The sequence below is a fragment of the Hyperolius riggenbachi genome, chromosome 3 (assembly GCF_040937935.1).
Source record: "Hyperolius riggenbachi isolate aHypRig1 chromosome 3, aHypRig1.pri, whole genome shotgun sequence".
Lineage (NCBI taxonomy): Eukaryota > Metazoa > Chordata > Amphibia > Anura > Hyperoliidae > Hyperolius > Hyperolius riggenbachi.
In genome coordinates, this window is record NC_090648.1 from 301,806,276 (window position 1) to 302,094,633 (window position 288,358).

Below are 288,358 nucleotides of genomic sequence, written 5' to 3' on the forward strand. Positions count from 1 at the left end.
TGATTGTCCCGTGATCTGCTTTGATTGTCCCGTGATTGTTTGATTGCCTCTGAGACCCCACTTCCCTCCAACCCCCACCCCCCATCACCTTCCGAGTGCATCAGATTTTATTGTGCTGTGATTGGATTTGATTGTGCTGTAATTGTATTTGATTGTCCCGTGATCTGCTTCGATTGTCCCGTGATTGTTTGATTGCCTCTGATACCCCACTTCCCGCCACCCCCAACCCCACCCTCCCCCCCACCACCTCCAACCACCACCTTCCGAGTGCATCAGATTTGCTTGTGCTGTGATTGGATTCGATTGTGCTTTAATTGTATTTGATTGTCCCGTGATTGTTTGAAGACCCCACTCGCCACCACCCCCAATACCTCTCAAATACTCCCTTTTACTAGGTAGGTGCTCTTTTTTTCTGGGTAGTCTCGGAGGAAAACCCCATAAATGTAGCAGTCCACAATGGCAAGAAGGGGGATTTCCGATGAGGAGGTATACATGGGCCAGTCGGATGAGAGCTTTTGGGAAGACTCAGCCGACGAATCATTCGGGTCCGAATTTGAACCTGTGGAAAGCAGTGGTTCTCTGACCGAAAGTGATGACGAGGTTTTGGTCCCGGCTAGAGCCAGGCGTACCAGACCCCATGTCGTTAGACCGCAGGTGGCGCAGGATCCGCCTCAAGGGCAGCAGGGTGGTGCTAGCGCTGATGAGAGTTTTCTTGGTGAGGCAGGCACCAGCAGCGCAGCATCTCCTGGACTTAGTACCAGTACTTCCGTAGACCCTGGTGAAGTGGTGAGCGCCAGCATGGAAGTTGAAACTTGTACGGTGGCACGTGCAGTAGTACCCCCGTCGCAGCCACCAAGAAGAAGACGGGCCCGTAGTACCCATAGACTCCCAGAGGTGCTGGCACATCCAGATTGGCAATCCCGATTCCGCCGCACCCGTAGTGCCCCCTTTCACCGCCCAGTCTGGAGTCCAGGTGGCGACAGCTGATCTAGGAACGGCCCTAGACTTTTTGCAGCTGTTCATCACCCAGGTTCTCTTGGACTTAATTGTGGTTGAGACCAACCGTAAAACCACACAATTCATCACCGAGGACCTGGAGAGCAGCTATGCCTAGCCTTTCCGGTGGAAACCAGTCCAAGTTTCCGACATTAAAATCTTTTTGGCCCTTATCCTTCACTTGGGACTAATGAAACAGAATGTATTGCGGTCGTATTGGTCTACAAACCCAGTACATCATGTTCCCTTGTGCCCTGCTGCCATGTCCAGGACACGATTTGAGTCCATCCTGTGCTTCCTGCACTTCAACGACGACAAAACCTGTCATGAAAAGGGCCACCCTGCTTATGACCGGCTCCACAAAATTCGGCCCCTCATAGACCACCTGTCATCAACATTTGCAGATGCTTATACCCCTGAACAGAACATCTGCGTAGACGAGTCCCTCTTACGCTTTACCGGGCGCCTTGGCATCAAACAGTACATCCCAAGCAAGCGCGCCCGGTATGGGGTGAAACTGTATAAGCTCTGTTTACTGCCCTGGCATTTTAGGGGCCCTAAACCGTGAGTAGTCTGGAAATCAAATGCCGCAAAATGACCTGTGAAATCCTAAAGGTACTCATTGGACTCTGTACCACCTTAGCACAGTTAGGGTGCAAAAAAGTGCCACACATGTGGTATTGCCGTACTCAGGAGAAGTAGTATAATGTGTTTTGGGGTGTATTTTTACACATACCCATGCTGGGTGGGAGAAATATCTCTGTAAATGGACAATTGTGTGTAAAAAAATCTAAATATTGTCATTTACAGAGGTATTTCTCCCACCCAGCATGGGTATGTGTAAAAATACACCCCAAAACACATTATACTACTTCTCCCGAGTACGGCGATACCACATGTGTGGCACTTTTTTGCACCCTAACTGCGCTAAGGGGCCCAGAGTCCAATGAGCACCTTTAGGCTTTACAGGGGTGCTTACAATTAGGCACCCCCAAAATGCCAGGACAGTAAACCCACCCCACAAATGACCCCATTTTGGAAAGTAGACACCTCAAGGTATTCAGAGAGGGGCATGGTGAGTCCGTGGCAGATTTCATTTTTTTTTGTTGTTGCAAGTTAGAAGAAATGGAAACTTTTTTTTTTTTGTCACAAAGTGTCATTTTCCGCTAACTTGTGACAAAAAATAATATCTTCTATGAACTCACTAAGCCTCTCAGTGAATACTTTGGGATGTCTTCTTTCCAAAATGGGGTCATTTGGGGGGTATTTATACTATCCTGGAATTCTAGCCCCTCATGAAACATGTCAGGTGCTCAGAAAAGTCAGAGATGCTTGAAAATGGGAAAATTCACTTTTTGCACCATAGTTTGTAAATGCTATAACTTTTACCCAAACCAATAAATATAGGCTGAATGGGGTTTTTTTTTATCAAAAACATGTTTGTCCACATTCTTCGTGCTGCATGTATACAGAAATTTTACTTTATTTGAAAAATGTCAGCACAGAAAGTTAAAAAAAATCATTTTTTTGACAAAATTCATGTCTTTTTTGATGAATATAATAAAAAGTAAAAATTGCAGCAGCAATCAAATAGCACCAAAAGAAAGCTTTATTAGTGACAAGAAAAGGAGCAAATATTCATTTAGGTGGTAGGTTGTATGACCGAGCAATAAACCGTGAAAGCTGCAGTGGTCTGAATGGAAAAAAAGGCTCTGGTCCTTAACCACTTGCCGACCGCACACTCATAACGTGCGTCGGCAAAGTGGCAGCTGCAGGACCAGCGACGCAGTACTGCGTCGCCAGCTGCAGCCTAATTAATCAGGAAGCAGCCGCTCGTACGAGCGGCTGCTTCCTGTCAATTCACGGCGGGGGGCTCCGTGAATAGCCTGCGGGCCGCCGATGGCGGCTCGCAGGCTAGATGTAAACACAAGCGGAAATAATCCGCTTTGTTTACATTTGTACGGCGCTGCTGCGCAGCAGCGCCGTAAGGCAGATCGGCGATCCCCGGCCAATCAGCGGCCGGGGATCGCCTCCATGTGACAGGGGACGTCCTGTCACTGGCTGCACAGGACGGATAGCGTCCTGTGCAGCCCAGATCTCCCGGGGGAGCAGGTAGGAGAGGGAGGGGGAGGATTTCGCCGCGGAGGGGGGCTTTGAGGTGCCCCCCCCGCAAAATGCCAGCCAGGAGGAGCGATCAGACCCCCCCTGCACATCATCCCCCTAGTGGGGAAAAAAGGGGGGCGATCTGATCGCTCTGAGTGCCCTTTGATCTGTGCTGGGGGCTGCACAGCCCACCCAGCACAGATCACCTAAAACAGCGCTGGTCCTTAAGGGGGGGTAAAGGGTGGGTCCTCAAGTGGTTAAGGGGGGTAAAGCCCACGGTCCTCAAGTGGTTAATGTTCCTGCACTAGCGGGAATGCGTAAAAATGTATGCAATGCGGCCCGCCGACCTTCGAGGTCGGCAAGCTGCCAGCGGGAGACTGGAGCAGCAGTGAGTGACTACGAGGGCACAGGATGGCTGCATGGGTAAGTGAAATTCATTTTTTTATTTTGCTTGGACTTTCCCTTTAATGAGTGGTGTGGTGTGTGTCTTTTATTTAATGATGCATAACTGGGTATCTCTAGCAAAAATTAATTTACTCTGTACATCTGTAGGAAAAAAAAGGATTTATTTGTACAGGATTTATACTTAGTCAATCAATTTGGTTGAGAATGTTTAAACGTAATAACTGTCTTTATACATGTATCTTAATGTAATACTCAAACATGATATTTCTTCTTCAGAGCATTAATAGCATCATTGGTCTTTCCTGACTCTTCTATATAAGTAAACAAGGCAAGTACATCTGTGAAAGACAAAAATAAAATGTACCAGTTTGGCAAGAATTAAAAAAAAACAACAAAAATAACAATATTAGAACAATATTAGATACTGTAGCCCATCTCTTAAAGGGGCACTATGGCAAAATGATAGCTTTTTTTAGTTGAATAAATAATTAATATGTACCAGAGATCTGATAATTACAAAAAATGTAAATCGGCTTATTTGCAGTGAACAAGAGAGATACATGACACTTGAATGGTTATGCATGGCGTCAGTAATCCACACATGCACTACAGCCGAGCGGATCGTTCAGAATCAGCCTTATCAGTCCGCCGACAGCGCGTACACACTCGCTACTGTCGGCTGAACTTCCGCCCAGCGGTAGTTCAGCTGTTGTGCGTGTGTACGCACCTTTACAGTTAAAACAAACAAAAGTCTCTAGCAGGGCACGGGTGCAGGAAGATTACACTATTCCTGCCAGCTGTGGAGGGGATAAAAAAAAAAACCATCCAGAGCTGCTATTTCAACTGCTCTCCCCACATATGAATGTCCTGCTCCATAGCTGCATCGGGAAAGTGGATTACTGATGCCATGCATAACCATTCATGTGTAATGTATCTCTCTTGTTTACTGAAAATAGCCCATTTACGTTTTTTTTAATTATCAGACTTCTGGTACATATTAATTATTTAACTGAAAAGCTATCATTTCACCATTGTGCCCCTTTAAGGCATTATTGTGACTTGATTACCTTGAGCTTTGTTTATTAACCTCTGTCGCGAAAATCTTAACATTTAAAATATATGTAAACATATACAATTACGAATTATGTTTCTTCCAGAATAAAATGAGCCATAAATTACTTTTCTCCTATGTTGCTGTCACTTACAGTAGCTTGTAGAAATTTCTTGCTGTCACTTACAGTAGCTTGTAGAAATCTGACAGAACCGACAGGTTTTGGACTAGCCCATCTCCTCATGGGGGGTTTATAGGGATTTCTTTATTTTTAAAAGGCACTTAGTGAATGGCAGTTGCTCCGTGCAACTGCCAAAAAAGTGTACGGTGAGCAGGAAGGCTGGCCAGCATCTTTATATAAATCTTTTTCAGGGACGGTCTTTATAAAGAATAAAGGCCATGCTGAGAATCCCCCATGAAGAGATGGACTAGCTCAAAACCTGTCAGCAATGTCAGATTTCTACTACATACTGTAAATGCAAGCAACATAGGAGAGAAGTAATTTATGACTCATTTTACTCAGGAATAAACGTACTCATTTGTATGCGTTTGCAATTTTAAGATTTTCGCAACAGTTCCTTCTTTAACCATCTTAGCGGTATGGACGAGCTCAGCTCGTCCATCACCGCCGATGGCTGCCGCTCAGGCCCTGCTGGGCCGATTTCCATCAAATAAAGTGCAGCACACGCAGCCGGCACTTTGCCAGCCGCGTGTGCTGCCCGATCGCCGCCGCTCTGCGGCGACCCGCCGTGAGCAGCGGCGAAAGAGGGTCCCCCCAGCCGCCTGAGCCCTGCGCAGCCGGAACAAATAGTTCCGGCCAGCGCTAAGGGCTGGATCGGAGGCGGCTGACGTCAGGACGTCGGATGACGTCCATGACGTCACTCCGCTCGTCGCCATGGCGACAGGAGAAGCCAAACACGGAAGGCTGCTCATTGCGGCCTTCCGTGTTACTTCTGGCTGCCGGAGGCGATCGGAAGAACGCCTCCGGAGCGCCATCTAGTGGGCTTTCATGCAGCCAACTTTCAGTTGGCTGCATGAAATAGTTTTTTTTTTATTTAAAAAAAACCCTACCGCAGCCGCCCTGGCGATCTTAATAGAACGCCAGGGTGGTTAAGACAATTTCTATTAATACCTGTGGATAATTCATATCTAATCCACCACTGATATTCTGTTGTTTTTACCTGTATTTATCATGGATAAGTCATGCTGGTCGGATGGGTGAGCGATGGCTTATGGCACTTGGCTGTGGTAATACTCTGCAGGGCCCCAGGGAAGCAATATTGAAGATGGTAATTTGGGTGCCGGTGGTACTTTAGTAAAATGGCCCCGCATAGACCACAATGCTACTTGTGGCTATAGTAACACTCAGAGGGTAATTTGGGCGCCCGATAAATATAGTACTTAGGTGCAGATATTGGTGAGTGAATTTAGCGGTTCTGATATTGGCAGAGATTACAGTGATGGGGGTGGGGGGAGCGTTTGTTCAGTTAAGGTTAGGCATCGATAGAGGGAGGGTTTAAGTGGGAATAGAGGGAGGGTTTAAGTGGGAATAGAGTGAGGTTTAGCGATAATATAATATCAGTAATTTTACAGATATTCTACTAACAGCTTTCCTCCTGGATGTCCAAATTATGGCAGCGCCCTTTTTAGATGTACACAGCTTTATAGCTGTGGGGTAGAGCTGGGGGCCTAGATACCTGGCATAGAGACCCTACACCCTGCCTCCTTTCCACCACCAAATTTACCATCTTGTCTAATTCATAATGTCAATCGATTCTGGATGGAAATCAATTGAAATTATGATAGGGTGGCATGTCACAGTGATCGAATCTGCCAGGGAAATTCGCATAGTGTATGGGCACCTTAAAAAAGTATTTCTGTTAGCTAATCTTGATTAGAGACTAAAAAATACTATAAAAGGTGGTCAGCAATGATGGCTACCATATCTCTCTCGCAAATAGGTTATATTAAATCTACTTGCATTTCAGAATTAAACAAACATACATAGATATATGCAATGTACCTCTTTTCTCAGATTCTGATAAAAACATCACTGCCATGTCAAATCTCTTAAGCTCTGACAATCGCTGTAAAACTTCCAGGACAAGAGCTGCATCTTCATTCCTAAGGGGGAAAAATGATTTCATTTGAGTATTTAATGCTTATTACTAATCAGGAGTCGTGGAAGTAACAGATTACATTGCTGTAACCCAATAACAAATAATTGATCCTGATGCAGTTAGGTCCATAAATATTTGGACAGAGACAACTTTTTCTAATTTTGGTTCTGTACATTACCACAATGAATTTTAAATGAAACAACGCTGATGCAATTGAAATACAGACTTTCGGCTTTAAAGCCTCATTTACACGCGTAAATGAGGCTGCGATCCGGCGGCTTGATTAGCCGCCGGATCGCCTCTTCCGCGTACCCGTGCGTGCCCGCCGCGTCCCCGCTCGCGTGCCACATTCGATTCCCCGCTCGTCCCCGCCGGCGCCGCTTATCTTCCGCTCGATTCCCTGCCATTGTCCCCTCCGGGGAGCGAGCAGGAAATCGGCGGAAGCAAGATCCGTCCTGTTGGATCTTATCAATCGAGCCGCATCAGCTTAATTCAGTGGAGTGAACAAAACGATTGCAAAAACATTTTAGGCAACTAAAGCATTTTTTTAACACAATCCCTGCATTTCAGGGGTTCAAAAGCAATTGGACAATTGACTCAAATGCTATTTCATGGCCAGATGAGGGCAAGTCCATTGTTATGTTACTCTCAATTAAGCAGATAAAAGGCATGGAGATAATTTGAGGTGTGGTGCTTGCATGTAGAAGATTTTGGTGTGAACATGCGGTCAAAGGAGCGCTCCATGCAGGTTAAAGAAGCCATCTTTAAATGATACCTTTGCTTAAAATTAAATTAAAAACGGGGATCGCCTGCAGTACCGGAGGGGGATGGAGGAGAACGGGGAAATCGGTGGGCATGAGGAGAGCCCACTAAACATGCTTGCTCCGGTTTTTAATTTAATTTTAACCACTCCCCCCTCCCCCGGGTTGAGTAACTATGTCCCTGCAATTTCCCTCTTCCCCTTGCAGGAACGTAACTACTATGTCCCTTCCCGCCGCGCACTACCGCTCGCCGCCCCCCCCCCCCCCCCCCCCCCGTTATCATCACTAGATCGTTAGACGGGAGATGAATGCATTTCCTATTCATTAATCTCTGTACCCGTATGAATGGTCGCAGGCAACAAAAATCACTGTAGGCGTTTTCCTCTACATACAGCGATTTCTACATAACGTGTACCTACCTGCTTCAACTACAGCACATGCTGCTTACATACTGCTCAGGTGAGGTTATCAGCTGGGTCAGAGAGAATGTTGGGGTCTGATAAAGTTTAACTGCAGTAAGCAGCCGGGCGTTTTTTCTCCGAGGAGAAAGGAGAGGCAGGGCCAGGTGCCAGAAGTGGAGTGATGTGGGGTCTTTGGGACGGCTTCACGGGACATCACACCGCAGGTAAATATAACTTTTTCTTGCAGCAAGGCTGCGGGTTTTTGTATATCAGCCTGGAGGTCCTCTTTAAGATTGTGTCCAAAGTGTGTACAACTTTTTACACACATTAGATTTGTGTAGTCTACAGCAACTGCTCCTGATCATTTCAGGGGATAATCTATCACATTTACATGTTTCCCTCAGCATTGGCATCTTCCCCTTTAACAATCTGTCAAGATAGATCATGTCTGGCCAAACACTCTTGAGGTCCTTGTTTGCTACAATGGGATGACCTCTTTAAACATAATAGAATGGGCTGTTTCGCAGAGAAATAAACAGCATGTCTGTACATTGATCCTGTGTAAACAGTCAACAGATAGCATCACAAAGATTGTTTGTGGTGATATGTATCCAATATGTTGTTTTATGCTTAAATAAGACAGGTTATATAAGGCAGCTTGGAAGGAATGGTTGATGCTTAAAGCAGATCCAAGATTAAAAACTAACTATAACAAGTAAATTGTCTATGTATCTTATCTAAAGTTTAGATAGTTTACACAGCAAATCTAGCTGCAAACAGCTTCAACAGTATATGATTATTTCTTCCTGTGATACAATGAGAGCGGCCATGTTCTGCTTTCATTACACACAGGCAACCTGATCTGTATTTCCAGCCCTCAGCCTGTGAAAACTTCACTCCGCTCTGCCTCTGAAATCAATGGCTAGTAACCTCCTTCTCCTCCTCCTGCCCAGACTGAGCTCCTATAAGCCCTTGCTACAGTGCCAAGGCACAAAAGGAGCTGTGGGCGAGGCCGGTTTAGATTATAGGGAATTAGAGTATAAAAACAAAACAAAAAAAGTAATTGGCTTAAGGAATGCCCTATAAACTATATGAAAGGAACACACAATTATGCAATGAGTAAAAGTTTATCTCGGACCCACTTTAAGTTATCACTGGATAGCAGTTAGCCTAGGGGTTCAATGGAACCTTTGCCCAAACATTTAGGGGTTGATTCACTAAGTTAAATAGCGCGAGTAACCTCCTATTACTCACGCTATTTAATCAGCACATCTGTCATTGCATGCGCACTAGTGGCAGCATAGCGTGCGTAATCAGGCTTAGTCAGAGGATCAGGAACTCGACGCACGATATGCTGTGGGAAGTGTAGCATAGTGAACGCTATTAACTTATTGGCCCAATAGGCTGTCTGACAAGTGAAAGACAGCCTATTGGGCCAAATCAAAGTGCGATTTAAGCCTGAGTCTTCATAAATGGTTAGACACAGGTTCACTTTAATACATGAATTAAACATTTTACAAGCCAATGACAAAGAGAAAATAGGCCAATCCTATTTAATACTGTAGTCCTTGTCTCTAACACACAACACCAAACCCAAAAGGGCACTAAAGCCAACAATACTATTGTTGGTCCTCTTATCCACATAGTAAATTCTGATAACTAATAGACTGCTTTTGTCCAAATGATTTGTTATAGTTTAACACCAGTGATAAAAACTGGCATGTTAGAAACTCTTCTATCAGTACATTCCACAAACAGATTAATTTATACAGTAGGTGTGAATACCTTTTATCTGTTTTCAGAGTTTCTGCTGGGGTATTTCTACTTACTCAATGTATTTGACACGAAGAATCGTTATAATCTGGTTAAACACATCTGGATCCAAAGCTTTTTGGAAGATTTTAGTATATAGCGGTGGTTCAATTTGCTACAAAGAAACAAAAATTGTAAAACATCTTTCTTAAGTGCTGCATTTAGGTATTATAATTACTGTGAATAATAAACAGGAGTTGATGTCCTGATTTATGTTAGTGCATTTCCAAAGCAAGAAATGTCTTAAAAAAAAACAAAAAAAACTTGGATATCTAAAGACTGTCACTAGATAAATTGATGAACGTAAAATGAACCAAGGTTTCTTAACATCATAGTATACTGTATATACATATGGAAAACCCCACAAAAAAAGGTTCGAAAGATAGTGGAGGATTATTCAGTGTCTGGGGAACCATCGTCCTGGCTTCTGCATGTGGGGAAAGTGTCATTTCTGAAGGATCTGGTAGTGTAGAGTGTCTAATCAAAATGTGTCTTATAACAACTGTACCCAGTTAGGGCTTGGCCTGATGTCACATGACCAAGCCAGTATCTTTGTGAGCTAGATAGAGGAGAAGATTATGTTCTTCACATTGATGATGGTCCTCACAGAGTAAGCTGGGACTCTCTACGCGCATTCAGCATGGTGGGTGGGGTAATGGAAGCGCCAATGCGCACACACACACACACACACACACACACACACACACACACACACACACACACACACACACACACACACACACACAAGAATTAGGGGCAAGCACATGCCAGTGTGCATTCTGAACAACAGTGGATTGTCGAAAATATAGGAGCAGAGTGGCTCACAACTCCTGAGCACTGACTTCTAGTCAATGATCATGCTCATTAGAAGAGAGAGGGAGCAAGACTGCAAGTGAAGAAATCCAGGCATTTTCTGGTGATGTGACTGAAAAAGCTGTCAGAAAATGTAGCTAAGCTGTCTACATTAATGCACTATACTACAGTATCTTTTTTTAGGAAATGTTAAGTTATATAGTGCTTTTCTGAATGGGGCACCATCTTCGTTCAGTGTTTTTTAACAAACAAATTAAAGGGAACCTAAACTGAGAGGGATATGGATGTTTCCTTTTAATCAATACCAGTTGCCTGGCAGTCCTGCTGATCTCTGTAGCTGCTGTGGTAGCTGAATCACAACCTGAACCAAGCATGCAGCTAATCCAGTCTGACTTCAGTCAGAGCACCTGATCTGCATGCTTGTTCAGGGGCTATGGTTAAAAGTATTAGGCTAATAAGAATTAGGATCAGCAGAAGAGTCGGGAAACTGGTATTATTTTAAAAGGAAAAATCCATATCCTTCTCAGTTTAGGTTCCCTTTAATAAATCAACATAAAAAAAACAAACCAAAAAGAAACAAAAAAAACACTTGTTTGCCTTTAATTGCAGTCAGAATATTATTTCAATAAGTAAACTTTTTATGTTTTCTGCTTAGAATTATGATTTGATAACATATTCAAAAGACTTTTTTGCTCAGTATGAAATCTTTCCGCATTAATAATGCACATTTTTTCTCAAGTATTTTTTTTCTTATTATGGCTTTGTACTGATGCAGTTGTACAGCAGTGAATTCAATTATGGACTTTTTTTTAACTAAAGTAATTATGGACTCGTTTTATTAAAGGTTTACCATAATGGAGATGGTGGCATGATATCTGTGTTGGCCAAGTCAATAAGGCTAAGAAGGAGAGATAGTGCTCTTACTTTAAAGTACTTGTACAATAGATCCTGGTTGCCCTTCAGTCTTCTGAAATCTGATTCCAGCTGAAACGAATTTGTAGGAACACCTGGAATATCAGTGTCCAGCAATACTGGAGGCATGTCTGTTGTCACACTTGTTGGCAGTACTTGAGGTACAACATGGTGCTCTGTATTACTCCTGAAAAATAGGAGATAAAAGAAATTACTTTGTGAATACACAGTATAACATACATATACCAATTTAGAACTAACAGTGTAGGGGGTTACCTTATACTTGAGTCAGTCCTACATTTTTCAGTTTATAGCCTGGGTAAGGGGGCAGGCACCTCTCTCTCCTGTTCTCAGTCTGTCCGCATAGCACCAAAGAGCCAGCTACTTCGAGTCCACCTCCCACCCATTACTTCGCAAAGGAGTGCCACCTCTGCCTATTTACCCCTTGTGCAGGAAAAATGCAGAGTGCTACAGCGGAAGCTAGTCACTCACTAATACCTGGAAGTAATTAGGGCAGAGCCTTACCTGTCCAAACTCACTTATGGGAAAGCACACCCCCATCCAGACTTCTGAGAAATGGGAGACAGTGGCGTAAAGTAGCTGGCCACGTTGGTGCTGCAGGGAGGGAGAGAGGAACAAAAACATGGCCACTGCAGCTGTGAGGAGAATGGGGAGACACGCACTGGCCCCATTCAAAAGGGCAGCAGGGAAGCACATACTGGCCCTAATAAATGGGGGAGCAGGGGATACAAAATAGCCATGCTAAAAGGGGGAGCACGGGGACACAGAGAGCAAGAGGACAAGGCAGTGGGGGTAATGGCTACATGTGCGGACCTGGAAGAGGCTGAACTTTGGGATTGGAGGGGTTAATGGCTAAAATACTTTATGCAGTGCAGCCGTCAACACCTCCCGTTTCCCAAGTGCAGCCATTAACATTGTTAGAGAGACTTACATGGGAGTCATTAAAAAAAATTCCAGCTTAAGAGGGTCAAATATTGAGGTAAACTTATTATTATTATTATTATTTATTTATAAAGCGCCAACATATTCCGTGGCGCTGTACAATGTAAGAAAACAAACAAGGGATACATAATGATACAGACAATGATATACATCAAATATGAACACTGATACAAGATACAGCACTGCTGATTACAACTTGATTTAACATGATGACTAAAATGTGTAAATGTCTAACAGTGTGCAAGCAATTGAATTAATAACATTCCATGACACAAAAGGGTGAGAGTCCTGCCCTTGCGAGCTTACAATCTAAAGGAATGGGGTGGAAACAAGAGGTGGGGAAGTATACAGTATATGTACAGGCAGTGCGTAATTAGGTTATTTAGTGGGTGCATGGCCTAAAGCTAGAGAATATGCTTAGTCGGAAAAGGTGGGTTTTGAGGGAGCATTTAAAGATTTCAAAGGTGGGAGAGTGGCGGATGTGTTGTGGAAGGGCATTCCAGAGGAGGGGTGAGGCACGTGAGAAGTCTTGTATACGTGAATGTGAGGAGGTAATTGTAGAAGAGGATAGAAGAAGCTTGTGTGCAGATCTGAGATTGCGGTTGGGTTGGTATCTGGAGACTAGTGAGGAGATGTACAGGGGAGAGAGATTGTGGAGAGCTTTGTAGGTGATGGTTAAGAGTTTGAACTGAATCCTCTCATTAATTGGTAGCCAGTGAAGAGCTTGACAGAGAGGGTCAGCAGAGGAAGAGCGAGAGGAGAAATGAATGAGTCGAGCAGCAGAGTTCAGTACAGAATTGAGCGGTGTTAGTCGGTTAGTTGGAAGTCCACCAAGCAATATATTGCAATAGTCCAATCGAGATATAATAAGAGCATGTACTAACATTTTGGTTGTGTCATGGGAGAGAAAAGGTCGGATACGTGCTATGTTTTTTAGTTGGAAATAGCAGGAGCTGGTTAGGGAGTTAATGTGAGGAGTAAATGAGAGAGAAGAATCAAATATTACCCCCAAGCACCGTGCTTTGGGAACTGATGTTATAGACGTGTTGTTAACATTTATTGTAATATCAGGCAAAGGGGTGGACAGGGATGGTGGAAAGACTATTAGTTCAGTTTTGTTCATATTAAGTTTTAAGAAGCGAGAGGACATGAAAGAGGGAATAGCGGACAGGCAGTCGGGAACCCGTGTGAGGAGGGAGTTAAGGTCTGGGGCCGAGAGGTACAGAGGTACTTATGCTTGAGTATATATACGGTACAGTATTAACTTTCCATGTACAAACAGATAAGTCTTTGCTGCAGACTGTTGATATGCTAATGAACTATTCACTTTTTGAAAAATGTACTGGTATTTCCTACCTGAGTGAATCAGTACACTGAAAAAGTCAAAAAATAAAAAGAGGAAAAACATACTGATCCCATACGATTTGCTATGCCAGATCATTAAATGGCCAACATTTAATACAGCATGATGGCATACAGGATAGGACTCTTTGCCTTGCAGTGCTGGGTCCCTGGTTCAAATCCCAGTCAGGGCATGTTTCCCCCATATATGCTTGGGTTTCCTCCATGTACTCTGATTGCCTTCCACTAGGCCTGCACGATTTGAGGAAAAAAATTGAATTGCGATTTTTTTCTGTCAAACATTGCGATTTCAATTTTTTCCATGATTTTCTTCAAGTCAAGCTTTAGCATTACATTCACAATGCATTGACAGAAAATGACATCATACTATCAAATTGATAGTATGTCATTTTCTGTCAGGTTTATAAATGTTACTGCATTCTGAATTTATCAAAACAAATATCAGCCATTAATGAATGCAAAGCTGAGTACCACAGCAGGTCCTGGGCAGTGGTAGTGATCCAAGTTGTTTGCTCGACAGTATAACAGATACTGGGCAATAAGCAAATGTACAGTACACTGTGTGATGACGGGAGATAGTGTATAAGTGCAGAACAGGAGTGCCTCATGTGCGGTTCCTTCTCCTCCACAAGCAATGTGCTGACCACATTACACTACTTACTACCGCTCTGACTCCTTCCGGCCAGAAGGAGGAAGTGTGCCACGCGGCCAACACAAACAATTTTACGCATGGAACGTTTAAAATAGTACACGTAAAAAGCCTGCATGCTTAAAACTGTAGACATGAAAAAATTGCCACTTTGACGATTAGGAAATAGTCTTGCCGCAAATCGCAATATCGATTGTAAAACAATATATCGTTCAGCCCTACCTCCCACATCCCAAAACATACAAATAAGTTATTGACTTCCCCTGAAAAATTGCCTTTAGACTATGATGGACCTATGGCAATGGTGGGGATTAGATTGTGAGCCCCTCTAAGGGACAGTTAAGTTACCAGACCATATAATCTGTACAGAGCTGCGGAAGAACTCAGCTCTATATAAATAATAAATAATAATATCAAACAATTGCTACTGTTTGGCACCTCACAGTTTCCACCCTCACGCTACAGAACATAACAAAGATCTCAGCTGTAGCCTAGCAAAGCATCTGTATAGTGGTTGCTCCTAAAACCGTCTCCTAAAATGATAATTTCAAGTGACAATTATTGTCTGTGCAGGCTTTCAGAAAGAAGAAGAATAGGACATTACATAAATGCAATAAATTACATAAATACATATAATTACATAAACAAGCACACACATGCAACTTTGTAAATGTAAAAAAAAAAAATTTGAAACACTATGCCTAGGACCTCTCCATGGCTGGCTAGCGCACATGGTTAGCTTGACTTCTCTTAAGATACTCAGTTTGTCTTTCACTTGACTTGAACAGTTTAACTCTCAGTTTGACCTCAATATCCAGTTTACTAACACAGTCAACACATGAATTGATATCAAACTGAATAGAACACCAAAAACCTGTTTTACACTAGCCCTAAAAAGGGTGTATAGGAAAAAAAAAGTAAATTGATGAATAAAATAAAAATGAATAAGGGAGGAGGAGCGGACGTCATGACGTAGGTTCCTGTGGTCTGCTTTCCCGCTGCTGGACGGACCTCCGTAAGCAAGCGAGCCGACCCTGCTGAGGAAAAGACTCTCAATGTAGTGCACTCCAGGCGGCTACTGGTCTGCTGAGCACGGGCAGTGCGGAGGAGACAGAGCGGGCACCCGAAATGTTAAAGGCGGGACACGGACAGCTGAAGAGCGGGGAGAGGACGCTGAGACGCGGGGCGGAAGTGCTGGTGGCGTGGCAGCAGTAAAAGACCTCCCTGTGTGAGCCGCGTGTGGAGCTTCGGCTGATGGGAGAGTGGAATACTGGACGGCCAGACACGAAAAGCAGCTGCTGGTCACTTGTATTGGGGATTCCGGAGCACTACAGATGGCTATAATCCAATAGATTGTGCAGGTGAGGAACTGCATGCCCGTACCCCTCCGCAAGCTGAAACAGGTCAGATTAAAAACTGAATAGACCAGGAAGCTGAGGAACTGAGTGCCCCTATCCCCTGGCAAAATAAGAAGGTGCCTGTCTGCAATTAGATAAAGAAGTCTGCAGTAAAAACTTAATATAGAGATGGCAGGAGGCACAAAGAAAAAGGGATCTGAAGCAGGGAATGCGGGGTCAACAGGTGCCGTGTCTAAAACACCACAGAGGGGAGCAGCGGATTTCTTTGCCCCTGCAAATGTGGTTAGTCCAGGTGATCGAGTGCCAGCAAAAATGGGTAAAGCAGTACGGGAAAGCCCACCTCAATCCCCAGCTAATAAAAAATCTACTAGTTTGGAAGAAATGTGGGCATATTTGCAAACACTACCCACAAAACAGGACTTAAGTGACCAGACCGAAAAAATTGTATCTATCACTAATACTGAAGTGACTGCATTGAGGGAAGAGGTGGATGTACTTACTGCACGGACGGAGGTATTAGAACAGGAATTAATGAAGGTGAAAACAACGCTGATGGAGTCCCCCGCCGCCCCGGCCCTGGCTCTCGGGCCTCCCCCCTTGCCCTGGGAGGGTGGGGGTGGGGAGGGAGATGATGGAAGGTGCTGGTAATGAAGATGTTAGAAAATGAGTTGTGTTATATGCATATGCCACTAAGATAGGGAACATGATGTGTTGTATGGAGGGTGGTGTTGAGAATATAGGCGTTTAATTTCAGGAGTCTATGAGTTTGCACTGACACTAAGGAAAAGATGGAACTTAAATACATGTAATATTGAAATGCAGTGAGCGATTAAAGGAGGGGGGAGGGGAGTGAAGGGGTGGGGAGGGGCGAGGAAGAACAAATTGTAGGGGAAATGTAGGACAATGGGGTGTTGTGTGAGGGGGAGGGGAGCCAGTAGGGGTGGACGGGGGGCGCGCTAAAAGCGCCCCCCCCTCGCCCACCCTGAGAGCTGAGGGTGGGGGGAGACGTGAGGGCATGCTGGTATTGAATATAATGGAAAGGGAGAAGTATTATAAATATATGTTATTGAGATATGGGGCACCAAGTGTTTGGGGCGGTAGTGTCGGACACACAGGGGCTAATTTCAGGAAAATAATGTGTCTTCACTGGTGGTAATGAAAGGTGGTAATGAAAGGGTGGAATATAACGATATGTAAAGGGGTGAGGTATGATGCAAATTGTAGGGGGAATCTATGATGTGGGGGTATTGTGGGTGGGGGAGGGGAGCCAGTAGGGGTGGACGGGGGGCGCGCTAACGGCGCCCCCCTCGCCCACCCTGAGAGCTGAAGGTGGGGGAAGACGTGAGGGCATGCTGGTTTTGAAATGGAGTTGTACTATTTGGATATGTTATTAAGATAGAGGGCACGATGTGTTTGGGGAGGTAATGTTGGGTACACAGGGTTTAATCCCAGGAAAATAATGTGTCTTCACTGGTAGTAAGGAAAGGGAAGAATATAACGAAATGTAATGTTGAAATGCAGTGAGCGAGGTAGCAGGAGGTCACAAAGGGTGAATTATGGGAGGTATAGTTTGAAGTAATGAAGTAGACAATGGGGGGGTGCGAGAGAGGGGAGGAGGGAGTGATTTGAAAGAAGTTTGACCCATCTCCCTGGGACCGCGTGTGGCAGCCTTGCCCTGGGGGGGGGGGGGGGGACAAGAAGAGGGTAAGAGGAGGGGAGAATGGGAGGAGGGGGAGGGGAGAGATGAAGGGAGGGGGAGTAGGAAGGGAAAGAAGCGGAGAAGGAGTAGAGGGAAACAGCATGGGAATAAAAGGGGGGATGGTCTGTCTGGCAGGGGGGATGCCCCTGGACCCGTTATGATGATCTGTCTCTGGCCTCTTAAAGGGCCAAGAGCCCAAAAATATGAGAGGGAGCTGAACCCTCAAGATAGAAGGATTTTCAGTTACCCCTATGAAAGGGAGAGTGGACGACGTCCACTAAATGTTAGGAGGCAGGGAATACTGCCTATTTTTAACTTTGTCACTCTTTGTTTCGGGTTTCTTTTTTCTTTTTCTCTCTTTTTTTCTGGGTGTTATATTGGAACCTTCCCACTTGTCTGTAAAATACAGGTAAAAGAACAAAGAAATGACGCAGATTAATATGTTCTCCCAGAATGTCCATGGGTTAAACATCCCTGAAAAAAGATCAATTTTACTCCAGAGCCTTTATAAACAGCAAATCCAGGTGGCTTTTCTACAGGAAACTCACCTGAAGGGGGAACAACACCCTGGGATTACGAATAGAAGGTACCCGACGGCATATTACAGTAACAATATGGAAGCTAAGAGTAAAGGGGTGGCGATACTTCTAGCAAATAGTATACGCCAAGAAAAAATAGAGGTAATTAAAGATACACAGGGTAGGTATTTGCTAGTAAAGGGGGTCTTTAATGATAGAAAGATGACATTAGGGGTGGTATATGCTCCGAATATAGGCCAGGTGGGGTTTGTTGAGCAATTTTTGGGTAGGCTAGATGAGTTTGCGGAGGGGGTAATAGTTGTGGCGGGAGATTTTAATCTCGTAATGGACCCCCAAATAGATACCTCCACAGGGAAATCATCCCTTACTAGTAGAGCCCATCAAAGGGTTAGGAGGGACTTTAACAAACGCCAATTAGTGGATATCTGGCGAATTCAGCATCCCACATTAAAGGACTATACGTATTATTCGTCACCACATAAGTCATACTCTAGGTTAGATTATTTTTTTATCTCACACAGTCTCCTATCAGAAGAAATAGAGACGAAAATTGAATCCTCTGTGTTATCAGACCATTCCCCGGTTTCCCTTAGGGTGGGATTTAGACTGAGGGAGAGGGGCCCATGGAATTGGAAATTAAATGAATCTCTGTTGAGAAAAGAGGAAATTGTTCAGACGCTAGGAGAAGAACTAAAACAGTATTTTGAGGAGAACGCTAAAGGTGAGACATCGCCAATAGTGGTATGGGAGGCCCATAAGGTGGTAATGAGGGAATCCTAATAAGGGAAGGGAGTAGAATAAAGAAGGCAAGAGAGGGGGAAATAGCGGGATGCCTGGCAGAGATAGCAAGACTGGAGACACAACATAAAAGTACGTTAGCTGAAAATACATGGTCGGACCTGACAAGAGAAAGGGAAAAACTTAAGAACTTTTTATTTACTAAAGCGAAATTTGCAGCAACTAGATGTAAAAGAAATTTCTATGAATTTGGAAATAAGGGGAGTAAAATATTGGCCAGACAATTAAAGCATCAACAGACCGCGAATTATGTTCCCTTCCTTTGTGATAACAGGAGCCAGAAGCATTATAGCAATGAGTCATTGTGTGAGATGTTTCGTAAATACTATGCCAAATTATATGGGATTGAGGAGGGTGAATTGGGGAATGGGGAGGGCATGCAGGACTATGTGACGGCCTCAGGCGTGGGAAAATTGCATCCTATGGATGCAGAAAGTATAGAAAGAGAAATTTCAGTGGCAGAACTGGACAGGGCACTGGGGCAAATGCCGGGGGGAAAGGCACCAGGTCCTGACGGGTACACCCTTGATTATTATAAAAAATTTGGAGAGACCCTGAAACCTTACTGGGTGAGGGCGTTAAATGCCATTAAGGCAAAGGACAATCATGAGGGGAAATTGGGACAGGACTCACTGGTTTCACACATAACTGTAATACCGAAAGAAGGGAAGGATCTGGCATCCTGTGCGGGATATAGGCCCATATCCTTATTAAATATTGATTTAAAAGTCCTAGCAAAAATTTTAGCAAATAGGCTGGCCCCACTAATAAAAGAGTTGGTGCATTATGACCAAGTTGGGTTTATACAGGGAAGGGAGGCAAGGGACAATACCCTTAGGTCGGTGGATGTGATTCAGTGGGTGGGGTCCTCACCTGGCCCTGTCGTCCTGCTATCCACGGACGCGGAAAAAGCGTTCGACAGGGTCGGGTGGGGATACATTAAAGTGGTCCTGGAACATATAGGGTTGGGAGAAAATATGAGAGCCTGGATCACATCCATGTATAGAGATTTGACAGCTAGAGTTAAAGTTAATGGAATGCTGTCTAGCCCCCTGGAAATAACAAACAGAACCCGGCAGGGTTGCCCGCTTTCCCCCCTGGTGTTTGCCCTAACCTTGGAGCCCTTTTTGAGAACAATTAGAGGAAATATAGATATTACTGGAGTAAAAATAGGATCAACGGAACATAAAATCGCGGCATATGCGGATGACCTTTTATTCTATGTGACAAATCCAAGTATAGCAATGCCAAACCTGATGAAGGCATTTAAGGAATATGGGAAGATTTCAAATTTTAAGATTAATTGGGATAAATGTGAGGCGATGAGTATGGTGATGAAGGAGGAGGAGGTTGAATTATTAAAAGCAAATTTCCCATTTAGGTGGACGAAAGATTCATTAAGCTATCTGGGTATAAAATTGGCTAGAAATATACAGGGAATTATAGGGTTAAACTATTACCCACTTCTTAATATAATAAAAAAGGACCTAGAGGGTTGGGCAAAACTCAGACTTTCATGGTTCGGAAGGATCAACGTACTTAAAATGAATATCATGCCGAGGTTGCTGTATGTCTTCCAGGCCCTCCCTGTTCCCCTACCCAGAAGTTATTTTGATGAATTAAAGAGGGTGTTTACAAAGTTTGTGTGGCAAAATAGAAGGGCAAGGTTAAAATTTGCATTTCTGGCGCAATCAAAAGATAAAGGGGGACTGGCAGTACCTGACCCCATGAGGTATTATCAGGCAGCGGTATGTACGAGGGTGGTGGACTGGAATATAAATGAATCATCAAAACAATGGGTTTCGTTGGAAAGGGAATTATTTGAGGGGGACTTGAGAGAAGCACCATGGCTTACATACATTCCAGATACATACAGAATCCCGGGATCATTGGTGGAACATACTCTGAGAACCTTTAAGAAAATAAATAGTAAGAAAGATATGTCCAGGGGTCCCTCTCCTTTAATGCCGTTACTGGAGAATATTAGATTCCCACCAGGATGCCAAAAAGGGAGCTACAGAGAGTGGAGGACGGGAAGGAGGCCACAAATCCGTTCCCTGATTTCAAATAATAAGTGGCTGGATGAAAAGGAAATTGCGGAACAACTACAGGTGAGTAGGATAGATACATGGAGTATGATCCAGTTCAGACATTTTTTACTTACACTGGACTCGAGAGAGACCCTATCAAGGGAGTTGACTCCATTTGAGAAGTTATGTATATCAGAAGAAAGAACTAAGGGGACCCTGGCAAAGATATATAAAATACTAGAAGAAGAGGAAGATCATACCTCAAAATATAAAATGAAATGGGAGAGGGATATGGGGAGGGAATGGACGACTTCCCAATGGAAAAGAATAGTTAAAATGACATATGGGGCCTCGATGTCCACCCGGATACAGGAATCGGGTTATAAAATAGTGATGAGGTGGTATTATACACCAGATAGGTTAAATAAGATGAGTGGGGTGGTAAGCCCAACATGTTGGAGGTGTGGCAAGGAAAGAGGGGATTTTATGCATATCTGGTGGACATGTGAGGGCCTCACTATATACTGGGAGAGTGTAAAAAAATGGATCTGGGAGTTGGCGGGGATACCAACCTCGGCAGGACCCGAGGTATATTTATTACATTTAGTGGAGAAAGGGATTAGAGAGTATAAGGGGTCACTGGGGATGCATTTAATTAACGCGGCCCGGATCTTAATCGCAAGGAATTGGAAAAGCCAACAGGCCCCAACTATAAAGGAATGGTTTGTGGAGGTAGACCAAGTATATAGGATGGAAGAACTTTCGAGCATAATTAAAGGAAAAAAAAAATTGGGGATGGGACAAATGGTTGGAATTTAGAGAAACTGATGAATATCGTAATAGGGTAGCATGAGATTAGTGATAAGAAAGGCAGTTTGCCCTGTGGACAGGGAGAGTTAGGGGGGAAGTTGGGGGGAGATTGGAGGAACAGACAAGTGGGACCGTTTCTTTATTGGTGGTGGTGTTATTTTGTTTTATTTTTCTTTATGGTAGGAGGCCTTCTTTGTCACTCTAATTTTTCCTTCTCTTTAGGAGAAGATATTTAACTTGAAGACGTGACCCAAGCGTTGGCCCATATATAAAAGGATGGATAGGAAGGAGATGGGATTAGTAACGGAAGGATGGGGGGGAGGTGAGATAAGAAGAAGATTAGCACCGGGAACAGTGGAAATGGGTCAAGCTTGGGATAAGCTATGTTGGGGAGGAAAAGAGATTTCTTTTGGAACACACTTGGTAAAGATTGTATATTGGATTTTTTGCAAGAGTTTGGAAAATATATGTCTTTGTATAAATAAAGAATAAAAAAAAAAAAATAAAATAAAAAAAATAATAAAAAAAAATGAATACATTTTCAAGGCAGTCTAATATTATTCAGAATAAACAAAACTAGTCAGGATTTATATTTTCCATAAATAATATAACAATATAAACAATTTTGATGAAATTCCTTGTTTGCAGTTTTACAGAGAATCCTACAGCCAGATAATGTATTTCCCTGTCATGGCTTGTGCAGCTTTACACTGCCAGCTGGCTTAAAATAGACTCCAAATATAGAAAAGCACCACCAAGCCTGCAAAAAATATCAGTCTCTAAAATTAGCTGAAAACAGATGGGAAACTGCAACACCTCCTCAAGGCCACCTTTGTTACTGGCATGCTATTCACTATAAAAACACCCCATAATGGAGATAAATATACTGCAATAAACAATGGGAGAAAAGCTACTTGGAGCCAAACCTTCATTTCCCTGAGATTAGTGTGTGGTACTCTACACTGCCCCCAGAGGAAGGTGAAGGTTAGCCTCCATCAACTCAGCTCTCAATCATCATCTGCTGCAATGCGATCTGCTGCAATAAGTATGTGTTCAATCCTGAATGTAACTGTACATATATTTTGCAGAATGTGATCACCTAACCTAAACATCTGAAATGAATGAATACACGTGAGGAGTGCAGACTTTGTGGGTATGTAAGGAGGGATGGTCAGTAAGATGCCAGTATAACTGTAGTTGTCAAGGGAAAAAGGCCTTTATATAAAAAGCAAGGGAGGGGGGAGGCCTTAGGACCCTTCCACACTGGACCAGTGCAGTATTTTTATCGCAGCCCACCGCCATGCAATGAAAGTCTATGAAGACTTTCATATTGTGGCAATACGGCGCAACGGAAGTGACGTTTTCTCTGCATCCCCGACGCAGGTCAAGAACTAAGTTACAGCATAGCTTCTGCGTTGACTTGCGGCAATCTGCATCAGCCCGGAAGTCGTGTTAGTCTATGGCGACGCATGGATTAAAAAAAAATACCGTTGCTATGTTGCGGCTCGCATGTACGGAAGCGTATTTTAACAATATGCTTCCGCATACCCAAAGCAGGAAGTGATGGCACGCATGTGTCACTTCCTGCTGGGCCGCGGTGTTCCCTGAAGGCCTGGTTTTGGCGGTGCAATGCGCTGGGCGCGACCCACCGCTAACGCTGGATTGCAGTCTGAAACCGTCTTCAGGGACCTTGGTGACCTTTAATATCCAAGTGAACAATTAAACCCTACTTCAGTCCAGGGGTGTAACAATAGCCCCTGCAACAGTAGGGGGAACCAGTGGCAATGGAGGCTCCTTCCACCCACCTTGCACACTGTTAGTGCAGTGGAGATATGTAACTATAGTTACCTAATTATTCTGCATCATGTCTCCTCTTCCTCCTGGCATCCAAGGTTCCCAATCATGTGACATGCATCCGGAGCCGTGTATGCAGCACAGAGCAAGTGGCTTCCGGAAGGAAGAGGAGACATGAGGCAGCAGGATCAGCTAAATATAGTAACATAGCACCACTAGGCTAATACTCTGCCAGAGGAGAGCGTTCTGGCTACCACTTCAGTCCCTAGAGACCACAGGTGGACAGGAGGGGGTGTCCACAGTTATGCCCCTGCTTCACTCCATTCAAAACATGTTTTGAATTATGTTGATTTACTTGACACCCACAGTAAGTGATTCAGCTCTTACAGGATTCCTGAAAGTAAAAATGTTGTTATTAAGGGCTAGAATATTCTTTCAAAGCTTCAGTTGACATAAATGTAAATTATATAGAACTATTAAACATCACATGTACAAACAATAACAGTGACAGCTAAAGCACTGCTAACCACAACACGTGAAGATTGTCTGAATAATGCATTCTGTGTTAAAGTGGAGATTCAAAGACAAGTTAATAATATATGATATTTCTTTCAAAAATACTTTGGGCAGTAAACAAGCTGAAGTCTTTCATGGGCTACATCTGGAGACCCACATAAAGGAATAACAAAATATTTATTATGAGGTCTACGTAAAACAATATTCTTCTTAGATCTAACAACAGCACGCAGCCCAGTGAGTTGTATAGCTATTGTATCTAATAAAAGCACACTCATTTTCATTAGAAAGGGGGCATTCCTGAACTTCAAAGGAAAATCAGACTGCAGAGCAGCAGAAATGGATTTAATTAAAAGGATGATCAATGTGAATGACTTTCAAGTTCGGTTACTGTGGAAATCACACAATGTACTACAGGTTTCTGGATTCCAAAAATAGCATTCTAAAAAACATTTATATTTAGCACAAAATTGGAGTAATATTCCTTATGACTAATCCACAAAAAATGAGCTGCAATAATATATAATTGCTTAATAATATCTATTATCTGTAAGAGTGCAAATAATGCACTCACTGCTTTGAAGAGCTTTACATATACAGTACATACAAAAAAGTAACAAAATGAATATACAGCATAACATACACTTTGTTATCCTTATAGTCAAGGATGTACTCAGGAAACATCAATTTCCTTTAAATTAGGCGATAAGATTGCATCAGGGAAATTTTACATGTACTGCCATATACATATACAGGGTACATATTAGAAAGGCGTTTGTTCATCTAGGAGCCGGGTATTATTGATAGTAAAAACAAAGGTAATGGTATATTACTGATATTCTACTATTGGCCTTACTGATGCCTAACCCTACTCTCTAATCAGACCCCTATCTATATGCCTAAAGGTAGCCATACACTGGTCGATTTGCCATCAGATTCGACCAACAGATAGATCCCTCTGATCGAATCTGATCAGAGAAGGATCATATGGCTGCCTTTACTGCAAACAGATTGTGAATCGATTTCAGCATGAAACCGTTCACAATCTGTGGTGGTGGTGCTGCCGCCGCTCCCCCCCCCCCCACACACACATTACCTGCTCTGGCGGCGCAAGTCCCCCTCTGTCCTCGCGGCTTCTTCTCCGCGCTGGGTTCTGGACCAGCTGCAGCTTCATTGAACTGCCTGTCCGGGGAAGCTTAAAGAGTAACTGTCAGGCTGCAAAAGCTAATTTAAACCTCTATTCTCCTGTGTTAAACAGTTTAGAAGGAAGCCAAAAGGGCAATACTGAAGTTAAAAATCTCTCTTAGTTTTGATGTGTGCTTATCAGCAAAGCTGTTAGACCCAAGCTCTTAAGAAGCCGAGAGCCGCATACCATACAGCAAAGCATTCTGGGGCCCTCCCCTCGGCTGCTATTGATAAGTTACAGGGCTCGTGTTACAAAAGCAGCATCTCACAACATTGAAAAAACTCCCGGCAGAGTACACTGCAGAAGTCCGCTGTTGTTCCTAGCCACATGGCTAATTAATATTCACTGCACAGTAGTGTTTTACATTACCGATCTTTTGTGTGAGTGAATCATCAGGAAGCAGGCAGGACATGACGACACATTTGGCTTCATAGGAGACAGACAAACATGGAACCTGCCATAAGCTGTCAGGAGCATCATTCTCTGCAAATACTATATACAACTTCTGTGAAATCCAAACGTGGACAGTGAAATGCATATGTAATGTAAGTACAGCCAATGTTTAGCTACTGATATATGTGTTTATTTTCTCTGAGACCCTATACCTAACAGCTCCTCTTTAAACAGTAGAGGGCGCTCTACTGTTTAAACTTCCTGCCGAAACAGGAAGTTTAATGAAGCTGCAGCTGGTCCGGAACCCAGCGTGGAGAAGAAGCCGCGGGGACAGAGGGGGACTCGCGCTGGCCGGAGCAGGTAATGTATTGCCGCTAGCGTCGGTCGTCGGGCATTCGAATGCCGCTATCGACGCACTCCCAACCCGCCGGCGATTGACCAAAATCTTCCGCACGGACGGATCGATGGGAACGATTGATTTCGGACGGACACAGTGATCGAATCTGCTGTATATCGGCGGGAAAATCGGCTCAGTCCAACTGCCAAAAAAGTGTGCAAATGAGTAGGCAGGCTAGCTGACATCTTTGTATAAGACTGCTTACTGTGACAGCAACATATCAGTATAATAATTTATAGTGCATTTAGTCTTATAAGTATGTGTACACATTAATTTTCAATTGTATAATTTTTTTGTGATGGCATTTTAAACTGATCATATATATATATACAGTATATATATATATATATACTTATTTAATGTAGTCTCCTCTGCCATGAATTCAGCCGTTCCACTCACCACCACCCGCCCCCGCCAAACTAACCGGCAGCCCTGGCTCACTGAACAAATCAAACAGCTGAAAAGGCACTCCAGGGTGGCAGAAAGATGCTGGAGAAAAAGCACTGCTGTAGAAGACTTCAATCACTATAAACAAACTATGCAGGAGCTCAGGGATGCCCTCACTTCTGCTAAGCAGTCTTATTTCTCCTCGCTCATTTCCTCACAGTCCCACAACCCAAAACAATTGTTCAACACCTTTAACTCCCTACTTCGTCCCCCACCTCCTCCCCCTACCACATGTCTGTCAGCCGACAACTTTGCATCATACTTTACAAGCAAGATTGATGCAATACGTAATAGCTTTAACGCACAACCATTTTTACCAGCACAGCCGTCACCTATAAATTCCTTCTGTCCGCCTGCACCCTCACCCACCACTAACTGCCTTCCACCCGCTCCACAAGACCAGTCTCCCACTCTAACATCTTTCACCACACTAACTGAACAGTGTCTTTCCTCACTAATCTCCAAAGCGCATCTCACTACCTGTGCCCTGGACCCCATTCCCTCTCATCTAATCCCCCAGCTTTCCTCCTCCTTTAATCCCGCTCTAACAACTCTATTCAACCTTTCTATCTCCACTGGCACTTTTCCTTCCTTATTCAAACAAGCTATCATCACACCACTTATCAAAAAACCCTCTCTTGATCCAACTTCTCTATCCAACTACCGTCCTGTCTCGCTCCTCCCCTTTGCTTCTAAACTGCTGGAACGTCACATCCATTCAGAATTGTCTGCCTTTCTCTCTACCAACTCCTTACTTGACCCCTTTCAATCTGGATTCCGCACACACCATTCCACTGAAACTGCCCTCACGAAAGTTGCTAATGACCTACTGGTAGCTAAATCCAAAGGCCAGTTCTCTATTCTAATACTCCTTGACCTTTCCTCTGCCTTTGACACAGTTGATCATGCTCTGCTTCTGCACACACTGTCATCTTTAGGAATCAAGGGACAAGCACATTCCTGGATCTCCTCTTATCTCTCTGGACGCTCTTACACTGTCTCCTTCTCTAACACCAAGTCCTCTCCACACCCCCTGTCTGTTGGTGTACCTCAAGGCTCTGTTCTTGGGCCACTTCTTTTCTCAATCTACACCCGTGGCCTGGGACAACTAATTAACTCTTTTGGCTTCCAGTATCACCTCTATGCGGATGACACCCAAATCTATCTCTCAGCTCCTGACCTGTCCTCATTACTATCCAGAGTCCCCGACTGTCTACGTGCCATTTCTGCATTCATGTCCTCCCGCTTCCTCAAACTCAACATGACTAAAACGGAAATTGTGATTTTTCCACCATTGCTATCTACACCCCCACCAATTGCAACCATAACGGTAGACAACACCCCAATAACCTCAACCACTAAGGCCCGCTGCTTGGGGGTTATACTTGACTCAGAGCTCTCCTTTAAACCTCACATTGCCTCATTAACCACCACCTGCTATTTCCAGCTCAAAAATATATTCCGTATCCGTCCCTTCCTCACACAAGAGGCCACCAAAATGCTTGTTCATGCCTTAATCATCTCCCGCCTAGACTACTGCAACACCCTGCTCTGTGGCCTACCAAAAAACAGGCTAGCTCCTCTCCAATCCCTTCTAAATGCAGCGGCCCGCCTCATTCACCTTTCCACACGCTCTTCCGATGCAGCCCCACTGTGCCATTCTCTCCACTGGTTACCCATTACTCAGAGGATCCAGTTCAAACTCCTGACTCTAACATACAAAGCCCTCCATGAGTTGTCTCCTCCATACATCTCCTCACTAATCTCAAGATATTGTCCCTCCCGCAACCTTCGCTCCTCCCAAGAAATTCTCCTGGCCTCTAAGCTGATCACCTCCTCTCATGCTCGCATCCAGGACTTTACACGAGCATCAGCCCTTATCTGGAACTCTCTTCCACAGCCTATACGTCATGCTCCAAACCTGGACATCTTCAAATGCACTCTTAAAACACACCTTTTCAGACAAGCTTATAACATTCTATAGCCCTTTATTTACTTATTTGTCACAATGTAATCAGAGGCAAAGAATCACTGCCTCATCCATCCTCCACCCCCTTACCTAGTGTGTCCCCAACTACCCATTAGATTGTAAGCTCGCAAGGGCAGGGTCATCCTCCTAATGTTTACTGTTTTTGTAACAATATTTGTGCTGCTTGGAACTCTGCTGTATATTTGTTAGTTGTATCTATGTTCCCCTTGTCGTCTTATTGTGCTTTGTAAAGCGCTGCGGAATATGTTGGCGCTATATAAATAAAAAATAATAATAATAATAATAATAATAATAATAAATATATATATATATATATATATATATATATATATATATATATATATATATATATATATATATATATATATATATATATATACACACACACACACACACATTTTCATGTCATCAAACAGAACTATTATTATTATTTTTTTTTTTAAATATTTTATTAAATTTTCAATTACATGTCATAAAACCGTTGAGTATTACAGACATGGAGCAAGGTGGCTTTTTTGCCTTCACATTTTTGCTCCAAAAGAATAATTGTATACACATGTAACATTTTCTCCCCGCCCTTCCGTACCTCCCTACCCACCCTTTTCCCTCCCACTATTCTTCTCTACCGTCTGCATAAACAGAACTATTATTATTTTTTATTTATATAGTGCCAACATCTTCCATAGTGTTGTACAATGTACAAAAACTTACAATAATGGGGAGCATAGATACATTAGCAGTTCAACATACTATACAATCAGGACAACCAGTGATGCAAGAACAGATGCATACAATTGATATGTAGTTTGAAAAACATCACCAATAGTAATGGATGTTCATTTGATAAAATGCACAGAAACAGGAAACACAAGGGAGAGATGTGAGTGTCATCAGCGTAGAGGTGATACTGGAAACCCAAAGAGCGGATGAATTGCCCCAGACCATGAGTATAGATGGAAAAGAGAAGAGGTCATAGGACAGAACCCAACAGATAGCTGGCATAAAGAGGGGTTAGGGTTGGAATATGAGACAGTGAAAAGCATTCAGACAGGTAGGAGCTAATCCAAGAATGTGCTAGGACCTTGACACCCAGTGAGGAGAGTGCCTGGAGAAACAGAGTGATTTACAGAGTTAAAGGCAGAGGAAAGGTTGAGGAGTATTACTACAGAAAATTGGCATTTGGATTTTGCAATGAGCAGGTCATTTGCGAGTTTGGTGAGGACTGTTTCAGTGGAATGGATAGATATGAAGCCAGATTGGAGGGAGTCTAACAAGGAGTTAGTAGACAGGAAGTCAGACAGTTCTGAATATACAGTAAATCACCCATCTGCCGTGGGGATACAGCGATTCAAGTGGGGCATTCATGCTGAAGAGGATTATATGAGAAAATCTGTTAAAAAACAAGATTTCAGAGTCTCTTTAAAGAGGAACTCCAGGGAAAATAATGTAATAAAAAAGTGCTTAATATTTACAATAATTATGTATAAATGATTTAGTCAGTGTTTGCCGATTGTAAAATATTTTGAATCCCTGATTTATATTCTGACATTTATCGCGTGGTGACATTTTTACTGCTGGCAAGTGATGTAGCTGCAGCTAGCTGTTTTGGCAGTTGGAAACAGCTGTAAACAGCCATTTCCCACAATGCAACAGGGTTCACAGACAGGAAACTGCCAAGAGTACGTACTCAGAATTTCTTTGTGGGAGGGGTTTCACCACAATATCAGCCATAAAGCGCCCCCTGATGGTCTGTTTGTGAAAAGGAATAGATTTTTCATGTAAAAGGGGGTATCAGCTACTGATTGGGATAAAGTTCAATTCTTGGTCGGAGTTTCTCTTTAAGTACACCTGTCACTTTCACTCATAACAGTGACACACAACTGCAGTGATGGTCAAGTCTAGAAGAACTCGTGGAGAAGCCAATGATTTGTTTGATCAGTTGATAGATTTGCAAAGCTCTGTTTTGTTGTGATCTCACCCTGCTTTAGCACATAATCAGGACTAGCAAAGTGGAGATTTCCATATTTATCACCTGACCAAACTGATCACATGCTTATTCATGACTTCTCTTGGTCATGACCATCACTAGACAACAGTGACATCACAGATTACTGTTATGCAGAGCTTCCGTTCTCAAAAGCTGTTAGGCACTGCAGAGATTTAAATTGCAAACGGTTCTACAGGAAATAAAATGGTATGCTATATTTGGTGTTACCTTATTAATTGGGTGGAAATGAATAACAAACATCTGTATGATAAAATACTGTATTACAGTGTAAAAGCTCCAGGGCTTGCAGGGCTTTACTGCCTAGAAGAGGCAGAGCTTTGAGCTGTAGCTCTGCCTCCTCCGCAGTCAATCTCTGCTGATCGCCACCTCTCCCCACCCCTCTCAGTCTTCTATCACTGAGAGGGGCGGGGAGGAGGCGGAGATCCACAGAGATTGATTGCGGAGAGGCAGAGCTACAGCTCAAAGCTCTGCCTCTCCAGGGAAGCACAATCTGTGACCTGCAAAGTCGTAGAACTTTGCAGGTCTATTACACTGTAATAGATAAATAAATCACCCATCTGCCGCGGGGATGCAGCGATTCAAGTGGGGCATTCATGCTGAAGAGGATTATATGAGAATAGCAGTTAAAAAACAAAACTTCAAAGTCTCTTTAAACATGTAAAAGCAACTGGACAGCCTTTTAAGAAGAAACTTACCTAGGAGCTGGTATATCACAGATTTCTTCAATTTTTATCATTTTTACACTGGGAGTATCAAGAGATGCAGAGACTGGTTCTTGATCCATTAAATCTTGTTTACTGGGCTGCTGTGTTGGGCTAACAACATCTAATTTACAAGGAATACTTTCACTTGGTATTGTCTCTGGAGTTAAAGTTTCACCTCCAACCTCTTCAATCACCATCCTCCTCAAAGGTTTCTAAAAACAGACCACATAAGACATGTATTGGATAGCACAAAATCTTGCGCAAGGGTATATTGTACACATTTGGAAGCTACTATAAACCACACTGTGCCCCATCTAGAGTCAGTACCATTTAGCATATTTAAGAAGAGATCACATGATCCCTTACGTAAAAGCACAGGTCATCCAAATATGGTCATAGTAATGCTGCCAGATTCAATGGAATAACAAAAGATTCAGTGGTTTGCACTAAATATTAAAGTGTTATAGAAATAACTGTACTGGCTTGCGATCTATTAGGCATGGGATCCACTGGGAGCACTTTTGGAGCATTTGCTGATTGGCGACAATTGGCAAATTGATACACCAGTGGATCCCTATGGGGGTAATGCTATAAGCAGCGTTGCAACCTTGAAGCAATCACAAATCTTTGCTGCTTGCAGCATTTTGGGAGCGACCCCGAAGCAATCGCATCAGTGGCTGCAGTAGCCCAATTGCAATCGCTCTGAGAATCACTATGAAATTGCAAATTACGGGCACTTTGCGATTTGCCGTAAAACACCCGTAGTGGGTTCCAGGCCTTACTCCATTCAAGTGAATGAAATTGCAGATTACCAATTTAGGTAAATTAAAGTGCCGACAATCAAGCACCGATCACCAAAGCCAAAAATGTGGTCGCTGTAATTAAATATGGCTTTAAAAACAGGAGTACAAAAAGGAGTTAAAAAGGAGTTAAAAAAGAGAAAAATAAAATAAAAATAAAAAATGATCTGATATATATGCTCCTAATGTTGCCAATTAAGTTACGCAAACACAGCACAAAAATAGGCTTGTGCAACAGGCAAGAGACATGATCTGTGTGTGGAGGAAAAAAGGTTTTGCCATCTATTTAGAAATTAGTTCTTTATAGTGGTTAAAATCTGGATTATTATAATCTTGGCTTTGATTATGTATTAACTATACTCAGACCAGATCATAAAGACATTTTTCATCATTGTGTACAGTATGACCTGCACTTTATATTATTTTTGTAGATAATATTTTTGTATTGTTTTCTTTTTATCATTATGAGCAAAAAACGTTCCTTTTTTAGCATTATGAGCAATAAACTTTGATTTTCAAAAAAAGAAAAAAAAATCTGGAGTATAAAACATCAGAGGCAGTTACGACAAATTCTATAGTTATTCTGTATATCTGCATTTAAAGTGCACATGTAAGGAAAAAAGTGCCCCATTTAGAATACTCACTTCAGTAGAGGGAAGTCTCTGGAAAATCCAGGGGCTTTTCCCACCCCACAAATCCAGTCCTGGGCTCAACCCCCCACTTCACTGAAAAAGGGGGCGGCCGCACCATGCAGGCCACCTCATGCCTGCGCAGTAGCACAGAGCCCAAAAACAGGCGCAAGGCGTCCTGCACAGTGCAGCCTTGCTTCTTCACAGGCGGTTGCGCGGCAGCGAACTTGCAGAGATTCCCGGCGTTCAGGAAGAGGACATGGGAAGCCTCTGGAGGATCTATTGTGGTAGTATCTGAACAGTACAGGGCCATGAAACTTTTTGTTCACCCTAGATTTGCAGCATTTTATCTACAAACAACCTGGTTACTTGACAACAAAGACAAATGTAACTAATCAATAATGCAATATACCTGCAGTACTGATTTTTGACCTGCTATAAAATCCAAATGCCTCTGCCATTGACAAAATTAGCCATCAGTAGTCCATACTGCTATGCTCTGTGTTTGATGAGGTTATCATTTCACTAAAAAGGATGTGGAATACATTCATATAGAATATTTACATGCAATGAACATTAGCAGTTAGTGTCACACCACACAAACACTCATTTATTACAAATTCCTCAGTTAACCTCAGAGGACATGCACATCAATTGCTTTTATAAAGCAAAGATGAATACTCAAGTTCTTATTGATTTTAGTCCTCCACACTTTAAAAGCATAAATCAATTGGCTTTTGACTTGCATCTTTTAAGACCAAAAGGCCACACAGGGAGATGAGAGACTCCTGGTGACATTTAGTGTTCCAGAACTGAATCAAAAAATACGGTAGAGCATATTATAGGCATTATAATATTTTATTTGTGTCATATTTTAGTTTTTTTTTAACTAAATATTGTAAGTTTACCTGAAAATCATTTTACCATACCTAGTTGAACATAAGCTGATTTTTTTGTTTTTGTAAAAAAAAAAAAAAAAAAAAACCCAGATAACAAATCTCTGTACATTTTTGGTTCAATGCAGAATGCACAGTTCTCTTTAACCCCCTTCCCCTTGGAGACTGAGCACCAGTTGAGGTCTGGTACAGACGAACAGCTTATTAACCAGAGGTGGGTTGCATTACTTGTTATATTAGACAGATTACTCCTAGTAGAACCAAACTTAGCAATATTCTCTACTCACTAGACAATCAAACTCATTTTATGTGCCACCATAGTATCAAAGAACCTCATTAGTTACTCTCTATATGGTAAACCTAACCTTGGGCTCTGTCTTGCTAGCTCTGTTGATGGAAACACCATGGCATTATAGCTCAGAATAGGCTCTAAAGTCAGTGTCAGACATGGTCACAGAACTTGCTGGACTGCAAATATTAATGAAAAATATCCACATCATGTCTTCCAACATATTCCATGATATAATTCAGAACCAGCATGAGAATAATCTCATGATCTTTATTGCAACTGACCTGGAGAATCATTCATAGACACCAGATTTGATTGTATCCCTTAACGTATTAAATTATAAGAGATAGTCTCTTCTCCATTACAGCAAATGTAGAAAAGTTTCCTCCCATACTCCTCTAATGCTCTGCCTCCTCTAGTAGCTGGAAGAGTCCGAAGAGATTTGAATGGAGAAAGTAGGCCATAGTGCCAAAGAAAGAAGAGCCAATGATCTGTTCAGGTAGGGCGAGTTAGGATACTTTGGCATCAATTCACTAAAGCCAGTACTGTAAAATACTTTAGGTCAGTAAAATACCACATTCGATAATTTTCAATTTTTTTTCAAAATTCACTAAGCTTTCTTACATGTGGTAGAAGTACGCTAAAATATTGAAAAAACATGCTTCAATTCACTAAGCCCTGATTGGCATTCCTTTAGATGTGCATTTATACTAACTATAGAAAACACTTCTGTGTATTAGTATACAAATATGCACATCTAAAGGGATACAGAAAAGCCTTTTTAAATGTCACCCTTCTCCTGCTCTGCCGTTCTGAAGTCCCGCCCTCCAGAGTATCAGTTCAAATGAGGTGAGAAGCAGGGCTATGTGGCTCTCCCTATTGGCTGTCTGGTTCTCTTTATTGGCTGTCTGCTACGTCTGTCAACTTTTCTCGCATGGATATTGTGAGTTACCAGCTGGTCAGAGCTGGAGATAAATACCGAACACTTTTACTTCATTTAGTGAATGCTTTAACCACTTAAGGACCACGGGATTTTCTTCTGATCGGTGCTGCGTGGACTCTCCAGCCCGCAGCACCGATCAGGAAATAGCCAGGGCGATCAGACTTCCCCCCCTTTTTTCCCCACTAGGGGGATGTCCTGCTGGGGGGGTCTGATCGCCGCCGGCTGCCCGCACTTTCCGGGGGGGGGGCTCTTCAAAGCCCCCCTCTGCAGCGCTTTCCGCCCTCCCCGGCTTTCCCTCCCTCTCCCTTACCCTGTGAGCGGCGCAGGACGGATATCCGTCCTGCGCCTGATAGGATAGGCTTCTGCCTATCAGATGCCGGCGATCCCCGGCCAATCAGAGGCCCGGGGATCGCCGATCTACGTCACGGCGCTGCTGCGCAGCAGCGCCGTGTGATGTAAACAGCGGGGATTTCTTCCCCGGATGTTTACATTATGCGTGCGAGCCGCGATCGGCGGCTCGCACACTGTTCACGGAGACAGTCTCCGTGAACTAGCATGGAAAGGCCGTTTCCATGCTATACCACTAACGACCCGCCGACGCCTATGGGCGATCGTTAAGTGGTTAATCTATGTGAACTGCAATTTCTTGACATTTGAGGTATTTAGCACACAAGTCAATAATTTACCTCACTAGTCAATAATTTTACTTTTGAGTGCGGTAATAGGTTTAGTGAATTGGAATTTGTTGAGATCAGTTAAGGGAGATACATTCATTTACACTTATAAATCCCAACAATCTTGGCAAAGCAGTGTGGCTTGGTTTGACATTCAGCATTAATCAGTACAGTATGATAATGATGTCTACAGCAAACTCTTCACAGAACGTAAGTCATGCTTAAAACACATGCATTTACAATACATGAACTGAGCGTGATGCTAAACACTAAAAATCCATGGAATTACCTTAGATCTTAAATGTGGAGATTTCTCCACTGGCTTTACAAAGTGCCTCTTTTCATTTGCTTTACTTTGACTGGCAGGCTCATTGTGGCTGGCTATTACTGGCTTCCCTTCAAGTTCCTAGAATAAATTATAAATACATAATCGTACAACTTTCTTTCAAAGAGATTGACTTATGAAGGCTAAACAGATCGGCTTTCAAAGTGGTCATTTAATGAAGCAGTACTTTAGTTATGTAAGCTAAGTAACCATGCCAAATACAAATACAAGATGAGTAACCAGGCCTCTAAAGGCCGTAAAGTACACCTAGTATCCTATGTAAATTATCAGACAACAAAGTTGCAGCTAAAGAGCCATACAGTCCTCTTCAGATGCTGGCCACCCCTTTTCCCCCACATATGAAACTCAGTGTCCCTATTTCCACAACAACCTATGTTCTGCACCAAATCAGAAGGCAGGCAAATGGTTGTAAGGGGTGGGAGGCAAGCAAGGTGTGTTTTCCCATGGGAAGTGTATGGGACTAAGCAACAATTCGAGATCAGCCACTTCAGTAGCAGTGAAGCTGCAGAATCAGGGAACCTGAAGCAAGAGGTATATGGAGGCTACTATGTTTATTTCCTTTTAAGCAATGCCAGTTGCCTGGCTATCGTGCTGATCCTCTTCCTCTAGTACTTTTAGCCATAGACCCTGAACAAGCTTGCAGCAGATCAGTTATTTCTGACATTTTTGTCAAATCTGACAAGGTTAGCTGCATGCTTGTTTCTGGTGTGATTCAGACACTACTGCAGTCAAACAGATCAGTAGGGCTGCCAGGCAACTGGCAGTATTTAAAATAAAATGGCAGTCTCCATATCATTCTCACTTCAGGTGTTCATTAAACCTACAAGAAAAGATTTATCAGATGCAAGCATGTACTTTTTAATGTAAACATTACCTTTCCCTAGTACCTGTACCCTAGTCATGGATATATACTTGCTCTGGTAGCCACCCTGGCGTTCTATTTCCCCAGGATTTCCGTGCAAAAAGTGGTTCAATTAATTTCCAACAGTTTTCAACCAATTTTTTTTTTGCAATCATTTTTTTTTATATTGAATTCAATACAGGTTATTGTATTGAATTCAATTAAAAAAAAAAGTGTTTCTGACAGGGGGGAGACACGGGATCGGGGGGGGGGGGGGGGACACAGGATCAGGGGTGAGGGGGGGGGGCACGGAGGAAAGAGAGGGAGGGATAGGGGAAGAGGAGGGAGAGGCCACCCACAGCCCGCATAGATGGGGACACCCACCTCCCCCCCCACCACAGAAGGGGGTGTCCCCGACCGACCACGACTAGCCCCCATAGAAAGATTATACCCCCCCCCCCACACACAGAAGGGCCACCCAGCCACCCGCACGCACAGTATGGGGATTCCTCCCCTGCCACCAACAGCCAGCACAGAAGGGGACCCCCCCCCACAGAGGGGATCCCCGCACCAGCCACCCGCCGGCACAGAAGGGGAATCCCTGAACAGCCCCGCACATTCTCTGCCCAGGGATTCCCCAGGGTGGCTGGATGCTAGTTCTGTATGCTGTGGGTAGCACAGATCGCAGCATGCTGACAGGCATCCAGCCATCCTGGGGAATCCCTCTGATGAGGGAAAAGTGCAGCCGGCGGGGCAGAGAAACAAGAAATCTCCCTGGCGGTATTGATGAGCTCAGCTCGTCAATACCGCTTTCAGCAAGTTTTTCCTGGACGAGCTGAGCTCGTCAATACCGCCAGGGTGGTTAAAGGATCACTATCACGAAAAATTGTTTGAAATACATGTTACACATACAAATAAGAAGTATGTTTTTTCCAGAGTAAAATGAGCCATAAATTATTTTTCTCCTATGTTGCTGACACTTACAGTAGCTAGTAGAAAACTTATAGAAGCGACAGGTTTTGGGCTAGTCCATCTCTTCATAGGGAATTGTCAGTATTTAATTTATTAAAGCACTCCCTGAAAAGGATCTAGTAAAAGGATTCAGGCTACCACCCCTACCTATTTGCACACTATTGTGGCAGGTGGATTGAGTAACAACCCTTTACTAAGTGCTTTTAAAAATAAAGAAAAAGCTGAGAATGCCCCATGAAATGATGGGCTAGTCCAGGCATGGGCAAACTTGGCCCTCCAGCTGTTAAGGAACTACAAGTCCCACAATGCATTGCAGGAGTCTTACAACTACAGTCATGACTCATAAAGGCAAATGCATTGTGGGACTTGTAGTTCCTTAACAGCTGGAGGGCCAAGTTTGCCCATGCCTGGGCTAGTCCAAAACCTGTCAGTTCTGTCAGCTCTCCACTACCTACTATAAAAGTGACAGCAACATAGGAGAAAAATAATTTATAGCACATTTTACTCTGGGGAGAATGAACTTTTAATTAATGTGTTTTCATGTATTTTAAATTTTTTTGCGATAGTGGCCCTTTAACAATGTACATATAGGTTTCCGGGGCAGTAAATACATTTTAAGTCTTTTTGAATGAATGAGGGTTTTTGCACATTCATTCATGCTGAATTGCTTCAAAAAAATACTGCCTGCATGCAGTGTGTTTGCGATTAAAAAAAAAAAAATCACAACGCTTCTATGGGAACACCCTCATAGGGTTACAGTAGCTCTTGTGGTGTGCGGTGATATTGTGCAAAAGTGCGGTGATATTGCTGTGTGCAGAAAGCGCACGGCAATATTACAGTTACTACCGCCAGCACTGTACCGCAAGTTATGCCATTAGTGCTGTGTCATATGTTGGCGCTTTATAAATACAATAAATAAATAATAAATAAAAATACTGTGATCCATGGTATTTGAGAAGCGCGATCGTTACTATGGCATCACACGGTACTAACTGTAATAACTCGCATTAACCGTAGCAATGCACGTGCTACTTAAATTTCACGTGTCGCACTAATAGCATAACTCGTCTTACAGTGCTGCAGGTAGTGACAATAATATTGCTGTGCACTGCACACAGAAATATTACTGCACTTTAGTGCAACAGCCCCCTTATCTTTCACCTTATATATAAAATATACACTTTTATGTTAACTTAAAAATAACTTTCCTTGACTTTATTTTATTGCTTTTTTGCTTGTGGGATGTTTAAAAGATTTTCAGTAGACACACACAAACACACACGAGAAATCTACCAAGAATAAGGCCCAGCTCACACGCGTTGAACTGGCAAACCGATAAGTGAAAACGGATCTGATCACCGGCGATCGGATCCATTTTCACTGTTGCCACTCCGTCTCCGTTCCGCTGCTTCCATTTCCCCACATCCCCCCAGTCTCCCACAGTGTATTTTTCTATTTAGAATGGTCCGTTTCTTCACTAGTGTGAAGAAACTTTCTGTTTTCTCATTTCCCCCAATGCAGCGCTTCAGCTTCGGTTTTTGTTCCGCTGGGCTCAGGTGCAGCAGGAAACTTGCGGTCCGTTCAGCGCATCGCGTGGAACGGATCCGTGTGAACGGATGGATGTGAACAGATCCATAGGTTAACAATGTATCCGTTCCCATCCGATCTGGGAACGGACCGTTTTTTAACTCTAATGTGAACTGGGCCTAAAGGGAATCAGCTCCATTATATTTTAATTGTAAAAAGCTTTCCTCAGGTGAATCTGCTCGGCAATAAATCTCGAGGTATGCCTCCCAAGAGCATTGTGGGAGAATAAGGTTATTTGAAATATGCTTATGCATGCAGAGTCATGAAGCATAGGCATATGCACAATGTATATCACCAGTTGGAAGACACTAGTTAATACCACAGCAGAAAAAAAAAAACAATATGGAGGACCCCATATTTTAAGGAACCAAAAAGAATTGCAGTTTATTATTATTATTATGTAAGCAGGCTCCATCAGTGTGTTTTTGAAGCAGAGTTAGGTTTCACCATCTGGGACTCCTGTGATTTTTCATAAAAAAAATTGCTGATGAATAAATTAAATAAAATAATTCACCAAGATATATAGTTTATTCAGTTCGTTTTATGCACCATTCTTACTATAATCACTTAAAAAAAATGTTTCTATCCGTGAATAAATGTGTGATTTGGACAGAATTTAGACGCACTGCCAGAACGTGTTTGTATAGCTCTCTCTGTATTAAAGCCATACAATGTCACCATAAAAATCTAATTTCAACAGCAACTGGTCTGTGTGTATTAAGTGATAAAGATGCTGATCCTGCATTCAAAACTTGCAAAACTTTTTCTGCTGTTATGGTTTGGAGTTATCACATACCTTAGGAGCACTGGCCCTTTAGTAGTCAGTGCCAAACAGTTAAATGTTGGGAGTTATTTTTATCAAAAATATATTCCTCCTCTTCCATTTATTTCCCTGCCTAGCCTACCTGAAACATGATCCTTTGCTCACCTGTGTTTACAAGCAAAGCTGAGGAGCCTTAAAAAAAAACAAAAAAAAAAACCGTGCAGTTCTTACTATACACCTCAGTGGGGTGTCTGAAAACTCTTGGAGGAGGGCAGCTAATGAATACACAATGAGCAAGAGAAGGGAGGGGTGAGCAAGAGAAGGGAGGAGGGGGGGGGGAGGAGGTAGGGAGGAGGGGGGAAGGAGGTAGGGAGGAGGGGGGGGGGAGCAAGAGAAGGGAGGAGGGGGGGGGAGCAAGAGAAGGGAGGAGGGGGGGGGGAACAAGAGTCAGGGAGGATATTATGCAGTGTTAGTTTAGCAAGATGGCCACTGCCTAGAATAGGATTTTCTGCTTTCCCTTTCTAAAATTCATAGGAATCATTACATGGATAGCACAGAACTAGTATGTATCTACTTATATATGTGTTTTTTATTTCTAGGTTAGCATGGGTGTCGCTTGTTCTTTAACAAAGACATGCAAGCTCTCCCAGGCAGAACTCAACTGTTTTACTGCTCCCAACGTGACTAAGATCTTTTAATGCGTTAAGCCCCATGCACACACTCAACAGCGGTCTTTTACGCCTCATCTACACGGGTAGATGAGGCTGCGATCCAGCGGCTCGATTAGCCGCCGGATCGCCTCTTCCGCGTCCCCGCGCGTGCCCGCCGCGTCCCTGCCGGATTCGATTCCCCGCTCATCCCCGTTTATCTTCCGCTCGATTCCCTGCCATTGTCCCCTCACGGGAATCGGCGGTGGGGAGATCCGTCCTGTCCGATCTGCATCAGCGGCTCGATTGATAAGCCACATCGCCTCCGCATCTACGCGTGTAGATGCGGCTTTAGGCTCTCACAACTTTTCTTGTGAAACACCTAAAAAAAAAAAAATCTCTTGCTAGTGTTCAAGCAGCTGATAAGACCTTTAAGAAGTCAATCCACATGTTGAATGGACTTCTTATCAGTCTTATCAGCTGCTTGAACAATAGCAAGAGATTTTTTTTTTAGGTGTTTCACAAGAAAAGTTGTGAGAGCCTAAAATATCACTGTTGAGTGTGTGTATGGGGCTTTAGTCATGTCTTTATTTACCTCTAAGTTTTTCAAAAGCATTAGCCACTAAGCTCACTATGTGTCCGTACACACTCCAAGCGTGCACAGAAGTCCCATAATGCCTGCCAACTACTCTTTAGTGATCAGGCATCCTGGGAAACTCACTCCTGCAGTAAGACATTGGTTCTCTTGGGGAGAAAATAGGTGCAAACTGATGAAACTAGTTGGGACATTTCAAATTTTCCAGTGAAGTGACAAGCATGTGGTAAAGATCAAGCTGCAACCGTTGGAGTGATTGAGCAACAACAACTATATAAAACGTTCACATCATGCAGTTTACTAATCAAAAGTAGTTAATCAGGATACTCACCTGAGATATTTTTGATAGCTCTGATATTGCTTGCTTGTTACCAGGCTCCAGTTTCAAAACCATTTCAAAATCTACAAGACCAAGTATGTATTGAAACACTTTTAATCTTTTTGTATTTGAGATGAATTTGTATGTGAAAATAAAGTTCAATGATGTGAATAAAATTACACCCACCTTTTGCATGTTGTCATGTGGTGCACACTGTGTGACAACACACTCAAACCACTGCTGGTTGAAATTTATTTGGGGGTTAATATGTCCCTTCAAACCAATGATTTGCAGTGCAGTGTGCTAAACAAAATGTACAGTCAGCAGCACTTTGACAAGTGATATAGAAATAAAGCCACACTCCATAATGTTGCAGTACATTTGACAAGTTTGAGCCCTTAACCTTGCCACACACTGGGGGATTAGTTTGCTTTATTGCATATTTGCATCAGTAAATCACTTGTGCTGTTGGTAAAGTCTTCATTCTGACAGAAATGTCTAAGATCAAATCTGCCAGTGTGTTGTCAGCATAACAGCTCAGTTTTGTTGTCAGCATAACAGCAACAGATTTGTTTTTACTGACTGCCGGCAATCAGCAAAGCGCTGCTGCACAAGTAATCCTATGGCAGTGATGGCAAACCTTTTAGAAGCCAAGTGCCCAAACTGCAACCCAAAATTCCCTAACTTATCACAGAGTGCCAACATGCCAATTTATACTAAATACTCCAGCTTTAGTAAATAAAAAAAAAAAAAAAAAAAAAAACACATTTACATTAAAGGTCACTAAAAATAAAATGCAGAAATTGTCGGTGCCTTACAAAAAGTCGTAATCACAGGGACAGACAGCGACATCAGCGCGCGCGCGCGAGAGAGAGAGACAGCTACACCAGGGAGGAGAGAGAGACAGCTACACCAGGGAGGAGAGAGAGACAGCCACACCAGGGAGAGAGACAGCCACACCAGGGAGGAGAGAGAGAGAGACAGCCACACCAGGGAGGAGAGAGAGAGAGACAGCCACACCAGGGAGGAGAGGGAGAGAGACAGCCACACCAGGGAGGAGAGGGAGAGAAAGAAAGCTACACCAAGAGGGAGAGAGAGACAGATAGCAACACCAGGGGGAGGGGGGGGGAGAGACAGATAGCAACACTAGGGGGGAGAGAGAGACAGATAGCAACACCAGGGGGGAGAGAGAGACAGATAGCAACACCAGGGGAGAGAGAGAGACAGATAGCAACACCAGGGGGGAGAGAGAGAGACAGATAGAAACACCAGGGGGCAGAGAGAGACAGATAGCCACACCAGGGGGGGGGGGGGCAGAGACAGATAGCCACACCAGGGGGGAGGGCAGAGACAGATAGCCACACCAGGGGGGGGACAGAGATTGATAGCCACACCAGGGGGGGACAGAGACAGATAGCCACACTGGGGGGGGGGGGGGGTAGACAGAGACAGATAGCCACACCCGGGGGGGGGCGGCAGTGACAGATAGCCACACCAGGGGGGGGGGGGGGGGGGGGGGGGCAGTGACAGCCACACCAGGGGAGAGAGATAGCCACACCAGGGGGGACAGATACAGATAGCCACACCAGGGGGGACAGAGACAGATAGCCACACCCGGGGGGGGGGGGGGGCAGTGACAGATAGCCACACCAGGGGGGGGGGGGCGACAGAGACATCCACACCAGGTGGGACAACGACAGCCACACCAGGGGGGGGGGGCAGAGACAGATAGCCACACCAGGGGGGACAAAGACAGATAGCCATACCAGGGGGGTACAGAGACAGCCACACCTGGGGGGGAGAGACAGCAACACAGAGAGTAGGGAAACAGGGGGACAATGGAAACAGCCTGAACTTACCAAGCCTATTCAGGCATGCATGAATCACAGCCCATTAATCACACTGCAGCTCAGGAATCTGCAGTATCCTGGGACAGCACATGAGGGTTACACACACAGAGAGTCCTGAAAGACCCCGCTGTGCTCTGCAGGCTGACTTACAAGCGCCTGTTTCCCAGTGTTGAAGAAAAAACTATATATTTCAGTCAGGCACTTATGAGTCAGCCTACAGAGCACAGCGGGGTTCTCTGTTTGTGGTCAGGCTGCTTCTGTCGCCGTTCGGACTGTGAGGGGAAATGCAAAATATTTTTGCAGGATATATATATATAATATATATATATATATATATATATATATATATATATATATATTAGATAGAGCGGTGGCGACGGGGCAGCATGCGTGTCCACAGAAATAGCCCTGCGTGCCACCTCGGGCACGCGTGCCATATTTTCGCCACCGCTGTCCTATGGGATTACTTACACTACAGTGATCCTGACGTATTTTCAATTTCGGACGATCGCAAACATGCTGCATGTAGCAATTTCCAGGGATTACATCGCAATTCTCACACACTAAAATGAGAATCGCAAAACGCTATCGGCAAAAAAAAATAAATCACAGAACACAGTAATACAAAGTCGTGATAGCAATTGGTAGGCAATTGCAATCGCTATTTGCAGTTCCAAATGTGAATGGGGGCCAATGAAAATAAAACAAGGCCAAGCAGCAAGACAAAGGACTCTTGTACAGCAATTTGTGCATTGGAGTTTCTGGATAAAATGACAATTATTTCCAATTACAATGATAAGCCACTAAATTTCACGAAGCAGTTCGGAAGCAGTGCTGAAGCGGGGCGCTGTCATAGCAGCAATACTATGCTGCGCGCCCCACGTAACGGTATTTCGGGGCTCTGGCGGTTGCCAGACCCTGAATTATATCTCCCTCCAAGTAGCTACAACTTGGAGGGGGAATAGTATTTAACGCCACTGGGGAGTTTAGCGGCAGCAGGGAGAGCAGTCATTGGACTCTCCATGCGCCAAACTGCCCGGCACCGGAATAACGTGCCCCTAAATTTCACCCTAGCCAGAAGGTACTATTTATGTTATTATTATTTATATAGCACCGACATATTACGCAGCGCTGTGCAGAGTATATATTGTCTTGCCACTTAACTGTCCCTCAGAGGGGCTTACAATCAGTCATATGTCTATGTATGTATCGTAGTCTAGGGCCAATTTACGGGGAAGCCAATTAACTTGTCTGTATGGTTTTTTTTTGTGGATGTAGGAAGAACCCGGAGTGCCTAGAAGAAACCCACACAGACACGGGGATATACAAACTCCCTGCAGATAGTGTCCTGGTTGGAATTCGAACTGTGGACCCAGAGCTGCAAGTGCTAACCACTATGCCACTGTGCTGTGACAGGAAATGCATTTAGAGGGTGAACTTTATACCTGCAGGAAGTAGGTGTTAATTGACCCTGCACAGCCAATCAAAACTTTTATCATGTAATAAAATCATTGCTCAGCTATAATTTTTTTTTTTTGAGTGGGGTACCTTGCAATGCAAATCTGCCCCCCTTCTGCAAAAGCAGTGAGTCCAATGCAGATGGAAATAGGAACTCTTCTAAAATACTCCTGATCTGATGGGCACACCTAGGGAGAGGAGGCTATAAGGGCTATCTGATTGCTTGAATAACAAAGCAATCCAATAATTAACACCTCTCTCTCTTCTTTACATCCAAGATTAAAATCCCATTCATACTAAATGTTCAGTAGGGTGCCCTACCCTGTGCCTCCTAACGGACGCGTTATTGTAGCTTATGGAGTTTTATTAAATCTACCACAATTTATTCATTTTAACTGATATTTTTAGCATATTAATTAGTGTTTACAGGATTCTGTTAAGAAGGTGTATTTAAATGCAAGATGTCTTAATGTCTGTTACCTTCTTTTGCTTCCCTCAGCTTTCCAAGCATGATTCTTGCAGTTCCCCTCCTGGCATAAGCTTTCCCATATGTTGTATCGAGATTGATGGCGCATGTGCAATCTTCCTCTGCTTCTTTGTATCTGAAAAACAAACAAGCCACTATTCTAAAAAAAAATCCTTTATCAAAAGGGTATTTCAAAAGCTTCATCACTAGAAAACTTCTTAGAGCAATGACTGCTATGTCATAGTTATTTGTACACTGACTGACCTTTTACCTTTTGACCTCTAATGCTTTGGAAGACATTTTCACTTCAATATGAAAATAAAGTAGATTCAGTTAGCGTTCCTATGATGTTTGTATTAACACATACAAAGAAATCAATAAAAGAGTTACCATACTTGGAAAGTTCTCAGTAGTTGCTGAAATCTTGTTGGACTCTAGGAACGTAATTAGCAATTATAGGTAGGCAATGGAATTTTCCAAGGACCTTTGAAAGGTTCCTGTGGATTCTCCTCAAAGTAAACATAAGGGGGAAACAAAGCATAAAATAAATGCTTACCAACATGATGTATAGGCTCTCCTGACACCTCCTTACTTTGTTTGGTGTTGTCTCTGTAGCCACCATTTGGAACTCTGGTGAGCACATTCACAGTCCATCCGTGCATCCTCTCTGTATGGGCTTCCACATGACTGTGTGGAGTGGCCATCACATGTGCAATTCTGATTCTTGCCAAACGGTGTATGCCCATGATAAATGGGGGAATATAGAGTAACGGTGCTCAGAATGTAGACTACAGTGGCAAGACCAAGGGGAGGGTAAACACAGTAAGTATATCTGTTATAATTTGTTCTCCCTCGGGTTCACGCTAATGTGACCCTGAAGAAAACGTGGACAATATAAACAAAGCAATAATTACCTACATAATAAGAGCAAGCATACAGTGAAAACAGCATCACACGATGAGTTATTATTGCTCTGGTTTACTGCAGGGTCAATTTAAAATAAGTAGAATGTTGTGGGTAGACTGCTGTTTCCCCCCAGTAAACCACCAGTGATCTATTTAAGAGACTGTATACATGAAACAGTGCAGTTGCAGTGCAAACCCTACATGCAAATAAATTACATGCAAGCCATGTCAGGCACTGTAAACACAAAAATCCAAACTCAGAAGAACAGAATATGTTGCAAATGGGAAACCCATAAGTAGTGCAAACATGGCTGAATCGTGGCTATTGAGTACACAAGTTCTTATGGTACTTGTACTGTACTGAAGCATGGTAAAGTAAAAAAGCTAATTTGGTGACCGATTTCCTTTAATTTCTCACAGGATAAAGAGGCTCCAGTACAGCTTTAAAAAATAGGAAGCGGTGTTAAAAATGTAAAAAGCTTAATTTGGGACTGGTTTATCTGTGCTCTGTCCACAACCTTCTCCTGATCCAGTGTGCTATGTCCTTGTAACACAGCCGTGCCCAACCTACGGCCCGCGGGCCATTTGTGGCCCGCGAAGCCAGTTTCTGTGGCCCGCGCGGTGTCTGTCTGCGGAGGGGGAGAAGATCGGGTGGTATTGCGTAGTATCGGCACTAGGCGGGATGCGCATACACCAGCGTGTGCTCGTATTCAGCCCTGGGTAGCGCTGCGATAGTCAGAAAGCCTCGCTCATTGGTTACTGCAGGAACCTTCCTCCAATAGGAATCAGCCTAATTCCTATTGGAGGAAGGTTCCTGCAGTAACCAATGAGCGAGGCTTTCTAACTATCCCAGCACTACCCGGGGCTGAATACAAGCACACGCTGGTGTATGCGCGTCCCGCCGAGTGCCATACTATGCAATACCACCCGATCCTCTCCTTCTCCGCAGGACACCGCGGGCAGACACTGGGGCACACGCTGTGACAGCCCCCTCAGCCCCACACAGAGCTGACAGCCTCCTCAGCCCCACAGAGCTGACAGCCTCCTCAGCCCCACACAGAGCTGACAGCCTCCTCAGCCCCACACAGAGCTGACAGCCTCCTCAGCCCCACACAGAGCTGACAGCCTCCTCAGCCCCACAAAGAGCTGACAGCCTCCTCAGCCCCACAAAGAGCTGACAGCCTCCTCAGCCCCACAAAGAGCTGACAGCCTCCTCAGCCCCACAAAGAGCTGACAGCCTCCTCAGCCCCACAAAGAGCTGACAGCCTCCTCAGCCCCACACAGAGCTGACAGCCTCCTCAGCCCCACACAGAGCTGACAGCCTCCTCAGCCCCACACAGAGCTGACAGCCTCCTCAGCCCCACACAGAGCTGACAGCCTCCTCAGCCCCACACAGAGCTGACAGCCTCCTCAGCCCCACACAGAGCTGACAGCCTCCTCAGCCCCACACAGAGCTGACAGCCTCCTCAGCCCCACACAGAGCTGACAGCCTCCTCAGCCCCACACAGAGCTGACAGCCTCCTCAGCCCCACACAGAGATTACAGCCTCCTCAGCCCCACACAGAGATTACAGCCTCCTCAGCCAGCACACTACAGACCACGTGTGGGTAATTAGGCCTCTGTTCCTCCTCAGCAGAGCTGACAGCCTCCTCAGCCAGCACACTACAGGCCACGTGTGGGTAATTAGGCCTCTGTTCCTCCTCAGCAGAGCTGACAGCCTCCTCAGCCAGCACACTACAGGCCACTCTGATACAACTGCTGCATTAATCTGCCCTGTGCATACACCCAGGTACCGTACTGGACTCCGATACCATTGCTGCATTAATCTGCCCTGCGCATACACCCAAACAGCCACAACTGGTGAGTACAACAATTCTTATATTGTCGTTTTCTTTCCTTTTCCAACACCATGTTAACTGTTACTAGAAAAACGTTAAACGTTTTACATCGAAATTTTGTATGCATGTGTTCCGGCCCTCGAGATTTTTCATGATTTGAAGTTCGGCCCTCGGGCCAAAAAAGGTTGAGCACCACTGTTGTAACACATCACACTGCCACCTGGAGGTCATATGTGGCTAAGCTCCCACTCACCCTCCCTTCCATTGTGGTCAATGGAAGGCAACATAACACAGGTTTGGGGGAGCATGTTACTGATTGTAAAGTTTCCAAGGAGTACAAAAGGAAGCCGGTCTGTCATGTAATTGCAGTTATGGCCACACAAGTGATGTGACTACTGCAATAAAGGACTAAATAACGCTAGTGCAAATTTCTTCTAAAGAGTACAAAAGGAAGCCGGTCTGTCATGTAATTGCAATGATGGCCACACAAGTGATGTGACTACAACAATAAAGAACTAAATAATGCTAGTGCAAATGTATTCTTTGTAAAAACCATCACATAGTTCACTGACAATTAGGGGATTGAATGATGCTGTACACCACCAAGCAGGAGCATGGACATACAGGAAACATGGAGTACATAGAGCATGAGTTGCTATTTCATCTTCTGTTCAAAGCAGTGCATGGCATGTAAAGGTTTATAAGTATTGGGTCTAATCAGGGATCTCCCAGAGATCACTACTCTGCCATCATATAACTACACAAATATAATCCCTTATGATGTATTAAAGATGTTGCTTTTATAGTTACCATAGATCTGCCACATACAGTCAGGCATGGCCGGTTTAAGCAACAATGGGGCCCCAGGGCAAAATAAACCTGGGGGGCCCCCAACAGATACCCCGGAACAAAAATCGGCATTAAGGGACCTTTTTTGCAGCTGGTATAGTCAGGGTGTGAAGCCCCAATCGGTCGGAGCTCCACATTCTGGCTATCCCAGCCTGCATGGGGGACAAGGGGTTAAAACATTTCAGGAGGGGGGACCTCACATAATTAAAAAAAAAAAAAATGTTCCCACACTAAAAAATTGGGAAAATAGGAAAAAATGCCAGGGATCTTCATACAACCATAATGCGGTTGCGCCAAAGCGCTGCGGCTGCATATGGACCCCCTGGAAACCCCGTCAGGAAATGTATTGCTCTTTCTTTTGATACATGTAAAATTACACTACCGGTTTGCTACTAAAAGTGACATTTACCGCATTTAAAATTATACTTTTTTCCTTCAAAACTTTAACATTGATTTTCTCAAAAACTATAAGGTCTTTTTGAAAAATAGTTTTTTCCTCTAATTCCTTAACATATCCTGCAAATTTAGGGTTTCTAGCATTTAAGGTGGATTTGCTATTAACCGCTAAATTCGGCGGGTTTTTAAATGTTTATTTTTTTTCCTTTGAAACTTTAAAGTTTATTTTCTCAAAAACTATAAGGTCTTTTTGAACATTTTTTCCCTCTTGTAGCCCCTGGGGGACCCTACAGGCTCTGGGGCAATTGCCTCCTTTGCCTCTATGGTAGCGCCGGCCCTGCATACAGTGATGGGAGATTGACAGCCACCAAGCTGTGCAATGCATTGAACAGGATATTGATAGCAGAAGCAATAGTCTAAAGCCCCATACGCACTGAGGGATTGCTGTCACCCGGCAGGTATTGGTACTGATCCCTCAGCACACAGCCCATGCTGTACAGATGTGCCCCTAGCTAGTGACGCTTCTATTCCCATTGAGGGTTGGCAGAAGAACAAGTGGCGTACAATGGAGCAGTTTACCACGGGTGGGGTGAGACAGGCAAACAATGCGTTTTTTGCTTGTCGGGGATCGCCAAAGATCTGGCATGCTGAATCTTTACTAGTAGTTGGTCTGCCGCTTTATACATGCTGGATTTACTAAAGATTCTTTGGCCGAGGTGGTCTTTACTGTCCACCACAGAGGAGTTCAATCCAGCGTGTGTACGTAGTTTGATTCTCTTTCAGATTTCAGCAGAAACGTATATGTGAATCAGAATCAGTGGAGAAAGGTGGTAGACTAATTGCTGCTTCCCAGTTGATGCCTTGCTGATGGGCCACGACTGATCCATATATGCTTTAGTCACACAGACATAAGGGATGAGAGTGGTTATTTGGTCAGTCATGCCTCCTTTAGACTGATTGGAAGGAGTGAGCAGCTGCTAGAGAAGACATGAGGATCTATAAATTGGTGCAGTAGCCATTTTCCTTTTTTCTATCTTTAAAAAACAGCAACTTTTTGAAAACATGTACATACAACTAATATAAAGTGTGTATAAAATATGTGCCTGGACTTGGGCTTTTATGTACAACACTTACTTTTGAATCTTGAGATATGCCATGGCTCGGTTGGCTGGGAGCAGTGCATTAGTACTGTCTGCCGCAATGCCTTGTGTATAGCACTCAGTAGCAGCTTCATATTTTCCTTCTTTAAAGTAAGCATTTCCCTGGAACATTGCAAGAGAGAATGTTACGTATGTACACAAGTGCTTCAAGGAAAAAACACAAGGGGCCATATGCAATTCACCTTCTCTCCTGAGTTTTCTCCTAGGAGATAATTTTCATCTTCTCCTTATAATAACTTTTAAGCATTTTACTGAAAAAGTACTTAAAAGTTGATGAAATGTACTATCAAAATTATTTGTAGTATTTTCTTGCTTGCTGGTGGTTTTAAATACATTTTATGACAAGATGTGAAAATATCACCCAGGAAAAAAAGGTGAATTGCATATAGGCCATTAGGTGCAACAGAAGACAATAGATTTTTGCAAACGGTGTAATTTTTTTAAACACTAAGGCTAATTTCACACCAGGACGTTGTGTTAGAGGGGGCGTTAAGGTCGCATAACGTCCCCCTAACTCAACGCCTGGTGGTGCTGAATCTGGACGTCAGAGTGAGCCGCGTTGTGCAGCTCACTCTGGCGTCAGTGATGCCGTGATGCGCACTCTTGTGCGCATGCGGCATCACGTGGTCCCGCCGGCCAATCGCCGCACAGAGCGGCTGCTCCAGGAAGTAAACACTGCACGTCATAACGTGCAGTGCATATTAATTAGCCATGTGCCTGGCCGCTCTCCGCTCCTCCCAAACATTACTGAGCATGTGCAAGCAGTCTAACGCGGCTCAGCCGCGTCCAAAGTACTGCATGCAGTACGTTGTCTTGTGACGCAGCGTTACAATGTAACGCAACGTCCGCACTGTGAACAGCCCCATTGATTTTTCATTACTGTGAGGTGGGCTGCGTTACAGGCTGCTCTAACGTGCGCCTGTAACGTCCCACTGTGAAACCAGCCTAAAAGAATGACTAAATAAAATGTGTGGTAGTGAGCCAACAAAAGCCATAAGAATATCCAAAGTATCTTGCAGGGGCGAATAAAAAGGAGATACAGAGACACCGGGAGCCCAATGTCGTGTATTATCGTTGGGTCTGTTAAGTAATATATAGAACAAATTATATATACCGTACTCACAAGTCAGGGTTGCAGGCAAGGCAACCACTCGTGCTGGCATGTGAGGAAGTACCGTCCTCACTCTGCCTTTGTTGTAGGAAGGTCTATTGGTCGCAGCTCCAAAATAAAAAAAAATGGGTCTTTAAACCTTCAAGAAGTCTAGACCCTATACACTCCTTAATGGGAATGTATGTGCGTATAATCGGTAGGGGTAGGAGGCACCCAGGGTAATGATTTGCGTAATAGTAGTGTATAACTGTACACAAATATCTATATATAGGTAAGAATCTTACCTTAGTAGTGCCAAATTCAAAGATGCAAGATTTTCATTTAAAATATACCGGTATATGCTTTTTATTGTGCACATCAGACAACGCATTTTGCGGCTAACACCGCTTCATCAGGTCAAATTCAAGTGCTTTAAAAGAGGATTGACAGGGACTCAGAACTTTAATACATATACTATCTGACATAAAAATAGTCAAAAACTTTCAAAAAATATATATATATTAGAAGATGATATAAAAACATTGTTATAAAAACATTCTACAGCAACTTATAGATATCTATAAGTTGCTGTAGAATGTTTGTTTTTATAACAATGTTTTTATATTATCTTCTAATATATATATTTTTTAACAATTTCTTATGATTTTATGTTTTTATAACTATTTTTATGTCGGATAGTATATGTATTAAAGTTCTGAGTCCCTGTCAATCCTCTTTTAAGGCACTTGAATTTGACCTGATGAAGCGGTGTTAGCCGCGAAACGCATTGTCTGATGTGCACAATAAAAAGTATATATATTTTAAATGAAAATCTTGCATCTTTGAATTTGGCACTACTAAGGTAAGATTCTTACCTATATATAGATATTTGTATACAGTTATACACTACTATTACGCAAATCATTACCCTGGGCGCCTCCTACCCCTACCGATTATAAAAATATCCAAGGAGGTCAATATTCCTCTGAGTCTGTTTGGAGCTGTCCTACTGTGAAGCCTACATAAGACTAACCTCATATACGAAAACATATGGAAGACATGACTTCAGCTTCTTTTGCATTTACACAGGCCTCCCACTCACAACTGGACAATAAACACATTTTACATTAAAATAAATAAGCAAAAATTAGCGAAGCCTAAAACAAATCATAGACAAGGTTATCCATCTTACATAAAACTAATTGCACCAAATACCCTCTTCTGTGCAAAGCAGGCAGCTTTTCATATGCAGCTGACCAGTTACAGATACGATTTGTGAATAACAATTTGTTACATGAGGCCAGAATAACGGAACCAAAATATCTGTATCCTCCACCGACAAAAAATGGATCAGAATAGATGTTAAAAAGATAAAGCAGCAAATCAAGTGTACCAGGTCTTTCTGTACTACTGCCTGTTGTTTCAGCTTCTGGGCCTCTATGGCTCTCCTTTCCTCTTCAGACACAACAATTTCTTCTTTTACAACTTCCTTCTCCTGGGGAATAATTTCACAAGCTTCTAACTCCTAAAATGTAAGAACAAGAAATGTTAATATTGTACAATCCCTCCTAATGAATTCACCTATAGTTTCTGCGTGCACCCGTGCATCTCGTAATGCTCTGCTGCTCATTGTGAGACCAATACCCCATGCTTATGTCCTTGCATGTCATGCACTATGCACACTGATGTAATCTACATAGCAATGTGTAAGTGGCTCTCAACCCTCAGGCTATATGGGGTGGACACGGGTGAATTGGAGAGGGGAAAGGCCAGTAAACTGCGTATAACATTAAATTATGTGTTTTATATAAGCTGCGATGGATAGTTTACAGCTGACGTCAACCAAAGACTTTCCATCTCATCATGAAGGAAAGAAATTAGTACACAAACTAGTTTGTCACCTGAAGGATAAAAGTATGTAGCTGCTAACCTGCACTCACTACCTGATAATATGCAGACAGAGGAGAAAAGAGCAATGCAGGGCAAAACTAAACTAGTCTAATCTTGCGGGGTTTTTTTTTTACGGAATATGCATTCACAAAGAAAACACTTGTAAACTGTAGCAACAAAAGCTAACAAGTTAAACTTACTTTGTTTATTTTCTTTAGCTCGTTTGTGGCCTCAAAGTTCTCTGGATCAAGTTCTAGAACCTTTTCATAATCTATAAACGAATTCCAAATAAACAAGTAATATAAAAATAGTATTAGTAAAAATAAATAAATAAATAAATAAATAAAGGAAAATAAAAACAAAAACACAAACCACCTGAAACAGAAATAGCCAGAATCTTTCATATTTTTGTACAATAGGGAGAAAACAAGGCAATTTGTTAGAATACAGTTGTCATGACTTTTAAAGCGGTATTGTCACCAAAAAATCAAATTTCAACAGCAACTGGTCTGAGTGTATTAAGTGATAAAGAAGCTAATCCTGCATTCAAAACTTGCAAAAAATATGTTTCTGCTGTTATGGTTTGTAGTTATCACATACTTTAGGAGTACTGGCCCTAGTGCCAAACAGTGCCAAAGAGTTGAATGCTGGGAGTTCTTTTTATCTATAATATATTCCTCCTCTTCCATTTATTTCCCTGCCTAGTTGCTTATCAGAAACACCCTCTGATTACTTGTGTTTACAAGCAAGGCTGGGGTGACTCAGTGATTGGATGTGTAAATAAAAAAAGACAGTGCAGTTGTTAGTATACACCTCAGTGGGAGTGTCTGAAGACTCTGGGAGGAAAGCAGCTAATGAATACACAATGAACAAGAGAAGAGAGGGAGGAGGGAAACAAGAGTCAGGGAGGATATGATGTCAGCATTAGCTTGGCAAGATGGCCACTGCCTAGAATAGGATTTTCTGCTTTTCCTTTATAAAATTCACAGGAATCATTATGTGGATAGCACAATACATCTGTTATGTAAGTAGAAGTAGTATTTACCTACTTATATATGTTTTTTATTTCTAGGTTAGCATGGGTGTCGCTTGTTCTTTAAGGTGATCTCCAAGCAAATGTTTTTACCCACTATTCCACTCACTTTGATGCACAATGGAATAGTGACCAGAAACTTCAACACAATATGTGCACAAGAGAAGCTATGGTGTAGAATGGAAAAAAACAGGACCTGCAAACATGAAGCATAAAAGACTGCCAAGAAGGGGGTTATTTACTCCATCCACCACCCTCTCCACTGTACTCTGTACAGAGTCATGCATTAATAAAAAGACCAACCTTCCTTTGCGCCTCGTAAATTTTTTAATGCAAGTCGAGCCGCTCCCCTGCGAGCGTAGGCTTTTGGATAGTTTCGGTCTAGGGCAATAGCCAGATTGCAGTCTGATTCAGCAACAGCATACCTGCAGAATAGAGGGAAGGATTATTTTGCAGGTTAGCGAACTATGAAATATATAGACTATTAAAAAAAAGGAAAGACTTACTTCTTTAGCCTGAAGAAAGCCGAGGCTCGGTTTGTAGGTAAAACTGCATTATATGGATCTGCATTCATGCCTTTCGTGTAGCATTCCACAGCATCATCATATTTTCCTGCTCTAAAGTAATTATTTCCCTGCACAAAACAAAAGGGATTTCTGATATAAAACACACATTTACAAAAGTGATATAAAATACACATTATTAAGAAAAAAAAAGGGGGGGGGGCGGGGGGGAGGTCTACAGCTATGAGGCATTTTTCAGGTCTTTGGAACCACAACCAGGCAAGAAGTGAAAGAACATTTCCGTGTCACTGGCACTGGAAGGGAAATTGAAATGAAAGCACCTTAACCACTTAATGTCAACCGTGTATTTTTTGGAGAGTGCACCATCAGTTTGTTACTAAATGAGGCACATATGGTATCATTTTTAACCGAGACGAGTAGTAGAATACATTTTAGTGTGTCTTAAAGCTTGGACACACATCACCTAAAAATAGGTACGGACAAAATCCAACATAAAAAAGTCATTTTCTATTGATCAAATTTGGGAAAGTTTTAGCAAGACATATGTAGTAACATTTTAACAGTGATAAGTAGTAGAAAAGAGTTGAGAAAGTTTTAGGGTTGAGGCCCATGTCTTGTGTATTCTTTTTAGTCACAAACTGGGAATCAAAGGCAATTACATTTTTGCATATGCTGTACCAAAATAAAATACTTGTAAAATGAAAACAAAGTGACAGAATATGAAAGAAACAACATCTATCGTTACCTTAGAAACTTGGCTTTTTAAATATATATGCCACCAGGGTATATTACTATAATTTTTGCAAATAAGGTCTTATAATCATCAATAGTGTACAATGAGAAAACAAAAACTAAAAACGACACCTTTATTTTCAAATACAATATGGTCACCATACATTGTGCTAGGAACATACTCTAAATGTTGTTATAACCAGGATGAATAAGCAAATAAAATTAGTGGGTTTAACTTATAGTTAGCACTGTTTATTGTAAAGCTATAATGGATGAAAATGGAGAAATAGCGTGTTTTTCAGTTTTTTTTCTCTACTTTCCCTTTATAATGCATTGAAAATAAGGTAATTACTAAACAAAACTATCACACACTAAAAGCCTAATTTGCCCTGAAAAAAACAATATATATATATCATTTAGGTGTGATTAGTAGTAATAAAGTTATTGGCGAATGAATGAGAGTAGTGCTGATATGTGAAAATTCATTTGGTCCTGAAGTGGTTAATGGGTACATTAGTACAATAAAAATAGGTAGAAATTGTAATCTATTCTTTCTTCTATGGCTGAGACTAGGAAATAAAGTACCATATGCAATTCACTTTTTCACCTGAGTTTTCTCCTAGGTGAAATTTTCAAACTTGTCAATAAAATGCCTTTTAACCACTTCGCATCCAGACCTTGTTTTCCCCTTATTGACTAGAGCAGTTTTGACGCTTTAGCGGTGTCCCTTTTTAATTAGCAATAACTTCATCTGTACTCGTGCCACTTAAATGATCTATATATCGTTTTTTTTCAAGACAAACTAAGCTTTCATTGGGGGGTATTTGGTACGAAGTAAAATGTTCCTTTCTATGCATTTTAATGGGACAAAGTGAGAAAATTTAAAAAAAAATGCTTGCTTGTGCTTTTTTTTTACTATTTGTGCGCTGAGGGGCACAGATGAAGGATCGCTGCAGTTCACTACTGCAGCGATCGTTAATGGGAGGGGAGTGGACTAATTGGTCAAAAGGGAACATGTTCCCTTCCACTAATTAGTATTGCAGCTGACAGTGCCGGAGGGTGCGCTCTGAAGCGCACCCGATCGTGCACAGCAGGGCTGCAAGGAGGTCAGTATATCTATGTGGCTGTGGCTTGGAGGGTGCCACAGCTGACGTAGATATACTGTAGTGGTGGGGAAAGTGGTTAAACCACCAAATACTCAAAATTATTTTGATAGTACTTTTTCACATACTTTTTTGGTACTTTTTCCATTGCAAAATGCTAAAAAGTTGTTAAAATTATCTTCTAGGAGAAAACTCAGGAGAAAAAGTGAATTGCATAAGGCCCAAAGTGAGGAAAATAACTCCAAATATGGGCATACATTGCAATAAAAATGTGAATGGAGTTCTAATCCATCCCCACTGTACAGAACACAAAAAATGTGCCTGGAGAATATTATTAAAAGTAAGCTGTAAAAGAGAGAGGAAAAGAAACTTGTACCTCTAATGTGCATTTCACTGACCTCCTTCCAGTAATCCCCTTTGATGTGTTCAGTGGGCTCACAACCCACTTACCCATTCTATAATTAGGAAGCAGAGCCTGGGGCATAGTCACATGCAGGTAGGTCTCCCTCTTACCTGAGCCTTCTTTCAGCCCCTAGTAGTCTTTTAGGTTTCCTCTGTCCCCTCCGTTCTGCCACCTCTAAGTAAACTCTCCAGCCTGCCTGGGTCATACGTTATAGCGCATGCGCCTCTTCGAAATCGTGCATGAGAAGAATGCTCCACTACAGCATAATTAAGGAGGCACAAGGCTGGGATAGCACATTTGCCTTAGTGCACAACCCAGACGGGTTACAGACTTTATTAGGGGTGACAGGTGCACAATCGGAGGGGACTCAGCAGACACCAAGGGGCATCAAAGACTATGGGGTGGGGACAACTTTTTTCTCAGGTTCAGGTGTGCTTTAATACCAATGCCCATCACCACAATTTGTATCCCCTTTTTCTGTTTGTCTTCTTTTTACCCATTACTACTCATTTGCGGTATAGTTTGATAGTTGTATTACCATATGTATTGATGGGCAGGCCTTTAAATGCTACATTTTTATGTTTATAGGTTCCTGAGCTATAAATATGGTTCCATATGGCAGTACACATTAGTATCTTGCATCTGAATGCACAAACCTGTTCATTCTTTGTTTTACAAAAAAGCATAATTTTAAAGGGAACCTGAAGTGAGAGGATTATACAGGCTGTGATCTTCATTCCGTTATAAACAATGCCAGTTGCCTGGCTGTCGTGCTGAGCTTTTGGCATTAGTTGTTTTTGAGCCACACACCTACAAGAAGCATGCAGGCAGTGGAGTCAGACCAGAGCTAAACATCCGATTTGCATGTTCATACTGGACCACTGACTTATAGTATGGCAGTGCATCAGCACAGAAGCCAGGCAACTTGCAGTCTCTGTATTCCTCTCATTTCTGGTTCCCTTTGATGAAACAATATTTCAGCCTCTTCACACTTTGCTCTGTGCCATGCTTCCATTTGTCTGTAAAGAAAATGCTTTAGCTGGATGAAGAGTGATAGCATTTTAGATTAATTAGATGACAAAATACTGAATCTTATAAAACAGCAAAGCAAGTGTTACCTTTTCTTTCTCTGACAGAGCTTTCCCTGTGTCAATGGAAATTCCATCCTCATCTCCAGAATCCGACTCTGCAGACATGGATTCATTTGTGTTATCTTCTTTATCAATTTCCTGCAGTGCTTTTTCCTGTAGAATGAGAAATTCAGGTTTAGAAAGAATTGGTCATAAAGCATCTCCTAAACCGAGTACTGGGGCAGAAACTTTGCTGCTCCAAAACGACTGTAATATGCAGCCCAGGAGTCAGACAAATTAAATTGCGTGTCTGTGGCTTCTGGCACAAGTATTTTGGTTTGTGTCAGAAACTCCTTAAAGTGTACAAGGTGGGCTTACTAAAAGATTTGATACTTACCCGGGGCTTCCTTCAGCCCCACAAGCACCTATGCGTCCCTCACCGTCCTGCTGAATGCCTCCATTGGGCTACAATCAGCACTGGTAATCTGGCTCAGTTGGGCCAGTCGGCTCTTCTGCGCATCTGCAGTCCCTCTGTGCATGTGCAGAAGAGCCCGACTGGCACGGCTGAGCCAGTTACTGGGGCTCATTGCGGCCAAAGGAAGGAACTCGGGAGGACTGTGTGGGATGCATCGTTTAGTAAGCCAATCTCAGGTTTACTTTAACATAGAAAACATAAAATTATTTTTGTAGGCACCTGTAGATACCATAGGACAATAGTCAGGGATTATGTTAAAGTCTGTACAATATGCCTGTACAGAAATGCTTGGTCATGAAGGTTTCTTATGAAGAGAGGAAGTAAGACAGAGGAACTGCTTAAAGTGGACTTAAACTCTTGCACAGGATACAAGGGAAACAGAGAGAAATGCACTGTATGTTTTTAGAGAGAAGTGCCTGTCTAAATCCCCCTCATCTGTAAGTAATCATAAGTGTAATTTGATCTTTCAGCTGTGTCAGCACAGAAATTCAGCAGTCCTCAGCAGACACAGCTAATATGTAAACACAGGATGTTAACCCTTTGTCTGCTTTCATGAAAGCAGGAAGTAGACACATTACAGATTTATTGCAGAAGTTCCGTAAGCTGTAAACAAAGAAATGTTTGAATGCTCAGTCGGGGATTTTATCAGGGCTGATAAGAAACAAGCTGTGCAGTGGAGAATGAAACAGAAAGCATGGTAGGTGTTTTCTCTAATGTTCCCACTGATATATATGGTAAAATACATAAGGGTGCTTCGTCTCTGGTCCACTTTAAGGTGCATACACACGTATTTGATTTTTCCAAACGTCGTTTGGACGTCAAATCGGGTGTGTGTACAAACGGTCGTTTGGCTGATAAGGCTGATTTTGAGCCGAACAACCGTTTATACACACGCCCGATTTGACATCCGAACGACCAGTCATTTGGAAAAAATCAGACATGTGTATGTATTTTTAAAGTGAACAGTTCCCAATTTTAACCCATTCCAACTATGGCTAATTAAACACACATTTTGATGCATGAGGCTTCAGAAAGTCCAGACGGCAACAGAGATCCACCATATGAATGTTCATCCAATGAAATCATAAACTATGTACCCTCTGACCCACTGACCATGAGCCAGTCTCTTTACTGATACAGCTGTTGGCTTATAACCATGTGGCTGCATAGGCCTATACCTATGTAGGTATATATCCCTGCAGGATCTTTACGTTAGCAGGTGCAGAAAGAGAACGACCAAGACTGCCTCTGACCCTTCTCATCCTGCTCACACCATCTTCCAACTTATGCCATCAGGAGTGAGATACCAGCAAGGGTGTAGCAACAGCCAGAGTAGCTTCTATGGGACCGTTGAGCGGAGGGGGTCCTGGTGGTACTTGATGTATTCACCATTATCTTTCTTGTGTTCCTCCACCCTATGATTGTGTCTAAGTGCCCATGGACTATATGCAGTGTAGATCACATGAGAATTTACATTTCCCAATTTAGGGGCCTTTCACACTGGCGCGGTTGGTCATTTTATTGCCCCTCACAGCTTTGCTAATGAAAGCATATGGGTGCTTTTCATACAGCATGCGGTGCACCGGAAGTCACCGATCTACCGCAAGTGCATACCGACGTTACTTTATGGCGATGTGTAGAGGACCGGAAGTCTCTAGCTATGCCACTGGATAACGGTCAGCTTCAACAAAAACTTCCAGGTAGTAACCATGCTTAATGCAGAACCACGCTAGAGCTGCTAGACTGGAAAGCATAACAGCACAGTACTGTAAAGCTGAAAATGAAAACTTCTCACTTGTTTACTACCACTTTAACTTATATACTGTCCCCAACTTGTTATAGCTACACTGTGTATCCTTGTATTGCTTTGTCTGTATCGATTAAAGGACTTCCGTGGCAAGGAGCAACAATCAATGTTTACTCACCTGGGGCTTCTTCCAGCCCCTAGCAGCCACTTCAGTCCCTTGCCGCAGCCTTGTCCACGTCATCTGGCGCGTACTGAAACAAAGATTAGTTGTTTGCAGGCACAGTACTCACCAGATGACATGGAACCTGTGAGTAAACTTTGATTGTTGCCCCTCGCCTCGGAAGTCCTTTAAGGAACTGCCAAATCAAATTCCTTGTAAGTGTAAACTTATTTGGCCAATTGAAATTGATTCTGATACGCCATTACTAACACATACTTACCACATCTAGCTTGTCCCAGTACTCATAATCTTGTAGTTTACGTTTTGGCATTTTGCTCTCTCCTTCTTGTTTCTTCTCAGCTGAATCTTTACTTCTGCTTTTTTTCTTTTTCCGGTAATCTTTGTTTCTCACAGGTGGCAATATCTGTGAAAAAAAAAGCAGTAGATGTCTGTAGAATATGTAGTGCAAAAGAAGTTGCTTCAGCCGAACCTCCTCCCTGGATTTAGCCTGGATAGGTGCATAGCAAGGGCCATCCGCCACAACCATATGGACATCAAACAAGGGTACGCTCATTAAAAGATTTTATTGAAAATCCTGATGGACATATTTTTATACAAAATAGCAATAATTACAACATTTAAAAGACACACATTACAGACTTTTACACCTATATAATTACATGTACCACTGGGAAAGCACTGCAGTGCATGAGTTTATTATTTAGAATCTATATATCAGCAGTATAAAGCTTTTAGCAACACTAGAACGTATTTCATCCATACATGATTTTTTGTCGATTCATTGCCAGTACTGCAAGGAGGAACAATGGTGGTCATTAACGATACAATCCCATGGACAAGCAATCATTGTTACGATTGCTATAATTGATCAGAAACCATCAGTCGTGCTGACTAATGGCCGAAAACCTCCTAACCAATTTGATCAGATTAATGAAATCCATCCCTTTTTCAAATCAATCCAATCAATTTGATCAGATTGGTTAGTGAGCACAACCGATCATTTTCAAATCAGCAATGATCGATCGTCTGTGGGATTGTATCGTTAATGGACACTGTCACGGACGATTGCGGGGACGCAGGCGCGTCCTGGAACCGCCCGTGAAGAAAAGAACGATCGCACTCGATTCCTGCATCGATTGCGCCTCAGATCAATAAAACCAAGATCTGATGTGCAGTATCCCTCTGCTTAGGAACAGCTGGGAAATCTGTCTTAGCTGAAATGACAGCCTGGGGGGAAGGTGTTAATTAGCTTGGACATATTCCCTGTGGAAGGCACAATTTCCCTTTTGGCTCTGGGAACCAGGTGACACTTAGCTGATCTCATGGAGATGTTAATTAACCAAAGGCTGCCTAGGTGCAGCCAAGCAGGCTACGAATCCACGGGAGGTCTTGACACTCTGTTCTCTGCTAAAGATCAAAGGAAAGTCAGCTGTTAGCAGCTAAAACACCTCCTGAATTAACCTGAGGCTCATGGCATAATCCATAACTTCCCAGATCTGTAATATTTCTGGGGTTCCTGAGATGGCAGCTTCATCAAACGTGGGGGAAGTGTGGCATGAGCCCCGGTGCTGGTTCTGAGGAAGTTTCAGAACCTTCGGAGGTAAGGACTGCCAGCTAGGCAGTTTCAAAGTGCCCTGATGATACCACAGGGGTCCCACCCCTCATGTCTGGTATCAGGGCGCTGGGTAAATCGAGACAGACCTGAAAATGTTAATAAATCTGCCCTGACCTGTACGGTTCTGTGAGATGGAGCCCATATATGGGTAGATATGATTTCTGGTCCTCAGGATAAGGGGAGGGCTCATCTCATCCTCCAAGGGGGTGTGTGGCTCCCCGCCCTCACTCCCTCCTACTGACTCAGGGGCATAAGAATGGCAGAGGACCCAAACTCAGTGTCCTCCACACTGAACCATCTTGCACTCATCAGATGCCAGCTTGAGGATATGCTGGCATCCACCTGGTCTGAACTCTGAACTCTGGACTTTGAAACCAAGGACTTTATGATTCTTCCCACAATAAGGACATCTTTCCAGGAACTAAGTATTTTTCTCCCTTTTATTTTTCATACTGGCTATTACTGTTTTAATAATTGTTGATTTTCATAATTGTCTGTATATATTAATTATTTATATTGCGTGAATAAACGACTTTCCCCAAGTCATTCACTGTTTCGCTACCCTGCTTATCAGCACACACAGAAATGATCCCGGGTCTCTGAAGATACGCTACTGTTTGTTTGTTGTTGGCTAGACAGAATATCGTGTGTTTAACCGTTTTATTCGCAGGATTAGTCAGTCAGTTAGTGGGCCCCACGGTCCCATAGTAACCGCGGTGGTGGCAGTTTACTCTGAACCAGTAGGTGACGTTGTAATTACCCGTGTCTCACAGGCTCCCTTCTGAGTTGTCTGCGGCTAATTCTTAACGGTTCCTGCGCATTGACTGCGACCAGAGTTCGCACGATCTGTGCGCTGGCACCGTTTAGAAGGCTAAGTGCGGTCAGCCACTAGAGCTACTGTGACAGACACCTTAAAGTGAACCTAAAGTCACGTAAAAAAAAATGAGATTAACTCACCTGGGGCTTCCCTCAGCCCCCTGCAGCTGATCGGTGCCCTCGCAGCCCCGCTCCGATGGTCCAAGGCGCCCTGGACCATCGGAGCGGGGCTGCGAGGGCACCGATCGGCTGCAGGGGGCTAAGGGAAGCCCCAGGTGAGTAAATCTCATTTTTTTTACGTGATTTTAGGTTCACTTTAAGACCAACATTTTAATTTGTTAAAGAAGAATTTTTAGCAACAAAAATAAAAGTGTGTGCAAATTCTACATATTTACACAATACCTGGTTAAGCCATGGTAAACTGCTACCACTAGGTTTTTGTATAGAGCTAAAAGGAATCTAAAAGGACCATACTAAAGGTAGACATACATCTAGCGATTTTGGCGGCTGATTGACCAAGAAACAGATCTCTCTCTAATCGGAGAGAGATCTGTTGGTCGCCATAAACCACAAATGTCAAAATATATTAGGATAAAAAGCTCTAGTATCGTTCCACCCCAAAACAAACGCACTTAGAATATACAACACAGTCCCACAGGCAATAGCTCCCCCGCTAAGGTTTTATGTACACCACCCCCCCCCCATGCCCACACAGTTATACATTACCTGTTCGCCATCCTCATTGAACTTCTGAATTTGCACACCCACGAGATTGTTACTTTTAGTGTGGTACTGGGTTTAGTGAATTGGCATTTGGCAAAATGATCGGTAAAATCCACGGTTTTCTGTTTTATTAAATGCGGTAATGCATAGTGAATTGAGGACATTGTATGTCAAGTACCCACCTCTTCAGCTGTACCGAACTCTTTTCTTAGGGAGGCGTCTTTTTCTTTTATATCTTTTTCCCAGTTGTCTAATTCTCTCATGAAGTCTTGCAACTCTTCTGCATTATGTTTCATTTGTAACTGCAGTTCAAGGGCTTTACTGGGAGAACTCATAGTAATTGGTAAAGGAGAGTCAGTGGAAACAAACCTTGGTGACAAAACAAGGGAATTACATTTAGCATCTGGATAATTGAGTATAAGTGGTCATTAAAAAGTATGTAACATAATGATGCCTTATATAAAAAATATTATTTTGGTTAGTTAAATGCATATGAGAATGGCTGAAAATAATTTATACATAATCATAGGGGACTCCTAGCATGCACACACATATCCCACAATAAAAGTACTTGGAAAGCAATATCCTTCACAAGAGAGAACATGCTAGCAAAGCAAAGATGTTGAGAAACTGTGCATCAAAAAATCCTACTTGGGGCTCTATTCATAAAAAATTTGTGGCGAAAAAACTCCTGGAGGGAAATACCGCAGCGGTATTTTAGACTTCTGGGTGGTCATTCATAAAAATGTTGGCAGCTGCGATGCAAGTGTGGAGATCTCCCGCTGAAGGCTGGCGGTAAGCTGTCGGAAGGCATGCGGAAACACTTAAGCCGGCAGAGTCCCTCCGTGCACTGCTCTCTCTGGGAGGTCTGTCCCATTCACTTGTATGTAATCCGCAGGCTTCGAGGAAGCGGTATTTCCAGTCCACATACGGCTTCCTCTAATCTTTATGAATGGCCATTTTGTTACTTTTTTCTAGATAAATCTAGAAAAACACTGCAGAAGGCAGAAATTTCTCGCTCTGCTGGGGGATTGTAGATTTTCATGCGGGAACAGCTTTTTTGAATGCCCACTTTGCTAAATGGTCGGGAAAGTCTGCTGTTTTGAGCGGAAAACTTGCGGTAACGGTTTATGAATAGAGCCCTTGGGGCTCTATTCATAAAAAAATTGTGGCGAAAAAACTCCTGGAGTGAAAATACCGCAGCGGTATTTTAGACTTCTGGGTGGTCATTCATAAAAATCTTGCCAGCTGCGATGCAAGTGCGGAGATCTCCCGCTGAAGGCTGGCGGTAAGCTGTCGGAAGGCATGCGGAAACACTTAAGCCGGCAGAGTCCCTCTGTGCGCTGCTCGCTCTGGGAGGTCTGTCCCATTTATTTGTATGTAATCCGCAGGCTTCTCGTTAAATCAGAGGAAGCGGTATTTCCCGTCCACATACCGCTTCCTCTAATCTTTATAAATGGCCATTTTGTTACTTTTTTCTAGATAAATCTAGAAAAACACTGCAGAAGGCGGAAATTTTTCGCTCTGCTGGGGGATTGTAGATTTACATGCGGGAACAGCTTTTATGAATGCCCACTTTGCTAAATGGTCGGGAAAGTCCACTGTTTTGAGCGGAAAACTTGCGGTAACGTTTTATGAATAGAGCCCTTGGTGTCCGTTTCTGCTCTACAATGCCCTATTTGGTGTCTTGTGTTCAATTCTCACTAGGGTGCCCTACTTGGTCTTCAGATTTCATTCTGAAATCTATTAGAAATCTGTTCCTAGTGTGTGGCACACATCAGATATAGGCCTCGTTCACATCAGGGCCGTTTCTGTGCGCTTTTTACAGCGCACTGCCCTGTGCGATCAGCAAGGTATTTACTTTCCCTTGTAACTAAATGTAGCTGGTTCACATCTATGCGCTGCGCTGAGCAGCGTTACAGAAACGTAGGGTTGCATGCATTTCTGTGCGTTGAGCTGGAAAGCACACATCAATGCAAGTGAATGGGTGCGCTTTTTTAGCGCATAAAAGCGCATGCGGTTTTTACCCCTAATTGGAGAAAAAAAATACATTTACATCCAAAAACAAAGTTTTATTGACAACTGCTGCTGGTACAACAAGCAAAACATGCTTTAAAGAAGCGCAGCGCAACGCACAGAAACACGCACAGAAACACGCACTAAAGCGCGCACAAGCGCATGCGGTTTTTACCACGCGCTTTCACACGTTTTTCAGCGCAGCAGATGTGAACGAGGCCATATTCCTGTCAGATTCCACTTTACAGGCATCTGACAGAAATCTATCTGATGGCCGAATCTGCTGCAAATCTATAAGTGTATGGCCACCTTTACTTGGGACCCCTAGAAGTAATTTACATTTACTACCATTAACATCCTTATGTTATTTATCTTCCCTTGTCCTGGTAATCTCTATGGCTTTTGCAGGTATGCTCATATAAGCCTTTCTGTGACAGGAAATACTTCCTTTTGATCTAAATTTTAAAGGGCAACTGATCTGAGAGGGATATGGAGGCAGCCATTTTTATTTCCTTTTAAACAATAACAGTTGTCAAGCTTTCCATCTGATCTCTTTGGCTGCAGGGTTATTTCGATCAAACACCTGAAACAAGCATGCAGCTATTTCAGTCAGACTTGAATCAGAAACATCAGATCTGCATGCTTGTTCAGTAAATGGCTTCCAGTAGTAGAGGCAGATGATCAGCAAGACTGCCAGGCAACTGGTATTTTTAAAAAAAGAAATAAACATGGCAGCCCCCTCATCTCTCTCAGTTCAGGTGTGCTTGAATGCACTGCAGCAGCTGGCTGTTTCTGAATACTTGTGTGAACCTTGCCTCCCTACATCAGAGCTAGTTAGTGTGTCTGCTTGCTCTCGAGATAATAGGCATTCCCCGCACAACTGGCCGGGCAATACCCGAGGAAACGTACGTCACATACCCAGTCCGTGTTATCCTTCCTTGGAGCCACTATGCCGTTGTCATCGTTTACCACGGAACACGTTCTCTTCGCGGTAGCCCAGCATGCCCTGCGCCATGCCTATCACCATGGAGACAGAAGCCGCTGGGGCCTGTGCTGCTGGCACTCTTCAGAGCTCACTCCGAGTTACTACATGGTCCCAACTCATCCCAACACGTGTCCGCCTCTCTTCGGACACTCCTGTCATTGTATGGGATGCATAAGCACAACGTATGAAATAATAAAACATTACAAACCTTGTTTTCAGTTCCTTTTTGCCCACGTTAAAGATGGCTGCAGCGAATCAATCTAGTGACACACACAACCTTCGACAGGGCGCATCCTAGTGACGTTTCATCATGGCGCCCACCTGTCCAGTAGCAGATTAGATCATGGGATTGCAGTAAAGGTGACAGAGCAATCCATGGAGGGAGGCAGGTCTGCAGATGTGGACCATGGCTATCCTGTGGTTACAGAGCGACAGAGCTCGGAAAATAACAGGGAGTCGGCAGAGTTATCTAAAGATGGGCATGGCTTTACTTCGAGGTGTCAGAAGATGCTGAATATCACCATGGAAATAAGTAGGAGTGACACTCCCTTACCTCTCTTACCACTTGTGCTTGTACAGTGCAAAGGCCAACTCCACCCTGTTTTTGCTTTTGTTATTTATGTTAATTTAGAATGTAAAGGTGAATGATACAGCCACAAGTCAGACAACAAATGCGTGAAAAAGAAATGCTAAATACAATATCTCTTCAAAGAGCACTACCATTTTTATTATTGTTATATTACAGCTGGACTTACTGGATTATTTGTACTTATTGCCATCTGGGTATTTCCTCCTTGCCTTATTTGAACTAAAGAAATGTCCTGTTCTATCTGTAGAATGTTTTCTTTTTAACATAGAAAGGTGCCCAGGTGATACTTTATTGCAGAAGTTGTAATTGTCACTTTTAGATATGATTTCCACTCTTCTAAAATCACCACATTGCCATTGTTTAACAACAGTTCAGTGGCAATTGGCAAATTTATGAATAGCATGACAGCCACTCTATAAACTAGAGTGCATGGGTGGCTTCTGCTCCTGCTTTGGATTTATTGTAGGAATAATAATCTGTGGTTAAGCCAGTGGCCGGTGTCTATTCCCGGTATTTTAGACATGCTTTATTGATATTGCATCAGCTAATGAGCGTCTACACAGAAAAAGCAAGCCCTGCAACCCTGCCTACACAGGTCTAGAAAAATGTTTCTGCCTATCCACAATGAAAGTTAATGTGCCACTTACTGCTACTTTTTATTTTGTCAGTGAGAATTAACGGTTGTTGCTGGAGTTCCATTACTCTGTTCCAAAATATTTTTATCCTCTTTTAAATATAGCATTATAAAAGCAAAGAATCCTGGCAAGTTATGACCAATTCTTAGAGCTATAAAGAAGCTCTTTTTAATAGACTGATTGAAGAGGTTTTAATTCACTTTCTGTCCTTTTTCACACCCACAGGAGCATCAAAAAGTCATTGAATATTATCAACACAGACAATAATAATAATAATAATAATAATAATAATAATAATAATAATAAACATTTTACAAGGTTCTTACCCTTCCTTTATTGTTCCTCTGCTTTGAGTGGAGTAAAGCTTTATCTTATGTTGCTTACTATAGAATAAAACACGGTAGGTGACAGAAGATCTAATACTTAATATTAACCAAATTTATTTAGATTTTTGAAAAACATGCTTTTGCCGATGGTTTGTAACTTGAAACATTTGCTGGATAGTGTAGAAATGCCTGTCAATGATACAATCTTGATTGTACAATTTTACTGGATATTCAATCCTGAAAATTCAAATTATGGCCTGTACAAGTTTTAAGCACTCTCTCAAGCCAGCTGCCTTACTCACCAATTTACATAAATAGAAGGTAAGCAGATTGTTTGTTTCCATTACAGCTTCAAGGAAAACTGTATTCTTTAACATGAACCCAGGGGTGCTTATCATTGTTTAAGTAAAACTGAATCGAAATAAAAGGAAAAAGTCATATACTTACCAAAGCCCCCTGCCCCCGTTGCATCTATACAACCAACTGGTTGAATGCGCCTTCAGGGATCTTTGGAAGAATTAGGAAGCACTAATGTCTCTGAGTATTTTTAAAGATTGGCCACTCTGTACTGCACATGCGTGAGCGCGCATGTGTAATACAGAGTCGCCTGTCTTCAGAAGCTTGAGGATATGAGTGCTTCCGAGGACTACCAGAGGCAGGTAATCTGAACTGGGGACAGCGCTGGGATGTGGGGGTTGTGAGAGAAATGGCTAAGTGCATGTTTCTGACTCTAGATCCTAAAGAAGTTTCCCCCTTCGTCCTACATCAGCCCGTACCAGTGCTAGGACCCACTAAGTGTGGCCTCCCTGCGCATGCGCACTAGCAATGTCCCGCCAGGGCTGTGGTGGATACAGCCTAGCCTGATGGGGTCCGTGCTAGTACACAGACGAAGACAATTCGCGTCTGCAGAGTAGTGTGGACCTGATACGGCCCGTTTTCTCAGAAGAGACCCGAGTGGGTCAGTGCTAGTGCCCCCATGCAAGCTTTTTTTCAGGGGTCCCAGCGCTGAATGAGGCTGCGGAGGAGGATGAGTAAAGCCTCTATATGTTTGCAAATTTTTTCTACAGGTACACTTTTAATGCTGTTTCACTTACTATGTTTTACAAGCATATTATTAGAATGAAGGAGAACACATATTCAATGAATTGCATTGACTTATATAATTAGGGGAGTCATTTTGTTTATCATATTCTGAAGTTCTCAGTTAAAAGTCCTTCTGTGAGTTTTCTTCTGCAGGTTTGAAAACTATCGCAAAAAACTGGCAACATCTTCATTTTTCAATTCATCATTATTTCATAATATTTCCAGTGGAAGATGAAAACAGTTTTTTTTTTTAACTATTTGTATTTGCTAAATCAAGCAGATTTTGGCCTACATTTATATATTTTGTTGTTTTGTTAGGTCCATATGCCAAGTTACTATTGGATGCCATGAAGCAGTCTGGCTGGTGAGTCGCGTACATAGATATTCCTGTGCTTGAGTTTACAAACGTAGAGAACATCATGGCTGCTCCAGAATTGACACACATGAATTATTCTGGTCTTTTGGCTAGGTAGATGCAGTTTAGGTACTGATTATATGTAAGTAGCCATAGAACCTGCATAACTTAGATGTGTCAGTATTTAAAGGGATGATTAACCTTGCCCCAGGTACCTTTTAGCTAGGTTCATATGCATGCTTTAAAAAGCCATTAAGCTTTGGTAATTTAACAGCATATAACCCTTTAGCAGCAATATTAGGGAAAACGCTATTTGTGCTGCAGGCAGGGCTGCGGAGTCAAACAGCCGGAATGGGAGCAATCCTTACACCATCCTCTTGGTCCTGAGCACGTCATATAATTTTATCGGGACCCAGAAGTTGATGTCGGCGCTGCTGGTGGAGGAATAGAAAAGGGAAAGCCTATCCAGTGTCCAGAACAGGTACCGTATATACTCGCATACAAGCCGAATTTTTCAGCCCAAAAAATGGGCTGAAAAGTCCCCCCCTCGGCCTGTATGCGGGTCAGCTGCCTGTGCCCCCCGCTGTGTCTGTCCCCCCATGTCCCGCAGCAGAGTAAGTGCGGCTGTTAACAAGATTAATGTGCCCCAGAGCGTGCGGCATTGCAGAGAGCAGGAATTCCTTTCATGTAGCTTTTGCCGTCTCCACTTCCCTCTCTCCCGATAGGCTGCAGCCGGGAAATGTACACTCGCTTCTTGTATTCTGAATGCTGCACCCTCCGTGGCAAAGCTGTGCTGTTATGTGCTGATACATGTGTTTATGGGACAGGCGGCCACACGCTGTGATTATGCTCAGAGATGTATACGGACATGGCTGCAGCTCACTATGGGCCATATGCAATTCACTTTTTCACCTGAGTTTTCTCCAAGGTCATTTTCACAATTTGAAAATAAAATGCCTTTTAAACCCCTAGCAAGCAAACAAATACTCAAAATAATTTTGACAATACCTTTCCACCTACTTTTTGGTATTTTTTCCATTGCAAAGTGCTAAAAAGTGTTATTAAATTGAAGATGAAAATGTATCTCCTAGGTGAAAACTCAGGAGAAAAAAGTGAATTGCATATGGCCCTATGAGTCCATATACATCTCTGAGCATAATCACAGTGTGTGGCCGCCTGTCCCATAAACGCATGTATCAGCACATAACAGCGCAGCTTTACCAAGGAGGATGCAGCATTGAAAATACAAGAAGCGAGTGTACATTTCCCGGCTTCAGCCTGTCAGGAGGGAGGGAAGTAAACGGTGAAAGTTACAAGCACGAGTCTTCAAGAGACTACATGTGCGGAAGACAAGCAGAGAGAAGACAGCTCATATAGTGCACATGGAGATCTGCAGGGGAGATGGAAGTTATTCATGGCAGATGTGGGCTGTGTCTCAAGGATCAGTTACATTCTCTGCCTGCAGCTTTGCCGATCCTGTGAGAAGAACTTAGTGCCCTGGTGAGTCCAGCTTCACCTCACTGATGTGTCCTTTGTTTGGCTGGTGTGAATTATAATCTGCCATCATGGGGAAATTCTCTAACTCCAGTTAGCATTTGAGAGTCCAGACTCCAAGATTTGTCTTGTACCTGGTTGTCAGAAGGATTTGTGTCTAGAAGTGTCTGAGAGCTAAGCAGATGTGAGGGGCAATTAGCAGAGACATGGGTGCACATCTGGCTATGTGGAGAGGGCTGCTTTGGAGTCTATTTGGCTATAGGAAGGGGTGCTGTCTCATACTGGGAGCACATCTGACTTTTTTTTTTTTTTTACTGGATATTGGGATGCCTCTTATTGGGGGACCATCTGGTTGTTTATCCTGGGGAGAGGGCTATACTGGGGAGGGGGCTTATATGCGAGTCAATCACTTTTTCCTGGTTTATGGGGGAAAAGTGGGTACCTCGGCTTATATGCGAGTCGGCTTATATGCGCGTACATACAGTAAAATATAAAAGCACTCCCTGCGCCACTCTACGTGGCTGCATTAGGAAGCATGAGTTTAACTGGTGGAGGCGCTCACATGAGATAATGCAGGCAGGGCTGCTAAAAGGTTTATTTGCACCCTACTGCTGCCCTTAAAATGGCCATATGATACATTTTTTATAAAGCTGTAATGCTCTGTCCCTTTTTTTTTTTCTTTAATCCGCTGTTACTTTTTAGGTTTTCATATACTAAGAGACATTGAGCATAAATATCCAACACTGAAACTTAAATCAGTTTTCATTAAATGAAGCTGAAACTATTTTATCTTGTTTTATTTCTGGATAGCGATAAGAGAAAAGCTTACTTTTTGAGCTTGTACTGCAGTCTGGGCTCCTGCTGGGTATATTTTCTAACCAGTGAATATCATATTTTCCAGTATGGTTTCCAAGGACAGACATTTTGCCTGTGAAGACTGCCAAGGATCAGTGAGTGGAGGTTTTGATGCAGATACGTCAGAAGTAAGTAACATTTTCTGTATAAACCATCCAGTGATTTAATCGGATGTTGTGGGAAAAGCTCCCTTATACAGACAGACGCACCTGTAAAGGACTATGCCATCAATCATTTTAAAGTCTAACTGTACCCAAAATTGAATAATAAAAATTATAATAGCAATCATGTTCTTAACCATTTAAGCACCAGCAGTCTCTAGCCCCTTAAGGACCAGAGACTTTTTGGTATAAAAACAGTCTCACCAACGTCCTGCTGCAAGGGCCCACTTGTGCCACTCTCCTGTCACTGCAGGGCTCCGTGAGCCAGTCAGGAGAGTATTTCATTGGCTCCTGACCCTGTGATCATTGTGAGCCAGAGTGATCTGTATCTCGGTCAGGAGCAAATTTCATTGGCTCTTGACCCTATGTAAGCCAATCACAAGGCTCACTGCTTGTTTAAAGAAAAAAAAAAAAAGTCTCCAGCCAGAGACGATGGCTACAAAAGTGGTTAGAGTAGTGCACAAAATATTATTTTCATAGGCAACATGTGATTTTCAAATTCCAATTTAGCCCTAACCTTGGCCCATATGCAATCTGAGTTATCTCATAGGAGATAATTTATCATCTTCTCTTAAAAATAACTTTTTAGCACTTTTCAATAAAAATAAAAAATACCAACAAGTAGGTGAAAAGTTAGTACCCACATTCATTTCAGTATTTTCTTGTGTGTTGATGGTTTAAAAAGCATTTTATTAATAACGTGAATATATCACCTAGGAGAAAAATGTAATTGCATATGAACCCTTGTGTCTGAAAATCACCTAATGTCTGCTACCTGCTCTGACCTGTTATTTAGAGAAGGGAGAGAGGGCCTCAAGATTGTATGATTATAGAAGAGTGCCAAAGAGTATTTTCACTTTAATGTACCCATGTTTTGTTCAAATTGCAACTTATCTTTTATGGTTCTCGTACTGCATGTCCCTATTTGATGTGTCTCTTTTAGTGCCTCCATTAAAGTGTACTCCCAAATAAAGTGGCCTCTAGCTTATAGCACCTCCCATAATGTCCTTCCTACAGTTAGTGTGTGTGTGTGTGTCAGTCAGCCAAATACAGGGCAATATTGGAAGAAAACCTCTTGGAGTCCGCAAAAGACTTGAGACTGGGGCGGAGGTTCACCTTCCAGCAGGACAATGACCCTAAACATAAAGCCAGGGAAACAATGGAATGGTTTAAATCAAAACATATCCATGTGTTAGAATGGCCCAGTAAAAGTCCAGATCTAAATCCAATCGAGAATCTGTGGCAAGATCTGAAAACTGCTGTTCACAAACGCTGTCCATCTAATCTGACTGAGCTGGAGCTGTTTTGCAAAGAAGAATGGGCAAGGATTTGTCTCTAGATGTGCAAAGCTGGTAGAGACATACCCTAAAAGACTGGCAGCTGTAATTGCAGCAAAAGGTGGTTCTACAAAGTATTGACTCAGGGGGCTGAATAATTATGCACACCCCACTTTGCAGTTGATTTGTAAAAAAAAAATGTTTGGAATCATGTATGATTTTTCGCTCCACTTCTCACGTGTACACCACTTTGTATTGGTCTTTCACGTGGAATTCCAATAAAATTGATTCATGTTTGTGGCAGTAATATGACAAAATGTGGAATATATATATTAATCTATCCCCTCTAGAGGCCTTATGTTGTGCTCCCTTATAGTGGCCTCATGTTTTGCTCCAGCATCCTTAAAGGGGTTCTTTCGCGAAAAAAGTAGGCAGTTAAAAAATGTGACAGATGACAGGTTTTGGGCCAGTCCATCTTTTTAAGGGGGATTCTCAGGGCTTTCTTTGTTTTCAACAGCATTTCCTGAACAGCAGTTTAACTGCCAAAATAGCAAGATACCAGCCGGCCTCCCTAATCACTTGCACACTATTATGTCAGTTAGATTTTGCAACTGTTGTTCAGGAAATGCTGTTGAAAACAAAGAAAGCCCTGAGAATCCCCCTTAAAAAGATGGACTGGCCCAAAACCTGTCACCTGTCACATTTTTTAACTGCCTACTTTTTTGGCGAAAGAACCCCTTTAACTCTGGTACTCTTTAACTGATACTTAGATCGCAGCCTTCTTCCAGGATGTACATAGAGTATGGAGACCTGAGTGAAGATGAGGTATTTATCAGTTTGCTTAAGCAGTGGCTTTTTAAAGCAGACTTAAACCCAGGACTTCCTCTCTGCTTTAAAAGATATGCAACAGCATAATAACCTTTAAAGAAAAAAACATTTCTTTGTTGCAGCCCACAAAACTCCTACTGAGATGCTGCAGTGTAGTTATTTCCTAGTTTCATGGGAGCACAGAATGTGTTTACATATAGCCTGTCTGAACAGCACAACTATGGCACAGATCAGACTGAGATGACAGCTCAAACTACAGTGGCTCATTACTTACAGATAATGGAGAATTATGCTGGGAATACACGGCTCGATTCTGAGCCATTTAGATGGCTCGATAGATAATTTCCAACACGTCCGATCTCCCGCCCAATCGTTTCCGCACTCGATTCCGCATTGAGTACAATGGAAATTGATACGAAAACCGAGCGGAAAATAAGAAAACCACCTGGGGAATCGATCGGGCGGGAGAATCGAGCGGGAAATTCGAGCCTTGTATGCCCAGCATTAGACAGGCTGTTATCTCTAAATATAGACAGGGTGGTTGATTACAATCAGCAGAAATAGCTCAATGACAGAACGAATCCTCACGATCCTTAGCACTTCTTCCTAGTGATGACTCAAAACAAACACAGAAATGCACATAGCGTAATCCTGTTTCTTACTAATAACACTTTTTCCTTCACCGGTGTAAAAGTCACCGTGCTCACACTGTGCAGTAACTCTCCTTAGTGTACAAATTTGAAAGCTTACACGCTCACCAGATGCATTTGCTGACCCAGCGACAGACCAGCTTCAAACACTTTTTAGCTATGCAGTCTTCAGCCTTATCTCTCCTATGTGTGAAGGAAGCTGTATCGCATATATTTCTGCTGATCGTAACCAATCAGCAATAGGATCTGGTGAGCGGATTTTACACTACTTTGGTGTCTGGATTGGTGTCAGCGCAGTGGACTCTTTATGCTGGACTATATGATCTATAAGAAAAGTGGTAATATGCTGCTGTTTATTGCATATTATACTGTTTATCTATATACTGTATGAATCACTGATGGGCGTTGAGCGCTTTACTACATTACAACTGTTACAGATATAGTGCGGTAATACCTCTCCCACAGTATAGCGGACCATCTAGACCAGGGGTCTCAAACTCGCGGCCCGCGGGCCATTTGCGGCCCGCGATACAATATTTTGTGGCCCCAGGGCCCCAGAGCTTGTAGGGGCCCCCAGTGGCTACAAGAGGAAAAAAAAATTTTTCAAATCGGCCTTATAGTTTTTGAGAAAATCGATTTTAAAGTTGCAAAGGAAAAAAATACACATTTAAAAACCCGCCGACTTTAATGGTTAATAGCAAATCCACCTTAAATGCTAGAAACCCTAAATTTGCAGGATATGTTAAGGAGATCATTAGGAATAAGAGGAAAAAACAATTTTTCAAAAAGACCTTATAGTTCTTGAGAAAATCGATTTTAAAGTTTCGAAGGAAAATAGTATACTTTTAAATGCGGTAAATGTCACTTTTAGTAGCAAGCCTAACGGTAGTGTAATTTTACATGTATCAAAAGAAAGAGCAATACATTTCCTGACAGAGTTTCCAGGGGGTCCATACGCAGCCGCAGCGCTTTGGCCAGGGATCGCTATACAGCCGTAATATGGCTGTATGAAGATTCCGGGCATTTTTTCCTATTTTCCCAATTTTTTTTTTTTATGTTTAGAGTGGGCGGGCAGAGGCGGCGATCCGCCGCGATTGACGTCAGGAGGGGCAGAGCTGAAGCTGAAAGCTCTGCCCCTTCCAGGAAATGCCGGCGGATTGCCCCCGGGGCGATTTGGGGGCTCTGCAGCCCTCGTTTTGCGGCGGGGACACGTGAACTCCCTTATGCGGCCCAGCCTCATCCTGACTTTGCCTCCTGCGGCCCCCGGGTAAATTGAGTTTGAGACCCCTGATCTAGACAGTGTTACACTTGTCCCAGATAATACTAGGATCACATTCCAGGGGAGCGCACACACACACCATACAATTTCTTTCTTTGATAGACAGGGTGGGTTTCTCTGTTTTCCTTCTCTCCTGTGGAAGAGTTTAGGTTCTCTTTAATAGCTGACCTTTGCTTGTGAGTACCCCCACTATTCACTGTATTTATACAGCTTTATATTGTGCTATATACTCCACTATATTGGCTCCCAGTCTTTCCAAGGGGTTTTGCATTTGAAGACACTTTAAGGGACCTTGTGCAGTTAGTAAATTGTGGAAAACTAGCTTTAAAGGAGCATACATTATGCTGGGAATACGCAATGAGTTTTTTCGGCAGATTTACTGCCCGATCGATTTTTCCAATCATTTTTCTGATCAATTTCCATTCACTTCTATGATAAAATCGATCAGAAATACAATCTAAATCATATCGGACCTGTTGGAAATTATCTGTCGAGCCATCTATCTGCCAAAAAAACTCGTGTATTCCAATGACTACTCAAATGAAAATTGAATTACCAGTGGATACAATTCCCTCACAAAGGAGTTCTTGTCATTTTTATCTAGACCATTCTTTATGTAGCCAAACAAATGACTAATATTTATTTTTGTGTCCTTGCAGATTGTACTGTGTCAAAATAATATCCATAGCCAAGCACACATGAACAGAGTGGTCACACATGAGTTGATTCATGCTTTTGATCACTGTCGCGCACATGTTGACTGGTTTAACAATGTGCGACACTTAGCCTGCTCCGAGGTATGTTTGTATTTTATTTCATTGCGCTGTTCTGTTTTCAATCCCAAGTCCAAACTTGTGTTTTCTAACGCAAAATACGTCATAAATTGTAATGCATTAAGCCATTTTGCCTTTTTATTTTTTTTCCTATTACTAGGATGGCTGGGTTTGCAATGTTGACTTCCAGTGCTAATCTCAGATGCTGCTTGGCTAGGCTGAAATGCAAACTATGAGCTGTCCAAACTATTCTCCCTATCCCATAATCGCCCACAAGAGGTAGTCTGTGAAGAAATGGGAAAGGGGGCACCAGTCATTTTCTTCCAGTGAACACAGTTGACCCAACCCACTTTTCCCTTGTGTTGAGTTGTGTGATGTCAGCTTAGTGAATCTTACCATTTAAAGCCCATTCAGTGCTTGTGGTATTCTCCTTGCACTAAAAGGCAGTGGGGCAGGCATATGGTGGAGGGGAATTCCAAGAAAATATCTGATCTCTAGCTGCCATGTGGCACAGGATGCTATTTTCAAGTCACTCAGTGGTTCAGCTCAATTCACTAGTTTACATTTAGCAGCTGGTGGTACTCTGCGGACCTCTAATATTCCTATTTTTCTTCCGTGGGAGAGTTTCTCACTTCCTGTGCTGTCACAAGAGATTACAGAGGAGAGAAGAAGCTTCCGGGCACCAGTGTGCATAGCCAAGTCACCTTTTATTCAAAGCTCCCAACACCTTCAAGACATATATGCATAAACCTGCTAGGTTTATGCATATATGTCTTGAAGGTGTTGGGAGCTTTGAATAAAAGGTGACTTGGCTATGCACACTGGTGCCCAGAAGCTTCTTCTCTCCTCTGTAATTTGATATATTATCTACTGGAGGCACAGTGGCACTCTGCACCTGCCGCTCCCAACCTGCCAGAGCTTCATCTTGTGCCGATTTTTTTCTTGTCTTGTGGATTATATATGATTGCTGTCACAAGACAGGAAATCAAAACAATCTTTCCAGAAGCAACAGAGCGTACTGCAAACGTCAAAGAAGTTTTATTTATTCACTATTTTATGTAAAAGTAGTACAAAATGTTCGGAAAGGCATTTTGCTCTAAAATCAATTTTTGGTGATTAGTCTGATGACCATGGAACCTGGATGTTGCACCATAAGGCATCCAGGTCATGAAAAAACACTATGTGCTTTTTGAGACGTGACAGAAGTGGTGATGTGCAATTGCCTTCTGTTTTTATGGAGTCAATGATGTACTTTGCTGTGCTGTCAGTAGTGGGGTTTAACTGGGTACCCTCTATTGTTACTTCCTCAAGCCCTATACATCTATAGTCATACAATGTTGTATCTTGCACTTAATCCAGCACTGGTACGCCACACTGTTCAGCCAACACTTCAAGTTGTAGAGGGTGCTGTGATTGGTGGTGGTTCCCTGAGGTTTCCCGCTAGGTCACCTAAACCATACTAGCTCCCTTAAGCCTAAGTAGCCTAAAACAATTGTGTTCAATTTGGAATAATGAAAATTAAAGCTATAGGTACTTTATAAGCTAGTAGTTTTGGATGCCTGCCTGGCCTACAAGAGCATTAAAATTATTTGCCTGGCTTAACCCACAGTCCTGATATGATGCATTATGGCTTGTTTTCTCTTTATGTGCAGGAAGTGATAACTTGCACGTATGCTTTCAGAAGGCTGCACTGTAATTGGTAACATTTATTCTGGTCCACTGACTCAAATTTATTGAAAAAGACACGTTCAGCATTTATTAGAAATCAGTCTATATATTTCTTTTGGCAATAGAATGACATAAATAATTGCAAAGAGATATTTATTGCTTTAACTAATACAGGCAGTTCCTTACTTACAAATGACTTGTTACACATTTTCATACATACAAAGTGGTCTCCATGTACAAAATATATACTGTATTCATGCTTTTGTATTACACTACCACATTACAATATCGTAAACTTCAAGGGACCTGGCCAAGTAGTTTACTATATCAGAATTTGCCATACATTGTATATTTATACAATTGCATTTGCTGGGACCTGAGGACTGAGTTTAATATATCTAGAGGTTTACTATAACAAGATTCTACTGTACTTATTCTTGTTGGTCTAGTATTGTATAAGCTGTTGTAAGCAGTTTAAAACAAATTAAAAGCATGTTGAAAACAGACAAACTGTTTACACTACAGTATATGTCCAAATCCAGAGTTGCCAGAAAGTAAGTCCTTTATCCATGTTTTACCGTTTTTAACATAGGACTCAACTTACAAATAAACTCCCGGGAACTGTTTGTAAGTAGGGGACTGCCAGTTCTGTTTCAATTTTTTTTTTTCTTTTTAGTTACAATATACAGTATACTCAAAATCCACTTCAATATTTTATAGTCAATTTTTGTTATGATCGCTTCTGCAGCGTTTACTGCTGACTGCAGTGGTATTGCAAACCAAGCAGTTCTAATGTCATTACATGCATTTGCTTGCATAGTTTGGTTTGCACTTAAACTAGTTGCTGATTTCATCTGCAGTCGCTCTGAAGTGAATGACAGTTTAATATGCTTTTGTGTAAACAAACATTGTCTGCTGCAATGGAGGGGCAATCCCTTTCCTGCAGGCTGCATATCATTGTCTGCCTTTTCCTGCTATCAGCCTGTGATTAATTACCATTCACTTGTGTGGGAATCTGCAGGTCTGCTCCCATTGGATGACCTCAGTATAAAGAACTGCTTCCTGCAATGCCTCATGGGCTACCATAGTCTCAGATTCTGTCTGTTACTCTGCTCGTGCCCCACCTCGTTCCTGGTCCGTGTGGACTGCGCTGACTCCTGCGAAGGGGTCAGCGAGTCCTCCTAGTTCTGCTCTTGTTCTAGAAGTTGTTACTTGCTTGTCTTGTGTCATATATTGGTTCATCGCCAATATATACGCATACTTGCGCATTTTGTTATTTTTCTTGTATTCGTGTTACGTTGATACATCAGTGTCGCTGATATATACGTACACGAACTGTTTATTTCCTGTGTTCAGTTAGTCAGCCTTCCAGCACGTTTTGGTAGTTTGCGCGTATCGTGAGCACCCGTGCTGAGCTAGTATCCTGCTCCTGGTCCTGTTTGTGGATTGCGTTCATCTCTGCGAGGAGATAACGAATCCTTCTGAATCCTGTCCTGTTACCGTTTGTGGATTGCGTTCATCTCTGCGAAGAGATAGCGAATCCTTCTGAGCCCTGTTCCCTGTATTGCTCCAGTGCTAGTCAGTGTTCCTGCTTATGTCATATATCGGTTCATTGCCGATATATACATATGTTAGTCAGACGTTACAAATAGTTTCATTGATAGCTGTAATTGTAATACGCTAGGAAAACATACTTATTGTATATTTATCTGTGTTACGTTCATCTGTCTTGATCCTGCTATTTCCTGACTATCCTGTCCTGTCTTGGTGAGGCACGCCATCGCTGCAAACGCATTGGCTACCTCATTCCAGTCTGTTTTATTGTGGACGCTTGCTGTCACTAAGTAGTGGCTAGTTAAGCAAGCGTTCATTCTGTCTACCTGTCCTGGTCTCCTCAGTCCTGGTTTATGCGCTCAGCGCTACTTTGCGCTGAGACGTTATTACGAAAGTGTTGTTTGTGGCTGTTCGGATCTGCACCGGCTCTGTGCACCACAATCTCCTATTGGAGTCAGTCCTCTCCTCCACTAAACTGGGGATATCCTGATTCCTTGTGCTGGTGTGTGTACCTCCTTCACGTCAGCTTATGTGTTGCATGCTGACTGTGGAGATTACACCTCCAAGCTTAACAATTTTAATAAAGAAAATCGGGGCGTTGACTTGTTTACTGGCCAGCCCGTTTGCTTAAAGAGAAACTCCAACCTAGAATTGAACTTTATCCCAATCAGTAGCTGATACCCCCTTTTACATGAGAAATATAATGCTTTTCACAAACAGACCATCAGGGGGCGCTGTATGACTGATTTTGTGCTGAAACCCCTCCCACAAGAAGCTCTGAGTACCGCGGTACTTTTGGCAGTTTGTTACAATGTAACAAGGTTCACAGACAGGAATTAGCTGTTTACAGCTGTCTCTAACAACCAAAACACCTAGGGGCAGCTACATAACCTGCCCACAGTAAAAATGTCACCATGTAATAAATGTCAGAATGTAAATCGGGCAGAGGAAAGATTTTACAATGAGCAAACACTGACTAAATCATTTATACATAATTATGGTAAAAAATGAAGCACTTTTTTTACTATATTATTTTCACTGGAGTTCCTCTTTAAAGGATAAATAAATTGGGCAGTAGTGCTCCACTGTGAATGCCTGGCCCTGCGCGCATCTCATGGTCTGGAGCGTTCTGTGCTTGTGTAGTGGTACTATGCAGGCGCAGAAATGCTCCCGGTGATGTAGGCACGCACGCGGCCGGCCCGCGCATGCACAGTAATGCATGACTGGCCGAACTTGCCAATTTATCGGAGAGGCAAACAGGAGCAGCCAGGAGGGATGGCAAGGGAGCCCGCTTCCCACATGGAGCTAGAGGAAGCTTTCATCTCCAGGAAGCTGTCCTTTGATCATGCATGGCAGCCACCAGAGAAGGACATGGACTAGAGCAGAGACATTGAGTGGTGAGTTCAGATTGGAGGAAATGGTTTGGGCACACATACTGATGGATCTGCATGAGAATGACAAGGAACGATATTAAAGAGTGAATGCACGGGAGGCCTGTGGGGCTTGCTACTAATTGTTGATTGTTTTCAGCTGAGCAGTAAGAGACAGCTGGGACTATCAGGCGGACGAGCCTGAGGACTCTGCCAGGAGACAGCACCTGATTGGCTGGAGCGGCACTGTGAGGGAGCTGGGACGACGAGACTCACCTTCTACAAGCGGGCAGCAGCGTGGAAACCTTTTCTCCCCCTCCCTGTCGGAGCCATGTCGTCGCTTCTTCAGCACCTCATATTGCGTGCTGAGGCAGAAGGAGGAGAAGAGTGGCTGCTGCGGTGCTTGGAGGAGCCGGAGGCAGCCGCAGCGAGTCCTGAGCCGCCATTGCCGGTGGTTGTGGCGCAGCTGAATTCCCCTGCTCGCTCGGCAGCCCGCCCGCCGGAGGAGTTAAACCTGTCGGCGGGGGAAGGGCATGCTTATCATGAGGAGAGGCGTGAGGGGAGGCAAGAAGGAAGGAGTAGGTCGGGCTCCAGGCAGTCCGGAAGCCAGTCCCGCCCACGGAGGAGTGCCAGGAGCGGGACTCGGAGGCATGGGTCGCCGCGGCAGGAGCCGGTGGTTTCCCTGGAAGGACCTCGCACAGCCGGCACAGGAGAGGGTGAGAACACTTAACAGATGATAAACAGGCTGGGTCAAGTGGTTGGGTCTTTGGCAGAGGCTCTGTCTGGGTTATCTAAGCAAGTACGATAAGAAAGGGGATGACAAGACCGAGGAGGATAGACGCAGGGCCATCCCTAGGACCTGGCAGAACTGGCTGCAAGCGTTCTGTATTTTTGCTGCGGTGATGGGTGAAAAGCATCCGGAGAAATGTTCAAGTTTGTTCCAGCACGTGGATATTATCCATGAAGCTTATCGCAATTATGGCTGGCTAGCATGGTACGTGTACGACGAGGCGTTTCGTCAGAAGCTTTCGGTCCACCCGTCTTTGAAATGGGGCAACAAGGAGGTCGGCCTTTGGCTGAATGTCATGCTGCCTCAAAAGCCGCAGCCTTCGTCCAATAGGCCTGCTGGAGCAAACCCACAGCCTTTTCGTAAAGGAGTGTGTTTCGCGTATAATGAGTCGCAATGCAGGTTTCTCTCACAATGCAAATATAGGCATGAGTGCAGCGTGTGTGGGGGATCGCACTCGGCTAGTAGATGCTACAGGAAGCCAACCACAGGTCAACCTGCTCACGCAGGAGGTCAAAAAGGCTCGGACACCGGTGAGGCTGTCAGAAATGCGCCCGTGGTTAGAAATATATCCAAACCGGTCGATGGCAGCTCTGCTCCTGAAAGGCTTTGAGTCAGGTTTTGAAGTTCCGCAGTATTCGGGCCATGGTTGCCCATGGGTTGAAAATTTAGCTTCAGTTCGGTGGTTTCCTGAGGTAGTAAAATAGACAAGGAGATTAAAGAAGGCAGGGTTGCTGGCCCGTTTTGTGAGCCGCCGTTTATGCCGTTCAGGTTATCACCTCTGGGAGTGGTCCCGAAGAAGGAGCCTGGTTCTTTCAGGTTCATTCATAATTTATCATTCCCAGATGGTGGGTCGCTGAATGATCAGGCTGACAAGTGTGGCATCGGTCTCATATTCCTCCTTTGACGATGCACTGGCGTTGCTTCCGTAGGCTGGGAAAGGCTCACTTCTGTCTAAGGTGGATATAAAATCCGCTTTTCGCTTGTTGCCTGTACACCCGGACGGCTTTAGCTCATTGGGATTTCAGTTTAATGGTTTTTATTTTTATGACATGTGCCTTCCAATGGGGTTTTCTTTATCATGTTTTTATTTTGAGGTGTTTGCATCATTCCTGCAGTGGGTTGTCTCAGAGTTGTCACCAGCTGCCGAACTTATGCACTATCTGGATGATTTCCTGATTATTGGTAGGGAGGGCGGCTCGGAGTGTGAGGACACATTAACGGTTTTTTGTGCAGTGGCCGAACGCTTCGGCATTCCGCTTGCAGGGGAAAAGACGGTCTCCCCTTGCACCAATCTGGAGTTTCTCGGGATCTCCATTGACACACAGGAAATGTCTTTCTGCTTACCTGAGGTTAAGATTTTGCGCATGCGATTATTGATTTCCCATTTTTTGGTTTCTAAGAAGGCCAAGCTTCGAGAAATACAGTCTCTGCTAGGTCTGTTTGCATTCGCGTCTAGGATTATCCCTATGGGCCGGGTTTTTTGTCGCCGGCTGTCCTTTTTGACATGTGGCCTTAGGTCTCCGTTCGCTCACGTAAGATTGACTCGCCAGGTGAAGGAGGACTTAACAGTGTGGGATAGATTTTTGCAGAATTTTAATGGTAGATCCATTTGGCAATCCGAATTCATTGATTCAGAGTCGCTTGGTTTATACACGGATGCGTCCGGCTCCGTCGGTTTCGGTGCCTTCTGGCAGGGGCACTGGTGCGCCGAAGTTTGGCACCAGTCCTGGAGCTCACCTGAGATCCGGCGCAATTTAGTTCTTTTGGAACTTTTCCCGGTAGTGGTGGCCCTGGTCATCTGGGGCCCTTCTTTTTGCAACAAGCGCATTTTATTGCACACCGACAATAGAGGTGTGCTATTCGCGGTCAACTGTTTGTCCTCCTGCTCCGAGCTGGTGTTAAAGTTGTTAAGGTATCTAGTGCTGCTATGTATGGAACGTAACATATGGTTGAAGGCGGCTTATGTTCCTTCCAAGGATAACCGCATCGCAGATTCCCTTTCCCGCTTGCAGATGCCGCTGTTTCGGGAGCTGGTTCCAGATGCGGATATGATTGGAGTGACCTGCCCGGCTTTCCTGTGGGATCTATTGTGGGATTGAGCGGAGAATTTATGAAGAATGCAGTTGCAAAAAAATCTTGGGACGAGTACTGTTCCTATTGGATAAAGTGGTGTTCTTTTTGCAGAGGTTTGGATGTGGACTTTATAGACCCAGCTGAACCTGTGGTTGCAAGATTTGTGAATGAGATTACCACTCAGAGGGTTTCTTATGCTAGTATTTACAAGATGCTTTCAGGTATTACGTTTTTTCATACATTTTTTATGGTTCACCTTCATTGCTGTCATTATACTCCGTGAAGCTTTTTCTCCGAGGTTTTCGTCGGGCACGATCCTGCCCGGATTCTCGCAGGCCTATATCATCGGTTTTGTTAGGTAAGATAATTCAAATTCTCCCATCGGTTTGTTTTTCGGGTTTTGAAGCGTTCTCTTTCGCTGCGTGTTTCTCGCTCTGTTTTTTCGGGGCTTTCAGAATTGGAGAACTCACAGCCCCAAACAGATCTGGGGTGTTGGTGGTTTCCCGTTCTGATGTTACAGTTGGGGACCAATGGCTGTTCATTTTGTTGAAAAAGCCAAAAAATGACCAGTTGGGTTCCGGCAAGTCCGTGATATTAGCAGAGGCGGGTGATCTTGCTATTTGCCCGGTCACCTTGGTGTCCAGGTATTTGGATACCCGCCCTTCGGCCGGGGATTCTCTATTTGTTCATATAGATGGTTCACCGGTTACCCGATATCAGTTTAGTTCGGTGCTATCCAAGGCGTTGGACAGATTGGGTTTATCGGGGGATAACTTTACCCCCCATTCCTTTCGGATTGGGGCGGCCACTACAGCAAATTCCTTGGGTCTGTCTGGTGCACAGATACAGCAAATAGGTAGATGGCATAGCGATAGGTACAAAATTTATGTTCGCCCATCGCTGATGTTTTAACTCTGCTTATTTTCAGGTCCTCCAGGAGGGTCAACGTATGGATTATTGGACATTCATATGTTTTCTGGGCTCATGACAGAGCGGTTCGTAGAGTGTATGGGTCTAATTTATCTTTAAATGTTGATATGTTTTCTGTTTTTTGGAAGGGCAAGAGGGGCCTTAGATGGGGTTCTTTGTTGGATCAGGTGTCCTTGGCATGCGAAACCCTTCCACCCCCGGGAGTTCTGGTTATTCATGCAGGTGGGAATGACCTGGGGAGGATGCAGACTGGTAGATTGATTCGTGAAATGAAACGTACTTTTTATTTGCTAAAATCTTTGTTCCCATCTACGACCATAATTTTTTCCCGTCTCCAGCCTCTACCTGCACCTTCTTGGATAGAATTAGGCGCAGGGTTAATCGGGCTATGTCCATTTTCCTACACAACTTGGGCGGTTTTTCCTTTCGACATAGGGAGTTAGAAGGTTTTGTGGAAGGATTGTTTATTTTCGACAGTCCATTTGAACCCAATTGGCCTTGACATATTTAATAATAACATACAGGAAATGGTTGAGAGGGCCGTGGTTGGGCGGGTCGAGGCTGCAGTTTGACTCCTTTGCCTCGACGGTTGTGGCTGGTATTTCAGCTCCGCTGAAAGTACTTATTCTTGTAAGTTTAAAATAAATGTTGGAGTGGTATTGAGCAGAAAGCTCGGTGTGTAGTTATTTCTGGTAACCTTTAATAAAAGCCACGGCCTATTACCTGCACTTGGTGTCTGTGTCCAATTATTAATGTATATATGCTACGGTCCCCACATGGCATCCCATGGCGCTGGAGGGAGCATAGCAATACTTGTAATAGAGCGGGGAAGGAAATGGCCATACTAGTCATATGGAAAATACACTGTGTTGACCTATATGAGAGTCTTCACAATTTTCAACTTCAGACAGGGTCTACACGTTAGGATACAAACTTATAGCTTTAATTGACTTCCAACATCATTCAGGATGTTAACTTCAAAATGATTCCAAATAACCATGTTTTATAATACAGATATTTCCTGTACAGTTCTGTAATCTAGACTTTTGTTTTACTGTAGATCAGAGCTGCAAACCTTAGTGGGGACTGCTCAATTACTAATGAAATCAATCGATTCAATTTTGGATTTAAACAACATCATCAGGTATGTGAAGAGGTGTCATAGTTGTTTAGTACATACATGTACCCCTCATGTAAACTGATCTGACCTGCTCTCTGGCCTCCTAAACAAATCATGTGGTGGGTATTTTCTTTAACCACTTCAGGACCACAGTCTTTTCGCCCCTTAAGGACCAGAGCCTTTTTCTCCATTCAGACCACTGCAGCTTTCACGGTTTAATGCTCGGTCATACAACCTACCACCTAAATGAATTTTACCTCCTTTTCTTGTCACTAATACAGCTTTCTTTTGATGCTATTTGATTGCTGCTGCGAGTTTTACTTTTTATTATATTCATCAAAAAAGACATGAATTTTGTCAAAAAAATGACTTTTTTAACTTTCTGTGCTGACATTTTTCAAATAAAGTAAAATTTCCTATACATTTGAGCGCGAAAGTTATTCTGCTACATGTCTTTGATAAAAAAAAAACCATTCAGTGTATATTTATTGGATTGGGTAAAAGTTATAGCGTTTACAAACTATGGTGCCAAAAGTGAATTTTCCCATTTTCAAGCATCTCTGACTTTTCTGCGCACCTGTCAGGTTTCATGAGGGGCTAAAATTCCAGGATAGTCCAAATACCCCCCAAATGACCCCATTTTGGAAAGAAGACATCCCAAAGTATTCAGTGAGAGGCATGGTGAGTTCATAGAAGATTTTATTTTTTGTCACAAGTTAGCGGAAAATGACACTTTGTGACAACAACAACAAAAAAAAAAGTTTCCATTTCTTCTAACTTGCGACAAAAAAAAAATGAAATCTGCCACGGACTCACTATGCTCCTCTCTGAATACCTTGAAGTGTCTACTTTCCAAAATGGGGTCATTTGTGGGGTGTGTTCACTGTCCTGGCATTTTGGGGGGTGCCTAATTGTAAGCACCCCTGTAAAGCCTAAAGATGCTCATTGGACTTTGGGCCCCTTAGCGCAGTTAGGCTGCAAAAAAGTGCCACACATGTGGTATTGCCGTACTCAGGAAAAGTAGTATAATGTGTTTTGGGGTGTATTTTTACACATACCCATGCTGGGTGGGAGAAATATCTCCGTAAATGACAATTTTTTTTATTTTTTTTACACACAATTGTCTATTTATAGAGATATTTCTCCCACTCAGCATGGGTATGTGGAAAAATACACCCCAAAACACATTATACTACTTCTCCTGAGTACGGCAATACCACATGTGTGGCACTTTTTTGCACCCTAACTGCGCTAAGGGGCCCAAAGTCCAATGAGTACCTTTAGGATTTCACAGGTCATTTTGAGAAATTTCGTTTCAAGACTCCTCACGGTTTAGGGCCCCTAAAATGCCAGGACAGTATAGGAACCCCACAAATTACCCCATTTTAGAAAGAAGACACCCCAAGGTATTCCATTAGGAGTATGGTGAGTTCATAGAAGATTTTTTTTTTTTGTCACAAGTTAGCGGAAATTGATGTTAATTGTTTTTTTTCACAAAGTGTCATTTTCCGCTAACTTGTGACAAAAAATAAAATCTTCTATGAACTCACCATACTCCGTACGGAATACCTTGGGGTGTCTTCTTTCTAAAATGGGGTCATTTGTGGGGTTCCTATACTGCCCTGGCATTTTAGGGGCCCTAAACCGTGAGGAGTAGTCTTGAAACCAAATGTCGCAAAATGACCTGTGAAATCCTAAAGGTACTCATTGGACTTTGGGCCCCTTAGCGCACTTAGGGTGCAAAAAAGTGCCACACATGTGGTACCGCCGTACTCAGGAGAAGTAGTATAATGTGTTTTGGGGTGTATTTTTACACATACAGATGCTGGGTGGGAGAAATATCTCTGTAAATGACAATTATTTGATTTTTTTTACACACAATTGTCCATTTACAGAGAGATTTCTCCCACCCAGCATGGGTATGTATAAAAATACACCGCAAAACACATTATACTACTTCTTCTGAGTACGGCGATACCACATGTGTGACACTTTTTTGCAACCTAGGTGCGCTAAGGGGCCTAACGTCCTATTCACAGGTCATTTTGAGGCATTTGGATTCTAGACTACTCCTCACGGTTTAGGGCCCCTAAAATGCCAGGGCAGTATAGGAACCCCACAAGTGACCCCATTTTAGAAAGAAGACACCCCAAGGTATTCCGTTAGGGGTATGGTGAGTTCATAGAAGATTTTATTTTTTGTCACAAGTTAGTGAAAAATGACACTTTGTGAAAAAAACAATAAAAATCCAATTTCCTCTAACTTTTGACAAAAAATAAAATATTCTATGAACTCATCATACACCTAACAGAATACCTTGGGGTGTCTTCTTTCTAAAATGGGGTCACTTGTGGGGTTCCTATACTGCCCTGGCATTTTACGGGCCCAAAACTGTGAGTAGTCTGGAAACCAAATTTCTCAAAATGACTGTTCAGGGGTATAAGCATCTGCAAATTTTGATGACAGGTGGTCTATGAGGGGGCAAATTTTGTGGAAGCGGTCATAAGCAGGGTGGCCTCTTAGATGACAGGATGTATTGGGCCTGATCTGATGGATAGGAGTGCTAGGGGGGTGACAGGAGGTGATTGATGGGTGTCTCAGGGGGCGGTTAGAGGGGAAAATAGATGCAATAAATGCACTGGGGACGTGATCGGAAGGGGGTCTGAGGGGGATCTGAGGGTTTGGCCGAGTGATCAGGAGCCCACACGGGGCAAATTAGGGCCTGATCTGATGGGTAGGTGTGCTAGGGGGTGACAGGAGGTGATTGATGGGTGTCTCAAGGTGTGATTAGAGGGGGGAAATAGATGCAAGCAATGCACTGGCGAGGTGATCAGGGCTGGGGTCTGAGGGCGTTCTGAGGTGTGGGCGGGTGATTGGGTGCCCACAAGGGGCAGATTAGGGTCTAATCTGATGGGTAACAGTGACAGGTGGTGATAGGGGGTGATTGATGGGTAATTAGTGGGTGTTTAGAGGAGAGAAGATCTGCGGGCGATCTATTGGTGTGGGTGGGTGATCAGATTGCCCGCAAGGGGCAGGTTAGGGGCTGTTTGATGGGTGGCAGTGACAGGGGGTGATTGATGGGTGGCAGTGACAGGGGGTGATTGATGGGTGATTGACAGGTGATCAGTGGGTTATTACAGGGAATAACAGATGTAAATATTGCACGGGCGAATTGATAAGGGGGGGTCTGAGGGCAATCTGAGCGTGTGGGCGGGTGATTGGGTGCCCGCAAGGGGCAGATTAGGGTCTAATCTGATGGGTAACAGTGACAGGTGGTGATAGGGGGTGATTGATGGGTAATTAGTGGGTGTTTAGAGGAGATAAGAGATGTAAACAATGGATTTGGGAGGTGATCTGATGTCGGATCTGCGGGCGATCTATTGGTGTGGGTGGGTGATCAGATTGCCCGCAAGGGGCAGGTTAGGGGCTGATTGATGGGTGGCAGTGACAGGGGGTGATTGATGGGTGGCAGTGACAGGGGGTGATTGATGGGTGATTGACAGGTGATCAGTGGGTTATTACAGGGAATAACAGATGTAAATATTGCACGGGCGAATTGATAAGGGGGGGTCTGAGGGCAATCTGAGCGTGTGGGCGGGTGATTGGGTGCCCGCAAGGGGCAGATTAGGGTCTAATCTGATGGGTAACAGTGACAGGTGGTGATAGGGGGTGATTGATGGGTAATTAGTGGGTGTTTAGAGGAGATAAGAGATGTAAACAATGGATTTGGGAGGTGATCTGATGTCGGATCTGCGGGCGATCTATTGGTGTGGGTGGGTGATCAGATTGCCCGCAAGGGGCAGGTTAGGGGCTGATTGATGGGTGGCAGTGACAGGGGGTGATTGATGGGTGGCAGTGACAGGGGGTGATTGATGGGTGATTGACAGGTGATCAGTGGGTTATTACAGGGAATAACAGATGTAAATATTGCACGGGCGAATTGATAAGGGGGGGTCTGAGGGCAATCTGAGCGTGTGGGCGGGTGATTGGGTGCCCGCAAGGGGCAGATTAGGGTCTAATCTGATGGGTAACAGTGACAGGTGGTGATAGGGGGTGATTGATGGGTAATTAGTGGGTGTTTAGAGGAGATAAGAGATGTAAACAATGGATTTGGGAGGTGATCTGATGTCGGATCTGCGGGCGATCTATTGGTGTGGGTGGGTGATCAGATTGCCCGCAAGGGGCAGGTTAGGGGCTGATTGATGGGTGGCAGTGACAGGGGGTGATTGACGGGTGATTGACAGGTGATTGACAGGTGATCAGGGGGGATAGATGCATACAGTACACGGGGGGGGGGGGTCTGGGGGGGGGGGTCTGGGGAGAATCTGAGGGGTGGGGGGGTGATCAGGAGGGAGTAGGGGGCAGATTAGGGACTTAAAAATAAAATAGCGTTGACAGATAGTGACAGGGAGTGATTGATGGGTGATTAGGGGGGTGACTGGGTGCAAACAGTGGTCTGGGGGGTGGGCAGGGGGGGGTCTGAGGGGTGCTGTGGGCGATCAGGGGGCAGGGGAGGGGGAAATCAGTGTGCTTGGGTGCAGACTAGGGTGGCTGCAGCCTGCCCTGGTGGTCCCTCGGACACTGGGACCACCAGGGCAGGAGGCAGCCAGTATAATAGGCTTTGTATACATTACAAAGCCTATTATACTTGTTACATGCGGCGATCCGGGTGCTAGTAACCCGCCGGCGCTTCCGAACGGCCGGCGGGTTACAACGAACGGTGGGCGGAGCCAGTCCCCGGCGGCTGATCGCGTCACGAATGACGCGATCGCCGCACAGACACTCCCGCAGCCGCCCCCGCCGATGGGCGTATTGCGGTCGTTTGGGCCCGGTCTTTGCCGCCGCCCATCGGCTGGGGGCGGTCCTCAAGTGGTTAAAGGGTCCATATAAGCCTAAGGTTCCTTTTACACCACGTCAATTGCTTTCAGTCTCAACTGAAAGGGCAACTGATGTGCAGCCCATGTTTCCATATGGCCTCAGGAGTTTTGGAGTCGCCTCTGAAACAACAATGCCAGTTGAGTCGTGCCTGATTTAGAAGGCCTGGTCTGTTATATATAATATTATATATATATTAGTAAGCATTAGGGCTGGTTTACACTTGGCTCTTTTGCAGAGCCAGCGATCAGCAAAGAGCTGCTGCTAATGTATCCCTATGAATACATTCTCACTGCAGCGTTTGCGATCAATTGCAAATGCGCTGCATGCAGTGCTTTGGTGACGATTGTGCTGTGATTCTTGTTCTATTGAACGGGAATCACAAGTGCAAATTGTGGTAAAACGCAAAATTTCGGTTCTGTCATCAATGTGAACTAGCCCTCAGTAAGCAGCAGTAAGCATTCGAGCCAGAGGGATTACTACACCTGCCAGGCAAGTAGTATATTTAAAGGACACCCAAGGCAAAATAAACGGATGAAATAAACTATTGTATCTATCTTACTACTTCTAAAAATGACTTTTTAAGATATTCCAGTTTTATTTTTAAATCTACTTTTTAAGTTTTTTTTAACTGTTTTTTTGTTTTTGCTCAATGACACATTCATTGAAGTATGCCAGAGCTAAAATCTATGAACTATTGACCCTTTTTAACGTTTTCATGCTCTCAGAAGTCATTTTCTGCTAGGAAAGTGGTTTATAGTTGGAATTTCTTATCAGTGAGGGTCACACTATAGTTACTTCCTGCCTGAGCCAGGACTGAGTCAGCCACTTGCATACCTGATATTTAACTCTTTCAGGCAGAGATAGAAAAAAGGAACACAGCATAGTTATTTGTGTGCAAGGCACTGTACATACCCCTATCACTCTTAACTACAGGTTTTCACTCTTAACTACAGGTTTTCTTATATGTTGAAGAAGCACACACTTTCTCTACTACTGGTGTCCACTCAGCCTGTCACTTAAAGTGGACCTGTGTCAATGTTTGTTATGAACAATGAGTCAGCAGATAGCAGTACCAGATCATTCTCAGTAGTTCCTAGATTAAGAGTAGAACTGCAGAAGTCATTGGAAACCTTGAGAGGAGTAGTCCAGGGTGCAACAGGCAGTTGGTGCAGAATCAAGCCCTTTGTGTAACCTTTCTGCTGCAGTTGTGCCATGAGCCTAGAATGATGATCAGAATATTCAACATTATTTTAAGGTAGCCTTTACTTAAGGTTTACAGGTCAGGCATATGTATAAAGGATTCCAGAGTCCTTTTCTAACTGTTGGAATAGATACTGCAGACTCCAGAACTTATGACCCCCCCCCCCCCCCCCCCCCCCTTTGCCTTTTTATGTGGCAGGCACACAAAAAAGGCAGATTGCAGGAAGAGTCTGACAGGACTGTGCGCGCTCACACCATTCCAAACCATCAATGTGCTCTAAGCAAAAAGTACAGTTCAAATACAGAAACCAGGTAGAGCAGAAAGGCTTGGCACTATTGAATGTTTTATTGCTATAGATACACACAGTGAGAGTCCATAATAGACATATAAAAGCAATATTTATCGTGGCAAACGGTGGGGGTATCGGGTGAGGGCAGTGGGCGCCGCTGGGTGCACAACCTGATGACCGTTTCGCTAGCATGTAGCTTCTTCTAAGGCTCAAGGCACCAGCCTTTAATGCACACTGGGTCAATAGTACCAATATGTAACTACTCTTGTGTTTTCACAGGCTTGCGTCAGAGATCGAGCTCTCCGTTCCATATTGGCTGTAAGAGATATCAGCCGAGAGGCAGCAGAACGTGCTGTGGATTCAGTGTTTAAATCGTGTTTTAATGATCATGAACCATTTGGCCGAATACCTCACTGTGATAATGATGCAGACATGGCGTATAGAGACTTTAAAAACCGAAGCCGATATTATGCAAACATTTAGAATTGTATTTCTAACTATTCCATTTGTTTCTGAAATATTTTCAGTGCGGCCGTATTATGCAGCGTACTATGTGTGAGACTGTGTCTCTATAGTTGGGAACTTTTTTTTAATATTTAAAATAAATTAAAACCTTTTTGATTTGTGATATGATTATCATATTCAATAAATTGCTTAAATATGTTCATTAGAGTGTTTTTTAATATTTATATGAAGCTGAAAAGAAAAGCACAAGTCATTTAAAAGGTTCTATCCTGCTAGACAGACCATACCAACTTTTCAGTTCACTTCATACTTCAACTTTCAGATCAACTTTTCATAAACTCATAGTGATTTCAGCATGACATTAGCAGATTTACCACTTGTTAGATGCTTCAATCCTGTGTGGCTGTGTAAGCGCCATACCCAATATAGTCAAATCTAGGGCAGGTGCCAATCGGCCACTCACGCATCAGTTGGGGCAGTTTTTGAATGTACAGTTAATACCAACCAGAACCACCCATGTGACAGCAGTAATTATTATTATTATTATTTATTATGGATATACTGTATACAGCACCAGCATCTTTAGTAGTGTTGTGTTGTGCCATAGAGATTACAGACAGTTACAAACCAGTGGGTTACAGATAATATACACTCAATCACAAGAAAATGTATGCGTGCTCTACGCCAAGCTTAACCCTTTCAAGTCTAGCTGTGCAAATCTGGCTAAAATGGCTTATCATGAGACATGCTCATGCAGAAATGCATCTGCTTTCGCATGCCAAACTTTGCAGGGTCAAAAACCAATACCGCGAAGCGGTTGCCCTGGATAGTGCTGTATAGCATGAACTAATTCCCGCAGGGCAACCGCTTCGCGGTATTGGTTTTTGACCCTGCAAAGTTTGGCATGCGAAAGCAGATGCATTTCTGCATGAGCATGTCTCATGATAAGCCATTTTAGCCAGATTTGCACAGCTAGACTTGAAAGGGTTAAGCTTGGCGTAGAGCACGCATACATTTTCTTGTGATTAAGCACAGATAATATACAACTGAGCAGGTCAGCAATGAATTGCACAGAGGTAGAAAATGTGTAACCTCTTTACCCAGCAGTAATAACACATAAGGGTAAAAGGAGCCCTGTCCATTTTGAGCTTGCAATCTAAGGCACCTTCTCTGCATTTGCGCTGCAGGCAATGCAGGTAGCTGCTGCAATACAAGGCACATGTTCTTATGCAAATCCCCCCTCCAATGGGTTTGTGATTCCCATTAATAATAATAAATGGAAATCGCAATGGGTTTGCATATTTTTGTGGGCAACATCACACAGTGCAGTCTATGCACTTCTGATGTCTCTGTGGATCGCATAACGGTGCGTTTCTGAAAACACAATCAGCAATACACAAAGGGCCTAAGAGGTAGAACAGTTGGTAAGGGGAAGCTGTGTACAGGGTAGTAGCGTAGTGGTCATTAGCTTATTAAAGTGTCTTAGGTAAAGGCAGGTACACACATCCAGCGTTGATTAGCCAATTTTACCACTTCTATATAGTATGAGAGCTTACCTGCTCAATCTGCTCATAGCATTCAAAATCTGTTGGCCCTCATACTACATGGAGGTGGTAAAATTGGCCAGTCATTGACTAATTAAAATTGTATGTGTGTACCAGGCTTAAGGTTATTTACTTTGGTAAAGGCAAAAAAAAGACTATACTGTAGTACAACAGACCTTAAAGCCTGGTACACACTGACCAATTTGACTACCTCCATGTAGTATGATGTTCAACAGATATAGAATACCATGAGCATATTGTGTAGGTAAACTCTCATACTACTTGGAGGTGGTAACATTGGCCAATTAAAATTGAAAGTGTGTACCAGGCTTAACTGCTCTATTTTGCTCAAAACAGCATGACATTGTTTCACACAAATATCTAAAATACCTGACATGAAACACAGACAAAAAACAAACAAACCTGGATGGTTAATACTGCAGTCATCTCAGGGAATGTAAAAAAAAAAAAAAGTTATATCCACTCACCTATAAAATATGATAAGCAGCCCGGGTCTCCGTATCCCCACACCCGTTGTGCTGGTTCTGTCTACCTCCACAAGCTTGCTAGGGTGGATCACACTTACCTTAGTGTGGCAATATACAGAGTCTCTGGCTACTTCATGTTTTCTATGTGAGTAGATACATTTTTTTTTTTTTAGGAAATGGTCTATATGGTGACGAACACAGTGAATCCAGCGCAGGAGACTTGAGTGCAGCCGGTGCCACCATAGGCCGTAATAGGAATTACGGCTATAGCAGCGCACAGGGAGTAACTTACTTAGCTGAAGTTACTTTTAAAACACAATAATTCGGCCTCCAGCAATTGCTGGAAGCCGAATTACATCATTCCCCACCATCCATGGCGGCCTGGAGGGGGAATAGTGTTTAACACGGCCGGGAACTTGTGCAGCAGTAGGATCAGCCATATACTGGCTGTATCCTGTGCCCAAGTCTCAGCGCCGACTCCTCTCGTATGCCTATGTGATGAAGAAGCTGAACACTGTTGATCATAGAAGCTGGACACCAGTATCGAAGCTCATTTTGGCTGCTCTGTAAACAACGTCTTTCTGCGGCGAGCTGAACTGCAGGCCTGTGACTGAGTTTGTGCATGGTTGAAATCGAGTCTTGGAAGAGTAGAGTGCTGACTGAAATGAGAAAGTTGTGACTGAAGTGAGCGAGGGCACTGGTGTGGGAGCCAAGATCTATTACGGGGTTTAGTTACACCATGATGTTTAATATATTATTTTTACATTTGGCCATTGAATGTTATTCCAGTGGGAAAGGAAAGTAGTGAGGAATACCACTGAAGGTTGGCATTTTAATAGAGTAGGGCACTGTATACGTTTAGGTGTTGGTTTTTACAAACAATTGCTGTACGGAGACACTTTTAAGCTACTCTCCAGCAGCCAAGGTAGAGGTGCTACTCATCTTAAAGGGAACCCGAGGTGAGAGGGATATGGAGGTTGCCATATTTATGTCCTTTTAAACAATAACAGTTGCCTGGCAGTTGTCCTGATCTCTAATACTTTTAGCCAAAGACCCGGAACAAGCATTCATCAGCTCAAGTATGCTGACTCGGGTGACTCTGGTTTTACTGGATTAGCCATATGCTTGTTCCAGGGTTTTGACTCCAACACTACTTATGCCAGAAGATCAACAGGGCTTCTAGGTAACTGGCATTGTTTACAAGGAAATAACTATGGCAGCCTCCATATCCCTCTCACCTCGGGTTCCCTTTAACACCTTGCATTGCAGTACTGTACACTTTCCAGTATGTCTCAGCTCTACCCAACAGACCATACATACTGATGGCATGACTGGCTACCCTCAGATTGTGCCTAGACTATGGCATGAGTACTATACTTTTATGAATGCCATACAAGCATAGATTTTCCAGCTTGATTCCTGGCAGATCATATACTGTTCAAATCTGCTGAATATTTATAGCGTGGCATGCCTTATTGAGTTTTGGCAAAAAAATTAAATTTTCAAATGGGTTGAATGGAAGATATTGATTAGGGGCAGAGTAGCAGTAGCAGCAGATTGATAGTCCATAACTCTGTGCTTCGATAGATTTTTTTAATAGATTTCATGCTGAAAACTATTGGAAGTCTGTGTTCAGTGTGTGGGAGGGATTTAATCTCTCCAATCAGATAATTAACATTTATATTGCACAATGCTCCTGGTGGGCTAAAAGCACTTTAGGGCAGCAGCCAATTAGGGCTCACTCCACAGGTGACCAGGATCATTAGGAAGCCTTGCCCAAAGAAGCCTTTATGTACTGGCTTGAGCCAGGATTCAAACCCTGGTCACAGTCTTAAACCTACATCAAAGGCAACAGCATTTACCAGTACACGATCCACCTGACCCCAGATAAGAGAGGGGTGGGGTTGCTCTGTCTGCCACACTGGGTGAACATCTATGGGTATATGGACACCTTTACTATGGTAAGCAGTGGCGCAACTAAAGAGCTTGATGCCCCAGTGCAAGTTTTACATGGGGCCCCAAGCTCTGTATTGATATGGAGCCCCAAAACCTACCAAGGACAGCTGCAGTGCATGAGCGATATACCGTCTTTTTGGACTAGAAGACCTTACGGACTATAAGGTGCACCTAGGTTAAGAAGGCAAAAAACGGGGGAAAAAATACTAAACTAGGTGCATCCATGGTCCAGGAGCGTCTTGTAGATGTTCTCCCCTAATTGTCTCCCCCTTGCACCTTATGTGTTCTCCTCCTGTGTCCCCTTCTCTCCCCCATGTGTCCTCTTCTGTCCTCCATATCTCCTCCACTCCCCATGTCCGTCTCCACTTCCCCTGAATAAATGAAAGCAGCGGCAGTATGGCGCACCTAATAAATCGGAGCCCATGGCGTTCAGAGACCTTTCCTATCTCTCACTGCTACCCTAGTCCCGGCTTCTGCTGATGACACGATCAGCAGAAGCCAGCACTAGAGGAAAAGTGAGAGAGATGCTGGCTCTGATTGATTAGGTGAGCTGTGCTGCTGTTGCTGCTCTCATTTATTCAGAGGGAGAGGAGGAGGACACACGGGGAGTGAAGAAGGCATAGAGACAAAACAGGGAGTCCCCGACATTGCGGCGGATTGGTGGTTTGTATAGGCGGGCGTTTGTAAGTTGGGGGCTCCCTATATTTGGAATATAAGCCGAAGTGACTTTTTCTCCCCATTTTTGGAGGAGAAAGGCCTCATTCACACCTAAAAACACAAACTCAAGTGTTTTGCGTTTTTTTGTGCGCTTCTTTTTTCCCCTCCTGGTGCTCTACGTTTCTGTTAAACGCTTTCAGAGCGGTTTTGTAATTCACTCCCTGATGCAAGTCAGGAAGTGAACTCTTTGATCCAGAAAAGAATACATACAATGTATATATTCTTAAAAACGCGAACACAATTGCTGCGCAAAGCGATTTTGTGAGCGCTTTGTGTTTTTCCTATACCTTCCATTGAGGCAAAGTCGCCCCAAAAATGGTGCAGGCACTGCTTTGCTGAATGCACAGCACACGAACCGTGCTGATATGAACCTTCTCATAGAGATTCATTGCACAAGGGTTTGTGGGCGATTTTAAAAATCGCCTGTGCTTGAAAAAAGGTAGAAAATGTCTCTAGTGTGAACGAGCCCAAAAAGTGCATCTTATATTCTGAAAATATGGTAATCAGAGTAAGGAAGCTGTTAAGGATTATTACTATGCAATGGATGAAGGTGGGCCCCTCTGGTCCAGGGCCTCTGGTGCGGTCACAACCTCTGCATCCCCTATTTCTACGCAGCTACGCCACTGATGGTAAGGCAGAGCCTCATCATTCACAAGGCAATTCTAGGCAGTTGCCTAGGGCCTGGATAGAGTTTAGGGGCCTGGTGGATACTTCACCAAATCTTACTTAACCACCCTGGCGTTCTACTAAGATTTTTAATTTTAAAAAAAAACTATTTCATGCAGCCAACTGAAAGTTGGCTGCATGAAAGCCCACTAGAGGGCGCTCCGGATGCGTTCTTCTGATCGCCTCCGGCGGCCAGAAGTAACACGGAAGGCCGCAATGAGCGGCCTTCCGTGTGGGCGGAGTGACGTCATGGACGTCAGCCGACGTCCTGACGTCAGCCGCCTCCGATCCAGCCCTTAGCGCTGGCCGGAACTTTTTGTTCCGGCTACGCTGGGCTCAGGCGGCTGGGGGGACCCTCTTTCGCCGCTGCACGCGGCGGATCGCCACGCTGCGGCGGCGATCAGGTAGCACACGCGGCTGGTAAAGTGCCGGCTGCGTGTGCTGCTTTTTATTTGAGCCCAATCGGCCCAGCAGTGCCTGAGCGGCAGCCTCCGGCGGTAATGGACGAGCTGAGCTCGTCCATACCGCCAGGATGGTTAAAGGACAACTGTAACAAGTTCAAAATAAAGGCTGCCATATTTGTTTAGTTGCCTGGCAACCCTGCTGATCTATTTGGCTGCAGCAGTGTGTGAATCACACCAGAAACAAGCATGCAGCTAATCTTGTCAGATCTGACAATAATGTCAGAAACACCTGATCTGCGGCCAGGGGAGTAGCAATAGGGGGTGCAGCGGTATCGACCGCATCGGGGCCCTTGGGCCAGAGGGGCCCTCCCTCAACTACAGTATTAGCTCTCTATTGGTCATGTGCTCATAATAATCACTTCTATAGGTGCTATGGATAGCAGTAATCATTAACAAACCATTCCCCATCCCCTTCTTGCACCTCTGACACTGTAGTTGCCATTGGCAGGTTTTGGTGCGCCATATCAATTGTTATTGATAGAATGCTTGGGGGGTCCCATTGTAAAACTTGCATCGGGGCCCACAGCTCCTTAGCTACGCCACTGTCTGCGGCATGCTTGTTCGGGGTCTATGGCTAAAAGTATTAGAGGCAGAGGATTAACAAACACACAGGCAACCGGCATTGCTTAAAAGGAAATACATATGGCAGCCTTTATATCCCACTCATTACAGTTGTCCTTTAAAGGACAGATGCGAGGATAAAAGAAAAGAAAAAGATCTACTTACTCTGGGCTTCCTCCAGCCCCTGGCAGCTGATTTGTCCCTCGCCGCAGCTCGGGGTCCTGGGGTCCTCTCCGTTGCAGATGCTAATCGGCATCTACTGCACATGCACGAGTTCGCGATCGCACCGCCTGTGATCGCGCTCACGTGGGTTAGAACGTTTTGCGCAGGCGCAGAAGTACTGTGCCTGCGCAGAACGCTCCAGACCACGTGAGCACGATCATGAGTGGTGCGGCTACACGTGAGGGCAGAAAATTCCAACCTGGCAACATCGACATCTGCAACGGAGGGGAACCAGGACCATCGGCTGGAAGTGGAGCTGCGGCGAAGGGACATATTGGCTGCTTTTAAAGGACAAAGGATTTATTTTCTTTTAAACAATACCTGGCTTGGCTGCCCTGCTGACCTGTTTGGTTGCAGTATTTTCTGAATCACACCAGAAACAAGCATGCAGCTAATCTTGTCAGATATGACAATTTCAGAAGCACCTGATTTGCTGCATGCTTGTTCAGGGTCTATGGTTAAAAGTAATAGAGGCAGATAATCAGCAGGCTACTGGCTATTAATAAATATGGCAGCCTCCATATCCCTCTCACCTCAGGTTCACTTTAAAAAACTAGATGACCATTCACCAGTGGGCAAAATTGCTATCTTACCTTGGGCCCCATTTAAACTTAATCCAATTCTGTGATAAGGACATTAGATTGTAAAGTTTCTTTGAAAGATATACAGGAACAAACTTTGAAGAAGGCATATTAGCCGAAAGCATACTTTTTGTTTAGTTCTTATGCTGGGAATACACCATGCGTTTTTACGGCAAATAGATGGTTCGATAGATAATTTCCGATAGGTCCGATCTTACTTTCGATCGCTTTACTGCTAGATTTCTCATAAAAGTGAATGTAAATAGTTAAGAAAAGATAAGATATTTGAGCGGGAAATTGAGTGGAAAAACGAATCGGAATCGAAATCGATTGGACGAATAATCCACCGAAAAAATGCATCGTGTGTACCCAGCATTAAAGCCTAGTACACACAATACAATTTTACGTAAGATCAACGGATCGAGCTGATAATTTCTTACCGGTCGGATCAGATCTCAATCCATAATGCGCTCGATTTTGGGTAGTTATCAATGGAAAATTGACCGCATTATTGATCAGGAACAGTTTGGACTTACACACACGATGCAACTTCTTATAAGATTACCCGTCGATTTGATGGAAAATTGTATCGTGTGTACCAGGCTAATAAATGGTATCATCCTGATTCAAATCTTTTACTGATGGCTAATGCCTGGTACACACCATGACATTTCTCATCAGATTTCGAGTCAAATCGATAATTTCCGGCAGGTCCGATTAGATTTCCCATCATTTTTTCTGATCAATTTTCCAATTACTTCTGTTCTGGTCACAATCTATCAGAAATCAGATCTGGCCTGTGGGAGCAAATTCAATTCGACCCGAAATCTAAAGCCCCATCTACACGATACAATACTTTGTGCAAATCTAAACAACAAGTGTCAGCGCCAAGGCAGAAGGCGACCGCAGCCGAGAAGGACAATGTCCAAAAGTCCACACAAGCAATGAATATATCAGCGCCAAGGCAGAAGGCGACCGCAGCCGAGAAGGACAATGTCCAAAAGTCCACACAAGCAATGAATATATAAAGTTAGCGCAGCTCTATAGTAATACAGATTTCGTCATTTTCTGGTATACAGGATCTTCGAACAAAAAGCCCCATCTACACGATACAATACTTTGTGCAAATCTAAACAACAAGTGTCAGCGCCAAGGCAGAAGGCGACCGCACCCGAGAAGGACAATGTCCAAAAGTCCACACAAGCAATGAATATATAAAGTCAGCGCAGGTCTATAGTAATACAGATTTCGTCATTTTCTGGTATACAGATGTGCCGTACATCTCTTTCATGTCACTATCCTACTGGACTCCGCTTTGGCGAGTCTCTGCGACCTCAGGATATCTAATATATTCCGGAGGAATTCGTGGTGTGTAACATCGCTGGTGAAACGACACCATTTGAAAGTTCTGCAGACCATCTATCAAACTCGTTTACAACCTTATAATGTGGGTTGTTGGAATCTGGTAAGCCTTGCTTCTTTACCTTTTTGTTCGAAGATCCTGTATACCAGAAAATGACGAAATCTGTATTACTATAGACCTGCGCTGACTTTATATATTCACTTTGTGCAAATCGATTACGATTCTATTTACGATCCGATTAAATCCGACATGCTCGATCAGGATTCGATTCGATATTGCAAAACAATGGCAAATCAAATTGAATCCCGATCGGATGTCGGATTTAATCGGATCGTAAATAGAATCGTATCATGTAGATGGGGCTTAATGTTAATGGTAAATTGCATGGTGTGTGTAGACTCGAGACTAACACGGCACAACACGTTTCTTTGAGACAGCAAAGACACATTGCTCTACAAGTTAAAGGCACAGCAGAAAATGTCAGTGTAATTAATAATGCGATATCTATTACTGTACAGCAGCTGAAGTTGATATAGTACTACAAAACCACTCGATGATGTGTACTTTCTAAGTTTCTACCTATATCAGCTTCAACGCAGCAGCGCTTCTCCTCCCACACCAGTGACAGAAATCTTACACCCTAAACAAATATGGCCGCCGGAGCTTCCATCCTGTTTTGTAATCAGTGTGCGGCGCGCTTGAAGGTTATGTGCCTGCCTGTACTGACATGGGCATTGGTCAGTGTCACATGGTAATCTTCGGAACTGGGACATCGAGGTTTGTATGGTGTATAGCCGCGCATGGCGGAGGACAAGCAGGCAGATGAAGACTATGGCCACCATCTGTTCCCGCAGAGGGACGGTCGGAACCCTAAAAAGGAGTCCGTGGTGTCTAAGCTGTATTTTTTAAAGTTTAGATGCCAGTCAAGGATGAAGATATCTATGCAGAAAAGTATGTGTGCGCTGTATATCAAGTTTACTGACAAAATATAAATCCTGACACTTGACTGGACAGTCACTGCATGTGGCATTAGAGTAAACACATTTTTATTATATTTCTGTTATGTTTCTGTATGGCTTTGGGCAAATTATTGCACAAATGCTGCAGCATTCATATATGATCAGTGAGATGCATTGTTGTGCAGCTTGAAAATGGATGACAGCAGAGTTTCAATGGTCTATTTTCAAGCCACATAAAAATGCAAATCCACTCAAAATTGTTTGCGTCCCATTGGCCCGGAGCAGTGCTTTTCAGCGCTGCTAGATTTGGGCGCAGCCGGCGCCTCCATAGACTTCAATGGGAATCATTCCTATTGAAGCGCTCAGTGAGTAACGTCGGCTCTGTCAGAAGACAGAGCCGAAGTTGCTTAAAAACATAACAATTCGGCCTCCAGCAATCGCTGGAAGCCGAATTATTTCATTCCCCCACTATCCATGTCGGCCTGGAGGGGGAATAGTAATTAAATCGGCCCGGACTTGTGCAGAAGCAGGATCAGCTATATACTACTGTATCCTGCGCCCAAGTCTACCGGCGCCGATTTCAAATGTACTCCATTGGCCATCCCTGACCTGTGACCATACAAAACTTAATTGTCATATTAAAATCTCATGCAGGAATAATGCCACAATATTAAATCTGGGCTTTTAGCTTTGGTGAATGTGTAGTGTCGTTACAGGTTATCAGATCGGAAGCAATCTTTCAGACAAATACAGTGATTGGGGACCAAAAATATAATACAATACAATCAGTGGGATCTTTCTGGAAAACAGAACATTCCTAACTATCACAGAGTTGTCCCCCCCCCCCCCCCTTTCCTAGCACAGACAGATGTGCTCCTGTGCCCCTACTATTAGTAGCCCCCCTCCCCATCATAGACAGCCACATGTGCCCCCAGTTTTTGCAGCCCCCCTCCCCAGCATAGAAAGGTTGTATCTATACTTACCTGGCGCTTTGTCCAGCCCCATGATGTACGTGGCCTCCCTTGCTGTCTCTCTGGGTGCTCCGCTGTCTTCTAATGCAGGGATTTTCAACCCTGTCCTCAAGTCCCCCGACAGTGCATGTTTTGTGGAAATCCACAGAGGTAGTTAATCAGCTCTCCTGAGACACTAATTACCCCACCTGTACATGTTTGTGGTTTTCTGCAAAACATGCACTGTTGGTGGGCCTTGAGGACAGGGTTGGGGAGCTCTGTTCTAATGCCCCGCAGTTATCTGGCTGGCCGCACTCCTGCACATGGTCGACTGTACGCATGCCCCCTGTCCTCCAGCCCACACACCTCCATGGGGCCGGAGGAAGCGCCAGGTGAGGGCACGTTTCCACTTGTGCGGTGGGAATCGCCGCTGGAAAAATTTGCATGCGGATGCGAATTTCGCATGCGTTTGCAAATTTTCATGCAAATTCGCACACGATTTCGCATTGATGACTGTATGCAAATTTAACCATGGCAGTGCCTGTGTGCTTTTCTATTGTTTCCATGCGAAATCGTATGCGAATTCGCATGAAAATTTGCTTACCAAAACAGCATGCGAATTTCCTATTAAATACATTGTATGCAAATCGCATGCGGTATGTGCGGTGTCCGAATTCGGATGGCTCTGCTGTGCAGATTTTTCCTGCACAAGAAAACGCTCAGTTTTCCTGACGAGTGGACATAGCCTCATTCACATGTATTGGTTATGCGAATTTGCATGCGGGGAACGCATGCGAATTTGCGTTAGTGGAAACATACCCTAAATCGAAATATAGCCATTATTTTCATCTCACTTTAACTAAATGTGCCCATCACTGATACAGTCTTAACAAATACATGTAGAACAGTGAATATACTTTGAACAGATAGGGCCCGTTTCCATTAGCCGCAGCATGTCCTATGAGCAAGGATGAGCTCCGGATGGAATCCAAATGGATTTAATTCGAATTTCATCCAGATAATTGCTGCACTTGAGCGGGCGGGTGAGGTATAGTAACTTACCCAGGAGCCATCTACTTTAATGCATTCCACTGCGCATCACACTGCGGAAGGAGGAAGCGTAGCAGTCACGTGAACGCGAATTGGAACACAGTGTGAGGTGCGCCGTGGGATGCATTAAAGCGGACTGCTTTTGGGTAAGTTGACCATCCCTCACCAGCCCGCTCAGGTGCAGTAATTATCTGGATGAAATCTGAATGAAACCCATTTGGATTTCATCCGGAGCTCATCCCTGCCTACGAGACACACAGCGGCGCTTCCCTGCCATGCACCTCTATGGGATTCACTGCCACTCGCAAAGAAAAATGCTGCAATGTTGGCCGAATCGCTATGGCAAGCAATTTGGACGGCGGCAGCATTATCCCCTATGGCAGTTTCCCTGTGCGATTTGCCTGCGGGAGAACTCGGCCCGATTTCCACACTGGCCCATACTTTAGCTGATCCCTTATATTACACAGATATGGCAATTTTGTACACTCAATCAAGATTGATCATTATGCACTTCTTGCAATATGGACATTTTTAAACACGCTACTGTATTTGTGCAACTTTAGCACAAACAGAAAGTTTATAGAAGTCTGGCTATCCTGCTAAAGTTTATGCGCACTGCCGGAGCGCATTAGTTACCTTCAGCCCATGGCAAGAAGTGATTAATAGGCACCCTTACATTTGACACTTTTTCCTGATTCTTTAGGCTTAATGCTACCTCTAAAGATCACACCATACAACTGTATTTCTTTTCAATCAGAATTACAATCTTTTTTTTTTTTCGACTGATTGTAACGTTTGAAAAAGCCGACCAATTAATCACACACGTGTTTCCCCAATTATGCTTGCATCTATAAGTCAAGAAACTTGCAATCTAACATACACCCTTCAATTTTCATAACATTGGATCATAAAAATCAGCCACTCCCAATCTACTTATATCGAAAATATGACATTCAAAAGATTTGTCGTTCGAATAGAAAGAAAAAATGGTTTATGTGAAATAGTCTTTGTGAAGATAACTCATCCATAGCATTTACAGTATTTGCAAAACTATTCCTGACTTCAGGTATTGTTAAAAGCATATCCCAAACTGTAACATTTATAGCAGTTCATTTGGGAAAACTTTCTTTGCTTGTAATCAACTCAGGGAAAACAGCCTGGTCAGTCCTTGAAAATTGAACCTCCATAATGATTCCTCTCTTTAGGGATCCAATTGATTATTTTAACAACCAATAGGAAACCCCTGTGTGAAATTCAATGATGCTTTTGCTAGTGTTTCTCTAGTTTCTGCATAGCAGTGTACTGGGAGCTCTGGCAAAAAGAATCTTTAAATCTTCTACCATTGGTCCATTTAAGCAGCCAATCCCCTCACTTTTCTATAATATGAATTGAGAACTCTGGCTAATAGAGAATCTTCGAACTTTCCACAGGGGCTCCCCATTGGTCCACTACATGGACCAATGAGAACCCTCCCTGAGAAGGATTCCCATTGGCCAGTGGACACAATGGGGTGCTCCAGTGGGAGTTTTGGAGATGCTTTTATTAGGGGCAGGTTGTTGGGTCTGCGACGGGGACGAGGCACTGAAGTGGCGGATGTCAGGAGAGGCATACATATGAATTGGCCGCCAGGAGATTTGGGCGCAGGATACAGCCGGTATGACTTATCCTGCTGCACAGGTTTCCGGCGGTGTTAAATACTATTCCCACTCTAGGTCCACGTGGATAGTGGGGAATAATGTAATTCAGCTTCCAGCTATTGCTGGTGGCCGAATTACAGTGTTTTAGAAGCAACTTCAGCTCCGTCTACTGATGGTGCCGAAGTTACTGACTGTGTGCCGCTATAGCCGTAATTCCTATTATGGCCTATGGTGGCACTGGCTGCGTCCAAATCTCCTGCACTGTAATGACAGCGCTTGCAGGAGTGGGCTGGGGTGCCTTGCAATCTAGCAGCAGCTGTTAACATAGAGGCGAAGTAGCAGTACTATGGTGCTGAAATTGAGCAAGGCTCTTCTTGCTAAGACATCACCCAGGTAAGGCCGGAAATTAAATTTCCCGGTAACACTGCAGAGATGTCAGGTAAAACACACACACACACACACACACACACACACACACACACACACACACACACACACACACACACACACACACACACACACACACACACACACACACACACACACACACACACACACACACACACACACACACACACACACACACACACACACACACACACACACACTCACACACTCTCTCTTCTATCAACTGGAATTGCATAGGGCCCATAGAGGGCGAAGATTCTTCCATAGTTAAAGGGATACTGTAGGGGGGTCAGGGGAAAATGAGTTGAACTTACCCGGGGCTTCTAATGGTCCCCCGCAGACATCCTGTGCCCGCGCAGCCGCTCACCGATGCTCCGGCCCCGCCTCCGGTTCACTTCTGGAATTTCTGACTTTAAAGTCAGAAAACCACTGCGCCTGCGTTGCCGTGTCCTCGATCCCGCTGATGTCATCAAGAGCGCACAGCGCAGGCCCAGTATGGTCTGTGTCTGCGCAGTACACTCCTGGTGACATCAGCGGGAGCGAGGACACGGCAACGCAGGCGCAGTGGTTTTCTGACTTTAAAGTCAGAAGTTCCAGAAGTGAACCGGAGGCGGGGCCGGAGCATTGGGGAGTGGCTGCGCCAACACAGGATGTCTGCGGGGGACCATTAAAAGCCCCGGGTAAGTTCAGCTAATTTTCCCCCGACCCCCTACAGTATCCCTTTAAAGCATTGTTATATTAGCTATTTAAGGGGCCTGTTTAGAAAGAATTGGGTTAAATGACGTTTTGGGGAGCTTCACTTGCACCCCAAACTTTTATTTTTCGTTTTAGTCATAAAATAAGTAGGCCATATGAGACAAACTGACTGTAGTTTGTTTTGAATTTGTATATTTTGTTTAACTTTTCTTCTTTTTTAGATCCAATGGTCAAAATACTTATGGATTCCTTGGAACGGGCTGGTTGGTAAGGATGTTTTATTTTACATACCGTATATACTTGCATATAAGCCGACCCGCATATAAGCCGACCCCCCAACGTTTCCCTGAAAAACCAGGGAAAAATGATTGACCCCCATATAAACCGGGGGGTAGGAAATGCTGGATTGGTGCAGCCCCCCAGTGTGTCCCAGTATAGCTAGTAAAGTGCCCAGTATAGCTAGTAAAGTGCCCAGTATAGCTAGTATAGTGTCCAGTATAGCTAGGCAGCGGCTTCCTCTAATCCGCGTTCCCCTTCTCATGTTGCATATAAGTATATCACAGCAGCGCGCCCGGCTCTGCTGCTGTGACGATGCAGGGGGCAGGAAAGAGCGCGGCTCCCTGTAGCGGCGATCTGTATCACCGTTACCAGGGGAACCGCTCTTTCCTGCCCCCTGCATCGTCACAGCAGCAGCGCCGGGCGCGCTGCTGTGATACACTTATATGCAACATGAGAGGGGAACGCAGATTAGGAAGCGGCCGCTGCCTAAGCAGGTAATAGCGGGGGGAGGGGGGCGCAGACCACCAGGAAAGACTCGCATACAAGCCGACCCCCCCCCCCAACTTTTGACCCCCTTCTTGGGGGTCAAAAATTCAGCTTGTATGCGAGTATATACGGTATATTTTTGTAAATCTCTACTAAAATGTTGTTCTGAAGTATGTTCTTTTGTAACTTTTTATGAATATTAATATCCTATATAGCAACATCTTCTGTGGCCATTTACAAGTAAGAGTAAATGATACAAACAAGCTACTAAGGGCCTATTTCACTAGCATGTTGCATTCTGCATACATATTCCTGATTTCTCACGATTAATGTGGAAATCCATATGAGGCTATCAATAACTGTATGGGAAATGAATACGGACTGCTCTGCATCCGAATGTAATTGCGAATTTGTACTCAATGGAAGTGACTCCATTGGCATGCATTGGTTTCAGTGCGAATAATGGCATTGCAAATGTGCACCTAGTGGAAAGGGGCCCTTATTCAACTGGTGTATTATCTTTTTAACTCCTTTTTGTCTAACTAGGGTAGATTAACTAGACTGCAGTAAGCAGAATAACAATGTGAAAAGTCTTGCACATGAGTAGAGAACAATTCATTGCATGTAATGTATTCACTATGCTACTCCTAAGACTTTATGCACATTATTCTGCTTGCCATAGTTTAGTGAATCTACCCCCCATTGTATGTTGTTTACTTAAAGGACGCCAAAAGTGAGAGGTATATGGAGGCTTCCATATTTACTTCCTTTTAAGCAATACCAGTTGCCTGGCTATCCTGCTGATGCTCTGCTTCTAATACCTTTAGGGCTTGTTTCCACTGTTGCGACGCGATTTCGGCCGCATTCCGACGCTTGTAAAAACGCATGCGGATGCGTTTCCACATGCGTTTTTACCCGCGATTTCGCCTGCGATTTCGCATGGCAGGGTGCCATGCGAAATTAACCATGACACTGCCAGGGCTAAATAAAATTGAAAAAGGTGCGAAATCGCACGCGAAATCGCGGGTAAAAACGCATGTAACAAACGCATGCGTTTTTACTATTAAATACATTAGCGGCGATTCGCACGGATTCCCGACGCAGGCGAAATCGTTGGCTCTTTTGTGCGTTTTTTTCACGCTGAAAAAAACGCACCTCAACAACGCTACAGTGGAAACAGGCCCATCCACTTGTATTACATGTGCGGATCTGCATGCGTTGGACGCATGCAGATTCGCGATAGTGGAAACGAGCCCTAAGTCATAGACCCTGAACACGCATGCAGCACTGAATACTTATTCTACACCCATACCTAGTGTGTCTATCTCCCTGCCCCTTAGATTGTAAGCCTTTGGCAGGGTCCTGTCTTCCCTAGTGTATTTTACATGAGCGTGTGCTCCTTTACCATGACCGCCTCATACTTGTATTACTGGGACTAACTAACCAGTTTAAAATTGCATGATCATGTTTCTTGTACCCTGTTTGCCTTGCATAACTTTGTCCTATTACGTCTGTCATCCTGTGTCATTGTATGTATTTATTGTTAATCGCTGTGTAATATGCTGGAGCTTTACGGCTGGTTTCACAGTGGGACGGTACAGGCGCACGTTAGAGCAGCCTGTAACGCACCCCACTGCACAGCAATGAAAAATGGGCTGTTCACAGTGCCCACGTTGTGTTACATTGTAACGCTGCGCCATAAGACAACTTACTGCATGCAGTACTTTACACGCGGCAGAGCCGCGTTAGACTGCTTGCACATGCTCAGTAAAGTTGGGGAGGAGCGGAGAGCGGCCGGGCACATGGCTAATTAATATTCACTGCACTCAGTGACGTGCAGTGTTTACTTCCTGGAGCGGCCGCTCTGTTCCAGCGATTGGCCGGGCTGGACCACGTGATGCCGCATGAGTCCAAGAGTGCGCATCACGGCATCACGGACGCCAGAGTGAGCTGCACAACGCTGCTCACTCTGACGTTCACATCAGAGAGCACCAGGCGTTGCGTTAGGGGCACGTTATGCGACCTTAACGTCCCCTAAAACGCAACGTCCTGGTGTGAAACCAGCCTACAAGTACAATAAATAACAGGCCCAACTAAAAATGGCGTGACCTAGAGCTATGGAACGTACTACTCTACATGTTCTGCCTGAAGTTGAAAACGCTTGGATTTCTCAAGTTTCTTTAATAATAGCTGATATAAAAAAAATCTGATATCTAGTGTTTGTAACACTGCCCTGCTCCTGTTGCCACTTCTCAAGCATTAAAAAAAATTTCCTGATTGTACCTGAATTGACCTAAAAAAAACAACAAAAAAAAAAAAAATACTTAAATGCTTAGCTTGATGTAATCCTCTTGGAAGAGTGAAGAGCCCACAGAGCCTTCTCGGCCACTCTCCATCTTTCATTGCACTACTTCTGAAGACCTGTGGATCTGCATTGCACATGGGTGTGCTTTCGCAGATGTGCTGGTCTCTGGTAGCACTCGAGGATGCAAGTGCTTCCAAAGCCTTCCATAGGTACCTACATTTTATTTTTTTTTTGTCTAAGACCCAGAGGAGCTATTTCATTTGCACTTGGGTACCCAGCTCTTCTCCCCCCAGTTACCAAACTATGTAAAACATAGTTACCAAACTTTGTAAAAAAAAAAAAAAAAAAATAGTTACCTTGGGGACTCAGCTTTTTTTCCCATTACTTTTGTCATGAGGGTATATTACTGTTATTCTAGCAAATAAGGACTTGTAATTGACAGGGTACAAAAAAGCTCACAACAGAAAAATATACCTTTAAAAACTCTTGCTAATGCAATGCTATGGGGGTTTTTTTCTTACAAAATTGCATCGCTCCAGTGTGAACACTCACATAGAATAACATTAGCAGGAGCTTTTAAAATCACCAAGCGCTCAGAAATGTTTTTGTAGTGTGAACGAGCCCTTAATTTCAAATAATATATTTTCGCCATACATTGGCTGATGGTGTAATGGTTAAGGGCGCTGCCTCTGACACAGGAGACCAGGGTTCGAATCTCGGCTCTGCCTGTTCAGTAAGCCAGCACTAATTCAGTAGGAGACCTTAGGCAAGTCTCCCTAACACTGCTACTGCCTATAGAGCGCGCCCTAGTGGCTGCTGCTCTGCTCTGGCGCTTTGAGTCCGCAAGGAGAAAAGCGCAATATAAATGTTATTTGTCTTGTCTTGTCTTGTCTACTACAGAATTTAAATGATGTGATAGCTGATACAAATGGGCAAATAAAATGTGTAGGTTTTATCTATAGTAGCTTTGTTTATTTTAAAACTATAGCGGATGGAATTGGAGAAATAGTGTATCTTTCCTTGTTTTTCCCTATAAAATGCATAGAAAATAAAAGTAATTACTGAAACCAAGTATCGCCCACAAAAAGTCTTATTTGTGGCGAAAAAAAAACAAGCTATAGATCATTTTAGGTGGTATAAACAGTGAAAAAGTTATGGCCAAATGAATGGGAGGAGCGCTGAAAATGGTGGTGAAAATTGCTCTTGGTGGTAAGGGTAAAATAGCCTGTGGGGTGAAGTGGTTAAAATCACCAGAAATCGTTCTGGAAAATGCTAATAAAATCCCTACAAAAAACACTTGCCAATTGCATTTTGCAATTTCTAGTGAGCCCCAGTCCTAAGCACCAGCTGTGTTGGTAACTTTTATGCTTTGTTTATAACAGTATTTATCATGTTTTAATAATATAGTACAGGGGAAGAGGTACGCAGGGGGTCACATAAGTGTTAAGTGACTATAATCATTTTTTTTCTTTCCAGTACAGCCTATATGGATAGACATTTTAGTTGTGAAGATTGTGATGGATCAGTAGGAGGAGGCTTTGATTCAACTACCAGTGAGGTATTTCATGCAGTACTATATACACACAGTTGTCTCACACATTTTGTCATGTTGTCGTCTTTCAGCATTTAAAATGAAATCAAATAATCACTGTTACAGAGTGAATGTATGAATGTATTCTGGTAACTAAAAGAAACAGTTATTGCTGCGCTCAATGATAATATGTATAGTCACTCGATGGGCTGCCAGCAGTGTCCCTCTGTGATGGACAGATTCAAAGCTTCGTATAGTCCTGCTGCGCTCCTATGAATCAAGACAGTTGTAGCTCCAATCAACTCATTAATATAGACGTCCTCCCATGAAACATAATAGGAAAGGAAAAATGCACAACATATGGTATACTGTTAACGAAGCACACACCCTTAGTGTAACATCATACGCCTTATGAGGTGCCATTAACAGAGACATATGATAGGGACTAGTCGCCCCCCTCAGAGTGCCTGCCTACCCGCAGGTTGCTTTAAACCTAGCATAACCTGGCAGCTATTGCCTCCAATGATAAATATCCTGGGATCAATGAGAGAAGCCTCAGTTTAAAACCATTTCTAATATTAAAAGTAGCAATGCTACAAAACTACTTACAATGTAAAAACTGAACATCAGCATGTAGAATAACTTAAGGCCCGGCAACATGCTCCAGCCCTCACTTCTGTAACAGCCGTGGTAGAGAATAGTTGTAACTAGATGACGCATGCTGCTCTGAGCTGAATCTGGTTCCTGAATCGAATTTCTTAGCTGAATTCCTTCCTGAATCGAATCCAGTCAGAGAGGAATCCATAGTTTTTGATATAATCATATTTGTATAGCGTTTTCTCCTGTTAGACTCAAAGCACTCGAGAGCTGCAGCCACTAAGGGTGCACTCAAGAGGCCACCATGCAGTGTTAGAAGTCTTGCCTAAGGGCTCCTTACTGAATAGGTACTGACCATAACCAGGATTCGAACACTGGTCTCCCATCTCCAAGGCAGAGTCCTTGGGTGGAAATCTAGTTGCATGGCCACATGTAGTCCTGGTGCACCACTGCCCTGTATGTCTTACCTCCATTTGCTGCCATTTGCTTTAGTCAAGGGAATGTGCGGTCTCTTCCTCCATCACATAAGGTGGTATGGTCAAATTGCTCAACTGCAGTCCATCAGGAATGCGGCAGCCAGAATTATCCACTTCTCCCATCGCTCCACCACGGCGGCTCCACTCTGAATCCAATCACTGTCTTCCTTCCAGTCCAGAATCAGATTCAAGATACTGTCTGGGCTACAAATCTGTCCACAAAACCTGCCCAACCTACATTTCCGATCTTACTCAGAGGTACGCACTCCTTCAGCATCTTCAAAAAGGCCCTCAAAATGCACCTTTTCACTCTGGCCTACCCCACCTCACTGGTGCTCTACACCTGCAGCTGAACTCTGGCCCTCTTCCTTCGTGTCCCTACCTCTCCCTCTAGATTGTAGCCTTCGGCAGGGTCCTTCTTCTTGTGTCTCCCATTCTATGGATCTGGATCTGACGTTACAGGCCCAATCTCCATGCTCCAATCCAGTGACTAAGCATTATCTTGTACTCCTGTGCTGCGTGATCTGGTTTGCATGTATTCCTGTATTGTCTTAAATCTGTATGTCGCCCCTAAATATTGTCTGTAACCTTATCTAATGTCCAGCGCTGTGTAATATGTTGGCGCTTTATAAATACAATAAATAATAAATATTAGGTGGCAGTCTATAGCTGCTTTTCACCTTTCCAAACATTTTGTTGCTCCTTTGTCACTGTATGTATTTGTCACTGTATGTATTTGTTTCTACAGTGGCTTGCAAAAGTATTCGGCCCCCTTGACGTTTTCCACATTTTGTCACATTACTGCCACAAACATGAATAAATTTGATTGAAATTCCACGTGAAAGACCAATACAAAGTGGTGTACACGTGAGAAGTGGAACAAAAATCATACATGATTCCAAACACTTTTTAAAAATCAATAACTGCAAAGGGGGGTGTGCGTAATTATGCAGCCCCCTTTGTTCTGAGTGCAGTCAGTTGCCCATAGACATTGCCTGATGAGTGCTAATGACTAGAGTGCACCTGTGTGTAATCTAATGTCAGTACAAATACAGCTGCTCTATGACGGCCTCAGAGGTTGTCTAAGAGAATATTGGGAGCAACAACACCATGAAGTCAAAAGAACACACCAGGCAGGTCAGGGATAAAGTTATTAAGAAATTTAAAGCAGGCTTAGGCTACAAAAAGATTTCCAAAGCCTTGAACATCCCACGGAGCACTGTTCAATCGATCATTCAGAAATGGAAGGAGTATGGCACAACTGTAAACCTACCAAGACAAGGCCGTCCACCTAAACTCACAGGCCGAACAAGGAGAGCGCTGATCAGAAATGCAGTCAAGAGGCCCAAGGTGACTCTGGACGAGCTGCAGAGATCTACAGCTCAGGTGGGAGACTCTGTCCATAGGACAACTATTAGTCATGCACTGCACAAAGCTGGCCTTTATGGAAGGGTGGCAAGAAGAAAGCCATTGTGAACAGAAAAGCATAGGAAATCCCCATTTGCAGTTTGCCACAAGCCATGTGGGGGACACAGCAAACATGTGGAAGAAGGTGCTCTGGTCAGATGAGACCACAATGGAACTTTCTGGCCAAAATGCAAAACACTATGTGTGGTGGAAAACTAACACTGCACATCACTCTGAACACACCATCCTCACTGTCAAATATGGTGGTGGCAGAATCATGCTGTGGGGGTGCTTCTTTTCAGCAGGGACAGGGAAGCTGGTCAGAGTCGATGGGAAGATGTATGTAGCCAAATACAGGCCAAACTTGGAAGAAAACCTCTTGGAGTCTGCTATAGACTTGAGACTGGGGCGGAGGTTCACCTTCCAGCAGGACAACGACCCTAAACATAAAGCCAGGGCAACAATGGAATGGTTTAAAACCAAACATATCCATGTGTTAGAATGGCCCAGTCAAATTCCAGATCTAAATCCAATCGAGAATCTGTGGCAAGATCTGAAAACTGCTGTTCACAAACGCTGTCCATCTAATCTGACTGAGCTGGAGCTGTTTTGCAAAGAAGAATGGGCAAGGATTTCAGTGTCTAGATGTGCAAAGCTGGTAGAGACATACCCTAAAAGACTGGCAGCTGTAATTGCAGCAAAAGGTGGTTCTACAAAGTATTGACTCGGGGGCTGAATAATTACGCGCACCCCACTTTGCAGTTATTTATTTGTAAAAAATGTTTGGAATGATGTATGATTTTCATTCCACTTCTCATGTGTACACCACTTTGTATTGGTCTTTCACGTGGAATTCCAATAAAATTGAATTATGTTTGTGGCAGTAATGTGACAAAATGTGGAAAACTTCAAGGGGGCCGAATACTTTTGCAAGCCACTGTATTGTGTTGAAGATTTGTGTATGTTGTTTCTCATTTTTGTTAAATCCAATTATAATATTTGCTTAAATTCCCTTTGTTTTTAACTCTCTTGCAGGTTGTCATATGTCAAAATACTGTTTCAAATCAGCGAGATATGGACAGAATGCTTACACATGAGTTAATCCATGCGTATGATCATTGTCGTGCAGATGTGGATTTTTTACGTAATATCAAACACTTAGCTTGTTCTGAGGTAAGCACCCTAGTGGGAGTAATAAACAAGTTAATAATTCAGTATAACTGGATACACTGGAAAAGTATTGCAGCCCAGTGATGGGAGGGTTAGAACTTCAGCTAGGTTTGTATAATGGTGGAGTACACACCATGCAATTTTCACTTCAGACCCTAATTCCAATCAAGAAAATGATTGGATTGGGAAACAATACTTCCTACTGGCTGCCAGGGAGGGAGATCAAAATCAATCTCTTTCTTGACCAGAAGCACATCGGGCATGCTGAAAATTGATTGAAATACTGGCTATTGTTCCATGTGCATGTTTTTTCAATTCATTATCGATCGATTCTGAAATATGATCAAAAATTTTATAAAATGTTTTTGAAAACATTGCTTGTGTGTATTCTATGCTATATCTGATCGATGTCAGATCTGAATATCAATCTGATCTCTCACTAGAATCTGATCTGAAGGGAAAATTGCATGGTGTATACCCAGCTTTACTGCAATGACTGTCTTTTCTACAAGCACTGTTGTGCTTTGCAATGTGTTACTTGCAATAAACTGGCCAGTAGGCCTAAATCCAGGTGGAGACCTGGTCTTTCTTTCATTGCATTGGAGTTACAATGCAATGAAGAGCCCCTCGGATCTTGTCACAGATTTTCTCACTTATTGTAATGAAAATGACCTTAATTTGTCATTTACTATTTGTTGTGACCCCCTCAGAGGTCAACTATTTGGATTTGACCCTGTGTGGTTCACTGACATCAAATAGAATAGTTACCAGAACTTATCGAAAGGCCTGTGCAGGAAATTCCTTACTCCTGGCAACCAGTTGCCATCCCAAACACACCTTGAGGGCAATCCCCTACGGTGAATTATTGAAAGCAGCCAGAAACTGCTCTGATTCTAGGGATATGGAGAGGGAGCTGGCCTTGGAGCAGCGACTTCAGGATAGGGGCTACGACCGCAGTTTAAAAAGAGCCAAAAAACAAGTATACCATAAAAACCGCTTTGAACTGCTGCATACAGGTTCTGGTTGCAGACCGGGATGTAAAAAGAGGGGATTGACTTTTACAACCCCATATAGTTTAGAATACAACCAAATTGTTAATATAGTCAAGAAATACTTACCCATTCTGCACTCGGATCCAAAGCTCCTACCCTGGGGTCCCAGCTCTCCCCAAGCCTTTTCTCTAGTTTGGAGAAAAAGGTTCCCACGTGGTTAACCTACACAGGTTCTTTCAAATGTGGGTATAATACCTGCAGGTATTGTACCGTGCATGGTGCGACTCGAGAGATAGTCTCCACCTCCAATGGGACGAAATTTCAGATTAAGCAATATATAAATTGCAATACAAATTATGTAGTCTATCTTGTCGGTTGCACCATTTGCGGGTTGCAGTATGTAGGTTGTACTACACGACCTCTACGTCAACGCATTTCTGAACATTACTACACGACCTCTATGTCAACGCATTTCTGAACATGCTCTGGGCTTCTGTGCTGCCTCTCCTGCTCTGGGCTTCTGTGCTGCCTCTCCTGCTCTGGGCTTCTGTGCTGCCTCTCCTGCTCTGGGCTTCTGTGCTGCCTCTCCTGCTCTGGGCTTCTGTGCTGCCTCTCCTGCTCTGGGCTTCTGTGCTGCCTCTCCTGCTCTGGGCTTCTGTGCTGCCTCTCCTGCTCTGGGCTTCTGTGCTGCCTCTCCTGCTCTGGGCTTCTGTGCTGCCTCTCCTGCTCTGGGCTTCTGTGCTGCCTCTCCTGCTCTGGGCTTCTGTGCTGCCTCTCCTGCTCTGGGCTTCTGTGCTGCCTCTCCTGCTCTGGGCTTCTGTGCTGCCTCTCCTGCTCTGGGCTTCTGTGCTGCCTCTGCTGCTCTGGGCTTCTGTGCTGCCTCTGCTGCTCTGGGCTTCTGTGCTGCCTCTGCTGCTCTGGGCTTCTGTGCTGCCTCTCCTGCTCTGGGCTTCTGTGCTGCCTCTGCTGCTCTGGGCTTCTGTGCTGCCTCTTCTGCTCTGGGCTTCTGTGCTGCCTCTGCTGCTCTGGGCTTCTGCGCTGCCTCTGCTGCTCTGGGCTTCTGCGCTGCCTCTGCTGCTCTGGGCTTCTGCGCTGCCTCTGCTGCTCTGGGCTTCTGCGCTGCCTCTGCTGCTCTGGGCTTCTGCGCTGCCTCTGCTGCTCTGGGCTTCTGCGCTGCCTCTGCTGCTCTGGGCTTCTGCGCTGCCTCTGCTGCTCTGGGCTTCTGCGCTGCCTCTGCTGCTCTGGGCTTCTGCGCTGCCTCTGCTGCTCTGGGCTTCTGCGCTGCCTCTGCTGCTCTGGGCTTCTGCGCTGCCTCTCGTGCCTTGGGCTTCTGCGCTGCCTCTCGTGCCTTGGGCTTCTGCGCTGCCTCTCGTGCCTTGGGCTTCTGCGCTGCCTCTCGTGCCTTGGGCTTCTGCGCTGCCTCTCGTGCCTTGGGCTTCTGCGCTGCCTCTCGTGCCTTGGGCTTCTGCGCTGCCTCTTGTGCCTTGGGCTTCTGCGCTGCCTCTCGTGCCTTGGGCTTCTGCGCTGCCTCTCGTGCCTTGGGCTTCTGCGCTGCCTCTCGTGCCTTGGGCTTCTGCGCTGCCTCTCGTGCCTTGGGCCTCTGCGCTGCCTCTCGTGCCTTGGGCCTCTGCGCTGCCTCTCGTGCCTTGGGCCTCTGCGCTGCCTCTCGTGCCTTGGGCCTCTGCGCTGCCTCTCGTGCCTTGGGCCTCTGCGCTGCCTCTCGTGCCTTGGGCCTCTGCGCTGCCTCTCGTGCCTTGGGCCTCTGCGCTGCCTCTCGTGCCTTGGGCCTCTGCGCTGCCTCTCGTGCCTTGGGCCTCTGCGCTGCCTCTCGTGCCTTGGGCCTCTGCGCTGCCTCTCGTGCCTTGGGCCTCTGCGCTGCCTCTCGTGCCTTGGGCCTCTGCGCTGCCTCTCGTGCCTTGGGCCTCTGCGCTGCCTCTCGTGCCTTGGGCCTCTGCGCTGCCTCTCGTGCCTTGGGCCTCTGCGCTGCCTCTCGTGCCTTGGGCCTCTGCGCTGCCTCTCGTGCCTTGGGCCTCTGCGCTGCCTCTCGTGCCTTGGGCCTCTGCGCTGCCTCTCGTGCCTTGGGCCTCTGCGCTGCCTCTCGTGCCTTGGGCCTCTGCGCTGCCTCTCGTGCCTTGGGCCTCTGCGCTGCCTCTCGTGCCTTGGGCCTCTGCGCTGCCTCTCGTGCCTTGGGCCTCTGCGCTGCCTCTCGTGCCTTGGGCCTCTGCGCTGCCTCTCGTGCCTTGGGCCTCTGCGCTGCCTCTCGTGCCTTGGGCCTCTGCGCTGCCTCTCGTGCCTTGGGCCTCTGCGCTGCCTCTCGTGCCTTGGGCCTCTGCGCTGCCTCTCGTGCCTTGGGCCTCTGCGCTGCCTCTCGTGCCTTGGGCCTCTGCGCTGCCTCTCGTGCCTTGGGCCTCTGCGCTGCCTCTCGTGCCTTGGGCCTCTGCGCTGCCTCTCGTGCCTTGGGCCTCTGCGCTGCCTCTCGTGCCTTGGGCCTCTGCGCTGCCTCTCGTGCCTTGGGCCTCTGCGCTGCCTCTCGTGCCTTGGGCCTCTGCGCTGCCTCTCGTGCCTTGGGCCTCTGCGCTGCCTCTCGTGCCTTGGGCCTCTGCGCTGCCTCTCGTGCCTTGGGCCTCTGCGCTGCCTCTCGTGCCTTGGGCCTCTGCGCTGCCTCTCGTGCCTTGGGCCTCTGCGCTGCCTCTCGTGCCTTGGGCCTCTGCGCTGCCTCTCGTGCCTTGGGCCTCTGCGCTGCCTCTCGTGCCTTGGGCCTCTGCGCTGCCTCTCGTGCCTTGGGCCTCTGCGCTGCCTCTCGTGCCTTGGGCCTCTGCGCTGCCTCTCGTGCCTTGGGCCTCTGCGCTGCCTCTCGTGCCTTGGGCCTCTGCGCTGCCTCTCGTGCCTTGGGCCTCTGCGCTGCCTCTCGTGCCTTGGGCCTCTGCGCTGCCTCTCGTGCCTTGGGCCTCTGCGCTGCCTCTCGTGCCTTGGGCCTCTGCGCTGCCTCTCGTGCCTTGGGCCTCTGCGCTGCCTCTCGTGCCTTGGGCCTCTGCGCTGCCTCTCGTGCCTTGGGCCTCTGCGCTGCCTCTCGTGCCTTGGGCCTCTGCGCTGCCTCTCGTGCCTTGGGCCTCTGCGCTGCCTCTCGTGCCTTGGGCCTCTGCGCTGCCTCTCGTGCCTTGGGCCTCTGCGCTGCCTCTCGTGCCTTGGGCCTCTGCGCTGCCTCTCGTGCCTTGGGCCTCTGCGCTGCCTCTCGTGCCTTGGGCCTCTGCGCTGCCTCTCGTGCCTTGGGCCTCTGCGCTGCCTCTCGTGCCTTGGGCCTCTGCGCTGCCTCTCGTGCCTTGGGCCTCTGCGCTGCCTCTCGTGCCTTGGGCCTCTGCGCTGCCTCTCGTGCCTTGGGCCTCTGCGCTGCCTCTCGTGCCTTGGGCCTCTGCGCTGCCTCTCGTGCCTTGGGCCTCTGCGCTGCCTCTCGTGCCTTGGGCCTCTGCGCTGCCTCTCGTGCCTTGGGCCTCTGCGCTGCCTCTCGTGCCTTGGGCCTCTGCGCTGCCTCTCGTGCCTTGGGCCTCTGCGCTGCCTCTCGTGCCTTGGGCCTCTGCGCTGCCTCTCGTGCCTTGGGCCTCTGCGCTGCCTCTCGTGCCTTGGGCCTCTGCGCTGCCTCTCGTGCCTTGGGCCTCTGCGCTGCCTCTCGTGCCTTGGGCCTCTGCGCTGCCTCTCGTGCCTTGGGCCTCTGCGCTGCCTCTCGTGCCTTGGGCCTCTGCGCTGCCTCTCGTGCCTTGGGCCTCTGCGCTGCCTCTCGTGCCTTGGGCCTCTGCGCTGCCTCTCGTGCCTTGGGCCTCTGCGCTGCCTCTCGTGCCTTGGGCCTCTGCGCTGCCTCTCGTGCCTTGGGCCTCTGCGCTGCCTCTCGTGCCTTGGGCCTCTGCGCTGCCTCTCGTGCCTTGGGCCTCTGCGCTGCCTCTCGTGCCTTGGGCCTCTGCGCTGCCTCTCGTGCCTTGGGCCTCTGCGCTGCCTCTCGTGCCTTGGGCCTCTGCGCTGCCTCTCGTGCCTTGGGCCTCTGCGCTGCCTCTCGTGCCTTGGGCCTCTGCGCTGCCTCTCGTGCCTTGGGCCTCTGCGCTGCCTCTCGTGCCTTGGGCCTCTGCGCTGCCTCTCGTGCCTTGGGCCTCTGCGCTGCCTCTCGTGCCTTGGGCCTCTGCGCTGCCTCTCGTGCCTTGGGCCTCTGCGCTGCCTCTCGTGCCTTGGGCCTCTGCGCTGCCTCTCGTGCCTTGGGCCTCTGCGCTGCCTCTCGTGCCTTGGGCCTCTGCGCTGCCTCTCGTGCCTTGGGCCTCTGCGCTGCCTCTCGTGCCTTGGGCCTCTGCGCTGCCTCTCGTGCCTTGGGCCTCTGCGCTGCCTCTCGTGCCTTGGGCCTCTGCGCTGCCTCTCGTGCCTTGGGCCTCTGCGCTGCCTCTCCTGCACTGCCTCTCCCGCTACAGTATTAAGTATTCAGCCACACTGAAGCAATATTGTCCAATTTTGGAGGCCGGAGATTGACTTAAAAAGTGTCTTTATATAACTAACTGCCATTGAGTGTTTACACAGGACTTGGAAATTTGTTTGGAGTTGGGCCTAATGGACCACTCCCAACGAAAAAAGTAAGCAGTTAAAATCTGACAGAACCGACAGGTTTTGGGCTTGTCCATGTTCTCATAGGGGATTCTCAGGGTTTTCTTTGTTTTTATAAGCATTTCCTGAACGGCAGTTCCTAAGTCTAACTGACAAAATAGTGGAAATGCTTTTTAAAACAGAGAAAGCCCGGAGAAACCCCCATGAGGAGATGGACTAGTCCAAAACCTGTCAGTTATGTCAGATTTTAACTGCATCCTTTTTCCCCGCTAGTGGTCCTTTAACGTCCATGTTTTATAAAACCACAAAAAACTGTAAACTTGTATCGACTGTGCGTACTATGTATAGACTTTGCTCTTTTTTTCCCTTTTATAGATTAGAGCTGCCAACCTCAGTGGAGATTGTACTTTTGCTAATGAAGTATCTCGATTACATTTTGGTCTAAAGCAACACCACCAGGTATGTTTTTTTTATTTTTTATTTTATTTTTTTGTAGTAACTAGGATACAGTACTTGAATGGGCTGCAGGAGGTAATAATAATCTTCAGAGACAACTGTTAAAGAGAACCTTTACTTAGTTAAAAAAAATAAAAATAAAAAATAAAAAGGTTTCACTTACCTGGGGCTTCCCCAAGCCTCCTGCATCCGCCTTGTGCCCTCGCCAGTCCTTGACGATGCTCCAGTACCCTGCTGTGGCTTAGTTTTGTTTTCGGCCAAGTGAGTCGGCGGGCCACTGTGCCTGCTCAGCAATAGTGGGGCAAATCTGGGGACTGTGAACAGGGTTGCCAACCTAATTTCCATATTTTCACAAACAAAAGGTGGGAAAAAATCTGGACACTCAAAATTTTGGAGGCAGTCAGTAGTGCACTTTTATCCTCTCTGGCGGTATTGACTGTTATACATGTCAATACAAAACATGCTGTGAACAGCATTGATGTGCATGCACATCAATACTCTCCTGCACTGTATACTAGACCCTTGCTTGACACATTTTGGCAAGTTACAGAAAAAAAAAAGGTTATGAAAATTAATTGGATCACTTTTTGCACAGAAATCCTGGGGAAATTGAATGCCAGAGAGGTTAAGGAGAGTTGTGGGTGGGGCTAAATTGTGGGCATGGTCACCTATTTGGAATTTGCCATTCACAACCTCTCTGAACAGTCTCTGGATGCAGCATGTGTTACTGGGCTTAATAATCATGTGCAGTGATGTTATACCCGTGCGCAGTGCGCTCCCTGCCACGGTCACAAACATGTTCCCTGAAGACTTGGTTTGTGAAGACCCACATTTCTGTTCTAGAAACAATACAGGGTCTTGCTCACACACTCCTAATTAACATCGCATTGATTGAAACATCTTACATTACTTTTCCCTCCAAATTAACTGATGATCCCAGAGGATTGCTACACACAGATACAAAACTTTGAATCATTTTACTCATAACTAGGATATAATACCTTGGCCTTGTTTGTTTAACCTCCCTGGCGGTGCATTTCTGCCTGGAATTGAGAAGCGGTACATTGTTTTTCAAGAATTCTAGGCCTCCAAATCTTAAGTCATAACTCACCAAAATATGCCAGAATAAAAGTCTTGTAAACATTCTGCATATGAATAAAAGACTAGAACACAAATTTGTTGAATTCATAAAATGTATGAATAAACTTAAAAAATTGTGAAACTGTACAAATAAGGCAGGCGGAGAGTAGTCAAAATCCAGGCAGAAGTCAGTGCAGGCGGCAACATGTAAACATGTGTATATATGTATATGCATGTATATACATAAAATACACTTTTCCTGAGCATAAAAAAAATGTTCATGTCCGCTTTAAATTTAGTTACGCCCCTCCGCTGCACTGATTGGCTGCCAGGAACAAGAGCGAGGATGTGGGGATCCTGGCGCACAGGAGAGGCTGCAGACAGCCGGGGACAGAGGCTGGAGTCTTGCTGCACAGTGCGGATCGTGCGCGGGACTCCTAAACAGCATGCAATTGTGGGAATTCCCTACCCCAACCTGAGCTCGGGCTTACCGCTCGCAGCTCTTTTTTCCTACACCAGGCTTAGGTTGGGGTTACCGCCAGGGAGGTTAATTGGGTTCTCATTATTTCGTTTTAGAACTAGCATGAAAAGAGTTCACCTTTTAATTTTTTATTCATGTAGAAATATTTAAAATTCAATAGGGTCCACAATTTAAAATGTAGTTTATTTCAAGTGTTTGTGCTTTCTCAATTTTTTTTATTTATTTTTTAATACATTTGCCAAAACCAAGTCAACTTTTTTCACATTGTTATTATTAGGTGATGTGTAGAATTCTGCAGAAAAAAAATGAATTTAATTAATTTTGGAAGGCTGTAACATAACAAGGCTGTAACATAAAAAAAATTAAAGTGATGAGGTGTGAATACTTTCCAGATGCACTGTATGTCTTCCATACAGAAAATTAATTAACCTGTACTTTAGGCGTGTGTTCGAGACCGAGCTATCAGGTCCATTTTAGCTGCCCGGAATGTCAGCAAGGAGGCTGCAGAAAAGGCTGTAGATGAAGTTTTTGAACCATGTTTCAAAGACCGGCGGCCATTTGGGCGAATTCCCTTCAACAGAACTTCTGCAAACATGGCCTACAAAGAGCACAAGAATCCAAGACTGTATTATGCTGATCTATGAGTGACCGGATGCAGCCTGACTTCTCAAAGATTTCAAACATGGATCTACTACTACAATTTTCTTTAGATTGGACTATTGCTGGGACTTTTATATTTTTACTGTCTCTGTACAGTAAACCTGGAAAATTCAATCCTTTCCCAAACTCTAGACTAAAAACTTTTTTTTGTTTTAAACATAGTTCTACTTTGTATTTAATATTGCTTAAAATAATTGTGGAATTGTAATAAAATACTAATTCTTTCCCTGAAAACTTGGGTCAGTTTTTATATTTCATAAATAGGTAATCTATGCCAAGAGTTTCATGCTAAGTTAGAGCTTGCCATACATGGTTGACGAGGAAAGCGATCGATTACCACCCAGTTGGAAAAATTAAACATGGGCCTAGTGATTGTTTTGCCACATTGCAGAAATCTCATTGAGAATTGATGAAATCTCTGTACTACCTGGCATTGTACCATTGCATGCAGTATAAAGCTATGTGGCTGTTTATCCCCCACTGGACTCTCCTCCTTTACAATTGATTAAAAAATAACGCCATTTACAGTTAAGAACAGTAAAAAATTAATCAGGCTTGCAAGGGTCTTTAGTTTACTGCAGTGTCTCATCAGGCACTGTATTTTAATGAAAGTGCCCATCCAGCAGGTAGCATACATTGCAAACGTGCTGCTGTTTATAAAAGCACAATGCACCTGTTGATTAGATCATTATATTCGATATGCTTGCACATCCATGTTTAGGAGGTTAAGTATTTATTAAATCTAAACTTGCATTGAATGTCTGACGAGAGCATTCCAGTGCATTTTACATAATGCCTGTTATGAATTTATGTTCATTCATTATGTACCATGCAAGTTGCTGTATCACTTGAGTTATACATTTGTTAACCTCTAGTTGTGTCCAAATCCTTCAAAGCAACTCAGACTTGAAAATGTTGTGCATTTTGCTATCATGCGAAAAAACCATGTCTAATTTTAGCGTAATTATTTTCATTGCTCTAAAATTTCCCTTATTATAGATGTGCATGTATTAAGACTTCAGCTTGAATCATAATGTGAGCCATGCCCTTCATCCATCAGTATACAGCTTCTGTTGGCCATCTGGTCATAGGAGGTTAGTAACAGAATTTGTTACTGTTCAAAATGCTGCTCAATATTTCTCAGAATACTTTCTTATCCTCTATCCCTATATAATTTCATGCATTAAATTCCTGGCCCCATGTCGCAGCCCTCAGTATTTTTCCATCAATACTGTAAATACAGGATGGCGCACAAAAGGCTGTCACGGCTGCTGTCACATTTGTAACAGTTTGGTTAAAAAAAAAAAGAAGACCTCTCTCCATCAAGTTCAACCAGAAATGGGGGAAAAATCACCATCCTGAACACGCACATATCCCAGTTGATCCAGGGGAAAGCAAAAATCCTTACAAGGCCTGTGCCAATTAGCCTTAAAAGGAAAACATTTCTTCCCGACTCCAGATGGCAGATAAATCCCTGGATCAACTCTGCTGGGAATTATCCATGGATGCCCTTCAATGTAAGGAAAACATCTAAAGCCTCTTTAAATGAAGATCTAGAGTTTGCCATTACTACTTCCTGATGTAAGATATTCCAAAATGTAACCACTCTCAGGGCTGGTGCACACCAAGAGCGCTTCTGATCGCTTTTTAAAACGCTTGCGCTTTGAAAAGCGCTTGGCTAATGTATTTAAATGGGATGGAGCACACCAGAGGAATTTTTTTTTTTTTTTCCCGCAGACGCAGGTCCTGCAGCATTTTTTGCTGATTTCTGAGGCAATTCAGCCTCAATGTTAAAGCGGTATAAAACCCTGACATAATATTCAATAAAAACATGTTTTCCTACCTTTTTTATATGCCATACGGTTATCATATTTGCTTTTGTGCATAAGTATTATTATTCATTTAGAAATCATACATTTCTAAAGTACGAATTTTACTCTGAGAGCTGACTTTGCATTTTATTTATAACTGCTTTATTCATCCTCTAACTTAACCAGAAAGCATCAGAAAGCATTTATGCTTGTCTGACTTGGTTCAGGGGACCCCACAGTGTGTGAGAAGGCTTTGTTTACATTTCTCACTTGATACAGTTAAGCACAAGGTAACATGTAAAGTTCAGAAGCTTCTAAAGCCTGTGTGTAACCCTTTGAATGCAGTTCTAGTAAAAAAAAATGCTGGTTGTATATAATATGCTGTAAATAATCTATTAGAGCAAAGTAGAAATGCTGGGTTTCATTCCGCTTTAAGTATAGGAAAGTGGAAAATCACTCTAAAAAAGCCCTAGATCAATTTTTCAAGCGTTTTTTTGTTACAGAAGCTGTTCAGTTACAGCTCTACTGTAACAAAAAATAAAAAACCACTACACTAAAACACTCCAAAAATCATTAGGCATGATTAGAAAATCACTAGGCACATGCCTAGAATCGCCTATATAAATCACTTCAAAAAGTGCTGAGCGTTTGCGATTACGCTAGCACTTTTTGGTGTGCACTGGTCCTCACTGTGGAGGACCCCTTTCTAAATAGATGGCACAAAACGGTTTCCCTCCATACGTAGATAATTTCCCCTTGTCTGTTGTGCGACGCTAGGGACTGCCGTCTCTGATGTATTTATACATGTTAATCAGGTCACCTCTCTCGCCTTTTTTCCAAGCTACACAAGCCCAGTTTGTCCAACCTTTTTTGGTTAGTGAGATCTTCCATGATTAATTTAGTTGCCCATCTTTGAACTCAGTTTTTGCAAGTCTGATTATTTTTTTTGCAGTTTTTGGTACATTGCCTATAATTGTTTAGTGCAGATGCAGTCCCTCATTCTTTAGGGCATTAAAGACATTTTTGTTACACTTTTTCATGTCTAAGACAGTATTATTAATCCATACTGGCCTTTTTTAGATCTAGAATTTTTTCCCCCTAAGGTATGTACATGCTACCATAGTCATTAAAGTGACTCAGAGCTGACCTTATTAAAACATTTTATACATACCTGGGGCTTCCTCCAGCCTCATCCGACTGGATTTAGATTGTAAGCTCGCAAGGGCAGGGCTCTCACCCTTTTGTGTCATGGAATGTTATTAATTTAATTGCTTGCACTCTGTTATACATTTCTACATTTTAGTCATCATGTTAAATTTGCAATTGTAATCAGCAGTGCTGCATTTTGTATCAGAGTTCATATTTGATGTATATCATTGTCTGTATCATTAGGTATCCCTTGTTTGTTTTCTTACATTGTACAGCGCCACGGAATATGTTGGCGCTTTATAAATAAATAATAAATAAAATCGCTCCCACACCACAGTCCTCCGCTGCCCACAGCCCGAACCGGATCCCGTCACTGACATCATCGGAGGCAGCCTACGCAGGAGAAGTGCGTCCTCTATATACAGTGTCTCTCCAGCAGCGGCCGGAGAGATACGCAAACAGCACACTTCTCTTACGCAAGACTGGCTCCGACTGACTGAAGTGCCGGGACCCGGTTCTCGTAGCTGCGGGCAGTGGAAGAAGGCGATGTGGGAGCGATCCAGGTGGATGGGGCTGGAGGAAGCCCCAGGTATGTATAAAATCTTTTTTTTCTGCTCTAGTACACTTTAAGACTCTGTTTGAAAGATTACCGTTTACTTTCAGTGTCCTTGCCCTGTAATTTACTATCCCTGCCGTTTTGGAGAGTACCTGAGCTTCTTAAAGTTAGCCTTTTTAAAATACATATTTTTAGTTGTCCCCTTATTCTCAACCCTATTGAGTTATTGAGTAGTACTGTAGGTCAAATGTTGTTAAGTTATGTTCACAATTTCCCAAATGTTCTTTAACCAGATATAACATCTGGTCGATTTGAAATGACCAAATCAAGCAGAGCATCTCCCCTGGTTGGTTTGGTTACAATCTGAGTTAAGTAATTTCTTGAAGTGTTGGCACTTTTACTAGAGCAAGTGTCCTCAATTTCCCATTTTGTTTTAAAAACGTATCCGTGGAATACGTTTTTAAGCTCTGCAGAAAGCGGATCCTATGTTAAAAATAGGACCTGCTCCCTCTCATGCAGAAACACCGGTCGCACACGGATCCGTGTTGCACGGAAAGAAAATGTAACGGAGTCCAGATTTTACACTTTTTCCCGGACTGGATGGGAAAATATGTCCGATGCAAGCCTATGAGAACGGACACTGTCTCACTAGGCTAGTTGCCACATCTGCATCACCCATTTCAGCCGCATCCCGTCGCCTTCATGACGTTGTACTCAAGCGCTCCGCTGTCAATCACCGCCGCTCGGTCCATACTGAAGAGCCCGGAGGCCAACAGAAGCATGGGGATTCTCCATTGGGCTGCAATAGACCAATGGGAATCCTCAGCAATAGAGAGAATTCTTATTGGTTCATGCTGAACCAATGAAAATTCTCCCTGTTGCTAGGTAGAATTGGCCTGTTGCAGCCTATGGAGAGCTATGCTTCTGCTGGTCTCCAGGCTGTGGAAGGGGCCGAGCAGCAGGACAAGCGGTGGTGGCAAGACAGATGAGCAGCCGACGCGTATATACAGACACATGGACGCACAACATGCCCTACATCCAAATCAGATACGTGTCAAACAGATCAGTTTTTCAGAAAAACTGATCCATTTGACGTGGATCCAATCTGGAACCGGACAAGTGTGGACTGAGCCTTAATGTCTGGATGATAATACTTTGTCGATTCCCCTAATTTAAAATTATGAAGCAAAGGCTTTGAATACTTCTGTTCATGTGCTTTCTCAATATTTTTAATAAATTTGCCAAAACCTCAAGGTTATTTACATTGACATTATGGGGGGTGTTTGTAGAATTCTGCGGAAAAATTGAATTGAGGCCTCGTTCACATTGCATTCCAATCGCGTTGTCTTTCGCGTTGAACATTTTTTGAACCGTTTTTTTTTTTTTTTGTTGTTGTTTAGTTTTTTTTGTACCCCTTGCTGGCGATTTCAGTTCGTTGGGTGTTTTTGGTAAGCGTTTTTGCAGAGCGATTCAGTTTTCACTTCCTGACGTCAGTCAGGAAGTGAACTCTTTGATCCGGAAAATAATAAATACAATGTATTTATTCTTAAAAACACGAACGCAATCGCTGCACAAAGCAGTTTTGTGAGCGTTTTGTGTTTTTCCTATACATTCCATTGTAGCAAAATCACCACGAAAATGGTCTATGCAGCGCTTCTCTGAGCGGAAAGCGGACGGATTGTCCTAATCTGAACTAGCGCATAGGATAAAATGGTGTAAGCACTTTCAGGGTGATTTTGAAAAATCGCAGACGCTTTAAAAAAAAAAAAGCCTCCAGTGTGAACGAGCACTGAATCCATTTTGGAATAAGGCTGTAACCTAACAAAATGTGGTAAAGTGAAGCGCCATGAATACTTTCCGGATGCACTGTATGTGTGGAGGTTTACAGTATAACAGACCCCAATAAGTAATTGGCAACTCTTATTTCCTGCATGAACACTTACCCACACAAATTCCACGCTGTCATAGTCCTCAGTCCATGTCTTCCATCAAAACTGGAGAAACTGCCCTGCCCTCCAGGATGCCTCTGACCCCTCCCATTAGGTCACTGACCCCAGTTCGGTTGCAGGCTCATGCACATTCGCACCACTGCCTCACACAATCACAATCCTTTGGCCAGGAGGGCTCTGAGCTTATGCAGTTTGCAAAGACTTGAATTGGGAAAGCGTATAACACTCCGGCCACAGAAGTGGGATTGTGTGAGGCACGCAGAAGCCCGTGACCCAGCTGGGGTCAGTGATCTAACGGAGGGCACAGTGGCACCCTAGAGGGCAGCAGAACTGTGGTGCTGGACCAGATGGACATCTATGGGCTGGACAAATTCCCAGGTATGTTTTTTTTTTTTTTTTTTTTTTTTTTTTTTTCCCCAAGCTTGGATAACCTTCAAAGGACAACTGAAGAATATGGAGGGTGCAATATTTATTTCCTTATCAACAATACCAGTTGCCTGGCAGCCCTGGACTATTTGGCTGCAGTAGTGTCTGAATTACACCATAGCTCCCAACTGTCCCTCTTTGGGAACCCAATTCCCCTGTCACTCTTTCTTCCTCATCTGTTCCCCTCTTTCAAGACTGATGTATACATCTACGTAGCACAAAATTACTAAAGGAAACGTCTGCATACAGATATCTATTATTATAGAGAACCTTAAAAACCGCATATAAAATACCTTATCCCCCCTTAAAATATACGGCCGTGTATAACTGCCTTGTCAGCTGACAAACACAAGCACCCTCACTCACTCAGGCAACCTAATGAATGGATGAGGGCTCCCTAAGGAGTTAACAGTCAATATGGATAATCGGTGGATACACCACAATGTTAATTCCAGATCACTAGACAGTTCTTCAATGGATATACCAGGAAGACCGTTAATGATCTTCAGTGTGTGGGTTCACACTGCCGCTTCAGTGCGCTAATACTCAGATAGCCATCCAGGAACAAGCTGATGCACAGTCTTATAGGACAGTGTGCAGACCAGCTGCTGTTTTAACCACCAAAACCTGTGCAGCAAACAGTGCTATTGATGTGGGAAACAACAAAATACCTCTATACAGTTCCAGGTATCTGGCACAGTTCAACAGCACAGTATGTGCTTGTCAGAAGGCTGTTCCTGATTCTTCTGTAATAGGTATAACGGTGGTGTGCACTTAGTAATCCCCAGGAAGGCCGGTGGATGTAATACAGCCTCTGAGCAAGCGGCACGTTGGAGCATCCAACTCCAGATCAGCGTGGAGACATCAGCGTGGAAGCATCAGCTGATTGGCAGGCCGTGTCACGTCATGGTTCGTGTCACGTTAGCGGGTCGTTCAGAAACAGCCTTATTAGTCCGCCGACAGCGCGTACACATGCACTACTGTCGGCTGAACGTCCACCCAGCGGGAGGGTCTGACGGACCCGTCGTTGCCGCCGGTAGTGCGTGTGTGCGCACCTTAAAAGTATTAGAGGCAGAGGATCAGCAGGAATGCCAGGCAACTGGTATTGCTTTAGAGAGGAGCTGTGAGCCATACTATCTCAGGAAAAATAACACATATTTAAGTAGATAAATACTTGCTCTACTTACATGACATACAGTATGTATTGCACTGGTTTGATTTTAGTGATTTTTCTACACTAAAAAAAGAGACAATCCTCCTTAGCATTTCCCATTTTAAGTGTGGCTATTTTAAAGCCAATCCTGATGTAATTTCCTCCCTTACTCTCCTCTGCCTGATTTGCCCACCCTCCACTATAGAAAGCGCATTGTCTCAGCATGAGAAATGCTGGCCAATCAGAGAGGAACAGAGGTGTGGGAGGGGAAAACAGGAGGGAAAGAGGCTTCAGCCAATCGGGCTGCATTAGTTAAAGGGGAACTGAAGTAAGAGGTATACGGAGGCTGCCATATTTATGTCCTTTTAATCAATACCAGTTGCCTCACAGCCCTGCTGGTCTATTTCTCTGCAGTAGTATCTGAATAACACCAGAAACAAGCATGCAGCTAGTCTTGTCAGATCTGACTTTAAAGTCTGAAACACCTGATCTGCTGCATGCTTGTTCAGGGGCTATGGCTAATAGTATTTGAGGCAGAGCATCAGCAGGGCTGCCAGGCAACTGGTATTGCTTAAAAGGAAATAAACATGGCAGTCTCCATATACCTCTCTCTTCAGTTCCCCTTTAAGTCTGAGGGGGAGGTAGAGAAGCAAAAAAGGACAACTCAGCATGCCCTGCAACTTCCTTTTTGTGTACCAAATAAGAGTCAGCTAAACTGGGGAATGATCATTTATTAACAAGAAAAGTAATAGTGATTTTTAACTTTTGGATTACCTGGTTAGCAACCTTATTACTTGTTTACCAGATAAAAATAAAGAATTGATTCTTGATTTTATGCCCAACAGTTACAATTTTAAAAGGAAATAAATATGGCAGCCTCCATTTCCCTCTCATTTCAGTGAACCTGAACTAGTTCTCTTGGCTGCATGCGTGTTTCATGTGATTCAGCACTACTGAATCTAAAATATTTTATTTGTCCCTTTTCCTTCTTGAATAAAAACGGCAGCGTCCATACTGTGTTCACTTGATGTTTCCTTTGAACTGTAGCACTTGGAAATGGCAGCTGCTATTATACAGGTTGTAATTGTGTCTGTGATTGCTTTGAGCAGTTGTTCCTTTTACTCTTCCAGTTTAGATTCCACGTGACACCCTGCTGTGCTCTTTAATAGTTTTACAGACAGGGTGCTTGTAAATAAAAATAACAGTAAAATTACATTTAGAAATTGTTTCATGCACTTGCTTGGAGAAGGATGTGCCAGCAGAGGGAGCCACAGTACCAAATATAAAGGCCATGTGATAGTAATTATACTGTAACTCTTCAAAGGATTTACTTGATTGGAGCTATGAAATACTAATAGTACATACTTGCAGATAAATTACATACTGTTTTATTTCATAAAAATACTTCTGCTAACTCCCCAAACAAGACCTAAGTAAGCTTATGTTGAGTCACCCTGAAAACATAAAAGCATTTTATCAAAGGTACGGTATATTGTGTGATTTTTTTTTTTGGGATTTTTTTTTTATGTGATTTCAAGTGCACTAATTACTACTGTCTATAAAGCCATTCAGATATAACAAAAAAAAAAATGAAAGCGCTATAGTTTTTTACACTTTACTGCCTCTTATTGTTTATCTTAAATTTTATTATTTTAGTAGTGGCTGGATAGTGTACTGGTTAAGGGATCTGCCTCTGACACAGGAGACGAGGGTTCAAATCTTGGCTCTTCCTGTTCACCTTGGGCTCCCCTTCAGCGCTCCCACCTCCAGGATTGACGAAGGGGAACGTGGACTCGCCACTACTGTGCTCCATGTGATGGAGATATGCTCTTCTCTGCAGAGCCTCTACTTTGTGTTCAGGAAGTAGAGTGAAGCCCTGCATAGAAAAGCAGATCTCCGTCGTTTGCAACACGGAAGAGGTGAGTCCGCGTTTGCTGCTGTCATTGCTGGATGGGGAGACTGAGGTGTGGGGGGAGTTGGGCTCCCCTCCCTGCCGCTGTGTGCCTGCTGCTCCCTTCTGGGGCTCCTATAACTGGCTACCTATAATAGAACATCTATAGCTGGCTAACCTACACTGGGGCACCTATAGCTGGCTACCTATTCCAGGGGCTCCTATAACTGGCTATCTATACTGGGTGCACCTATAGCTGGCCACCTATACTGGGGGCATCTATAGCTTGCTACATATACCGGGGGGACCTATAGCTGGCTACCTATACAGGTACACATATAGCTGGCTACCTATACCAGGGCAACTATTACTGGCTACCTATACTGGGGCACCCATACCTGGCTACCTACACTGGGGGCACCTATAGCTTGCTACCTCTACTGGGGGCACCTATACCTGGCTACTTATACTGTAAGTAAATATATATATATATATACAGGTCCTTCTCAAAAAATTTGCATATTGTGATAAAGTTCATTATTTTCCAAAATGTACTGATAAACATTAGACTTTCATATATTTTAGATTCATTACACACAACTGAAGTAGTTCAAGCCTTTTATTGTTTTAATATTGATGATTTTAGCATACAGATCATGAAAACCCAAAATTCCTATTTCAAAAAATTAGCATATTATGAAAAGGTTCTCTAAACGAGCTATTAACCTAATCATCTGAATCAACTAATTAACTCTAAACACCTGCAAAAGATTCCTGAGGCTTTTAAAAACTCCCAGCCTGGTTCATTACTCAAAACCGCAATCATGGGTAAGACTGCCGACCTGATTGCTGTCCAGAAGGCCATCATTGACACCCTCAAGCAAGAGGGTAAGACACAGAAAGAAATTTCTGAACAAATGCGCTGTTCCCAGAGTGCTGTATCAAGGCACCTCAGTGGGAAGTCTGTGAGACGGAAAAAGTGTGGCAGAAAGTGCTGCACAACAAGAAGAGGTGACCGGACCCTGAGGAAGATTGTGGAGAAGGACAGATTCCAGACCTTAGAGGACCTGCGGAAGCAGTGGACGGAGTCTGGAGTAGAAACATCCAGGGCCAACGTGTACAGGCGTGTGCAGGAAATGGGCTACAGGTGCCGCCTTCCCCAGGTCAAGCCACTTTTGAACCAGAAACAGCAGCAGAAGCGCCTGACCTGGGCTACAGAGAAGCAGCACTGGACTGTTGCTCAGTGGTCCAAAATACTTTTTTCGGATGAAAGCAACTTTTGCATGTCATTTGGAAATCAAGGTGCCAGAGTCTGGAAGAAGACTGGGGAGAAGGAAATGCCTGAAGTCCAGTGTCAAGTACCCACAGTCAGTGATGGTCTGGGGTGCCATGTCAGCTGCTGGTGTTGGTCTACTGTGTTTTATCAAGGGCAGGGTCAATGCAGCTAGCTATCAGGAGATTTTGGAGCACTTCATGCTTCCATCTGCTGAAAAGCTTTATGGAGATAAAGATTTTATTTTTCAGCATGACCTGGCACCTGCTCACAGTGCCAAAACCACTGGTAAATGGTTTACTGACCATGGTAGTTGGCCTGCCAACTCTCCTGACCTTAACCCGAGAATCTGTGGGATATTGTGAAGAGAAAGTTGAGACACAAGACCGAACACTCTGGATGAGCTTAAGGCCGCTATCGAAGCATCCTGGGCCTCCATAACTCCTGAGCAGTGCCACAGGCTGATTGCCTCCATGCCACGCCGCATTGAAGCAGTCATTTCTGCAAAAGGATTCCCGACCAAGTATTGAGTGCATAACTGAACATAATTATTTGAAGATACTGGTTGGCAATCCTGATGGTTTGTGAAAGGGAATGTAAGGGTGAAGGGGGGAAAATCACAAAACCGCCAATTAAAACTGCTCCACATAGCCAAGACCACAAACAAACTAAAACCACCGTGCATAAAACCAAATGTATACTTGGTTACATTCTATGCAGGCTTAGGAAGTTGAGCAGGATGTGACAAACCTCTCCCAGACCAGCAGGAAAGGCAATTTAATCATGGTAGGATCACTCTTACTGTCCTGGACAGGTACAAATTATGTATGGTTGGGAGTTGATGCAAAGCATAGTTTTAGGATAAGTTTAAACTGTATCTGTTGTTATTCCCATGTTGCACATAGCAATGAATTTCAAAACTAATCTCTTCCAGCAGTGCCTGCATTGCAACACACAGTACCTCATTGCCATTCAGGCATAATGCAAGCATACTATGCACGTTGTCTGGTAGCACACGGTTTGGCTTGTTATTACAACGAAACCCGATGCACCATGGACACAATACACAGATCGATATGTGAACTTAAAGGGAACCCGAGGTGGGGTTGTGAAATCCTATTAGGACACAGAGGCATATTCTGTATACAGGGTGGGCCATTTATATGGATACACCTTAAAGGAAACCTAAACTGAGAAGGATGTGGATTTTTCCTTTTAAAATAATACTACTTGCCTGACTCTCCTGCTGATCCGGTGTCTCTAATACTTATAGCCACAGCCCCTGAACAAGCATGCAGATCAGGTGCTCTGACTGAAGTCAGACTGGATTAGCTGCATGCTTGTTTCAGGTGTGTGATTCGGCCAATACTGCACCTAAAGAGATCAGCTGGGCTGCCAGGCAACTGGTATTGTTTAAAAGGAAAAATCCATATCCCTTTCAGTTTAGGTTCCCTTTAATAAAATGGGAATGGTTGGTGATAGTAACTTCTAGTTTGTAGCACATTAGTATATGTGAGGAGGGGAAAGATGGGTGGTGGCCATGGCGGCCATTTTGAAGTCGGTCATTTTGAATCCAACTTTTGTTTTTTCAATAGTAAGAGGGTCATGTGACACATCAAACTTATTGGGAATTTCACAAAAAAAAAACAATGGTGTGCTTGGTTTTAACGCAACTTTATTCTTTCATGAGTTACTTTCAAGTTTCTCTTTGTTTACAGCCATTGACATGTTGCGTTAAAGCATAACCAAGAGCCCCTGTCACTCACACACACACACACACACACACACACACACACACACACACACACACACACACACACGCACAAACACATACAGGACCCATTTCTATCTTTCTTCTGGCCTGTGTGACTCTTCAGGCCACTTTAAAATTTTATCACACCCCCGGCCAGTGACATCACGCCGCCACTGATTGGCCGCCGGGTCCCCGGAAGAAGAGTGGGGATATGGGGATTCCGGCGGCCGAAGAAAGGCTGCAGACAGCTGGGGACAGAGGCTGGAGTCCCGCTATGCAGCACTGATCGCGCATGGGACTCCTAAACAGTTAAAAGAGCAGGGAATTCCCTACCCTGACCTGAGTTTGGGATTACCGCTGATAGCTAATGTTTCCTACCCCGAACTCAGGTCGGGCTTACTGCCAGAAAGGCTACATAAACCTATAAACAATTACATTTAAAATGAATTGTTTACCTCCCACATTTCAAAAAAAATGCACAAATAAAATTTTGAATAAAAAAAACAAACATATAAATAGTTACCTAAGGGTCTGAACTTTTTTAATATGCATGTCAAGAGGGTATATTACTATTTTTTTTAATTATAAGCTTGTAAATAGTGATGGACGCAAAACTGAAAAATGCACCTTTATTTCCAAATAAAATATTGGCGCCATACATTGTGATAGGGACATAATTTAAATGGTGTAATAACCGGGACAAATGGGCAAATAATATACAGTCATAGACTTATGCCTGCACCGTGTACGTCAGCCAGTAACACTGCTGCAAGGAAAATTATCACACTGTGCCACAAGGGTACCAGTGTGAAAGGTCCCTTGAAATATAATTGTATCGCGTGATGTTATATTATTTATTGGAGCCCAATGACGTAGTGTGAAAGGAGCCTAAATCTATGATCCTGGAGCATGTATAATCTAATGAACATCACAGCTACTAAAATTGTTTGTATGTTCTCATTAAATTTCAAAACATTAAATCCCTATACACATATTTTGACACATTTCTTTTATAGCGTTTTGCGTATGTTATATGTCTTTTTCTAATAATAGAGAGAGTGCTCTTTTTATGTGTCATGTGAGCCTAACTGATTATATATTCTGATGCCTATATTTGGCAATTGATGTACAGAGAATAGGCTAATGATGGGTAAGTTCTCCTACAGGCAATAATGAAATCCCTTATTTGACATAAAATATTTGCTGTACTCTGATATTCTAATTAGCGAGGTTTTAATCAGTCTTAAAATCACATATGCACTAAATCAAAGACATTAATCCTTGCAGCAAAACTGTTCAGTGGTAATGTAGAAGCCGTTTCCCTGCCCATTTCAACACATGAAACTTGGCAAGTACTAATCCATCAAGTGGCTATATAATATTCCAACCTTGTGCCCAGGATATTATACTGCTCAGTTTTATGACTGTAATTCAAACAACAAATCGCACATAGAAAATGATAGATAGCACAGATGAAACAGAAATTGATTTGTATTCTTGAAACAATTTGCAAAACATTTATTTACAGAAAGTTACAGAGGCTGATGTGGAACCATTAGGTTAAAAAAATCTTACTGTAAATGACAACTTAGTAGAAATAAAGTCTTTTACAGTGCATTTAATTCTGGAACAAATTTACATTTTACTATAAAAGTATGTGTACACCCACATTTAGAATTTTACAGTTTTTAGTCATGGTACCCCTTTAACCATTTCCCCACCACAGGTTATTTCCTCCTAAAAAACAGCGCAATTTTCATGCTCCTCCCATTCGTTCGCCAATAACTTTATCTCCACTTATGACACTGAAGTAATCTGTACATTGGGGTTTTTTTCGCCGCAAATTAGGCTTTCTTTGAGTGGTACTTTTTGCTAAGAATTATTTTATTTTAGCTGCATTTAAAGAGAGTAGTAACAAAAAAAATCATTATTTCTTAGTTTTTAGCCTTTATAGTTTTAAAATAAAAAAGTGCTGCAGTAGAAAGAACCCACACGTTTTATTTGTCTGTTATTAAAATGTTTAAATTGTGTCTCTAGTACAATGCATTGCATCAATATTTTATTCAGAAATAAAGGTGTATTTTTTCCATTTGCGTTTCTTTGTACTAAATCAATAATTACAATCCCTAATTTGCAAAAGTAATAGTGATCTGCCCTAATGACATACATATTTTTTTTTTTTTTTTAAAGTCCATAAGGTAACTATGCTGTCATTTTTTATTTTTTTTACAATAACAATAATTATAGTTACATAGATAGGAGGGGGAAATACGGGGTTAAAAATTGCAAATCTTTTTATTCATTAAAATTTTTAGGTGTATTTTTATTTTTGGCCACTAGATGCCCCCATACTATCCTGTGTACTGAACAGGAAATAATGAAGAGCTGTGAATGACGACAGCATCTAATTGATGCCAGATCATCATTGACTGCACTGGCACTGTGATTGGTGAGTACCGATAAGTACTGTTCCGCAGGGGGGTTGCGGGAGCTGCGGGGGGTCACGGTAGCGCATACATGTAAACAGCATGATACGTGTATCTAATCTGATGCTAAAGTGAAATCCACGGGCATAGATACACAATGCAGTGGTTGGGAACTGCTTAAGGTACTGTTTGCCATGCTCTGACTGACCAGTCATTTTAGCCAATCAGCTCCTTTGTTTACATCACATCATGTCAGTCAGGTATTTCAGAATTGTTTTTTTTTTTTTCATGAATTAGGGCGAGCATTATTAAAGTTTTTGTAGTATTTTAGAAAGTGTTTACATTTCAATACACTCTATCCACACTGTGAACAGACATGGATTAAGATGTAATGGAGCCCTAGGCAAGGTAGTAGTTTTGGGGCCCCCTTGTTGTCCTTTTAGTAAGCTGAAGTGGAGAGAGGTCAAAAAAGGTGGCAGATGGGCCCCTTGACACCCATTAGGCCCCAAGCACCTGCCCAGGTTGCCTGGTGCATGATCTTGCTCTGACTGTAAATAAGGTAAATAGTGCATATTTGTAAAGAAACATAAGGCCACTCTTCATACCAGACCAGTCATGCCCACTCTTCCACTGTGTAGCATATAAGAAATATAGGTCCTGATTGTAACGATCGGTGTCTGCACGCAGAGAGAATCTGATTATTGGTGATCTACAGTATCACCATGAATACAGATCTATACCTGATTATGGATGATCTGCAGAATCACCAATAATACAGATATAGCGCTAACCTCTGGACACCTCTAGATATATATATATATATATATATATATGGTGAGTGTTTGGTGTAACAGTATGACTTTGAGTAACCCACCTGATGAACAGGTGACCCTAAGCAGTACAGAAGATACTGCTATGGAGAGTACAGAAACCTTCCAGCAGACTCTCCAAGGGGTGGAGTCAGGCTGAAGGTAGGAAGGACCAGATAGTGAGTGACACCTGAAGGTGGATGTCACTGACTGATCTTGGAGACTATGGCCTCAATCCACTAAGATCATGCTGGAGATAATAAGGCAAGAGATAACTTACCTCCACACAGTGAGAGAGTTATTTTATCTCTTCATTCCTTAAGTTACCTCTCCTGTAGTTAATTTACCTCATCTGTAGTTAATTTACCTCCTCTGTAGTTAATTTACCTCCTCTGTAGTTATTTTCACACGCAGTTAATAAACAGCCTGTCTTTAACTCTGGAGTTATTTTAAGGATTGAAGAGTTAACTTAAAGACAGAAGAGTTAACTTTAGGTTTGCCTGAGGTAAAATGTTTCAAGAATACGACATGCCTTATCACCATGGTGATAACTCTAGAAGAGTTATTAAAGACAGGAGATAAGTTTAGTGAATTGAGGCCAGTCTCTTAAGTGGAGAGAGATAGCTCTCGAGGTCGGGCAAGCCAGGTCGGCAACACACAGACAGATAAAGTACAAAGACAGAAGGCTGATTCGGTATCCAAGTCAGGCAGGGTTTGGCAACTAGATATCAGATATGCGTGGTACCGAATCAGAAAGCAGAGAGATAGTCAGGAAAGCAACAGGTCATAACAAATAACAAACAATGCCTAGTCTTGGGTGTGAGGTCTGTGGTCTCTACACCCGGGAACTAGTCTGAAGTATAACAGAACGATAATACAAGTTCCCTAGTCTTGGGTGTGAGGTCCTTGGTCTCTACACCCTGGAACTAGTCTGAAGTATAACAGAATGATAACACAAGTTCCCTAGTCCTGGGTGTAAGGTCCTTGGTCTCTACACCCTGGAACTAGTCTGAAGTATAACAGAATGATAACACAAGTTCACTAGTCTTGGGTGTGAGGTCCGTGGTCTCTACACCCTGGAACTAGTCTGAAGTATAACAGAATAATAACACAAGTAATCTGGCTCAGTGTGAATTCCCAGGTCTTGCTGGTTCAAACACACTGTTGGATCTGACTAAGGTCTGAGTGCTTCCACGTAGTGATCGCAACGGCAGACAACGAGAGTGGCCAGCAGTAACCATATATAGCGCATTGCTCTCTGGCGCCACCCTGAAGTGATTAACCAATGGCTACCAGCTCTGAGGTCAGCTGACCGGCCTGGTCAGCTGATCCCTCCTTGGCCATCATAAAAGTTCTGCCTTTCAGCGCGCACGCGCGTATTCCTAAACCTGTGTGAACTAACAGGCTCAGCCACACTAGCTGCACGCTGCTGCGTGCAAACCGCCGCACTGGACGCGGAACCAGCCGCCTTACTGTCGTTACAGGCGGCGGCTTTTCCGCGTTCTGCCATGTCTCTAGATGCACGCTTCCGTGTGCAGACCGCCGCGTTGGACGCGGAATCAGCCGCCTTGCTGTCAGTACATGCGGCGGCTTTTCCGCGTTTTCTCACAGTACCCCCCCTGAGGAGTGGACTCCGGACATCTCCTACCCGGCTTCCCAGGATGCAAGTTATGGAATTCCTTTTTCAACTCCTCTGCGTACATACGACAGTCTGGCACCCAAGTTCTTTCCTCTATGCCATACCCCTTCCAGTGAACCAAATATTGCATGGAGTTCTGCACAAGCCGTGAGTCCAGAACCTTCTCAATTTCATACTCAGGTTGGTCATCAATCAACACCGGGGGGAGGGGAGCGGAATCCACGTGCACTGCCGGCTTGAGCAAGGACACATGAAATGATCTCACACCTCGCATGCTGGTAGGGAGATCAATGGCATAAGTGACATTATTGATTTTCCTGGTTACTGGAAAAGGACCCACAAATCTAGGACCTAACTTGGGTGACAGTTGCTTTAGAGCCAAATGTCGAGTGGACACCCAGACCAAGTCTCCTGGAAAAAATTCCCATTCAATGAAACGTCTCTTGTCAGCCTGTTTTTTCTGGTTCTGAAAAGCCCTCCCCAGATTTCTTTCAACCATTCCCCAAATCTGTTTTAAAGACTTTTGCCAGCTCTCCAGTGCTGGAAACGGGGTAGAAGCCACTGGCAATGGGGTGAACTTAGGTAACCTTCCCGTCACCACCTGAAATGGGGAAAATCCTGAGGAGGAACTCTTCAGATTGTTGTGTGCAAATTCTGCAAACGGCAAAAATTTGACCCAGTCGGTTTGTGCATCTGCAACGTAACACCTCAGAAATTGTTCCAGAGACTGGTTCGTTCTTTCGGTCTGGCCATTGGTCTGTGGGTGGTAGCCTGATGAGAAAGAAAGCTCCATGTCTAACTGATGGCAGAATGCCCTCCAAAACTTGGAAACAAATTGGACTCCCCGATCTGACACTATATTTTCCGGAATGCCATGCAGCCGGAAAACATGCTGGATGAAGAGATCAGCCAATTCCTGGGCCGAGGGGAGTCCTTTCAGGGGGACAAAATGTGCCATCTTACTGAATCGATCGACTACCACCCAAATGACTGTCATGCCCTCAGACCTGGGGAGCTCGCCCACAAAATCCATGGACAAATGGGTCCATTGTTCACTCGGAGCTGGCAGAGGCTGCAATGTTCCAACAGGTGCCTGACGAGAGGGCTTGCTCCTAACACACACTGCACATTCCCTCACATACTCCTTGCAGTCAGTTGCCAATGACGGCCACCAAGCACATCTAGCAATGAGATCTTGAGTTCTGGTGGCCCCAGGATGCCCAGCATTCTTGTGGGAATGGAACAGCTGCAATATTTGTAAGCGAAAAGGCAGTGGTACAAACATGACCCCCTCAGGCTTCCCCTCTGGTACATCTTGTTGGAACGGACTCAGCGTGACTGACCAGTCTTTCCAGGTCTCAGTGGCTGCCAGAACCATCTTTTGAGGAACAATGGTTTCTGGGTCTGAGGGCTGTGCTGTCTCGGGCTCAAAACATCTGGACAAGGCATCAGCCTTGATGTTCTTACTACCAGGGGTATACGTGATTACAAATCTGAATCTTGAGAAAAATAATGACCACCGGGCCTGTCAGGGGCTAAGTCTCTTAGCGCCTTCAATGTACTCCAAATTCTTGTGGTCAGTGTAAACCGTAATGGTATGTTCTGCCCCTTCTAGACAATGTCGCCATTCCTCAAAGGCCAATTTGATGGCTAGAAGTTCCCTATTGCCTATATCGTAGTTTTTCTCTGCGGGTGAAAACCTACGGGAGAAATAGGCACAAGGATGCAGTTTTCCCTGCAAACTGGAACGCTGAGACAGCACAGCCCCTACCCCTACCTCTGAGGCATCTACCTCCACGATAAAGGGGAATGAGATGTCAACATGTCTCAGTATGGGTGCAGAACAGAACAGTTTCTTCAGGGTGGAGAAAGCAGCATGGGCCTCAGGGGACCAATGGTGAGTGTCTGCCCCTTTTTTGGTGAGACTGGTGAGAGGTGAAATCACCGTAGAGTACCCCTTTATGAACCTCCTATAGTAGTTGGCGAACCCCAGGAATCTCTGGAGAGCTTTTAGCCCTACAGGTTGGGGCCACTCCAAGACAGCTGAAACTTTCCCAGGGTCCATAGAGAGGCCAGAGGTCGAAATTATGTACCCCAGAAAGGCAACAGAGGTCACTTCGAAAATGCACTTCTCCAATTTAGCATACAGCATATGTTGTCTTAATTTTCGCAACACAAACTTAACATGCTTTCTGTGTTCTGAGAGGTTGGACGAGAAAATTAGTATGTCGTCTAAATACACCAAGACGAATTTGTCCAATACCTCTCTGAACACCTCATTAATCAACTCTTGGAAGACGGCCGGGGCGTTACACAGCCCGAAGGGCATCACTAGGTACTCGTAATGCCCATCGGCCGTGTTAAAGGCCGTCTTCCATTCATCACCGTCCCTGATACGCACAAGATTGTATGCACCCCTTAAATCCAGTTTTGAGAAAATCTTAGCACTGGTGATCTGGGTAAACAAATCGTCTATCAAGGGCAGGGGATAACGATTCTTTACTGTAATTTTATTTAAGCCCCGATAATCAATGCATGGACGGAGGCCTCCATCCTTCTTTTTCACAAAAAAGAACCTGGCCCCTGCTGGAGACCCAGAAGGACGAATAAAACCCTTAGCTAGATTTTCTTGGATGTATTCTTGCATGGCTAATTTCTCTGGCCCAGACAGATTGTAGAGATGACCTCTAGGGGGCATACAACCAGACCTGAGATCAATGGGGCAATCAAAAAGACGGTGGGGAAGAAGTTTGTCGGCTGACTTAGGACAAAACACGTCCGCGAATTCTGAATACTGATCTGGCAATCCCTCCATGTGAATCTTGGTTTCACCCAAGGTTACCTTCTCTAGACAATGATGATAACAATGGGTAGACCAGCTCGTTAGCTGACCTGTAGCCCAATTGATCTGAGGCGAGTGAAGTTGTAACCATGGCATACCAAGAATGATCGTGGAGGTTGTCATTCGCAACACCAGGAACTGCAAATTCTCTCTATGTAACACCCCTACCGTAACCCTTAACTCAGGGGTTTGAGACAGAGGGTGGTTACTCTGCAGGGGAGAGTCATCCACTGCAGTGACCAGAATCGGTTGCTTCAATAGGGAAATTGGAATTCCCAATTTCTTAGCAAATTCATAATCCATAAAGTTGGCTGCTGAGCCAGAGTCAATGAAGGCTTCAGTGGTTTCTGTCTTATCCTTTCAAGATATAGTACAAGGGAAGAGCAAATGTTTATCATCTAGAGGTAACGACTGCGCGCCTAGGGTATTACCTCCGACTACACCTAGGCGGCAGCGTTTCCCGACTTCTTGGGACAATTATGCACTTTATAACCCCCCTCTGCACAGTATAGACAGAGCTGCTCTGTTTCTCTGCGCCTCCGTTCCACCCGAGACAATCTCGATCAACCAATCTGCATTGGTTCTGGTGGAGGCGAAGCGGGTGGAGATGAAACAGATGGAGGTGCAACGTAGGACACATATCTCACATTGTTCCTACCCCGAGTCTGCCTTTGGTAACGTAAGCGACGATCAACCCTGATGGCCAAAGATATGGCCTCATCGACAGATTTCGGCTCAGGATGATTTAGCATTAGCTCTGAGACCGCATTTGACAGTCCTGATAGAAAACAGTCTAGGAGCGCAAATGAGCCCCATCTAGCTGAAACTGCCCATTTTCTAAACTCAGCTGCGTAAACTTCCACCGGATCCCTGCCCTGCCGCAAAGTCTTGAGCTTCCGCTCAGCGGTAGAGGCAATGTCCGGATCATCATAAATTATAGCCATGGCTTTAAAAAATGCGTCAACCGAGGCTAGAGCCTCTTTCCCTGGCTGGAGATTATATGCCCAGGTCTGGGAATCCCCTGACAAAGTCTTAATAAACGTAATTCTTTGTGCTACCGTTCCTGAAGAATTAGGTCTCAACTCAAAGTACGATAACACTCGATTTCTGAAGTTCTGAAAGTCAGATTTATGGCCAGAAAACCTTCCAGGTACAGACATGCGTATGTCTGTGCTAAGAGGAGATCGCACTGTATCTACAGCCGTCTGTAAGGTTTGTGCAGACCCAGACAAGGCATAGATCTGGATCTGATGATCGTCCAGCACTCGGATGAAATTTTCCACCGAAGTGGTGAGTGCATCCAGACGGCTGTTGAGTGCGTCCATTTGGGTTTGGTCTGCCGTTCTGTAACGATCGGTGTCTGCACGCAGAGAGAATCTGATTATTGGTGATCTGCAGTATCACCAAGAATACAGATCTACAGTATACCTGATTATGGATGATCTGCAGAATCACCAATAATACAGATATAGCGCTAACCTCTGGACACCTCTAGATATAAATATATGGTGAGTGTTTGGTGTAACAGTATGACTTTGAGCAACCCACCTGATGAACAGGTGACCCTAAGCAGTACAGAAGATACTGCTATGGAGGGTACAGAAACCTTCCAGCAGCCTGAGACTCTCCAAGGGGTGGAGTCAGGCTGAAGGTAGGAAGGACCAGATAGTGAGTGACACCTGAAGGTGGATGTCACTGACTGATCTTGGAGACTATCTCTTAAGTGGAGAGAGATAGCTCTCGAGGTCGGGCAAGCCAGGTCGGCAACACACAGACAGATAAAGTACAAAGACAGAAGGCTGATTCAGTATCCAAGTCAGGCAGGGTTTGGCAACGAGATATCAGATATGTGTGGTACCGAATCAGAAAGCAGAGCGATAATCAGGAAAGCAACAGGTCATAACAAATAGCAAACAATGCCTAGTCTTGGGTGTGAGGTCCGTGGTCTCTACACCCGGGAACTAGTCTGATGTATAACAGAACGATAATACAAGTTCCCTAGTCTTGGGTGTGAGGTCCGTGGTCTCTACACCCTGGAACTAGTCTGAAGTATAACAGAATGATAACACAAGTTCCCTAGTCTTGGGTGTGAGGTCTGTGGTCTCTACACCCTGGAACTAGTCTGAAATATAACAGAATAATAACACAAGTAATCTGGCTCAGTGTGAATTCCCAGGTCCTCCTGGTTCAAACACACTGTTGGATCTGACTAAGGTCTGAGTGCTTCCACGTAGTGATCGCAACGGCAGACAACTTGAGAGTAGCCAGCAGTAACCATATATAGTGCATTGCTCTCTGGCGCCACCCTGAAGTGATTAACCAATGGCTACCAGCTCTGAGGTCAGCTGACCGGCCTGGTCAGCTGATCCCTCCTTGGCCATCATAAAAGTTCTGCCTTTCAGCACGCGCGCGTATTCCTAAACCTGTGTGAACTAACAGGTTCAGCCACACTAGCTGCACGCTGCTGCGTGCAAACCGCTGCACTGGACGCGGAACCAGCCGCCTTACTGTCGTTACAGGCGGCGGCTTTTCCGCGTTCTGCCATGTCTCTAGATGCATGCTTCCACGTGCAGAACGCTGCGTTGGACACGGAATCAGCTGCCTTGCTGTCAGTACACGCGCCGCCTTTTCCGCGTTTTCTCACACTGATGCACCAAAGGCTGGTAAATTTATTGTGCACAGATAGCCCATGGCATTTTCACCGGCAGTTATGCCAGACGAGCAGTGCCTATTACAGTATTAGCGACACGCATTACCAGGGTAATGTGCACATTGCTCGTGAAAGGCCCAGCATGGCGGTAATTACATGATGGGCGCTGCTCTCCCGGCATTAGTACCGGTACAATCTCTGTGTTGCTTGTGCGCAATAAATTTACTGGCCTTTCGTGCATCATTCCCATGCTTTACCTCCTTACTGTCCGTCTCCCTGTCCTAACTTTAATAAGCAAATGAAGTATTTCAACTTACTGGATTTCTGAGCCAAGAATACGTTAAATAAAAGATAGAGGATTTACAGAGACATACCCTGGAGTAAGCAATCAAGTTAACATTTTTATAGAACTTTTTCGTGCTAAACATTTATTCTATCTCTGTCAGCCGCGTGCCACACAGGTCACCCATACAGCTGCTAAATTTAATGGAATTACTATCAGCAATGCTTAGGAATTCCCAGCTAGTGCCAGACATGATCTTCCATCTGTTTCTGTTTCCATCTGGTCCATCGAGACAAATGTTAGAACTACAAGGTTTTTTTCCACCAATAAAACTAGACTATTACTTATTAATGTATCACATATGTTATCACAAAGTCTATGGAAAACAAGGCACTTCATTTTCAGTTTCACTGTCATATTAACATGCAACAGATGCACAATATGTTTAAGGACTAAAGAAAAAGAGGGATTTTCTTTGTATGCAATCTTTCAAAAGTTTGTTACAAAACAAGTTTAATGTGAATCTCAAGCTTAAATGTGTTTTTTATTAGTCCATGGAATGGAGAAAAGTTAGCAGCACTGTCTGGATTTATTCCTTTCTATGGCGTTGGTTCACAAAACCTTTTTAATTTTCTTGTCTTACGTTTTTATCTTCTCTTTATGAAACTTTTGAACCAACAATAAGCACAAATGTGCTAGAAACAAGTAGGAGAAGTAATATCGATGTCATATTTTTATTTTTGCTTAGAAATACCTGAAAATGTATATTATTGCAAAGTAAAATATGGGTAAGGGGCATGGAAATAAAAATAAAACGTGTTTTAGGCATAAAAATGTACACCAGCTCATAACTCACAACTGAACACAAAATTATATTGCAATCAGTGTGTGGGTAATCATTATGCAATCATCGCATGAATCCACCACCGCTTTAAGCATACACAAATTCAATTATGTGCATTATACTAGTGTGTTATTGCCAGTTTTCTTTGAATATTGGCAATTTGTTCACCTACTGACTAGGGCCTAACTACTTCTGGAGAGCCCCCCCCCCCCACACACACACAGACCTTTTGGCTGGTCCACCACAACCTCCATCATAGGGGAAGGGGGGAGCTACAGGGGCCTAGTCCTGTACAATGCAGAGCGGCAGTGGAGTGTTATACATTACCTGCTTCCAGCGGTGATATAGGACCATATTCACTTCCTGTTCAGTTTGCAAGTGTCATGCAGCCAGCCAATCACCATGTTGCTTCAGTCCCAAGTCATGTGACAGGGATGGAAGACACATGGTGATAGGCAGGCTGCACGGTACTTGCAAACTGAATAGGAACGGAAGAGGACCTATATAGCAGCCTGTTTTAGAAGGAGAACAGAGGCGCCAACAGGATAAAATATGCTAAAAACTTTACAATTTTCAAGGGAGGAAGTGATGGACGTGCCTCCCCGAAGCAGACATGAAACTGTCAATTTTCAAACAGATACATTTATTAAAATACTCCAAAAATACAAAGCAACGCATTTTGCAGGTATATTCCTGCTTCCTCAGGCAATAAGGAGGAGTGTACAACTGTAAAACCAGAGACAAAATAAAGCGCCATCAGACCACTGTTTGTATTTCAATCCGGAATATGTATATGATGATAATAATTATACATGCTGTGGGAATATTGTATCTAATATGCTGCCAGTGAGATAATGAAGATAAACGGATACAGAGAGTGGGGGGTGGGTATAATGGGGCTGATATTAGCGTAATAGTTTGTGCGTAATAGGGCGGTATTGGAATTGGTGGGTCCGTTAAGGTGGTGGGGTGTCAAAGGGATGTGAAGGGAGGAATTGCCAATATATGAGATATCAAATATATGCATACATACATATGCATGTACATACACCTATAAACACATGTGGGAGGGGCAAACTAAGTGAAACAAGTGTTAGGGCCGATATTGACGTAAAACTAAGAAAGGGAGTAACAGTGATATTCATTAATAAGTATAACGGTAGGACTTACCAGTGTAGTCTCTTGATAACGCTAAGCGCCTCTGTACTGGTGCAGGTGCTCTCAGCTTGTTAAATACCTGTGACTGGTCAAATTGACCAATCATGTTGCAAATGGGCATGGGGGCTGGTGAAGAAGTACAGGCAGGGGGCGTGTCTGGTGCCCAATGAGGTTTGGGGGAATTCATTATATAAGAATGTGGACGGTGCCCCCAGATCGTCGCACTAAGGATAGCGTCATGTTGTGGGCGGTGCGCCCATATCGTCACACCGGTATATAGTGAAACTTGCCGGAGCGGAAGGGGAGATTTAATTAGGTGGCCGCATGCGCAGTAGAGACGGGAGTTCCATGCGGACATGTTGGAAGTGGGCACTGAATCGGCCTGGAGTAGGTAATGTATAATGCTCTGCTGCTGCTCTGCCAGACTGCCTCCCCCCCCCCCCCCCAACAATGGTGGGGGTCACGGGCAAATGTTATTCCCCTGCCTACTGATATCACTTATTGACAGTTTGTTGTCTGTGATTTTGTTTTAAAACATTTGTATTTTTTATTTTATTTTTGAGATTTTTAGCATACATCAAATGCATAATCACGCAACTGCGAATCAGTTGAATCGTAACATTGTCACACAAGACAGGGATAGATTTGCAAAAGCTTCATAATAAATTCCTAGGAGGCAATGTTAAATCAGCGCCTGCAGGTAAAATCGAAACTTATACACCAAAGCAAACTCCCTCAACAATCCCTATCCCACCCTCACATCCCCTTCCCTCCCATCCCGATAGCTCTCTCATAAGGTGATCGAGAAAAAATGAAAAGCAGTAACACCGGTTGGAATGATAATCCAACTACCTATCATGCAGTCAATAGAAGAGGACCGATAGTGTCTCGTAGGTGTTCCTTACAATACCAGCCTGTGGGCTTAAAGGGGTCGACAAGTGACTGAATCTCATCCTTGGTGAAAATCAAATTAATAAAAGGTTTCCAATTGCCTGTGATTTTAAAATGAATGAACATATTTTTTTGATCTATCTTTTCATATTTTTAAGTACCAGCTATATCATGTTACCTGGCATAAGCAGGGTAACCTGGCCACCAAGACTTATTGTCATTGTTCCTTTATAATAGATTGTTGACTAAGCCTTTACATGAGCATTTATGCACAGTTTATTAGGTAGTTTTCTGTAATAATTTAAAGCTTCAAGTAATGAAGCACTGTTAACTTTGAAATAATGACACCTCACCATCTGTGCGCCCCCAAGGCCAGTAAGTATTTGTACTCTTTCCTTTGTGTTCAGGTTTTCCAGCTGAAGTCATTTGAATCTGAGTTAATGAGATGCTAGCAATAATTAATACCTGGATACAGAGATCCTCCTAAAATCACCCATAGTTGGCAGGTGCAGGTCACATATTTTATAGAATACAAAAGATGTACCGGTAGCCCACCGGTGGACAGGACCTAAGGAGGAGAGCGACCACCCAGATCCAGAGGGTCCGGGCAACCGAGCGGAAACGTTTTTGTTTCCACATGCACTTTCGGTGGTTGCCGGACTGAACCTAACTTTGATACAGTATGTACTCAGATACAAGTCAACCTCGTATATAAGTCGACTCCAATATTTGACCCTCTTAAGCTGGCATTTTTTAATTTCTCAAATATAGGTCTACCCAGCAAAGTAGTGGTCAAGTCCAAACCATCTGTCAGTATAATAAATGATGTTAACAGTGGGCATGTATGAGGCAAGATACCTCGAGCAACCCTGCATGATCTCCATGCATCTTCCCCACATTGTGCTTCTGTTAATGTGTTAATACATAACATTAACAGCAGCACAGAGTTGGAAACATACTTGCAGATCATAAGGTGTTAATTGGTTCAAGTATCTTGCCTGGGTTAGAAAAACAATGATAAGCACCAGCACACTTTACAGGAGCTGCCAGGGAAGATAAGCCCAGTGCTGCTCAAAGAAACAAGACTACAGTTTCCAGCCTGAGTGCTCAGGGCTGTATAAACAGCTCTGTCAACTTTACCAGTTTGGCCCTTTCACTGTACATTCAGGTGCTGGCTAGTTAAATGCAGGGTGGGTGAAGTCAGCTCCAGAGGCTGTCAGTGAATTCCTCAGTGTGGATGCAGCTGTCACCGCTGATAGCCTCCATAAACAAATCATTGGAACACGCTGGCTTCAGCTCCCATCCAGCATGTGTCTGCTGCTCTGATCCCCTCATCCACTTCCTCATACGTCACTGTGCAGGGCAGCCAAGTCTGTGTGTAGTGAAGGAAGCTGCACCCACTAGGGACAGCCAGCGAGCACACTGACCTGTGGCCAGAACAGAGGATTTACGAGCAGCCAGCGGGGTTAGAGCAGTAAAGGAGGCATCAGGTACAACAGGGGATTTTGAGCGGCTCCTACCCCCACAGTCACAGTTTTGCTGTGGCACTAACGATTTGTAGCCTTTATCACGGCATCACAGGGCACAGGCAGGGCCGGATTTATGGCAAGCCCACTTAGGCCATGACCTAGGGCGCCAGAAATTAAACATTTTTGGGGGCAGCTGAGGGGCAGTAAAGTGTGTGCAAGCTACAGGGCAGAGAGTAAATAAACAGCGTTGCGTCTGTATGATCTTGCCGCCCGCGGCTTGCCTGGCCACCAGCGGCAGCTTGCATTTACCCCAAGTCCTCTCTGCTCTCCTCCTCCTTCACACTCTGCAGTCGGACCTGTACCGCCTGCGGCCTCCCTGCATTCAGCGTGAATTGGCTAGCGCTAGTAGCAGGCGGCCGTGGGCTGGCTGAACGGGCAGGGGAGCTCTCTCACACATGGCTGAAAAATAAACAGCTGCCCCCTCTCCGTCATCGTAGCGTTACATACAGCAGAGCTGGAGGCAATGCTTGATTGTGTGCGCCCTCTGCACACACTGTCAGCAGCCAATTGCAGCCCTTACATCCTCCAGGAGTCCAATAGCACGGCTCGGGGGGAGTGGCTTGGCCTGCACTCCTATTTACACTGGCTGGTAGTAGGTAGGCATCATGTGACTTGGCCGCTGGGGCACCTTTCAGAGACATGATTGCCAGGTGTTGATCACGGAGAGGCAGGTCGCAGGTAGAGGCAGTGAGAAGCAGCAATGGACACAGCCAGCCAGGCAACTCGCATCATGTTGCCTGGCTGTAGCTCCCAGTCCCGGGGGGGGGGAAGGGGGCCATAGATCACTAATGGTTCTGTGCCACCGAGCTAATGGTTCTGTGCCACCGAGCCAGGCAGCACCAGCGGTACAAGATCAAAAGCTACAATAGATAAGATCTTTCACACTGACCTGTACCGCGATCAGATTAGGTAGCTTCAGTATACCGAAGATAAGATGATTGCCAGCGGCTGCTGAATGATTTATTGTCCATTCTGTCACTCCACATGTGTTAAGTCGCATCTACACGCGTAGATGCGGCCGCGATGCTCCTTATCAATCGAGCCGCTGGTGCGGCTCGATTGATAAGATCCGACAGGACGGATCTCCGCACCGCCGATTCCCTGCTCGATCCCCGCGATGGGACAATGGCAGGGAATCGTGCGGGAGATAAGCGGCGCCGGCGGGGACGAGCGGGCACGAGCGGGGAATCGAATGCGGCGCACGCGCGGCGAGCGGGGACGCGGCGGGCACGCTCGGGGACGCGCAAGAGGCCGCTGATCGCCACAACATCTCCCCAACATCTCCCCGTGTAGACGGGGCTTAACAGCTCCGTCCCTTCTCCAAACTTTTCTTCCCACACACTCTCTTGTTCTCTATTTCTGTCCTTTCTGGTTAATCTCTTCCCTATTTTGTTCACTCTCTCTCCCTATTTTACTCTCCCATCTTGTGCTCTCTCTCTCTCTCTTCCTCTTCTCCTTCTTTCCCACTCTTTTTCCTCTCTCTCTCTCTCTTTCTTTCTCTCTTTTCAATTTGACTGTCAGCTCACAATCTAATCCCTACCCCATACTCTAATGTCCTACCATATTATTATTATGTATTTATGTAGCACTGACATCTTCTGCAGCACATTACAGAGTACATAGTCATGTCACTGACTGTCCTCAGAGGAGCTCACAATCTAATCCTCCATAGTCATACTCTAATGTCCTACCATATTATTATTATGTATTTATATAGCCCTGACATCTCCTGCAGCACTTTACAGAGTACATAGTCATGTCACTGACTGTCCTCAGAGGAGCTCACAATCTAATCCTACAGTAGTCATAGTCTAATGTCCTACTATATTAAGTATTTATATAGCACTGTTATCTTCTGCAGCACATAACAGACATGTCACTGACTGTTCTCAGTGGATCACACAATCGGTGATATGATATTGTGTGTATGCTGGGGGCGGCGCTTTGTTGCTTGCTGACCTAGGGCGGTAAAAAGTACAAATCCGGCCCTGGGCACAGGTCAAATGTCCCGGCCTCTTCACAGAGCAGGAGAGTTTGCAGTTAACTATTTCACTGCCTAGAGTCTTTGCAGAGAACACTAAAATCCATGCATCATATCACACTCTGTAGCCTTGCCTCATGCTGAACTTCATCAGCATCACAACAACATAAAACTCCAGGCTCAGCAAGGAACTTCTTTGAAGTTGATAGAGAGTGAGATATAGAGATCTCTACCCTGGCTATCTGGTTACAGAGCATCTGAATAGTGAAGTGGATATCTTACCTTTTAATATGCTTGTGGAGTGCTAGAAATCCTGTATGGATCAATCATATTGGTTGCATTCCTCTATGTCAGGGGACAGGAACCCTTTAGGCTGAGAGAGCCATAAACGCCACATATTTTAAAATGTAATTTTGTGAGAGACATACAATATGTTCCAAACTGGGGCAGTGCGCATGAGCAGCAGAGGGCTCACGTCCCTGTAGCCATGGTGATGTGTATATAGTTGATCTGCCGGGCAGCGGAAATGTCAGATACGTCTTCAGCTTCTCTTGGGTTTTAGCAACATCCGCAATTTCCCTGAGAGCCAGACAGGAGAAATACCGACTAACAGCTTGTACAAATAGCTAGCTGACTTGGTTGATTCACTTTGTAGGATGAAATCCCTGCACTTTGGCCCAATAGGCTGCCTATTGGACTAATTAAAGTGCGGGGATCTCATCCTACAAAGTCACTGAACCTGACAGGGTCAAGACGAGAGTGGAACAATTGGAGCAGCCATTCGTTTTGGGGTAGTGTGAGTAAGTTAGTAGTGCATGCTACAGCAGTAGCGTGCCTACTTTGAAAATTTTATTTGCGCTGCCACACTAAGCCACGCTGCTTGAGCAGTGTAGCTTAGTGAATCAACCCCTGTTGATTTGTATGTGAGCCAGATGTAGCCATCAAAAGAGCCACATCTGGCTCCCGAGCCATAGGTTCCCTACCCCTGCTCTATGCTATTGCTTTTATTAATAACCCATATTGTGATACAAGATCCTTAATTAGGGATAGCTGTGTGATTTTATGCATTTACAGTCCTGGGACTAGAGTTATGAACTTGTAGGCACTGAGTTAACATTTCTGATATGTGAAGTTTTTTGCCAAAAATAATGAATTTAATATTTTGCACATTTCAGTCTTTATTTTCTTATTTAATATATTCATAACTCTTCATGTAGAGCTGTTTACTCTAATTCATATCCTTTATCACATATGTGTGCTGTGATTATTCTTTAAATAGCTTGCCTAACATCGCTCCATGTGCCAATCTCTGTGTAGGATGGAGGGGGAAGCTGCAAACTATAAGGGGTGTGGTTTTGAAAATGGGGGTGTGGCTAAAAGTGTGGCAGGGGCGTGTCTTCGTGTCCCTTTTTCTTGGCTCCAAAAGTTGGGAGGTATGCCCCCACCGGCTGTTTAGCATCCCGTGCTGTAAGAGCGGGGGTCAGTTCATTCTACAGCTTTCAGGGGGGAGCTGCACTTTGGTGACCCAGGCATCTGACTAAAGCAGAGACACACAATCTGGCTGGCAGCACTAGGATGGCAGAATGGTGCAAATGCAGAGTAGAGGGGACACTTGATACTACGATGGCAGAATGGTGCAAATGCAGAGTAGAGGGGACACTTGATACTAGGATGGCAGAATGGTGCAAATGCAGAGTAGAGGGGACACTTGATACTCGGCTACAAGTCCGAAATTTAGGTCTGATGCGAGTATAAGTCCCCCCCACACACACACACACTTCACAAAAGTAGATCAGACCTAAGTTTCTCCACTTATAAGCGAGTATATACGGGGTAACTGAAAATAGAAATATTAGACTATTTTCTTTGCTACAAATGTTCTATTAATTATCCGTACTACACATACATTTCATTATATCATCATTTTTTTTCCACTTCAGTGTCACTTTAAGATTAATAATTTGTGTTATAAAATAAAAAGTGTGACCCGTAAGTCAAATTCACTGCTTCCCCCATGCAGACTGGTATTCTGCAGAGAATCTGGAGCCCACTAATGTAAGGCTCTGTACTGTGAGCAATTACAGCCCACATGGTCAATACACATTGGGGGTATTTCACAAAAGAGCAATGGCAAAGAAGCTCATCCTCCCCTAATTCTCATGGAGGTGCAGGAATGCAGGAGGGAGGGGTGGAGATTTGGAAAGACAGGTGAATGGGAAACTTATGGTGGAGTCTAGGAACCATCTTTAATACTTAGGGGGGCTCCTGATGTCAGCACCTTTCTAGGCAATAGGCAAATGGGCATATTTTAAAATAGATTGCAAGGGATATGTTTAAAATATCTGTAATGTCAACACTTTTCCCTTCCTCACACTAACCTTTCCTGGCAATGGCTAACACTAACCTCCCTTTTCTCTGCCTAACAGTATCCTCCCTCTCTGTCCCTACTCCATGCCTAACACTAATCTCACCTTTGGAGCTTGGCTTTATTTTAGCCAAACATTTTCCTATCCCCTTACACTTACCCTCCACTCTACTGCTATGCGAGTTTGGCTACAGTGCAGCCGAACTAACAAATGATCTGACTACCATCCTTACAGCTATTCTTGTTTAGCTACAGTGTAGCTGAACTAATCCCCATTTCATGAGCTAATAACCGTATGATAACCGCTATATGATAGCCAAGCATCTACTCCCAAACTATTTGTATTGCAGGTACTGCCGAAGTGCACCTATCAAATGGCTAGCGCTGTATGTGACCATGCCAACTTTTGCCATATACATATTTGGCACCTCACTGCCTGTTTCCCAAGTTCAGTCCTGCCTGCCCAATCCTAGGTATGGACATTACAATTACATCTTTTGGATGTTTTTAATGATATGTTAATCATCATTACTGTTATTTCTTAACAAAAATAGAGGTATTTACCTCTTTTTTTAAAGATTGTGGATGTCAGTAAAACAGGTTTTTCATAGCATTATGCCTTAATGATAAGAACATCTGTTAGTATTCGTTGTACAGACATGTAAAGGAAACTCCCGGAGTTGCTTCAGAAACATGTACTTCCTTATTTACTTGAGCAGCCTTATGACGGAAGGTCATATTTCGCAGACTTTCATTCAGGCTTGCAGGCTTGATGATTCAAGCAGAGCACAACATGAGAGAAAACATCTTCTATACTCCATGAACGTTTACAAGAGGAAAATCCAAACTAACTGCAAACTGTAAGTAAAGATACAATTACAATCAGATGAGGGGAAAACAGCCCTGGTGTATCAGGGTACTACAGAAGCAAAATACAAGCTTAATTTAATAAGTTGGGCAAATGGCTATATTGCAACTTAACATTAGTGTTGCTTATACATACGAGTTACATTACCTCTGTTTGATTCAAAACAGTCAAGTTTTGGTGGTTTGAAGGGCGTCAAATCTGAACACAATCAATGTTAATGAGGGAAACTCAGCTGAGTTTTTTTCAGGGGCTCTGGGAGGGCAGCCAAATGCAGCAAAATGGCATTGCAAGTCCACCGCATGTCTGAAGGAAAATGTACAGCATCTTGGAGATCAAAATGAGAATGATGGAAATCCTTCAATTCACAGTTTTCTGAGGTCATTTCCTGTTGCGCACACAATCACTAGGGGTCATCTCTGGGACTCTCAACAGTGAACCCACTGGAAACACATAATTCTTTTTTGAGTTTTGAAAAACATTTTTTAAATACATTTGTTTATGCAATACAGACATCCCCTGCCAGCAATTGAGTTGCTGCCTGCTTGTCTTCTCTGGATAGCAGAGCTGGGACAGGTAGCAGAGGCATCCCTGTCCCCATTGGAAAAAGCTTAGACAAGCACCTTAGAAGTTACTTTCCATAGTAGTAGCAGTAGGGTATTGTACCATGTTGGCATCACTTTCCATAGTGATGCAGTTTTTGTTTTTACTGTATTTTTTATCTTGGTTGAATAGTTTGAAGAGGGTTGCAGAAGGCTCTTGATGTTGTTAGTGGACCCAAATATATGGGTCAAAGAATGTGATGATTTTTTATGGACACACTCATCTGAGTCCTCAATGGAAAATTCTGATTGCGTGCATTGTTCAAGACAACAGATTGCTTTGCTATTTACCCGATGACACCTGCTAATGTCAGAGTGGCAGTAAAGTCTACAACAGATCCTAAAATGGTACAGTGCATCCATATACGGTAATATGCACACAGCACCACTCAGCATAGGGCCTTATTCAACTAACCTTTTCTCCAGAGTTTTATCCAGGAGATAATTTTTCATCGTATCTAAAAATAACTTTTCAGCAGTTAGCAACTGAAAAAGTACTAAAAAGTAGGTAAACAAAGAAAAAAGTAATATCAAACTTATTCTGAGCATTTTTTTGCATGATGGGAGCTTTGTTGGTATTTTACTGCTAAAGTTTCAAAACCAATTGCTCCAAGGAAATGAGGTTCAATAATACAAGCACCACTATATTAGTCATAATCAAATCCTATATATTGTTACCGGTGCCTATTAGCACGTTCTGTGGGCCTAATCCATTGTATGCTGTTCCTACCTCTATTTGCACACTCTCAGTGTCATATTAACAGTCACTTTAATTGCACGGCTTCTCTTTTACTGTGTTTTTGTTTTTTTTTAATATATTTTTTTTTTATTATTTTTGAGTTATGTTCACTGTGGTTCTATTGGGCCATAGCACTCTTGCACTTTGATCTGCATGTATACAGGCACCTGTATACATTTAGTGTGGGTACAGCTATTGCCATTTACGTTATGCATTGATATACTGGTTGTCTTACCATATAGATACCAGATCGTTGCACATTATTTTCTTATTCGGAACCCAGGTTTCTATCTGAGAGTGGAGTCCGAATTGGAACCACCAGGATACACATTTTATCCAGGTCTCAGGTCATCATCATGGTATATTTAAGATATTGATATTATTATAATAAGCTGGAGAAGTGAAATATACATTTTAGGTGTTTTTACTATGATGTCAATTATGTCTAATAAAATGTGATTATTGATTGTGACTTATATAGTGGTGCTTGTATTATTGAGCCTCACTTCCTTGGAGCAGTTGGTTTTGTAATTACCTTTTGAGGTTTTACTTACACACTATTAAAGAGACTCCGTAACAAAAATTGCATCCTGTTTTTTATCATCCTACAAGTTCCAAAAGCTATTCTAATGTGTTCTGGCTTACTACAGCATTTTCTACTATCACAGTCTCTGTAATAAATCAACTTATCTCTCTCTCTCTCTTGTCAGACTTGTCAGCCTGTGTCTGGAAGGCTGCCAAGTTCTTCAGTGTTGTGATTCTGCTATGAACTCCCCCTTCCAGGCCCCTCTATGCACACTGCCTGTGTATTATTTAGATTAGGGCAGCTTCTCTCTTCTCTCTTATCTTTTACAAGCTGGATAAATCGTCCTCTGAGCTGGCTGGGCTTTCACATACTGAGGAATTACAGACAAGGGCAAAGCTGTTTGCAGGAAGAAAAGAGCAGCCTGAAACTTCAGTGCATGAGAGATGCAGGGGGAAAGAAACACACAAATGATCTCTTCAGATTCAAAAGGAAGGGTGTATACAGCCTGCTTGTGTATGGATGTATTTTCTATGTGTGGACATACTGTACATCAACCTACTTCCTGTTTTGGTGGCCATTGTGTTTGTTTATAAACAAACTTTTACTGTTTTAACCACTTTTAATGCGGCGGGGAGCGGCAAAATTGTGACAGAGGGTAATAGGAGATGTCCCCTAACGCACTGGTATGTTTACTTTTGTGCGATTTTAACAATACAGATTCTCTTTAAGGTGGTCATAGATCAAGCATCTTGGCAGCCAATTGACCATCTGATTTGATTATTATAATCGAATTGGATGAAAATCGGTGCTGCCAAGTGCATGCCCGACCCACAATGCGACCAATTTCGGGTCGAAAATTGGTCGCATTGTTGATCGTGCATGCTGCAAGATGCTGGGCTGACTTGCTTGATCGGATGCACAGCGGGAACAGCGTGCAATTTGGGGACAATCGATGAACGTAGCGAAACCCCCGGTGCTGTCCCCCTAATGATAAATGTCCCGCCTTGTGCCCCGTGCAAGCTATACATTACCTGTCCACGGCCTCTGCTTGTCCCTCCTCTACTTCCGGGATTCTTCCTCTGCATACACGAGCCCCCCACGCGTTTTCCTAGTAAGGGCACACGTGTGTGACGTCAGACAGCATCGGGGTGGCGAGGCTGTCAGATGCGGCCTCACAAGGCTCAATTTCAGCATGAAATTTATCGGGAATTGGCCTGTGGTGTATGGCCAGCTGACAGATCTCTTTCATATCAAATTCGATTAGACAAAAATTTCTCTCTTGGTTGAATCTGCTCATCATCTCTTGATGTATGGCTACCTTTACGGTTTCGGTGCAGATCACCCCTTCTATTTGATACTGGTAAAGCTTGAAAATATCTCCCTGGAGAAAACTCAGAAGAAAATATGATATGGACCATAGTGTGATTCCAGCATTAGTGTTCTGCATCAGGATTAGAGTAAATTCCCTAAAATGTTACTGACTTTTCTTACTATATGTTAATATGTATATATATATATATATATATATATATATATATGTGTAGTGGTTAGCGCTCTCGCCTTGCAGCGCTGGGTCCCTGGTTCGAATCCCTGCCAGGGCACTATCTGCAAAGAGTTTGTATGTTCTCTCCGTGTTTGTGTGGGTTTCCTCCGGGCACTCCGATTTCCTCCCACATTCCAAAAACATACGGATAAGTTAATTGGCTCCCCCTAAAAAAAAATTGGCCCTAGACTACAGTACTTACACTACATAATATAGACATATGGCAATGGTAGGGATTCGATTGTGAGCTCCTTTGAGGGACAGTTAGTGACAAGATATATATATATACACTGTACAGCGCTGCGTAATATGTCGGCGCTATATAAATACTAAATAATAATAATATATATATATATATATATATATATATATATATATATATATATATCTGTTGTCAATGATGTGTTCCAATTTATTTCATATTTACCCACACTACACTACTGGAAGTAAATACTGGTTCTGTTAATATTATACTGTTTATGGTGTAATGTGCTTGGGAGTATACCCGATATAAGTTAATGATTAAAGTATTGTATGTCTTCATTCCATGCCCACACAAATGTTTGTATGAGATGCACTTACAGCTGTCAGAGTTCAATTTACGAGTATGATTGTTGTATATTTTACCAATTGTTCACTGTCTGATTGCCATTCACACAGACAAAAGGTGTGTGTGTGCGTGCGTGCGTGCGTGTGCGTGTGTGTGTGTGTCTTCAGCTGCACTGGCTAATGGGTATTATCTGGATACCATTTCAACTGTTGTATAGATATAGCCAAATGTGGCATGTATAATTTGGACATCAGAAACATTTGGCAATTAAGTAGCTGAATACTGCACCGTGGTTATTACATAGCTGAGGTGCTTTACTTTGGCGCTTGTGTTTGATTATTGAATAGCTGAAGATGATAGGTCATACGTATGCGTTAGCGATAACCAAGTTCTTGTTGCGGCCAGTCTGCCACTTGCTCTGTCACTACTCCTCCAGGCCTTCCAAACATCCCGGATTTCCTGGGATTGTCCCAGATTGGGAGGTTCATCCTCACTTCTGGTGCCCAGGAGGAGGGGAAGGTAACTACCACCATGCATGTGGCGGTAGGCCCCAGAGAGTTACTTGCAGTGGAATCTTAAAGCCCCCTTTAACATTATGGGGGCTCCCAGATATCGGCACATCACAGGGGAAATGCAAATAGGGGTACATTTGTATCCCTTACCTATATATTTACTCACATAAATAGGTTAAAAAAAATGCACAATTCAGTTTTAACCTCCCTGGCGTTCTGATTATGCGCAGCTGCACGGCTGCATGGTTTTTTAAACCTAATTTTTTTTAATCATACAGCTAGCCTAGCGCTAGCTACATGATACCCCCCTCCCAGCCGAAACCCACCCACCCTTCCGATCGCCGCTGGCAATGATGGCCGTCAGGAAATCCCGTTCTGAACGGGATTTCCTGCAGGGCTTCCCCCGTCGCCATGGCGACGAACGGAATTACGTCATCGACGTAGTGATGTCATAGGGAGTCCCGATCCACCCCTCAGCGCTGCCTGGCACTGATTGGCCAGGCTGCGCACGGGGTCTCAGGGAGGGGGGGCCCTACTACGCGGCGGGTAGCGGCGCAGCGGCGGCGAGCTGCGGCAATCGGAGCAAACACGCAGCTAGCAAAGTGCTGGCTGCGTGTTTGACATTTTTTTTTATCAAAATCGGCCCAGCAGGGCCTGAGCGGTGCCCTCTAGTGTCTCTGGACGAGCTCAGCTCGTCCAGAACGCTAGGGAGGTTAAGGAATTTTTTTATGATTCTTGATTAATAATTAACACCTCACTGAATGACCCCATGTCAGTGACCTCCACACATTGATTGAAGAGCTTTCCAGTGATTGTCGGCACATAATTCTCACCCAGCGCACTATTTAGACAAACTCCCACACCAGGGAGTTTTTCAGTTATAGTAAGTACAGGGCTTGATATTAGGGCCTATTCCCACTAGCTCTGCATCAGTTTTTCCGGATCCAGATTTCTGGATGTAAGCCGAGAACTGGCTATCAGTTACACTGTATTATTTAGGCAGCAGCATCTGGCTATTAAATAGCCTAGTGTGAGTGCCCCAATGGTACATTATAGCTGTTAAAGAGAAACTCAGACCAATAATTGAACTTTATCCCAATCAGTAGCTGATACCCCCTTTTACATGAGAAATCTATTCCTTTTCACAAACAGAACATCAGGGGGCATTGTATGACTGATATTGTAGTGAAACCCCTCCCACAAGAAACTCTGAGGACTGTGGTACTCCTGGCAGTTTCCTGTCTGTGAACCTTGTTGCATTGTGAGAATCAGCTGTTTGCAGCTGTTTCCAACTGCCAAAAAAGCATGCAGCAGACACATCACCTGCCAACAGTAAAAATGTCACCATGTAATAAATGCCAGAATGTAAATCGGGATTTCAAAGATTTTACAATGGGCAAACACTGACTAAATCATTCATACATAATTATTTTAAAAATGAAGCACTTTTTTTATTACATTATTTTCAATGGAGTTCTTCTTTAAATGCCACTTGGCTATAGAATAGTCAAGTGCTGGTGCTCAAATCATATTTCTTGTCCTGCCAATTAAAAGAAATTATGTTGACGTTGACTCAGAGGTGCCACCAAAACACACGGCAAACAAATGAACTGCTATGTGATAAACTCTGTGTCTGAACTTCTTTTGTTTTGTTGTGTTTATTTAGCCATAATGTTATAATGTCTTTTTAAACCTTAGGTTTCTACAAAGAAGAGAGAAGTAGAACTGATATGGTTGGCTCAAGGAATCTGCTTTCAAATTTCTTTCTCTTAATAGCGTTATCGCACTCAGGTATGTCTGTTGATCTTTCCATAGGCCTGACAAATCACTACCAAGAGGGGTATGTTACAGCTGCTGCAGGCCTCTGGTGCCTGGTGTCCATGAGATCAAAGTCTAAATAAAGTTTTAGCTAAAAAAAATTCTATTTTGCATTTTGTATGTCTTACAGATGTTTATATCTGTCTGCATTATCATTGACAGATTATCCCTTATCCTAGTGACAAAAGGTGAAAAGAGACGCTGAGCGGATCGTTCAGAAACAGCCTTATCAGTCCACCGACAGCGCGTACACACGCTCTACTGTCAGCTGAGGGTCCAGCGGACTCGTCGTTGCCGCTGGTAATGCGTGTGTACGCACCTTAACGACAAAAACATTCTGTCACATTGTAACCCTCCAGCATGCCAAGAAACGTATATTTGCTATCATCTGTGCACCTACTAATTTGGCTTTTTTTTCCTGTGATAAGCAAAAGCAACGGGGCAGATTTGTAGAATAGAGCTGAGCTGCAGACTGGTATGCTGCAGGAAATTCCCCATTTAGATCAAATCTGAACTTTGCCATGAGGGCAAAGTGGGAAAAATGTGATTCATAGATTACATTTCACAAATTAAATTATTATGTATTGTATTTATAAAGTGCCAATAAATACATAGAATGGTACAACAAATACATACAATGGTACAATACATGTATCAGTGGTACAAAGGATGACAGACGTAACGTAACAAGGTTATACAATATAGGGCAAAGTTAAGCAAAGCAAGCAGGGTACAAGATACATGATCATGCTATTTTGGGCTGGTTAGGTAGGGGCACAATGATGGGGTCACACGATCATGCAGAATACACTAAGAAATGGAGAACCCTCCCAAAGGTTTTCAATCTAAGGGAATTTAAGAGAATATTTCAGTGTTATTGCACTAAGGTATATGTGAATCCAAATATACTAGATACATTTACAACTCTGAAAGGTAGTTTGTCTTTTTGTTACTAACAGTATTGTGCCCACCAGGCATGGCGGGGGTCATGAATGATGCTTACATTATGCAACCATATGCAGCCCCTATTCAAGTACAACCTCGCTTTATAACCCTTTTTCCACATTAAAGTGTACCTGTAGGAAAAAAGTGTCCAAAATAGACACTTACCTAAATACAGGGAAGCAGACAAGTCCGAGCAGCTCAGTGCTACTGCACAAGCGCTGCGTGAGGTTTCCTGCGACTGCACATAGCGGTCATGCCCACTCAGGCATGGGAGCACAGCTGTATACTTGGCAGGACAAAATATGTTGCCACAGGTGATACATTTCAGAATGTAAATCGGAGGAGGAAACATTATATAATGAGCAAACACTGACTAAATAATTTATAAAAGAATATTGTAAAAAAAAAAAAAAGAAATTGCATACATTGTTATTTTCACTACAGTTCCTTTTTAAACCCTGGCATAAGACTGAAAATTTACTGTCTTTCAGCTGACGCCATTGAATTAATCTCTGGCTTTGAAGGTGAAGATGTGATTCTACCTTGCTTCATCACATATAAGGAGAAGTTTTCATATGAAGCAGTAAACATTCATTGGACTTTTAAACCTGGAAACATTCGTGTATACCGTTACTTTAAGGGATCATTCCAAGAGACGTTTCAAGATGCGAGATATAGAGGACGCACAAAGATTTTCTATGAAGAGATTCCCGAAGGAAATTTGTCTCTGTTACTAAAGAATATACAAGTGTCTGATACTGGGAGATATGAATGTTTAGCTTTTATTACCAAGATGCAAATCACACATGTGGAGCTTGTTATAAAAGGTAAGTTAAAAACAAAACAAACTGAACAAAATGTTAAAACAAATGGCTGTTTACCGATGCATGGCCGTTTCTCAAAGTACACAGGTGAGAAATAAGAAAAATGTATTGGGAATCATTGTTATATTTATTGCGTAGCATCATGTTGGTATCTCATATTTAGGTGTTTTGCATTATAAGCAGTGAGATCTTGCTTAACTACAAAAAAACACACCTTCAATAAACATGGGTCTACTTGAAAAGGGCGCCTGGAAAAAAGGGCGCCTGGTGGAGCCCATATATGACAAATTCGGCTACAAAAAAAGGTGCCTGGTGTAGCCCATATACCAACTCCGGCTACAAAGGGTGCCTGGTGTAGCCCATATAACAACTCCGGCTACAAAGAGCGTCTGGTGTAGCCCATATATTCCAAACTCGGCTACAAAGGGTGTCTGGTGTAGCCCATATATGAAAATTCGGCTACAAAGGGCACCTAGTGTAGCCCATATATGCCAAATTTGGCTACAAAGGGTGCCTGGTGTAGCCCATATATGTCAAATTCGGCTACAAAGGGCACCTGTTGTAGCCCATATATGCTATATAGTTTTAGTTTATAAAAAGGATTCTGTTATAGGCAAAATTTGTTGGGCTATAAAAGGGCTCTAGATATAGCTGAGAAAAGTGATTACTATGACCTCCCTGGTGGTGCGTAACCTAACCCCTCCCTGGTGGTGTCTAACCCTAACCCCTCCCTGGTGGTGCCTAACCTTAACCCCTCCCTGGTGGTGCCTAACCCTAAGACAGCCCCTGGTGATTACTATGACCTAACTTCTCCATACTCCCACACAGAACCCTCCCCTAACCCTAACCCCGTTGGTGCCTAACCCTAAGACCCCCTGGTGGTGCCTAACCCTAAGACCCCCTGGTGGGGCCTAACCCTAAGACCGCCCAGGTGGTGCCTAACCCCAAGACTTCCCTGGTGGTGCCTAATCCTAAGACCCCCAGGTGGTGCCTAACCCTAAGACACCCGTGGTGGTGCCTAACCCTAAGACTCCCCAGGTGGTGCCTAACCCTAAGACCCCCCAGGTGGTGCCTAACCCTAAGACCCCCCAGGTGGTGCCTAACACTAAGACACCCCAGGTGGTGCCTAACCTTAAAGAGAATCTGTATTGTTAAAATCGCACAAAAGTAAACATACCAGTGCGTTAGGGGACATCTCCTATTACCCTCTGTCACAATTTCGCCTCTCCCCGCCGCATTAAAAGTGGTTAAAAACAATTTTAAAAAGTTTGTTTATAAACAAACAAAATGGCCACCAAAACAGGAAGTAGGTTGATGTACAGTATGTCCACACATAGAAAATACATTCATACACAAGCAGGCTGTATACACCCTTCCTTTTGAATCTCAAGAGATCATTTGTGTGTTTCTTTCCCCCTGCATCTCTCATGCACTGAAGTTTCAGGCTGCTCGTTTCTTCCTGCAAACAGCTTTGCCCTTGTCTGATTTTCCTCAGTATGTGAACGCCCAGCCAGCTCAGAGGACGATTTATCCAGCTTGTAAAAGATAAGAGAGAAGCTGCCCTAATCTAAATAATACACAGGCAGTGTGCATAGAGGGGCCTGGAAGGGGGAGTTCATAGCAGAACCACAACACTGAAGAACTTGGCAGCCTTCCAGACACAGGCCGACAAGTCTGACAGGGAAAAGATACATTGATTTATTACAGAGACTGTGATAGCAGAAAGTGCTGCAGTAAGCCAGAACACATTAGAATAGCTTTTGGAACTTGTAGGATGATAAAAAACAGGATGCAATTTTTGTTACGAAGACTCCCCAGGTGGTGCCTAACCTTAAGACCCCCCCAGGTGGTACCTAACCCTAAGACCCCCCGGGTGGTGCCTAACTCTAAGACTCCCCTGGTGGTGCCTAATCCTAAGACCCCCCCCCCCCCCCTCGAATCAAAAACCTTGTAGTCGAAAATCTTGGAGCTGAATAAAAAATATGGGCTACAAAGGGGTGTGCTACTGTAGCCGAAAACCTTGTAGCTGAAAAAATATGGGCTACAAAGGAGTGCCCTTCTGTAGCCGAAATCCTTGTAGCCGAAAAAATTATTGGCTACAAAGGGGCGCCCTACTGTAGCCGAAAACCTAAAATATGGACTACAAAGGGGTGACTGCTTGTAGCCTATATCAAAACTCGGGCGCCCTTTTCACCACCTTTTAGCCCATATTTCCAGAAATAACATTGATGTCTATAGAGGCGCCCTTTTCATACAGGCAGCTGAGGCGCCCTTTTTAACTGATCCCATGAATATTTATATGGTCCTCAGAGCTGATTTCCAGGAAACTGGTTTTAATTTAATATTGAATAGTATATAAAGGGGGTAGAAAATATTGTATGGGGGCAGGGGAAGGGTATTGCTGTCCTGTGTCCCCATTGCAATGTTTTACTATCTTTGGGAGCTCCATCAATCTTTGTGAATTTAATATGAAAACTATTAGTCCTGGTAAATGAACTAGGGAATGTAAAGGTGCCTACACATGCACAATTACTATGGCCTGCAGTTTTAGGGACTCGATTCCTTGGGTGACAGTTCGGGGCTGAGTGCTGTACAGACATGGAGGGGGGAGTAGGGACCACAGCACAGTGCACGATGGGGCTGGCAGATTGAATGGCTGAACAGTGGGCTCAGCCTACATTCTGCCTAGTTAATCCCACGGTCCAGATCTCTCGGCTGCGCGTTGGGCCGCCATACACGATAGGTCAGGCTTTTCCAACCTGTTGTCTTGGCCGAGAACCAAACTGGACATGAACAAGGCTTAAAGGAAGCCTGGGAGATCCTAAAGTCAAAAATTCTACAGAGGCTTCCCCTTTCATCATCCATCCCTCTATTCCAGTACTGGGACTCACCAATTTTCACATAGGTTGCCCACACTGCCCAGACGTAGAGGGCCCACACCTGCCTGTAACATGGAGCTTCCGCTCTGTGGCTCTGTAATGGTGCGCATGTGCGAACTGCCTGCTCCTGCACAAGGGGGGGGGGGGGCGAGTTCTATCGTCAGTGCCTTGAGCTTGTGGGGGTCTCTGAGCCAGAACGGTGAGTAGGAGGGAGATGGGGAAGCCTCTGGAGGATTCAGAGGCTTCCCTTTCCCAAGGTAAGTACCCAAATAGGGACTTTTGTTTCTTTGGGTTTAGCGTGGGTGTTTCTCGCTCTATAAAAAAAGTTTTATAGGATTGCTAGTGCTTTTTCATGGATAACTTCTGTCATGTCATCAGCTTACGGGCTGATTCACATTATGAGCTTTCTTCTAAGTGCCGGCAATTAGAAAAGTGATTTACAAAAAATGGCATCACTCAAGTGAGAGCACTCACATAGCATTACATTAGCAAAGTGCTTTTTAAATCATTCCCGCTTAGAATAGAGCTCATAGTTTGAAACAGCCCCCATACTTCACAGTTTGGTGACTCTCTAGCTATGGGGATACCAACTTATATGTTTGATGCACTGCCATCCTTAACAGGCATGGCAGAAAAAGAAAATAGTACACTATTTCAAGTCATAACCAGAACTTATGCAGTTATGCAATATAACTGCATAAGTTCTGGTTATGACTTGAAATAGTGTACTGTTTTCTTTTTCTTTTTGAAAACAAAATAAAAGTGATTGAAAACAAAAAATTGTTCTAGACCTAAACCGAAGGAGAAGATTTCAGCAGCTTCATATCCAAAATGCAGACATCTTGCTCACCTGTCATTACAGTAAACAGAAATGTTTTTATTTGCAGCATTTTAATGTGACCAGAAATTGCAGAGAAACATTTCATAATTACTACTTACTACTCTTTTATTTCAGATAAAACATATGGCTATACAAATGAAAGTTCAGTAATCAGTCTTTCAATGCCTGTGGTAATTTTCTGCCTCTTAGCGGGATTATGTGTTGTTCTCAGGCGGAGGAAGAAAAGCAGAGGAACAGCAGGTACATATACCAAATGAGGACAGTATTCTGCAGTCTTTAAAAGATAAAAGTAAAGCTCCCAAGCCTTGATTAGCAGCACAGTTGTAGTATTTATGTGCCTTTTTGGGCAAACTAAATCTGATACTTGATTCTGCTCATTATTAGCTTCTGCTCTGATTGGGTGTTGAGGAAAAATTGCTGTAACACACAACAGGAAAGGATATAAGTATTGTAGGTTAGACCAGTCTCCGACAACGTTGGCAAACGCTAGAGTAAACTGGCCTGAAGCCAGACATAGTGATGCTGGCAAAAGTAGGCATGAAGAAAATCAACAAACTGGAGCAAATTGGAGAAAGTCAATAGCAGGTCCATTTCAGCAAAGGAGTCAAGCTGGAGGTAAAAAAATAATATTTAACAAGCCAAGAACAATAACAAGCCGCCTGTCACTGGTAAGGCGCAGGTCATTACAACTGAAAATCACTGAGCACTCGATTATTTCCAAACATTGCTTATATAACCTTCATGGCACTCGGCATGCACAAGTGTACACATTTGCACAGAGATGGAAAGATTCATGCTCATATGCTGAAGCAAAGTCATTAGTGGATCTGCAACAATGCACTTATACATCAGCTTTAGATGCCCATATGACTTGTACCCCTTCCCTGAAAAAGAAAACCCGCTCCTACGGTGTGTCTGGACTGTAGCAGCACACAGGGAGATACTTCATGATGCAGCCACTCCCTTCTTTCAGCTCTCCACTGTGTTTGGCTATGTATGTGGGTTTCCTTGGCATGGTGAAAGTATCTCTTTACATCGGGATTCCAACGAAAATATATACATTTAGTAACAGGCATGGTATGGAGGTTTGTGTCGCAAATTCTTGTATTGTCAGGACAACATGTCCTGTAAATGGACAAGGGTGGGGCATTCAGTCCAAGAGGACACACATAAACCTCTCTATTGGTGACATGCAACAAAAAATGTAGTATCCAATGATGGATACTGTATTATGAATGTACCATCGTGTCATCACATGTCATTATGACTTTACCAATCCACATTGGTAATCCACAAAGTCCAAATCAAACCAATCTCAATCAATTACTGAAGTCTTTTAATTTATTACAGGACACGCTTTTTACAAATAATTTAAAAATTCCATGATATAGACATGAAACAGGCACAAGTTTTCAGGCTCCTCATCTTTTCTCTACTTGGCAGTTGTGAAAGAGTTAAGGTGCCCATACACTCGTCAGATTGGCAGCAGATAGATAAGAAATGCATCTGATGATCTATCTGATGCGTTTTTAGAACATTTTTTACCAGGATAGAATTCCAATAGATTTCAGTTTGAAATCTATTGGAATTCTATCTGATGGCATTTTTTTGCCATCAGATTTCCATTAAGGCCAATGCAAACTGATAAGCAATCTCATCAGATCGACCTAAATTTTCCATCCTGCCAGCTTGATGAAAATCCATCGAAATCGATTAAAATCGGCCATCGATCGGTCGATTGGCCAACCGATTTGCAAACGATCAATCGATCGATCGGTCGGCCAGAAAATCGGCTGAGTGTATGGGCCCCTTTAAGCTCAACACATCCTGCACATTCCGTGTCCTCACTCCACCTTCCTCCCTACAATTCACATCATTTGAGGCCCACACTATCCGCCTCTACAATCCCCTCCCAGCCATTGTTGCAGTCTTATACCGCCCTCCGGGCTCCACATGACAATTTCTCGACAACCTTGCCTCCTGGCTCCCACACATCCTCTCCTCTGACCTCCCCACCATCATCCTCGGGGATTTCAATATACCCATCACTGAACCCAAGAACTCTGTTGCGACCCGGCTACTCACCATAGCCAACTCACATGGCCTAGTACAACACACCAACGCCCCCACTCACACTGCACGTCACACTCTCGACCTTATATTCACTAAATCCACCACCATTGCAGACCTCGACATCGCACCATTTCCACCCTCAGACCATTACCTTCTCGCCTTCAACCTCCTCACGGAAGGCACCTCCAAACTACCCGCCCACCCACCTGGTCGATGGCAGCGAGACCTACGCAAGCTCAACCCTGGCGTCCTTGCTGACTCCCTCCATGGCCTATCCTCCACTCTCCCCACCCTAACCTGTCCTAATCTTGCTGCAGCTCAGTATCACCAAATTCTCTCATCAGCCCTAGAGAAAGCTGCTCCACCAATATTCCGCCGCAACCGACCCCCTAACCCCCAGCCCTGGTGCACTACCCATACTCGCAACCTCCAGAGGGAAACACGCGCCACTGAACGAAAATGGCGGAAAACTCGACTAAACCAGGATTTCCTACAGTACAAGACTAACCTGCAGCAGTTCCACACTGCCCTTGCTCATGCGAAGCAGGAATACTTTACCAAGCTCATCGGAGCACAAGCTTCCAATCCCCGGCGTCTTTTTAGCACCTTCAACTCCCTGCTTAAACCCACCCCCCCCCCCCCCCACCTTCTGTTTCCTCCCTCTCTGCCACAGATTTAGCCACCCACTTCACCAACAAAATAGTCTCCATCCGTCAGGAAATATCCAATCTTCAATCTTCACCTCCCACCTGCTCACAACCTACTCCTTCTCCACCCTATCCTCCCCTCACCTCCTTCACTCCTACTACCACTGAGGAGGTCAACCACCTACTGCAGACTTCCCATACCACTACCTCCCCCCTTGACCCTATCCCTTCTGATCTACTTCAGCCTCACTTCACGGATCTGGCCCCAGTCCTCACTACCATGTTTAACCTCTCCCTATCCACAGGCACCTTCCCCTCAGACTTCAAGCAGGCCACTGTACTGCCTCTGCTCAAGAAACCCTCCCTCGACCCCTCGCTACCCTCCAACTACCGCCCGATCTCCCTCCTCCCCTTCGCCTCAAAACTCCTTGAGCGTCTGGTTCACAAACACCTGACCCAGTACCTCAATGCCAACTCACTACTAGACCCACTGCAATCTGGATTTCGGCCTGCCCACTCAACCGAAACGGCTCTCACCAAAGTGGTCAATGACCTTGCCTTAGCTAAAGCTGAAGGTAAATACACCATTCTCCTCCTCCTTGACCTTTCAGCAGCTTTTGATACAGTAGATCATCCCCTACTCCTCCAGTCCCTCCAATCCATGGGCATTCACGATCTCGCCCTGACCTGGCTTTCATCCTACCTCTCCAACCGCTCCTTCACGACCTCCTTCAATGAGTCCTCGTCCACCCCCAACCACCTCTCAGTGGGAGTCCCCCAAGGCTCGGTCCTTGGCCCCCTACTGTTCTCCCTATACACATCCTCCATTGGCAAGGTTATCTCCTCCATGGGTTTTAACTATCATCTGTATGCAGATGACACACAGATCTACCTCCACACCCCTGACATATCCACCACTACCATGGACAAGGTCTCCTCCTGCCTATCTGCCATCTCCTCCTGGATGTCCGCTAGGTTCCTAAAACTAAATCTAGACAAAACGGAATTTATGATCTTCCCACCCCGGTCATCCCTGGACCTCCCAGATGTGCAGGTCACTGTTAACCACACTACTATTCACCCTACCTCTCAAGCCCGCTGTCTGGGTGTCACCCTGGACTCCGCACTCTCCTTCACTCCCCACATCCAAAACCTCACAAAGTCCTGCAACTTCCACCTTCGTAACATCTGTAAGATTCGCCCTTTCCTGACCCCTGCCACCACCAAACTCCTCATCCATTCCCTCATAATTTCCCGCCTCGACTACTGCAATGCCCTTCTGTCTGGACTCCCTAAGACCCGAATAGCCCCACTGCAGTCCATCATGAATGCAGCTGCCAGAATTATCCACTCCTCCCATCGCTCCACCAGGGCGGCTCCCCTCCGTGAATCCCTCCACTGGCTTCCTATCCAGTCCAGAATCAGATTCAAGATATTGTGTCTGACGTACAAATCCATCCACAAAACCTGTCCAACCTACATTTCTGATCTTACTCAGAGATACACACCAAGCCGCTCACTCCGCTCCTCCAATGAACTTCGCCTGACCGTCCCCCGCATCCCCCAGTCCCATGCACGCCTCCAAGACTTCTCAAGAGCCGCTCCGACACTATGGAACTCCCTACCTCCACCCATTAGGGCAGCCCCCTCCTTCAACACCTTCAAGAAGGCCCTCAAAACTCACCTTTTCACTCTTGCCTACCACCCCTCACAATTGCTCTAAACCCACAGCCGAACTCTGGTCCCCTACCTCTCGTGTCCCTACCTCTCCCTCTAGATTGTAAGCCTTTGGGCAGGGTCCTCACTCCTTTTGTGTCCTACCTGATCATGCACATCTATTACTGTGCACCCATGCTATGCATTTGAGTGAACCTAACTTGCCTAACTCCATGCTCCCATCCAGTGACTGACTAAGCATTACCTTGTACTCATACTGTGCTGTGTGATCTGGTTTTCTTGTATTCCTGTATTGTCATATTGCTGTTTGTCACCCCTAAATATTGTCTGTAACCTAAATTAATGTCCAGCGCTGCGTAATATGTTGGCGCTTTATAAATACAAAAAATAAATAAATAAATAAACACACACCAACCAATCTTGGTTGTACAGATTTACCAAATCTACTCTCACCTAAAGTATTATTAGGAACACCATACAAATACGGTGTTTGACCCCTGTTCACCTCCAGAACTGCCTTAATTCCACGTGGCATTGATTCAACAAGGTGCTGAAAGCATGCTTTAGAAATGTTGGCCCATATTGATAAGATGGCATCTTGCAGTTGATGCAGATTTGTGGGATGCACATCCAGGGCATGAAGCTCCCGTTCCATCACATCCCAAAGATGCTCTATTGTGTTAAGATCTGGTGACTGTGGGGGCCATTTTAGTACAGTGAACTCATTGTCATGTTCAAGAAACCAATTTGAAATGATTCAAACTTTGTGACATATAGCATTATCCTGCTGGAAGTAGCCATCAGAGGATGGGTACATGGTGGTCATTAAGGGATGGAAATGGTCAGAAACAATGCTCAGGTAGCCCATGGCATTTAAATGATGCCCAATTGGCACTAAGGGTCCAAAAGTGTGCCTAGAAAACATCCCCCACACCATTACACCATCACCACCAGCCTGCACAGTGGTAACAAGGCATGATGGATCCATGTTCTCATTCTGTTTATGCCAAATTCTGACTCTATTGAGACTCATCAGACCAGGCAACATTGAGCTCGTGCAAATTGTAGCCTCTTTTTCCTATTTGTAGTGGAGATGAGTGGTACCCGGTGGGGTCTTCTGCTGTTGTAGCCCATCCGCCTCAAGGTTGTGCATGTTGTGGCTTCACAAATGCTTTGCTGCATACCTCGGTTGTAACGAGTGGTTATTTCAGTCAACGTTGCTCTTCTATCAGTCGGCCCACTCTCCTCTGTCCTCTAGCATCAACAAGGCATTTTCGCCCACAGGACTGCCGCATACTGGATGTTTTTCCCTTTTCACACCATTCTTTGTAGACCCTAGAAATGGTTGTGCGTGAAAATCCCAGTAACTGAGCAGATTGTGAAATATTTAGTCCTCCCCGTCTGGCACCGACAACCATGCCACGCTCAAAATTGCTTAAATCACCTTTCTTTCCCATTCTGACATTCAGTTTGGACTTTAGGAGATTGTCTTGACCAGGACCAGACCCCTAAATGTATTGACGCAACTGCCATGCGATTGATTGATTGATTGATTGATTAGATAACTACATTAATGAGAAATTGAACAGGCGTTCCTAATAATCATTTAGGTGAGTGTATGTAGTATAAGGGCCAACAGATTGAAATTACCTTGAATGATTGATCGGATAAGATCTTATACTAAATGAAAGTGGTAAGATTGAACAACCAAGATTGTATGGTGTGTGTTGAGCCTAAGAGTCCCAAAACATTGTGCCAATTTTACCTCTGTATCAAGTGAATTTGAAATATTCATAAGACTGTTGCTTCAAAAAAACAACAACAGAAGGAAAAACTCTGCTAAATGGTCATGCTCCCATCTGGATTTTCTTGTTTGACAGCAAGCAGGCTGCAATGTTGAGCAGGGTAGATGATTGTACTGCAGGCTGGAACATTGAAATCGTTTGTTTATGTTCAAAATCAGCCAAAAACTCTTTTGGTGCATCAGTCTTTTGGATACCACTTGTGCCAGGAGCAGCTTGACTCTGCGCAAACAACAATGGTAACTGTTGGCAGAAGTCATTAAGAATAAATATACATGGGCGTAAAAAACAGAAGCCAAAGAGATGCTTCTTTATGGGGCACTATGTTTTGAAAACAGAGTGGGTTTGAATGGTATTTAATTTTAATTTCATTAGTGCCTTCATGTGGATAGCGTTTCATTTGAATTGAAATAACATTTGATTTGTGGGGGTGGAGTGCAGTGCAGCCACTGCCTAGACAAAGATATCAGGCAGATTGAAAATAAGGGATTATAAATCTCTTTTGGAGACCATAAAGCTGGTATAATAGTATATACCCACTGACATACAGATACAGTGGCTTGCAAAAGTATTCGGCCCCTTGAAGTTTTCCACATTTTGTCACATTACTGCCACAAACATGATTCAATTTTATTGGAATTCCACGTGAAAGACCAATACAAAGTGGTGTACACATGAGAAGTGAAACGAAAATCAGACATCGTTCCAAACATTTTTTACAAATCAATAACTGCAAAGTGGGGTGTGCGTAATTATTCGGCCCCCTGAGTCAATACTTTGTAGAACCACCTTTTGCTGCAATTACAGCTGCCAGTCTTTTAGGGTATGTCTCTACCAGCTTTGCACATCTAGAGACTGAAATCCTTGCTCTTTCTTCTTTGCAAAACAGCTCCCGCTCAGTCAGATTAGATGGACAGCGTTTGTGAACAGAAGTTTTCAGATCTTGCCACAGATTCTCGATTGGATTTAGATCTGGACTTTGACTGGGCCATTCTAACACATGGATATGTTTTGTTTTAAACCATTCCATTGTTGCCCTGGCTTTATGTTTAGAGTTGTTGTCCTGCTGGAAGGTGAACCTCCGCCCCAGTCTCAAGTCTTTTGTAGACTCTACGAGGTTTTCTTCCAAGATTGCCCTGTATTTGGCTCCATCCATCTTCCTATCAACTTTGACCAGCTTCCCTGTCCCTGCTGAAGAGAAGCACCCCCAGAACATGATGCTGCCACCACATTTGACAGTTGAGATGGTGTGTTCTGAGTGATGTGCAGTGTTAGTTTTCTGCCACACATAGCGTTTTGCATTTTGGCCAAAAAGTTCCATTTTGGTCTCATCCGACCAGAGCACCTTCTTCTACATGTTTGCTGTGTCCCCCACATGGCTTGTGTCAAACTGCAAACGGGACTTCTTATGATTTTCTGTTAACAATGGCTTTCTTCTTGTCACTCTTCCATAAGAGCCAACTTTGTGCAGTGCACAACTAATAGTTGTCCTATGGTGAGATTCCCCCACCTGAGCTGTAGATCTCTGCAGCTCGTCCAGAGTCACCTTGGGCCTCTTGACTGCATTTCTGATCAGCGCTCTCCTTGTTCGGCCTGTGAGTTTAGGTGGACGGCCTTGTCTTGGTAGGTTTACAGTTGTGCCATACACCTTCCATTTCTGAATAATCGCTTGAACAGTGCTCCGTGGGATGTTCAAAGCTTTGGAAATCTTTTTGTAGCCTAAGCCTGCTTTACATTTCTCAATAACTTTATCCCTGACCTGTCTGGTGTGTTCTTTTTTATGTATAATACAATGTATATTAAAATATTATTATTTTGTATTTTTGCAGGCATGTCACTGGTTCCAGAATCTACTAAAACGAAAAAGCCCCTATGAGTGACTATGGAGTAAAAGAACTAAGATAGTACACCATATGTATTTTATAAAGCTGCACAGGATGACTCCCTCTACCAATTACTCTATTGCATCATGGGGGTTACAACATGGAATGTACTGGTACTAAGCTGATGGTTTGAGTGCCAAAAGTATACAATACCTAAGAGTAACCAATCAGAAAGTCAGTTTCTTTGGCAAGGAGAGTGAAAAGTTTGGCGCAAGCTGGAATTTGTTCTGGATTAAAGTGGACCTGAACTCAGAGCGTCTCTCTGCTCTATAAGATAGGCAACACCATAATAACCTTTAAACAAGAAAAAATTCTTTGTTACAGCTGATACAAATCCTGCAAAAAATCTGTAGTGTGTTTACTTCCTGATTCATGGAAGCAGACATCTTGTTAACATCCTATGCTTTCAAATTGGCGTATCTGCTTATCTGCCATAGGCAGTCATGTGACACGGGAGAGATCAGATTTCAAATTGTGATTAGACACAAATGAGGTGTAATTAAACAGACTAAACTCTCTACATACAGAAAGAATTTGAGATAATTCAGGTTGGAGTGAGCTTGAGATGTCTCCCAGTGCATCACTGCTGAATATATGCAAATTAACCATTGTTGCCCTTGGTTGCCCAAAGGTTAATTTGCGTATATTCAGCAGTGATGCACTGGTAGACATCTCAAGCTCACTCCAACCTGAATTATCGCACATTCTTTCTGTTTTAAGAAAGCAAACTCTTGTTTTCCTTAGTTTTTTAGTAAGGGGGCTTTTAGGACAATTGTAGCCCCTCACACCCTCCAATGAGTTCTGGTTCACCATGAGCATGCTGGTTAGTCTGTCTCTACATACATACACTGTGCATTTCTCTGATTTCTTTCTGTCCTGTGCAAGAGTTCAGGTCCACTTTAAAGAGACTCCGTAACAAAAATTGCATCCTGTTTTTTATCATCCTACAAGTTCAAAAAGCTATTCTAATGTGTTCTGGCTTACTGCAGCACGTTCTACTATCACCATCTCTGTAATAAATCAACTTATCTCTCTCTTGTCAGACTTGTCAGCCTGTGTCTGGAAGGCTGCCAAGTTCTTCAGTGTTGTGGTTCTGCTATGAACGAGGAGTTCATAGTTCCAGGCCCCTCTGTGCACACTGCCTGTGTGTTATTTAGGATTAGAGCAGCTTCTCTCTTCTCTCTTATCTTTTACAAGCTGGATAAATCGTCCTCTGAGCTGGCTGGGCTTTCACATACTGAAGAATTACAGACAAGGGCAAAGCTGTTTGCAGGAAGAAACAAGCAGCCTGAAACTTCAGTGCATGAGAACAGGGGGAAAGAAACACACAAATGATCTCTTGAGATTCAAAAGGAAGGCTGTATACAGCCTGCTTGTGTATGGATGTATTTTCTATGTGTGGACATACTGTACATCAACCTACTTCCTGTTTTGGTGGCCATTTTGTTTGTTTATAAACAAACTTTTTAAAACTGTTTTTAACCACTTTTAATGCAGCGAGGAGCGGCTAAATTGTGTAAGAGGGTAATAGGAGATGTCCCCTAACGCACTGGTATGTTTACTTTTGTGCGATTTTAACAATACAGATTCTCTTTAATATGGATCTACATTAAAGAGACTCTGTAACAAAATTTTCAGCCATAGTTCTTCTATCCTTTAAGTTCCTTTGCCTGTTCTAATGTGCTCTGGTTTACTGCAGCCTTTCCTAATTGCACTGTCTCTGTAATAAATCTTATCTCCATTACTCTGTCGTGTCTGGCGGGCTAAGGCTTGAATGTGTGGAATGTGCAGGGCTGCTTGTGATTGGATAGAAGCGATACACACCCTCTGCAGGCCCCCTGCACACTCTGTATGACTCACACACTCTGCTTATGTGAGTCTATCACATGCTGGTTAGTTTGTTTGTAAACACTGCCTAAAACTGTTAATTACAAGCCAGGATTGCAGCAGAGAGTGACAGAAACAGCACAGAGGGGCCCAGGAGAACATAATGAATAGAATGGTATGCTTTTTGCTGTAAAAAATTTAGAGTACAGATTCTCTTTAAAGGGACACTTAAGTCAAACAAAAAAAAAGAGTTTTACTCACCTAGGGCTTCCAATAGCCCCCTGCAGCTCTCCGGTGCCCTCGTCATCTCCCTCCGATCCTCCTGGCCCCGCCGGCAGCCACTTCCTGTTTCGGTGACAGGAGCTGACAGGCTGGGGACGCGAGTGATTCTTCGCGTTCCCAGACACATTAGCACCCTCTATGCTGCTATATGGTATATGATATATGCTATAGCAGCATAGATGGCGCTATTGTGGCCAGGAACGTGAAGAAACATTCGCGTCCCCAGCCTGTCAGCTCCTGTCACCGAAACAGGAAGTGGCTGCCGGCGGGGCCAGGAGGATCGGAGGGAGACGGCGAGGGCACCGGACAGCTGCAGGGGGCTATTGGAAGCCCCAGGTGAGTAAAACTAATTTTTTTTGTTTGACTTAAGTGTCCCTTTAAGTGCACGGAAGAAATGACTCCATTTTAGTTGATCTTTGGTAAAAGAACTGCACTAAAGGTGCATCCAGACGTGTGCACAGAAGTAAAATTGGGCATACTTCCCCATGACTCCATGTTTTATGGTATATTATATTGTAGACTTCTTTCTTCCTTCTCCCCCTTCGAAAAGAGAAAACACTCTAAAATTGTCATACAGGTAGAGATAATAGTACCTATTCAATTAACTTCTCTCCTGAGATTTCTACAAGGAGATCATTTTTGATCTTCTCTACGGAATAATTTGTCAGCACCAATCAGTTGTATTAATACTAAAAGGGGGTAAAAGAATTACCAACTATTTTCCTGCTCTTTGGGGGGCTTAAAAAATAATTTGTTATTGTATTATAAAAACTTCTCCTGTGAGGCAACTCAAGTGAAAAGTTAATTGAATAATCGCCCACATGTTACATTTGATTAAAAAAAACTGCAATTCTGAAATGTCCCATTTGATATGGATTTAAAACATTTTTCGATTTTCTCTGTTTATTGTGTGTGAGAGGGCTGGTGCACACCTAGAGCGTTTCTGAGCGCTTTTTTAAAATGCCAACGCTTTCAAAAGCGCTTGGCTAATGTTTCTCTATGGGATCGGTCACACCAGAGCAATGTGATCCAAAAATCACTAGGTATAGATAGACAATCGCTACGCACATGCTTAGGATAGCTTAAAAAATCACTTCTAAAAGCTCTGAGCGTTTGTGATTACGCTAGTGCTTTTAGATGTGCACCGGCCCTTACTTAGTTAAAATAACTTTAATAATGTTTTACTTAGACCAGTATAAAATAATACATAGTAATGTGTGCACTGAATGTCATACACAAAATGTTCCAAAAATGTGAAATCGCAATAAAATAGCCATTATAACAGATAAAATGTTGGCCTTGTCATGCCTGTTACAAAAGGGATTTGAAAGCTGAGTGCAGATTTCATTTCCATTGCTATATTAAATGCCAAAACTTTAATTCCATACTTCTGGCACTCTACAGGGACACCAACTGTGACAGAATAGATATCTAAATTGTCTTTTTTCCCTCTGGATAGAAGACTGTTTTTTAAGATGACATAACAGACTTTGACAAATACAAGTAGATGTGGATTGATTTACTAAAGTATATACAAATATGCTCTAAAAATGTACATATTGTATAAGAATATGGTTGTCAGTTGGGTGTTGTTAGAAGTTAAAGTGCCCCTGTAGTGATTCCATGCAAATATTCACAATTATATCCTAGTACATAAGCACGTATGTTGTTTCATAGCCAGAACCTCTTTTCGGTTAACTTTATGAATACCCTGAAGTTTAACCCTCAACCCTGAAGTACAAATTGACTATTGAGTAGTGGAGTCACAGTTGAACTCGCTTGTGATCCTGCTTCCTACAGATGACTCATGCTGTCTTGGTGGAGAACAGACAGCATGATACATCAGAAGAGAAGGGTGACGAGTGGTCACATGGGTGTCAGCAATAGGCTTGGGTGACCAGCAGGATTTTCTTTCATTGCTGGATAAAATAATAAAATGTATAGGGTAAAAAACCGCATCTGTGCTTTCATTGAATATTATTTTTGTTCCTGGACATAAAAGTGGTTTCATATGTATGCACTGCAGAACCTAACTAATTATCTCCTACTTCATTGTTTCATTGAAATATTATGAACTGATTAGCTGGGAAAAAATAGAATTCCACACCTAATAACTTTTGAAGGATTGTCATTTCTTGAAAATGTATAGTTTTTACCTGTTGTACCCCATAGCTCCCAACTGTCCCTCTTTTGGAGGGACAGTCCCTCTTTGGGAACCAAATCCCACTCATTTGCCCCTCTTTCAGGACTGACATATAGATCTGTATAAATATATGTATTTTTTATTTTTTCTACTCTAAACTTTATTCCCGTCCTTTAAATTGATATATTTCTTATTTTCCAATGTTAATATGAAGGGAAATAAACCAGAATAGAAAGGACCAGTGTGGTTTGAATTATAAAACAACATATTTTTCTTATGGAATCTTTATGGTATGTGTGACTAGGGGTGTGACATGGGCATTATTAGGGGTGTGGCAAGGGCATGGCTTAAGTGTCCCTCTTTATTATCTCAAAAAGTTAGAAGGTACCCCATTACCCCATCTAATTGAATGACAGGAAGTTCTCATTTTTGTTGAGAATAGATGCGATTCCTTCAGTTCAGCTGCACATACTGAAAATATTAATAGCAAACATTGTTTCAACTTTTTTTTTTATGTGCATGCAAAACAGCTACTACTCTACAGTGTTCCTAATAAAAATGATCAGAACCTGATGTCAGTAACTGCATAAGCACAGGTGTTAAAAATGAGTAACAAGGGCTTCTGATTCATGCAGCTAATTACTCTGCGAGATGCTGATTGGAATTGGAATGCCCATTCTTTTAAAGCAAGCGTACAGAAGGCTCTGCTTGCACAGAAATGCAATTTGAGCTTATCGTCGATATGGAATTTTAATGCTGATTGCATACCAAAGCAGCAAGTTCATTTTTAATCCTGTTACATTTTAAGAACACTTGTGCAGTACTGTTATGTTTATGCCAATTTTTAACAAATTTGGAGCTTCACATCGATGTAGCCCATATACATCTTCATTTATGGTATGGCAAAACAGTATCCCTATCGAGCTGCAGTTTCACAATTGTTCATTTCTATCAGTTTGCTTTATGTTAGCTGGGATATCTGCTTATTTTCCTTCATATACATCAACAATTACTGAATCATGTTTCGCCTAATGCTACATAAATAAACGCACTCTGTTTCTATCACCAGTTTATGGACGCTTGTAGAAGCCATCCTGTAATTTATACTTAGTTCCTTCATACTGCGAATAATAAAAAAGCATAAAATTTAATAATTAGCATATATAATAAAGGCTCAACGGGCTACTTATTTTATTTCAGTATTATGAAGTGCTCTGTGCTGATTCTGTGCAATTTGCTAGTCATTAAAGCGGACCCAAACCAAACATTTTTTTTAATTAAAAATATTTAGTTGCACCACTCTGACACATACAAAGATAAATAACACTCCTTCAACCCTATGAGCATTTCAGTGTATGCTTTTCACCCTTCTCTTTTCATAATTAGGTTTATACTGGGGGCAGCCATTAGCAATTCCTCCATTGCCGGACACCATTTACTCCACCAATTTGCCGGATTATTTCCCGGCAATTTGAAAGGAAGGGTGGGGTTCCTCCAATAAATGTAAAATATTTTATATTTGTCATCATGCAGCTGAAAAAAGGCTGCTATTTATTATTATAATTTAGAAAATAGATTTTATTTCTGAAATCTTGTATTTTTAATTTGGGTCCACTTTAAGACATAAACTGAGCTACTTGTGGGGAAATAATTAGTAAAACCATTTAGATCCTGCAAGAGAGGTCTGGATGAGCACATTCATCGTCTTTTAAAAGCCATTTTCATATTACTTACTTAGCATTGTAAACCTGGTATAGAAATTGAGCTGGGCAATATCTAAAAAAGAACTGTGTTTTTAATGTTTTTTTTCCAGTTTAAAGTGTACCAGAGCTCAAGTAAAGTAAAGAATCAATACTTACCCGGGGCTTCCTCCTGCCCCATAAGCACGTGCGAGTCCCTCGCTGTCCTCCCACGGTCTGCCGTTCAGCCTCGATCAGCCCAGTTAACTTGCTCAGTTGTGTCCAGTCTGGGTCTTCTGTGCATGCGCAAGACCTTGACTGATTTCACTGAGCAGGTTACCAGGACTAATTGCAACTGAACGGCAGACCGCGGGAGGACGGCGAGGGACTCGCACGTGTTTATGAGGCGGGAGGAAGCCCCGGGTAAGTATCGATTCTTTACTTTTTCTTGAGCTCTGGTTTCCTTTAAGGTTCTTTACATAAATGAAAAAAACTGCTATAGTCTCATTTGAATGATGCACATGGCATAAAGAATGGTGTTCATATTGCTAGAAAGCATTGTGTTTGTGGCTCTCTCACAGGCTGAAAACTACCTGTGGGGTCTGGTATTACTAGCTGAGATGCTGCAATTTAAGTTCCCTTGGCTTGTATTTGCTGTGATTGCCATGCAAGGTGTGGTGTTGGGAGGTGGAGATTCCATGCACATGCTCCAAACTATCAGCACAGTTCCCTAGACCCCAAGTGTACCAGCTGCCTGCTGCTGTGTGTGTTTGATCCCTAGTTGCATTCCCCTTCCCTCTATTAGGCTTGCACTATATCTGCTCATGTTCAGCCACTGATGTGTTTTTCTGATGCAGTCCAAAATCAGAAGAGCTTGCAGATTATGGATAGAATGGCAACATAGTAGTAAGTAAGCTTTGCAGCAATAATTCTAGTCCTTCGATATATGCTTGAAGTTTGTTGTGTGTTCTCCCTGTTTGTGGTTTATGATGATTATGTTTTTGTTGTAAGCTCTCCCTGTTTATGGGTATATTCCAGTTTACTTCCACATCCTAAGATAACAGTGCTTGGTAAATTAACTCCCCCAAGGACATTGACCCTTGACTATGGAAGGGGTAGCGGGTTATGGCCTTTATTCACTAAGCTGTGCTTTAAATTGAGCAGCGTGAATTAACCTCCCTGGTGTTATGATTATTTCCATATTTAGGGTCTGAAAACTGTGCAATTTTTTCACAAGAAAAAAAAACATACCATAGCAGCTCCTGCATATAACTCACATGGGATTACCGCTCTGAGCTGTGGATTTCCATCCAGAGCCTGATTTAGGATTACCGCTAAGGAAGTTATAAATCCTGTGCGCATGCTAAGCGCTGTAGTGCTGCGTAGCATGCTCTGCTAACTTTCTAAATACCAGCCGCTCCTTTAATCCCACCCTCAGCCCCATCTGGTCCAGTGTCTTTGTAGGATGTGTTCCCTGCACTTGTCAAGTACATCCTACAAAAATACTGGAACCAACAGGGCTGAGGGTGGAATTAAATGAGTGGCTGGTACTTAGAAAGGAGCAAGTGTAAGTTAGCAGAGCATGATACGCAGCACTACAGCGCTTAGCGTGCGCACAGGATTTTTAACTCGTGCTGCTCAATTTAAGGCGCAGCTACTTAGAAAGGAGCTGGTGTAAGTTAGCATAGCATGCTACGCAGCACTACAACGCTTAGCGTGTGCACAGGATTTTTAACTCGTGCTGCTCAATTTAAGGCACAGCTTAGTGAATCAAGGCCTATGACTGCAGTATACGCATACAACCAGGGTAGCTTACTGTGCCCTTCAGTAAAACAGGAGAAAAGCACTATGCAAATGAAGGGTCATTTCATTTTATCATCATTTCATTGGCTGTACAACTGGGATCTGATTTGTCACATGAGTCTTGTCTGTTATTGGACTAAATAGTTTATAATGAAAATTATGTCATCCTCTGCCATTTATTATGCATGTCTGTGATTGCCAGCCCATTCTACAGAAACAGCCCTCACCAAAGTGGTAAACGACCTTGCCAAAGCCGAAGGTAAATACTCCATCCTGCTCCTCCTGGACCTCTCCTCGGCATTTGACACTGTCGACCACTCCCTCCTCCTCCACTCCCTGCAGCTAATGGGCATTCAGGACCTAGCCTTAGCCTGGATCTCCTCCTACCTCTCCAACCACTCCTTCACAACATTTTTCAATGGCTCTTCATCCACTCCTACACCCCTCTCACTTGGTGTTCCTCAAGGTTCCGTCCTAGGACCACTCCTGTTCTCACTCTATACTGCCTCAATTGGCAAAATCATCTCCTCCATGGGTTTCAATTATCACCTGTATGCCGACGACACCCAGATATATCTCCACACCCCAGATCTCTCCTCCTCTACCATGGACAAAGTCTCTGCCTGCCTCACATCCATTTCCTCCTGGATGGCTGCCAGGTACCTGAAGCTTAATTTGGACAAGACTGAGCTTCTAATATTCCCACCCCGCACAGCTGCACCCCTCCCAGATCTGCACGTCACTATTGAAAATACTACTATCCACCCTACCTCCCAAGCCCGCTGTCTAGGCGTTACTCTGGACTTTCCTTTACAGCCCACATCCAAGGTATTGCCAGATCCTGCAACTTCCACCTCCGCAACATCTTCAAGATCCGCTCCTACCTGTCCCCTAACACCACTAAATTCCTTATCCATGCCCTTGTCATCTCCCGCCTAGACTACTGCAATTCTCTTTTATCTGGCCTCCCCTCTAACCGTACTGACCCACTTAAATTGGTAATGAATGCGGCAGCCAGACTGATACATTCTTCTCACCGCAGCGCCTCTACAACTCCGCTCTGTAAAGCACTACACTGGCTCCCCATCAGCTTTAGGATCAATTTCAAAATCCTGTGCTTGGCCTACAAATCAGTGCACAAGACCTGCCCGACCTACATCTATGATCTGGTCCACAGGCACATACCAGCCCGCCCCCTCCGATCCTCCAATGACCTGCGCCTAGTCGCACCACGCATAACTCAGTCACACGCACGATTGCAGGACTTCACCAGGGCTGCCCCTACTCTCTGGAACTCTCTCCCACCAGCCGTCAGACTCGCTCCCACCTTTAATACCTTCAAACAAGCTCTCAAGACTCCCCTCTTCACGCTCGCATACCCCCCCACACCAGCATCATAATATGTTCTGTTAGACCCCCTCTCAAAAGATGCACCTATTGTCTCCACCCCACCCTTTAGATTGTAAGCCTCTGGCAGGGCCCTCCTCCCTAATGTATCCAGCTTGATTATGCAATCTTACTCACAACCACCCTTCTTGTAGACTCGAACAGTCTCTATCTTGACCTATGACACTGTATTGTTATCAAATCATTTGCATGATCTTGTTTTGTTGTGAGTTTCCGTATGTTCTACCTGTATGTTAACCCATTTATCTATTGTGCAGCGCTGCGTAATATGTTGGCGCTTTATAAATACAATAAATAATAATAATAATAATTGCCATAACATTACTACAGGCAAGTCATTTTTACAGCCATAGAGGAGGATTGTATATGAAGGTGAAGCATGAGCACTTAGCCAATACCTGGGCTTTTCTGTGAAGTGGGGAAGAGGGGCATGTTCTGGGGACAAGTCAAGGAGAAGCTTTCTTCTAACTGATTACTAACAAGATTCCACAGCCCTATATAAAGTATACTGCGTGTGGTTGTATCTAAAAACCAGACAGCAATACCAATGCTCTTTTCATTCTTTTACAAAACTGCAAGAATTAACCCATTCATTATTTGTTTTGTTTTCAGCATCACTTTAAAGCAGAGTTTGAAAAGTCGTATATTCACCTCACTGGGTAGGCTTCCCCGATGGGCCGCGCTTCTCCCTTTTTTCTGCAGGTTTTTTCTAGCCCTTTGTGACAGTGAAGATAATGCAGCCATCTTCCAGATGGATCTCCTAATATGTGTCTTGTGTCCCCATCTTCCTGTCACTGGTACTTCTTGGAAGGTAAAGGGGGTGGATTCCGACAACAGGGCTGATAACACTTACCCTTCCCATAGTCTAAGTGGTAGGAGGTGTGCAGGGCTGATAACTTGCAGAAGACTTCACTGTGCTCAATTGGGAAGTAGGAGATTAAAGAAGACCAGGGACCAGCAAAAGCTTTCTAGAGAGGTACGAGAAATTTCAGTCTGCTGTTACTTTTTAAAGCTACCATTTTCAAAGTAGGCAGAGAAGGCACCAAAAAGCATTCCAAATCCCTCACTTCCAAGCCCCCCCCCCCCCCCCTGCCCCCCCCCAATTGAGGCTACAGTCACATTGTTGGCACTGAATTACTAAGGTTTTTCAGAAGAAAAAAATAATTCCTGATGTATTGTACTCGTTATTAGTACTTATGCTGAGGCCAAACTATTTGACAAAGGCTTACAGCAGTGGGTATGAGCCCACCCTAAGCTACTTGGTTACTCTGTTAAACCACTTCATAATAAAACATCCCTCATTTGACCAAACTGGTATCCTATTTGTTTTGATTTGGCTCTGTGATTCTGAATGTCACATAAATCTGCAAGTAATAGATAGTACGGTATGTACAGTATATATTTAGTAACTGGTTACAATATTAGCAGAAACAAATGTCTGTGTGAGTTTTCATTACATGTTTTTCTCTTGCGTAATGTTAAATTGCCTGTTTAATTATTTGAACCAATACAGCTGCAACATATTGGCTGTATTAGCATCATGATTATCTTTAAAAACTCTTACCCTTCAACTAGAGAACAAAGTGTTGCAATTTTCATTAATAAGACATTAGTGGACATCTCTTCCTCCAAACTTGCTTTTTTAATTATTCATGGCATCCCCACATCTCTAATTTATACAGAATTAATATAACTGCACACAAGAGCTCTGTCTCATACATAATGTTTAATTTGAGCATCACACTAGAGTTTACCTTCTGTATTAATATTACCAAGATACATTGTGGATTGACCTTAGCCAGCTCTCCCTTACCTGATTAGATAGTGTAATATGTGTAATAGGTATTTTACAAGAATGCAATTTATGCATAAAGTATCTATAAATAGTAACAAATGTCCCAGACTAATAAGTATTTCCTGACTGTTATCTCAGTTTACTAAAATGATCATAAATGAATTTGTGTAGAGATAAAAAGATGGCCTAAAGTCAGTCCAATGAAAACAGATACCTTACTAGTACATGTGAATGCAATTTATGTTTAAAGGGTCTTAAAAGTAAATCACAATTGATGTCCTGCATTTATTTCTCACAAAGACCCCTGTCTGTATCCGAACCTTTGAAGGTTCTGATTTCATATAAGAAAACCCGGATTTAAAAGCAGTTTGTGTGACTTTCCTGCTTCCTAATGGGTATACTTCCACCTAGGGCAAGTTCTTAGGAATGTATTTTGTAGTATATACAGGCGCTGATCCAAACTTTATCTCATGTGTATGTTCCACCAGCTGCTCAGGATAAACCACATCCACAATAGGTTCCAAGAAAAATGCATACAAATCCACAGCGCTTGGTACTCAAATCTGCATCTGCAGTAACCCCACAGTGCTCAAAAGCATATTTCCACAGTGACCATCACCAGAAATAAATTGAGAAAGGTCACTTCTCCATCCAAGAATCACATAAACATTTATTAGAAGCTGAATCTACATCACATATACAATGACTTACTTCCAGGGTCCTTTTGACAGGGACCCTTAGTAGTTAAAAGCTTATAGTGTAACCCAGTACACATTTAAAATCCAAAAAACGATCTCATATAAGTTGCCCAGTCTCCAGTTCCTACCGGTTTCGGCCTTGCGGCGTCATCATGGGAACCCTGATGACGGCGCAAAGGCTGGTAAACATAATGCAATTTCCCATCAGATTGATGGGTCAAATCAAATATTTCTGGCATGTCCGATCTGTTCCAGATTAAGATCAATTTTCAGATCAGTCCTGCACAAAATCGATGGGGAGCAGATTGGACCTTGTGCATGAAGAAGAGCATGGTCACCATCAGAAAATCCAAAAATGGCTTGTCGGATTTCTATCGGGGGTCCATGCACTGTAACAGTAGGGGGCAGGAGATTTTACAATACTTTCTCATGGCTGCTGTTTAGAATTCAGTCTTAATAAAGCCCTTAGAATTTTCCTGGAGTCTGACATTTTTATTTCAGTTTGTTTACCATTATTACTACAGATACAATTATCTCCTTTGTTTTATGTTTACTTCAGGATTGCTTTAAAGCTAAGGCTATTAAGAGAAGGGGCTGAGAGTAATGGTTAACATGGGTTTAAGATCAGTATTAATGTAGCCACACAAAATGCATATTTCTTTTAAGTTCAAGAATTACAATCAATTTTTTCTGATTAACTGTAAATGAAAAATCTGAATACGTACATACATGATCAATTTTCCACAATTATGAAAAAAATATTCAAAAAAATTGTTTGAGTCTATAAATCATAAAATTGACAATTTATCCTACACCCTTCAATTTCCATAAAAATTGATCCAAACAATCAGCCACTCCTAATCGACTTTTTATTGAAAAATTAAAAAAATTGAATCTTTTTACTGTATCATCTGTGGCCATTTTTAGGCAGCGGATGGGGTGTTAGGGTTCGGAAAGGGAGGGTTAGTTTAGGGGTAAATGCCAACTGAAGGGAGAGGTATATGGAGGCTCCCATATGTATTGCCTTTTAAGCAATACCAGTTCCCTGGCTAACCTGCTGATCCTCTGCCTCTAACACTTTTAGCTATAGACCCTGAACAAGCATGCAGCAGATCAGGTGTTTCTGACAGTATTGTCAGCTCTGACAAGATTAGCTGCATGCTTGCTTCTGGTGTGATTCAGACACTACTTCAGCTAAATAGACCAGCAGGGTTGCCTGTCAACTGGTTTTGCTTAAAAGGAAATAAATATGGCATCCTCTCACTACAGTTCACTCTCACTACCTCTCACTACAGTTTTCCTTTAAGATAGGTATGGAACTTGGGTCCAGCCAAACGTAGACACTAGTTTATAACAATAGTACAATAGATAACAAGGTACTTTGTTATGCAGTTTTAATAGAAATACCACACAGGTTCCCATTACATTACCGTGTGTATTTTTGTATGTTTTTCTATAAAAATACAACAATTATGCCATCAACATGTATGCATACGGTAATAAAAATAGAAGTTAACATAAGCATAAATGTTCAAGTCAAGAAGTATAAATGAAACTCTCTGAATACTTTGAATGTATGAAAAGATAGATTCCTGATAGCCTTGTGCTAACCAGTGACTGTATCTTATTGTACTTCAGGTTTTCACCTGCTGTTCACAGCAGAAGAGTGTGCCTGGAGAAATACATAGATATTCTATGCAGTATAAATAAGGCATCTACTGCTCTGAGTCAGATTCTCTCTCATGAAGTACAAAGGCAATACAATGGAAATCTCAATTTAGAGACCCAATTTATCTTGCTGGGAATTGAATTGCAACCACTGCAGACAACAATTAGTTTGTTCCGCTCCCTCAGTATAGCCATATGACATTGAAAAACTATTTGCAAACTACAAGAGAGCATTGACCTAGCATGAGATGTAATAACTTGACTACCTTGTCATTTTCAGTACTGAATTTAAGAAACTTGACTTGAAAATGCATTTACAAGGGACAACACATAACAGCTTATATTATATCCTAAAGTGTTGAAAGATGTGAACTGTGTACAGCAATGAAGAATTTATATAATACTGTTGAGAACTCCCTGGCCCTTATTCAATTCACTTTTCTACTAAATTTTCTCCTATGTGATATTTTCACACCTTATCATTAAAATGTCTTTCAAGCCACCAGCAAGCAAGAAAATACTCAACATAATTTTGATAGTACTTTTTCACCTACTTTGTGGTACTTTTTCAATTGCAAAGTACTGAGACATTAGTTTAAAATAAAAGACGAAAAATTTTCTCCTAGGAAAAAAATCAGGAGAAAAAGTGAATTAAAGGATACACGAACTGTCATGTGACATGATGAGATAGACATGTGTATGTACAGTGCCTAGCACACAAATAACTGTGCTGTGTTCCTTTTTTCTTTCTCTGCCTGAAAGAGTTAAATATCAGACCCTCACTGATAAGAAATTCCAACTATAAAACACTTTCCTAGCAGAAAATGGCTTCTGAGAGCAAGAAAGAGAAAAAAAGGGGAATTTCTTATTAGTGAGGGTCACACTGTAGTCACTTCCTTACCTGATATTTAACTCTTACAGGCAGAGAAAGAAAAAAAGGAACACAGCATAGTTATTTGTGTGCTAGGCACTGTACATACACATGTCTGTCTCATCATGTCACATGTCACTTCGGGTATCCTTTAAGGAGCAGCACCAATTAATATGTATTCATATATATGCATTTGCAAGTGATGTATGTATTATGAAAAATATCCACACTGAAATTAGGTGACCATTCTAGTGTTGGGAAATATCAGTCTCTTGGAAGTATAGTATAGGTTTATTTACTGTACGGGAGACACACACTGAATTTGTGAGGAATAACGGAGCCGCCGCCGTGCAGGGCAGCATGGCGGCGGCCTCCGCTTCCCAGCTGGCGGTTTCCGACTCTCAGACGGAGCCGCCGGCGCAGAGCAGGGCGGTCGCCATCGCGGCTGACAACATGGTGGCGGGTCCCGCAATCTTGCTGGCGGACTTCGGTGCGCGGGCGTGCGCTGACCAGGGACCTAGCCTCTCTGATGTTCAGAGGCAGAGGGTCATGCGCACGCGCGCGAGTCGGCAGAACATTTATCTTCTAAAAAGACAGGTCAGCTGATCCGGCGATCAGCTGACCTCAGTCAGCCAATCACATGCTGACTTCAGTTCCAGCCCCCTGGGCGGGCTGGTGGAACAGGGCTTCTGCATTTAAGCCCACAGATGTCATTTGCTCACTGTTTGCTGTCGTGAATACATATTGTGTTAGCGCTCAGACCTTAGCTCAGTTTCCCAGGTGTTGTCACCAAGGACGTCACACCTTAGATTAGGATTGTATTGTATATTTACCTGTGTTTTGACTCTGGCTATCCCTGACTACTCTAAACGCTCTTGTACTTCTGCCTATCTGATTCAAGTTGCCGACCCTGCCTGTTTAACCGACTCTGAATCAGCCTTCCGTTTCTGTACTGTTGCCGCCTTCTCTGTTGCCGAACCTTTGCTCGCCTGACCTTTCTCCCTTCAGTGGAACGTCTCCCACTGTAGGGCTATCTCTGAGGCTTGCCTCTATGAGACGCCTGCCCTAGCAGACGATTACTGCTAGAGGCCGAGACTCCTCTCTTTGCCTGGACTGAGGATCTCACACACGGGGTTCCCATTCAGAGGTAACCACACCTCTGAGGAATCGCCTTGTGGTGGACTTTTCCACGATCTTGCGATATTATTGCTGTTGCTATTGTTTATCTCACTGTGTTAGGTGTCTGGAGGTTAGTCGCACTTGTATTATTGGTGATTCTGCAGATCATCAATAATCAGGTGACATCTGTATTATTGGCAATACTGCAGATCTCCAATAATCAGATTCTCTCTGTGTGCTGACACCCATTCATTACAGAATTATAGCAATATCTGCCCAACAAAGGCAGATTATCATTATTTTGCCTACCTTGACCATGACTGGGTCCTGACCCCTGACATATAAACTAATTATTGGATAATACAATAATCCATAAATGAATATCTATGATTACCTATGTAGATCAGCTCGTTAGTAGTTAATTTTTTCATACTTACAGTATTTGAATGGACAATATTTCTCTGTAACTCAAAGTTAGCTAGTCTCATAAGATATACTGTGTTGTCTTTTGTCTACAAGACAGAAAAAACAATCCCCAGCTGCACACTCCTATCCTATTAAGACTGTGTGAAACTATGAGAAACCATTATTTATTACGGAGAATAAAATATACAAAAATGGATAAAATGTATGCTACAAAGGAAGTGTGGCAAAATGGCTTACAGGCAGCCATTTTGTTATAACAATAAATATAATTTTTGTAATTCTAGAAAAACACACATAAAATGTTAATGTGATCAATACAGTATATATGCATTTGATAATTTACTTTAAAGTAAATAAAAATAATAAATGAAGGAGTACACGTTCATCTGATGGAGTAGAACCCACTCACGTGCTCCTGAGTCGCTGTAGGATTCCTGGAAGGAGGAAATTTGGGTGCTGGAAGCACCTAGGAAGTTTGGGTGCTGTTATAGGTGCCCATACTTATTTTGGCAATAGGGGGAAAATTTGAGCACTAGAGGTGCCAGATAAAATAGCAAGGGGCAAACTGCAGCTGCAAATAGCGGGCTCAAATTTCCCCCAGTCAAAATTAGTATGGGCGCCTATGGCATGGCAGCACCCAAACTTCTGTGGTGCTTAAAATTTTTCAGTTTCTGTGGTTGGGGAGGGGGTTAGGTTAGGCGTCAGTGGGGAGATGTTTTAAGGTTAGGCACTAGTAGGGGGTATTTTAAGGTTAGGTGTCAGTGGTCTTTTAAGGTTAGGTGCCGAGGGGGGGGGGGGGGGGGATTAAGGTTAGGCGTCAGAGGATTTTTTTTAAGGTTAGGCATAGGAGGGGGTAATTGGGGGGGGGGCTTGTTAGGCATCAGTAGAGGGAGTGTTCTCTGTGAGAATAGGTTTATCTGTAGTAACATATCGGTAATGTTTACAGATATTTTAGACAAGTCAGACAAGACACAGAGCATTTATATCATGCTTTTCTCCTGGTGGACTCAAAGCGCCAGAGCTGTTTCCACTAAGATGCGCTCTGTAGGCAGAAGCAGTGTTAGGGAGTCCTTCCCAAGGATCCTTACTGAATAGTTGCTGGCTTACTGAACCCTGGTCGCCTGTGTCAGAGGCAGAGCCCTTAACCAGTGCACTATCCAGCCACAGTGCAAAATGGTAGAATATTGGTAAATTTACCAATATTATACTAGCAGCTAATGCCGGTGCCCAAATTTCCAGGCACCCTTTTTGCATGTACCCAATTCCCCCAAATATATTTCTGTGATTGATTAGAGTACATCCACTAATGTTCTTATGATATGCATACATGTTTCTGTAATAGGTTAGCCTATAGTCATACTCTTGCAATGGTTTAGGATGCTTTCACCAATGTTCTAATGACCGAGCAGATTTTCTCAATTTGGATTTCTGTGTTCGGTAGGATGTCTTTACTCCTATTCCTGTGATGGCTTAAAATGGCCACACAAGTAATGGACCTCTATTTTATGGGTTGGGATGCCTCCTCTCACATTCCTGTGAATGGGGCAGAATGCCTCTAGAGACACAGGAATACACCAACACGTCTTGCTACTCTGATAGCCATGCTATGGTCTAGTTCCAGTAGGCATACTTTATTTTGCACCCTTGTTCTGAAATCATTAACATTGTATGACCATCTTTCTTCGTGCATGTCTAGGATACTGTCTGAATTTAATTTATGGCTATTGATGCTATTAGATGGCTTACCCTTTTACATTATGCAAAAGTATCAAATAAACATTATTTATTATCTTGTGAAATAAGTGAAAGCAAGAATAAAAATAAATAAATCCCACGTTAACAACAAATCCTAAGATTTAATTTCCAGTGTTTACAGAGATATAATTCTGCGAGATAATAAATGGCTTTCTCATTTCTTGAAGCAGAACAACAGGCTCCTGAGCTGAGGATCAGACCATTTCGTATGCATAAAGAAAATTCATTATGCTCTGACACTTCTTCCCTTGTTTCGAAAATTAACATTTGTGCCCCTGGCTATCAAACATCAGTGCACCAAATTATTCACAAAGGGTTTAAGGTTCAAGTGGTAAATCCAGTCATCTGCAAAATGTTGACCCACGTGAGTCAGAACAGAGTGCTTGATCTTTCAATATGATGAAAATGTAATTTTATAGATGTCAAGACGAAGTTCAAAAGTGACACACAGTGTCATCCAGACAAGCAGTTTTGCCGAAAGCAATGCCACACTTCATAAGCACTTTTTTGGCCAGTGCTACCTATTAAGCTCACAGATTCGCTAACCCATAGGAAACATTTTAATGAGTGACACATCCTGATGACATTCTTGTTTGTTTGTTTTTTGATTGCTGTGCACTACAGCCATCTGTCAGCAACAACTCTCACATCTTTGGAAGGTTTCAAACCTTGTAGCATGTGGACTTCCCAGCAATGTACACATCTTTACACATCTCCTTCTGCTATAAGACCACTGTGAGTACAGCCGCTGATTTGTGCTGGTTGGTTGAGACTGCTGGTTAGTTAAGTTCTGCATAGCCGGGACTCTACTGTAGTTGAAAAAAGATAATTTGCATATTCAGTAGTGGTGCATTGTGGGTAACCACAAATATTCACTTATAGCGAAATGATTGCAAGTTTCCTTCTGTTGTAAGAATGCCAATTTCACCAAGCATTTCTTATTAGTAGGAGGGCTTTCAGTCTCTTTTATGCCGCTATAAATTCCTAGTGGTTGGAGTCACTTCGAGCTGCTTGGTTACTCTGTTGTACTGTAGTTGAATTGGAAGCAGGAAGTTTGAGGCAAGTGGACAAAAAGGGCGCCGCCATTCACTCCCATAATAAATATAATTTGATGGGCGCTGAACATTAAAAAAGGGCACCGGAGATTATTAACATTTTCAAATGGCGCCCGGATATTTTTAATGTTTTCTAACGGCGCCTGTGGTGATTTAAGTTTACAAAATGCGCCCTTGACGAATAACGTTTACAAAAATACTAAACATATTTATCATATTTAACTAAAATATTATTTAAAATTGTATCCCTTACTGTTTGTAAAACATTATTATTCACAAAATAAAGCAATGAGTATGTAATGTAAATTGTAATATTTTTTACAGTCACTATTTGTAAAACATTATTCTCCATACAATAAAGCGATCACTAAGGGGGGTTTTAGGGTGAGGCACCACCAGGGGGGGCCTTTGGGTTAGGCACCACCAGGGGTGATTTAGGGTTAGGCACCACCAGGGGGGTCTTAAGGTTAGGCACCACCAGGGGAGATTTAGGGTTAGGCACCACCAGGGGGGTCTTAGGGTTAGCACCACCAGGGGGTCTATGGGTTAGGGAAAGGTACAGGGCAGGTTCTGTGTGAGAGTAGGGTTAGGTTTAGTTGTAGTGTTTTAGTAATATTTACTAATGTTTTACAATAGTTATTACGAACACACTTATATTTTTTTTTCATCGTCATAAACAATATTTTCCGATTTTATTATATGAAGAAACGATAAATGAAGGTTATTCACAATAATATGCAATTATAATGATTAAACATATATATTTTTTTTTTTTTAACAAACGTAGTTATAAGTTTCACTTTTAAGACAGGGAATATTATTGTTTTCACAATTTGCGAATTCATACACATTATTTAATGTTTTTTAATTTGTAAATGAAATACAACACAATATTTTTATAAACGCTATTACCGCTTATCGTTTACACCCTGCGCCCTCTTTTCCCGATGCTCTTTTTGCATGTACGCGTTGAATTAACTCTTTTCTTGGCCCTCTGTTTCCCCTTCTCTCTCGTTTTTAACACTCTCTGTAACCTCACAAATGTTTGTTATCTTACCAACAGCTCCAGGCTGGTGATACGTGCTGAACATCTCACTTGGTTTGTCACATTTATAACCCTTTGTGAATTGACATTTATTAGGTTTTATCCTTACATGTTTGTAGTTTACTTCAAGGGTTGGTAATTTACCTCACTAGTTGGTAATTTTAGTTTTCTATGCAGTAACAGTCCTTGTGTATTGACGTTTTAAAAAATGTTCGGTAAAATCAGTTGTTTTCTGCTGTACTGCATGTGATAATGTTGTGTGAGTTGAGCCCAAAATATACTAGTAATGGTATGTAGCATTGGATTGTAGCCATCTAGTATTAGTTTAAATGGATGTTTCAAAAGCCAGAAATTTAAGTCCAAGCACAAACATTACTTTTATCAATATAACTAAAAGAAATATCCCAAGGTTACTGTGGTTCTATATAGCCCAGTGTAAGTATAATGCATGACTTCCTGTCAGTGGTTTTCCTCTCACCCAAGAAATAGACCTTTTGTACAAATCTAATCAGTCCAGCCAGTGGGATATTTGTGGCATGGATTGCAGGGGCCCGGGGGAGACAACGGAAGGTGATGGGAGCTATGTGCACATACTTTTATGTTTAGAATTACAAAACCTTGCTTCAGGTATACTTTAGGTATCTCAAGCATGAAAATCTTGTGGGGGCAGTGCATGTTTTTCTTTGTCATTGGCACCAGGAACTTACCTGCACAGGACAATGCATCTTCTGTTGGATCCTGAAGATGCAACTGACAATGAAAGGAATGTGTAGGTTGAGGTTATCAGTTAGGAGGCTAGCATATATTACGTATAGTGTAGGGGAAATGGTTGCTTTAGTTGTTAGGGTTAGAACTTTAGGGGGTCAAGCCCAAGGAACTGGTTTATGTTAGATATGGAGGGTAAATGTCAGGATGGATTAACATTTTTGGAAAGATTAAGTTACAATTTAGGTAATTTTTGTCAGAAAACAAAAATATATACAGATGTACTCCAACATCACTGCTGGCCTCCCTTCTAGATATTTGCTGGCACACAGGGTCGGCCTTAGGTTTCACAGCACCCTGAGCAAAACCTGATTTTTGTGCCCCCCCTTCATCCTCTTCCCATGTGTGCACACACACACGCATGCACGCACACACACACACAGGCCCATATGCAATTCACCTTTTCTCCTGAGATATCTCCTAGGACAGTGGTTCCCAACCTTTTTGACGTCATGACACATCACGCCACATGCTCAGATCTCCGTGACACGTCACATATGTATAATAGAAATAATACTATTAATAACCACGACTGGATGGAAAGAGTGGATTATCCTAAAAATATATTTAAAAACGAAGGCTAGAACCTTTAAAGAGAATCTGTATTGTTAAAATCGCACAAAAGTAAACATACCAGTGTGTTAGGGGACATCTCCTATTACCCTCTGTCACAATTTCGCCGCTCCTCGCCGCATTAAAAGTGGTTAAAAACAGTTTTAAAAAGTTTGTTTATAAACAAACAAAATGGCCACCAAAACAGGAAGTAGGTTGATGTACAGTATGTCCACACATAGAAAATACATTCATACACAAGCAGGCTGTATACACCCTTCATTTTGAATCTCAAGAGATCATTTGTGTGTTTCTTTCCCCCTGCAGCTATCTTCCACTGAAGTGTCAGGCTGTTTCTTCCTGCAGAGTGCAGACAGCTGTGCCTGTATGTAATTCCTCAGTATGTGAAAGCCCAGCCAGCTCAGAGGAGGATATATCCAGCTTGTAAAAGATAAGAGAGAAGAGAGAAGCTGCCCTTATCTAAATAATACACAGGCAGTGTGCAGAGAGGGGCATGGAGGGGGGAGATGCATCACAGAACCATAACACTGAAGAACTTGGCAGCCTTCCAGACACAGGCTGACAAGTCTGACAAGAGAGAGATAAGTTGATTTATTACAGAGATGGTTATAGTAGAACATGCTGCAGTAAGCCAGAACACATTAGAATAGCTTTTGGAACTTGTAGGATGATAAAAAACAGGATGCAATTTTTGTTACGGAGTCTCTTTAAGGAATATTAACCTACCTGGCGGTAACGTAGTTCGGGGTAATCCACACAGGAGGATTTCTCAAGCCCTGCTGGGCCGATTTGCATAATTTGCTAGCTGCGTGTGCGATTTGCTAGCTGCGTGTGCATGCCGATCGCCGCTGCTCCGCGCCGATTCAACGCTATCCGCCGTGCTGCGCCGCCCCCCCTAGACCCCTTGCGCAGCCTGGCCTATCAGCGCCAGGCAGGGCTGAGGGGTGGATAGGGACTCCCGATGACGTCGGTGACGTCATCCCGCCCGTCGCCATGGCGACGGGGGAAGCCCTCCAGGAAATCCTGTTCTTTGAACGGGATTTCCTGATCGCAGATCGCCTATCAGCACAGCGGTTATCATGTAGCGAGCCCTAGGCTCGCTACATGATTTTTTAAAAAAATGTACAAAAAACTGCTGCGCTGCCCCCTGGTGGTTTTTAATAGATCACCAGGAGGATTAATAAAAACAATCAGTGGGACAGTTAGATGCCCCCCCCCCCATTTAGAATAATAGCACGACAATTGACACCACGCGTTTTAGCCGCAGTGCGCCCCCACAGAAAAAAAAACCTCAGACTCAGTACACTGTAGGTAGGTAGCCAGGCATAGGTGCCCCCAGTATAGTAAGTGTAGGTGCCCTCAGTATATGTAACCAGCTATAGGCGCCCCCTTGGAAGCCTGCTCCCTGAGCGACCGCTCCGGTTGCTCAGGTCAATGGCCGGCTATGCTGGCACAGCCTATGTCTACTGTGAGAAATACAAAAGAAGTTGCCACAACGGGGTGCCACTTGTGTGTCCTCCCCTTGTTATATAGAAGTACTCATCGCTGGGCCTGGATCCAAGCAGTGTACTGCCCATTTGCCTGCATCGACTTCAGACTGAAAAAGTGGAAGGCTTTACTGGTCCGGCATAATGTCCATTATAACACTGGCTTCTGCGGGAAAGTGCGGAATTCTGTCTCATAAGAAACCATTGACTGCTCCCTAGATACTGAGTTCCCATCATGCTTTGCAATGTAAGTCATTTGTTATTGGTGTAAAATGTCTATAGGTTTGGACCAGGTAACAGTTGAGAAACTGAACAAAAATGTATGAAAATAATATTTAAAACTTTATACCCTACAAAATACACTTAAAGTGACCCTGAAATCACTTGTAGCATGATGATGAAATACCCATGTGTATAGTTAGTACCAATCCTACTTGTGCTCGTACCTTTTTAATATTTTTTTTTTGTCTGTAAACCAGGACTGTAAATTGTACTTTGTTTGCAGTCAGGAAGATGTTCATCTTCATGCAGCAGTTCCCCCCGATAACTAATTAGAGTACTGTAGCATAGATGACGTTGTTCTTCAGTGGTTCAACTCCTTCCTGGCTGGCAGAACACAAAGGGTAGCCTTAGGGCCCTTCCTTTCCAACCCTGTACCACTAAAATACGGTGTACCTCAGGGCGCAATATTATCCCCTTTACTTTTCACCATATACATACTGCCACTTGGAGAAATCAAAATACAAAAAGATGGCCTGACATATCATTGCTATGCTGATGACACCCAGCTATATTTGTCATTCAAACCTGGCATCACAGACCCTACTCCACAAATAAACTCATGCTTAGCTGAGCTTCAGGAGTGGATGAATATGAATTGGCTAAAACTTAATGCTGACAAAACTGAGGTACTTGTTATCGAGGCCCAGGGCTCAACAGCAAAGCAGCCCCAGTCTCAACCAACACCGCTAAGGATAGGGAGCTCAGACCTGAAAAACTCAGACTGTGTGTGCAGCCTGGGAGTACTGATTGATAGGAAATTAAGCTTCATGAATCAAATCTCAGCTGTTGTGAAACATTCCTTCTTTCATTTAAGGAATATTGCAAAGATTAAACACCTAATTCCTTCAGAGGATCTTCCAACCCTAGTCCATGCCTTCGTCACATCAAGGTTAGACTACTGCAACGCCCTCTACACAGGCCTGCATAAGAAAGACTTACGCCGCCTGAAATTAGTACAGAATGCCGCCGCAAGGCTGTTAACGAGCCAACCCCGCCATTGCCACATAACACCAACCCTGAGCTCACTCCACTGGCTACCGATAAAATGGAGAATTCTGTTTAAGATTGGATTACTGACATTCAAATCCTTGCACAATCTGGGCCCTGGATACCTGAAGGACTTGTTGCAACTACATCACACCCCCCACAATCTTAGATCAAAAGGACGCAACACCATGGTCACCCCCAGAGTCCACCTCAAAACCTTTGGAGACAGAGCCTTTTGTTATGCTGCCCCTACACTTTGGAACTCCCTGCCACACCCAATCAGGACAGCTCCATCCCTGGAAGCATTTAAGTCTAAACTGAAAACCTACCTCTTTAGTCTGGCATTCATAAACATCTGACTATCTCCTCTGTAACACAACCCAGCCTGCAACCCTGTATTAATCTGAGACACAACTATGCGCTTTGAGTCCTATGGGAGAAAAGCGCTTTACAAATGTTATTGTATTGTATTGTAATTAGAAGTCACAAAACTTGTGTGTGACTAATACAAACACTATTGATAGCAGGATACAGATAAAACGTTTAGTAGGGCATCTAGTGGGGTAGCTGAATAAACAGCAGCCATTTTAGTGAACGGGTTCAATGTGAATCAATCTTCAAACCTAAACTTTAACACTTAAAACCAAGAGAAGAGTATGGGACTTAAAAAGGTGGAGGGCGCTATTGTAGACTAACTTCAGAGGCTCCCTATTTCAACCGCAGCTAACCGGTCATAGTGGTGCTCAAATACCCCTTTTTAAAATTCGAGTTTGGTCGAATTCGAATAGTAAATTATTCGAGGTCAGTCGAATATTCGAGTCGAATAAATTTTACTATTCGATTCGACCTCGGACTTCGAGCTCACTATTCGAGTCGGTATTCGAGCTCATTATTCGAGCTGACTATTCGAATTGGCCTTAAATAGCTTCCCAACACTTGTTTTGAGGGTGAATGATGCAAGAAACATATTTTTTTCCAAGTAACAACAGCAAGTGATTATGTGGGGATGTTCCTTTAAAAAAAAAAAGGTGAAAAGAGAAGTTGTGTCCAGAATTTTGTTCAGTACTGTATATACTTCTTCTTCTTCTTCTTCTTCTTCTTCTTCTTCTTCTTCTTCTTCTTCTTCTTCTTCTCCTTCTCCTTCTCCTTCTCCTTCTCCTTCTCCTTCTCCTTCTCCTTCTCCTTCTCCTTCTCCTCCTCCTCCTCCTCCTCCTCCTCCTCCTCCTCCTCCTCCTCCTCCTCCTCCTCCTCCATCGTCTTCTTCTTCTCCTCCTCCTCCATCGTCTTCTTCTTCTCCTCCTCCTATATCGTCTTCTTCTTCTCCTCCTCCTATATCGTCTTCTTCTTCTCCTCCTCCTATATCGTCTTCTTCTTCTCCTCCTCCTATATCGTCTTCTTCTTCTCCTCCTCCTATATCGTCTTCTTCTTCTCCTCCTCCTATATCGTCTTCTTCTTCTCCTCCTCCTATATCGTCTTCTTCTTCTTCTCCTCCTATATCGTCTTCTTCTTCTCCTCCTCCTATATCGTCTTCTTCTTCTCCTCCTCCTATATCGTCTTCTTCTTCTTCTCCTCCTATATCGTCTTCTTCTTCTTCTTCTCCTATATCGTCTTCTTCTTCTTCTTCTCCTATATCGTCTTCTTCTTCTTCACTTATTTCTCTTTTCATTTTTTTTTTTAAAGAAATGCAGCTATTTTTGAGCGTAACAACAAATAGCTGGTGGCGCACGCATGTTGGAAGCGCCATTGTATGTGCTCCCTGGCAGTGGAAACACACAGACAGCAGGAGGTAAATTCAGCAGCAGGAGGAGGAGGATGAGTGTGTGGCAGCATGCAGTCAATGAGGCAGGCAGCGTGACATAATAGCCCTGGTACCTAGCGGTGATACCAGGGCTGTAAATAAACACAACAGGAGGTCCCAGACAGCGGTCGTGCAGCCCACATTGTGTCCAATACACAACTGGGACAACACAGTTTTCAACCCGGGCACCTCAGAAAAATTAAACCTTTTTTTGTAATGGTTTTGTAGTTTTGGTTTTACAACCAATTACACAGATATATAGCTATTTTTTGACGTAATAGCTGGTGGCAGAGTGGCAGCAGAAGGTAAATCTGTGTACCCTGGCGGTGGGAAACACAGACAGACAGCAGCAGCAGCAGGAGGAGGAATGGAGGAGTAATTATGTGAGCAGCTATTGTTTGACGTAATAGCTGGTGGCAGTGTGGCAGCAGAAGGTAATTCTGTGTACCCTGGCAGTGGGAAACACAGACAGACAGCAGCAGCAGGAGTAATGGAGGAGTAGTGTGAGTGTGGCAGCAGGTAGACAGCGTGACATAATAGCCCTGGTACCTAGCGGTGATACCAGGCCGTAAATAAACACAACAGGAGGTCCCAGACAGCGGTCGTGCAGCCCACATTGTGTCCAATACACAACTGGGACAACACAGTTTTCAACCCGGGCACCTCAGAAAAATTAAACCTTTTTTTGTAATGGTTTTGTAGTTTTGGTTTTACAACCAATTACACAGATATATAGCTATTTTTTGACGTAATAGCTGGTGGCAGAGTGGCGGCAGAAGGTAAATCTGTGTACCCTGGCGGTGGGAAACACAGACAGACAGCAGCAGCAGGAGTAATGGAGGAGTAGTGTGAGTGTGGCAGCAGGTAGACAGCGTGACATAATAGCCCTGGTACCTAGCGGTGATACCAGGCCGTAAATAAACACAACAGGAGGTCCCAGACAGCGGTCGTGCAGCCCACATTGTGTCCAATACACAACTGGGACAACACAGTTTTCAACCCGGGCACCTCAGAAAAATTAAACCTTTTTTTTTTTAATGGTTTTTTGGTTTTGTTTGTAAAAGAAATTACACAGATATATAGCTATTTTTTGACGTAATAGCTGGTGGCAGAGTGGCAGCAGAAGGTAAATCTGTGTACCCTGGCGGTGGGAAACACAGACAGACAGCAGCAGCAGCACACAGCAGCCCACTGTAGGTGTAAAATGTGTGGCTGCAGGCGACGTAATAGTCAAAGTGAACCAGGCTGGCTTAGTGAGCAGGAGCCAGGAGGTGGTAAAGGGTGGTAAGGCACATTAACGATGGTTCTTAGCCAGTTCATGTCCCCCTCTCGCCGACAACAGGGGCCAGGAACTCGCCTTCCACCCACGCCTGGTTCATCTTGAGAAACGTCAGTCTGTCCACAGACTTGTGAGACAGACGTGAGCGTTTCTCGGTGACCACGCCACCAGCTGCACTGAAGCAGCGCTCGGACAGCACGCTGGAAGGGGGGCAGGACAGCACTTCCAGGGCGTACTGCGCCAGCTCGCTCCAGATCTCCAGGCGCTTGACCCAATACTCCATGGGATCAACAGGGGCATCGCTGTCAAGCCCGCTGTAGGACCCCATGTAGTCAGCCACCATGCGGGTCAGGCGCTGGCTGTGACCGGTGGAGGATGCTGCTGCATGCACCTCCTCTCTAGTCACTGCTGCCGGAGCCTCTACAGTCCTGTAGAGCTCGTGGCTGAGAGACAGCAGGTCTGTGGGGCGCTTGCTGCTGGATGCAGGCACCTGCTGCTGCCTCTGTGCTGGCTGCTGGACAGTGGGGGTGGAAGGCTGGGGGAAGGCTTCCTCCAAGCGCTCAACAAGGGCCTGCTGCAAGCTCCTTATTTGTTGCGCTGGGTCTCCTCCTGCAGGCGGCAGGAACTGGCTCAACTTCCCCTTGAGGCGTGGGTCCAACATCATGCTGATCCAGATGTCCTCCCTCTGCTTCATCTGGATCACCCTGGGGTCTCTGCGCAGGCACGTCAGCATGTGCGCTGCCATTGGGAAGAGGCGGGCCACGTCTGCTGGCACATCGACGGCAGTGCTGCTGTCCTCATCCTCCTCCTCTGCCTCGTCAGCCTCATCCTCTCTCCACCCCCGCACCAACTCAGCTGCACTGTGCTGCTCCCCCTCATCAGCAGCAAGGTCAGGGACCTCCACCAAGTCCTCCTCCTCCTCCCCCTCAGAGGTGGACTGTGCAGCTGCTTGCCGCTCCTGCTGGTCCAAGGCTGCCGCTCCCTGTTCCAGCAAAGCATCGAGGGCCCTGTTCAGCAGACAAACCAGGGGCACCCACTCGCAGACCATAGCATGGTCCCTGCTCACCATGTTAGTGGCCTGCAGAAAGGGAGCCAGCACTAAGCACACCTGCTGCATGTGCCTCCAGTCATCATCGGGGACGATGGACGGGATGTTGCTGGTCTTGTCCCTTCTCTGAGCGGCGGAAACAGTGGCCAGGGCAAGGTACTGTTTGACAGCGCGCTTCTGTTCAACCAGACGCTCCAACATCGCCAGGGTGGAGTTCCAGCGAGTCGGAACGTCAAGGATCAGCCGATGGCGTGGCAGATCCAGCTCCTTTTGCACGTCTTCCAGGCTCGCACAGGCTGCAGCCGAGCGCCGGAAGTGACGCACAACGTTCCTTGCCGTTTCCAGCAGTTCGCCCATCCCCTGGTAGGTGCGCAAGAACTTCTGCACTACCAGGTTCAGCACGTGGGCAAGACAAGGGATGTGGGTCAGGTTTCCCCTGTCTATTGCGGCAACCAGATTGGCCCCATTGTCGGCCACCACCTCTCCGACTCTGAGGCCTCTGGGGGTCAGCCAAATCCTCTCCTGCTCCTGGAGTTTGGCCAACACATGGGTTGCCGTCAGCTTGGTCTTCCCAAGGCTGACCAAGTGCAGCAGCGCTTGGCAGTGGCGGGCCTTCACGCTGCTGCTGAGGCGGGGGGTTTGGCCAGGTGTGCCGGAGGATGGCAGAGGATCGGAGGAACCTGCTGCAGTTCCCCTGACCCTGCGGGGTGGCACCACCCACTGTGTTGCTGCTGTGCCCGCTGCTGCTCTCCCATCCTCACCCCCTTCCACCAAGCTGACCCAGTGGACAGTGAAGGACAGGTAGCGGCCTGTCCCGAAGCGGCTGCTCCAGGAGTCCATGGTGACGTGGACCCTTTCACCAACCGCGTGCTCCAGCCCTCGCTCCACATTGGCCATCACAAAGCGGTGCAGTGCAGGAATGGCCTTGCGGGAGAAAAAGTGTCTGCTGGGGAGCTGCCAGTCTGGGGCTGCGCAAGCAAGCAGCGCACGAATGTCGCTCCCCTCCTGCACGAGCGTGTACGGCAGGAGTTGGGAGCACATGGCCCGTGCCAGCAAGCCGTTCAGCTGCCGCACGCGACGGCTGCTGGGAGGCAGAGCCCTAACCACCCCCTGGAAGGACTCGCTCAAAAGGCTCTGGCGTGGCCTTTTGCTGGCACGGGAATCAGCAGACACAGCGGAGGAGGCCACTGAGGACTGGCTGCCAGAACAGGCCTCAGTGTCGGCGGCAGGAGTTGCAGAGGGGGGAGGAGCAGTGCGTTTCCGCACTCCTGCTGGTGCTGCTGGAGGAGCAGGAGGGCGGGTGGCTGCTGTTGCTGCTGCTGCTGAAGGCTGTGCAGTGATGGGTGTGGTGCCACTGCCAGCACCAGATGCCTTCAGCCTCTGGAACTCCTGATGCTGGTGGAAATGTTTCGCAGCAAGGTGGTTGATGAGCGAGCTGGTGCAGAACTTTAAGGGGTCTGCACCTCTGCTCAACTTCCGCTGACAGTGGTTGCAAGTGGCGTACTTGCTGTACACTGTGGGCATGGTGAAAAAGCGCCAGATTGGTGACAGAAACATCCCCCTACGGCATGGAAGCGCTGCTGCCTGTCTCCCTGTGGTGGTTGGGGGTGGGGCTTGGGGGGCTTGGGTGCGGCTGGTGGTGGTACTGGCAGATGCTGCTGCTGCTGCTGCTGAGCCTGAGACACCAGCAGGCTGTGGGACCTGCCTACTGCTGCTGCCAATGCTTGCAATGATGCGCCTCCTTGCAAGGCCCACAAGAGCATCCTCCTCCTCCTCCTCAGAGCTGCTGAGGACGACATCCCCTGGAGGTGGTGGCACCCAGTCTCTGTCTGTCACCGGGTCATCAACATCCTCCCCCTCCTGAAACATGTCCTGCTGGGATGAGGACCCCCCAAACTCCTCTCCTGATGCATGGATGGGCTGCTTGACTGTCGCCACAGTCTTGCTGTCCAATCCCTCATCCCCCAAAGTGCCCATCAGCATCTCCTCCTCAAGATCGCCAACAACAGCAGACAATTTACTCATGATGCCTGGGGTCAAAAGACTGCTGAATGACAGGTCGGCGAGTGACGGTGAACTGGCCTCCTCCCCAGACCCTGCTGGGCGGCTGCTGCGAACAGGGGTGGTGGTGGTGGTGGTGAGGGTGGAGGCCTCAGATGCAGAGCTGATGGCGGGCTGCTCATCCTCCGTCATGAGTTGCACCACAGTGTCTGCATGCTTTTCCTCAATGGGACGTTTCCGACCCGGCTGGAGGAAAATCGGAGCAGGTGCTACACGCTGCTGCTGCTGTGTCTCTGCAGCGTGAGTTGCAGATGCTCCTGCTGGGCGGCGCCCAAGGCGTCCACGGCCAGTGGCTATGGGAGGAATGTTAGCCACTGACGCTGCTGCTGCGGAACTGTGCATGGTGGCGCGCCCGCGCCCGCGGCTTGCCACAATGCTGCTCCCTCTCCTCCTGATTCCCTTGCTGCCCTTCCCCTTGCCCAAACCGCGCTGGCTGCCACTTCCAGACATCTTCGATGTTTTGGGCGTATAGACAAAAGTTTTTTAAAAGGGCGGGTGAAAAGTGGGGTACTTTAATGGAGTGGGTTGGTGGGTGAGGTGACTGAGTGAGTGTCCCTAGTACAGTAAGTAAGTAGTAACAGTCAGGAAGTACAACTAGCAGTTACAATAATCAGTAATCACAAGTAAATTTAGTGTGTGTACACTACAGACAGTGAGTGCACGCACGCGCAAACACGCGCAGGAGCTAGCCTATGAACAGTGACTGAGTGAGTGTCCCTAGTACAGTAAGTAAGTAAGTAGTAACAGTCAGTAAGTACAACTAACTAATTACAATAATCAATCAGTTATCAGAAGGAAATAGAGTGTGTGTAGTGTGTACACAGACAGTGAGTGCACACACGCAGGAGCTAGTAGCCTATGAACAGTGACTGAGTGTCCTAGACTCCTAGTACAGTAAGTAGTAACAGTAAGTACAACTAACTAATTACAATAATCAATCAGTTATCAGAAGGAAATAGAGTGTGTGTAGTGTGTACACAGACAGTGAGTGCACACACGCAGGAGCTAGTAGCCTATGAACAGTGACTGAGTGTCCTAGACTCCTAGTACAGTAAGTAGTAACAGTAAGTACAACTAACTAATTACAATAATCAATCAGTTATCAGAAGGAAATAGAGTGTGTGTAGTGTGTACACAGACAGTGAGTGCACACACGCAGGAGCTAGTAGCCTATGAACAGTGACTGAGTGTCCTAGACTCCTAGTACAGTAAGTAGTAACAGTAAGTACAACTAACTAATTACAATAATCAATCAGTTATCAGAAGGAAATAGAGTGTGTGTAGTGTGTACACAGACAGTGAGTGCACACACGCAGGAGCTAGTAGCCTATGAACAGTGACTGAGTGTCCTAGACTCCTAGTACAGTAAGTAGTAACAGTGAGTACAACTAACTAATTACAATATTCAATTACAATAATCAATCAGTTATCAGAACTTGGAAATAGAGTGTGTGTAGTGTGTACACAGACAGTGAGTGCACACACGCAGGAGCAGCTAGTAGCCTATGAACAGTGACAGTGAGTGTCCTAGTACAGTTACAGTATATAACTACAATACTAATACAATCAGTAGTAAAGGACAGCAGAAATACTGGTATAGAATAGAGAGAAATAAACAGAGGACAGGAGGACAGCTGCCCACACAGGCAGGCCCTGAGGCCTAAAGCTGTAAGCCTGCAGCAGCTGGCCTGTCTCTATGTAACACAAAAGCCTACTAACTAAAATACAATGTCTAACTAACTAACAACAATATAGGTGTGTATAGGAGGTGTATGTGAGCAAAAACGCTAGGTAAATGACCACAATAAAGCTCTTGCTAAGCCAAAGCACAAAGGAGCAACTCTCTCTCTATGCAAGTCTCAGGCAAGGACGGAGAAACGTAACATGGCGGCCGCTATTTATAGGGTAGGGGCTGGCCAGGGTCCCCCTCTGTGATTGGCTGCCGTCAGAGGGCCTGGGAGCCCTCTGATTGGCTCTAAGGACATCAATCTGGGCTATGACGCTATTCGAGCTCGGTACCGAGCTCGAATAGCGCCGTTTGCTCGAATAGCTCGAATAGTGAATGGGCTATTCGAGTGTACGCGAATAGCCCATTCGAATAGCTACAGCTATTCGGAGCTCGAATACCGAGCTCGAATAGCTGGAAAAGAGCTCGAATATTCGAGCTACTCGAATATTCAAGCTCTGCTGAGCACCACTAACCGGTCACGTGTGGGATCCCACTAACCCACACGAAACAAAAAACACTAATATTGAGCAAGAGACCAATTGCGCTGGGTATAAATCATCAATATTCTAGAGCCATCAATAATAATAGATGCTTATACATAGAGTTAGTACTTTAAAACATGTACAGTTTTATTCTTATAAAAACATGTAGCTCATAAAATATACTCGTAAAGTTATATACAACGACATTGGAACCAATATATCAATAAAAATACTTTAAAAATATCACATTCATCAACTCAGGCACACTCAGACCGTCCAATGTGTACAAAAAATGATTATATAGAGTGGATACGTGTAAAAATTATGAAAATGGGGGGGGGGGGGTCTGTATGGGAGAGAGGGGTTTGGGTACGTATAGCTTGTTTGGTATTAGTAGGTTTTAGCAGTGGATGTGGATTATGAACTTATGGTAGAGGCTCAGTGTATTGAGAGGTATCAATAGTTGTTGCACACAATTCCTCTTCAGTGATCTTGTCTGTGTATATTGTCTTTCCTCTATTTTCCCCGCTAAGGTAGTTTGTTTATAACTGTAGCCGTTTTCCTACCATAAGGATACTCCCCTTACGTTAAGTCCTACTGGTTGGTATAGTACTGGTTCAGTAGTCAGTGACATAAAGTTCCTTCCCCCTGCACTGGCACTATCCAGTATATCTTTCAGGAGCGGTATACTTTTGGGTGTAATGTTGTATACTCACGCTCCCCTCTAGGTTTCTTCTAAGTTACGGTAAAGAAGTGTCCAATCCGCGAGTTGGAGTACTACACCAGTACTATACCAACCAGTAGGACTAAACGTAAGGGGAATATCCTTATGGTAGGAAAACGGCTACAGTTATAAACAAACTACCTTAGCGGGGAAAATAGAGGAAAGACAATATACACAGACAAGATCACTGAAGAGGAATTGTGTGCAACAACTATTGATACCTCTCAATACACTGAGCCTCTACCATAAGTTCATTATCCACATCCACTGCTAAAACCTACTAATACCAAACAAGCTATACGTACCCAACCCCCTCTCTCCCATACAGACCCCCCCCCATTTTCATAATTTTTACACGTATCCACTCTATATAATCATTTTTTGTACACATTGGACGGTCTGAGTGTGCCTGAGTTGATGAATGTGAAATTTTTTAAAGTATTTTTATTGATATATTGGTTCCAATGTCGTTGTATATAATATAACTTTACGAGTATATTTTATGAGCTACATGTTTTTATAAGAATAAAACTGTACATGTTTTAAAGTACTAACTCTATGTATAAGCATCTATTTTTATTGATGGCTCTAGAATATTGATTATTTATACCCAGCGCAATTGGTCTCTTACTCAATAAGAGTATGGGACTCAATGAAAGTCACATTTAGGATTAGTTTTGGGGATATAATTGTTTATCTCATCAGTTTATTGTCACTTCAGCTTTGCTTTAGTGCTTATGACATCAGATGTACATATTACATTTTAAAGTAAACCTGTCATGAGGGAAGCAAAAGAATTTATACTTACATGGGACTTCTTCCAGTCACCTGCAGTCCGACAGTTCCCTCTGAGTCTGTCGGTCCCCTGCATTCTCCTACTCTCCGCCCTGGTAGAAGCTGACTACTGCATATGCTTGGCCTTATCCCTGCGCCTCTGTAATTGCGCTCAAGTGGCCTGGAGCATTCTGCTCCTGCAAAGTTCATTAAGGCTTGTAACTGCACAGGTGCAGAACACTCCCGAGCAGGGGAGCTTGACCAAGGAAGTGTGTGGCAGGGGCCATACATGCGCAGTAATTCCTGATGTCCTCAGCCAGGGACTTTACCGGGACAGACTGCAGGAGAACGGAGGGGACCGGACAGACACAGAGGGAGCAGACGGACTACAAGGGGCTGGAAGAAGCCCCAGGCAAGTATAAATCCTTTACCCCCACTCTTCTCAGGTACACTTTAAATTTTGTTTCTACCTGGGCTTGGTCTTTAATGGAACCTCTGATCTAAGGTAATTAGTAATGATTAACCTACTCCTAACCTGATTTATTCCTCGCAATCTTTGTCTAACCGTATCCGATAACACTAACTAATGTTCACCTTTTATTGTAAAATTTGGCTTCAAGATCTCGCCCCAATACTTTTTCCTGCAGATTATATCTTCCTGGTCTTGATGATGGTGCTGATAAGAGGGGTCTGCTGATGACATGGACACCTGCAATAATGTATATATACTGCACTGCTGAAATATTAGGCTTTAAATGTGCTCAGCAAATTGAACTGTTTTCATCCAAAACTGTAAAATAAAGTGCACGATGTGTATGAAACCATTCACTAATGACTTCCAGGTACCACCAATGGCTCAAGAGGATAACCTTGACAATTACATGGCTGCAGTACCTAACAAGTATACCCTCATCTTCTTTAGGTGACCTTTTTGGATAAATTAATTACTAAAATACTGGTTAAACCTGAACCATTCTTTCTGTATTTAAAAAGCTGTAGTATTACTACTAATGTGTAAATGTCACATATCAAGATAATCTTTCGTTTGAAGTGATACTTCAGTAGGAATACTAGAGAGATTATTCTTAACCTCTGTTTCATTCATTATTCCGAATTGAAAGTCATATTGAAATAGGTTAGATTTCATGCATTTTAATGGAGTGATATTTGCATAAATGGACCTGCCATGTTCTATTACTTTCTTTGCTCCAAGGTATCAGCCTGGTTTGCAGAACACTTTATTTCTTGTACAATATTTGTGTGAGGAAATGTGTAGAAGATAGAAATACATTTTCCCCTCCAATATCATCTGAGCCTGGAATGAATCTCTCAATTTCAAAATATTACATAGTATGTCATTCGAAGTAAGTCTGTAACGATTGGTGTCAGCAACCAGAGAGAGAATCTGATTCTTGGCGATCTGCAGTATACCCAAGAATACAGATATACCTGATTATTGGGGATCTGCAGAATCGCCAATAATCAAATATGTCTAACCTCTAGACACCTGAGTGATGTGAGTGTTTGGTGTAACAGTACAACTCTGAGCATAGACCACCAGGGACCCCGGTAGCCTGAGTGACTTGAGGAATACTCCCCTGACTGTGGGGAATATTCCTGTAGCCTGAGTACTCCCTAGAAGAGGGACCAAGGCTGGGTTGCAGGGAGCCCTGCTGCTAATATGAACAGGCTTGCCCTAACTAGGTGTGAGGGCCTATTCTCTATGCCCTGGAACCGGGCTAAGGTATAACATAGAACTGACACAGTATCCTAGTCTTGGGTGTGAGGTTCGTAGTCACAACACCCTGGAACTGGTCTAAAGCATAACATAGAACTGACACAGTATCCTAGTCTTGGGTGTGAGGTCCGTAGTCACAACACCCTGGAACTGGTCTAAAGCATAACATAGAATAACAATACAAGTAATCTGGCTCAGTGTGAATTCCCAGGTCCTCCTGGTTCTAACACACTGTAGGATCTGACTAAGGTCTGAGTGCTTCCACATAAGTGTTCACAATGGCAGACAACCAGCAACTGACAAGCAAGCTATATATATAGTTGCAGGACTCTGCCGCCCCGCCCGAGCCAATCAGGAGTCCAGCAGGAATCAGCTGATCATCCTGATCACCTGATCCATCTCCTGCTGGCATAAAGGACTGACTTTTGGCTCGCGCGCGTAGTTCTCCATCCAGGTGCACTAACAGACCCAGCCACACCAGACGCACGCTGCTGCGTGCAAACTGCCGCATTGGACGCGGAAACAGCCGCCTTGCTGCCAGTACATGTGGCGGTCTTTCCGCAATCTATCATATTATCAGACGCATGCTGCTGCATACAAACCGCCGCGCTGGACGCGGAGCCAGCCGCCTTGCTATCAGTACACGCGGCGGCTTTTCCGCGTTTTCTCACAAAGTCTTTTTCAGATAGCTGCCAATGGGACACTGTTAATTGTATTTTCATATGCAAATGGAAATACAAAAAAAAAACAAAAAAAAACATTATGCAATTTATTTATATTTGACCAATTGAAACAGCCACATTGACCCACATGCAAACATGCAATTAACTTTTCTCTCTCGAGTTTTCTCCAAGGAGATACATTTTCAACTTCTTTTTTAAATAACTTAGCAAATAGCAATTGAAAATTGCTAGCTGGTGACTTAACCACTAGCCGACTGCGTCACGCCGATGGGCGTGGCCGTGGCGGCAGCCCCAGGACTGCCTAACGCTGATTGGCACTCATGTACGCGCATCCCTGCTTGGATGGCGGAGCTTTCTGCCTGGGCTTGGTCTTTAATGTAACCTTTGATCTAAGACTAATACTAACCTAAACCCTTTAAATGGTCCTTAACAACAACTCCCAGTATACTGTTTAATCTTGCATAACCTAATACTGTTCTGTTATGGTAACTATCAACCTACTCCTAACCTGATTTATTCCTCGCAATATATGTCTAACCATTTTCAGTTTAGTTTTGCTTTAACCACTTCAGCCTTCAGTCGTTTTCACTTTATGCATCTGAGCAATGTTCACCTCCCATTCATTAGCCTATAACTTTATCACTACTTATCACAATGAACTGATCTATATCTTGTTTTTTTCCGCCAACAATTAGGCTTTCTTTGGGTGGTACATTTTGCTAAGAGCTACTTTACTGTAAATGCATTTTAACAAGAAGAATAAAAAAAAAACAGAAAAAAAACATTTCTCAGTTTTCGGCCATTATAGTTTTAAATACATGCCTCCATAATTAAAACCCACATATTATATTTGCCTAATAGTCCCGGGTATTACACCATTTAAATTATGTCCCTATCACAATGTATGACGACAATATTTTGGAAATAAAAGTGCATTTTTTCCGTTTTGCATCCATCACTATTTACAAGCTTATAATTAGGGATGGGACGAATCCACAATTTCTTCGAATCCGAATCTAAAAAGGTTCTCGAATATCTCGAACCTTTCGAATCCCGAATCTAACGAATCCTGCGCATAAGAATTGTGCGATCCATGGTATAGTTGCCCGCAGTATAGGTACCCAGGCATAGGTGCCCGCAGTATAGGTAGCTAGGTAAAGGTGTCTTCAGTATAGCTACCAAGGTATAGGGGCCTTCACTATAGGTTGCAAGGTATAGAGGCCTTCACTATAGGTTGCAGGGTATAGTGGCCTTCAGAATAGGCAGCAGGGTGTAGTGGCCTTCATTATAGGCAGCAGGGTATAGTGGCCTTCAGTATAGGCAGCAGGGTATAGGGGCCTTCAGTATAGGCAGCAAGGTATAGGTGCCTTCAGTATAGGCAGCAGAGTATAGGGGCCTTCAGTATAGGTAGCAGAGTATAGGGGGCTTCAGTATAGGTACCAGGGTATAGGGGCCTTCAGTATAGGTAGCAGGGTATAGGGGGCTTCAGTATAGGTAGCAGGCTATGGGGGGCTTCAGTATAGGCAGCAGGGTATAGGGGCCTTCAGTATAGGTAGCAGGGTATAGGGGGCTTTAGTATAGTTAGCAGGCTATGGGGGGCTTCAGTATAGGTAGCAGGCTATGGGGGTGCTTCAGTATAGTTAGCAGGCTATGAGGGGCTGCAGCATAGGTAGCTGGGTAAGGGGGCTTTAGTATAGGTAGCTGGGTAAGAGGACTTCAGTATAGACAGCAGGGTATAGGGGCTTCAGTATAGGTAGCAGGCTATGGGGGTGCTTCAGTATAGGTAGCAGGCTATGGGGGGCTTCAGTATAGGCAGCAGGGTATAGGGGCCTTCAGTATAGGCAGCAGGGTATAGGGGCCTTCAGTATAGGTAGCAGGCTATGGGGGGCTTCAGTACAGTGAGCAGGCTAGGGGGGCTTCAGTATAGTTAGCAGGCTATGGGGGGCTTCAGTATAGTTAGCAGGCTATGGGGGGCTACAGTATGGGGGGCTTCAGTATAGTTAGCAGGCTATGGGGGGCTTCAGTATAGGTAACAGACTATGGGGGGCTTCAGTACAGTGAGCAGGCTATGGAGGCTTCAGTATAGTTAGCAGGCTATGGGGGGCTTCAGTATAGTTAGCAGGCTATGGGGGGCTTCAGTATGGGGGGCTTCAGTATAGGTAGCAGGCTATGGGGGTGCTTTAGTATAGGTAGCAAGCTATGGGGTTGCTTTAGTATAGGTAGCAGGCTATGGGGTTGCTTTAGTATAGGTAGCAGGCTATGGGGTTGCTTTAGTATAGGTAGCAGGCTATGAGGGGCTGCAGTATAATATAGCTGGGTAGCAGTGGCACATATCCTCCTCCCTCCCCCCGCAGCCTCCTCCGCTCGTCCCCCTGCATAAATAAGGAGAAGCAGCCTCTCACCTCCAGCATTAGCGTGGAGCCCAGAGCGGCAGACTTCTCCCTTCACTTCCTAGTTCCCCCTAGTGGCCACCGGACCGGCTCTTACTGATGACGCGTAGTAAGAGCCGGTCACTAGGGGGAATAAGGAAGTCAGCAGGAGGTCTGCAGCTCCGGGCTCCACGCTGGAGGTGAGAGGCTGCTTCCTCTTATTTATGCGGCGGGCGAGCGGAGGAGGCTGCGGGGGGAAGGAGGAGGACAATTGCGAACGGGTAAAGCGGCGGATGCGCGGCGATGCAGCGTCGGGATTTTCCGTTGTAAGAGCAGAAACCCTCAGCTGAGCCTAGTGTTTTGTTTTATAGCTGTACCAGCAGCAGTCTGGGAACATTAGCTAGAGTCACATTGTCCTAGAACGTTATATTTTCCACGTGACATAACTTTTTCTTTAGATCACAAGACCTTATCAAATGATGCAAAGAATGTATCAATCATGAGGCTACTTCTCACATTATCACAGACTACCAACAAATTAGTATTACTAACCTCTGGGTGGCTTTCAAGACTTAGAATTTCTCATAATAAGGGAAATTAGTAGACAGAACAAAGGATTCACCCCAAATATCTCCCCTTTTTATAGTTTAGTATACATACTAATTGCTCTTATAGCTTCATTTGTTTTACAACTAGCAGATTTAAATTTGTTGTTTTGATATTGTGTCTTTATAATGTATTTTATTTGCAATTTATACATAGAGCAATGACATTTACAAATATTATTGCAATTTAACTTTTTATGTCTACTAAATGCATTTGAAACAATTGGAGAACTGGAATGTTCACTTAAAAGCACTGTGAAAAATATGTCAGCACTGTATAAATATGCAAATAAATACATAAACAAATAAATAGATAAATGGATTTCTTATTTGTTTTTCCTTAATTATCTGATTTCATAAAAAATATGGTTGCAGCGATTTGTTAACCATGTAGATCATTTGACTCATCCTTTTTTACTTTACGAGGCTGTAAAATTATTTATTGGAGTTAGACTGTAAAGCTTCGTAGACACGCTAGATGAAGCTTGGCTGAGGCAGTCATTTGCAGCCATCTTGACAGAGAATCTAGCATATGTATAGCAGCCCCAACGTCATTTAAAGATCCAGCACACTGAATGTTTGAAAGACAATGATAAACCATGTTCCCTCCAACTAGTCTCCTTCACACTGCTTATGCCGGGCATACATGGCTGCGATTATGCACCGGATCGAGCCGCTGGCTCGATACCGGCGCATCCCCGCCTGTCCGCGCGTGCGCACCGGATCGATCCACGCTCGTCCCCGCGGGCGGCTGCAAATCATCGTTTATTCTATTGTTCTCCCCGCCGGTATCGAGCAAAGTATCGATCCGGCGGGGTATCGGACACGTCGGATATTATCAATCGAGCCATCAGGCTCAATTGATAATCCTCCCCAGCAGCCGTGTATGCCCAGCATTAGGGCCTGTTTCCACTACATGCAGATTTGATGCAGATTGGATGCAGAATGGATGCAGAAAAACTGAATCCAATGAATGCCTATGGGAAAATCTGCAGCAGAAAAATCGCATTTAGTGGAAACGGGCCCATAGACATTCATTGGAGTCAGTTTTTCTGCATCCATTCTGCATCCAATCTGCGTGTAGTGGAAACAGGCCCTTAGATCTAGTAGAACTAGCAAACGTTGCTCAGCTATAGCTTGTCCCCAGAATTGTTGCTCCAAGGGATCAGGTTCCAATCCCTGCAGGCAACAGTTAAGCCTCCTACACGCGTACAAGGCATGTCACCCGAAGAGAAACGGGTGATATTAAAGGGTTGAAGTTGTAAAGATGTGTTCTGTAGCTATGCGGGGGCAAGGAGGCTGACGGAGCTGTGCGGGAGTGATGTCACACAGCAGATGTGTGATTGGGGAGAAAAAACCTTTTCAGCCAGCAATCAGCCAAATCATTCTGCCTGCCTGATCTCTGGCCAAGGTGTTGCTATGCATCATAGGCCACTATAGACATGTTAGACTCTTGGCAGACATTAGCTGCCGCCTCAGCCGAGTTTCACCTAGCCTGTGTACAAGGTTGTATTGTGCATGTGTATTGTGTACACATCTTAAGACTATTCTGGCATTTACCATTTTATTCATTAATTATTACTTACTTTCCATGAAGTAGCTGCTTGGTACAAAAGGTTATTTTTATGACCCGAATAGTACCTCATGACGACAGCAGGCTACCCAGTGACATGCTCTAGTCCTCAGAAACATAATAAAGCAAAATTACCCTGTAAATACTTCAGGTAGAAACATAAAATGTAAATAAAATGTTATATAAAATGTATGGTTTCTTAGATGTTTTTTGAGCAATCTTTAAAGGACCACTATCACAAAAACCGTAAAATGTAAAATACACGTTAACACATTCAAATAAGAAGAACATTTCTTCCAGAGTAAAATGAGCCATACATTACGTTTCTCCTATGTTGATGTTACTTACAGTAAGTAGTAGAAATCTGACAAAACCAACAGGTTTTGGAGTAGCCCATCCCCTCATGGGGGGGTCCATGGGGTATTCATTATTTTTAAAAGCTGTTAGTGAATAGCAGTTGCACCGCCCAACTGCCAAAAAATGTGAATTGAGCAGGTAGGCTGGGCAGCATCTTTGTATAAATCTTTTTCAGACAGTGTTAATGATAATAAAGAAAAAGAACAAAACATTCACAGGAAGGCTGAAGGTTTCACTGCAGGAGTGCAAAAAGCCAATGTACAAGTAGCAAGTTCAATATGTAGAAAAAAGGGGCTTTGCACATCCCTTAATAAAACTTCACTTTTAATGTAGAAAATTTAAAACGGCATACATTACATGTTCAGTACAATGCTGAGAGAGGTACTTAGGCTGGTGGGGAGGTCGACAGCTGTTTCGCGCCTCTATACACTGTGGCGCATCATCAGGACACTTACCCCTTGTATGTTCACCCCTTAAATAAACACTTACCCCATCAACAATAGAGCAACTACCAATCATGATCCAAAAACGCGCTATTCGTGCATGGAGCGCACGCCGGGACGCTCTAGTGGACTGCCTAAGACGCACTTCCGCTTGGTGGAGTGCAACCTGGAATCCGCGTCATATCCGGGTCGCGCTCAACGTCAAATACCTCAGCCAATGCGTCCATAAGGACGCGTTGATTACCAGAACGCGGAAAAAGAAAAATTCACCATCCACCAGAGGGCGACCAAAATACAAATACATTTTTAAGGCCTGCCCGAAATATTGTAAACCCACAACTGCCATCTAGTGGCCTAACAGATTAGGGCCACCCAAATGAATTTATCAAGTAGATGGAAGCTGCAGGAGCAATCATGAGTATAGCAACTGCTCCATATATAACCCCAATTGTCAATATATATCTAAATTGGCAACCATCTATATAAAATTGAGACCTCAGTCCATCCGTGTGGGGATGCAGATCCATATACACAATTGTGCAAATCAGTTGAATTTTAACTGTAAATATTTATCATTAAATACTCACAGACCCACAGAGACGGACTGTCCAGCCGGGGTCCATATCCATATCTGGAAGTGAATGGAAAAGGTATTAAAAAGGAAAAAGGAGATAACATACTAGAACGGGTACTCAAGAACATTAAAAGAACATTAAAATACAAACACCTTATTCAAATGAACACTGCTAGATTGTTTTTTTCATTCAATCTTAAAGGTCCCACCGCATCAAAATATGCTATCCAGAAGCTCTCCCTCTGTAGCAGCTTATGGTGCCAATCTCCGCCCCTTCTATCCCGTCTAACTTGTTCCAGGCCAAAAAATCTCAATTTAGTTACATCACTATTATGGGCTGCTCGCATGTGTTCAATCACTCTAGGGCAGCCTTCTCCGCTATGGACTGACCGGCAGTGGGTTTGGTAACGGTCCTTTTTCAGGGAGTGTCTTTATAAAGAATAAAGGCCATTCTAAGAATCCCCCATGAAGAGAGGGACCAGCCCAAAACCTGTCGGTTCTGCCAGATTTCTATTGCCTACTGTAAGTTACAGCAACATAGGAGAAAAGTAATTTATATCTCATTTTACTCTGGAAGAAACATACTTCTTATTTGTACGTGTTTACATGTATTATACATTTTACATTTTTTTTTATTATAGTGGTCCTTTAAAACTTGTCTTCTTCAGTTTGATTAGAAAGGTTACATATGTATTTTAGATTATATACAATATTATATGCTATACAACAAAAATCTGTAAAGTGAAAATACAGCTTTTTCATTATTCTTTTCTGGATACACAGCTATTACTTCTCTCCATAGTAAAGAAAATGAAAACATTCAAACTGAAGATGGCCATGTTGAAACAATATCCCTTCATATTAATATGAATTTTGGCTGAGAAAATCACATTTATAGTAGGCATAACCCAGAAGTGAAAAGGGAAATTGAAATTTAATTCTAGCCTTATAGAACTGGAAACTCCACTTTTGAAATGTAAAATTCCTCTACAAGAACTAGATTTTTAGTATTATACCCGCCACCACACACACGCACGCCGCACACACACACACCACCCCCAACATTCTGTCTCACTTCCATTTTTTATACATGGCTTTGATAGTTATAGGGGTTTAAAAAAAACTGTAGTATTTAATGCTTTTCTGAATGGGAATGGCAGTTTTGATGTTGCTCTTCTTATCGATCAACCATGTGAAAGCTACAGCCTGCTCCACAATGTTGTATATTGCAAAAGTTTACAAATTTGAGATGATCACAAATACATAAACCTATTTTGAAGGCGTTTTTTTTTTCTTAATCATCAGCAATTGTTACTATATTTTATTTGATTATTTCCATCATTCCATGTTGGCAGATTAAAGTACAACCTTTGTGAAACAGCGAGGACCACCATGAATGATCTTGCTGTGATAAGAGTGCATTCCAAAAATAATAGACACTATGAACTGAGGACTGCATTAATTCATCCGCAGATGGCGGACCTCAGTTGTATTTTCACTTACAAAAAATGGCTGTGATGTACTGTGTCTAAATTCCATACAAACATTTTATAATTTAATTGTATTACATACTAAGCCCAACTTAGTTCCTGGCGAACAAAAGCTTGCCCGGTGCAAATTATTTCCGTACATTGTGCAAACTTTACTGGCTGATACAGTTACACATATAATGTTTATGATGTTGATGCAATACTTGTGTGAATACTCATTTCTTTGGTATGTTAACGCACTCAGCTTAAGCTGTGGGATCTATCTTTTAAGCATGGTGTTGCTTTTGATGAGCTATCTTTGGCACCATGAATTGCCTACCACTTTAGTAGCTCTATATTAGTTTGTGTAATTATTTGTAATATTTTAAAACAGATCTTACATCTTTATTTAAAAAGTAAGCATGCCTCTGCCAAGCTTCTTTTATCCCTTTGTTCCAATGCATGCTGGTATTGCCAGAATGGCTGAGCTGACCATCATGGTCTATGCCTCCTGAATCATACCAGCCTACATGGTCTTTGACATAGAGGGTGATCTCACTCTTCCTCCCCCTCCCCCCCACCCTTCCTTTTTCATGTCAATGTCAAGAGACTCACTGCCACCTCTAGTGCCCATGAGGTAGTTTGGATAACTACCCACGTGCATGTGAAAGTTGATTCAGGGGAACTGTTGCTGCTGCAGAGCACGGGAGTTCTTTCCACACCCCTTGGATCATCATGATACCTGGTAACTAAGGGGTGGGATTTGGGAAATAGAACTTTTAAATGAAATATATAAAATAAATATATATATATATATATATATATATATATACTAAGAATGGCTTTGCCTATATTTTAATAGTCATAGATTACAGTCCTATTTTTATCTGATCACATTATATTATGGATAATGCCCTTTCATATTGTAACGTCAATTTTTTTGCTTGATGAAGTATGCATCTAAATCATGTTATTAATTGTCTTCACTTTGCCAACACACTGCTTTCCTTATTTGGAGGTTGGTTGACCTCCTTCCAATGTTTTTCACCGTTGAGTTTATTTATTTTTATAGTGGGAGTCTCTTTACCACATTGTGTCGTATTCTAATCTTTCCAACAGGTCCGGTCTGATTTTCGATCATTTTTCTGATCGTTTTCTCATAGAAGTGAATGGAAATCAATCAGAAGATCAATCGGAAAATCCATTGGACAGTAAATCTGCTGAAAAATCTAATTGTAAGGATAAGGGATGCCCTTGATGAAATCTACCTTGAAGCAGGTTGAGTGATTGCCTTACCTATGGAAGGCAAAACCATGCATGGTATCTCACAAAATAGTAATATATTTCCACTTGGTATGTAGCACAACAGAACATGCTTCACATTTTGTTTCATAACCAGGGGCATCTCTAGCCATTTTGTCACTCCTGGCGAAAAAACCTGCGGCAATGTTTCACCATAAAATAATCGTAATAGGTCAGCGTTTCACCAGAAAATAATCGTAATGCAGCAATGTTTCCCCAGAAAATAATCGTAATGTGGGCAGCTTTTAACCAGAAAATAATCATAATGCAGCAATGTTTCATGAGAAAATAATCGTAATGTAGGCAGTGTTTCACCAGTAAATAATCGTAATGCAGCAATGTTTCACCAGAAAATAATCATAAAGTGGGCAGAGTTTCACCAGAAAATAATCGTAATGCAGCAATGTTTCACCAGAAAATAATGTGAGCCTGTAAAAAAAAGCATTTACTTACCTGCATAAGACTCCTCTCCTGGCGCACAACTCACCCGATGATCTCCCTGCAGCCAGCGGCTAGAAACTCCCACGCTGACACAGGTAGAGAAGGGCTACAGGAAGATGGCGCCTGAAGTCCTGTACTGGAGACACAAATAATCTCCAGTGCAGGGCTTTGGACGTCATCTTCTCGTAGCCCTGCTCTGCCTGCAGGAAGACTCCCGCAGGCTGAGGTGAGCTGCGGGCTGTGGGGAATGAACTGGCGCGACATGGACCCCCACCCCGCACAGCACCCCAGGTGAATGCCTGATCAGCCTGATGGACCAGGCGCCCATTGTTCATAACACCTCTTTTTTTCCTGCAATTGGGCCTTAATGGGGAATATAGGAATCCTACATACCTGAAAGATGACCTTCCTTGGTTCCATGTTGAGTCCTGATTTCCAGTAGCCATTGTGCTTTCTCCCAATTCGCTTTCATTTTGCACCTTTAAGCTGGTCTTTCAAATGTATATTCTATGGCAGTCTATAGCAGTAATTCTTAACCAGTGCTCCATCGAACCTCAGGGTTTGGTGAGTCAGTCTCAGGGGTTCAACAGAGGTGTGTGTCTCTGTTCCGTTCAGTTAATATATTCCTTGAGTAACGTTTTTCTTCTTGTCTGACATTCATGTTTTTTTTTCTTTGAACAAAGTGTTGTACGTGCAACGGATGCACTTGAAAAAAGTATATATATTTTTCTAACTATAAAGGGTTTAGACTATGAAGGGTTAATGGTGAATGCGTGTATGACATTTGTAACACCGTTCCAAATAATCAGAGTGAGGCGGCTGATTCCGCGTCTAGCATGGCATCTGGAGTGTTTAGGCACGCATCCACTAGCGGGACGGAACGCGGAGAAACCGCCGCATGCCCAGCGGTCAGGGCGGCGGAGTCCGCGTCCGACGTGGCAGTCGGTACGCATAGGCCTACTACTGACACAGTGGCTGAACAGGCGTTCGAACAGGCTGACACATTACAACACATGTCTGGTGTGGCTGGGACTGATAGTCCACACTGGCTCAGGAGGACGCGCGCGCGCAGAGAGGCAGGGCCTTTATGACAGTCAGAAGGGAGTCAGCTGACCAAGCCGGTCAGCTGACAATTTCAGCAACTTCCACTGGTCCAGCACTTAGGGGAGGCGCTAGTAAGCGCTGGTGTATATATACTGGGTGCTGATCATTTCTCTGGTGTCTGGCGTTGCGATCACTACGTGGTAGCACTCAGATCTTGTCAGTATCTGTGTTATCAGACAGTTTCCAAGGTGTTGATGGCCAAGGATCTCACACCTTAGTCTAGGAAGTCTGTTATTATCTGTATTATATTCTAGATCAGTTTCCAAGGTGTTGACGGCCAAGGAACTCACACCTTAGCTTAGACATTGTTGATTATTTGTTATGACCTTCTGCTTTCCTGACCATTCTTCTGATCTCTGATTTTGTACCTTTATCATTCTGATACTCTGTTGCCAAACCTCGGCTAGTCTCTGGATTCTGCACCTGCCTCCTGTCTCTGTACCTTATCTGTCCGTATGTTTACGACCTGGCTTGTCCGACCTCGAGAACTATCTCTCCTGTTAAGAGATAGCTCGCAGATCTGTCAGTGACACTTCTCCATTGGTGTCACTCACGTTCTGTCCTTCCCACTGTCAGTCTGACACCTTCCCGTGGAGAGTCCAGACTACGGAAGGAACCAGTTGCAGAGCAGTATTCCTATCTGCTCTAGCACCTGTCTTCCAGGTGCGATCCTCAAAGTATTACTGTTGTACCAAAACACTCTTATCACTCAGGTGTCCAGAGGTTAGAGATCTATCTGATTATCGGTGATACTGCAGATCATCAATAATCTGGTATATATCTGCATTCTCGGTGATACTGCAGATCACCGGTAATCAGATCCTCTCTGTGTTACACCGATCGTTACAACATGGTTAAGAACCACAGGTCTATAGTCAGTTGACTGAATGGACCAGCAGGAAGCCACAACACAGATGTACTTATGAGTGCACTCAACAGCTATGGGATGCCATAACACTGTTCTTTCAATCCTGTGTATTCAGGCTTGGCTTAGTCCTTCTGCATGGTGGTCGAAGATAAAAACATAGGTTTAACATAACCTATATTTTATACTGTCCACAGTCTGGTTTTTCATCATTTAAAAAGTAAAAAAACAGAAAACTTTTCTGGCATTCCCCAACTCAGCCAATCGTGATGCCATTTCCTCCCTTTGTCTTTTTTCTTTATCTCCCTTTATCTTTATCTTTTTTCTCCCATACATAAATGTTTGTGTACATTTGTCCCCTAGAGTCTCTCACTGAGATCCCTGCACAGGCAGACTGTATAGAGGAATTTCTGATCTATACAGATCAAGCTTCAGCAACAGCTTACCTTTTCAGCCACCTTACACCAGCTGTCAGCCTCTTCCTCTGTTGCTGACAAAGGCAAGATTAAGAGCCAGGGGACTCATACTACTTGCATCCTTATAAATAGGAGGATTATAAGGAGGGCTCAAATAGATGTAAGTATAGGAAACACATTAAAGTGATTTACACATTTTTTTATGTTTGCAGTTTAATACCATTTTAAGATAAAACCAACATTTGCACAGCTCTCTTCTAGTTATTGGTTCACCTTTGCTCTCACAAAAGGTTATGATGAAAGTATGACCTACCCTCTTTTTCTCTGACTCACCCTTGGAGTTTGAGTGTACAAATGCATCAAATGTCTTTTTAGCCAGTATCTTGACCATGAGATTGGATTTAATTTGCTTTTTCGTATGCAAATGTATTACTTTTCAGCCACTGGAAACAGCTAAAGGAAAATAAAATTCTAATAGCTTGCATATCAAAAAGATCTGCAGCATTTACAGTGTGGATGAAATATAAATGGATTGCATAAATATTACAGTATCAGACAAGGACAACAGAAAGGCAGCCTGAAATCTCACAGTTGGAATACTATCATTCCAGATTGTGGCAGGCAGCAATCTCTTTCTCTTTCAGAAGCCTTTTGTTCCTATGCAGTTATTACACAAAGCACAACTGAGATTAAACTGGTTAGTCCTCACCTTAGGAGCAGTTATAGCTATATAACTGTCGAAGTAGACATCAAGTTCCATCAAGTTTCAGGTTTCGAGTCGCACTACATTGTAATCTGGAGGAAAGAAAAGCCACAAGAGCAAAAATTATCTCCCTGACTGGATCAAGTTATCTCTTCAAAGGAAGAACTTTCAAGCCCTTCTTGCAGATCAAAAGTTTCCATAACGACTTTCTGATGACTTGTATTCTTAATGATGCTTGATTGTTAAGGTGACATTTTGAGGGCATGGGCGCTGTACGGACTTGTTGTTGGGCTATATGTAAGTCTTGATCTATTATAAGACTTACATAGGAGCTGGCAGAAGTACACTCAACAGGTGCTGGAGAACAGGACTCATATCAACATCATGGATCCAATGAGAGTTTTCTCTAGGGATGAGTAGGACTAGCACACCTCACCTCTACCCATTCTGTTAAGTGGCACTGCCTGGAGTTTTTCTTTATATACAGCAATGGCTCTCAGTGTTGCCTTTGTTCATTATTTCTCAGACAGGATGATGGAGGGACTAGCATGTGCCACATTAAAAATCCATTAAACCCTATAGAGCAATATTTTAGCACAGTTGAGTGCCATCTGACAGTTTTTTTTCCCAAAGTAGCTACTGCTGGGAACAAGGGCAAGGTGCCCGAAACAGCAAGCTGTTACTGCTTTTATAGATTTATTGTGCTAATGTTACTTGATGGATTAAAGGAGTGAAGTGTGTAAACTGCAAATATTAGAGAATGATGCAATGTTATAAAAAAAAACTATATAACTGAAAATAAAAATATGAGACTATTTTCTTTGCTACCAATGTTCTATTTATTATCCGTACTACACAACCAATTCAATATATCATAATTTTTTTTCGCTTCAGTGTCACTTATAATACCAGTTGCCTGGCAGCTCTGCTGATCTGTTTGGCTGCAGTAGTGACTAAATGACACCAGAAAAAAAGCATACAGCTAATCTTGTCAGCTCTGACAATAATGTCAGAAACACCTGATCTTCATATGCTCGTTCAGGATCAATGGCTACAAGTATTAGAGGCAGAGGATCAGCAGGACCTACAGGCAACTGGTATTACTTATAAATAAATAAATATAGCACCCTCCATATTACTCTCGCTTCAGTAATCTTTTAAATAGAAGAGCTTCATTACTTTCAAACAGTGCTGAACTTCGTCGGAGTTGTCCAGTGTAAGTTAAATCAGCTGATCTTCAGCAAATCCCATACAATTCTATTTACCCTGTGACAGCAAATTTGAGTGGTGCCAGTCTACCTTGCAGGACTGCTGCTCTGTAGGGCAGAATAAATCCTTACAACTCCTCTTAAATAAAGTCGAAGGATTCAAGCATGATATGTAAGACCCTATGAGGCCCTATATGGCCTTATGTTTATAGGTACTCCTGCTGCTTGTGTGAATGAGGCCTTATGCTGGGAATACAGGTTACGTTTTTTGCAAAGAATTGTTCCGATAGATGCCTTTGATGATAAAATTCTGACATGTCCGATGTTCCGCTCGATTCTTTTCCGTTCGATTTCTCATAGAAGTGAATGGAAAAAAGATAAGAAAAACGAGTGGAAGATAAGAGAATCGAGCAGAAAATCGAATGGCTAATAGATCGCGCACCGAACGTAACGTGTAATCCCACCATAAGTGTCTTCTCATTCTGCACTACATCTTAACCGAGTTATCTCTTTATGTATCACCCTCTGCCTAGCACACGGTTGTTTCATCTTTTCCACAGCACCTTATTTAAACATTGCATGGACTCACACTAACTGTCTCCACTGCAAAATGATTATGGGACCTGCTGTTGCATTGTAGGTGGTCTGTCAGGAAAGCAGCCAGTCAGTGTTTTCCAAGTCACGTATTTCTTGTGATTGTTCATTCAGGGCAATCACACATGCAGGGAGGAAACAGATGCTGTTGCAAATCTTTTCTCTAACTAAAAACCAAAGAAAGAAAATACATTGTTCTGAAAACCTATTTAAAGTATTAATATATAATACTTTTTTTGTTGCTTTTTTATGACCTTATTTTTTTGTTTAATGTGAGGAATAAAATACATGCATCTAAAAGAAATCCCGGTCGGTTTTTAAATAATGCCAAGATTGGCTGTGTCAGGTAAACTGTAAATCCTATGAGAAGAAAAACAAAAGTTTGCCTTCTTAAAACAGAAGGTATTTGCGATGATTCATGTTGGAGTGAGCATATGATGTCTGCCATGATGCATCACTGCGGAATATGCGAATCATCCTTTGTTGTCCCTGTAAACTAGCCACACCTCCAGAACCGCTGGAATGCACTGATGTGTCAGCTTGTTAACTGTAAGGCCACACTAATCTAACATGCATATAGCCTGTTTTGGATTGGCTGATCCTCATCAGTGCATGGCATGAGAAGATTATATCTACACAAAGTGTCACACTGTTAAAAGCACCGACAAGCATTTGCACTGGCGATATGTGTAATAAATCACCTTTAGTTCCGGCACCAGCAACTCATCAGAGCTGCAACTCACAGCGACAGCATACAGGAGATAGAGCGGAGACAGCCTTCTTCACCTTTCAAAGGGGTTTATTAAGCATCTTGGGTTACAGTTTGATTTCTTCAAAGTATAAATAGTCTTTCCTATGTCCTATGTACATCACATATATTTACATCATACATACAGGAAGCTAGTATTCTAACTAGGAAGCATAGAGAGCCGGATAGCTGGAAAGTAGAGTGCCCCCCTTTTCCCTCCGTGCTCCCTCTTTATATGAACCAGAAAGAGTTAAATGTGACCTCACTGAGCCATCTATGATTGGTTCAGATCCCTTATGATGTCAGGACACACACCTACTCGATTAACATTCAATAAGATATTATGCCCTAGTTGCAAGAATGTTGTTTTATAAATATGGCCCATGTTGATTGTTCCCGTAGTCCATTTGTCTGGGGCAGTGTAGGCCTAAGACCTTGGACTAGGAACATCTTCTCAGTATCTGCTTGTATCATTTGCTTCAAGCAGACACTGATGCTTCTGCCTGCATCACGAAAACCTCTATTTAAAAGTATATTCTGCGAACAAGCCTTTTACCTAAAACTCAGTCCAAATAACTGAGGCCTACTTAAATTATAACAATCCCCCCAAAAAAGGCTTGACCCGCAGATCCCAGCTTCTGAACCTAACCGTACCTGGTTCCTTTCTTTATGTTTCACTTTTCGATGTTCGTGCTCACACAACTTCTCTGCTCTAGGCGGTTAACCCTGGAAGAGAGAGAGAGCAAGACCTCTTGGTCTTCCTGTAACCAGGCTCTCTGGGTAGGCCCTACTTCTAAGTCCCTCTATACCACATGCTCAGCATTTGCGTCACTTGCGTATCACTCACAAACTTGCATGACCACAGAAAAGTGAAACTTGTGTGTTTGTTACTCAATGGAGCAGTGCCAGGTGCCTTCTAAAAGAGCGCCTTTATACAATCAGCTCCATCACAGGTACTACTAAACCTATACCCGTAACCCTGTATATCCCTTAATTTGAAAATATCGGTTCAGGAGATTGTTTATGAGGCACCAATCTCTGGACCAGGTTAATTTGTTTTACGTAATTTTAACACGCAACCTCACCTGGATAATGATGCCTAAAGTTGTCATCCCCATCAAGACGACCAGTGGGTATAGAAAGAACTTTGGAACTGCAGAGGCCCAGTCCGAGTGTCCCTGGAACATCACCGGAAACCTTTTCCACCAGGTCAGACTGGAACTCACCTGCTTTTTTGTGCGTTCTACCTCGTTAAGATCACCTGGATCATGGTGAAATCTTACCTTTAACTTAGTGTACTGTTTGTTTAACCTTTGTAACAAAATGTGGTCATCTTGGATCAAAACCTGTTCCCCTTCGTCCCATGTCATGTTCTCTTTCAGGACGGGAACTACCCGTGAAACTTTGCACTTTAGAGTTCTCTTAACAATTTGAGAAATAACGTCATCCAACCTGGATGACTGGATCCATATGGGATCTCCACTCACCCACTATGTTCCCCTTGGAAACTCCCCCTTATCGGAACAATTATGAGAATATACCTTGAATGTATCCTTAGACACTATGTTAAAAAAACAAACCTTTCCTTCAGCTACCGGAACTATCGGTTGGGCTTCAGGGTGGATCTTTTGAATGGTAGCCTCGCATTCTGCGTTATTGAGCCCGCAGGCTTCTTCACTAAATTTGACTTGCCCCGGCCAACGCAGGTACTTCTGCAAGAATTGCCCGCATGAGGACAACTCTACTTGTTTCACCTCCCCGTCTAGCACCAAAAAAGGTTGACCTCTCAGGTCCTGGTGTAAGACATGTGTTGAGGTGGGAACTAAGGAAGTGGTGGTGACTAAAGGAATGTTGCACCGTTTCCATTTGTTCACCCAAACATCTCGAAGCTGCCATGCAAAAGATCCTTCTCCAGAAAAATCTATATACCTCCCCTTGTCCAATCTCAGTTGCACAGGATCTTTTAGCATCTCCCTGACAAAATATGCCCCCAACTGTCCTGATTGGACCTCTTCCCCCCTTTATGTCCTGAGGCACAATATGTACCTGAGGTCGGGAAGACTGTACTCTCTGCAATCTTTCAATTAAGAGTACCTCTTCACTTACCCAACTAGCATGAGGATAAGTGGCTGCATATGGACTGTGTAATATCGTCCCCTGTTGTGACCCGTGTAGTGTGAATGGGGTTCCCTGGGTTGGCTTTCCCTCCCCTGGGACCGCTCTCCCCACCCTCTTTATCACCTGGAAATGTGGCTCGTTATCGATTTTTACTTCTTGTTTCGAGAACCACCACCCCTCGGCTTTCCAGCCTTTACGTGTGTATAGTTGTTTCAGAGGCACTCTCTGTTGGTAGTTCCAGAGTGTGATGTTGTCCCCAGCGTCTCTCCGGCAGGAGAATTGACGCCTCCTGCCCGTTCCTCTCCGATCTGGAACCATCTCACTCTGCATAACCAAGACAAGGTACTCCTGAACTGAGGCCTACTTAAATTATAACAATATGAAGCCCAACCGAACCCAAAATTGAAGATGTTAAATTGTGAAGAAACATTTGTTGTCTTGTCTAGTGTAAATGATATTATTATTTTTTGCATTGCATATTCTATTTAGAAATCTGTGTTGTAGATTTCCTTACCTGCAGCTGCACTCCTCTTCAGACACATTCCAGACCCCAATGCTTAGCCTACTTCCTGTCTAAAATCTGGGGTCTAAAATCTTGCTTCCGGTGGATTAAAAGTTTATATCTGGATGCATAGTAACTTTTACAAGCTTTTCGCCCATCTCTTGCATATGAATAAGGTAGACAAGTGCAAGTAAACAAATAAATATAGTGAACTGTTCAAGTACAGCATAAGCTCTTATATACCCTTGCATGGATATTGCTGTTATTCTATAGCTAACCAAACTATGTAACCATCTCTTGTGCATCTGTAGCCTGCATTCTGGGACAGCAAAATTTCCTCTCCAGAAAGCACATTGCAGGCAGGGGACATGTGACATGTGCAGATGCTATTTTCATTCTCCATCCTTCAGACTTCCTCTGTCACCACCTTGTAACTCCCTCGGCTGCTGCCCTGTCATTTCCTCTGTCACCACCTTGTCACTCCCTCTGCTGCTGCCCTGTCATTTCTTCTGTCACCACCATGTCACTCCCTCTGTCACCACCTTGTCACTCCCTCTGCTGCTGCCCTGTCATTTCCTCTGTCACAGCCTTGTCACTCCCTCAGCTGCCCTGTAATTTCTTCTGTCACCACCTTGTCACTCTCTCTGTCACCACCTTGTCTTTCCCTCTGCTGCTGCCCTGTGATTTCCTCTGTCACCACCTTGTCACTCCCTCTGTCACCACCTTGTCACTCCCTCTGCTGCTGCCCTGTCATTTCCTCTGTCACCACCTTGTCACACCCTCTGCTGCTGCCCTGTCGCTTCCTCTGTCATTGCCTTGTCACTCCCTCTGCTGCTGCCCTGTCATTTCCTCTGTCAATGCCTTGTCACTCCTTCTGCTGCTGCCCTGTCATTTACTCCGTCACCACCTTGTCACTCCCTCTGCTGCTGCACTGTCATTTTCTCTGTCACCACTTTGTCACTCCCTCTGCTGCTGCCTTGTCATTTCCTCTGTCACCACCTTGCCACACCCTCTACTGCTGTCCTGTCATTTCCTCTGTCACCACCTTGTCACTCTCTCTGTCACAAATGTAGTCTAGCTTCTTTCATTTTACCTACTGTAAATGCCACATGGCCACTCTTAACTAACCCACCCACCGCCTTAATTCCAGACAAGGACTGAAGAAAACTTCCCTGTTAGGTTTATGCTGTAAATTCTTCTAGCATGCAAGTCTCCACTCACCTGGAAAAATATGCCATGCCAGCAAATATAATCCACCAACTGCTAATTAGTCAGGAAGCATGTGATTAAATCAGTGGCTAGTGTTCTTAATTTTCTAGTGCGGAGTTGTGTTGATTTTGTTGGGAAATAAGAGATTTGCATGTTAGGAGAATTATTTAGTCAGTTATATTGAGCTCTCTGTTTGATGTTTTATAAATTATTTCACTGGACAGGCAAGTTACTAAAGTGAAACTGACATTTCCAGCTCCTGTTCTTCCCCATCAAGTCTAAAACAAGAGAAAGATTTGGCTGTGAACTTCAGTGGTGATGCTTTCATTTTTTTGGGCAGAAAGGTCTACTTTAGTAGTAAAGGTGAAACTGAATGCTCTAAATTCATTTTTTCATTATCATAATAATCACACTCTTTATTCAGAAGCAGCATTCAACCTAAAGTGCAAATCTAATTTCAAACATGCCATCGGATCTATTTAATTCATATATGTAACCTGTGAGGATTAATGTATGTCTTACCCTACGGGGATTGCTATTACCACTCATGGCTAGAATTAGCATTATTGCATTTATTAGGATAACTAAAGGTTACCTGTGAAATGCAATTACCCTATTTAGCTTTAGTATGATAAAGTGACACGACGTGCTGAGAACGTGTACTGGACCTTCACACTGTCAGAAAGAGTGAAATGTGAGATAAGAGGCACATAAAGAGAATTAAATTAAAGCACAGGTATTTCACCTTAAACTACGTCAAAGCATAATCCTACATAATGCTACATGAGGCCCCATTCTGGAGACCAAGGGCTGCACAGTAGCTTCTAGCTTTACATACAAACAACATGGACATGCACAATTGCCTCTGATATAACTTAAAACTGGCAAAAGTATTTTTTTTTTTAAATTAAAATGATGGAAATCTCAATCTAATACTTTGTTGCACAGCCTATAATGCAGTGGCGTAACTACAATTCATGGCGCCCCCCAATGTTTACACCCCTTCCCTTGCCTCCCCTTGGTGCCCTTCATGGCCTTAAGCCGCATCTACTCGCATCTACTCGCCGCGATGCTCCTTATCAATTGAGCCGCTGATGCGGCTCGATTGATAAGATCCGACAGGATGGATCTCCGCACGCCGATTCCCTGCTCGATCCCCGCGAGGGGACAATGGCAGGGAATCGTGTGGGAGATAAGCGGCGCCGGCGGGGACGAGCGGGCACGAGCGGGGAATCGAATGCGGCGCACGCGGGGACGCGGCGGGCACGCGGAAGAGGCGATCCGGCGGCTAATCGAGCCGCCGGATCGCTGCAATGTCCCATGGTGTAGATGGGGCTTTAGAGAAGTGTGACTATCAGGAGCTTCATACCAATAACAAGTGTGGCCACAAAACACTTGATCTGAAGTATAGTCCCTGTATCAGAGGAAGGGAAAGTTAGTAGGTGGGCCCCCCACAGCTCTGGGCTCCCTGCAGCCACAGAGCCTGCTCTCCTCTAGTTACACCCTGCTTTAGCAGCAATCAAGCAATTCCTATAGCTCTCTATCGGCCTGAGGGTACTCCTCTGGCGTTGGTACTGATAAAATTGCCATCTTTTGAGGTAAGCAACCTCTTTTTTGTTTATTTATGTAAGTATTTATATAGTGCCTACATATTACGCAGCGCTGTAGAGAGTATATTGTCTTGTCGCTAACTGTCACTCAGAGGGACTCACAATCTAATCCCTACCATGGTCATATGTCTATGTATGTACAGTGCAGTGTATGTATCGTAGTCTAGGGCCAATTTTTAGGGGAAGCCAATTAACTTATTTGTATGTTTTTGGGATGTGGGAGGAAACTGGAGTGCCCAGAGGAAACCCACGCAGACACGGGGAGAACATACAAACTCCTTGCAGATGTTGACTGGGATTCCGCTGCCCAGGGACCCAGCGCTGCAAGGCGAGAGCGCTAACCACTACACCACCGTGCTGCCCCTCTTCACTAACTATTTTATTATTTTAAACTAATTTTATAGCAACCTGGGCATCTCTTTTTCCCCATTATCTTTTTTTCCCTTTTTGTGAAAGTGTGGCCTCCACAGACGCGGAGCTAGGGGGGGTCGGGGTAGGACAAGTGCCCCCGGGCGCTAGGTCCCCAAGGGCGCCCCCAGCTCAGCTGCAGTGTTGTTGTTTTTTTTTAATACATTTATTTTATGAATATCGATACGCTGCTACGCAGCGCTCACCGCCGGGCCGGATCTCCCCATCCCCAGTCAGCGAGTGACGTCACTGACGTCACACGTCATGATCGCCGCACCGCCGCGCAGCGTCCATATAGAAGTGGAACGCTGCGCAGAGCGGCCGGCAAGTCAGGAGAGCGGCGCCGCCAGCCAGCCCAGCCCGCCGGCCCCTGAGCCCCATCCCAGCCCCAGTCCTCTAGAGGCAGGCTAAACACAGGCAGACAGCGCCGTGGAGCCCCAGGTCAGGTGAAGCTGAGCCCAGGACCAAAGTGCGCGGGGGGGAGGGGGGGGGGCAAAACAGTTATGGTGGTCAGGTCAGGTGGTGGAATATGTTACTGAGGGAGGGTGGGTGAGACTAGGGGGGGGGGGCTACACAGTTATGGTGGTCTGGGCATATATACCCCTGGCTACATATACTGGGCATATATACCCCTGGCTACATATACTGGGCATATATACCCCTGGCTACATATACTGGGAACATATACCCCTGGCTACATATACTGGGCATATATACCCCTGGCTGCTTATACTGGGCACATATTATACCCTTGGCTACATATACTGGGCATATATACCCCTAGCTACATATACTGGGCATATATACCCCTGCCTACATATACTGGGCATATATACCTCTGGCTACATATACTGGGCATATACCCCTGGCTACATATACTGGGCATATATACCCCTGGCTGCTTATACTGGGCACATATTATACCCCTGGCTACATATACTGGGCATATATACCCCTAGCTACATATACTGGGCATATATACCCCTGCCTACATATACTGGGCATATATACCCCTGCCTACATATTCTGGGCATATATACCCCTACCTACATATACTGGGCATATATACCCCTGGCTACATATACTGGGCATATATACCCCTGCCTACATATACTGGGCATATATACCCCTGCCTACATATACTGGGCATATATACCCCTGCCTACATATACTGGGCATATATACCCCTGGCTACATATACTGGGCATATATACCCCTGGCTACATATAAAGGGCATATATACCCCTGCCTACATATACTGGGCATATATACCCCTGCCTACATATACTGGGCATATATACCCCTGCCTACATATACTGGGCATATACACCCCTGCCTACATATACTGGGCATATATACCCCTGGCTACATATACTGGGCATATATACCCCTGGCTGCTTATACTGGGCACATATTATACCCTTGGCTACATATACTGGGCATATATACCCCTAGCTACATATACTGGGCATATATACCCCTGCCTACATATACTGGGCATATATACCCCTGGCTACTTATACTGGGCACATATTATACCCCTAGCTACATATACTGGGCATATATACCCCTACCTACATATACTGGGCATATATACCCCTGCCTACATATACTGGGCATATATACCCCTGCCTACATATACTGGGCATATATACCCCTGGCTACATATACTGGGCATATATACCCCTGGCTACATATACTGGGCATATATACCCCTGGCTACATATAAAGGGCATATATACCCCTGCCTACATATACTGGGCATATATACCCCTGCCTACATATACTGGGCATATATACCCCTGCCTACATATACTGGGCATATATACCCCTGCCTACATATACTGGGCATATATACCCCTGGCTACATATACTGGGCATATATACCCCTGCCTACATATACTGGGCATATATACCCCTGCCTACATATACTGGGCACATATTATACCCCTGGCTACATATACTGGGCACATATACCCCTGGCTACATATACTGGGCATATATACCCCTGGCTACATATACTGGGCACACATACCCCTGCCTACATATACTGGGCACATATACCCCTGGCTACCTGCTCTGGGGACATCTATACCGCTGGCCACCTATTCTGGGGACATCTATACTGCTGGCCACCTATTCTGGGGACACCTATAGACCTGGGGCTACCTAATTTTTGGGGAACCCCTGCTGTCAGATTGAGTGTATTTTGGAGAACTGCTGCCAGGTGAGAGGTGTCTACCATATTAAGGGGGCATTCTGCCTATTTATGTGAAATGCTGTCTATTTATGTGCCTCATGACTGCTGAATTTGTCTTGTTGGGGGCCTCATGGTTACTGAATTTGTCTTGTTGGGGGCCTCATGATTTGTTGGGGGCCTCAAGATCACTGAATTTGTCTTGTTGGGGGCCTCATGATTGCTGAATTTGCCTTGTTGGGGGCCTCATGATTGCTAAATTTGTTTTGTTGGGGGCCTCATGATTGCTGAGTTGGTCATGTTGGGGGCCTCATGTTTGCTCATGATTGCTGAATTTGTCTTGATGGGGGGGGGGGCTCATGATTGCTGAATTTGTCTTGGAACATGCTGGAAGGTACATACTGAGGGAGGGTGGGTGAGCGTGAGCCTGCTAACCTCCATGTACATTTGGCTCGACCCATAACCACGCCCATATTTATTATGTGGCCACGCCGCAACCTTACCTTTGGGGGCGCATTAATAGTCTTTGTCCCCGGGCACTGAAAACCCTAGCTACGCCTCTGGCCTCCAGCATCCACTTTCTGAGCTGGCATATTCAATTTTGTTCACAAGAGATCAACTACCCCAAGAAGATCACAGGATGACGGGAGTGGAGATAGGTCAATATCTACACCTGTCCTTATGGTTGCTTGGCCTCATCAGCAACCTCATTTTGTTAGTACTTTTCTCTTCTTCCCTCTTCTCGTCATCATTTCTTCCAGCTGTTTTACAATTAGGTGGTGCATGACACTGTTTTTTGATGCAATACTTTATAGTATAACCTGACTACAAATTTACTTCAACTGCCTAATTGTAATAAACTATATTAAATGTGTGCAGACAACTGTGCAATGAAAAACTGGAGGAAGAGGGAAAACTTAATAAATCTATTAGGAGGGACATGCAGCTTATTGGGGTCCTATCACCCTGCTGACACTGTATAGGAATCACTGTGACTCATTTCTAGAACAGTCCCAGTAATAACACTGTATGTTGGCAGCACATACTTTCCTCTGACACCAGCCCCCCCCCCCCCCATTCCTTTTTGTAAATAGCTGAAACACAACCTGAACTGAAAATGTTAAGGACATGCCAGTCAAGTTAAAAGGATCTTAAAGAGGAACTCTAGTGAAAATAATGAAATAAAAAGTGCTTAATTTTCACAATAATTATGTATAAATGATTTAGTCAGTGTTTGCGCATTATAAAATATTTCCTCTCCCTGATTGACATTCAGACAGTTATCACATGGTGACATTTTTACTGCTGGCAGGTGATGTCACTGGAAGGAGATGCTGCTTGCTTTTTTGGAAGTTGGAAACAGCTGTTATTTCCTACAATGCAACAAGGCTCCCACGGTGTGATGTCAGGACCTCAGAGCTGTGAGGTGCTGACATCACACTGTGGGAGGGGTTTCACCACAAAATCAGCCATACAGAGCCCCCTGATGATCCGTTTGAGAAAAGGAATGGATTTCTCATGGGAAAGGGGGTATCAGCTACTGATTGGGATGAATTTCAATTCTTGGTTACGGTTTCTCTTTAAAAGGTGAGCTTTAACTGGTATAATTTTATCCAATGGCTCTAGGCATGCATTGCTCTGCACCCAGAAAAAATATATATTACACAATATGTAATTTGGCAGTGTGCAAACAGGTTGCTTTTAGCAGTTGCAAAAGGATCCTTGTATGGGGTTTTCTTCAAAACAAATAATTAGCCTGGTCAGAGCATTTCATTTTTTATTTCTGAAAATTTTACAGGCTATGTTATTCGCAAAAAAACCCCACCAAACTATTTGTAGATATTATAAATGGCACGTGTTAGCAGGGCCGGGCCGAGGCATAGGCTGGAGAGGCTCCAGCCTCAGGGCGCAGTGTAGGAGGGGGCGCACAACTCATTCAGCTGTCATTCCTAATTGTGTATGAAGCAGAAAGAAAAGGGGATACATAGCAGTGACTGCAAGCCAGATAACTAGATATTAAGGTGTTGGGGAGGTTGTGGGCCCTGTGGCCCTCTTAGTCTAACAGCAATCCGTGTGTGACGGCTGGGGTGGGAGGGATGGAGGGGCGCACTTTGGTGTCTCAGCCTTGGGTGCAGGAGGACCTTGTCCCAGCTCTGCGTGTTAGCATGTAACTGCATCTAGACATACCTTAAAGAGAACCCGAGGTGTGTTTAAAGAATGTTATCTGCATACAGAGGCTGGATCTGTCTATACAGCCCAGCCTCTGTTGCTATCCCAAACCCCACTAAGGTTCCCCTGCACTCTGCAATCCCTCATAAATCACAGCCGTGCTGTAAGGCTATGTTTACATCTGTAGTGTCAGTCTCAGCTGCTCCCCCGCCTCCTGCATAGCTCCGGTCCCTGCCCCCGTCCCTTCCCTCCAATCAGCAGGGAGGGAAGGGATGCAGGCGGGGACTGGAGTTCTGCAGGAGGCGGGGAGAGCAGCAGACTGACACTATAGAGATAAACACAGCCAGCTCTGAGAAGCTGTTTGTCAGCAGCGTGGCTGTGATTTATGAGGGATTGCAGAGTGCAGGGGGACCTTAGGGGGGTTTTGGATAGCAACAGAGGCTGGGCTGTATAGGCAGATCCAGCCTCTGTATGTAGATAATATTCTTCAAACCCACCTCGGGTTCTCTTTAACAGTGAATGACTTCAGGCAGGACTGCATGAAACTGTTCAGATTACACATTATAAGAAATGAATTATAAAATAGGCTGTTCTATGAATTTGAGGAGCAAAAATTAACCCATTAGCATGCTTCCATGCAAACATCGTTGCTGTTGAAGCCTAGCAACGCGACAGGAAACAGTTTTATTTTATTGCCAGCTTCCTTTATTAGGGATGTTGTTATTTTCTAAGATTTGCAACATTTATGATCTCTGTGCATGCTCTTCTATAATCACGTTGCTTGCTTCAATTTCAAACTATTTCCGATCTGAATGTCACTGAGGCTATTAGTGCGTAATGAATTCTATCAGGGATTCAATTATTTAATCGTTATTGATTTTTTCCTCCTCTTATTAAAAAAAAAAAGTAGAATGTAGAAAAAAATATTCATTAGAACTGAAGCATTGCGAATCAATTAATATGGTCAGCCATCGGCACTAGTGCTGCATTAACCAGCATAATAAAGACATAAGGATGGGAGATTTTACAATCACATCACATTGTGGAGAGGAGGTTTTCCATCTATCACAGGGCATAAATTCATGTTATTATGTGAACAACAAGGAAATAAAAATGTCTGTGGAGAGCCTCCTTTATTGTGTATGTTGGAATAAAAAGCCAGTAGACAATTGCTTCTGGCAGCCTCACGTGGCTCTGTCTCAGCAGTCAGCTACTCACCTGTTTCTAGGATGCTCACCTCTCACCAAACAGATGATATGGGGAAATATGCCACAATAGATTAAATTGCCTTATTACAAAAGCCCACTAGGCAGGAAAGGCATGTGCAGGGCCGAATTTACCATAATGCACTGTAGGCACGTGCCTACAGGTGCCTAATGATGGAAAGGCACCTCCCTCCCCGAAGCCCCTCCCTCCCTTCTTCCCTATGTAGAGTTTCGAGCAGAAAGTAAATGAGAGGTTACTCACCCGGCTCTCATCATTCCACTGACCAGACCTCCCTTCAGCCAGGGGCACCTCTAGCTACTTAATACTGAAGGTATCTATGGCTACCTAATGCTAAAGGACACTTGTAGTTCCCTAAGATGGGCATGGTAAGTAAGGGAAAAGTGACAGCTGGGACAGTTAGCACACTTGCAGAGCAGTTTGGTTGGGGTTTGTAGGTTTATGGAGGGTAAAGTCTAGGGTGAGAGGACATCTGTGCCTATAGGATCTTGTGATGTAAATCCAGGCCTGGACATGTGCCTATGGCCACAGCAGCAAAGGGCCAGGTCTGGCCGTACTTTTGGTGAATGATTGTGTGTGTGTGTGTGTGTGACAGGGACTGCACAGCATGCATCTACATTGTGGGTGTACAGTGTGCTTTGTCTGCCTCTTTAGTGTGTGTCTCTACTGTGTGCATGTACTGTGTGCTTTATGTCTTTGTCTCTAGTGTATGCTCCACTGTGTGTGTACAGTGAACCTGCCTGTCTAGTGTATGTGTCCCACTCCCAACTGTCTGTGTACAGCGTGCTGTGTGTGTCTCTAGTGCGTATGTACTGTCTGTATGTGTAAGAGACTGTACTGTATGTGAAGTGTGCTGTCTGCCTCCATTGTGTGTGTGCTCTGTGCATGTGTATAGTGTGTGTGTATGTGTATAGTATGTGTATGTGTGTGAGAATGTGTACAGTGTGTTTGTGAGTCTTCACTACGAGTGTATTTGTTATTTACATGAAACAAAGTAAGCAAGCTAAAATAAGGTTTACCTTGCAATACGCAAAGATGAGCTGAAGCACTGATATTATTCTCAACAGAAGTGGGATTTACCTTTAACTACAGAAACCACAAAGAAAGAAGCTAGTACAGTAGAGGCCTTGGGCTTCAAAGTAGTAAACTGTCTAGAAATTCTATCCAACTATATTCTTTAAACTATGAGCGAATGATCAACACAGTCACTGAACAACGGTCTTCTTGGAGGACTTTGCCCATTTTAGGGAGATGTCATTTAATTAAAATGATTAATTTTGCCATCATGTTATTAGAACACTTCCCCTACTTCTGAAGCACTGTGATGTTAAAAAATTAAGACTGTAAATTCTACATGGCAGGAAAAGGAAATGATGAATTGTTCTGAATAAAACTCTGACTCTGTAAATTTTTTCTTGGATTAAACCTTTCCAGATATCAAACTTTATAATTTAGCAAGTCTTTGCAGATACGTAAGAGACTGGCTGGGAGGCACAAGCTGGAAGTTTCAGCTGGTACATACTGGTCCTTAGCTGGCATGATACACTCGAAACTTTCCCAATTCCACAAGTTCTAAGAAAAATATCTTAATAACACAGAAATGACCATAACATGGAGAGAAGAAAAAAAATACTTATGCTGTCGTAATAGATTTCCACTACTGCAACCTATTTGTTAATTTCCCTGTTTCCCACAAGTCAGGGATAATAAGACTAGCAATTTTTTATAGGGATACCAATTTTTACATTATAATTGATGTAAAGATAAGTATCTTAAATAAATTATTTAATTCTGTGTGTCAGTAATGTTCATCTAACTACCTTAAAAAATGTATTAATGCCAGGGGAATTAGATTTCATGTTATAGCCCAATAGGTCCTGTGCTACATGGGCAGAACATAGCCAAAGAAGCATTTAGACCACTCTGTCTTTACACAAAAGATGCCATATTTACAAAAGGCTAATGTCCCTCAAACATGTTTTAAACCTGTTCAAAAAAATACCGGTAATGAGTATATATATATATATATATATATATATATATATATATACAGTGGCTTGCAAAATTATTTGGCCCCCTTGAAGTTTTTCACATTTTGTCACGTTACTGCCACACACATGAATCAATTTTATTGGACTTCCACGTGAAAGTCCAATACGCAGTGGTGTACACGTGAGAAGTGGAACGAAAATCGTACATGATTCCAAACATTTTTTTACAAATAAATAACTGCTAAGGGGGGTGTGAATAATTATTCAGCCCCTTGAGTCAATACTTTGTAGAACCACTTTTTGATGCAATTACAGCTGCCAGTCTTTTAGGGTATGTCTCTACCAGCTTTGCACATCTAGAGACTGAAATCCTTGCCCATTCTTCATTGCAAAACAGCTCCAGCTCAGTCAAATTAGATGGACAGCGTTTGTGAACAGCAGTTTTCAGATCTTACCACAGATTCTCGATTGGGTTTAGATCTGGACTTTGACTGGGGCATTCTAACACATGGATATGTTTTGTTTTAAACCATTCCATTGTTGCCCTGGCTTTATTTTTAGGGTCATTGTCCTGCTGGAAGGTGAACCTCCGCCCCAGTCTCAAGTCTTTTGCAGACTCCAAGAGGTTTCCTTCCAAGATTGCCCTGTATTTGGCTCCATCCATCTTCCCATCAACTCTGACCAGCTTCCCTGTCCCTGCTGAAGAAAAGCACCCACCATTTTTGACAGTGGGGATGGTGTGTTCAGAGTGATGTGCAGTGTTAGTTTTCCGCCACACATAGCGTTTTTTTCATTTTGGCCCAAAAGTTCCATTTTGGTCTCATCTGACCAGAGCACCTTCTTCCACATGTTTGCTGTGTCCCCCACATGGCTTGTGGCAAACTGAAAACTGGGCTTCTTATGCTTTTCTGTTAAGAATGGATTTATTCTTGCCACTCTTCCATAAAGGCCAACTTTGTGCAGTGCACGACTAATAGTTTTCCTATGGACAGATTCCCCCACCTGAGCTGTAGATCTCTGCAGCTCATCTAGAGTCACCATTGGCCTCTTGACTCCATTTCTGATCAGTGCTCTCCTTGTTCGGTCTGTGAGTTTAGGTGGATGGCCTTGTCTTGGTAGGTTTACAGTGGTGCCATACTCCTTCCATTTCTGAATGATCGCTTGAACAGTGCTCCGTGGAATGTTCAAGGCTTGGAAATCTTTTTGTAGCCTAAACCTGCTTTAAATTTCTCAATAACTTCATCCCTTACCTGTCTGGTGTGTTCTTTGGACTTCATGGTGTTGTTGCTCCCAATATTCTCTTAGACAACCTCTGAGGCCGTCACAGAGCAGCTGTATTTGTACTGACATTACACACAGGTGCACTCTATTTAGTCATTAGCACTCATCAGACAATGTCTATGGGCAACTGACTGCACTCAGACCAAAGGGGGCTGAATAATTATGCACACCCCACTTTGCAGTTATTTATTTGTAAAAAATGTTTGTATTCATGTATGATTTTCATTCCACTTCTCACGTCTACACCACTTTGTATTGGTCTTTTACGTGGAATTCCAACAAAATTGATTCATGTTTGTGGCAGTAATTTGACAAAATGTGGAAAACTTAAAGGGGGCCAAATTCCTTTGCAAGCCACTGTGTGTGTGTGTGTGTGTATATATATATATATATGTGTGTGTGTATATATATATATATATATATATATATATATATATATATATATATGTATATATATATATATATATATACATGGCTGGATAGTGTACTGGTTAAGGACACCATCTCTGACATGGGAGACTAGGGGGTTCGAATTTCCCTCTTCCTACTCAGTAAGCCAGTACCTATTCAGTAGTGGTGTGGCTAATTCCGATTACGTGAAATGTCACCTACATTCATGTACATATTTACGATTTGTAAATTCAATTGATTCCATATAATCATTTGTAATTTCATATAGACTTTTGCTCAATTTTTGCGTAATTTTGTGCTGACTTAAGCGGTGCATACCAAAGCCCCCATACATGCTATCGTCACCAGAATTACTACATAGGCCTCAATTCACTCATCTTTATCAAATGTTTGATAATTTACCTCATGGGTAAAATCTCATTTTGAATTCACTAAGGTGTTATAGATTTATCGAATGTTTTATTGATAAAACGTTCAATAAATCTATAACACCTTAGTGAATTCAAAATTAGATTTTACCCATGAGGTAAATTATCCAACGTTCGATAAAGTGTTTGATAAAGCTTAGTGAATTGAGGCCTATATAGTGGGTACAAGTCAAAAAAATAATTTTTATAGAAACCGGAAAAAAGGCATCTGTATGTCCTTATGAAGAAAGAGTATGAATTAAGAAAGTGTAATAATTTAAAGTGCACCTAAATTAAACAGTAAAATTTGATAAAGTTATGTAAGCTAGGATGCTCCAAACATTATCAGGAAATTCCAACTTCCCTTTGTTGCATCTTTTATAATAGTATGATGTCTGGTGACATGAACACCAAGAGGAGAACAAAACACCCCCAAATTTCCAAGCACCGGCATGTGTAAGTAGCTTTAGAGTGCTGACAGTCAATTTCTTGCATCCCCAGGGATTACATTTTTATTGACATTTATGAAAATGAATTGTGCTATAGAAATATGCTTTAGATTCATTTTTATTTTTTATTTTATTGGTTTTGAACCTGAGAATAATCTACTAATTACAGCAAACTCACACCTCTATTTGGGGAAAAACTGCAGTAGCTTCTATATCTTCTTAATGTAAGAATTGTAATAATAAGCTAAATGCTATTAGCTTATGGTATAGATCTGACCTGGAAAAATAACTTTTATATTCGCAACTTGTGTTTCACATTAACTATAAAATGCTAAACCATATATTCTACCAAGCTAAAGCAATAAAATGTATGGAAAATGCTAAAGTAATAAACAAATCCTCATTCGGTCATTAATCACTCTTGATTGTTACATGTTCTGCCATTTTTTCACCCAAATTCTGCATATTGCTATAGCCCCATAAAATATTTATCCATGAGTCAATTAAGAAATAACAGATGGCATCATTAAAGGAAGCTGCCTCCAATTTAATCAGATACACAATTTAATGGGGCATCATTTTTGTGCCGCGTTTAATATTGTTCATCTGAAACTGATAGTAAAATCATTTGATTAAATCAATATTGTGCTGGTGCTGTCCCTAATATGACTAGCAATTGAAAATTAACAATATTAACTAATTGAAAAATTGAAAGTGCAAATAAATTTAACATATCAAATTACTCCCAAAATAGTTAATTCTCCAAAAGAACAGACTGTAAAATGAATACACTTACAAGTTTTGCAATGAAAATGCCTTATATGCTGTGCAGTTTTTCAAGAAACGTGTAATGGAGCAGGGTAGGTTGAGAAACCGGGGTGGTGCACCATGTAATCAGGTACACAAACCTCCCAACATCTGACAGCTGGTAAAAGATATAAAATGGTATGTTCTATGAGGTACACTGGGTAAAATTTTAAAGGACACCTGAACTGAGAGAGATACGTAGGCTCCCGTATCCCTGCTGATTGATCTCTTTGGCTGCAGTAGTATCTGGATCCCGCACCTGAAACAAGCATGCAGCTTGCAACTGAAGGCCAACTGTGACGAGTGAGTGCCACAACTCAGATGTCTGATCACTGGTGATCTGCGGAATCCCCAATAATGCAGACGCTATACCCGATTATGTGTGATCCGCAGAATCACCAATAATGCCAGTATAGCAAGACTGAGAGCAGAATGTATAGTGATTGGTGTAACCGTAACTACTCACCAGAGGGGCTGGTGAGGTCTAAACAGTACACTGAGGGTGTACTAACGTACAGCCTCCAGGAAGCTGGAGGAACAATACTGCAGAGGCTGAATCTCCCGAGGAGCGGGGGATTCAGACTATACTGCAGCCTATGAGACACAGTAATACTAAGACGACAGGTACCTATTGAGCAGGTAATTATGGCTAAACTATAGCCTAGCAGAGCTGGCATAGTTAACACCTTACCAGTGGCGAGTGCCCACTGGCGAGTAGAATGGTCAGACAGGCAAGGTTCAGCAACAGGTAGGCAGATAGGCGAAAGTACAGGATCAGAGGGCAGGATCAGAGTCAGAGATAATAGCTAAGAGTCATACACAGGAGATCAAAACAGCAGTAATATCCTAGTCTGGGTGTGAAATCCGTGGCATCAACACCCGGGAACTAGTCTACAATATAACAGAACAATGACACGACAATCCTGAGCTTGGGGATGAGGGCCTTGGTCTCAACCCCCCTGGGACTAGTCTAAAGTATAACAGAATAATGACACAACAATCCTGAGCTTGGGGGTGAGGTCTTTGGTCTCAACCCCCTGGGACTAGTCTAAAGTATAACAGAATAATGACACAAAAATCCTGAGCTTGGGGGTGAGGTCCTTGGTCTCAACCCCCTGGGACTAGTCTAAAGTATAACACAACTATGACACAGAATTCCTAGGCTTGGGGGTGAGGTCCTTGGTCTCAACCCCCTGGGACTGACCTAAAGTATAACACAACTATGACACAGAATTCCTAGGCTTGGGGGTGAGGTCCTTGGTCTCAACCCCCTGGGACTAGTCTAAAGTATAACGCAACTATGACACAGAATTCCTAGGCTTGGGGGTGAGGTCCTTGGTCTCAACCCCCTGGGACTGATCTAAAGTATAACACAACTATGACACAGAATTCCTAGGCTTGGGGGTGAGGTCCTTGGTCTCAACCCCCTGGGACTGATCTAAAGTATAACACAACTATGACACAGAATTCCTAGGCTTGGGGGTGAGGTCCTTGGTCTCAACCCCCTGGGACTGATCTAAAGTATAACACAACTATGACACAGAATTCCTAGGCTTGGTCTGAGCGCTGCCACACAAGCGTTCATGACTACAGACCGCACCAGACTGAAGCCCGAAGGCTTAAGAAGCCGAGGAGACCTCACTGGCACGCTCCCAGCAGCCAGCCAATCCGAGGTGTCGTGAGTCCCCTCTGCCGTCAGCTGACCAGCAGGTCAGCTGACGATCCTTCTCCCCACATAAAGGACCTGTCTACGCGCGCACCCACGCGAGACAGCGTCCCTACAAGAAACAGCCAGTTCCGTCCCCGGCGTCCTAGACGCCGGAGAGACGGGCAGGGAGCTAGAGGCGGCCGCGGTGGCGATGCCGTCTGCCGCGGTTGAGCTCATTACACCAACTAGGTTAACCTCCTTGCCGGTTATCCCGAGCTCAGCTCGGGGTAACCTGCGCAGGAGGATATCTCAGGCCCCGCTGGGCCGATTTGCATAATTTTTTTTTTGTTACAAGCAGCTAGCACTTTGCTAGCTGCTTGTAACTTCCGATCGCCGCCGCTCGCCGCCGATCCGCCGCAATCCGCCGCGCCGAGTCGCTCCCCCCCGCCCCAGAGCCCTGCGCTGCCTGGCCAATCAGTGCCAGGCAGCGTTGAGGGGCGGATCGGGATTCCCTATGACGTCCCGACGTCCATGACGTCGGTGACGTCATCCCGCCCCGTCGCCATGGCGACCGGGGAAGCCCTGCAGGAAATCCCGTTCTCAACGGGATTCCCTGCATACTCTGATCGCCGAAGGCGATCGGAGTGGGTGGGGGGATGCCGCCGCTTAGCGGCTATCATGTAGCGAGCCCTTGGCTCGCTACATGATTTAAAAAAAAAAAAAATTAAAAAAATGTGCGCCGCTGCCTCCTTGCCGGATTTTTTAGACCGGCAAGGAGGTTAAAGGATACCTGATGTGACATGATGAGATAGACATGGGCATGTACAGTGAGTAGCACACAAATAACTATGCTGTGTTCCTTTTTTTTCTCTCTCTGCCTGAAAGAGTTAAATATCAGGTATGTAAGTGGCTGACTCAGTCCTGACAGCAAGTGACTACAGTGTGACCCCCACTGATAATAAATTCCTAATATAAAACACTTTCCTAGCAGAAAATGGCTTCTGAGAGCAGGCACGAGATAAAAAGGGTCAATAGTTCATAGATTTTTTTTAGCTCTGGCATACCTTAATGAATGTGTCATTGAGCAAAAACATTAAAACAGTTAAAACTTAAAAAATAGATTTAAACATAAAATAAAATTGTGGAATATCTTAAAAAGTCATTTGTAGGAGAAAGAAGATCGATACAATCGTTTTTTTCTTTAGTTTATTTTTGCCTCGGGTGTCCTTTAAGTCAGACTTCGGTCAGGAACATCTGATCTGCTTCAACAATGCTTGTTCAGTGTTTATGTCTAAAGCAGAGGATCAGCAGGAAAGCCAGGCAACTGGAAGTTTTTAAAAGGAAATAAATATGACAACTTCCACATCCCTCTGAATTCAGGAGGCCCTTAAAAGTACCCATCGATGATACAGTATTGATTGTATAATCTTCCAAAATGTATGTAGTAGAAGGATAAACTTAGCAAATATACTTTGAATGGATACTTCTAACTACAAAATGAGCATTACATAGTTTGCGTAACACCCGGTAACATTTATATGCACCCTCTGTACATGTATGTTTTACCCTCCATTAGTGAATAGACCCCATGGGGACTAATAATGCATGTCTGTAATAAATAATAATACAGAAAAAATGACCCCAGCACTGTCACTCACCCAGGGCTATAGCCTGCTCCGCCGGTGCACAATCCTCCTGTGGGTCCCCACCTCCACATACAGGAAACCAGAAAACCAATGAAGGAGGCATTCAATTGCATTTAATCAATAAAGCTACTCAATAATAATACACCATTTTAGACTTAATTCCTGTTATACACACAATGTGTAAATCTCTTGTAACATATAGCATGTAACATAATATGCACATGTATGTACCGCCCAATATGTACCACCCAATAAAATTTTACTTGCCATAATAATGAACAAGTGTGTAAAAATGTGGAAGAGGTATAGATATTTTCAGAATTACTAAGAACACTTTAATAATACTTTTCCTAATCCACAGAAATGCAATTTAAAAAAATCCTCTGCTAACATTGTTAATTTATGTCTTTAGACATGTAGTTCCTGAAATGTCCATTCTGCATTTTTTATGTAGCACGTTCACCTGTCCATGTGACGGGAACTTGCATAGCATGTACTAGGCAGTTGAACAATATTTGTGGCTCAACCATGATGGGGCAGGCATATTGCTTTTTACCCTGGGGCTTAAAGGGGCACTACAGCGAAAAACTGTAAAATTTAAAATATGTGCAAACATATACAAATAAGAAGTACATTTTTTCCAGAGTAAAATGAGCCATACATTACTTTTCTCCTATGTTCCTGTCACTTACAGTAGGCACTGGCAGTAGAAATCTGACAGAAGTAAAAGGTTTTGGACTAGTCCACCTCTTCATAGGGGATTCTCAGCAAGGCTTTAATTCTTTATAAAGATATTCCCGAAAAAAAAATTTAAAAAATGATGCCAGCCGGCATCCCTGCTCCCTACACAGTTTTTTTGGGTAGTTGGACAGAGCAACTGTCATTCACTAAGTGCTTTTGAAAATAAATATGCTGTATCCCTGAGAATCCCCTATAAAGAGATGGACTAGTCCAAAACCTGTCACTTCTGTCAGATTTCTACTACCTAAAGTGACAGCAACATAGGAGAAAAGTAATTTATGGCTCATTTTACTCTGGAAAAAAGTACTTCTTATTTGTATATGTTTGCACATATTTTAAATTTTACAGTTTTTTGCTGTAGTGCCCCTTTAAAGTTTACCAGTGAGGAGAAAAAAACAAAAAATTAATACATATCTGGGACTTCCTCCAGCGCCCTCTGATTGCTCCCACGCGGCCATCCTCAGCCTTCTGTATCTTCGGCAATGGGTCCCATCATTGCGGCCATTCGCGGCCAGTCGGCAGATACAGAAGGCTGAGGACAGCTGCGTGGGAGCGATCAGGCCGGAGCGGGCTAAAGGAAGCCCCAGGTATGTACAGTATAATTTTTTTTTGTTTTATCTCATCTCTGAGTCCCTTCAAGCTGGTATTTTCACCCTACTGAATATGTCAATCCTCTCTTTATGCACAGTTTACACATTCCACTTCTGATTTTTGCTAATGGTACATGCAACTTATTAAAATAATGTTGTTAGTCTTTATTGTGATATGAAACGGGCTAGAACCTTTTTTCCCTTACTGTGTCCCTGTCTGAGAATTTCCAGCATTCCCCATTCTAACAGGAAGAAGGTTAACTCTCCCAAACAAAGGCAGTTATCTTGGGAACAAGCTGTCAGAAATTATACTTATTACCCATTTCCTATCCAAAACTTACCGTATATAAAAAAAGGTATGGCTGGTACTAAGCTGTAGCTCTGAACTGCTAGCTGACAGCTTTGATAGAAGTCTGATATCACAGAGGACCTTCCAGCTAGGGAAAGAGAGGCAGCTTTTAGCACAAATATATCGAGGTTAAAGACACATCCTTGTAATTCCTCTAGAAATGCAGAACATAAAGAATTCATGAGAACAAGGCACAATTTCCCATATCAGAAATTGTGTATGATAATCATGATCAGCACATCTCAGATACAAGAACAGATTACATTTAAAACACAGCTCAATGCAATGATTTAGGTTTGTGTTATGGATTTGTTAGCGGCTAATTATCACTTTCATTTATATAGCTTTATACACAAAAATCTAAAAAGGAACATGTGAAGATAAAAGAGGGATACTGATTACAACATAGGGACTGTACCTTCAAAAGAGACATTTGGCAGCCATGTGCACTTGGTGGTTATCAGTGCAGCAATCATATCCTCAGTGACAGGATATTGTATGAGCACAACAGGAAGAAGTCATCCACTATAGCAGGCAGCAGATGTGTAGTACAATACAAAAAGTACAACAAGTAATACAATATATGTGTCCAAAACTGTTGCAAGCCTCTTACAGAGAAACATTTGGTTTCTGCAACTAAAGTTCTAATGGAGTGAAGGAGACTTCCCAGCACGTTTAAGTACAAGCTTACTTAAAGGACATCTGAAGTGAGAGGGATAAGGAGGCTGCCATATTAATTTCTTTTAAAATAATGCAAACTGCCTGACTGTCCTGCTAATCTTCTGCCGCTAATAATATTAATCATAGACCCTGAACAAGCATGCAGGTCAGATGTTGCTGACTGAAGTTTGACTGGATTTGCCTCATGCTTTTTTAGGCGTGTTATTCAGACACTACTGATGCATGAAAGAGCAGTAGAACTGCCAGCCTCTTCATGTGTACTCTAACTTCAGGTAACATCATAACTAACTGACATTCATTGTGCAGATGTTAACTACTTACTGCACCAGGTGCAGTATAATCATGCCCTGGGAAACTTCATCTGAAGTCCCAGGGCTGCGAAAGTTAGTCAATGGGAGTGTGCGCGCCACCATTACCGCCAGTGAGTGGAGACATTAATGAATGGGAACTGCTTTCCCATTCATAAATCTAAGTCCCCAAATCAATGAACGCTGGCATCTATTAGATGCCTGCGTCATTGTATCTTCTGGCTGTTACACTGCCACGCATTATTTCTGATTCACGTCCTTACATACGCAAATCGGAAATAATGACTGAGGGCATCTTGTGGCCAAATAGTAAAACTACATCACAACACATTTTATTTTATAACAATACCTACACTTACACTTAAAATTAACTATTTCCCTCCAACACAACCCCATAGTACCCAAACAGTTTATATATATTGTACAGGACCACTTGGACAGGTCCTGGATGGATGGTACATTTCTCCTGCCTATATTGTTTGGTCTCAGTGAATCCTGTCTGTATCCGGAAATGAGTCCAGGATTTTTGATTAGCAACCAAGGTTGCTATCTTTGATAGCAGTTTCAGGGCTGGACTCAGGAGTGAGAAGGATGGAATAGGTGGACCGCTCACTCCACCCGGATACAGACCAGATTTTCCTACCTGCCCAGCAGGAAGGCAGGTAAGTCAGGTGCAGACCTGTTCACTCTGGCTGAGGGTGTGAAGCAGTGAGCTGCAAGCCTGTGTGTGTGCAGCAGTAAGCTGCAGGAGATCTTATCACACCAATATCTGGAGGAATATTCCCAGCTTTTCTGTGAGGAAACAAGGCTGGACTGTGCAGGATTTGTGGACTTTCTTTTCTTGTGGACTATACTCTTGCTGTGGACAGTTGGCTGCTCTTATGTGGCTAAAGTAAGCCTATTTTCCTTTTGATTTTTGATGCTGATTCATGAAGCTTGTTTGTTTTGAGCATTCAATAAATGAACTATGCTTTGAACTGACCGTCTCCTGCATGCTGGCTGCGAGTCCTTCTAAAAAAATTAGCATATTGTGATAAAGTTCATTATTTTCTGTAATGTACTGATAAACATTAGACTTTCATATATTTTAGATTTATTACATACAACTGAAGTATTTCAAGCCTATATTGATGATTTTGGCATACAGCTCATGAAAACCCCAAATTCCTATCACAAAAAATTAGCATATTTCATCCGACCAATAAAAGAAAAGTGTTTTTTAAAACAAAAAAAGTCAACCTTTAAATAATTATGTTCAGTTATGCACTTAATACTTGGTCGGGAATCCTTTTGCAGAAATGACTGCTTTAATGCGGCGTGGCATGGAGGCAATCAGCCTGTGGCACTGCTCAGGTGTTATGGAGGCCCAGGATGCTTCGATAGCAGCCTTAAGGCCCATACACACGTCGGACTTTTGCGAATGACGGGTCGCTTGAACGTCCCGTCGTTCAGTCGTCCGCACGCTAAATCGGGCGTGTGTACAGACTGTCGTTCGGGTGATAAGACTGGTCTTGAGCAATCCACCCATCGTTTGCAAAAGTCCAACGTGTGCATGGGCCTTTAAGCTCATCCAGAGTATTGGGTCTTGCGTCTCTCAACTTTCTCTTCACAATATCCCACAGATTCTCTATGGGGTTCAGGTCAGGAGAGTTGGCAGGCCAATTGAGCACAGTAATACCATGGTCAGTAAACCATTTACCAGTGGTTTTGGCACTGTGAGCAGGTGCCAGGTCATGCTGAAAAATGAAATCGTCATCTCCATAAAACTTTTCAGCAGATGGAAGCATGAATCTCCTGATAGCTAGCTGCATTGACCCTGCCCTTGATAAAACACAGTGGACCAACACCAGCAGCTGACATGGCATCCCAGACCATCACTGACTGTGGGTACTTGACAATGGACTTCAGGCATTTTGGCATTTCCCTCTCCCCAGTCTTCCTCCAGACTCTGGCACCTTGATTTCCGAATGACATGCAAAAGTGGCTTTCATCTGAAAAAAGTACTTTGGACCACTGAGCAACAGTCCAGTGCTACTTCTCTGTAGCCCAGGTCAGGCGCTTCTGCCGCTGTTTCTGGTTCAAAAGTGGCTTGACCTGGGGAATGCAGCACCTGTAGCCCATTTCCTGCACACGGTGGTTCTGGATGTTTCTACTCCAGACTCCGTCCACTGCTTCCGCAGGTCCCCCAAGGTCTGGAATCGGTCCTTCTCCACAATCTTCCTCAGGGTCCAGTCACCTCTTCTCGTTGTGCAGCGTTTTCTGCCACACTTTTTCCTTCCCACAGACTTCCCACTGAGGTGCCTTGATACAGCACTCTGGGAACAGCCTATTCGTTCAGAAATTTCTTTCTGTGTCTTACATTCTTGCTTGAGGGTGTCAATGATGGCTTTCTGGACAGCAGTCAGGTCGGCAGTCTTACCCATGATTGCGGTTTTGAGTAATGAACCAGGCTGGGAGTTTTTAAAAGCCTCAGGAATCTTTTGCAGGTGTTTAGAGTTAATTCGTTGATTCAGATGATTAGGTTAATAGCTCGTTTAGAGAACCTATCATGATATGCTAATTTTTTGAGATAGGAATATCCCTGACCTGTCTGGTGTGTTCTTTGGATCTCATGGTGTTGTTGCTCCCAAGATTCTCTTAGACATCCTCTGAGGCCGTCACAGAGCAGCTGTATTTGTACTGACATTAGATTACACACAGGTGCACTCTATTTAGTCATTAGCACTCATCAGGCAATGTTTATGAGCAACTGACTGCACTCAGACCAAAGGGGGCTGAATAATTATGCATGCCCCACTTTGCAGTTATTTATTTGTAAAAAAAAATGTTTGAAACCATGTATGATTTTCATTCCACTTCTCACATGTACACCACTTTGTATTGGTCTTTCACTTGGAATTCCAATAAAATTGATTCATGTTTGTGGCAGTAATATGACAAAATGTGGAAAACTTCAAGGGGGTTGAATACTTTTGCAAACCACTGTAAAATATTGGCGCCATACATTGTACTAGGGAAACATTTTCAATGTTGCAATAACCCGGGACAAATGGGCAAATAAAATGTGTGGGTTTTATAAACAGTAGAACATTTTATTTAAACAATATAATGGCCGAAAACTAAGAAATAATTAATTTTTTCATTTTTTTTCCTTATAATTCCAATTAAAATATGTTTAGAATAAAATAATTCTTAGCATAATGTACCTCCCAAAGAAAGCCTAATTAGTGGCGAAAAAGAATGGGAGGAGTGCTGAAAATTTCTCTGGTCCTAAAGGGGTACAACCCCTCAGTGGTCAAGTGGTTAACTGTTTATGTGCCACATTACAGAGCCACGGAATATGTTGGTGCTTTATAAATCAATAATAATAAATCAATAATAATAATAATGTGCTAGGCTAAAGGTGTGTATTTTGTATACAAATGTCTAGATAAAATTATATGCTGATTATACATGATGCAGAAACCCCCTATTTTTTATGCAAGTTTGATCCATCTTAGTAAAGATAGCATTTTTAGTCCTCTAGTTAACAAAATGTATTAATTGTCCAAAATGTTCATCTTGCCATACTCCACAGAATGTCCCTTCTAATGAAAGTGACAGTGTGCAGGGGGGCAAACCCAAGATTTTTAGGGGGGGGGGGATTCCTGAAAGGTCTTCCTCAGCCATGTACAATACAGAATAATAATTTGGTAGGACATCATGCTGGGCACACATAATGCAATTTCCCGTCCGACTGACAGGATCTGAAAATTATTTCCGACATGTCCAATCTGCTCTGAGAACAGCCGACATTGCTAATGAAGGGAAAAGTATAGCATTCACACAGCAAGGCACAGGGCTGTGCTCATCATTCCTGACTCTGTTAAGTTCCCCAGAGCTTTTTACACACACTGCTGCTCCATGCACTGTACACACGCTGCTGCTCCATGCTCTGTACACACACTGCTGCTCCATGCACTGTACACACGCTGCTGCTCCATGCTCTGTACACACACTGCTGCTTCATGCTCTGTACACATGCTGCTGCTCGATGCTCTGTAAACACGCTGCTGCTCCATGCTCTGTAGACATGCTGCTACTCCATCCAAAGTCAACTGTAGCAGGGAAAGAAAGGAGGCAGTGCTGTGAGCTGCAGGATGCCTGCTGATATTCTGGTGTCCAACTTGTGCCTGTCCCCAGACACTGCACCGGCCCTGGTCTGAGGGGGGATTCTGGGCAGCTGTAATCCCCCCTGCGTTTGCCTATGATGTGGTCACAAAACGTGCACCAGGCATGGCTACTGATGTTCTGCTGTGAATTATATAGATGAAATACATTATAAAATTATAATTATATTATAAAATCTGGATGTTCATGCAAAAGCCAAAATGTGGGTGCCGGCAATAGCTGCGAATAATGTTAAAATGGGCAGTAATAATTGCAATAGTAGAATATCTGTACATTTTACCCTAACCGATCCCCCCACCAATGCCGAGCCTTGACTGACCCCCTCAAGATGCTTAACCCTTTAAACTCCCTGCATACACCAAGTAAATAACACAAGCTCGTGTTTAGGTGTTGAATCCTTAGGATATAAAAAATTCTCTCAGTGTGTTGCTGGGTTTGAAGTAAACAAGGTTGTGATGTTTTTACAGTAGTTACCCTATGTTTCTCTGAGATAATCAAGCCGTCCAACTACATATGGGATCACGTGTTGTTTTGTGATTGCTGTTTATCTCCTGTTTCTTGGTTTGGGGATTTTCTTTTGACCTTGCTTGTTTCTTGGTTGTCACAAACATTTTAAGCTTCTCTGTGGGGTTGCTTGTTTTGCCTGTGTGCTAGTTTTGGGCCAATTTATAAAGGCACAAAAATTAAAGAGGTATCTTACAGAGTACCCGTGTAGCTCAAGGTGTCCCAGATCCACAAAGATATTATAAGGTGCTTAATGGGACCAAAAGGACCTGTTACTATATAACAGAGGCATCTTACTGCTGTAATTCTCTGTAATATCAATATAATATCAGTACATTCATCGTGGTATAGTACCACAATAAACGAAAGTGCTGCAGAAAATTGCAGTGTTAAAGGAAATCATTCATTTACATTATTGAGTGGCTTCCTGCAGAGTCAGGTTGACTTGCATTGATATCACTGTCATTAGGATGGAGATACTACTGCAGGGCATTTAAAGGAATACTTAAGTCTAAAAAAAAAAATGAGATTTACTCACCTGGGGCATCCCTCAGCCCCCTGAAGCTGGATGGTGCCCTCGCAGCCCCGCTCCGATCGTCCTGTCCCCGCCGGCGGCTACTTCTGGGTTCGGCGACAGCTGCTGACAGGCTGGGAACGCGAGTGATTTTCCGCGTTCCCAGCCGCTATATCACCCTCTGTGCTGCTATAGCGTATATGTTATACGTTATACGCTCACACAGAGGTGCTAAATTCACTGCACATTGATTGCTGTGTTTGTTGTCCCCGTTTTATTGCCTGAAGAAGTGGGTCTGCTCCCACGAAACGCGTTGCAGATTTTGGGGTACTATTGAATAAATGTATTCGTTTGATTCGATGACAGACCTTGGTGTCTAATTATTGAGGGGAAGTCCACCACTTTCCCTCCCGGCAATTCTTAACAATTTTATATTAATTTTATTCTGCTGGCGCCTCTGATCACCTATTAGTATACTTGAGTCCACCCCAGGTGGAGGGGTGACCCTACCCCATTTTTTCTGATCTACAGAGAGCGACTTCTTAATCCTGAGTGAGGACAGGTCTAATCTCCTCACCTGCCTGCCTATACAGTGGTTGCCTGAGCGGTAACCCATGTTTGTGAGTATAACCATCTCACCTATTCATTTCCCTTCGTATCTCTGACATACTACACGATATTGGGCTCTCGATTTCTCTCTTTTTACTTTAACTTCAAATGAACATTACATAGTTACCTTGCCCTCAGTTCCTCTCAGAAGCTCACCATTTTCTTCTGACAATAATCCCTTCCAGTTCTGACAATATTTTGTCAGATCTGAAATATATTAGTTGCTGTCAGTAAAATATCAGTTGCTGTCAGTTATAGCTGAGAGGAAAACTGATGTACCAGGTAATGTCCATGTTTCCCTATGGCTCAAGTGGGCGATGTTACAGTGTAACTGTGTGCTGACCAGAAAGCTGTTATGGGTAATGGCCATTTTCAAAATGGAGGACAGAAAATTCCCTTGATCACAGTGAACAAACAGGACGCGGGACAGGAGAAAGACACTGAGGAGTAGACTACATGGAAGGTAAGTATGACTTGTGTATGCTTATTTTGACTTTTAATTTTCAGTTCAGGTTTTCTTTAAGATCTGCCTGCTGACATTCAAGGCTCTACACCACATGGAACCCAAATACATAGCGGATCTATTGGAACTTTATGCCCCTCCACGCACCCTCCGCTCTGCCAACAAGATGAAGCTGGTTATTCCCAGGATACACTTAACATTTAGTGCTCGGGCCTTTTCCTATGCAGCCCCTACTCTATGGAACTCATTTCCACAATCAGTACGAGAGGCTCCTTCTCTGGACAGCTTTAAAAAAAGGCTAAAAACTCACCTCTTTTCCCTAGCCTTTGAGACTGCATAATGCAGGATCACAGCGCTTTGAGTCCCCAGGGAGAAAAGCGCTATATAAATATTATTGTTATTGTTGTTAAGCCAGAAATAACACTTAAAAGCCATGTCCTGCAGAAATACAGCAACAGGGGCCTTTTTCTACTGCTTACACAAATGTCAATTTTGGCTTGTGCTTTTTGTGTGATTTATAAATTTGCTGTTGTGTTTGTGATTTTCCATTGGATTGGATTGGATAGGGAAATAACATTAAAATGGAAAAATATTGCCTATCACCAGATTTTGTGTTGTTTTTTTTTTGCACTCCAATTAGCTTGCAAAAAAACAGCACGAACATTTGTGGGAAAAAAATTGAATTGCATTAATAGAAAAGGGGCACCATGATTTGCATAATCCTGGTGGAATCCTTGTTATTTAGTAAATCACTGCACCCCAAAAACTGGATGGAAGCTCATGCAATGGCCCTCAGTATTATCGCCATGCCCTTAACACTGCTTTATAAACAGGAAATGACAGCAATAAGCTAAAATTATGCAGTCAATTAGCAATAAATACTTATCACTGACAAATTGCAGCTCTATAATTTTTCACCGTTTGTGAACTCATCATTTCATAGACAATAGTGACCTATAAGGCACAAATTAATTGATCAGTTTAGCTCATTTTTATACATTCTAAAATTGCAATAAATATAAATTTAAGGTGTTTAAAATAATTATGTGCAGATATTCTCCCCCACGCATGTGCCAACCCCACCCTTTTTGGCCTAAACCCAACCCCCTCAATGTGCCGTCCTCACCCCCTATGTAGAGCGCGCATTGGAGTGTGGTTCAGCTATACACCTCACTCCGCCTTGCATCCTCTAGTGTCCGGTGCAACTTCTGGACTGGCCACTAGAGCTCCAGGCTCACTGTCATGTGACCACAAAGAGCCTAGAGCTCTAACACTAGAGGAAGCCAGCCGAAGTGAGAAGAGGTAACAATATATGCTGAAGCATGCTATGCAGCACACTCTGCATATGGGGCCTCCCGCACATCTCACCCGCAATATATCACTAGTGGTTAGGGTGCCCACCCACTTTAAACCCAAAATTTGGGTGTCAAAAAAGTTGGCCTATCCGTAGTGACATATGGTAAGTGTTCTACAAATAAGACTGTGTACCTTCTAAATATCTACTCCATATATACAAATGTGTCTGTCTCTTGGAGTGCTCACAATCTAATATTCCTTTCATAGTCATAGAGACTTAAGCTGACCATACACAGGTTGATTATGGCCTAATGTATCTAGGCCAGGCATGGGCAAACTTGGCCCTTTAGCTGTTAAGGAACTATAAGTCCCACAATGCATTTGCCTTTATGAGTCATGACTGTGGCTGTAAGACTCCTGCAATGCATTGTGTGACTTGTAGTTCCTCAACAGCTGGAAGGCCAAGTTTTCCCATGCTGGATCTAGATGATCAATCCCTATCCAATTGTATTTTGATCGTATAGTGAAAAAATTCTACTAAACATGGTAAGCTTCAGCAGAAATCTATCCATTCCCGATCTAACTGCAAGCATTGTACTGCTCAATTCAGTGCCATGCTATGGGCCACCATTTCCCCACTGCTCTTACCCCACCCCAAAAAATATTGTTAACCTATTTTGGTTCCTGGACGTAGAAACTACGTCCAGGAACCATGCGCGCTACCGCGCGTTCCTGCGGCCGATCGCGCGCGTGCACGCGTGCTCCCGGCCCGCGGTTCGTTAGCCAGGCAATCAGTGAATCGGGCTATGGTGCCCGATCACTAATTCCTCTCCCCCGCTGAAAAAGCGACAGCTTCTCTCGGAAGCTTCGCTTTTTCTGGCTGTAACGTACCCCATGCGTCGCTCTAAGCGTGTGTTATGCTTAGAGTGACGTCATGTAAGCAAACTCATGGCTGCCATCTTGTGGCCAAAAAGAAAAACTACAACTAAAAGTAAAAAAAATAAAATTCAAACACACATTTACATTATAAATTACTTGTTTACATCCCACCCTCCCAAAACTACCCAAATAAAATGTGTAATATAAAAAAAAACAAAAAACATTACAATAAAAAAAAAAAACATGTAAATATTTACCTAAGAGTCTAAACTTTTTAAATATCAATGTAAAGATGAAATACTTCTATATTTTTTTTATTTTAAACTTGTAAATAGTGATAGATGCAAAACGGAAAAAATGCACCTTTATTTCCAAATAAAATATTGTCGCCATACATTGTGATAGGGACATCATTTTAATGGTGTAATAACCGGGACATATGGGCAAATACAATACGTGAGTTTTAATTATGGAGGCATGTATTATTTTAAAACTATAATGGCTGAAAACTGAGAAATAATGAATTTTTTCAGTTTTTTTCTTATTCTTCCTGTTAAAATACATTTACAGTAAAGTGGCTCTTAGCAAAATGTACCCCCCAAAGAAAGCCTAATTGGTAGCGGAAAAAACAAGATATAGATCACTTCATTGTGATAAGTAGTGTTAAAGTTATAGGCTAATGAATGGGAGGTGAACATTTCTCAAGTGAAAACGACGGAACGCGAATGGGTTAAACAGCACAATATTGATCAAAGGTCAATCAGATATGTTGGAGCAAAGGGCCTGAATCTGCCAGAAATTGATCAGAAAAATTGATGCATGTATGGCCAGCCTAAAGGTTCCCGTTAATGATACAATCTTAATTGTGCAATCTTACCACTTCTATGTAATATGACAGACTATCCAAAGTATCCATTCAAAGTATATTCACTCAGTTTACTCTTCGACTGCATACATTTGGTAAGATTGTACAATCAAGATTGTGTCATTAGTGGACACATTTATATTATAATAAAATAGGTGTAAAGAAGCCTTGAACAAAACATAGCAGTTACCCAGGACAATTAATTTTGCATCTGCCCTTAAATGCACATAATAATCTAATGGATGCTGTTGGTAACCACTCCATGTTTATTGCAGTCTTCTGAGCACTTCTCTTATGTCTGGCAACCACCATGCAATTTCCGGTCAGATCGGCGGGTCAAATCAATCATTTCCGACAGGTCCGATTTCATTTCGGATTGTTTTTCTGATCAATTTTCTGATCACTCCTGTACAAAATTAATCAGAAAAATGCTCGAAAATCAGAAATCAGATTGGACCTGTTGAAAATTATCGTTTCGACCCACCGATCTGACGGTAAATTGCTTGGTGTGTATGAGGCATTAGTTACAGAATAGGATATATTTAAACCTTCTGTACAAGTACTAAATGGGGTCTGCTGTTTTTGCATCTACTGTTCTTCATGCATCTATCATGGAGAACTGGCCCTCCCTCTCTGTCTAGCTCCCAAGGGAATCCATTGTAGCATCCACTTTTAAAATAAATTGCTGTAATTTCTGCTGTCTTCTGGATATATTACTGAGATATGTGAAATATGCGAACAGAAATGATTTGTGTATGTAATTCATTTTACTATTCATCCTGGAATTTTTTAAATTGAGCTTTGTGTTGAAAATCGTGTAGGAAATTCCCATAAAACTAACATCAATTCACAAGCTTTCAGGAAATCACAAAGTAATGAAACTATTATGAATATGTTCTCTGTGTCTAATGCTTGACTCCATCCCACAGGACTTCCGATTCTATTTACAAAGTGACTTGACAGTCTCTAAAGTTATTTGGCTTTAAGGATCCAGAAGTAGATTCTATCTAATATTTATAGACAATTATATTTCACATCACCTTAGGGACAAGAGAAAGTTTGAATTTAATCAATTTATTTTTTCTCCTTCCCTATAATGAGCAGTATGACCTTTCTCTCTTCTCCTTCTTCTGTCTGAGCATCCATCTGTTTCCCCTTTTCTTTAAACCATTTAACAGATTTTAGTGAATAAATGTAAAGCAAGCAGGTATCAACTGTAATCGGAGATAAAAAGTAAAAGTTGTCTACATTTATAGTGTTTATTAAAGTGTAGTTGTAAGTGAATGAACAGGCCATCTATGGTCTACAGTGAAGCGCTATATAGCAGCCCCGATGGAGCAACTGTACTAAATAGAATAAGATTGCATGCTAGCTGCTGTGAGCGACTTGCCCTCTTGCTCCTGTGGGTGTGGTCTGATGGGAGAAGGTGAAGGAGGCTATAAGGGTAATGAGTGGCCAAGGGAGCAATTCAAGGGTAAATAAAATAAGATATTTGATCAGACTTAAAGTCTAAGTCAGACTTAGTGGCGGACCAATGACAAGACAAGACACTGAACATTTATATTGCGCTTTTCTACTGGCTGAATCAAAGTGCCAGAGCTGCAGCCACTAGAGCATGCTCAGGAGGCTGTAGTGTCTTGCCCAAGGTCTCCTTACTGAATAGGTACTGGCTTACTGAACAGAAAGAGCCAAGATTCGAACCCAGATCTCCTATGTCAGAGGCAGAGCCCTTAACCAGTAAAATATCCAGCCAATGAGAATCCTCCTTGGTTGGAGGGAGGATTCCCATTGGTCTTTTGCAATCCAATGGGAGCAAGATGCTTCTTCCGGGGCTCCGATCTGTATAAAAGCTCTTGTTCCATGCAGTGGAGCTGAGCCGCGGTGGCAGTAGCAGCTGGACCAGAATGGTGGACCTAAATGGTAGTGGCAGACCGGATGCACTATGGTAAATAATGTGAACAATGGACACTGCTGCAGGGCACAGTGTATCAGTTCAGGAGACACTGTAAACACACTGCTGTGAATAATAAGGCTAGGTGAACAATAAGGCTACTGCTGTGAACAATAAGGCTAGGTACACACATAGTGTGTACCTAGCCTTATTGTTCCTGTTTTAACGTTTTGGTGAATTAATAGAAGAAGCTATTAATTTTGATGGTCTGCATGGTAAATCTGCATTTATTAGCAATATCCAATGTTTTGTGCATTGCGCATCTGTACTTTTTTTAGTAAATGCAATAAAATGACCTGGCTGGCTGTATCCTGTATGCTGTTTTTGTGTTAAGAAGACAATTTTACTGGAAAGCTGTCCATATCCCTTCCCCTAATTCATCAACACTCATATGAGTTTATCGGGAAGGGAACAATCCAGTCGGTACTTATCCGTTAGCCGGGCGCATCCGGCAGGTGGCGCTAATTACTATTCCCCCTCTAGGCTGACATGGATAGTAGGGAAAGATGTAACTCTGGTGGAGTTTTGTCGCCACCTAGAGGATGCGCCCGGCTAACGGATAAGTACCATCCAGTTTCTCCCTTTGAGCACAGATCACGTGACATCTCCCACCCCTACCCCTACTTCTGTTGGTAAGTACCAGCCACCTCCCCCCACCAGACCCTGTGCCTGCCTGGCCAATCAGTGCCAGGCAGCGCTGTGGGGTGGATCGGAGTCCCCTTTGACGTCACGATGTCGATGACGTCGGTGACGTTATCCCGCCCGTCGCCATGGCGATGGGGGAAGCCCTCTAGGAGATCCCGTTCTTTGAACGGGATCTCCTGATCTCCGATCGCCGGAGGTGATCGGAGGGCCTGGAGGGATGCCGCTGAGCCTTGTCTCGCTACATGAAAAATTTTTTTTTTAAAAATGGCTTTGCTGCCCCCTGGCAGATTTTGACAAACCACCAGGAGGGTTAAGGACCAGCGCTGATTTCTAAGATCTGTGCTGGGTGGGCTCTACAGCCCCCAGCACAGATCAAATAACAGGCAGAGCGACCAGATCGCCCACCTTTTTTCCCCACTAGGGGGATGATGTGCTGGGGGGGTCTGATCGCTCCTGCATGCGTGTGGGTGGCGGGGGGGGCACCTCAAAGCCCCCTCCACGGCAGGATTCCCCCTCTCCCTCTTCTCCCTCCCTGCCCCGGAGATCGGAGGCTGCACAGGAACGGATCTGTCCTGTGCAGCCTCTAACAGGCTCCTGCCTGTCATGTGACAGCGATCCCCGGCTGCTGATTGGCCGGGGATCGCTGATCTAGTACAACGCTGCTACTGTTAGCAGCGTTGTAAAAATGTAAACAAAGCGGATTATTTCCGCTTGTGTTTACATTTAGCCTGCGAGCTGCGATCGCCAGCCCGCAGGCTATTCACGGAGCCCCCCGCCATGAATTGACAGGAAGCAGCCGCTCACGCGAGCAGCTGTTTCCTGATTAATTAGCCTGCAGCCGGTGACGCAGATGTGCGTCGCTGGTCCTGCAGCTACCACTTTGCCGACGCGCGTTATGAGTGCGCGGTCGGCAAGCGGTTAAGCTGTTATTGAAAGATGCACTTTACAGAGTGCATTAGGATAATGGCCTCAATTCACTAACATCATGCTGGAGATAATAAGGCAAGAGTAATGCTGGGAATACACGGTTCGTTTTTGCCTTCGTTTAAACCTTCGTTTCGATTGTGCCTTTTGTCCTTTTCGATCCCGAAATAATCGATCATACGGTTAATATCACCACCCACGGTTTCGTTTTTTTTTTTCGATTCTGATGGTTTCGTTTTTCGTTTTTCCAATGATCGAAGGCTGCAAAGAAACGAAACGAAAATCCCTTTTTACAGGGGCGGACTAGCATAAACGAATATATAATCGATCTGAACAGCCATCAAGCCTACCAATGGCTCGATTAGATGGATAAAGAGAGATAATATCAAACATGTTCGATCACTAGTCGTTCGTTTTTGGGGTCTATTAATCGAAACTATAATGAGATTATGACTATTTTCACATACGTTTTCAACACTCGATTCGTTTACCGAACGAATCGAAGGCTAAAACGAAGGCAAAAACGCAACGTGTATTCCCAGCATAAACTTGCCACTGCACAGTGAGAGAGTTATCTTATCTCTTCATTCCTTAAGTTACCTCCTCTGTAGTTAAGTTACCTCCTCTGTAGTTAAGTTGCCTTCTCTGTAGTTATTTTTACACGCAGTTAATTAACAGCCTGTCTTTAATTTTAGAATTGTAGAGTTATTTTAAGGATTGAAGAGTTAACTTAAACACAGAAGAGTTAACTTTAGGTTTGCCTGAGGTAAAATTTTTCCTGAATACTGCATGCCTCATCACCATGGTGATAACTCTAGAAACGTTATTAAAGACAGGAGATAAGCTTAGTGAATTGAGGCCAGTGTGATTTAATGCAGTGCAGAGTTGTGAACATGCCCATGCAATTGTACAGGCAGTGTGTCTACATAAGGCAATGCAGCACAACACAACACACACAGCAAGGATGCACCCATAGGACTGATGCACTAGACTATAGCTTGAATTACTTAAAGGGATACTATCGATTAACATGTGTTTTTTAACCTGAGTTTGAGAGAGTTCCTGAAGTGCTGGTAAATAATGATGAATACATTTAATTTGCTTATCTCTCTTGTTTACTGTAACAAATTCCTATCACTCTGAACTGATGGCAGTCTGCTCATTTCTTGACAGGAGAGTGAACAATGAGGGGAGGGGGGATTTCCTCACTGTTATCTCTGTGTGTGAGAGAAAGCTGTCAGAAGCTGCATGTGTTTCTGAGCTGTCTGCAGAGTGCAGAGGAAATGCAACTTGTTTTAAACATTAATTGTCAGTGACAACAGCTTTTCATACCTTTTCAGCGCAAAATTACAACGCGACAAACAGGGGCGTTCCTAGGGTCCTTGGAGATCGGTGGCACCTGGGGGCACTAGGTGGGGGCTATGTGCGCGCCGTGGCAAAAATGGGCGTGGGCATGAAGTGAGTGGGCGTGGCCATGGGTGGGGCCAATCGTACATTAGATTAGAACAGTGGTGGCAAACTTTTTGGAGGCCCAAACTGCCTGCTATTAGACAGACTAGGGAGAGCTGCTGCAGACTTGTTCTTCTAGGGACAGATTAGTTAGGTTCTTGGCTGCTTAGCTTGCTCCTGGCTGATTGTTATTGCTTTTATAGCACCCAGCAACAGCTCTTGTCAGAGCTCATCCTGTACTTTTTTTTTTTTTTCTGTGTGTCAAACTGACACTTTTGTTGCATGCACAGCATTGCTAATTGATAGTGTGTGTGCCACTGCCAGCAGCCCAGTACATTCAGTGACTACCTGTGTGTGTGACAGGGAGCTGCACATTGTACTACCCAGTACTGCATATACCCCAGTACCTGTTGTGTATACTTAACCCACCTCATCACTGCATATACCTAGCTTTGTGTTGAGTGAACCCAGCTCACTGCATCTAAATACCTGTTGTGTTGAGTGAGAACCCACCTGGCCACCTCACTGCATCTAACTACCGGTTGTGTTGAGTGGGAACCCACCTCACTGCATCTTAAGTACCTTCACTGTTCAGTGAACCCAGCTCACTGCATCTAACTACCCAGTACCTGTTGTGTATACTTAACCCACCTCATCACTGCATATACCTAGCGTTGTGTTGAGTGAACCCAGCTCACTGCATCTAAATACCTGTTGTGTTGAGTGAGAACCCACCTGGCCACCTCACTGCATCTAACTACCGGTTGTGTTGAGTGAGAACCCACCTCACTGCATATAGCTAGCATCCCCCCGAGATGGACAAAATGGACAAACCAGGTAGAGGAAGAGGTAGAGGCAGACCCAGAGGAAGGCCACCAGGCACCGGCAGGTCTGTGCGAGGTGGTGTTTCTCTGATTTCGTGCGGACCTGCCCCAAAATACAGTGCTCAGAAGAAGGCACGTGCCATCACTTCCCAAAATCGTGAGGAGGTGATTGAGTTTTTAACACAGAACACCTCATCTCCCGCAGCCACCAGCGCTACAACAAGCACCACATCCGCTGCATTTGACACTTCGCAGGAGTTATTTGGTGGTGGTGGTGAAATCACTGATTCCCAGCCACTACTGCCACAACAACAAGAAGGCGCAGGTACACCACCTCATACGTCTGAGTTAGGTGGCGATAATATGGACGTAACGTGTGTGGATGGGGATGATGGTGGACCACCTGAAGTTGGTGCACTTGAGGAGGTGTCTGAAGAAACCACAGCTGGCCAGGAGGATTATGATGATGATTATACGGATACCACATATGTTCCCCGTAGAGGAGATGACCAGGGGGACAGTTCAGAGGAGGAGTCAGAGAGGAGTAGGAGGAGACGACTCCATGATAAAAGCAGAGGGAGCTCGTCCTCAGAAACAGCTGGAGGCAGTGTCCGGCGCCATGTATCGCCAGCTATGGCCAGCCAGCACACATGCCCTTCAACATCAGCTGCTGATGCCACAGTAGCGCCATCAGCCCAGGGGGGCTCAGCGGTTTGGAAATTTTTTCACGTGTGTTTCTCAGATCGGAGCAAGGCCATCTGTTTTCTCTGCCAGCAAAAATTGAGCCATGGAAAGGCCAACTCTCACGTAGGGACAAGTGCCTTACGAAGGCACCTGGAGAGAAGGCACAAACAGCTATGGCAAGGACACCTGAGGAAAAGCAGCACCCCTCAAAAGACAAGCCACCCTCCTTCTCCTCTTCCTCCTTCAGGTGCATCGTCTTCATCCACTTTCTCCCTTAAACCCTCACAGCCACCCTCCTCCACACCGCCTCTTCCCTTGAGCGGTTCCTTCTCCTCTGCCCACAGCAGTACCCAGCTGTCCGTGAAGGAAGTATATGAGCGGAAGAAGCAAATGTCTGCCAGTCACCCTCTTGCCCGGCGTCTGACAGCTGGCGTGGCGGAACTATTAGCTCGCCAGCTATTACCATACAAGCTGGTGGAGTCGGAGGCTTTCCCTAAGTTTGTGGCCATTGGTACACCGCAGTGGAAGATACCAGGCCGCAATTATTTTTCACAAAAGGCCATACCCAAACTCTACCGTGCAGTTGAGAGGCAAGTGGTGTCATCTCTGGCACACAGCGTTGGGTCAAGGGTCCACCTGACCACGGATGCCTGGTCTGCCAAGCACGGGCAGGGCCACTACATTACATACACAGCCCATTGGGTCAACCTGGTGACCGATGGCAGCAAGCAGGGAGTACGTGGCTGCGCAGCAGACCGACTTGTCACACCTCCACGGCTTGCAGGCAGGCCTCCAGCCACCTCTTCTCCACCTGCTACCACCGCTTCGCTGTCGTCATCCACCTCCTCCTCCTTGGCTGGTGCCACGATCTCCTCTCCAGCTACACAGCCCCAGCACCCCAGGGCCTATGCTGCATGCCAGGTACGACGGTGTCACGCAGTGACATGTCTTGCCTGAAAGCGGAGAGTCACACTGGAGCAGCTCTCCTGGCTGCTCTTAACAAACAGGTGGAGCAATGGCTGACCCCGCACAAGCTTGAGATCGGCAACGTGGTGTGTGACAACGGCAGCAATCTGATTGCTGCGTTGAATTTGGGAAAGCTGACACACATACCCTGCATGGCACATGTGCTGAATCTGGTCGTTCAAAGATTTGTGTCCCAGTACCCAGGCTTAGAGGACGTCCTGAAGCAGGCCAGGAAGTTGTGTGGGCATTTCAGGCGCTCTTACAAGGCCATGGCACGCTTTGCGGAGATTCAGCGTAGAAACAACTTGCCGGTGAGACGCCTGATTTGCGATAGCCCGACTCGCTGGAATTCCACCCTGCTGATGTTCTCTCGCCTGCTAGACCAGGAGAAAGCCGTCACCCACTACCTGTATCATTACAGTACAAGGACACAATCTGGGAGGATGGGGATGTTGTGGCCCAACAACTGGACACTGATGCGAAATGCATGCAGGGTCATGGAGCCCTTTAAGGAGGTGACCAAACTGGTGAGTCGCGATGAGGACACCATCAGTGACTTGATCCCCTACGCCTACTTCCTGGAGCGTGCTGTGCGTAGAGTGGTGGATACAGCTGTGGAGGAGCGTGAACGAGAAGAGTTACGGCAGTAGGAGTCGTGGGAGCCATTTACACACGAACCCGATGTTCCCACAACACCTGCGGCAGCACAGAGGGGGGAGGAGGAGGAAGAAGAGGAGTCGTGTGGGGAAGGAGAGGAGTCAGACTCTGATGATGGTGATGATGAGGAAGGTGTTTCTGTGGAGGAGGAAGAGGCGGCGGAAGAAGAACAACCACGGCAGCCGTCACAGGGGGCCTCTGCTGCTCCACGTTCCCGTGGTATTGTTCGTGGCTGGGGGGAGGAAGAGGAGTTGCGTCTCGTCACTGAGGAAGAGCAAGAGGAGATGGAGAGTACGTCTGCATCCAGCTTTGTGCAGATGTCCTCTTTCATGTTGTCCAGCCTGTTGAGGGACCCCCGTATCAAAAAACTCAAGATGAATGACCTGTACTGGGTGGCCACGCTACTAGACCCTCGGTACAGGCACAAAGTGGCGGACCTCTTAGCAACTCAACAAAAGGCGGAAAGGATGCAGCACTTGCAGAACAAGCTGTCGATGTTGCTTTACAATGCATTTAAGGGTGATGTGGCTGCAAAACGCAATCAAGGTACCACTGGCAGTAACCCTCCTCCTCCCAAGTCCACACAGGCAAGGACAGGACGCTCCAGCGATCTCAGGGTGATGTCGGACATGCGGACGTTCTTTAGTCCAACTCCTCGCCATAATCCTTCCGGATCCACCCTCCAACAACGCCTGGAGCGGCAGGTAGCCGACTACCTGGCCTTGAGTGTGGATGTAGACTCTGCGAAAAGCGACGATGAACCCTTGGACTACTGGTTGCGCAGGCTTGACCTGTGGCCAGAGCTGTCCCAATTTGCCATACAACTTCTCTCTTGCCCTGCCGCAAGCGTCCTGTCAGAAAGGACCTTCAGTGCAGCTGGAGGCATAGTTACTGAGAAGAGAAGTCGCCTAAGTCACGACAGTGTTCAGTACCTGACCTTTTATCAAGATGAATGAGGAATGGATCCCGGAGGGCTACTGCACGACCGAAGACTAAGTCAGTCCCCACACACAGCATCTCTGCCTGCAGGCCGCTTGACTGCCTTCTCCGCCACCACCAACAGGGTCCAGGACTCTAGGCGGATTCCTGAATTTTTAAGGCCGCTGCTAGCAGCGGCCGCTACACTAATTTTTCTGGTGCGTGTACATGCCTGCCTAATTTTTCTGACTGCACTGCGGGCGGCTGCAACAACAAAACAAAAGGCATGTACATGTGCCCATCCCCCTTCATGATCATTACCTTGCCGCGGTGAAGGGGCTTGCGCATCACAATGAAGCAATGGCCGCCGGCTATTTGAGTGTCTCGGGTGGGGGTGGCACACAAAAGATAATAAGGTCGTTGCTTCATTGTGGTCAGACCAAATTTGATCAGCTGGACAGTCACTGTTGTTCTATCATTGAGCTACCACAGCCCGGCGACCATATGGGCTTGAAAAACGCCACGGCCTACACTCTGGCCACGGTGCACACCAGTCCAGTACGGCCATCAGTGAGTTTGGTGTGGCAGTGTGTAGCAGAACTCTAATTACACTCCCTGATTGATGTATACGCATGCAAGACGTTTTAAAGTACTTTAGGCCTGCAATTTAGCATTCAATGTGATTTCTGCCCTTAAAATGCTGCTTTGCGTCAAATCCAGATTTTTCCCCGGGACTTTGGGCATGTATCCCACTCCGCCATGCCCCCCTCCAGGTGTTAGACCCCTTGAAACATCTTTTCCATCACTTTTGTGGCCAGCATAATTTTTTCTATTTTTGAAAGTTCGCATCCCCATTGAAGTCTATTGTGGTTCGCGAACTTTTCCGCGAACCGAACCTTCCGCGGAAGTTCGCGAACCCGATTCGCGAACCGAAAATCGGAGGTTCGCGACATCTCTAGTGGCAACAGCAATTTAAATTAAATACTATACAAACGTTTTAACACATACATAAACATTATGGAAAATCCAAGTTGAAAAACTGAAAAGATAAATAATTTCATCCATCCTACTCCTGAAAAAATATATTCATTTTTTTAGAACATCCTAGTTTTATTTTCTGTTTTAATAAGCTAAAAAAGTAGGTTTAATGCTATTGTCTCATATGATGATGATTCAGCTTTTCCCATAGTCTCGCAGTTAGCAATCATGTGACCCCCAACAAGACAAATTCAGCATTTATAAGGCCCCTATCAAGACAAATTCAGAAATCATGAGGCCCCCAACAAGACAAATTCAGCAATCATGATGCCCCCAACCAGGGCCCCGGATTTGGACTTCCCAGTGCCCTAGGCCCGGTACCACCAACCGCCCCCCCCCCACACACACACACACACACACACACACACACACACACACACACTCAGGGTGCATACACACATCAGACCATAGTCTTTGGAAAATGAAGGATCACAGACCAATTTTACCCCCTTCCATGTAGTATGAGGGCCATACCTACAAAGTCTATTCTATTGAGCTGAACTTCCCATCAGATAGATATCTTTGCAAGATGCTGCACACAAAGATGCTGTATACATGCAACAGATCAGTATCTGCAAAAGATCTGTTCCTGCAAAAGATCCGTTTCTGCAAAATGCATTCGTAGTCTATGATATCTGCAGATCCTCATACACACCTTGTTTAACAAACATTCATCTGCAGATCAGATCCACCAGGATGGATCTTCAGATCTGCAGATGATTGTCTGATCTGCAGATAATTGTCTGTTAAACAAGGTGTGTATGAGGATCTGCAGATATCATAGACTATGAATGCATTTTGCAGGAACGGATCTTTTGCAGGAACAGATCTTTTGCAGATATTGATCTTTTGAACGTGTTCAGCATCTTGCAAAGATTTTTATCTGATGGGGAGTTCAGCTCCATAGAATAGACTGTGTAGGTATGGCTCTCATACTTCATGGAAGGGGGTAAAATTGGTCTGTGATCTTTCATTTTCCAAAGACTGTGGTCTGATGTGTGTATGAGCCTTTAGGAAAATGAAAGATCACAGACCAATTTTACCCCCTTCCATGGAGTATGAGAGCCATACCTACACAGTCTATTCTATGGAGCTGAACTCCCCATCAGACAGAAATCTTTGCAAGATGCTGCATACAAAGATGCTGTACACATTCAAAAGATCAGTATCTGCAAAAGATCTGTTCCTGCAAAATGCATTCATAGTCTATGATATCTGCAGATCATCATACACACCTTGTTTAACAGACATTCATCTGCAGATCCGATTCACCAGGATGGATTTTCAGATCTGCAGATGATTGTCTGATCTGCAGATGAATGTCTGTTAAACAAGGTGTGTATGATGATCTGCAGATCTCATAGACTATGAATGCAATTTGCAGGAACGGATCTGTGGCAGGAACAGATCTTTTGCAGATACTGATCTTTTGTGTCTGTACAGCATCTGTGTGTGCAGCATCTTGCAAAGATTTTTTCTGATGGGGAGTTCAGCTCCATAGAAAAGACTGTGAAGGTATGGCTCTCATACTACATGAAGGGAGGTAAGATTGGACTGTGATCTTTCTTTTTCCAAAGACTATAGTCTGATGTGTGTATGAGCCTTAACGATCACTTGTTTGCAGGATACCTATGAATGTTTTCTCTCTGAAAAATGATGAATGATTGTTTTTCCTGTCAGAGCAGTGAGTCCCTAATGCCTGGTACGCACCAGATAGATGGGTTGAATCGATTTTCCGATCACTTATACAAAGTCGATTAGAAAAATGATCAGAAATCAGATTAGACCTGTCAGAAATAATCAATTTGAACCCATCTATCTGATGGCAAATTGCATGGTGTGTACCAGGCATGAAGTAGCAGAGCGGCATTCATCTCCCTCTCTGCTCTTCTGTAATCACAGATCTGTTGCATTTATTTTATAGTATTTATTGTACTGATTCTTTCACAGGTGTTTTTTTACTGTTTGCCAACACGGTACAAATATAAATTTTTTTAATTTTTAGTGTATGTTATTACTTTTGGTATACAAAACAGAATGTAACAATACAAAAGTATACAACAGTACATTTGCAATTATAATTATAGAGAAGTTGTCTATCTCATACTAGACTACTGCTGCCTTTAAAATGAGCCAGCAAGGGGTTAAGATTTAGCTTAGAAGGGGCTGCCATAAATCTCTCTAAGGAAAAAAAACCCTTATCTTTCTGTTTAAGATTTACAATCCAGGGGGAGAGAGGAGAAGGAATGGCTCAAGTCATTAACAGAGTCTGACCAGCAATACATTGTTTAGCCCAGCTTGAGTTGTAAAGTGGAAATAATTCTGTTAAAATGTTTACTTTTACTGGATCAGAAATTGTCTACATTGTGATCCATGTTTCTCTCACCCCTGGCAATAAACTGAAGGTTGTATGTTCAGTAGATAGCACTGTCTCATCGCACACCACGAAGTAAGGAAAATACATGGAGCTCTGGAATTCTGACTGTGTGTGCAGCAAAGCCGGGGCGCTTCAGAGCAGGAGAAATGATTTATTTTGACATGCAGCCTCTTATCTCTCTCAGGTCCTGCCGCCCTTTTATCCTTCTGATTTTTTTCCGCCCTAGGCCGTGACCTTTGTGGCCTTTGCAGAAATCCGGCCCTGCCCCCAACATGACAAAGTCAGCAAGCGTGAGGCCCCCAACAAGACAAATTCAGCAATCATGAGGCCCCCAACAAATCATGAGGCATCCAACAAGACAAATTCAGCAATCTTGAGGCCCTCAACAAGACAAATTCAGCAGTCATGAGGCACATAAGTAGACAGCATTTCACATAAATAGGCAGAATGCCCCCTTAACCTGCTGGGCGGTCTGGACGAGCTCAGCTCGTCCATCACCGCCAGAGGCTGCCACTCAGGCCCTGCTGGGCCGATTTTAATGAAATAAAAAGGAGCACACGCAGCCGGCACTTTGCCAGCCGCGTGTGCTACCTGTTCGCCGCCGCAGAGCGGCGATCCACCGCGTGCAGCAGCGAAAGAGGGTCCCCCCAGCCGCCCGAGCCCAGCGTAGCCGGAACAAACAGTTCCGGCCAGCGCTAAGGGCTGGATCGGAGGTGGGCTGACGTCAGGACGTCGGCTGACGTCCATGATGTCACTCCGCTCGTCGCCATGGCGACGAGGTAAGCAAAACAAGGAAGGCCGCTCATTGCGGTCTTCCTTGTTCGTGTCCGGAGCGCCCTCTAGTGGGCTTTTTTATGCAGCCAACTTTCAGTTCGCTGCATGGAATATTTTTTTTTTATTAAAAAAAAAACCCTCCCGCAGCTGCCCTGGCGATCTTAATAGAACGCCAGGGTGGTTAATATGGTAGACACCTCTCACCTGGCTTCTGAATTCTCCTCTACTGGCTGCTGTACCTGGCAATACTGTTTTTGGCTGGATTGGGGATGATGTGTGAGCTGAAAGGCCTGGCAGTGATGCTGTGGCCTGGCTGGCGGTGATGCTGTGGCCGATGTTGTGGCTGGGTTGGCTGGCAGTGATGCTGGGCTGTGCTTGGCTGGTTGAAGTAAATGCTGGCCTGACTGGTGGTGATGCTGTGGCCATTTTGATAGTGATTCTGGGCTGGTTGGCTGGTGGTGATGCGGGGCTGGCTGGCCTGGATAGTTTAGGTAGCGACAGGTGCCCCTAGTTAAGGTAGCGCCAGGAGTACCCCAGTTTAGGTAGTGACAGGAGCCCCCCAGTTCAGTTAGTGACAGGAGCCCCCCAGTGTAGGCAGTGACAGGAGCCCCCAGTTTAGGTAGTGACAGGCACCCCCCAGTTAGGTAGTGACAGGCACCCCCCAGTTAGGTAGTGAGTGACAGAGACCCCCAGTTGGGTAGCGAGTGACAGCAGGGACCCCTAGTTGGGTAGTGAGTGACAGCAGGGACCCCCAGTTGGGTAGTGAGTGACAGCAGGGACCCCAGTTAGATAGTGAGTGACAGCAGGGACCCCCAGTTAGATAGTGAGTGACAGCAGGGACCCCCAGTTAAATAGTGAGTGACAGCAGGGCCCCCTTTTAGATAGTGACAGCAGGGACCCCCAGTTAAATAGTGAGTGACAGCAGGGACCCCCGTTAGGTAGTGAGTGACAGCAGGGACCCCCATTAGGTAGTGAGTGACAGCAGGGACCCCCAGTTAAATAGTGAGTGACAGCAGGGACCCCCGTTAGGTAGTGAGTAACAGCAGTGACCCCTGTTAGGTAGTGAGTGACAGCAGGGACCCCCAGTTAAATAGTGAGTGACAGCAGGGACCCCGTTAGGTAGTGAGTGACAGCAGGGACCCCCGTTAGGTAGTGAGTGACAGCAGGGACCCCCATTAGGTAGTGAGTGACAGCAGGGACCCCCAGTTAAATAGTGAGTGACAGCAGGGACCCCCATTAGGTAGTGAGTGACAGCAGGGACCCCTGTTAGGTAGTGAGTGACAGCAGGGACCCCCGTTAGGTAGTGAGTGACAGCAGGGACACCCGTCAGGTAGTGAGTGAGTGACAGGGACCCCCGTTAGGTAGTGAGTGACAGGCGCGCTCCCCACCCCACCTACCTTGCCGCGTCAGACCTCAGGATCAGCGGGCGACCAGACCAGATAGAGCGGGCGCCAGGCACAAATATGCGGAAGTGATGTCACTTCCGCATATCAGCGGTGTCCGCTAGGTCCTAGCGCCCGCTCTATCTGGTCGCCCGGCGCTGATCGAGGTCTGAATGACAGCGGAGCAGGGCAGAGCGGGGCAGCGGCGGCCGGGAGATCCGTGGCACCTCAGGACAGATTGGGGGCACGGCCCCCCCAAAATAGGGCTAGCGACGCCCCTGATTAAAAGTTGTAATGCACATTAAAAACGTGTTAACATTGCATACAGTAAATACAGTGAAGCATAAAGGCAATGAAAAGTATGCTTACCTGTATCTGTTAATGTGTGCATTTAGAGGTAATGTACTGCAGCAGTGCGTTACCATAACGCAACATTTATAACGCAATGCTAACGTTGCACTGTGAACGTAGCATAGACTTATCACTGCAGTGCGGTAAGCAGTGTTAAAAAACTTTATAATACGCAACCATAATGTCCCACTTTGAACCTAGCCTTAGGGTGTATACACACCAACACACAACCAATTCTGATTGGCCAATGATTGACCAATTTTATCACTTCCATGTAGTAAGAGGGCCAACAAATTTTAAATACCATGAACAGATTGTGTAGGTAACCTCTCATACTGCATGGACGTGGTAAAATTGGCCATTGATTGGCCAATCAAAATTAGAAGCATGTATGTACCCTAAATCCTAATAAATCTCCATCCCCTTCCAACAGAAAATAGTCCTTGACATAGTGATCCCTTGCAATATAAATCCTCACCCAATGTTAAATACTACATTCCCTCCACTTTCTAGAAACTCCCCACTTCAAGGTAAACTACTTAGCATAACATAATGTTCCCATTCATGTCCTAACCCTAACATCCACCATTAAAAAACATCTTCCAAATACTCACCTAATGAAAAATAGAAGCCACCAAGCACTGAAATGAACTGGTCAAGATAACACTGTGTGTGATCTCGATGTCTGTTGCTTGTGTCAGGTTTGGCACTATTATTTCAGCAGTGATGTAGTATTGGTGGGTGTGGCTTTGTTCAGCACCCATGGAATACCTGCAGCCAAACAATTATCTCGTTTCAGCACCAAATCTAAATAACGCTACTAGAGCTCTGCTGGAAAATCCTTCTCCATGGAAGATTTTAGCCTTGTCTCAGACAGGCAATAAGCATCCTCACAAATATCCTTTAATATGTTTTTTTTTTCTCTCAAATAAGTCATGCAGTAGGTCACACCTAATAATCACCAAATGTTCTACAGCTGCCACCTGCGGAAATTTATCTTAATACTATTCCATGTCTTGGCCAAAGGATGCTTATTTATTCACAGCCACAAAAGACATTTTAGGATTTTTCATCTTCTTCCTAAATGCTCTATTAAATGCTGTCATTCAAACACATCCAAAACAGTCCACATTAGTGCATTATTTTTTCATAGGTGTTCAACAAAGGCCTCTTATATGTTTAATGTTAACAGCGTGAAGATTTATTAGTAGCTAAGCCAGGCAGACCACTGCTTACAGGCACAGGCTTAAGTTTTCCCAGGAGTATATCAGGTTAACTATAGGACATTTACCTTTTGATATTTGGCATTCGATTTATTAAAATAATTTATTTACTAAAAATGAACTTATCAAGATTAGATAAACATCTTTCTTGTAGCTAGCTATTAGTAACATGCATGAAAATTATTAACAATTTTGAATTTTAAATATGCCTGCAAATATATAACCTCAAATCAGGGCCATTTCTCTCATGAAGCAAGGTGAAACATTTGCATCAGGCGGCAAAGATTACAGGATGTTTGTACTGTGTTTACACTAACAGCATGCAGTCAGAGTAGGAGGAGAAGTGAGAGGAGAGCGAGGTGAAGAGGTCATCATTGGGGGAAAGCAGCTTGTTGTGCTGTGTGAGAAGTCTTATAGTGAGTGAGGAGGGGGCAGGCAGGAGAGCAGCAGTGTTTCATTTGACTTGCACTGCAGAAGGGAGGAGGTGGCACTGCTTTCCTGATTGAGGAGGAATGGAGTGGCTGAGGGTGAGCAGTTTGTTTCTCACAGACTCACAGCCAGAGCAAATTGTTGGGTGCTGTGCAATCATTCCTAATCCCCGAAGGTGGGGGCTGGGGCGCATCCTTACACGTTTGCCTTAGGCAGCAAAAGGTCTAGAACCCAGCCCTGCCTAAAATGTGATCTGAAGTTAATTGGCTTCCCCCTAAATTGGCCTTAGACTACAATACTCACAGTACACGATCCATACATAAGGTGCGTACACACACACTACCAGATGCAACGACGGGTCTGCCAGACCCTCCTGCTGGGCGGTTTTTAGCCGACAGTATGCGTGTGTGTACGCACTGTCGGCGGACTGATAAGGCTGTTTCTGAAAGATCCCCTGAGCGGATCGTTCAGAAACAGCCTACTGTCGGCTAAAAGACCGCCCAACGGGAGGGTCTGGTGGACCCGTCGTTGCCTTTTGTAGTGTGTGTGTACGCACCTATAGACATATGACTATGGCAGGGATTTGTGAGTCCCTTTGAGGGACAGTTAAGTGACGAAACAATATACTCTGTATCATGCTGCGTAAGATGTCGGCATATATAAGTACTAAAAATAATAATAATAGTAATCTATCCTAAACCTGATCAATGAGAACCCAATGAAACTAATGAAGCTTAAATGTTATGGTTATACATTAATTTATTGAGGAAAATGATCCAGTGTTACTTACAATGGCATAACTTAGTCTACATGGTCCGTGATTGCAGGGGGGCCCAGAGTCGGGGGGATCTGTGTTTCTTCCCACATCTGAATATACAGAGCAGTGAGGTGGAGCACCATACCTACTCCAGCACCAGGTCCTTTCATCTCCTCATCACCACAGCCGCTCAGCATGCAGCATTGTTCTTCAATAAGGCTCCTGAATGCATGTCACGTGACATGCATCGGGATTTGGAGGAACGCTTTGGTACAACAGCCGAGCCAGCTTGACTCTCTAAGGCCCGGTTCATATTAGTGTTCCCTGTCCGGATCCGCCTGATCGGATCCGGACCGTATACTGTACAAACGGAACGTACGTTCCGCATAGCAATGCAAAGGCTATGCGGACGTTCACATGCGTACGTTCTGTACAGAACGGTGCCGGATCGGATCCGGACTCCGGAGGCTTTTCCAACATGCGCTATTTTTTGGGTCCGGATCATCCGGCCCACGCACCCGGAACGGATCCTGACTGCACCATGCGGATATAGAAACCTATGGGGAACGGAAAGCACAGAACACACTGGAGACAAACACCTGACGTTCTACCCCACTATCATAGCGGCCATTTCGGATGGGGACACATGGGCCCAGCATATCTGGAGTGGAGCAGCAGTGACACACGTGCTGGAGCTTTTTGGCAGTATGTCGGGAGGTGGAGGTGAGGCCTACAGCGGAGGACCTGATTGTACAGGTGCATCAGGTGCACCTTCTGCTGACCCCAACAACTTTAAAGGTATTTTGTTATTTTTTTACGATCCGGATCCGGATGGCAGCCTGATACAGTCCTGATGCAAATGGACCGGATCCGGATCGGATCCGGATCGGAACCGTACGGTTCCAATCCGGATCAGGTCCTGATACGATCCGGATCCAGACCGTTTGCATGCCAAAACGCAAGTGTGAACGGGGCCTTAGTTCGTCTCCATCTGGCCAGTCAAACAGACATTGTGGCTGTAAACAAGGACCAGAAGACAGCATTGGCATAAATATATTTTTTACCAATCCTGGCCAAGTGACATCAGTAAGAAGCAGTATGAAAAGCTGGAGATGTACCAGGGCCTGAAAGAGGAATTGAAAACATGTGGTAAGACAGAGAAAGTTTATATTGCGCTTTTATCCTGGCAGACTCAAAGCCCCAGAGCTGCAGCCACTTAAGGCACACTCAGTAGACACTAGCAGTTAGGTCTCCATACTGAATAGTTGCTGGCTTACTAAATAGGAAGAGCTGCGATTTGAACCCAGAGGCAGAGCTCTTAAAGGACCACTATCGCGAAAAAAGTATGCAGTTAAAATCTGACAGAACCGACGGATTTTGGGCCAGTCCATCTCCTCATGGGGCATTCTCAGGGTTTTCTTTGTTTTCAACAGCATTTCCTGAACAGTAGTTTAACTGCCAAAATATTAAGATACCAGCCAGTCTCCCTACTCACTTGCACACTATTTAGTCAGTTAGACTGCTGTTTAGGAAACGCTGTTTAAAACAAAGAAAACCCAGAGAATCCCCCATGAGGAGATGGACTGGCCCTAAACCTGTCGGTTCTGTCAGATTTTAACTGCCTACTTTTTTGCGATAGTGGTCCTTTAACCAGTACACTATCCAGTCAAAGACCATAGGAGCGAAGGAGTGACTCTAGAAGATACTGCGCAGAAACCTCAAACTCCCAGGCTTCTAGAATAGAACCCAAGCTTGTGGAAGATAAAAACATGTCGTACACATGGGACGAGTATATATTTTTGCTATGGTGAGGAGGGATAGTTGCACGCCACATGGAAAAAATTCATTTGTCTGTTGCCGACACTTTAAGATCTGATATGCTTGATTTTTAAGCAGTCTCAGGGGACACCTGTACATACTCTAGAACGGCCACCAAGGGCAAGTTCAGTCTAGTGTATGTACTATCTGAATCTGTACTGTCAGCCTTGACCTGTGTACTTGGGCATGATTCACAAAGCTTTTTCACCTGTTTTCACCTTATCTATGTTATATTTTAAGCTCCCAAAGAGCAAAAAAACTAAATAATTAAGGTAAGAAAAGTAATATTGAAATTAGGTTAATCAATCAGGAGCAACTTATTTTGAGTGATTATTTTACTTGTAAATGTGCTATTTTTGTCAATTAGGTGATAAATGAGTCATTTTTCAGAAGTTTTGTGAATGGAGCCCAATGAGAGGAGTGTCTGTGATAGATATCATCATTGCAATCAGAGAACACAGAGAAGAATTGGATAATCCTCCAGGTTGGCCTCTATGTTTATTCATCATAAACACTTCATGGATATCAAAGAGGTCCCACTGAGTCACTAAAGGGATTGAATATTTCCATCATTAAAGCGGCATCGTTCTTTGATCCTTTTTGTTTAATCCTTTAACCAAATTAAGTATGCTTGCTAACCTAGGTGATATAGTACTTTACGGAAACCTTATAGCAATCTAGGTAATAAAGACAGCCTATATGTTGAAAAGTGCAAAACGAAAATATTACAGAGAAAACTTTGTCTATTTTTTATTGATATTTTTTGCATCTCCATGGAAAGTCATTATTATATTTTTTTAACTGTATAGTGCCAACATCTTCCATAGTGCGGTGCATAGTACAAATCAAATAGTGGAAAGCATAGCTACATGCTGTATACAATCAGGACATCCAGCAATACAAATGCATACATAGTTGATGTGTTGTTTGAGACATCACTAATACTGTACATGTTTATATGATAAATTACGGTAGAATAAGAAACACGGGGAGGAGGAGCCTGCTCTTGCGAGCTTACAATCTAGAGGGTAATAGGTTGGAGACATCGAGGAAGGAGACACAGGTTAGCGGATGAGGCCGTAAACCTCCAATGTTACCTATAGAAGGTTATAGGCGTGTCTTAAGATGTGTGTGTTGAGAGTACATTTGAAGGTTTCCAGTCTTGGAGCATGATGGGCGGGCTGTGTGAGAGTGTTTCAAAGGAGAGGTAATGTTTCTGGATGTGAGAATCAGAGGAGGTGACCAAGTTATATGATAAGAGCGTGACAACTTATGTAGAGCTTTGTATATTAGGGTCCTTTTGGTAATAGGTTGCCACTGGAGAAATTGGCAGAAATGGGCTGTGTCAGCCAAACAGGAGGTGAGATGGATGAAGTGGGCAGCAGAGTTCAGTAGGGTCTTCATGGCTGCACACTTTCAGATTCTACATTCTTCAAGGGGTCCTTAACCCATTCGCGTTCCGTCGTTTTCACGTGAGAAATGTTCACCTCCCATTCATTAGCCTATAACTTTATCACTACTTATCACAATGAACTGATCTATATCTTGTTTTTTCCGCCACCAATTAGGCTTTCTTTGGGGGGTACATTTTGCTAAGAGCCACTTTACTGTAAATGCAGTTTAACAGGAAGAATAAGAAAATAATGGAAAAATTCATTATTTCTCAGTTTTCAGCCATTATAGTTTTAAAATAATACATGCCTCCATAAGTAAAACTCACGTATTGTATTTGCCCATATGTCCCGGTTATTACACCGTTAAAATTATGTCCCTATCACAATGTATGGCGACAATATTTTATTTGGAAATAAAGGTGCATTTTTTCCGTTTTGCATCTATCACTATTTACAAGTTTAAAATAAAAAAAATATAGAAATATTTCATCTTTACATTGATATTTAAAAAGTTTAGACCCTTAGGTAAATATTTACATGTTTTTTTTTTTATTGTAATGTTTTTTTTTTTTTTAATAATAATCAATGTATTTGGGTAGTTTTGGGAGGGTGGGAGGTAAACAATAGATTTATAATGTAAATGTGTGTTCATTTTTATTTTTTTTTCCTTACAGTTGTAGTTTTACTTTTTGGCCACAAGATGGCGGCCATGAGTTTGTTTACATGACGTCACTCTAAGCGTAACACACGCTTAGAGTGACTCATCAGGGAGGGAACAGCCAGAAAAAGCACAGCTTCCGAGAGAAACTGTCGCTTTTTCATCGGGGGAGAGGAATCAGTGATCGGGCACCATAGCCCGATACATTGATTCCTTGGCTACCGAATCCGCGGCCGGGAGTGCGCGTAGCGCGCACGGTTCCTGGACGTAGTTTCTACGTCCAGGAACCAAAATAGGTTAACATATTTTGTGCCCAAGTTTCTTCGGCCCAATATTCATTTTATCGACTGTTCTTTTTAACCAGTACACATTAATTTGTTCTCCTGTCTTTATGGACTTGTTGGACCTCTGAAGAAGTGGTCTTGTGTTGACCGCAAAATGTGCAGTACGGTAAGTTTATTCCTCCACTCTTTTTCTCTCACCTACACATTACCTATGGGGTGCCTCTTGAAAAAGTTCTAGCCAGACCTGTACAGTTGCCCCAGTTCCAATAGAGCCCACACCCTGTCTCTTCAGGTGCATTGTATCAGCCTACTGAATCCCCACCTGATCTAGTAGGGGGTGGTCCTGAAAACCAAATCCTTACCCTAATGTTGCCTAAATCTCAGCAACCTAAAGATTGTGAATATACTTATCAATTCCATTAGTCTTACAGTAAGTACTACACCAGATTTTGCAATGTCTTTCTCCTTCTGTCTTCCTAATGCTAGGTACTCACTATACAATTTTCTGACAGATTTACTGTCAGATCGATTCTTTCCAACAGGTCCAATCTGATTTCCAATCGAATTTACGTTCACTTCTATGAGAAATCAGATCAGACCCTTTGGTAATAATCGATCTGACAGTTATTTTGCCAGAAAATTGTATCGTGTGTACCTATCGTAAGGCTTGATCACTTTAACTTTCATAAAGATAATTTTCTTTGCACTTTTATCAGAACATCAGTTCATATACCTTATCATTCATCATATTATTAGTACATTTCTCACATTTATTTCAGTTACTTTAAAATGCTGCTGGTCATAAACTTAATTCACTGCACTGCAGTGAATCACATATGTGGAAATAAAACTGAGAACAAGTTTTGCAGTTGTTTATTTTTATTACCATTGTTTTCATGTTAAATGTCGTGTATTTTAAAATCACACCTTTTTAAGTATTTACTTATGTGTTTTCGATGTGGGAGGTTAATACCTTTGCTGCTGTAATCAGGTGGACAGTGATTGTTTGAATGTTGAGCGTTTGATGAAGGTGGATGTGGCTGAACAGAAGGTGGCACTGTAGATCAGAATAACATCACACATTCATTCAAAGAACAGAAGCTGCGTAAATATCACTCCATGCAAACACAGCATGCTTATGTGTTTTGATTTCAGCATTACATTTTAAAGGTGTACTTTAAATCTGTCAGACAAAAGAGCAAAAAGAGAACACCTGTGTTTCTAAGACTTTCTTCATTTCACTTCTGATTTCATGAATTTGCCTCTCTTATTGTAATTACAGGAAAAAAAACTGGTAAATAACTGACATGGAAAGTGAATAACGCTGATTACCTCTTTGCAATCATGCCTGTCAAGGGGATGGATATATTATAGCAGAAAGTGAAAAGTCAGTTCCTGAAGGGCGTCTTGGGCGTACATCATACTCCGCGGCCGGTAAGCTGGGCGCTGCAACCGCTCAAATTCCCTGTGTCAAATACTATTCCCCCTCCGAGTTGTAGCAACTCGGAGGGAGAAGTAATTTGGCATCCGGCAACACCAGATTCCCTTACCTTTGCGCCGGGCGCATACTATAGCACTAGTGCTACAGCGGTGCCCAGTTTCGGGGCTCGGCGCTGAGTGCTATGCCCCGAAACCACCCTATTCGGGTGTTGGAAGCAGGAAAAATGAGCAGACTTATGGAACTGAGTGGCTTTGACACGGAACATATTTTGATGGCTGGAGAACTGAGCTTCTCCAAAATGCACTCTTGTGGATTGTTCTTGGTATGCATTGTTTAGGGTGTTAGGTCATCTCAGGGGGGAGCACCACTGTAGGCTGTTTTTGTTGCGCTGCGTTGGTGGACTTTGCAATGTATGAAGTCAATCAATGAGTGGGTGAAGTGAATGTCTTTGTTTTGATTTATGACTGACTTTTCTAGGAGTGTAAGCTAAAAATAAGGCAGTCCTCCAAACTTTAAAATATGTTTGTACGCATGCATATGAGATGAACATATGCACCAGATTATGTGGTGTGGCTAGTGTGACTCCGGTCATGTGGTGTGAATCCTCAAATGCAAAGAGGGTGTGCAATGAGGGCCAGTGGAGCAAACTAGGGAGGAACACTGTTATTGCCTTTAGGTTAATATTGAGCACTATGGTGCTGTCTGTAGGCCAGGGCAGTTACTAAAAAAGGTGAGTGTGTGATCTAGCTGATGGTGTTTGCATGGAGTGGAAGCTGGTGATCCCCATAGAAACCACAGATGAGTTTGGATATCAAGTGGTGGACCCTCTGTTTTATATGAAAGCAGCTTGCACTGTGATATGTCATTTTTCTGTTGTTTCTGAGGATGATGTGGTCATTGATCTCTAAGTTGGAAACTTACAGGAAGTGTGCTTCTAAGTATTGTTTTATTCCAATAGATAACCTAGCGCAAGGAAAGCCGTCTCATGGTTTCTTCCTGCTTCCAAATAAACACAGCCTGAAACATACCTATGTCTGTAACTGGGTACTATTAGACTAATGCTAAGTAAGCTCTACTTGAATTATGTCCAGAAGTTTGAGAATAAGATACAAATTCAGTAGAAATGGCACTAATAGATGTGTGAGTTCCAAATTTTGACAAATAACTTTGGAAGATGCATTTGATTATGGGCTTCTATAATCCTGGCTTCTACAATCTACAATCACTCAGCTAGGGCAGCACGCGTAGTTTGAATCAGTAGATTAGTGCTGGTGTTTTGCGTGACAATGTTTAGCTGCACTGCCATCATTATTAGCAGTATGGAACAGTTTTGCAAAAATTTGGATCAAGTAGAACATCAATGAAGGGGAATTAGACTGGGCATTGACACTGATCATCATTGGCATATGGGAGTTGAACTGGGTACTATGCGCTGAACCTGAAACAAAAACTACAATGGTTATCGTCAAGGATCAGGTGTCAATAAGGAGAATTCGGGAAAGGGAGTTTAGTTTTATTGGTTAGAGTCAGAAGGTTATTATTTATTTATTATTATTTAGTATTTATATAGCGCTAATATCTTCCACAGCGCTGTACAGACCATGGGCCATATGCAATTCCCTTTTTCACCAGAGTTTTCTCCTAGGAGATAATTTTTCAACGTCTTTTTAAAATAGATTTTCAGTATTTTGTAATCAAAAAGTACCAAAAAGTAGGTGAAAATGTGCTATCAAAATTATTTTTAGTATTTTCTTGCTTGCTGGTGGCTTAAAATGCATTTTATTGACAAGTTTAAAAATATCACCTAGGAGAAAACGCGGGAGGAAAAGTTTATTGCATGTGGCCCCATATGTCTTGTCACTTAAGTGTCCCTCAGAGGGGCTCACAATCTAATCCCTACCCTAGGTTGGGGTTATATATCAATCAAGTCATGGCAATCAAATCCCTTTGTGGTGTGTGCAGCTATATATGTGGCCATATCAGTTTCCCTGACACGTCCCCAGCCCCAAAAGTGGTACCGGTTAATACCTGCACACTAGGGCAATTTACTATTTGAACATGTTTTATACACAAAATGTGTAGCTCAGGTGCAAAGTATCAGGGAAAACTGACAGCTCTGCAGTCCATGTGTGATATATTATAGCTTAGACTTCCTGTACTCTATGTATGACACATTACTTTCCATAGTCCATAGCCTGGTAGGTTTCACAAGCACAATATTCACATAAAATGCAAGCTCATTACGAGAGGAAAATTTCTTTATTAAGCTTCACCTTGGTAAACCACATAATTATGCCTGCCTCCCAGGTGTAGAATAATATATAAAATGACTCTTCATTAGCATTTTTACTAAATGAAGCCAAGAAGCCTTTACTTCATCAATTTGTTAAGTGTCCAACTTCAGAACAGAGTATGTTTATTTTTGCAGTTAGCTCATTCTGATGCATCAAATGAGTCAGCTGCATGTATAATGGTTTATACTGTAAACACCTGAGCTGTTCATATAGACACATGAATGTCCTGTTATATCATATTATTTACTCCAGTCACTCGAATGCTACAAAGTACCTCAAAAGTGCCGATCAGTTCATTTTGGTGCAAGTGGCACCCATTGGAATACAGAAACACCATAGACCGAAATATTAATTTGCGGCTATGGTTCACCGAAGAGTTACTTTATAGCTACATGGTAGTCGAACTCACATAGCGGCAGGATGGCAAAAGAATGGTAATGAGTTTGGCTACACTTTAGGCAAATTCATATAGAGGCGCGGCATAACAAATGGTTATGAGTTTGGGTTAGGTGATAGTAAAATATTGGTAAAAATTACCGAAATTACCACATGCCCTTTTTCCAGGTATACGTTCCCCCCAGTTAGAAGTGCAGCCAGTATCTGTCCACCCCCACCCTCACTAGTGTCTGTCACTCCCCCCCCCCTCCCCTACACACACACACCTTACATATGCTTACTCCAGCGCCAAGTCATAGTTGCATAGTTACATAGTACTTTGTTCTCTGGTTGAACTCGATGGACGCATGTCTTTTTTCAACTCAAATAATTATGTAACTATGGAGTAAGTATATGTGCCCTGCTGCAGCCGCTATGCTATTCACCTAGGAAGAGGGAGGCAGGCCATAGCCCTCTGGTCTCCCCTCCTCCTCCTTCTATGTGAGAGGCTAAAGGGGTTATAGTTTCACCCTGGCCGTTGTATCCTGGTGGCCCTCCAGTCAACACTATCGGTTGTAAATTATACTGTACTAATGTCATCTTCCAGGAGGAAGACAGCAGGTGGGGCTTCTGAGGCCAATTTGTAAGGGAATGGCAGTCTCTTGTGATGTTGGAATTCTCACCGCTAGCGAACAGAACTCTGCCCCCTTTTTCCTTCTGAGGTTGTTCGGTGGTGAACATCACTATTGTCAGTGTTGGGAAAGTAGCGGCAAAAGGCTGTACCGGCAAGATATCTGTATTTTGGCATCTTAGGTAGCAAGTACAATTTACTTTTTGAAAATGCTTTATAGGACACATGGAAAAAACTATACTGTCATGTACAGTAGCTAAAAGAGAAAAATAAAACTTTGAAGTATTTTATTGCTTGCTGGGGGATTAAAAGCTATTTAACTGATAGGGTGTGGAAAAAATCTCCTGTAAGTTAGAAACATTAATGCAATCAGCGCATGGTTATACTGCACTCAGGTATTTATTCCTCAGGAATAGTTTTCCTGGCTTATCTGCTTGACTGAATTGACCAGGAGCGAGGTCCCGGCCCTGTGCTTTGGAGAAAGCGTGCACATAATAATTTCCATTGTGACAGTGTTCCTGTTTTAAAGGAAACATAAGAAAATTTCTGGTCACATTCCGAGACTTGGCTGGTGCGACATTTCTGGCTGAATAGTTTTCTTATCTATTACTTTGTTTGTTTCAAGTAAAGTATAAAGCAAGGAATCTGATGTATAAAGAGAAAAGCAAATGGAAATCGTGAAACAGATACAAAGAAATGATCTTCTTTTTGAAGTGTTGCTGTCAGTATATTAGCAGTGAGTTTTAAGAACTGCAGAAATGCTCACTGAGAAATTGTTGTCACAGAGCTTACATCGCGCGTCACTGAGGCAGCATTGTACTTTCTAGCAGAGAGTGCTAAATTATATACATGTATTTATTAAGTGGTTGCTTCATTTTAATACATACATCTAAATAATATATATCATCACTGTAGAAGTATTATATTGTGTGGATAGTAATATTTATTAGTTATCTTTAAAATATTCAGTCTTTAAAAAATGTAATCTTTTAAAGTAAGCCCATGAATGGAATCAAAACTTCCTGATATATCATCACTATAAAAGGCATTGTGTGGCTGAATGCTATTGAATATTATCCTCAATTTTAGTTGGAACCTGCTCTAAGATTGTTTTTCCAGCACACTTGCTCAAAGTCATGGTAGCAGTATATGGCTTGCTGTAAGAGATACCCAGAATTCAACTCTTTCTGTTTGTCCCCCTGGTTTACAAGTCAGCATGAAGCAGGAAGTAAAACATGTTGCATCCTGCTTCGCTGGATTTATTGCACAAACACATTTATTCTAATTAAAGGAGGGATCCTACAACATCCACAGGGATTATAGCTCTGCACATACAGAATTTTGGAATAATCTTTCCCATCTCACTTACAGCTGAGAGTAAGGGCCCGTTTCCACTATAGCGTTACGAAATCGCCGGCGAATCACCGCAGGCAAATCGCATGCGGGTGCGATTCCGCATGCGTTTTTTGCCGCGATTTCGCATGCGATTTCGCATAGGTAAGGCTGTATGCGATTTTAACCATGTCACTGCCTGTGTGAATTAACATGGGTACCTATGCGAAATCGCATGCGAAATCGCGGCAAAAACGCATGGGGAAAACGCATGCGATTTCCCTATTAAATACATTGTGTGCGATTCGCCTGCATTCCACACGCAGGCGAATTCTGAGGCCCCTACTCTGCAGATTTTTTCTGCACAGAAAAACGTGCGGGGAAACGCACAAGTGGAAACAGTCCCATCCACTTGTACTGACTGTGCGAATCCGCATGCATTGCCCGCATGCGGATTCGCGATAGTGGAAACGGGCCCTAAAGGAAGCCAACTTTCAAAGTGAAACATACATAGCTAAAGATCAGCAACCTGAGAAAACACCATCACAAGTAGGTCTGTTTAATACACTTAAAGAGAACCCGAGGTGGGGTTCTAACAACGAAATCCCCATACAGAGGCTGGGTCTGTCTATAGAGCCCAGCCTCTGTTGCTATATAGATCGCTTGTAAGCCCCCCTGCGCTCTGCAATACCCCATAACTCACAGCCGCGTTGTGCAGCTGTGTTTACCTCTCCTCTGTCAGTCTTGGCTGCTACCCCGCCTCCTGCATCGCTCCAGTCCAGCCAGCATCCCTTCTCTCCAATCAGCGGCGAGAGAAGGGACGTGGGCGGAGACCAAAGCGATGCAGGAGGCGGGGAGCGGCGAGACTGACAGCGAAGAGGTAAACACAGCGCGCTCTGACAAGCTGCGTGTCAGCAGAGCGACTGTGTTTTATGGTGGATTACAGAGCGCAGGGGGGGTTTAGCAGCGATCTATATAGCAACAGAGGCTGGGCTCTATAAACAGACCCAGCCTCTGTATGGGGATTTTATTCTCAGAACCCCGCCTCGGGTTCTCTTTAATGTATTTTTCGGACTATAAGATGCTCCTGACCATAAGACGCACCTAGTTGTCATAGCCACTCCCCGCAGCAATGGGTGATAAAACTATTGATAGGCTGAAACGCAAGTGTCTTCCACCTTGAAACACCATCTTGATCACATCTGTGCCAGCTTGAGGATATGCTGGCATCCACCTGGTCTGAACTCTGAACTTTGAACTGAAACAAAAGGAACTCTACAAGTTTTTCCCACAAAAAGACATCTTTCCACAAATCTAAGTATTTTTTATCCCTTTTAGTTTCTTTTATACTGTGTTATCATTTGTCTCTATAATTGTTGATTTTAACGATTTTCTGTATATATTAATTATTTATATTGCACGTAAATAAAGACTTTATCAAAGTCGTTTACTGTTCTGCTACTCCTGCTATACAGCCATACACAGAAACTGAACTCAGGTCTCTGAGGAATCGCTACTATTATTGATATCTAGACAGAATACAGCGTGTTTTAACCGTTTTATTTGCAGGATCAGTCAGTCAGTCGGTAGGGACCACTGGCCCATACCAGTGGTGGTGGCAGATATACCCTGAAATAGTGTGTAAAGTGTATTTCCGTAACCCACAGGCTCTCTTCTGGTTTGTCTGCGGCCAATTCCCAACGGTTTCTGTGCATTGACTGCGACCACAGTTTGCATGATCTGTGCGCTGGAACCGTTTGGAAGGCACTTGCGTTCCAGCCACCAGGGCTCCTGTGACAGTGGTCAGTAAACAACATCCTGGACCCTCTACAATC

General features: G+C 43.8%; 3 protein-coding genes across 9 annotated transcripts; 2 read left to right on the top strand and 1 right to left on the bottom strand.

Moving 5' to 3' along the window:
- Nucleotides 1-3,644: 3,644 nt before the first annotated feature.
- RPAP3 (RNA polymerase II associated protein 3) lies at nt 3,645-66,942 on the bottom strand. Of its 2 annotated transcripts, none has more exons than XM_068276599.1 (17): nt 66,852-66,942; nt 63,825-64,011; nt 60,748-60,891; nt 58,134-58,259; nt 54,760-54,887; nt 54,557-54,678; nt 53,421-53,491; nt 52,724-52,855; nt 50,215-50,342; nt 45,107-45,228; nt 41,331-41,401; nt 35,538-35,654; nt 31,009-31,229; nt 11,387-11,561; nt 9,667-9,764; nt 6,579-6,679; nt 3,645-3,842 (listed from the first exon to the last, which is right to left on the bottom strand). In XM_068276599.1, the coding sequence occupies exons 2-17, from the start codon at nt 63,975-63,977 to the stop codon at nt 3,757-3,759; spliced, it is 1,995 nt and encodes a 664-aa protein (XP_068132700.1). In that variant the 5' UTR covers nt 63,978-64,011; nt 66,852-66,942; the 3' UTR covers nt 3,645-3,756. The 2 variants fall into 2 exon arrangements, with proteins under 2 accessions (XP_068132700.1, XP_068132699.1); XM_068276598.1 differs by lacking the exon at nt 66,852-66,942 and adding an exon at nt 66,577-66,682.
- Nucleotides 66,809-93,486, top strand: ATP23 (ATP23 metallopeptidase and ATP synthase assembly factor homolog). The gene is made up of 6 exons (XM_068276602.1): nt 66,809-67,175; nt 69,595-69,640; nt 72,027-72,108; nt 76,835-76,972; nt 86,394-86,477; nt 93,101-93,486. The coding sequence occupies exons 1-6, from the start codon at nt 67,019-67,021 to the stop codon at nt 93,302-93,304; spliced, it is 711 nt and encodes a 236-aa protein (XP_068132703.1). The 5' UTR covers nt 66,809-67,018; the 3' UTR covers nt 93,305-93,486.
- A 283-nt stretch (nt 93,487-93,769) lies between these two features.
- LOC137563736 (mitochondrial inner membrane protease ATP23 homolog) lies at nt 93,770-176,682 on the top strand. 6 transcript variants are annotated; one of them, XM_068276606.1, is made up of 6 exons: nt 93,770-93,813; nt 107,770-107,815; nt 112,095-112,176; nt 115,665-115,802; nt 121,742-121,825; nt 123,824-124,277. In XM_068276606.1, exons 2-6 carry the CDS (start codon nt 107,775-107,777, stop codon nt 124,025-124,027), a joined length of 549 nt encoding a protein of 182 aa, XP_068132707.1. In that variant the 5' UTR covers nt 93,770-93,813; nt 107,770-107,774; the 3' UTR covers nt 124,028-124,277. The 6 variants fall into 6 exon arrangements, with proteins under 6 accessions (XP_068132707.1, XP_068132709.1, XP_068132704.1 ...); XM_068276608.1 differs by having other exon boundaries at nt 93,795-93,813; nt 112,100-112,176; XM_068276603.1 differs by lacking the exon at nt 93,770-93,813 and adding an exon at nt 102,564-102,799.
- The last annotated feature ends 111,676 nt before the right edge of the window (nt 176,683-288,358 follow it).

Coding starts and splice junctions, on each gene's coding strand:
- RPAP3 (XM_068276599.1), bottom strand. CDS start 63,977: ATGAGTTCTCCCAGTAAAGCCCTTGAACTGCAGTTACAAATGAAACAT. Junction 50,343..52,723: donor CAGTAGTACAGAAAGACCTG/GTACACTTGATT, acceptor GCAATGTTCCAG/GGAAATGCTTACTTTAAAGA. Junction 9,765..11,386: donor TATTGTACAAGTACTTTAAA/GTAAGAGCACTA, acceptor GTTTCTTTGTAG/CAAATTGAACCACCGCTATA.
- ATP23 (XM_068276602.1), top strand. CDS start 67,019: ATGGAGGGAGGCAGGTCTGCAGATGTGGACCATGGCTATCCTGTGGTT. Junction 67,176..69,594: donor GAATATCACCATGGAAATAA/GTAGGAGTGACA, acceptor TTGTTTTGTTAG/GTCCATATGCCAAGTTACTA. Junction 69,641..72,026: donor GCCATGAAGCAGTCTGGCTG/GTGAGTCGCGTA, acceptor CATATTTTCCAG/TATGGTTTCCAAGGACAGAC.
- LOC137563736 (XM_068276603.1), top strand. CDS start 102,649: ATGGCGGAGGACAAGCAGGCAGATGAAGACTATGGCCACCATCTGTTC. Junction 112,177..115,664: donor TTGATTCAACTACCAGTGAG/GTATTTCATGCA, acceptor ACTCTCTTGCAG/GTTGTCATATGTCAAAATAC. Junction 115,803..121,741: donor AACACTTAGCTTGTTCTGAG/GTAAGCACCCTA, acceptor TCCCTTTTATAG/ATTAGAGCTGCCAACCTCAG.